The sequence below is a fragment of the Bos taurus genome, chromosome 9 (genome assembly GCF_002263795.3).
Source record: "Bos taurus isolate L1 Dominette 01449 registration number 42190680 breed Hereford chromosome 9, ARS-UCD2.0, whole genome shotgun sequence".
NCBI lineage: Eukaryota > Metazoa > Chordata > Mammalia > Artiodactyla > Bovidae > Bos > Bos taurus.
This window is the reverse complement of record NC_037336.1, coordinates 79,711,043-79,999,400: the sequence shown is the minus strand read 5'-3', so window position 1 is coordinate 79,999,400 and position 288,358 is coordinate 79,711,043. Positions and strand designations below refer to the sequence as shown.

The window sequence follows — 288,358 nt, the reverse complement described above, 5'->3', positions numbered from 1 at the left end:
GTTTGAGGTTCATTTGTGAGAAATCAATGCAACCACAGTTATCCTTGGCCTAGTATTGAAAAAAAAAAAGTAGTTACAGTAAAAATGATTCTAGTCTTTTGAAGCTGTGGGTAATGTGAGTGATACTGACTGAATGGAAATTTCAGGTTAAGTGTATGAAATGGGAATTCAATAATGATGTGGAATTTGGGTAGGGAGGGTGGTGGTGGGTTTAATCTAAAGACTCATAGGTAATTTATGTGCAAAAAGATATCATTGTGTTCCAGTTAGTGATGTGACCCTGAAATGTTCATGGAGTGGGCACCATCACACTGTCACAGCCCAGCACATTTTCAGTACTGGTTAAATATATCCTGGGGATGAAATAGAATAAGGCCAGCATTGATGACAGCAAGCCTTGCAAAAACCAGCCCCGGCAGAGCAGTCCCCTTCTGTTTTCTTACTTTCAAGAACGGGCTTCAAGCGTTCATTTGAAATTTGTCTCTTAATCTGTTTTCCATTGATGGCAGCAACCGAGAAAAGTTTTCAGCCAGAAAAAGTCAAGTTAAGTCAAACCATTCTTGTGCACAGCAAGCATACAAATTGGCTATTTTTTAAAAATCAGAAGTTAACCATATGTTTTGCATTCAGAAGTGGGATTACATACTCAAAGGTTGCATTAGCCTTAAATCATCCCGTCTGAGTGCATGGGTGTGCCTGTGCAGGGGTTGGGGGGTGTGTGTGTGTGTATGACTGTTCTCTCACCACTCTGCCTTGCGGTGACCCTTGAACAGGGACAGTGGTCACAGAGTCCTCTACAGTCCCCCAAAGGCAGAGACTGTCTCTTAAGGACACTGGAGAGAGAGGTTTACTCTACAGACTCTCTGAGAGAAGATGTATGGAGTCCCAGGAAGCACAGAGAAGATTTCTACAAAGAATCTTCACTAAATAACACTTGAATAAATAAGTTCTTTTAAGATGAAAATAGGGGGTAAATAATATTCCTTGAAGTTTAAATTATTTCTCACCAACCACAGTATATGAGAAGGAGTCTCTACAGACTAGATCTGAGAACAGGGAAAGAAATAAAGGGAGCCTTCCCCTCCATATTCACACACACACACACGATTGCAGCAGTTATAGAGTTGGCTGAATTTAAGAGTAGCTCTAGAAGAGAAAACAAGACTGCTCTTCCCAGGTAGCTCAGCTGGTAAAGAATCTGCCTGCAATGCAGGAGACCCTGGTTTGATTCCTGGCTCAGGAAGGTGTCCTGGAGAAGGGATAGGCTACCCACTACAGTATTCTTGGGCTTCTCTAGTAGCTCAGCTGGTAAAGAATTCACCTGCAGTGTGGGAGACCTGGGTTCTATCCCTGGGTTGGGAAGATCCCCTGGAGAAGGGAGTGGCTGCCCACTCCAGTATTCTTGCCTAGAGAATTCCATGGACTGTATAGTTCGTGGGGTCGCAAAAGAGTCGGACACGACTGAGAAACTTTTACTTCTCTAGAAGAGAGACTGCTTCAATGTCTCAGGTACATCAGGACTCCAAAGTTGCAGTTAGGGATTTGTTTGTTTATTTTCTGAGCAATATGTGTATCCATGTGGCACTGGGCCTCTTCTTCTCACAGAGGGTGGAGCCTAGAAGTGGAGATATCCCATGAGGGCGTTGAAGAGACCAACAGGGACACTATTTCTCCTGTAACCAAGATTGGGTGAGAAGAAGTGGCATTTTGAGCCTGTTTTAGGGCAGCTGCTTACCTCAGTGTTTACAGTCCCTGGGAACCCTAGTGTATTACCCTTGAAATGCAGGTGTGTTCTTTGCTCACTTTCTTACACATATTATAGGTAAGTGAATTACCATATAACCTTTCCCAGACCTATTATGGAACCTTGAGGCAGAAACATGTGTTCCAAGGTCTTTGTGTCTCAGTAATGTTTCCAATTATCCAATTACATTTCACAGATGTTGCATCAATGTTAGGAGACTGCTGGGGGCAGTGCCTTATTTGGTTAGAGCTCTGAGACCCCCCATTCTCACCTGTAGCAAGTAATCAGAGAGGCTTGGTACAGGGTAAGTGTGAAGGCAACCACCTGGGTTACCCTTGCTTCTCATGGAGTCAGAAAGATTGCCAACTGGGACTCTAGTTCAGGCTTGAGGTGGGAAAGAAAGAAACTTGAGTATGCATCTCCTTCCTCTCTTTCTCACTTGCTCCAACATATATGGGCATTTACATCCTCTGGACCTTTGGAGAATGATGTGACCAGATGAATTGGAGAAGAGAGTGGAAACATAGCAACAAGCAGAAGGATCTCAGCCTTTACCTAATTGCTGGACAGCATACAGTATTCAGCAGACCACCTTGGGCAGAAAAAGTTGCTGACAATGCTATAGGCGTCTAAGAAAATTTCTGTATGGTAGCCTGCCCCCTGGGTCTTAGGAAACCTCTTCTCCAGCCACAGATAAATCCAATTAAACATCTGCAATACTATTTTGTTGTAATCCCTGTTATATTCAATCATCAATTTTTTTTTAATTAAAAAAGTAGGCAAAGGTTTTTAAAAAAATCCCCAAGGCGTTATGGCTATGAGGTAACTCCAAAGAAGCAACTTATGGCTGCACTATGGCTGAGAGGATGAGATGGCTGGGTGGCATCACTGATGCAATGACATGAACTTGGGCAAACTTCGGGAGATGGTGAGGCCTGGAGTGCCGCAGTCCACGGGGTCGCAAAGAGTCAGACACAACTGGGTGACTGAACAACAACAACAATGGCTGAATTCAGACAGAAATTTTGCTTTATTTATTTTTAAAGTGATCAGAAATCACAGATGGGCTGACCTTTCTGTGGCTTCCATAGCAGTTTAGATGCCTCTATCATTTGTCACATTTTATGGAATGATTTCTGAATTTTTCAGCCCACAGCATACATTAAAAATTAAAATATTGGCACCCGTCATTAGGCTAAATGGATAAAGTTCTCCACATCTAGAGGCAAAATTGGTCTAGGGCTCCAGTCACCCAGGGAACCACTGGTCTCTCCAGGACTAGGTTTATTGAGCTGAATTCTTTGAGAATTGCTTTAAGAATGTCTCCACTAGGGGCTTCCCTGATCCAGGAAGATCCCACACGCTGCAGAGCAATTAACCTATGTGTCACAACTACTGAACCTGCGCTCTGGAGCCCAGGACTGCAACTCCTGAAGCCCATGTGCCCTAAAGCCTGTGCTCTGCAACAATAAAAGGCACCGCAATGAGAAGCCGTCAAACTGCAACAAGAACCTTCTTTCACCACAAGGTGAAAGAGAAAAACCTGTGCAGCAACAAAGACCCAATGTGGCCAAAAGTAAAATAAATAAGTTAAATTTTTAAAAAAAGAAAAGAAAAGAATGTCTCCACTGCCCGCAGAGCAATGGAGATGCTGGCCATTTTTGTTTTTGAAACAGACTCTCTTGTGTAGGAATGTTGTGAAACTCTGACAGCTGAAAATACCATGCAAACAGGTTAGTTTGTGAAGCCACCTTAACTGACTTGATGACACATTGATCCCAGTCTAGGCGAGGTTCATTCACACTGTTACCCATTGTTTCACCTGGTCTCTGGCTGTGCAACTGCCTGAGGAGGTGAACTGTCACTGTGGTTCCTCCAGCATCGTGGAGTCTCCCTTCACCATGACAAGAAACAGTGAAAGCACATAACACTTTATTTACCTACATTCCAGTTACCTTTGATTCTAAAAGCCTCATGTGACTCCCAGGGATTCTGTCTTAATTGTGAGAGCACAATATACAGAAGTGTTAAAGTTAAATGGATTCCTTGCTGTTGTTCAGTTGCTAAGTCATGTCTGACTCTTTGTGACCCCATGGACTGCAGCCCGCCAAGCTCCTCTGTCCTCCACTTGCTCCCAGAGTTTGCTCAAATTCACCTCCATTGAGTCGGTGTTGCTATCTAACCATATCATCCTCTATCACCCCCTTATTCTTTTGCCTTCAATCATCCCCAGCATCAGGGTCTTTTCCAGTGAGTCAGATCTTCTCATCAGGTAGTCAAAGGATCAGAGCTTCAGCTTCAGCACCAGTCTTTCCAATGAATATTCAGGGTTGATTTCCTTTAGGATTGACTGATTTGATCTCCTTGCTGTCCAAGGAACTCTCAAGAGTCTTCTCCAACACCACAGTTCAAAAGCATTAATGCTTCGGCACTCAGCCTTCTTTATGATCCAACTCTCACATCCATACAAGACTACTGGAAAAACCATAGCTTTGATTATGCAGATCTTTGTCAACAAAGTGATGTCTCTGCTTTTTAATATGCTGTCTAGGTTTGGCTAGGTTTCACTTTCACTTTTTTCACTTAAAAAAAAAAAAGAAAAGAAACATGTGTCTTTTAATTTCATGGCTGCAGTCACTGTCATTAGTGATTTTGGAGCCCAAGAAAATAAAATCTGTCACTGCTTCCACTTCCCCCTCTTTAATTTGCCATGAAGTGATGGGACTAGATGCCATGATCTTAGATTTTTTAATGTTGAACTTCAATAATATTGAACCTGAGTATAAAGATCCCAGGCTTTGATTCTGTCCATCAGGGTAGGCTATAATATCATAGTTCATTTGTCATTAATCTACATTCCATCATGATCTGGCAAGAGAGTTATCCTCACCACAGACACACCAGGAGCCCAGGATGATGGGGGCCTATCTCACAGACTTCCATAACAGAGGCGAGAGAGAGAGAGGAGGCCAAACCACATGCTGGTACTTCAAGCTTCTGACCAAATATAACACATTTCTTCTGCTCAAATTTCATAGGGTAAAAAAATGCTATGACTAAGTCCTCTTGCAGGGAGGGACACAGAATATTGGCGAACTGTGATATAGTATGCCACTGACAGAATGGCCACATTATCTGAAAGAAAGCAGTCATTAATTCAAAAAACACTTCTGAGCACCTATGTCAGGACCATTTTAAATTCTTGGAATACATTAAAGAACACAACCTACCAAGAGCCCTGCTCTAATGAAGTTTCTATTTTAGTGGGAGAAGAAAGGTAATACAACACAATAAGCATCGTGTGTAAGTAAATTATATGGTTTGTTAGAAGATGGTAAATGCTGTGGAAAAAGGAATTGTAGAATAAGGTTGGAGGGGATAGCATACGATTGGAAATGCTAGGTCAAGAATGACAATTTTATCTATTTTTAACTAAAATATAGTCAATTTATAACATTGTGATAGTTTCAGGTGAACAGCAAAGTGTTACAGAATTTTCCAGGCCAGAATACTGGAGTGGGTAGCCTTTCCCTTTTCCAGGGGATCTTCCCAACCCAGGGATCGAACCCAGGTCTCCCACATTGCAGGCGGATATACATAAGATATTGAATAGAGTTCCCTATTCTATACAGTAGATTCTTGTTGCTTCTCTATTTTATATATGGTAGTATGCATATGTTAATCCTATACTTCCAATTTATCTCTCCTCCCCTTTCCCCTTTGATAAGTTTGCTTTCTATGTCTGTAAATCTGTTTCTGTTTTGCAAATAAAACAGAAAGTTAGGAGGTCGGTGATGGGGTGTCTTTTTAATTTTATTTATTGCCTGTTCTGGGGATTTTTGCTGTTTGGGGCTTTCTCTAGCTGTTGTGAGCAGGGGATATCCTTTGTTATGATGCACGGGCTTCTCACTGAAGTGGCTTCTCTCAGTGTAGAACATGGACTCTAGAGCCCGCGAGCTTCAGCAGTTGTGACACATGGGTTTAGTAGCTGTGGTTCCTAGGCTCGAGAGCACAGGCACACCCTCTTCGTTGCCCCATGGCATATGGGATCTTCCCAGACCAGGGATCGAACCCATGTCTCCCACATGGGCAAGCAGATTCTTTACCACTCAGCCACCAAGGAAGCCCCAGTGATGGGTTTTGACCAGAGGAGTAACATGACTAATGTGATTTCTGTTTTAAAAGGAACTGGTCTGTGGAGCACAGACTGGAGGATGTAAGCTTAACATAAGGAGACACATTAGAGAGCTATTTCGGGAATCCAGGTGAGACGTTATGGCAGCTCTGATCAGGGAAACAGCAGTGGAAATGGCAGGAAGTAGTCAGAGGAAAGAAGCGAGGGAGAGGAGGGGATAGAGGGAGGGAAGAAAGAAAGATGCATGAAATCCATCAGTGGCTTCCTACTGGCCTTGAGGAAGACTCAAGCCTTTCACTGCCTGCTTGCTGCCTTTCCAACTCTCTCCTCCCTCCCCTTTCCCTTCCCCACTGTGGCTAACTCCTTTATCTGCTCTTAGCCCCAAGTACCCTCTTTAGGTCTCAGTTTAAATGTCAAGTCTCTGACCCCATCTCTCTACTCCCGCTAGATTGGGATGAATGCCCTGATACTTGCTTCCACAATCCCCTTCCTTCTTTGATCATTAGGAGCATGATACGCTGTTACATCTGAATTCAGACAGCTTGTGTCACTCATCCACATACGCTCAGAGCCTAGCATTTTGTGAAGCATCCAACCAAAAGTTAGTAAGCATGTGAGTAATAAATGACAAAAAGATACGACAGCTTTATCCCGTCCATAGAGCTTTTTAACAGGGATGAAAGCTTTAAAGGCTGAAGCTGTCATTGGTGCTGGAGAAGAAGATTGCAAATGCTATCAGAAAGAAAACTCTGAACAATTCAAAATGTCTGGAACAGGGAAGGAAGTGGAAATTCCCTGTGTTCTGCTTCCTTTAACACGTGAGTGGAAGACAGAGGGTGGGTTGTGTCTGGCAGAGGCCTAGATCCTATACATTCCTTGGCCACTCCCCCTCATCCTTCTCCTTCCTGTCTTACCATTTGACAAGGAAGCTTTCTTGCTTACTTGAATTCATGTAAATCTATTTGAAACTACCTCATTCTGAAAGCTGTTTCTAGCTGCCTGTTTTTAATTTTCTGGAAACTTCAGAGAGAAAGATTTATGGTTGTGTCAAATAATTCATGTCTGAGGTAACTTAAATATCAGCATTATTTGTCCTGCTGAATATTTCCAACATGAAACAAAATATTTGTCTTTAGTCTTTGGAGGCTTTAGTGGAAATTATATGGGAATACGCCACATCTTCAATACCATTTTGATTGCTCTGTGTCCTCATGAAATGGCAACTCAATATTTCAACCTTTTCTTTCCTTCCTCCCTTCTTCTCTTTCTCTATTTCCAGATTTCTTTCTCTATATCCAGATTCACAGACAAGCAAATGGCCTAGCCAGTTAATCAAGAAAGTTTAGAGGATCAGGTTTAAGGAAGTCCAGGTAGAGAACTGTGTATGCAATTATGGGATTGGAAAGGTAGATCCTTGCATTCCATGTTTATGGTCACCAGAGAGCACCACTACAAAAGGATACCTACCACTAAACCACTAAGTACATAGGATGGAATAACATGGCCAGTTGCAGTTGACATTGGCCAACCTCTGCCACCAGACCAGTGCTCAAACAATAGTGCATGAATGGAGTAGCCCTTGTGGCAGGGATGAAGGCTATGTAAGGGTCCAACATGATATGCCTTATAATTTGAGACCAATCAGCCACTTACGGAAAGTCTTGCTATGGCACCACCACTGAGTTTGGAATCCCATTGCTAAGGGAAGTTTGTACCACAATTGTGTATTAGTCACTCAGTTGTGTCCAACTCTTTGTGTCCCCATGGATTATAGTCTGCCAGCTTCCTCCGTCCATGGAGGAATTCTCCAGGCAAGAATACTGGAGTGGGTAGCCATTCCCTTCTCCAGGGGATCTTCCTGACCCAGGCATCAAACCAGGGTCTCCTGCATTGCAGGCAGATTCTTAACCATCTGAGCCAAAAGGAAAGCTGTACCATAATAGGTCTTCCCCAAAAGATCCTTTGCTATTGGCTGAATACCACTTGTTCCTGATCCCCTCTAGAGGTTGTATCTCTGCTGTTTTTCAACTCTTTTGCCCTCTTTCCTTACTCTGAGTTTTCATGCACAGAAGAGCTAGGAGATCAAAGTAGGGAAAAGGGATTATATAGAAAGGAAATGCCTCAAGAAATAGTGGTTGTATTATTATAATTTTGTATGTCATTGTATAAGTTGTAGGTTAGTTTATAATATATATAGATATATCCTTTAATTTAACAAATATGTATTAAGCACCTACTATGCTTAGCCTACTCTTTATTAAACATGTGCTAGGATTGGACAATGAGTATATAGAGATAAATATGATAATGTCTTTGTTCTGACAAGGACTTAACTTCTTAAAGTATGTGACCCATAAGCAGGAAAGATAAGGGTTATAGGTGTTAAAAACTCTGTTTAGGTAGAATAATGAAATAATTTATCCTCTAAAAGCAGCACCTTTGAGAATGAAAGGAGAATGCTAACTTGGGATAAACTGACTTACAGAAAATAGCAGAACAGCAACACAAAACAGAACAGTCTAAGAGAAACCAGGACCTAGTTTCACATTATGAATAAAATAAGGCTCACAAAGCACACAAATGAAAGAGCAGCCAGTTTCACGGGCTGATGTCAGAAATGAATTCGTTAAGGATATTTTTGAGCTGAGTCATAAAAGATGAAGTGGATATTGCAGGTGGACAGTAAGGAAATGCATTCCAAACCATGAAAAGCATCAAGGTGTGGAAGAGAAAAGAACAAACAGAAAGTGACTCAGTGTGGCCTGAGAGGAGCTTCCGAAGAAAGCATGAGACTAGAGAGTGAGATGAGTGCAGATGATGGAGGCAGGACCTTGTATGTGATATTGGGGACTTCGGAGTTCCTCCAGTGGGCGTAGGGAGCCACTGAAGAGCTTTGAGCAGGAGAAGAACATGATTGCCTTCAAATTTTAAAAATTCACTCTGGCAGTAATGTGTGAGATGTTTTGAAGGGTTAGAACATAAAGCTATAAACATATTTCACATTTAAAGATCAATTTTGGGAGCCATCTGGGATAATGTTCATATACATGTGGTGTTTATTGGTTACCTCGCATGTTCTGGAGAGCTAAAGAATTGACACTTTTGAATTGTGGTTCTGGAGCATACTCTTGAGGGTCCCATGGACTGCAAGGGGATCAAACCAGTCAATCCTAAAGCATATCGTCCGGATTATTCATAGGAAAGACTGATGCTGAAGCTCCAAAACTTTGGCCACCAGATGCAAAAAGCTGACTTACTGGAAAGGACCCTGATGCTGGAACAGATTGAGGGAAGAAGGAGAAGGGAGTGACAGAGGATGAGATGTTTGGATGGCATCATTGACTCAATGGACATGAGTCTGAGCCAACTCTGAGAAATAAAGACAGGGAAGCATGGCATGCTGCAGTCCACGGGGTTGAAAAAAGTCAGACACTACTGAGTGACTGAACAACAACAGCCATGCTCTGGACTTTATTGGGTATTGGACCATTTAATTCGAGAGCCACTGTTGGAGTGAGTATTACTATGATGAGTTGATTGTGTCCTCTCAAAATTCATATGTTGAAGCCTAATTTCCAGTGCCTCAGAATATGGCCTTTTCGGAAGTATGGTCATTGCAAGTATAATTAGTGAAGATGAGGCCTTACAGGAGAAGGCCATGATCCAATATGACTGATGACTTTAGAAAAGGGGGAAATTTGGACACATAAAGAAAGAGGGACCGCCACATGATGATCATGGCAGAGTTCAGAATGACGCAGCCACAGTGAAGGAGCACCAATGACTGGCGGAAGTTAGGAAGGAAGCCTGGATTAGACAGCCCTCAAAAGGAACCAACTCTGCCCACACCTCGATCTCGTACCTCCAGCTTCCAGAACTGTGAGACTATAAATTTCTGTGGTCTAAGCACACAGACTGTGGTAGTTCGTTATGGTAACCCTAGCAAACTAATTCAATTACTTTTCCATCTTATAGATGAGGAAATTGAAATTCAAACAAAGAAACATGCTCACCAGATGGTAAAGAGAGTCAGGATTTGAACTGTCATCGTTCCTATCCATAGCCAGTGTTCCTTCTACCAACTGTACATCATTAATTCTTCAGTGTTGCACCAACGGCTAACATACGTAACACAGGGAAGTCATCGCTTCGTGCAGTGTTGCCTGTAGAGCTCAAATGCAGACTCTGGGCTCTGAATTCTGTTTCTCTAGGGAGCAGCTGCACTGTTACTACTATATCATCATTTTTCTTTAGCATAGAAAATAATTATTGACTTCTTGGTGAGGGGTGGGGAGACTTTTGTAACACGAGATTTTATTCTAGCCAGAGAAGTAAAGAAAATCTCTTATTTTGGTTGATGTGTCAGTGTCAGAATGTACATGAACTGTAAAGACAAGCAGATGTGGCTACAAAAGCCAGGTTGGCATCGGAGTATTTCCTCTCATTTTCCAAGACAATAGCCTTTCTGTTGAGAAATCTGAAAATGGTCAGAAATTCTTCAACTCTTTTTATCCACAAAAGGTTGCACAATAAGAGCCAGAAATTTTGCAGATGAGTCTGTCCCATTGTTCGCATTTCAATAGAGTGTAAATATAATGCATTACATCGTTGATTGAACTTGATCTCGCTTTCTAAAATAGTTCTTACTTTTTGGACAACTTTTAAAAATCATGCCCTGGAACTTCTCAGGTGGTCCAGTGGTTAAGACTTCACTTCCAGTGCAGGGGGTGTGGGTTTGATCCCTGGTCAGGGAGCTAAGGTCGCACATACCTCAATGGCAAAAAAGCAAAACAGAAAACAGAAGCACTATTATAGTAAATTCAATAAAGACTTTAAAAATGGTCCACATCAAAAAAAAAAAATCTAAAAAATATCATGCCCTTAAGATAGGAGTTGAGTTCTACACTTTGCCACAGTCCTCAGCATTCCATAATATTTACACTGGCCCTGCAGTTCACATTTTAGATCTGTAAACATTTCAGTTTATGACCCCTGGTTTAGGTCTTTAATTTCTTATGATGTTCTGAGTTTCACGATTTGAAAACTCTAGTGTTTCATATCCAAATGATCCAATTGCAAAGGAGTTTTCATTTTCTTTCCCCCTTTTTTTAAAAACAAAAGAATGAAGACAGTCTAACATTCAGTTTACATTATATTTATACTCAAATGAGCTAATGATATCTTAGCCTAAGAAGGTATCTGGGAGAAAAATTAGTTTTGTGATTTAAGTAGAGTGCAAATTTTACCTAGTAAAAGATTTTTTCTATTTATTCTCAGAGAACACCTACTTCTCTGCTTGAGTGGTGCTATATGCCATTCATACTGAAGGATGTAGATGTGAGGATAATATTTAATTCATTCTTCTCATTTCCATGTCTTTGGGGCTTTTGTGCTAGCACTTAGCCTTAATGCCAACAAACACTAACTTTGAAGTGTCCGAAGGTTTTCTTTTTTTCCTCCTCTTTTCAAAAACATCCCTTTTCCTTTTGCACATTTACAAAATAAATCTGAAGCTAGAACCTCAAACTTCCTTTAGCCAGAGCCCTGTTTCTTTACTAATAACAGGGTTTGCTTCAACTAAGCCTCAGAGCTTGCCAGCTCTCCACCCTCACTGGATTCCAGGGAGGAGAGAGGGGGATGAAGCACACTGGTGATTGATGAGATCTTGTGGGCATGGCAGAAAATATTTCCAATTTTAATTTATTAGGCTTATATTGACAAAGAAACCATAAGCTCTTAAAAGCTTACTTCATTCACATATTTTTTGGCCAGCAAAAATTTCACCATTGCCAAGTGAAAATGCTTCCTTTATTTCTCTCACTTCTGCTGACATATAAATTTTTTTGGAAAGACTTAATTAGAATCAGAGAGCAGCTGATCCAGCCAGAACTGGTGATGGAGACAAGGTGTTTGGTAGCTGGATCTTGGTTTTTTTTTGCAATTTCTCTGGTTTTGCTATAGACAGGAGTTGAGGAGATCCAGCCTTTTGGCACAGGAGAGTGTCTCTCCTACTGGAGTCCATTCACTACCGGGAAGAGGAAAATGAGCACTGTATGTTTTATGCCTACAAATATGGATGCTGCTGACCTTCGAGGTTTCAAAAAGAATCAATGCTATTTTATGATGCTTGGAATAGCTGCCACTGTGGAAAAAAAAACTTACATTCTTGATGAATTCTTTTGAAAAATGATTTTTGCAATCTGTTCAGTGCTGTACTGCAAACCGGAAACAAAAGAGTTAAAGATGCTGAGAAAATAAAGACCTTCTCTAATCATGAGTTTGGGGGGAGAAGTGGGTGGATCCACTTGCAGCTTGCCAAGTCTTGCTTTTCTGTTTACTTCTCTCTTGTGTAATCGTCCTTCATGATGCTCTTGTTGATGTTAACATTTAATGAGGGCCAAAAATATGCTAAGCCCTTGGTGGTATGTAGAATGAGCAAAGCCCTTTCTCTGAGGTCTCACCTCAAGACACAAAGGGGATAGAAAAGAAAAGATGAAGACAAGAGACAAAACTATAGAATTATAAAAGATATTCTGCCCGTTGTTCTCAAAACAACACAAAATACCACTTGACACCAAATAAAAAACAAAACACAACCCACAATGAGACACATTGATTGATAGATGATATATACCAGAATATGTGACAGGTATATTTTTAATGAATATATGTTCATGAATTTATTCTTTTACTCCCTTCATTCAAAAAATATTTATTGTATTATTATTATTACAAAGTCCTGGTCTTGCATAGGATAACAATGTGTTTCCATGACATTCCTGACCTAAAGGAATTTCTGATCTGGTAAGAGAGATAAGGACAAAATGTTGTTCAGTCATTAAGTTGTGTCCAAATCTTTGTGACCCCGTGGACTTCAGCACTCCAGGCTTCCCCATCCTTCACTATCTCCTGGAGTTTGCTCACACTCATAATTATCAAGACAAAATATACACACAGTATTTGTTAATCAGATTACACCATGCTCTTACTAATAGGAAGTAGGTGATTCTTCCCACCCCAGTATTGTCTATTTCTCTCCATCCCCAAACCTTAGTCTGGATCTCATCATGTCCTTTCTGGTCTCCTGATTTTGGTCTTGTTCGTCTCTCATCCATTCTTGATTCAGTAGCTGGAGGACGACTTTTCTTGTCTAGAGAAGGCCTGGAGGAAATGTAGGATTTGGACTCCAGAAGGGAACTGAGAATGTTCTCAAAGGAAGAAATTCACAGGTGAGGGAAGCAAGTGAAAGACATAATGAAATGAACAAACGAAACCTGTTCCTGTGCCTGAGTGTTGGGTTATGAGAAGGAAGAGGTGGTGAGAGTTGGGGAAGGCGATGCAGGCAGGGTCTTGCGGGTTACATGAAGGAGCTTATGCCTACTTTAATAGGAGAGTAATTGAAGGCATGGAGGGGTTTGCAGAAATGCATGGCATCCATTCACTCTTCGTACTTTTTCTCATCTCTCCATCTTTTTGTGTCCACTGGACGTTTTGCTCTTCCTTAACATCTACTTCTGCTTTATTGACTACACCAAAGCCTTTGACTGTGTGGATCACAACAAACTGCAAAATTCTTCAAAATAAGGGAATACCAGACCACCTGACCTGCCTCCTGAGAAAACTATATGCAGGTCAAGAAGCAAGAGTTAGAACTAGACATGGAAAAACAGACTGGTTCCAAATTGGGAAAGGAGTACGTCAAGGCTGTATATTGTCACCCTGCTTATTTAACTTATATGCAGAGTACTTCATGAGAAATGCTGGGCTGGATGAAGCACAAGAAATATCAATAACCTCAGATATGCAGATGATACCACCTTTATGGCAGAAAGCAAAGAAGAACTAAAGAGTCTCTTGATGAAAGTGAAAGTGGAGAGTGAAAAAGTTGGCTTAAAACTCAACATTCAGAAAACTGAGATCATGGCATCTGGTCCCATTCAGATCAGATCAGATCAGATCAGTTGCTCAGTCATGTCCAACTCTTTGCAACCCCATGAATAGCAGCACGCCAGGCCTCCTTGTCCATCACAAATTCCCGGAGTTCACCCATACTCACATCCATTGAGTCAGTGATGCCATCCAGCCATCTCATCCTCTGTCGTCCCCTTCTCCTCCTGCCCCCAATCCCTCCCAGCATCAGAGTCTTTTCCAATGAGTCACCTCTTCACGTGAGGTGGCCAAAGTACTGGAGTTTCAGCTTTAGCATCATTCCTTCCAAAGAAATCCCAGGGCTGATCTCCTTCAGAATGGACTGGTTGGATCTCCTTGCAGTCCAAGGGACTCTCAAGAGTCTTCTCCAACACCACAGTTCAAAAGCATCAATTCTTTGGCGCTCAGCCTTCTTCACCGTCCAACTCTCACATCCATACATGACCACAGGAAAAACCATAGCCTTGACTAGATGAACCTTTGTTGGCAAAGTAATGTCTCTGCTTTTGAATATGCTATCTAGGTTGGTCATAACTTTCCTTCCAAAGAGTAAGCGTCTTTTAATTTCATGGTTGCAGTTACCATCTGTAGTGATTTTGGAGCCCAGAAAAATAAAGTCTGACACTGTTTCCACTGTTTCCCCATTTATTTCCCATGAAGTGGTGGGACTGGATGCCATGATCTTCATTTTCTGAATGTTGAGCTTTAAGCCAACTTTTTCACTCTCCACTTTCACTTTCATTACTGCGTGGCAAATAGATGGAGAAACAATGCAAACAGTGAGAGACTTTATTTTGGGGGGCTCCAAAATTACTGCAGATGGTGACTGCAACCATGAAATTAAAAGACGCTTGCTCCTTGGAAGAAAAGCTATGACCAACCTAAATGGCATGCTAAAAAGCAGAGATGTTACTTTGCTGACAAAGGTCCATCTAGTCAAAGCTATGGTTTTTCCAATAGTCATGTGTGGATGTGAGAGTTGGACCATAAAGAAAGTAGCACTAAAGAATTGATGCTTTTGAACTGTGGTGTTGGAGACGACTCTTGAGAGTCCCTTGGACTGCAAGGAGATCCAACCAGTTCAGCCTAAAGGAAATCAGTCCTGAATATTAGTTGGAAGGACTGATGCTGAAGCTGAAATTCCAATCCTTTGGCCACCTGATGTGAAGAACTGACTCCTTGGAAAAGCCCCTGATGCTGGGAAAGGTTGAAGGCAGGAGGAGAAAGAACGACAGAGGACGAGATGGTTGGATGGCATCACTGATGTGAAGGACACGAGTTTGAGTAAGCTCCAGGAGTTGGTGATGGACAAGGAATCCTGGCATGCTGTGGTTCCACTGTTTCACAAAGAGTTGGACATGACTGAGCAACTAAACTGAACTGAAAATGGTGCTCAAGCAATGAGTGTCTAACCCAAATCAAAGCTCCAAAGGCTGAACACTGGAATGCTGAAGTCCTCACAGAGAATCTCAAGCTAGGACCGTGTTAGTTTTCTATTCTGTCACTACAAAGCATCAAAACTGGACAGCTTAAAGCAATAGAAATTTATTCTGACATAGTACTGGAGGCCCAAAGTTCCAGATCAACGTGTGGACAGTGTGGGTTCCTTCTAGAGGCTCTGTGGAAGACTCCGTTCCAGGTGTCTCACCTGGCTTCTGGTGGTAGCTGGCATTCTTGGTATTCCCTGGTTTATAGCTTCATCACTGCAATCCTTGTTTCCATGGTCCTCTTTCCTATGTTTCTTTCCATGTCTCTGTATTAAAATTTCCCTCTCCTTTCTCTTATAAAGATAATAGTCATTGGACTTAGGGTCCACCTTAATTCAATACAACCTCATCTTAATTGGATTATATCTACAAAATTTCTATTTTCAATTGAGGTCATATTCCCTGATGGCTCAGACAGTAAAGAATCTGCCTGCAATGCAGGAGACCCGGGCTTGATTCCTGAGTTGGGAAGATACCCTGGAGAAGGAAATAGCTACCCACTCCAGTATTCTTGCCTGGACAATTCCATGGACAGAGGAGCCTGGTAGGCTATGTCCATGGTTTCACGAGTCAGACATGACTGAGCAACTAATACTTCCACTTATACTTTTGCAGGTATTAGGAGCTATGACTTGAATATATTGTTTGGTGGATACAATTCAACCCACCACAAGAACATTAATATAAAATTTGTTCCTGCAGTAGTAAAATACCTATCGTGCCACATCAAAGCAAACATCTCCAATCAATGCACATGGGGCACCAACAAAAATACACACACACACACATCTGAAGATTAGCTCACAGTGGAAAATTACAGAGCACAAGAGGACTTGATCTATCAATGATTTACCACAAAGAAGAAATATCATGTAAAACACTAAGGAACAAAATTTCAAAATAATAAAAATATCCAAAGGATTTATAATTATGAAAAGAATCCATTGTAAAAGTAGTTATTGAAGTGTTTAAAACATAAAAGGAGAAACAGAAAATAAAATGAAAGATGAGAGGAAGAATGATGTGGACTTGTAAAAGAGAACATAGATCCTCTAGAAATGAAAAATAAGGCTATTAAAGTAAGTGGGAAATAAAATATTTTCTGCCCTATGCTCTATCAGTAAACAAACCTTATCCAAATGCAAATTTATGAACCAAGGTAAAATAAAGCCAGCTTTTTGGAAGCCATCATCTGCTTCCTCCCCAGTGTGCTGAGTAGCTGGGGGCATATGAGAGGCATCAGATACATTTGCCATCTCTTATAGTAAACAAAGAATATGTGAACAATAAAGAATGGAGGATTGGCTCCAGATAGCTAGATGCATGAATGCTTTCAATAAGCCTGAAAGCTTCCATCTTCCAATACACAGAAGATCACTAAATCTCTTCATGTGAGAGATTTAGTTTTCTCTTAGTTAACAGTAATCTTAATATTCAGATTACCTGCCCCTTGCTGCAAACTTGTATATAGCCTCACTCTTCCCTGCCTCCTCAGAGTCAGCTCTCTCAGACCTGAGAAATTGTCTTCTGGGCTCAAGTCCTAACATTACCACCAAATAAAACCTAACTCTCAACTTTTAGATTGTGTCTATTTTTTAGTCAACTTTAGCAAAATTAATAAATCAGTTAAGCAATAGATTAGGCCTAATCAAAGGAAGACCATCCCCAAGAAAAAGAAATTCAAAAAGGCAAAATGGTTGTCTGAGGAGGCCTTACAAATACCTGAGAAAAGAAGAGAAGTCAAAGGCAAAGAAGAAAAGGAAAGATATACCCATTTGAATGCAGAGTTCCAAAGAATAGCAATGAGAAATAAGAAAGCCTTCCTCAGTGAACAATGCAAAGAAATAGAGGAAAACAATAGAATGGGAAAGACTAGAGTTCTCTTCAAGAAAATTAAAGATACTAAGGGAACATTTCATGCAAAGATGGGCACAATAAAGGACAGAAATGGTATGGACCTAACAGAAACAGAATATTAAGAAGAGATGGCAAGAATACACAGAGGAACTACACAAAAAAGATCTTCATGACCCAGATAACCACAATGGTGTGATTACTCACCTAGAGCCAGACATCCTAGAATGTGAAGTCAAGCGGGCCTTAGGAAGCACCACTGTGAACAAAGCTAGTGGAGGTGATGGAATTCCAGCTGAGCTACTTAAAATCCTAAAAGATGATGTTGCGAAAGTGCTGCTCAATATGCCTGGCCACAGGACTGAAAAAGGTCAGTTTTCATGCCAATCCCAAAGAAAGGCAATGCCAAAGAATGCTCAAACTTCCAAAGAATTGCATTCATTTCACATGCTAGCAAAGTAATGCTCAAAATTCTCCAAGCCAGGCTTCAACAGTACGTGAACCGTGAAATTTCAGATGTTCAAACTGGATTTAGAAAAGGGAGAGGAGCCAGAGATCAAATTGCCAACATCCGCTGGATCATGGAAAAAGCAAGAGAGTTCCAGAAAAACATCTATTTCTACTTTATTGACTATGCCAAAGCCTTTGACTGTGTGGACCACAACAAACTATGGAAAATTCTTAAAGAAATGGGAATACCAAACTACCTAACCTGCCTCCTGAGAAATCTGTATGCAGGTCAAGAAGCAATAGTTAGAACTTGACATCGAACAACAGACTGGTTCCAAACTGGGGAAGGAGTACATCAAGGCTGTATATTGTCATCCTATTTAACTTATATGCGGAGTACATCATGCGAAATGCTGAACTGGATGAAGCACAAGTTTGAATCAAAATTAATGGGAGAAATATCAATAACCTCAGATATGCAGATGACACCACCCTTATGGCAGAAAGCAAAGAAGAACTAAAGAGCGTTTTGATGAAAGTGAAAGAGGAAAGTGAAAAAGTTGGCTTAAAACTCAAAAACATTCAGAAAACTAAGTTCTTGGCATCCAGTCCCATCACTTCATGGCAAATAGATGGGGAAATAATGGAAACAGTGACTTTAATTTGGGGGGCTCCAAAATCACTGCAGATGGTGACTGCAGCCATGAAATTAAAAGACTCTTGTTCCTTGGAAGAAAAGCTATGACAAACCTAGACAGCATATTAAAAAGCAGAGACATTACCTTGCCAACAAAAGTCTGTCTAGTCCAAGCCGTAGTTTTTCCAGTAGTCATGTATGAATATGAGAGTTGGACTATAAAGAAAGCTGAGTGCTAAAGGATTGATGCTTTTGAACTGTGGTGTTGGAGAAGACTCTTGAGACCCCTTGGACTTGCAAGGAGATCCAACTAGTCCATCCTAAAGGAAATCAGTCCTGAATATTCATTGGAAGGACTGATGCTGAAGCTGAAACTCCAATCCTTTGGCCACCTGATGTGAAGAACTGACTCCTTGGAAAAGCCCCTGATGCTGGGAAAGATTGAAGGCAGGAGGATAGGGATGACAGAGGATGAGATAGTTGGATGGCATCACTTGACTCAATGGACATGAGTTTAAGTGAGCTCCGGGGGTTGGTTATGGACGGGGAAGTCTGGCATGCTGCAGTCCATGGGGTTGCAAAGAGTCGGACACGACTGAGCGACTGAACTGACTGAACTGAATGCAGGTGTGGGGGAAATAGACACTTTCCTCTCAATTTTATTGTAAATCTAAAACTGCTCTAAAACTTAAATCTAAGGAAAAACATGTGACAAAGAAGAATTTATCTCAGAAATATAAGAATGGATTAAAAAGAAAAAAAGTAGTAAAATCAGAAATGCGTAGAAAACACATTTTAGAAAGGAAAGGGTAGGAAACAACATGCATGAATATCTCAATTGATCTAGAAAAAGTTTTAGATGAAATCCAATATCCAGATATTACTCAATATATAGGCTTCCCTAGTGGCTCAGATGGTAAAGAAACTGTCTGCAATGCAGAGACCTGGGTACAATCCCTGGGTGGGGAAGATCCCCTCAGTATATACACATACACATACACACACACTTGGCTAACTATAAATAAGAGGGAAATCCCTTAAACAGGTAAAGAATGTCTACTTAACACTTACAGCAAATGATATATCCTATTTATTTCACGTCAAAGGCTTTTTTGAAGAGTTCCAAATCATACAAGGATGCCAATTTACAAACTTTTTTTTGACTTTTTATTTTGAACTAATTCTAAACTTACAAAAAAGTTGGAAAAAAAAAAACAGAGAAAGGGTTTTTTTAATATAAATTTATTTATTTTAATTGGAGGCCAATTACTTTACAATATTGCATTGGTTTTGCCATATATCAACATGAATCTGCCATGGGTTTTTTGGTTTGTTTCTCACCCAGCATCCTCTAGTACTATTATTTTCTATGATTGTAGCTCAATTATCAAACCAGGAAATTAACACTGGCACAATATCATAGGCTGAAGACCTTATCCAAATTTTACCCTTTTGCCGCTGATCTCCTTTCTCTGGTCTAATTTCCTATAAAAGAGTCCGTGTTATGTTTGCTGATTTAGAACTGTCTCCAGTGATTTGTAACAGTTCCTCAGAGTGTCCTTGTCTTTCGTGACCTTGACACATTTGCAAGTGTTGATTGACTGTTTTTTCGCAGATCTCTCAGCTTGTGTTTATTCGCTATTTTCTTATGATTGGGCTGGGGTTATGCAGTTTGGTAAGACTGACACAGAAATAAGTTGTATTCTTCTGAGTGCATAATACCAGTGGGTTCAGTACCTCCGTATGCACAAGGTGTCCCAAGTTATCAGAACAGCAAGACACCTGATTGGTTTAAGAACTGGACTCAGTAAAGCAGATTTCCTTTTTTTCCCCACAGATAATGCTTGTCTACATAGAAAAATGCAAGACAATACTCAAACCAACTATTAAAAGTAATTATGCAGTTCAGCGAGCTTGCTGGATAAAAGATCAAAATATAAACATCTTTAACATTTTTATTCACATGCATTAACCAGTCTAAAAATGTAATAATAATAGAATAAAGCATACTATAAAAATATCCAAGGTAACTAGAAGGATATATAACAAAGATATGCAAGATTTCTGTGGAAATTTGTAAAAAATTTATTGTAAAACATGAAAGAATCAGATCAGATCAGATCAGTCGCTCAGTCGTGTCCGACTCTTTGCGACCCCATGAATCGCAGCACGCCAGGCCTCCCTGTCCATCACCAACTCCCGGAGTTCACCCAAGCTCATGTCCATTGAGTCGGTGATGCTATCCAACCATCTCATCCTCTGTCATCCCCTTCTCCTCCTGCCTTCAGTTCTTCCCAGCATCAGGGTCTTTTCCAATGAGTCAGCTCTTTGCATCAGGTAGCCAAAGGATTGGCTTCCATTGAGTCAGTGATGCCATCCAGCCATCTCATCCTCTGTCGTTCCCTTCTCCTCCTGCCCCCAATCCCTTCCAGCATCAGAGTCTTTTCCAATGAGTCAACTCTTTGCATGAGGTGGGCAAAGTATTGGAGTTTCAGCCTTAGCATCATTCCTTCCAAAGAAATCCCAGGGCTGATCTCCTTCAGAATGGACTGGTTGGATCTCCTTGCAGTCCAAGGGACTCTCAAGAGTCTTCTCCAACACCACAGTTCAAAAGCATCAATTCTTTGGCGCTCAGCCTTCTTCACCGTCCAACTCTCACATCCATACATGACCACAGGAAAAACCATAGCCTTGACTAGACAGACCTTTGTTGGCAAAGTAATCTCTGCTTTTGAATATGCTATCTAGGTTGGTCATAACTTTCCTTCCAAGGAGTGTCTTTTAATTTCATGGCTGCAGAGACCATCTGCAGTGATTTTGGAGCCCAGAAAAATAAAGTCTGACACTGTTTCCACTGTTTCCCCATCTATTTCGCATGAAGTGGTGGGACTGGATGCCATGATCTTCGTTTTCTGAATGTTGAGCTTTAAGCCAACTTTTTCACTCTCCACTTTCACTTTCATCAAGAGGCTTTTGAGTTCCTACATGAAAGAATAACAAAATGCATATGAGATACACTTCATTCATGGACTAGAAAAATAGTTAAAATAAAACCTCCCTAAATTGATATAGAAATTCAAATGTTATTCCAATCAAATTCAGCATAGTTTTTCATGAAATTAGACTGCTGACTCTAAATATTATAAGAAAATAAACTGTTAAGAAGGGTCAATACAATTTGATATAAAATTTTTAAAATAAAGCTTTAGTAAATAATAATGTGCTTTTGATACAGAAATAAATAAATAGATCAACTGAAAAAAATGGAGCAGAAACAAACGTACATATTTTGGGTATGAGAGATGGCATTAAAAACCTTTAAGGAGGGACTTCCTTGTTGGCCCAGTGGCTAAGACTCTGTATTCCCAATACACAGGCCCAGCTTAGATTCCTGATCAGGGAATCTCATGTGCCGCAACTAAAGAGTTCGCATGCTGCCAATAAAGGTCCTGTGTGCTCAGTTCAGTTCAGTTGCTCAGTCGTGTCCAACTCTTTGTGATCCCATGGACCGCAGCACGCCAGGCCTCCCTGTCCATCACCAACTCCCAGAGTTTACCCAAGCTCATGTCCATTGAGTCGGTGATGCTATCCAACCATCTCATCCTCTGTCATCCCCTTCTCCTCCTGCCTTCAGTTCTTCCCAGCATCAGAGTCTTTTCCAATGAGTCAGCTCTTTGCATCAGGTAGCCAAAGGATTGGAGTTTCAGCTTCAACATCAGTCCTTCCAATGAACATTCAGGATGATTTCCTTTAGGATGGACTGGTTGGACCTCCTTGCAGTCCAAGGGACTCTCAAGAGTCTTCTCCAATGCCACAGTTCAAAAGCATCAATTCTTTGGCTCTCAGCTTTCTTTATAGTCCAACTTTCACATCCATACATGACCACTGGAAAAACCATAGCTTTGACAAGATGGACTTTTGTTATGTCTCTTATGTCTCTGCTTTTTAATATGCTGTCTAGGTTGGTCATAACTTTCCTTCTAAGGAGAAAGCATCTTTTAATTTCATGGCTGCAGTCACCATCTGCAGTGATTTTGGAGCCCAGAAAAATAAAGTCTGACACTGTTTCCACTGTTTCTCCATCTATTTGCCATGAAGTGATGGGACTGGATGCCATGATCTTAGTTTTCTGAATGTTGAGCTTTAAGCCAACTTTTTCACTCTCCTCTTTCACTTCCATCAAGAGGCTTTTTAGTTCTTCTTCACTTTCTGCCATAAGGGTGGTGTCATCCGCATATCTGAGGTTATTGATATTTTTCCTGGCAACCTTGATTCCAGCCCAGCGTTTCTCATGATGTACTCTGCATATAAGTTAAATAAGCAGGATGACAGTATACAGCCTTGATGTACTCCTTTTCCTATATGGAACCAGTCTGTTGTTCCATGTCCAGTTCTAACTGTTGCTTCCTGACCTGCATACAGATTTCTCAAGAGGCAGGTCAGGTGGTCTGGTTTTCCCATCTCTTTCAAAATTTTCCCCTGTGTGCTCAGGCATGCTCATTCATGTCCGACTCTTTGTGACCCTTTGACTGAAGCACATGCAGCTTCTCTGTCCGTAAGATTTTTTTAGGCAAGAATACTGGAATAGATTGCCATTTCCTCTTTCAGGGAATATTCTTGACTCAGGGATTGAACCTGCGTCTCCTGCATGGACAGGCCCATTCTTTTACCGCTAACGTCACCTAGGAAGACCGAAGGAGGAAAGGATGGATTACTGAAAATGTATTTTTGAAAACTGGTTATTCCTGTTAGCTGCCAAATCATATTATATGGATTAAATCAAAATAGCAACATCCTTAAAGGTCTAAAGTTTAAAAAAAAATCAAAATTGCAGAACTTCAGAAAACAACAGAGAAGACTGTCTTAATGGCATAAATTGGGACAACTTAAAGCCTAAGTAAATAAATAAGCCATAGAGTAAAAACTGCATACAATTGACTATTCTAAAATTAAAACTTCCACACAATAAAATACATGTAAAGGAAATGAAAGGATAGGTAAAGAATACACCAGAAACTTGTAGGATGGAGAAGGAATTAGTATCCAGAACATTGCATAACCTAGATTATAAAATGCATGTTTTTTCATACTTTATTACCTCCAGATTTGGATACATCCTACCATTGAAAAAGCAATTGGCAATAATTGATCAAGGATGTGCATGCCCTCTAACCCAGCAATTCTGCTCCCAGACATACCTTAAACCAGTGTTTTTCAAACCTTAGGTCCTAATCGTGTTCGATCATGGAATGAATTTAGTATGTCCATCTCAGAGTATAAAAGGAATAGAAAAGAAACACTTCAGAACGTACCGCAATGCTGTCTTGGCTAAATGCACGAGGGTGTGCTTTATGTGCCTTTGCGCCTGGGCTTGTGGATGACGATATACAGTGGAGTCAGGTTGTGGGTTCTTGTCAGAATGAGGTTGAAAGACACTACTCTAGAGAAATTCTCACACACATGAACAAGGAGGCATTTACAAGAATGTGCACTGCAGAACTATACTTAATAGAGAAATTTTGAAGTGTGTAAATACTCCCCAAAAGTAGAAAAGCTAGATTATGGTAAACATATAACAGAATAACATTCAACTGGCAGAATATATTGAACTAAGTCTATAGAGATCAACTTGGATAAATGTCAAAAACATAATTTTCAATGGAAGGTGTAACTTCTCAGAGGGCTTATAAAGTATGGTACCATCTTGAAAATAAAAATCATACATTTTATAAGTACAGGATTATCAGGTAATGAGGCTAGTTCTTACCTTTGGGAAAGATGGAGAGAGATAAGGGAGGAGAGATGGAGAAAGGAAAATTAAACTGTTGATCAGAGCTCTTTAATTCTGTTGTTAACATTTTTTTACTTACCAATACAAGATCTTCAGGGAGGTCCTCAAGATGACAGAGGAGTAAGATGGGGAGATTATCTCCCTCCCCACAGATATATAAAAAATTCATCAGAATGTGGAACAAATCCTACTGAACAAATTCTAAATGCCAGAAGACCCCAAACCTCCAAAAAATGAAAGCCAATCTCCTTAGAAAGAGGTAGGGCAAAAGATAAAGACATAAAAGGAGACAAAGAATTTCAGGACAGGGCTGGGTAGGGGGTGTGGGCTTGTGCCCTGAGGGAGGGAGGGAGTCGTGAAGGAGGAAAAGTTTCTGCACACTAGGAAACCCCCCTTGGGCCAAGGCGGAGCTACGAAACTTCAGAATGCCCTGCAACAGTGGGGACTCAGAGGGCAAAACAAGCTTTACAGAAAATTTGCCAAAATGTTGAAAGTTTATATCTATTTAGTGTTATATTTGATCAGTCCTGGGTGTTCACTGGAAGGACTAATGTTGAAACTGAAACTCCAATCCTTTGGCCACCTGATGTGAAGAGCTGACTCATTGGAAAAGACCCTGATGCTGGGAAAGATTGAGGGCAGGAGGAGAAGGGGACAACAGAGGATAAGATGGTTGGATGGCATCACCAACTCAATGGACATGGGTTTGGGTGGACTCTGGGAGTTGATGATGGAGTGGGAGGCCTGGTGTGCTGCAGTCCATGGGGTGGCAAAGAGTCAGACAAGACTGAGAGACTGAACTGAACTGAACTGAGTGTTATATTTTGTTATATAGTTTTTTAAAATGCTGTGTTTTTTTTTTTACTATATGCACTGTTTTATAGTAAAAAATAATAATACTTTTTTGAAAGCAAGACAAAGTAACACGTGTCATGTCCGTTCCATATTCCCAGCAGCCAGGACATATTTGGGATACAAAGTACTTAATCCACCGATTAGTTAACCAATGGACTTTAGGATATGCTCGTGCATGCTCAGTCACTTGAGTCATGTCCCACTCTTTGTGACCCTATGGACTCTAGCTTGCCAGGCTCCTCTGTCCGTGGGATTCTCCAGGCAAGAATACTGGAGTGGGTTGCCATGCTCTCCTCCAGGGCATCTTCCCAACCTAAGGATCTAACCCATGTATCTTGTGTCTCCTGGATTGCAGATGGATTCTTTTACCACTGAACCAATGGGAAGTCCCAGATTTTAGGACACTTGATGCCATTAGAGAACATTCTAGTACCAGATCTCACGTATGAAATAAACTGGTAGAGTCCTCAGGCTTACAGGGAGAGGGTGGGGAGAGTTGGCGGGTGACAACCTTGTGGCCAGGGTTTCATTCTTTCCAAAGTAAATCCACAGGGAAGCAGTAGGAGACTTCAGACATCCGAGACAATGTACTTGTGATGGAGATGACAGTTTGGAGAAAAACATCACTATCCTTCCTTCTTTAAGAACTCGAGGTCAGAACCAGGAAGGGATGTTCAGTCGCTGGATGCCTTTCATTGATGTCAAGAATTCCCAGGAGATATCTTTATTCCTAGAGACTGGGGGAAGGAGGAAAACACTAGGGCAGCGGGGGACCACCCAGTGTGCCTTAGACTGCAGCGGAGCTGGAGATCCAGAGAAAGGGGCTGGAGGCAGGGAGAGGCAAAGAGGGTCTCTGGCTCAGGGGAATGGCTGAATTCCTGCTCTGACCGTGTGTGGCTCTATAAATTCCACGGCAGCTCTCCTGGTGAGGAACAGAGGCAGCTGTTTGCACTCAGGACACTTCTCCTACCAGACTGCAGCTGTAATGGAGCCTGTTGCTCTCAGGGCCAAACAGAAATAGGTTCACAAAGGCACACAATTCCCTGGTTCAGAGACAGAGAGAGTTGACAGAGCAAAGATTTTTTTCACACTCATTCTTCTGTCTCTGAGATGCTGCTTCGTAGATGATGCAATTCCAAGCCCTTTGAGGTTGATTAGACATGAAAGTCTGCTTAGTAGCTGATCACAATGCCAAGGAATCAATTTGCTCCAAATGAATCTTTAGTGCTTATTACAGACAGGCCACTGTCACCGACTGGGGGAGATGGGAAGTAGAGGGTAGTTTCTTAGGTATAAGGTTATGATGTCCCTGAGTTGTCGTCTTTGAAGAGAGAAATCTGATTGAGTTGACAAAGAAGAGGAATTTTTTGTTCTTTCCCTAGCAGTGTATTTGTGGGGTGGGGGATGGAAAGAGATGGGCCTGTTCCCATTTGGAGAATGAATGCACTGGCAGACCAGAACAAAATGCAGGCTGGACAGAGCAAGTCCAAGATGAAAAAGGCCTCACCAGGAGAGAAATGAGTTAAGGAAAATAGTAGAGAACTAGAGAGTGTAATAAAACCTAAAAGTTACTTAGAATTTGCTATAGATTAATCACTGTTTGTAGCACTTTAAATACATCAGTTCATTTAAATGTCTAACAACCTTCAGATATAAATACAGTAGAATTATTACAGTGAATACATAGTAGAGAACTAGAGAGTGAAATAAAACCTAAAAGTTACTTAGAGTTTGCTATAGATTAATCACTGTTTGTAGCATCTTAAATACATCAGTTAATTTAAACATCTAACAACCTTCAGATACAAATACAGTAGAATTATTACAATGAATACATTATTACAATGACTAAAGTACAGAAAGTTAAATAACTTACCTGTGAGAGTCCTGAAGTCAGCTCACCGTTGTAGATGTTCCTCAATATCCCTGGGGGATTGGTTCCAGAACTTGCATGGATACCAACATCCATGGATGCTCAATGCTTATACAAAATGGCATAATATTTGCATATAACCTACACACATTCTCTTGCACACTTTAAATTATTTCTAGGTTCTTTATCATACCTAATACAATGTAGTGAAAGTGAAAGTCGCATGTGACTCTTTGCGACCCCATGGATTATACAGTCCATGAAATTCTCCAGGCCAGAATACTAAAGTGAGTAACCTTTCCTTTCTCCAGGGGATCATTCCCAACCCAGGGATTGAACTCAGGTCTTCTACATTGCAGGTGGATTCTTTACTAGCTGAGCCACCAGGGAAGCCCCAAAATACTGAAAGGGTAGCTTATTCCTTCTCCAGTGGATCTTCCTGACCCAGGAATCGAACCAGGGTCTCTTGCTTTGCAGGCACATTCTTTATCAGCTGAGATAACAGGGCACCGCTATATAAACAGTTGCCTGTGCATAGCAAATTCAACTTTTGCCATTTGGAACTCTGAAAAATTTTTTCAAATACTTTCAATCCTCATTTGGTTATATCCATGGGTGCGAAACCTATGGGTACGAAAGGCCTGTACAGCAGTTCCCCAACTTCTGAGAGCCTGATAGGATCACACACCCTTGCTTCCTGAAGGTAGATGTTGAACATGCCTGCTAAGTCGTTTCAGTTGTGTCTGACTCTTTGTGACTCTCTGGATTATAGCCTCTGTCTGTGGGATTCTCCAGGCAAGAATACTGGAGTGGATGGCCATGCCCTCCTCCAGGGGATCTTCCTGGCCCATGGATCGAACCCATGTCTCTTATATCTCTTGCATTTGGCAGGTGTGTTCTTTACCACTAGCACCACCTGGGAAGCCCAAAGGTAGACGTTACTTTATCCCATAAAATATGACTGGAGGTGACATGTACCACTTCTGGACAGTTTCAGGAAACAGCCTTCTTCTGTCCTTGTTTCCTTCCCCTTGCCATGACTAATCAGAGACACTTGAGACGGAGTTGTTGCCATCAGCCTGAACCCAGAGTGAAGACACGACCGAGTTGTGCATTGATCAGAAAGCCCGGCCTAGAAGCTTCAGCTCTTTTAGCAACTATGTAAGCAGCTATTTTGATGAATTCAATTCTTTCTTACTTAAAATACCTGCAGGGGTTTCTGTCCCCGCCCCCCACCCCCAACTGATGCTCTTAAGTAAGGACTCCTGCAGAGTCTAACAGAGTGAATCATTCCCTTCTTGACCCTCTCTCTTGGCTTCCATGTCACTGTTCTTCTTTGCGTTTTCTTACTTTTTCCCTGTGCCCTTTGTAGGTTCAGAGCCTTCTTTCCATCCCTAAAATGTTGGTGTATTTCAGATTTGATTCTCAGGGGCTTCCTGGTGGCTCAGTCGATAAAGAATCCACCTGCAATGCAAGAGTCGCAGGAGAGGCGGGTTTGATTTCTGGGTTGGGTAGGTCTCCTGGAGAAGAGCATGGCAACCCACTCCAGTATTCTCACCTGGTGAATCTCATGGACTGAGGAGCCTGCCAGGCTACAGTACATAGAGTTGCAAAGAGTCGGACATGACTAAAGTGACTGAGCATTCACGTAATCTGCCCTTATTGTACATTTTGCCTGTAAATTTATATCCACACTGTAAATTTGTATCCAGCTGATTCCTAGAAATGTTTGACTAGGCATTAGAACTCAAAACAAAATCCATCCTCCAACACCAAACATGCTCTTCCTCTGGGGTTTCACATTGCAATGAACTACTTCACAACTTCTAAGAAACCAGTCTTCTTCAACCAACCTCATACATCACCTCCCATCCATCAATGATGTTTCTCATTTGGTCACCTTTTCATTTGTTCAGAAAATGTTTTTGAAACACCTAAATATAATGGGAATACCATGGGAGATGACAGTGAGCAAGATGTGGTCTGGGCCCTCAAAGAGTTTAGCTTAGTTCAGGCTGTCACCACATCTCCCTAGCCTACACAATAGTTACCTAACTGGTGCAACTCTCTGATCTACTTCATTGTGGCCCAAGTGAATGCTCACTATTGAAAACTGAGTTTAAAATATGTCTTCTCACTAAGAGAGGTCTGGATTTGAATGCCCATCCTTGAACTTGCTAGTTGTGTACCCTGAACAAATTAACTCAAAAAATTTTTCTATAACTATTCTTTTATGTAACCAAAGCATAGGGTAGCTCAATAAATAGTAGCTAACATTATTAAAATGAAAACGTGACCAGGTGACTTACATTCCCTGTGTGAATCATTATTGTGGATAATATAAAGTCCAATCTCTTTGGCATGGGGTACTAGAATCTTAATGACCCAAAGGAGGATAAATCTGCCTTTATTTTGCTCCACCTCACACTCCCACTATGTGTTCCTGCCACACAAAATGACTTGTACAGAATGTACCTGTTACAGTCTTTCTGGGCTCCGTGCTCTTGCACAGTCTGTTCTTTCTGCCTAGAATGCTCTTTTCTTGGTCATCTTGGGCTCCTGATCATCTTTCAATTCATCCAATAACATTTGACTCAATACAGTGTAACTCCTTGGGAGATCCTTACAATTTAATGAGAGATGCAGCCAGTAAGAAGGTCATTACAGTACCAAGTGGTGGGGAGCCATGATGGGCAGATGAAGACAGAGGAATGCTATTTACATCATATTCAAAAAGTCCTAGAAGATTTCTTGGCTCAGAGGAGACATCTGAGCTGAGTTTTAAAAGAGGAGGTGGAGGAGATGAAGAGAGAGTATAGTGAGTGCTTTTGAGAAATTTTGTCGTATGGGGAAACAAAGAAATAGCGTGCCAACTCTTAGAGGGAAATGGATTAAGAGTGGTTGCTTTTTTAGAAAATAAGAAATATAAAAACATGTTTGTATAATGATATACACAACCCAATTGACCCAGTAGAGAGGCAGTAACTGATGGCAAAATAAGAGGGGAATAATTAAAGTACTCTGCTATACACCTGAAGTGAAAAAGTGACGTGAAGTGAAAGTCGCTCAGTTGTGTCCAACTCTTTGCGACCCCATGGACTATACAGTCCATGGAATTCTCCAGGCCAGAATACTGGAGTGGGTAGCCTTTCTCTTCTCCAGGGGATCTTCCCAACCCAGGGATCGAGCCCAGGTCTCCTGAATTGCAGGCAGATTATTTACCAGCTGAGCCACAAGGGAAGTCCATACACCTGAAACTAACACCATATTGTAAATCAACTATATTTCAATTTTCAAAAAAATGAGAGGGGAGAGTTGCTAGAGTGCTAGCTTTGAGAGGGCCAGAGAAGACAGGATCCAGTGTGCAAGGGGAAGGCTTGGCAAGAGTTTAGAGCCTGGAGTGGGGTAGCTGGGGGGTGTGGGGGAGGTGGGCTCATCTGCAGTAACCTCATGTCTGCCTTCTCCTCTGGTGTACTCCCTTTCATCTTTCTAGAAGCGCTTATTACCATTTTCCCAGCAGGGATGGGATTTTAACCATACCTCTGTATGCAGAAAGCTCTCAGAAATTTATCTGTGAAATGAATAATGAATGACAAATGACCTAGAGACTGCACCAGCATGTGCAAATCTAAAACGTAAAACTTGTTGTCTAAAGAAAAGAATAACTGAATTACAGATTATCCTTTGGAACAGACTTATTCCTAAATTGAAAACTATCTTTAAATTTCTTTATTGGCAACAGACAATGTACTTAAATATATTGGATTTAAATAAGTTTGCAACTTTTGGGGAGCAAGTTGCAAATTCTATTTATAGAGCTGTCCACTTCCAGAAATATGTCATGTTCTACAGTGAAGTCCTCAAATTTTCATATTGTGAATATTTGCTATGAACCAAAGAGACAATGTCTTAAAGTAGAAAGATTGTATAATCGTTCATCACAGCAATGTTAATAAGAACAAAAGAACTGGCAACAAAGTAATCTGTAAGAGGAAATTAAATTATTTATTAAATTTTATAAATCCATGAAATTAATGAGTAAGGCAATAGACATAATTAATGACACAAAACCTACTTATGACATATATTTAGGGCTTTCCTGGTGGCTCAGATGGTAAAGAATCTGCCTGCAATGCAGGAGATCTGGGTTTAATACCTAGGTTGGGAAGATCCCTTGGAGAAGAAAACATTTACCCACTCCAGTATTCTGGCCTGGAGAATTCCATGGACAGAAAAGCCTGGCAGGCTGCAGTTCATGGGGTTGCAAAGAGTTGGACACGACTGAGCGACTTTCACACATGACATATATTTAAGTGAAATAAAGTTTACAAAGCCTATGTAATTTTTGTTTTAGAAAAAATATAAATTTAGGCATTGAAAAATTTTCTGGATGGATATATACCAAAGTATCACATAATTTTCCCTACATATTTGAATCATGGATGGGCTTTTACTTTTCTTTTTTTTCTTGCTTTTCTGAATTTTCTAGTTTTGGGGTGATGAAAATATAGTATTTCTGATTTTTAAATGCTATTTTTAATCAAGAAAAATGCATATTCCCTCAACTCCCTCAGTCAACATTATCCCTATATGGCCCATAGTTCTCCGCGGCTAACATCTTTAATAGACCACATTTTCCTATACTTTTCCCTTTCACAGGCAAAAAGCAGTTAACTCCTGTGTTAAATCTCTTCTGAAGCAGAAGGCTGTTCACACAGTGCTAGCATTCATCTGGGAGGAGTGTAATGGTGTGGCAAACATTTTCTCTTTTCCATTCCAGACCAGGAAATTTACAGGTGGTCTGCGTATGTCAGGAGTAAATATTCATGATCAATGGGTATCTTGACTCTCCTGAAAAATGCTCCGTGGAAGTGTGGCTGTTTCTTCAGGTGGTAAATTAGTATTCATTTATCAACTCGGAAGATTTCATTTCTACAATGCAAGCGTAAAGTTTAAAAGTAGCCTTTGGTTTTTCAATTGCAAGAAGGGAAACGTCATTGAAACTGGTGAATGCACTGTGTCTTTAATACAGAACCTATAGCATCTTCTCCAGTACTCTTGCCTGGGAAATCCCATGGACGGAGGAGCCTGGTGGGCTGCAGTCCATGGGGTCGCTAAGAGTCAGACACGACTGAGCGACCTCACTTTCACTTTCACTTGCATGCATTGGAGAAGGAAATGGCAACCCACTCCAGTGTTCTTGCCTGGAGAATCCCAGGGACAGGGGAGCCTGGTGGGCTGCCGTCTATGGGGTCGCACAGAGTTGGACACGACTGAAGCGACTTAGTAACAGCAGCAGCAGCATAGCATCTTCAAAAAGTTGCTGAAGAAATATTACATAACAGGTGTTAGTGTCTCCCGGCCTGGCTGGTAATAGGTAAAAGTAACATTTTCAATTTTATGTACGTAATGCCCTCCATCTTAGCTATCCTTAATTTCCACTGTAATTTTCTCCAGAATTAACTTCCAATAGAACACAAGCTTCCTCTCCAAATATAGCCTCCACTAGCACTAAAATAGCAAGCTTTTTTTTTTTTTTTTTTGCTTTCTATTTCTTCTTGGTCACAATCAGAGAAGAGAGAATTCAGTAAAATTCTTCCCTTTGAGGAGCGTCTTAAGCATAATTCAATCCTTTTGGGAAAATAACAACCCACTCTAGATATGTAGCTGGTAGGGGTTTGAGCTGTTAATATTTTATGTGGCCAGTGTGTTCCTTCAGCCCTAGAATGGATTTGGATGATGCTACTGTGTGGACTTCTCCATCAGTCAGGTGATGGGAAGCAGGCAGGCTGTCTGTTTATCTCATACTTTACATTTTTCAGTGGTACTGGGGCTGAGAAGAATGCAGATATGTGTGGAATAAAGAAATGCAATACGAGAAAATTCAGTGGAATGATTTTTCAAAATAGATTCTAAGAACGGAAAAGATCTTCACATTCACGAGGGGAATGCTGAATTATAAATATATGGGGAATAAGTGTCAGAGACAAGATTGCTAGATTAATTAGATGTCAGCTGTCCAGTTAATTGAGAAAATATCAGTCCTAGTCAAAGGGAAAGAGGTTTAGATTAGATTTAGAGATTTTTCAACATAAAAAATTAAGAACAGAGCACAGGAGAGTTATGAGACTGGATGCATAATAAATATTCAGATAGTATACCTTTTTCCAACCTTCAAAGGGAGGATTTGGGGTTGAAGGGAGCAAGGAACATATGCAAAGGGAAATATAGCTCATTGAAGAGAATAAGTCTTTGGAGAAGAGAAGATCTGAGAGTTGCTTTCCAACCGTGTCTCATGGGCAAGAAATTTTATCCCTCCACCCTGTCATTGTTCTATCTTGTTTAAAATGAGAGAATTAGCCATTATCTCCTTTGAGTTTCATTATCTCTGAAAATAGACAGTATAATACCTAGTATATGATTGATGCTAAACAAATTGTACCTATAATTATTTCTGAGAATGTTCAAACCTTTCCAAGAAATGCTTGGTTACTCTGGCATTAGGATGTGAATAGCACAGTGATCCTCCAACATGTTTGTCTAATATAGCCAATGTTCTTCACTCTTTAATGAATAAACCAATGTCATATGCCAGTTAATTGATAAATAACATGTTCTTAAGCCAAGTATCATGATTCATTGTTAAAAATTATAAATGTAAAATAAGCCACGGCTTCAAAATATTTTTTGAGGAGGGCATGGCAACCTACTCCAGTATTCTTGCCTAGAGAATCCCATGAACAGAGGAGCCTGGCAGGCTACAGTCCATGGGGTCACAAAGAGTCCCAACGCAACTGAGTGACTGAACACACACATTGTTATATAAATTTAGGAACTAGGCAGAGATCAGGATGGAGAAATGGATAAGAGAGCAACAGAGGGCAAGTAGACTATCATCACAGTCTTGGGCTCTGATACCAAACAGATCTGGCTTGAAAGACTGGCTCAGCTGAGTTAATGCTCTGTGTTCCTAAGCAACTTGCTTAAACTATGTAAGTATCAGTTTCTTCAACTCTATAAATAAGTATCAGATCAGATCAGATCAGTTGCTCAGTCGTGTCTGACTCTTTGTGACCCCATGAATCACAGCACGCCAGGCCTCCCTGTCCATCACCAACTCCCAGAGTTCACTCAGACTCACGTCCATCGAGTCAGTCATGCCATCCAGCCATCTCATCCTCTGTCGTCCCCTTCTCCTCCTGCCCCCAATCCCTCCCAGCATCAGAGTCTTTTCCAATGAGTCAACCCTTCGCATGAGGTGGCCAAAATACTGGAGTTTCAGCTTTAGCATCATTCCTTCCAAAGAAATCCCAGGGCTGATCTCCTTCAGAATGGACTGGTTGGATCTCCTTGCAGTCCAAGGGACTCTCAAGAGTCTTCTCCAATGCCACAGTTCAAAAGCATCAATTCTTCGGCGCTCAGCCTTCTTCACAGTCCAACTCTCACATCCATACATGACCACAGGAAAAACCATAGCCTTGACTAGACGAACCTTTGTTGGCAAAGTAATGTCTCTGCTTTTGAATATGCTATCTAGGTTGGTCATAACTTTCCTTCCAAGGAGTAAGCGTCTTTTAATTTCATGGCTGCAGAGACCATCTGCAGTGATTTTGGAGCCCAGAAAAATAAAGTCTGACACTGTTATCAGTAATTAAGGCATAAATGGGTGACCAAGAGTGGAAAAGTAGCAGACTCAAGTCCTTGCCTTGACTGAAAAGAGTTGCAGTCTTATGGTAAGAACTTGGAGTGTCCGAAATGAAATCTCTAAGCAGGCATTATGTTTATAGGTATAAACTTGATTTTCTCTGACTCTTGATTAGGTCTTGAGAGCTCATTTCATTTTAAACAAATAATTTTGAGACTTATTTTTAAAGTTACTTTGAGGTATGATGGGATCAACCCAAACACTGACTTTGAAAAGCATAAATCATCCTAAACATATGCGTGTATTATTGGTATAAGTAAAAAGCTAGCATGTGTCATAAGAGAAGTGTAGATAAAATGTTATGGGAGTTTAAAAGATTATTACTTCCAGTTGGAGGGAATAGAAAGGTGACTTAAAAAAAAAAAAAAAAAAAAACTTTCCACATTTTATCCAAACCCAAAAAAGCTATACCTAAATATAGGTTGAGACAAAGACTAGCTCTGTGCTCCAGGTCAATCAGGGGATATTTTAATACAAATTGGAATTGTGTCAAAAAAAAAGCACCGTAAACCAATATTTGGTTCCTTTTTGACTTAAGGTAAAAGATTTTTTTGTATTCTTGATTGGCAGCTCTAGTATGTAGTAAAATATATTGCCAGAATGGGCTAATCAGAAATTTTGGTTCTGATACAGCTATTTCATATATGATTAGCTTTAGAGAAGAATGAAATAATTATACCAGGACTTCCAAAATATGACAAGGGCTGTAAACCAAAGACTTGTGGAAAAGACCCTGATGCTGGGAAAGATTGAAGGCAGGAGGAGAAGGGGACAACAGAGGATGAGATGGTTGGATGGCATCACTGACTCGATGGACATGAGTTTGAGCAAGCTCTGGGAGTTGGTGAAGGACAGGGAAGCTTGGTGTGATGCAGTCCATGGGGTCGCAGAGTCAGACACAAATGAGTGACTGGACTGAACTGAAGCCTTACTAATGATCATTACAGAGAACTGGTCATCAGGTATCATTTTTTGTCTATACTCATCTGCACGAAAAGCAATTTGCCCCAAAGACTCAAAACCACTGCATAACATGACATATAGTCTGTTGAGAAAAAGAAGTACAGTTAGTTGACTCTGGAACTACATGGGGGTTAAATGTCACCAACTCCTGCACAGTTACAAATTCATGTACTGTTATCTCTGCCTCAAAATAGAATGAATAACTCATTCAAGGGCAGGAAGTTGAAACAGCTGGATAGAATCAGGACTACAACTATAGTTCTTTTTTAAATTCTTTTAATTTTTATGAACATTTCAAATATATGCAAAAGTGGAAAGAATACTACAATAAACACCAGAGTACTTAGCACCCAGTTTTAAAATTATTAATACTCAGTCATTCTTATTTCATCCATCACAAGCACATAAATTTTTGCCTGAAACATTATAAAACCAATGCAAAACATTGTATTTCACCTATGAATATTTCATTTTGCTGCACAGTAGAAACCCTAGTTCCTTTGATTCTGCACGCTGTGCTCTCTAACAGAACACAAATTGTTCCCCATCCTTACTTAATTTAAAGATCTGTAAAATGAAAACACAGATACTATATTTACATTTGAAAATCTGTGTTATTCAAGGGTCAACTGTATAACCTTAATTGTAAAAGGGCTCAGTACTCTCAAATAAAATATTTCTTATTTGAATAAGGATCAGAATAGCAGATTTTCCTCCATATACCAAAACTAAGGAATGAAAAGAATTCTTTTGCACAGATTCTATATGGTTTGTGACCTATGAATTCTCGACAAAACCACTGTGGCTCACCTATAATCTCTGTGACTCCAAGGTTGTATAACTAAAATATAGTTTAGACCTCTTGAAGTTTCCGTTGATAGACTACTTGTTTCTAAATTTTAGGTATGACAAGAATCAGTTTATCACAGATTCCTGATGCCCATTTCCAGGCTTCCCAGGTGGCTCAGTGGTAAGAATCCGCCGGCCAATGCAGGAGACACAGGAGAAGTGGTTTCGATCCCTGGGTTGGGAAGATACCCTGGAGGAGGAAATGGCAACCCACTCCAATATTCTTGCCTGTAGAATTCCATGGACAGAGAAGCCTGGAGGTCCATGGGGTCTCAAAGAGTCAGAGACCACTGAGCACTCACGCCCATTTCCAGATATTGTAACTCAGTGAGTCTTGGGTGAGTTAGTATACATCACAAGCAGTACCAAGCCATTCCAATGTTAAGTCCATAGTCTGAGAAACTTGCTGTAGATTTACTAAGATTGATATAATGTCCTCCTTTAATAAAAGATCTAATGAGTATTTTCTTCCTTTACTTTCTAGAACATATTCTGTTCCCATTTTTACTCTTCCTTAAAAATGACAATCATTTCTGGGCTAAATCTAGGCCAGGCTGTGAAAGAGAAAAATATTCCCTGTGCACAACTCTCTCTAAATGTTCAAAGCTAGTGGTTTTCTAAGTGGTGCGTACACCTTAAGAGCTGCACGAAGTGACTTACTAGGATATGGGGAAGAATTAGAGTTCTACTTCTATTCACTTTTATCTCAAAAGAAAAATTAAACTTCACCAATTTAAATGAATTGGAGCAATACTGTATATGCCTTGTTTCTAAGCAAGTGAATACGTGCATAGAGGCACGCACGCTGAAACACTTTTCACTGAATGAAATGAGTAATGAAGAGGCTGACAACCAATAGCACTAATCAATAAAATTCCCATTTCCCTAAATCTTTCAGCATTTAGTATTGCCTTGTATCATTGGTTACATTTACTGTATATATGTCTTCTGTTCCCAATTAGAATGTACACTGGAGGACAGGAACTATTTATTCAACTCTCCCCACACTCAGCACTCAGGCCCAAATTTCCACTTAGTGGACATTTAATAACTGCTTGGAGATGAATGAACTTGTCCTGTGTCTTTTGGTCTATTAGTTCTTTAATTTCAAGGTGACTGGCAATACCTCAGACTGTCCTTTCTCACCTCTTTGTTTTCTCATGTTCTGTATCCAGAACAACTCACATTCCTTCTGATGAACACATATGTCTTCTCTGTGGTTTAGCTCCAACGTTCCCTCTTCTCTGCGGGCTTTCTTACTTCCCCAGCTTCACTTAGATGCACATCCTTCCTGGCTTTCCAGAGAAACTGATACATGGCTCTATCATAGCAAGTGCCAAGCAGTGTGCAAGCCTGAACTCTCTTTGGATTCCAAGTTTACAAAAGGACTCATGTCATGTCAATAACATAGGAGGTACTCAATGCATGTTCTTGAATAATTGGCTGAATAATAAATGAAGACCCCGAAAAACTGCCTTTATCCTTCATCTGTGGATTTTTTTTATGCTCATTAGAGCTTTTATTTCAGTTCATAGTATCTTTTCTCCCTAAATTCTAAAATATACCAAATTACGTTAAGTAACCTGGCGTGCTGCAATTCATGGGGTTGCAAAGAGTCGGACACGACTGAGCGACTGAACTGAACTGAACAAGACAGTGATAAATCCCTTTTAAATGAAGTGGCTCTAAGTAGAAATTTTTGTCGTTGTTGTTATTTTGATTTGATTTCTTTTGCTTTAATTTTTAAAATTTTAATTAAAGGATATGACTGTGGATTTTTAAAAAATCTTAGAAATATATTATATGTCTGCAAGAGTAGATAGCATCATTTAATCACCTTAAAGTGATATTTCACAACAGCTTTTTATTTCAATGTGTGGATACAGAATTGCTGTACTAGAGCTAAAACCTTTTAAGCAATGCTTTGATTCATTTTCTCTTCAAAGGTAGCAATTTATAAACAATTGCTGAGAAATGGTCTGAAGAATGCACAAGCACTCGAGTCCTGATGGGTTTACATGGTGATTTTAGGAAGTAAATAGATGAAGGCAACTGTAAGTAAAAGAACAAGAAATAATCTTAATAAAGTACACCTTATTAGAATAGACATTTTAAATGAATCTCTCTCCAGGTTTTCTTTATCTAAATGAATATCGGAAACAAGTGTTTGGAAATTTTCTATAAATTGTTCCAATTATTTTTAAACCTCATATTTCCTAGCAGCTTGAGAATGACTCCCTCATGTTAAATGCACATTTCCAGAATGATTTCAGCTGAAATGTTTGCTAATGTTCTCTGGTTGCTATTCTGTATTCTATACATAAAACTCTTAGAGATTACCAGAAATTTGGGCCCCAAGAAGTAATCAGAAGACCTTTTATCCTGAAAAAGAGAGACAAAATGTTCTGATCTCTAAAGTCAGTGAATATTTACACCTACCAGTGTAAAAATATTTTATTCTTTCATTTATTTATATATTTATTTATGGCAAACCCAGTGATTTTAAGTAATGAAACTGTAAAAAGTAACTTCTATTCAACATTGTCTATAATGGAATTGGCATTTAGTAAGAAAATTGCTGTCTCATTTCCATGGCCAAATATCCATTCGCTATTGCATAGTATAATGAAAAATAGGTCTAGGTCACTTATCTGACTCAGGAAAATTTAGAAGGGCAAAAATTGCATGGAAATACAAATTTGGTAACATCAACAGTTTTGATGTCCTGCCTGATGCTTTAAACATTAGGCGTCTAACTCTAAATCTCACTTCAGTAATATACTGCCCTTCCTCTTTCCCTATTTGAAATTAAAATGACAACAAAGTGTACAGTGAGAAGAAATAGGAGTCACAACTGTTTTTTCTCCATCTGAGATGCTGGAAATTCAGAAGTTAACAAAACAGGAGTATCCCTTCGGCCAAAGAACTTCTTATCTGGGGAGACAGGAAATGAAGTAAATATAAATTAACAAAATCATTTCAAACATGAGAAATGCCTTGATGAAAAATGGATGATAAGAGAGAGGGTAACTGCTCAGTGTGGAATGGTGGATGGTGGTTCCTTCTTTGATACTGTGGTCAGTTCATACTGATTTGAGAGGACATTCATGCAGACTTGAAGGAGCAAGCCTTTTGAGAAACCAAGCAGGGAGAATTCAATTATCAAAGCTCTGTGGTAGGAAGGAGCTAGTGTAGCTGAAAGAGAGTAAGCAAAGGATTGGGTAGAGTGGGGAAAATAAGCCAGCTAATGTGGGATCATTATATTATGTACATATGTACATCTATATCTATATATCATGTCATTGTACATAATACACGATTTCTGCCAATAATACACAACCTGAATTTAATCATGAGGAAAAAAGAGATAAACCCAAATTCTGCAAAACAACTGATATGTAATCTTTAAAAATGTCAGTCCTGGAAAACAGTGAAAGACTGAGGATCTGTTCCAAATTAAAAGAGACTTAAAAAAAAAAAGAAAAGAAAATCACAATCAAATGCAGTGTGAAGTCCTGAGATTGGATACTTGATTGAAGGGTGTATGGCTGCTATAAAGAACATGACTGGGAAACTGGCAAATTTTAAATAGGAAATATTAAATAATATTATGGTATCAATGTGCACATCTGATCACTGCACATGATCTTAGAGAATATTCTTGTTCTTAGGAAACTAATGCTAAAATACTTAGAGATGCACAAGTGTAAGAAAAAATAAATGTGGGTAAAATATTAATGATTAATATGTCTGGGTAAAGTTAAGTGGGAGTTTATTGAACTATTACAGTTCTTCTCTATGTCTGGAATTAGTTGAAAATTAAAAGTTAAAAAAATGTCACTCTGGCTGCTGCTATATGAATTCTTTTTAAGGAGACAATAGAATCAGTAAGGCCAGTTAGGAGGTCTTTGAGGCCCTCCATGCAAAAGATAGTAGTGGCTTCAGCTCAGAAATGATGGCACAGTTATCTTTGTCTGATATCCACTCATCACAAGAACAAGAAGTGAATTTTGCAAGATAATAGAACCTGAGCTCAATGTACAAAATCAATAGTATTTTTATATACAAGCAATAAACAATCAGAAATTGAAATTTAAAAACACTATATACAATAGCATAAAATTATGAACTACTTAGTGGTGAATCTAGCAAAAGATGTGTACACTCCACACTGAAAACCACAAAATATTCATGGGATAAATTAAAGGTATCTAGATAAAGGTAGAGATATACCTTGTTCATGTCTTAGAAGGCTCAATATTGTTAACATGCTTATTCTCTCATAATTGATCTAAAGATTCCAAATATCCCAATCAAAATTCCAGAATGCTATTCCATAAAGATTGACAATTCAATTCTAAAATTCATATGCAAATGGTCAAGAATAAATAAAACAAATCTGAAAATGAAATTAAAACTGTGATTAGATACCTATTAAATGGGCTAAAGTTAAAAAGACTGACCATACCAAGCATTGGCAAACATATGGAGAATGAGCATTCGCATTAGCTCCTGGTGGGAATGTAATATGGTGTGGTTTCTTTGCAAAAGTTCATCAGTTTCCAAAAAAGATACATGTACACCTTCTATGTGATCCAGCCATTCCCTCGTATTATTTATGAGGAAAGATGTTTGCTCATACAAATAGTTATACACAAATGTCCAGAGCATTTATGATCATCCTAGACTAGAAATAATTCAAATTTCCATCTATAATGAATGGGTGAAAAAATTATGGTCTATCCATGAAAACGAAAACTACTTGGTAATAAAAAGTAATGAACTATGGACACATGCAGTGACATTGATAAATCACAAAATAATTATGCTGAGTGAAAGAAGAATATATACTGTCATTTATATAAAATTCTAGAAAATGCGAACTAATCTCTAGTGACAGAAAGTAAGTCAATGGACGCTTGGGCTTGGGGTCATTCAAAGGATGGAACAGACCATAAAGGATGTCTGGACACTTTGAGGGTCCTACATGTGTCAAAACTTTAAAATTGTATTTATTTTTGTAAAAATTGTACAATAATTTTAAATTGTATATTTTAAATGTATGCAGTTGATTCCACATCACATATATCTTAAATTATGAGGCATGTGTGCTTGTTAAAGTAAATTAAAGACTATAATAAAGCATTTTAGAATTTAAAAACAAAAAGTGACTATTGAAAAATTTTCCTATGATTATATTTATTTCATTTTTTCTTAAAAACTAATAAGTGAAATAAAAAGAACTATTTTTACAGAAGAAAATTCTAAGAAGATTTGGTTATCCCACTAGTTCCTGGGTAGGTGTTTTTACCTTTTAAGGTAGCTGGAACTAAGCATTTACCTCCACAATTTATTCACAGTAAACTGTATTTAAGCTAATTTCTCATATACTCCCACAGATTGCTAAAAGCTTTATTGCTTCTTCACCTCTGATTTTTGCTGAAATCTTATTGCTAGCAACAACTATGATCAGAGTCAAGTACAACCAAGTGAAATGAAGTCATGCACTGTTTCAGTAAATGCCCTTATTTCACTGCTAATTGTCCTAAGACACTCTTTCAAATTTAACTATAACTTCTTTGTGGTTGGATCATCTTTAATCATTTATAATATAGAAAAAAGAAAAAAGCTCAATCTCTTCAGCCTCAGTTTTCTATCAAAATGAAAAATGGCATTATAAAATGTACTTTTGCAAATTGCCAAGCATCACTCAACCAATGGTTTTTAATCACTGTTATTTCCTTATTATTGCATCTCAATGAATGTCCATCCATCTGTCTAAAAGCATCACTCTCCTAGGTGTCTGTTTCTAGAAAAAGAGGACTAATAAACTTCCCAAGGTAAAAAAAAATCAAACAAACAAAACAAAAAACAACTAGTAAGTGAAGAAACTGGGCTTCAAACCCTCTCTTTCTGACACCAGTCTGTGTTTCCATTTCAGTGTTCTGCTCCCTACAAATGTCAGTCACTGTCCCTGAAATACAGGAGATTCTTATAGTAGGTACTCAATAAATATTTCTGGAGTTGAATAGAATGGAAGCTTGTATTAGAAAGAAGAGATGATTGCATTCCAATAATTTTTTGGATGATGACATGATCTTTGTACATCTTCCTTAACAAAGAGCAACACAATTTAATTTTTCTGCAGTTTCCTGAATAATTTCCCACTGCATTTGCTATGTATCCTCCCACTGCCAAAAAGCCAGATGTTCTTTCTTTGATCTATATTTGCTCAGTAGTTGTATTGCGCATGCTATTAATTGGTCAGTAGGGGTTCATAATATTTATTCCTTCATAATCCAAACCATACTGGGAATTCCCTGGTGGTCCAGTGGTTAAGACTGTGTGTTTCCACTGCAAACCATACTAATTCTTCGAGGGCAGAGAGCAATGATATATTTGGGCCTGAAGATCTTATTCTGTAAAACATCATCTTCTGCTTACATTTGCCTTTCAAAAATATTAGAAATTTAAAATCCATATTTATTTGCGTCTCAGTTCAGTTCAGTCACTCAGTCGTGTCTGACTCTTTGCGATCCCATGAACCATAGCATGCCAGGCCTCCCTGTCCATCACCAACTCCCAGAGTCCACCCAAACCCATGTCCATTGAGTCGGTGATGCTATCCAACCATCTCATCCTCTGTCGTCCCCTTCTCCTCCTGCCCTCAATCTTTCCCAGCATCAGGGTCTTTTCAAATGAGTCAGTTCTTTGCATCAGGTGGCCAAAAGATTGGAATTTCAGCTTCAACATCAGTCCTTCCAATAAACACCCAGGACTGACCTCCTTTACGATGGACCAGTTGGATCTCCTTGCAGTCTAAGGGACTCTCAAGAGTCTTCTCCAACATCACAGTTCAAAAGCATCAATTCTTCGGCACTCAGCTTTCTTTACAGTCCAACTCTACATTCGCATCTATTTTGTTGTAGACCTTAAAATCACTCTAAAAATAATTTCTTAAATAAAAAACCTTGTTTCTTCTTCTCATCTGAACTGTGTTCCACATCTCACTTCCTATCCAGAGAAACCAAGAAAAAATTTAATGTATGTAAACTCTTATATTTTACATAGCAAAGATATGTGCTTGTATATGTGTGTGAGAGATTTGTGCTTATTATAAAAGTGTTTTTAGCTGCTATAGGTTTATGAGAGCTTCCCAGGTGGCACTAGTGGTACAGAACCTGCCTGTCAATACAGGAAATGTAACAGATGCTTGTTGATCCCTGGGTTGGCATGGCAACCCACTTCAGTATTTTGGCCTGGAGAACCCTATGGACAGAGGAGCCTGGTGGGCTATAGTCCATATGACTTAGCATGCATGTAGCACATAGGTATATGAATAATTAAAAGATCTAATTCTCCAAAAATATTTTTGGGGAAAGACCCAACATGTCATGAGTACCTACTGCTTATGTTAAGATTTTGCATAGTTTTGTTACCAAAAGAGTGTGTGGGCTCTGGCTACTCATTGCTCAAAAGTCAATAAACAGGCCAGATTGGTGGAAAGCAAAGTTTGCTTTAATTCACATGCTGGCAACTAGTCGGGGGAAGGATGGCAGAAACTTGTCCAAAGGTCAACTTCTCCCCCACTGACAATCAGTGGGGCAAGAGCTTTTATAGATAGATGGAGGGGGCTACATGCAGAAACAGCACAGTCAGCTCTGACAGTCATCTTCAAATTGGTCGTTGATGGTCTGACCAGCGTCATCTTGATTGTTTTAGGTACAGTTAATCTTCAGTCCCAGGGTCCGTTTGTTCCCATTTCTCTGAGGCCATTTCTCTGAGGCCAGTTCTCGGAATTGTGGTAGCTCATGTCCTGGGTACAGTCTTGCTCATCAAGTAGTTAACTTTTCCACCTGGTGTTTTGGTGCCTAAAAGACAGCTCAGAGGATATGGCTCAAAATATTATCTATAGCCCTCGAGGAAGAACTACAGGTCCTAGACTATGTTTAATGACTACATTATTATTATTTAGTCTCCTTTGACTGTTTTCCTTTGCTTCCGCATTTCTCACTTCTCTGATTAAACTTATTTGACTACAGTTTTCCACAGACAGAAGGCAGGCAGAGGGCATGATGAGGGGAGGGGTTCAGGACCATAGTGTCCTGCTCCATTTCAGTATGAAAAATCCTATGAAAAATGCCCAGAAAATGGAGGGTCTGAGAAATTAAGAAAATTGTCACATAGCAGTGATAGTAAGTGGCACTGTCTGGATCTTTCAATCCAATTGTCCTTATTTTAAAGTCCCACACTAGAGTTACTGGGTTTAAAAGAGGATTCTCAAGAGCAGTCTTGGGAAAGCTGCTACTTTCTAATGGTCCTAACACCCTCCTGAGTCCTTTCAGTCAGTTCAGTTCAGTCACTCAGTCGTGTCTGACTCTTTGCAACCCCATGGACTGCAGCATGCCAGGCTTCCCTGTCCATCACCAACTTCCAGAGCTTACTCAAGCTCATGTCCATCGAGTCAGTGATGCCATCCAAGCATCTCATCCTCTGTTGTCCCCTTCTCCTCCCGCCTTCAATCTTTCCCAGCATCAGGGTCTTTTCAAATGAGTCAGTCCTTTGCATCAGGTGGCCAAAGGATTGGAGTTTCAGCTTCAACATCAGTCCTTCCAATGAATATTCAGGACTGATTTCCTTTAGGATGCACTGGTTGGATCAAGTGGGACAAATTGAAAGATTGGTGGTTTAGTCATTCAGTCATGTCCAATTCTTGTGACTCCATAGACTATAGCCTGCCAAATTCCTCTGTCCATGGGATTTCCCAGGCAAGATTACTGAGGCAGGTAGTCATTCTCTTCTCTAGGGGATCTTCCCAACCCAGGGATCAAACTTGGGTCTCCTGCATTGCAGGCAGATTCTTTACTGAGTCACCAGGGAAGCATTGGGAGATTATATATACACTGCTGCTGATGCTGCTTAGTTGCTTCAGTTGTGTCCGACTCTGTGCGACCCTAGGTACTGTGGTGCACCAGGCTCCTCTGTCCATGGGATTCTCCAGGCAAGAATATTGGGGTGGGTTATCATGCCATCCTCCAAGGGATCCTCCCAACCCAGGGATCGAATCTGGGTCTCCTGCATTGCAGGCAGATTCTTTACCACTGAGCCACCAGGGAAGCCCCATATGTACACTATGATATGTAAAACAGATACCTAGTGGGAAGCTGCTATATAGCCAGGGAGCTAGGCTCAGTGCTATGTAATGACTTAGAGGGATGGGATGGAGGGGTTGGAGGGAGGTTCATAGGGAGGGGATATCTGTATATATACATCTGATTCACTTTGTTGTACAGCAGAAACTAACACAATATTGTAAAGCAATTACACTCCAATAAAATAAAATACAGAATCAAAGTTTAGTTTAGCTGTAATGTTGACCCTAGCAAGAGACAAGAGTCCCCTCATCTCTTTGCTTCCTATTACCCATGGTGAAGTTCTGGTAAACTGGTAATCATTGGAGCAGACCAGCGTGTGGAAACTTGTCAGGGCATCTCACAAGCTCCCTGGGGGCCCCATCCGTGTCATGGTGGCCACTGTGAAGTCTGTGATCCTATTCTGGAAAGGCAGAGTCGAAAACATGAGGAGGCAGTTAGTGGAGAGGAGACTCATTAAAAATAGAACTGGTCACGGTGACTAAAAAAAAAACAGAAAAACAGAAGAAGCAACAGGCAGAGAGCAGAAGGGTCTGAGGTCAATGATATGTTTCATTAGCTCCTCTGGGCCTCTAATGGAATATGGATTAGTTTGCTCTGTGAAGCATGGTTAGAGCAAACAGTTGGTGGTAATGTTCTCCTTGCAGAATACATTGCAAAACTTGTTCTCCTGCCATAGCTGATACATCACCATTTTATAGTGAGACAAGCATTAGTGACACAGTGAATTTTTTCAAGGAAGAAGCTTACAGAATAAAATTGATAGAACAACATGAGGAAAGGTATTAGACAAGTTTACAAATCCTTTCTTTTATATAAACTGTACTCTCAGGACATCATGTGTCAGTTGCTTAGTCATGTCTGACTCTTAGCGACCCCATGGACTATGGGGGACCCACTAGGCTCCTCTGTTCATGGAATTCTCTGGAGTATTGGAGAATACTGGAGTGGGTAGCCATTCCCTTCTCCAGGGGATATTCCCAACCCAAGGATCAAACCTGAGTCTCCTGCATTGCAGGCATATTCTTTACTGTCTGAGCCACCAGGGAAGCCCAAACACATCATATATGCACCTAATTTCAATAATACTTTTGAGTTGTAGGACACACGAGTACAATTCCCAGTTTTTGGTTGGGAAAGTTTAGCTATTATAGTTAGTTCTCAACTCATAATGGTTTGACTTACAATTTTTCAAATTTACAGTGGTACAAAAGTGATATGCATTCAGTGGAAACTATACTTCAAATTTGGGGTTTTGATTTTTTCCCAGGCTCCCCAGGTGGCTCTAGTAGTAAAGAACCTGCCTGCCAATGCCGGAGACAGAAGAGACTCGGGTTTGAGCCCTGGGTGGGGACGATCCCCTGGAGAAGGGAATGGTAACCCACTCCATTATTCTTGCTAGGCTAATCCCCTGGACAGAGGAGTCTTGTGGGCTACAGTCCATAGGGCTACAAAGAGTCAGAAACAACTAAAGCAACTTAGCACACACACACAGGGTGGTGGTGTGTAGTATGATACCCTCTTGTGAGGCTGGGCAGCTCTACAGAGCCCGCAGCTCTTGGGGCTCTGTGCCATCACCAGGGTAAACAACCAGTATACTTAAAGTTATTCTGGACCTATACGATTACTCTGTTTTTCACTCTCAGTGCAGTATTCAATACATTGCCTGAGGTACTCAACATTTCATTATGGAACAGGCTTCATGTTAGACAACTTTGCCCAACTGTGAGCTAATGTAAGCGTTCTGAGAATGTTTAAGGTAGGATGGGCACCCCACTCCAGTACTCCTGCCTGGAAAATCCCATGGATGGAGGAGCCTGGAAGGCTGCAATCCATGGGGTCGCTGAGGGTCGGACACAACTGAGTGACTTCACTTTCACTTTTCACTTTCATGCATTGGAGAAGGAAATGGCAACCCACTCCAGTGTTCTTGCCTGGAGAATCCCAGGGACGGGGGAGCCTGGTAGGCTGCCGTCTGTGGGGTCACACAGAGTCGGACATGACTGAAGTGACTTAGCAGCAGCAGCAGCAGGGCTAAGCTATGATGCTTGATAAGGTAGGTATATTAAATGCATCTTCAGCTTAGGATATTTTCTGTTTACAATGGTTTTATTGGAATATAACCCCATCATAGTCAAGGAAGATCTGTATAACCAAATTATTTAGCCAAAGCCTAATATGGTTTGTGGCAGAAACACATATCTCCCCATAGACATAGAGAAAAGTATATGGATATCAAGGGAGAAGGGGGGAGATGGGAGGAACTGGGAGATTGAGATTTACACATTCACACTATTGATACTATGTGTAAAATAGATTACTAGTGAGAAAATACTGTACAGCACAGGGAGCTCTACTTCATGCTTTGTGGTGACCTGAATAGCAAGGAAATCCAAAAGGGTGGAGATAGATGTAAGTGTATGGTTGATTCATTTTGCTGTAGAGTAGAAATGGACACAAAACTCCAAAGCAACTGTACTCCAATAAAAATTAATTTTTTAAAAAACAAACACAGGTCTCCCAACCCCGTTTGCTGTCAGTTACTAGTTAAACTTAGTATATTTCCCTCCTGCCAGGAAAGACTATGCAGTTTACTGTGCTTCCTAGAGGGCTTCCCACATGGTACAGTGGCAAAGAATCCATCTGCCAATGCAGGAGATGCAGGAGACCCGGTTTTGATCCCTGGGTTGGGAAGATCCGCTGGAGGAGGAAATGGCAATATGCCCCAGTATCCTTACCTGGAAAATTCCAGGTACAGAGGCATCTGGCCACACTGGTGTGCTTTCTAGAGCTTAGCTGATCTGAAGTAAAATGTCATCATTATTTTGAATATTGCCATCATGGAAAAATAGGCAGATCTTAAGAGCGATGGTATATGCCAAAAAGAAAGAAAAGAAAATCTGAAAATTGTTCTTAAGGAGCTAAGTATCCATGAATTAGATTCAAGCTGGACCACTTTTGATACTGACTTTGATTTTTCTTGTCAACTACAAGGTTCTCTGAATACTTTTTAATTAAATGACTACAAAGGAGGAACTAGGAGTTCACCAGTGGCTTCCTTACTAGGAAACAGTTTTTACACTGCAAGTTCCATGTCTATTGTATCAGGGTCTCTTTGGAAAGAGGGAAAATATCTTTTTTTTTTTTCCTATTCAGTTATTCAGATCAGAAACAGCCTTTTGGATTAACCTGTTTGACCACAATATCTGATGAAAGTGAAAGTAAAAGTCACTCAGTCTTGTCCGGCTCTTTGCGACCCCATGGACCATACAGTCCATGGGATTCTCCAGTCCAGAATACTGGAGTGGGTAGCCTTTCCCTTCTCCAGAGGATCTTCCCAACCCAAGGACTGAACCCAGATCTTCCCAACCTCGGGATTGAACCCAGGTCTCCCACTTTGCAGGTGGATTCTTTACCAGCTGAGCCACAAGGGAAGCCCAAGGATACTGAAGTGGGTAGCCTATCCCTTCTCCAGGGAATCTTCCCAACCCAGGAATCGAACTGGGGTTTCCTGCATTGCAGGCAGATTCTTTACCAACTGAGCTATCAGGGAAGCTGATAGAGGTCTTCAAAGAAAAAAAATTCTGATTGGAATTGCTTTGGATCTTGAGTCAATAGAAATCGGTGTGTGCAGACTTCCCTGTGTCCTGGCTAGTGTCTCATTGCCCAGTGGAAATACCACAAGAGCACTGAACAAGAGAGGATTTTTTTTTTTTTCTAAATTTTTCATTTCTTGGATTTTGAAATTACAAAGGTATGTTAATTATTTCCGTTGTTCCCCCTCTCTCTAAGAAAAGAGAACATATTTTAATCATTATATAATATGATTCAACACATCTCTCAGCTTCAGGTAACTTTCACTTATTTGCCTTTTGAAATTTAAGTGAAATGTTCCTGTAGTGATTGATTTGCAATCTGACCCAGTTTCCTGGGCTCAAGTGGAACACAGTGTGTTGAGTTCCCCAGAGTCATGGGATTTGAAGTGGTCTGAATTCAGGCGATGGAGTTCGACAGACTTGGATTCAGTCCTCACCTTGGCCATGTACTGGCTGGTGAACCCCGGACCCTTATGTAACCACAACTGTCTGAGGACGTCTCCTAATCCGTAAAATCAGTATTACAATATGAAGCAGCCTGTATTTGTTTCTCCTAAGTATTATCTGATGCAGCACCTGAAAGTACCTAGCTAAATTAAAAGCCCACTCACTATCAATGTTAGCTATTATTATTAGTGTTTCTCAGGCTGGAATAATTGATAAGAGAATTGATATTCTAAGGATAGAAGGACTGATCCAACTGTAAAAGGACCATAACACGTCTTGGCTGATGTAATTGGAACTGGGATGGAAGAGGTGCAAGTGAGGTCAAGATAACCACTGGAAATAATTTTGGAGTAAACTGGTCAAACCAGGAGTTGGAAATAGGAATTAGTCATGGCTTTAGGAGCAAGAGTCAGAAAATGACTCTGGTTAGTGGAGCTCAAGGAGCTGATGGAGACACGGGCTCGGGAGCAATCAGGGACATAGACATCCTAAGGCTTGGGAGCAAAAAGGGAAGGTTCCAAAATCACTGACCAGAACCTACCTGGAGATGACCCCAGACACCCCAGACCCCGGCACTCCTGCCTTTGCCAATCTTTCCAAGTGCCTGGTGTTGCCACTGCACCAAGAAAGCATAAATTGTTACTCTGTCCCCTTCTTTCCCCCAGAGTTTCCAAAGTCAGAGTTCTGGAGGGGTGGGTCTGATCAGTAAAAGGGCTGCACAGAGCAAGCATAACTTTCCACTTTCTAAATGGGAGTCTCTTCCACCCACCACTACTCAGAGGGCAGAAGATCCCCAGAAAAGAAAGACAAGGAGATGCTGACCAGCCAAAAAGCTTTGCTCCCTGTAAAGAACAAGGTCAATGTCAGATGTATTATCAGAACCAAGGGTATCTGTGTGAGACCATGTGCAGTGAGATTCATGCGCAGGATGTGGTGGGGAAAGTCAATAGTTAGAGTTGTTGAGTTATCTAGTACCTGGAACTCCTCAGTGGTCTTATTTTTTCAGGTAGGCATCTGGCCTGCCCCCACAGCAGCCCCTCAGCTCTCCCCATGTGCTCTCGGAATGCTTGTGAGAAAAGTTCTAGGTTGACCTGTTTGGGAATTAAAGTGGTTTCCCTCATCTTGGTGGTTTCAACAATTCTTCCCAGGCCTGAATGGGAGAAGGTAGTAAAGGGTATTGATCTGGAAAAAGGGGACACTCATAATATAGGGTGAGTATCACTGCTCCATCCTCCCACGTCCAGCCTTAGCCAGGACTTCTGAGTTCTCATGTTTGGGGTCAGGGAAGGGGGCAGTCTTTGAATCTCTAGTCTGAATAGGAAAATAAAAATAATTCTACCAATTACTGATGCTTTAAAAAATAAACCCATGGTTTTATATAAGAGCAATATAATTTTGTCAAATATAAAATAATATAGTATATAATATAATTTTATCAAGGGGAATTTTTAAAAACTAAAGAAAACAGAAGAGTTTATTATAACATCATTCTAACAAAACCCACTTTGGGCCTTTGGGCCTATTCTCTGTCACAGATCCTCTGCTGTTAAAAGCCGTCTGCTTGATCCCTAAAATCGTACTTATAAAAGAGAAGTTAAGGATTAGCTCCAGGTGTGTGTATGCATCTTTGGAGGTTGTGGCGGAGGGGAGAGGGAACTAGCCTTGGCTATTGGCAACAGGAATGTGAGTGTGACTCTGTCATTCAAAACTAGAGACAAGGCCAACCACACATGACTGATATGAGAATTAATGGAGAGGAATAAAGCAGCAGTGAAACAGTGGATAAAATACAAACACACACGTAGAAAAAAGTAAAATCACCAAGGTTGCCACATATTTCCCTTTTCCTCCATGGTTTAGGCAACTCATCAGGAACATACAAACTCTAATTAATTATGTTTATTAGAGATAATAAGAAGCCCCAGCTGTTATTTAACCAGTATTGAAATAAAGTACTTCTTTGCTTCAGGCTCCGTTACAAGAGTTTTATAAATTAACTCATTTATCCTCTTCACAACCAATGCTGTTGTTGTTCATTCACCAAGTCATGTCCAACTCTTTACGACCCCATGGATTGCAGCACGTCAGGCTTCCCTGTCCTTCAACATCTCCCAGAGTTTGCTCAAACACATTTCCATTGAGTCGGTGATGCCATCCAACCATCTCATCCTCTGTTGCCCCCTTCTCCAGGACCACCAGGAAAGTCTCACAACGTACAGGATGGTATTGTTTCACAGATGAGACCACTTGGTACAGACAGTGTCATCACTTACAGACTCAGGTGGTAGAGCTGGTACAAGGCAAGCCTAGGGTTCAAGTACGGCAACCTGGACCCAACTCCATTCTCTTCACCCTTGCACTATTCCACTGTTGGCTGAACTTAAGAATATTGAAAACAGAAAACAATTGTTCTGTTCCAGCCCAGTGCTCTCTTTGGAGTGGCCACAGTCTTTCTCCGTAGGAGCTAGTGTTGGCTATTGTTCTCCTGAATTCATCTGAAAAACAATTCTGAAAGAGCTGAGATTGGAGGTGAGGTACACATGAGGCAAAGTCCATGTTCCTTCTTCAGGCAGCCTGTCCTGGAAACTCAAAAGATGGTGGTGCTTAGGGTAGATTTGGTATTTCAAATGGCGTGCTCGTAGAGAGGACTATTTAACTTGAGATCAAATCGTTGCTTCCCAGAAGCATTTGGCTTAACTGAATCTAACAATCTAGCCCACACTGCTTTTTTGTCAATCTGTGAGCCATGACTGGACAAATAATTTTTATGACATGTGCGCTTCTGAAGTCATGGCTCCAAATGGTCAATGAATGAATGAGTGAAGTGTGGCTTGGAGGAAAGTGGAAAGAGGAAGCAGTGTGGCCTCTCAGAAATGATGTCATGTTCCTCCCCCTCCCACCGCCCCCCACAGTCTATAAAACATCTTCACAACAGGTGTCCTATAGAACGGCGAGACTTGGAAAACTCAGTTTCAGGCATTTGTCAACCATATATCACAAAGCTCCCTTCAGACTACAGTACTCTTGAGTTACTCCCCACCAAGTAATTAAGCTGTGTGACATTCCTTCTCCCACACTCACTCCCCTTTTCACATGTGGCTTTGTTAGGGGAACACACAGTCCTGTGATGTGTTTAGCCCTGCAGGTGTCAGGTGTAAATCTCTCTACAGGACTGGGGGACAGGCATGGTGGGAGAAACCTCTGCATGTGCTTTGAATAACTCTTTCTGCAAGAGAGACAGTTAGTGCATAAAAGGCTTTATTTCAGCTTGTCATTGGTGCTATTTAATAAAGAAATTGTCCCTAGAAAAGGAAATTGTGAACTTTGTGGTCCTTGGTATTCTTCCAGAGTTTTTACACTGAACAAACATCCACTCAGTAAGTATCTGAATTATTCTGAAAGTCTGCACAAATTCATCTGTCCAGATCCATGACAGTATCAGCTTTTCACACGTACTTCATTGTTGTAAGGCTCCAACGGGCGGCGCCATCAGGTGAGGTCACGTGTTGATCTTACTCAGTTTATACCTTTGAAGCTGAGGTTCTTGCCTTTGGGTGTTGTGAGGATGAGAGGAACGGAATCTGAGTTTAGCCACCAGACTAGATCTTAAATGACCCCTGAATTGTCAAGCCTGGAGAGTTGAACAGCTGTGTTCCCTTTCAGCAGCCAGATTGTGCTAGGGCTGCAGGTAGCAGCTTATGAGCTTTAGCTGGCTTTCTTGGTGGCTTAGATGTTAAAGAACTCACCTGCAATGCAGGAGACCCAGGATCAATCCCTAGGTCAGGAAGATCCCTGGACAAGGGAATGGCTACTCACTCCAGTATTCTTGCCTGGAGAATTCCACGGAAAGAGGAGCCCCAAGGGCTACAGTCCATGGGGTCACAGAGTCAGACATGACTGAGCAACTAACACTTTCACACAACCTTGGGAATTTCCCCATCCAGGTATGTTGAATGGCTCCTAGACAGCCAGGAAGATCTCAAGGCCCTCTCTCTCTTTCTCTCTCTCCCCTCTTTCTTTTCTGGGACTGTGGAAAATATGAAGAAATTCAAAGATTCAACAATACAAATAGTAAAAGCTCATTACAAAAATTTAGAAAAATGGAAGGGTTAAAAAAAAAAAGTAAATAGCATGAGGAAATACACAGTTTTTATTATCCTCAAAATTCTCCAAGCCAGGCTTCATCAGTACTTGAACCGTGAACTTCCAGATGTTCAAGCTGGTTTTAGAAAAGGCAGAGGAACCAGAGATCAAATTGCCAACATCTGCTGGATCATGGAAAAAGCAAGAGAGTTCCAGAAAAACATCTATTTCTGCTTTATTGACTATGCCAAAGCCTTTGACTGTGTGGATCACAATAAACTGTGGAAAATTCTGAAAGAGATGGGAATACCAGACCACCTGACCTGCCTCTTGAGAAACCTATACGCAGGTCAGGAAGCAACAGTTAGAACTGGACATGGAACAACAGACTGGTTCCAAATAGGAAAAGGAGTACGTCAAGGCTGTATATTGTCACCCTGCTTATTTAACTTCTATGCAGAGTACATCATGAGAAACGCTGGGCTGGAAGAAGCACAAGCTGGAATCAAGATTGCCAGGAAAAATATCAATAACCTCAGATATGCAGATGACACCACCATTATGGCAGAAAGTGAAGAGGAACTAAAAAGCCTCTTGATGGAAGTGAAAGAGGAGAGTGAAAAAGTTGGCTTAAAGCCCAACATTCAGAAAACTAAGATCATGGCATCTGGTCCCATGACTTCATGGGAAATAGATGGGGAAACAGTGGAAACAGTGTCAGACTTTATTTTGGGGGGGCTCCAAAATCACTGCAGATGGTGACTGCAGCCATGAAATTAAAAGACGCTTACTCCTTGGAAGGAAAGTTATGACCAACCTAGATAGCATATTGAAAAGCAGAGACATTACTTTACCAACAAAGGTCTGTCTAGTCAAGGCTATGGTTTTTTCAGTAGTCATGTACAGATGTGAGAGCCGAAGAATTGATGGTTTTGAACTGTGGTGTTGGAGAAGACTCTTGAGAGTCCCTTGGACTGCAAGGAGATCCAACCGGTCCATTCTAAAGGAGATCAGCCCTGGGTGTTCTTTGGAAGGAATGATGCTAAAGCTGAAACTTCAAACCTTTGGCCACCTCATGCGAAGAGCTGACTCATTGGAAAAGACTCTGATGCTGGGAAGGATTGGGGGCAGGAGGAAAAGGGGACGACAGAGGATGAGATGGCTGGATGGCATCACTGACTCGATCGACATGAGTTTGAGTGAACTCCAGGAGTTGGTGATGGACAGGGAGGCCCGGCATGATGCAGTTCTTGGGGTTGCAAAGAGTTGGACACAACTGAGCGACTGAACTGAACTGATAGACATATATTTAATATGTTTTTATGTAGCCTTCCAGCTCATTTCTACTGTGTATGGGAGAAGGAAGGAAGGTATGAAAGTGCTAAGCCCTTCTAAGAATTTATTGTGCTTCATCTTGCAAAATGAAATAAAATTTACCATAAAATATTGTTGAAGTGTGAAGACCAAATTATAATATTTCCCATGGGCCACGCTAAAATTTAATTCTTCATATTTAGCATAGATGTCAACATCTTTTCATCAATAAATGGGTACAATGACTATGACTCACAACTTATTTTCAAATGGCTTAGAAAAAATTTATCATCTATCATTTATACAAGAGAAAGTAAGACAGATTGACTCACAGAACAAATATGGTAAGATGTTGACATTTGGGGATCTGGGTTAAGATATGTACAGAAATACTTTATACTATTCTTTCAACTTGCTTATAAAACTAAAATTCTTATAAAATATTATGCTAAATATGAAAAAGTCCATGGGGTCACAAAGAGTTGGACACAACTTAGCAACTGAACAACAATCAGTTCAAATACCTTGCTTAAAAAAAAATTACTGGCATTATTGTTGTTTTATCATCTCTGCCCATCTGAGGAGGGGGTAAACATGCATTTTAGAATGCAGATTCTTGAGTTTTGCCTTTGCTTAGGATGTAGAAAGTTGTAACAGATCATCTCTTACCCTAATAATAAGAAAAGCCAAATAATCTATAAAACCATAACTTTTCCTGAACCTGTCAGAGAGCTGAGGTTGTGCTGCAGCCAAATGGATTGGTGTCTGAAGGATGACAAGGCTCTTTGAGGAGGAACGGGGCACACGGACCGTTTCATCAGCAGCAGAACCTGGGAGGAAGGTGCCTGCCACGAGAAGGGCTGAGAGAAAAGCAACTAAAAAGTCACCTGTTAAAGGCCAAGTGTGAACTAGCATATCCACTTAGAATATCCACAAGCTCCGTACAAGCCAAGTTTACACTCACATGCAAGCTCATTCCCACAAACCTCCTGCAGATGCTTCTAAGACGGAAGACAACATTGTGGATGATTTTGAAGATGTGTTACACTGAAGGCGAGAAGAGCAATGTAACATACTCAGTAGCCCAACCACTGATGACAGTAACCCAAGGCACCACACTACTGTCCAGACACAAGAGAAGATGTACCCGTGGCCAAGTGTAAATACTGTTTACTTCAGTTCTATGACTTTCCTACACACAATATTAGGCATTTGATAAAAAATTATGAGATATGTAAAATTAAAAACAAGGGAAGGTGCAGGCTTCCACACGTCCACTGCAGGAGATATGGGTTCAATCCCTGGTTGGGGAACTAAGATCCCACATACCACACAATATGGGGAAAAAAAGACTGGAGAAGGTGACCCACTGTGAAGACATGAATCAACTATAGAACAAGCCTTAGTGTGGAAGCGCAGGAAAAACAGGTCTCCTTCAACTCAACAGCTCAACTCAGCAAGACTCAGAGACGAAGCAGATGCTGTAACCATCAGACAGGATCTTTAAAATAACTAGACTCATAGGTTGCTGGAACACGAGCAGAAACAGACAGACTCGGGTAGACTGGATGGTGGGGAGACATCCTCGCTTGAAGAAGGGGATATGAAGAATTCTGCAAATGAATTCCTATCTCATCATGAAGAAGTCACACTTTCTCAGTTTCTACTTTCCTTCAAGTTGACTGTCATTCACTGATTCCTTGGCCATTGGGAGCCATAACTTTAATCACATGTATACCTTAAATTCTGTTTTTCCCCTCATGCCACACAAACAAAAAAGCCAGAATGCAACTCCCCGCTTTGTTTCCTCTTGAGAATATATTCTATATTTTTGGTCCTTATTGATTGCACTTTGGACATGGTAAGTGATGGAGATTCTGGCTTCTATTATTTTTCTCCAATAAGTATTGTTTTCTTCAAACAATGTAATTCACAATATCACATATATATATCACAATATACCTATATATATAAATTTTTTTAGGTACTGTACTAGAAATAGAATCTAAGATGGAAAAGGTCTTCAGCCTCATGGAGAGAAACAATGAACAAGTAAAGAAATAGGTAATGTTACCAATGTGACTGGTGTAATGAAAAGAATAAATGCAATACACTAGAGCAGGGGTCTATAAATATTTTATGTAAAGGTAAGATAGTAAAAGTTTAAACTTTGAAACTATTCAACTCAGCCATTGTAGCACCAAAGTAGCCAGAAATGATACACAGCCTAGCTGTGTTCCAATAAAATTTTATATTAAAAACAAACAAACAAACAAAACGGATAATGGGGCTGGTTTGGTTCCTGGGTCAAAATTTTCCAACCTCTGTGCAATGAAATAAAGCATACTTTATTCTTGGTAATTTTGATAGCGTGGTCACGGAAGACTTCTCTGAGGAAAAATGTTTTAGCTGAGACTTTAGGAAAAGCCAGTGTGTTCTGGGAAAAGAAGCGGTTAGCATGAGAGTTCTAAGGCATGGCAAAGGCTTGGGCTGTTCTGGGAACTGACAGGACGTGAGTGTGGCTGGAGTGTGGTCAGCAAGTGGTAAATTAAGGCTGGAGGGTGGACACGGGAGGCCATGGAGGGTTTGGGGGTTAGCGTGAGAAATCCGGTTGTTCTCTCCACTGCAAAGGGTAGTCACTGAGGGTTTTAAAATGGAGTGATGTGACCTGAAGGACAATTAAAGGTCATACAGTCCGTGGAGAAGGATTAGAAGGTGACAAGCATGAGGAACCCAGCCTGGGGGTGTTCGCAAGAATCCGGTAGATATATACACTGCCTACCGTTTGGTGTAAAGTGGAGAGCTAGTGGGAAGCTGCTGGATAGCACAAGGAGCTCAGCGCAGTGCTCTCTGATGGCCTGAAGGGTGGGTGGAAGGTTCAAGTGGGAGGGGAGGTACACAGACAAATGTCTGATTCACTTGTTGAACAGCAGAAACGAACACAACATTGTAAAGCAATTATTCTCTCCCCTTCTCTCCCCCTCAAAGCACAGAAGCTGGTAAAGACCACTGGAACTTTTACTTGGTATTTACTTAGCGCTATTATTTGTCCTATTAGATCTTATCATGCCTAGGAAGTAGTTATTGTTATTAACCAAAATTATTTACACAATTTAGGAACCAGAGAAACTTGCCCAAAGTGATGAAGCAGGGATGAAGCCCAAGGAGATGATTTCTCAGGTCTGAGGTAGCCAGCCTCCCCTAGTCCTTTGACCTTAAGTCGCCCTTCCCATCACTGCCTGTGGCTGTGTGTCTGAGTGGTTTCCAGAATCCTTTGGCTCTATCCGCCGTGACTCAGCAGTAAGCCATACCACCTTTGGCTTTGGGCACTTACCAGCCCAAAGCCCACGTTTGATCCTTTAATGCAGGGGAGCCAGTGTTCCCTGTGGGCACACCTCTGAGATCCTGTGCCAAAGGATATTAGCAGCTAAGACCTGGCTGAGTGTGTGTCAAGCACAAAGGTAATATCTTTATTCAGAAGAAATTATGTTGCAAAGGCTGAAAATGCTTTAAATCTCATTTTCTCTTTGTTCTTCATGGCTGATTGCACCAATTTCTCATAATCTTCAGAATCTAGCATTTTTTTTTTTAACCAAACAGTAAGCACTTTTTGAGATTATTACTCTCTCATATTTGATTCAATACATTTGGGGGAATAAAGGAGATTTAGAACTGGAGGTTCTTTACAAGCTCACTCAGGGCAGTAGTTTTCAAACTGTGTTCTGAGGAGGGTAAAGATTCTAGAGGAGAAAGACAGAAGCTCAAGAAGAACAAACTCTTTCAACTCAAGCTTGTTCTTTTATTTTACTTACTGAACTCTAGCTTAGATGTTCAGTGGTGTCCAACTCTTTGTGACCCCATGGACTCTAGGACTCCAGGCTCCTCTGTCCATAGGCTACTCCAGGCAAGAATACTGGCATGGGTAGCCATTCCCTTCTCCAGCAGATCTTCCCGACTCGGGGATTGAATCCAGGTCTCTTATGTCTCCTGTATTGGCAGGTGGAATATTTACCACTAGTGCCACCTGGGGAGCCCCTGAACTCTCCAGTAAGATTTTAAAAAATATTCCATTGGGTAAAAATATTTGAACCTACTTACCACATCTAATGCCTTAGATTTTACAGAAAAATAAATTAAGCCCCAGAGGGATTGAATGAATTTGATTAACCACACACAAAGAGTCAATAACAAGATAAGGACTAGAAATGTTTCAGCCCTGAATTTGTCACTCAGAGAATCACTGTGGTGAAACATTTGAGAAAGTATTTCATCAACTGACTTGCATCTAACTGTTACTAGCTGTGTGTGTGTGTGTTCAGTCATGTCCAACTGTGACCCTATGAACTCTGGCCCACAGGCTCCCCGTCCATGGGATTTCCCAAGCAAGAATATTGGAGTGGGTTGCCATTGTCTTCTCCAGAGGATCTTCCTGTTTATATAAGGATTATGGCTGTCTTTTGTTTTCCTTCTTTTCACTACAAAACTTTCTCTCAGAAAAGTGACTTTTAAGGAGTTGAGAAAGAGTGAGATGAAATTTTAAAAAGACAAGTTTGGGACAATTCTCTCTTCTTCCACACTTGCATGCTACTCCACTAAAATATTATCCATTAAAGCAGAGTTTATGTCTGTTTATTTACCAGTGTAATCCAGAGTCTGAAGAAGAACCTTGCATAAAGAAAGAGATCCATAAACTCATGTTTAGTCTATGGATCTCTGAAGAATGGAACAACTTCTCTTGGGCTAATGGGTACTCAACCATTTTTAATGATGCAATGCCATCTGCTGGCAATGTGCATAATTACAGTTGCATCTATGAGAATACAATCTTGAGGAACATTTTTCTTCTTTGTTTTATACTGCATTAACAGTCTGGCAATCTTGATTCCAGTTTGTGCTTCCTCCAGCCTGGAATTTCTCATGATGTACTCTGCATATAAGTTAAATAAGCAGGGTGACAATATACAGCCTTGACCGACTCCTTTTCCTATTTGGAACCAGTCTGTTGTTCCATGTCCAGTTCTAATTGTTGCTTCCTGACCTGCATACAGGTTTCTCAAGAGGCAGATCAGGTGGTCTGGTACTCCCATCTCTTTCAGAATTTTCCACAGTTTATTGTGATCCACACAGTCAAAGGCTTTGGCATAGTCACGACTGAGTGACTGAACTGAACTGAAATGAACAGTGTTTTGAGAAAATATTGTGCCAACACTTTCTGTCTTTTATAATAAAATAAAAAACTATAACTTTTTAAGCCAGAAAAACCCCCTCATTTTCCCTGCAAAATGACAAAACATGTACCCTCGCCTATACTGAGAAATCTAAGCAAGACTGGGAAAAGAAAGGCTGGAAATGAACAGGTGCACCTGAGGGAGAAGGAACTGAACAATGGTGAGTGTCAACCTACATGGACATTCAGAGTCTTACTCAGAATGAGGAGATGAAGGTTCTGTGGTAAGACTCTCTTTCAGTTCAGTTCGGTTCAGTTGTTCAGTCGTGTCTGACTCTTTGAGACCCCGTGGACTGCAGCATGCCAGGCTTCCCTGTCCACCACCAAATCCCGGAGCATACTCAAGTTCATGTCCATCGAGTTGGTGATGCCATCCAACCATCTCATCCTCTGTCGTCCCCTTCTCCTCCTGCCCTCAATCTTTTCCAGCATCAGGGTCTTTTCCAACGAGTCAGTTCTTCGAATCAGGTGGCCAAAGGATTGGAGTTTCAGCTTCAGCATCAGTCCTTCCAGTGAATATTCAGGACTGATTTCCTTTAGGTTGGACTGGCTGGATCTCCTTGCAGGCCAAGGGACTCTCAAGAGTCTTCTCCAACACCACAGTTCAAAAGCATTAATTCTTCAGCACTCAGCTTTCTTTAAGGTCCAACTCTCACATCCATACATGACTATAGGAAAAATCATAGCTTTGAGTAGATGGACCTTTGTTGACAAAGTAATGTTTCTGCTTCATAATATGCTATCTAGGTTGGTCACAGCTTTGCTTCCAAGGAACAAGCGTCTTTTAAATTCATGGCTGCAGTCACCTTCTGCAATGATTCTGGAGCCTCCAAAAATGAAGTCTGTCACTGTTTCCATTGTTTCCCCATTTATTTGCCATGAAGTGATGGGACTAGATGTGATGATCTTAGTTTTCTGAATGTTGAGTTTTAAGCCAATTTTTTCACTCTCCTCTTTTACTTTCATCAAGAGGCTCCTCAGTTCTTCACTTTCTGCCATAAGGGTGGTGTCATCTGCATATCTGAGGTTATTGATAATTCTCCCGGCAATCTTGATTCCAGCTTGTGCTTCATCCAGCCTGGCATTTCTCATGATGTACTTTGCATATAAGTTAAATAAGCAGGGTGACAATATACAGCTTTGACGTACTCCTTTCCCAATTTGGAACCAGTCTGTTGTTCCATGTCCAGTTCTAATTGTTGCTTCTTGACCTGCATATAGATTTCTCAGGAGGTCGGTCAGGTGGTCTGGTATTCCCATCTCTTGAAGAATTTTCCACAGATTGTTGTGATCCACACAGTCAAAGGCTTTGGCATAGTCAATAAACCAGAAAATGTTTTTCTGGAACTCTCTCACATTTTTGATGACCCAAAGTATGTTGGTAATTTGATCTCTGGCTCCTCTGCCTTTTCTAAATCCAGGTTGCACATCTGGAAGTTCACGGTTCAGGTATTGCTGAAGCCTGGCTTGGAGAATTTTGAGCATTACTTTGCTAGTGTGTGAGATGAGTGCGATGGTGCGGTAGTTTGAGCATTCTTTGGCGTTGCCTTTCTCTGGGATGGGAATGATAGCTGACCTTTTCCAGTTCTGTGGCCACTGCTGAGTTTTCCAAGTTTGCTGGCAAATTGAGTGCAGCACTTTCACAGCTTCATCCTTTAGGATTTGAAATAGCTCAGATGGAATTCCATCACCTCCACTAGCTTTGTTCATAGTGATGCTTTCTAAGGCCCACTTGACGTCACATTCCAACTCTAGGTGAGTGATCACACCATCGTGATTATCTGGGTTGTGAAAATCCTTTTTGTATAGTTCTGTGTATTCCTGCCACCTCTTCTTAATATCTTCTGCTTCTGTTAGGTCCATACCATTTCTGTCCTTTATTGTACCCATCTTTGCATGAAATGTCCCCTTGGTATCTCTAATTTTCTTGAAGGGATCTCGAGTCTTTCCCATTCTATTGTTTTCCTCTATTTATTTGCATTGTTCATGCAAATTGTTCATGAGGAAGGCTTTCTTACTTCTCCTTGTTATTCTTGGAACTCTGCATTCAAATGGGTATATCTTCCCTTTGCCTTTCACTTTTCTTCTTTTCTCAGCTATTTTTAAGTCCTCCTCAGACAACCATTTTGCTTCTTTGCTTTTCTTTTCCTTGGGGATGGTCTTGATCTCTGCCTCTTGTACAATGTCACGAACCTCTGTCCATAGTTTATCAGACACTCTATCAGATCTAATCCCTTGAATCTATTTGTCACTTCCACTGTATAATCATAAGGGATTTGAGTTAAGTCATACCTGTCTAGTGATTTTCCCTACTTTCTTCAATTTAAGACTCTCTTTAGAGAACTTAAAATTAATGATGAGATTCCTGAATCCCTAAGAAAATCTCAAGTTTCATTGATTATTTGGCCTGACTCTTTACAAATGAAATCTCCCCGAGGTATATCTAAGTTCTTCCCACTGTTGTTGTTGTTCATCCCCTAAGTCATATCCAACTTTTCGGGACCCCCATGGCCTGCAGCACCCCAAGCTCCCCCATCCTTCACTATCTCCCAGCTTTCCTCTAATTCATGTCCATTGAGTTGGTGATGCTATCTAACCATCTCAGTTTTCATTCCAATCCCAAAGAAGGGCAATGCCAAGAAATGTTCAAACTACCATACAGTTTTGCTCATTTCACATGCTAGTAGATTATGCTCAAAATCCTTCCCACCACACTTTATCACATATCCTTGGGAGCACAATTTGTTTATTAAAAGCCAGGATGAGTTGCTGCCATGTGGGATTTCTCTGAGCCTCAAGCTTGTCCTGTGAAATATGGATTGTTCTAGAGAAACTCAAAGGTTTTTGAAAACCATTAAACCATCACACCTCTTAAAACTGTTAAATCTGATAAGCATTTCAACTTTCCTATTCTGCCCATCCTTCCCCTCTTTAGGAGATAGTATCTGTGACTATGAGACTTTACATGGAAAACAGGACTTTGCAGATGTAATTAAATTAAAAATCTTCAGATGGGATTATCCTGAATTATCCAAGGTCAGCCCAATGTAATCGTAAGAGTCCCCATGAGAAGGTAAAGAAGAGCCAAAGCTGAAGAAGGCAATGTGACAACCGAAACACAGAGGCTGGAGTAATACAGCTGCCAATCAAACATAGGCATCCTCCAGAAAGAATGGATTCTCTCTGGAGCCTCCTGAAGGATCCAGCCAGGCCAACATCTTGACTTTAGCCCCAGAAGACTTGGTTCAGATTTCTGGCTTCCAAAACTTTAAGGAAATAAATTTGTTTTTTTGGTTTTTTTTGTTTTTTTTTTTTTTTTTGGCCACACCACATAGCATGTGGGGGCTTCCCTGGTGGCTCAGACGGGAAAGAATCCACCTGCAATGCGGGAGACCTGGGTTTGATTCTTGGGTTGGGAAGATCCCATGGAAAAGTGAACAGCTACCCACTCAAGGATAATGGCCTGGAGAATTCCATGGACAGAGGAGCCTGGCAGGGTACAGTCCATGGGGTCACAAAGAGTCAGACACGACTGAGCAACTTTCACTTCACGTGGCATGTGGAACTTCCCTGACCAGGGATTGAACCCTTGCAGTGGAGGCTCAGAGTCTTAACCACTGGACCACCAAGGAAGTCTCAAGAAACCTTTTTAAGAGGACAAATATGTTGTTTCAAGCCACCAAATTAGTGGTAATTTGTTATTGCAGCAATAGGGAACTGATGCTATACTTATCTTTAATAAATAAGAAGCTTTAATCTAATCATCATGCTGGCACATTTCACAAAATTAATCCTTCCTTTATATCAAATACCATACTCAAATTACCTTGATTTTGTAGCTCTAATCACCACATATTGTCATCACCTGTTTGACATAGCTGCTTCCCCCACCAGATCATGTATTTATGAAGAAGGGTTGATTCCATTTGGTAATGTTATCTCCTACAAGGCACAGGTCCTTGAATATCATAGATGATGAATAACAGCAGGCTGAATTGAAATAAATCACATCAATAACAACTTTGATGCGAAATTGCTGAAAATGGAACTTCACTGTTATAACTATATACCCCAAGTCAGAAAGCTATTACACTATAATGACAAAGTCACCATTTATTGATTGGCCACTCTGTGACAGTTCATTTTACATATAGTTTTTAATTGCTATAACAGCTCTGAGAAATGGACAGTATTATCTTATCAGTTAGAAATTTAGAGATCGGTAACATGATAAATATTATTTAACAGGCAATTAGCAGAGACACAGTTCAAATCTTGAAAACATCTGATGTTGGAACCACTTTACATTCTTCACGAATAGCTGCTGCTTAGAGAGTTGAAGTGTCCACCAAAGTAGGATGAGGCGGGGGGCAAAGCAAGAGTGCCTAGGCAAGAGCAACGCTTGCTCTAGTCCCGGTGGTAGGACTGTAGACGGGAGAGTAACAGACTGGCAGAGAGAGGATCTGAAACCAGGCAAACCGAAATGTGATGATGAATATTTAATGTTAAATGTCATTTAGTTCCTGACTTGAGATTGAGTAAGAATGAATGTCATCAATCAGTAATGCTGAAGAAGCTGAAGTTGAACGGTTCTATGAAGACTTACAAGACCTTCTAGAACTAACACCCAAAAAAGATGTCCTTTTCTTGATAGGGGACTGGAAAGCAAAAGAAGGAAGTCAAGAGTTACCTGCAGCAACAGGCAAATATGGCCCTGAAGTACAAAATGAAGCAGGACAAAGGCTAACAGAGTTTTGCCAAGAGAACACACTGGTCATAGCAAACACCCTCGTCCAACAACACAAGAGAAAACTACACATGGGCATCACCAGATGGTCAACACCGAAATCAGACTGACTATATTCTTTGCAGCCAAAGATGGAGAAGCTCTATACAGTCACCAAAAACAAGACCAGGAGCTGACTGTGGCTCAGATCATGAACTCCTTATTTCAAAAATCAGACTTAAATTGAAGAAAGTAGGGAAAACCACTAGACCATTCAGGGATGACCTAAATCAAATTTCTTACGCTTTTACAGTGGAAGTGACAAATAGATTCAAGGGATTAGATCTGATAGACAGAGTGCCTGATGAACTATGGACAGAGGTTCCTGACACTGTACAGGAGGCAGTGATCAAGACCATCCCCAAGAAAAAGAAATGCAAAAAGGCAAAATGGTTGTCTGAGGACAACTTAAAAATATCTGAGAAAAGAAAAGAAGGTGAAAGGCAAAGGAGAAAAGGAAAGATATACCCATTTGAATGCAGAGTTCCAAGAATAACAAGAAGTAAGAAAGCCTTCCTCGGTGAACAATGCAAATAAATAGAGGAAAACAATAGAATGGGAAAGACTAGAGATCCCTTCAAGAAAATTAGAGATACCAAGGGAACATTTCATGCTAAGATGGGCACAATAAGGGACAGAAATGGAATAGACCTAACAGAAGCAGAAGATATTAAGAAGAGGTGGCAAGAATACACAGAAGAACTATACAAAAGAGATCTTTATGACCCAGATAATCACGATGGTGTGATCACTCACCTAGATCCAGACATCCTGGAATGGGAAGTCAAGTGGGCTTTAGGAAGAATCACTACAAACAAAGCTAGTGGAGGTGATGGAATTCCAGTTGAGCTATCCTTAAAAATGATGCTTTGAAAGTGTTGCATTCAATATGCCAGCAAACTTGGAAAACTCAGCAGTGGCCACAGGACTGGAAAAGGTCAGTTTTCATTCCAATCCCAAAGAAAGGCAATAACAAAGAATGTTCAAACTACTGCACAATTGCACTCATATCACATGCCAGCAAAGTAAAGCTCAAAATTCTCCAAGCCAGGCTTCAACAGCACATAAACTGTGAACTTCCAGATGTTCAAGCTGGTTTTAGAAAAGGCAGAGCAACCAGAGATTAAATTGGCAACAACCGTTGGATCATTGAAAAAGCAAGAGAGTTCCAGAAAAACATCTACTTCTGCTTTATTGACTATGCCAAAGCCTTTGACTGTGTGGATCACAATAAACTGTGCAAAATTCTTCAAGAGATGACCTGACCTACCACCTGACCTACCAGACCACCTGACCTGCCTCTTGAGAAATCTATATGCAGGTCAGGAAGCAACAGTTAGAACTGGACATGGAACAACAGACTGGTTCCAAATAGGGAAAGGAGTACGTCAAGACTGCATATTGTCACCCTGCTTATTTAACTTATATGCAGAGTACATCATGAGAAATGCCAGGCTGGATGAAGCACAAGCTGGAATCAAGATTACTGGGAGAAATAGCAATAACCTAGATACGCAAATGACACCATCCTTATTGCAGAAAGTGAAGAGGAACTGAAAAGCCTCTTGATGAAAGTGAAAGAGGAGAGTGAAAAAGCTGGCTTAAAACCTAGCATTCAAAAAACAAAGATGATGACTTCCAGTCCCATCACTTAATGGCAAATAGATGGAGAAACAGTGGAAACAGTGGCAGACATTATTTTCTTGGGCTCCAAAATCACTGCACATGGTGACCACAGCCATGAAATTAAAAGACACTTGCTCCTTGGAAGAAAAGCTAAGACAAACCTAGATAGCATATTCAAAAGCAGACATTACTTTGCTGACAAAGATCGGTCTAGTCAAAGGTATGGTTTTTCCCATAGTCATGTATGGAAGTGAGAGTTGAACCTTAAAGAAAGCTGAGCACTGAAGAACTGATGCTTTTGAACTGTAGTGTTAGAGAAGACTCTTGAGAGTCCCTTGGACTGCAAGGGGTTCAGATCAATCAATCCTAAAGGAAATCAATCCTGAATATTCATTGGAAGGACTGATGCTGAAGCTGAAACTCCAATCCTTTGGCCACCTGATGTGAAGAGCTGACTCATTGGAAAAGACCTTGATGCTGGGAAAAATTGAAGGCAGGAGGAGAAGGGGATGATAGAGGACAAGATGATTGGATGGCATCACTGACTCAATGGACATGAGTTTGAGTAAACTCTGGGAGTTGGTGATGGACAAGGAAGCCTGGCGTGCTGCAGTCCATGGGTTTAGTAAGGGTTGGACTCGACCGAGTGACTGAATTGAACTGAATGTCCTCTCCCCACCAGCACACAAACAAACACATCAGACACACAAATATCAGCTGCAGTAAAAGCAAACTGAAACCTTTAAAGGCGATAGTCAGATGCATTACAAATAACCTTTGTTAATTTTTTGAAAAATACAAATGCCCAGGTACTGCTATTCTTCTCCAAGGCTTCAGGTGTGTTCTAATGAGCAGCCACATTTAAAAACAACTGGATTATATGATGATCTTTTAGTTTTATCTAGTTCATTTCACTTTTTCTGTTTCATATTCAGTGTTCCCATTTCATTTATGTTTTCCAATTTCTCCATCTCTTTTTTTTGTTGTTGTTCTTTCTCAAAACTTTATCTAGTAGAAAAGCTTTTTTTTGTGTGTATATATATATATATATATATATAGTATGTATAATATATATTTTAGAAAATTTATAAATTTTTGCTTAGCTAAAAAAATTTATTACATTTTGATTCCACTTATTTAACTTAGTATGAATAGAATGCTGGATTTCTAATTTATATTCACTCAAAATTTTGATATAATTTCATGTATTTTAGCATTTAGTATACTGCTAAAAGTCTAGAAGATCTATTATCTTAGTGATTTAAATGCTCTGATGTGATATGTTTCCTGAATATTGACTGGATTTTTCTCTCCCCAACTTGCTCAGTGTGGAGGCCGAATTCCGCCTCCTAGAGGTGCTCAGGTCCACATCCTTGGAAACTGTGACCTTTACCTTGTTTGGCCATAAGAATTTCACAGGTATGATTCAGTGAAGGCTCTTGAGATAGGAAGATTATTCATGGAATTCATAGGCCTTAAATGGGATCACACATGTTCTTAACAGAGGGAAGCATAAAGAATTACACAGAGAGAAAAGAAGGTGATGTGACTGAAGAAAAGAGATTTAACTTTAGTGATAAAGGAAGAGAATTGCCTGGCTGACACTTTGACATTGCTGTTGTTCAGTCACTCAGTCGTGTGAGTCTTTGCGACCTCATGGACTGCAGCACGCCAGGCTTCCCTGTCCTTCACCCTCTACCGGAGCTTGTTCAAACTCACGTCCATTGAGTCAGTGATACCATCTTGTCCTCTACTGTCCCCTTCTCCTACTGCTTTCAATCCTTCCCAGCATCAGGATCTTTTCTAGTGGGCTCTTCACATCAGGTGGCCAAGGTATTGGAGCTTCAGCTTCAGCATCAGTCCTACTAATGAATATTCAGGACTGATTTCCTTTAGGATTGATTGGTTTGATCTCCTTGCTGTCCAAGGGACTCTCAAGAGTCTTCTCCAACACCACAGGTCAAAAGCATCAATTCTCTGGCGTTCAGCCTTCTTTATGGCTGAACCAACTCTCATATTAATGGAAAAACCATAGCTTTGACTATACAGACCTTTGTTGGCAAAGTAATGTCTTTGCTTTTTAACATACTGTCTAGGTTTGCCATAGCTTTTCTTCCAAGGAGCAAGCGTTAGCCCAGTGTAACTGATTTGGGACTTCTGGCTTCCAGAATCATAAGAGAACACACTGGTATTGTTGTAAGCAACTGAGACTGTGGTAATTTGTTCCAGCAGCCATAGGAAACTAATACACTCACATAAAGAGATTACTGCTAAGTTCAACTATGATTTAGTTTATGGAATAGGCATGCATTGACTGCTAAAAAGTATATATGGGGAGAAGGGATAGTTAGGGAGTTTGGGATGGGCATATACACACTGCTATATTTAAAAACGATAACCAACAAGGACCTACTGTATAGCACAGGGAACTCTGCTCAATGTTAGGTGTCAGTCTGAATGGGAGGGGAGTTTGGAGTTTAGGGGAGAATGGATACATGTATATGTATGGCCAAGACCTTTCACTGTTCACCTGAAAAAACTATCACAACAATGTTAAATCAGCTATGCTCCAATATAAAATAAAAAATTTAAACAAAAAAACGATAAAGTATATAGGTGTCTCAAATCAGTTTTTTCACTACTTTTCATTAGGAAATTGCTGGCATTATTTTATAGGACCCCAAAGACAGTTGTCATAGTTGCCTCTCTAACAACTATCAGTTTGCTTCATTTTTAAAAATACGTACATAAAGAGAAGCTCACAAGTCATAAGTGCAAACTGATGAATTTTGAAAAAGTGAAGGTTTTCATGTTATCACCATCCATCAAAAAATAGAACGTTTCCAGCTCTACAGGAATTTCCGTGGTTCCTCTTCATCAGTTCAGTTCAGTTCAGTCGCTCAGTCGTGTCCGACTCTTTGCGACCCCATGAATCACAGCACGCCAGGCCTCCCTGTCCATCACCAACTCCCAAAGTTCCTTCAAACTCACGTTGAGTCGGTGATGCCATCCAGCCATCTCGTCCTCTGTCGTCCCCTTTTCCTCTTCATAGTCGCTTCATATCACCACGAGTTTCTCCCAAACCTTACTCCTATCTTTTTCCTGTTTTGAACCTTATACAAATGAAATCAACAGCATGTAATCTTTATCAGGCTTCTTTCTCTCAACGTTGTGTTGCTGTGTTTTGTAGCTAAAGTGTCTTCATTTTCTAGACTGGGTAATCTTTTGTTATGTGATTATAAAGTGGTCTGTCTATGGCACTGTTTACGGACAATAACACTGGGGCTATTACACACAGTACTGTTATGGATATCATTGTGCATATTTTTCAATACACACAACTGTCTACTAGTCACATTGATAGACAGTGAACTAATGGGACCATAGGTATGTGACTGCTCAACCTTAGGAGTTACTCCAAATAGGTTTCCAAATTGTAGTATCAATTTATATTCCCAACAAGAATGCATCACTTCTAGGTTCTTCTGATGTTGTTTGTAAATGTTAGTCATTATGAGGTGTATATAATACCTTTGTGTAATGTTAATTTTAATTTTTTTGAAGTTCAACTCTTTTAGCCACTTCTCAATTAGGTATCTTTTTTTCAAATGTAGGATTTAAAAAACATTTTGGATATGAATCTTTTGTAAGATCTATGTATTTCAATATTTAATAATGTGCATTGTCAGTCTCTTAAATAGTGAGAAATTCTCAGTTTAAAGTTGAAGGACAGAAATTTAACAATATTTTTGCATTGTCTCTTTAAGAAATATGTACCTACTCCAAGGTCACAAAGATTGTCTCCTATGCTACTCTTATGTATTATTTTACTTCTCACATTCAGATTTACCAATCACCTAGACTTGATTTTTCAGTGAGTGCAGTAGCAGTCAAATCTTATTTTTTCCATATGGGTATTCAATTGGCTCCACATTACTTATTGAAAAAACTTTCTATATTCCATAAGCCATTGATTTTGTCATAAGTCAAGACACCATAATGAATGTGTGGGTTTATTTATGGACTTTCTATTCTATTTGTATATTTGTCAAATCTCCTTGACAGTATCACATTGTTTTAATCACTGTAGCTTTATAATAATCTTGATACATGGCAATGTGACTTTCCAATATGAATCTTTAAGATTGCCTTATTATTAATGATCCTTCATTTTTCTATAAAAATTTAGTTTTAGCTTGTCAATCTCTACACAGAAAAAGGACACTTGGATTTTAAACAGGATCAAATTGATTGTATAGATCATTTTGAAAAGTGATATTCTTGTATTATTGACTTCTTACATCTATGAACATGGTATATAATAGACAATTTGATTCAGGTCATTTTCAATTTTTGTCAAAAATGTTTTACCTTTGTTATTGTAGAGATCTTGCACTTGGAATATTTCTTCTGAGGCTTAATCTTCATATTGCCTAGTTTTATATTTTCATTTATCCTTTCTTACAGGGGAAAAAAAGAATATTGGTAACTTTTATGACCATTTCCTGTGTAAGACCGGCCAGTGGTCAGTAGATATCTTTTCTGTTACTTTCTTGCCCTAATGATGGATGAAAAACAAATTACAAGTTCTTCTACTTAAAGTTTCTTTGTTGTTGTTGATGATGTTGAGGGACTCTGCTGGCTTACTGTGCAGATCCCTAGTCTATTTAGAAAAATGCGTTCCTCTGTTTAAGGACTAGACAAATGCCTGGATGAGAGTTTTTGCCCAACAAAGAATTATGGGAGTAAGACCAGGAAACCTGGGCACATTTCATCTGTGAACTTTATAGATGTTTGTGCTAAAAAGAATTTAGAAACAAGCGGGGATTAGAGTCCAGTGGATTTGCCCTGTTGTTTAGCTGTGACTGAAGAAAGCAAGACTTTGCATGTTATAATTCTGAAAGCCCCTCACACCAGTGAGAATAACGGACGAAAAACAGAGACTGAAATATGGCTTCCTCCCACGACTCTGGGCTCATCACAGCCTCCTTTATCCCGCCTACAAGCGAAGTGTGAAAATCAACTGGAGGATCATGGAGAGAATGGCTAAACTTCAAGTGTTCCTCTTGAGTAAACAAGGATCATCCAAAATAGCAGAACCAAAGTTAGGAAAAAGATCCTTTGAAGGAAAAAAAATTTCCAAGTGAACTGGGAATTATTTGGAAGAATGAAAGCCACAACTATGTTAGCAATCCTTTATAGCTTTTGTGGATAAAGAAAAAAAAATCCAACCAGCACTTTGTAACTACAGACTGACTTTTCTATAACTATGGCAAAGACCTAGTAAAACATTTTCTAACTCTTGTTTGGAATCCTTGCTTGGAACTGTTCCTGAGGAGAAAATGTCCTTTTGACAATTCTGAGTATTTAGAAGACAGTCTGTGCATAGTTATCTACCAAAGTTTTTGAACAAGCAAGTTTCTGCGAAATTCAAATGAAAATGCTAACTGAAAGTGGGCTAATCAAACAGTGATAACTTCTACTTGCAGAAATAGATGTATTACTTTAAAAAAATATATAGCAAGATATTACTATTCTGGTAGCTGTATTGACCTCTAAGCTATCCAAGCATTCACCTTACTCCACTTCACATCTCTGCATTGCCATAGATGATTTCCCAGCATCATTCCTCTGTAAATTGGTGTTTAACACAACTTAGACTCTCAGGGCCATTGAAAAGGAATCACAAGAAATAATACATCTTTAAAATGCTTCTCAGGTCTTTGGCAGTGAGTTCCGTGCTAGAACTGCCCTCCGTAACTGACGTGCACACAACTTTCTCTAATTTGAATGCAAACCGGGCCGAGACATCCAGGACAACAGTAAATAAGCTCCTCTGAGCTGTGGGGGCACGTCCAGTGTGTTTATTACACGGCACCTATTGGTTTTGTCTTTCTCACTCACCCAGCAAGAGACCCTGAATTGGCCATCTGAGGCACATTCTTGTCAACTGTCGAAACTGTTTTGCTTGCTGTCTTTGTATTTCCTGCTGATCTGTTTTGTTCTTTCCCCACTGTGGACTGTGCACAGTACTGCAACGCAGCTGGGGAGGAGAAATGGGTTTCTTGCACCTATGTTAGAAGGGTCATTAATTCTACAGATTTGCTAAAAGAAAACTGGAATTTTAATTCTGATTTTCACAATGAGTAGGTACTGCCTCACTGCTGGGGCATCTTCTCTTTGGTACTTGAGTGAATTTTCCTACTACTTTTATCTGGAAAAGATTTAATTAGTGCTCTGAAAATACTTAAGTGTTTGCATATAAAAGGCATTTATTTTGGAAATAAAAAAGACACAGAATGCATGTATGCCCTTGAAAAATTGAGACTGAACAAGATCAAACATCTTGCTTGACATTTAGTTTTGGGGCCTTTGGATTCTGTGTTTAAATAAAAGTGACTGACATTTTTCTATTTAAAGATGTTAAAGAGAACTATAAAATTCCAGTGCTGAAAACATTTTAGCTCTTTAGTGGCCTCTTTTATCTACCAGATAGATAACCTGAGCCCATAGCAGATGGGTGACCTGCTAAAGTCACATGGGACAGACAGTTACCTGTGACCTTTCTTCTACACTCTGTGCTTCCTTCAGAGAAGGAACTGTTGGCTTTAGCAAAATGGGATCACTCCACCTTCATAAACCTTAAACAATATGGATTCTATATGGTTGCTTTCTCCAGTTCTTCTCATCCTTACTAGTTAACAGTATCACTGCTCACCATCCTTCCTGCAGGTTGTACCATGGCTTTCTCACTGATAGAGACTCCTAGACAGACAGTAATAGAATCAGGCTAATAAGCTGGTTGGGATCTCAGACTTTTCTTTACATGCAAGGAATTAGCCAGAGCAAAAACATACTTACCACAAATTTCATACAAGGCAAGTCTAACAAATATTTGTGAATATCAGTGAAAGCAGAGGAAAACATCCCTTGATCTCAGATTCCTCAAAGTCTGGCCACAGGGTTCCATGAGGACCCTTTCTGTTCATACATTAAATTCCTGGATTTTGAAGCCAAGTCGAGCCAGAACACAGTTTCTAAGACAGTTGCTCAAAAGCAGGTTTGTGTGCTTAATCACCTCAGACTTCAGTTGAACCTAGTTCCCTTTCCAAAACCATTAAAAAGTATTTAGAGTTAACCTTAAACTGAAATCTTCTTGTTCTTATCCTACTCGACTGTAGCATATACGGTGACATGAAGCAACGTGGGTAAAGTGTCTTGAATAGTGTGATACTACTATATTTTCCCTTTTACTTTGTATTTCTAGTCTGTATTCTTATAAACTCACCCACATTCAAGGTACTCTGAGATCTACTTTTCCAAAACATGAAATGCAAATGGACCTGGTAAACACCATATACATTCAATAAACATGAACCAAGCACCTGTTATATAGCCAGCAGTATGTTATTGTCTGTGAAAATGATGAGAATAAACATAACCCAGTGCATCAGACCTTAATATTAACGTCATGCAGTAGAAGAGCTGTACACCTAGAAAAATTTTAAAACCATAAAGACAGTATACTGTGTCAGGTTTAAGTGCTTTAGACATTGTAGGCACTTACTGTTGCCGTTAACAGTGTTACCGGAGACAATGTATCACTCTAATTTGCCAGTAATGATTACACGCAGATCTTCAGGATAAACTGATTCTTTTTTAAGTTACAATAGTTTCAAATGTGTCCGGTCTGTCAGCTCAGGCCAGTGAGCAGGGTCGCAGAGTTGGACATGACTAAAATGATTGAGCACGATGTACCAGTCACTTAAAATCCTCCACTGACTGGCTGAACTGTAGGAGATGAAGCAGGAAAATCCAATAGTGCTCTAGAGATCTTTCTTTTGCCCCTAGGGTATTTAAAAATCTTTATTTTGCTATTACTTTGTTATTTTCTCACACCGTTTGATCTATGTATCTCTATTAAATTATATTTAATGTGAATATCAAGTATCTTACTCTCATTGACAACCTGAATTTATAAACATCTTTTAAAGCAATTCATGATGAAAATAAGCCAACAGAAGATATAACCTAAATGATGAAAAAAGATTTTGGGGTATGTCTCCAATTATTTGTCATCCAATTATTCAAAAATGTTTGAGATAAATCAATAAAGATTTGAGACTTTAGAATATTAAATATTTGGTTGTGAGCTTGAAATAAACTAGTTTTTCAAAACACACCAAATAAACCTATTTTGATACAATGATTTAAGGAATGTACTTGTGAAAGCTACTCTGAGGGCAAACACCAAGTATTAGCTTATTTAATTTAATTTAGCCAGGGACTTGCATTCCTGTAAGGCTGTTTCACATTTTAATTTTACTCAGATCCCCATCCTAATATTATTGTCCTTAGAACACCCAGCAGATGAAAGAGCTTCTAATTATTTTAATTAATAAAAATCAGGAAATCCAACACTGACTCCCTATCGGTCCCTTTATACTTCCTTGTCTCATCTAATAACCAGTAGTTCAACCTCAGAAGAAAGCTATGCCTCTTCTTCTTCTTTCTTTCTTTTTTTTTTTGGCCACACAGGCATGTGGGGTCTTAGCACAGCATACACAATCTTGGTTCCCCGACCAGGGATTGAACCTGCACCCGCTGTGTTGGAAGCACAGAGTCTTAAACACTGGATCACCAGAGAAGTCCCCGTATGCCTCTTCTCTTTGTCAGGGCTAACCTTCTCCCTGTAATTCTCATCCCACCCTTGCATCTTCATGTTTATTCTTATTTTTCACTAGGGAAGCAGAAAAAGAGAACAGTTAAGTATTATTCCTTGATATGAAGAGGGAGGAAGAAAGAAAGAGGGGAAAAAGTGAGAATATGAGGAAAATTGGGGGAAGCAGAAAAGGGAGGGAGGGGGACAGAAAGAGGGAGAGAGAGACAGTACTTTTATACGAGAAAAATAGAATGTTACTCAACTGGAAACACAGGCATTCTTCCAAAACACTATGTTTGCAAAGCCCAGTTCCTTCAGATTTCAAAACACTACAAACACAGATTGGTCTGAAAATCAATAAGTGTTTCCCACCTACTTCCCACTGCTGCTCCTCTAGCTTCAACCTGCTATATGTGACTGGAGATGAAGCTTCACCAACTGCTTGCCTGTTTTCTTAACATGGCTTGGCCAGGAGTTATGAAGTTGGCTCAGAAGACCTGAGTTAGCAGTGACCAGCCAACACGCCTCACAACTTAGCACTAAGTAGGGCCGTGAGCCAAATTGGGCCTTGGCTCTCTGCAGAAGAGAGTTATCCTAAATAATCACAGCAAAGGAAGTGAGGAGGTCCTGCTCTCATCATTCAAGTCAAGTTGGCTAAATTCTGTCATTTTCTAAACCTCCCACAAAGAAAACAGTGACTATAAATGTGAAAAAAAAAAAATCCTAAGACCAAACTTCTATGTCATATTATTGATTTGGTTCCCTTTTCAGAAGGCTGAAGACTTCCCAAAAAGGAAACCTACATTACTTTTAATTTGCCACAGAGCTTGGCTTTGCATCAGTCATCTCAAGAAAATCTAAGAACTTCAAAATGCATTAATCCCCAGTGAACTAGATCTTTCTAAAATATTCATTCTCAGTGTTTTGGCATAGTCACCCCATGTCACTAGCTTAATTGGTGGCAGGTTATTTTCCAGTTGTCAAATAATCTTTTCCTATTTAAGAGGCAGAAATAAAAACAGTCACTCATAAAGGAATTCAATAATTTGGATCACAAACAACATAGGCATTTATTTGAAAAACATTTTCCATTTAAGTAAAACGGCAAATCAGCTATAGTAGCTTCTTTACTGCTTATTCTAATCTGCACTCACAGTCATTTTTTATTCATCAAATTCAGAGATACTGCTACAGAAAACTCTTTCACAAAGTATTTAGAAAAAAATATATACAGTCTCTCTGATAGAAAGTTAATTAAAATAACAAAGCCAGGCAATATAAAGGTAAGATATAAAACAAGCTCACATTTATAAACACAAATAAATAAATATGTACAAAAGAGTCTATGCCAACATTAAACAAACAAAGCTTTACAATGCACGTCATGGTGACAACAATGGAAAACATATCGGGATCCTAGACTGACTCTAACATAATGCAGTTTACAAAAAGGAAAATGAGGAAAATTAAAAAACAACAAAAACTGAAACTCTTTTTCAACTCTCTTCCAACCCCAGAGAGTCTTAAGTTGATATTATTCTCAAAGTTAGGCTAAAATAATTTTGGCTCCAGAGCTAAATTCCTGAAGTTCTGTTCTGAGGGGGCTAAATGAAGGTGAGAACTACATGTGTAGAACTCAAGTCCACTTGCAAATGTTTCTATTCAGCTGTTTCTCCATTTTTTTTTTTTTTTATCCTTACCCGATTACTCGAAATTTCTAAAGTGGAGCTGATACTGTTGTCAAATATGAAAAAAACATTTTTCCAAGATCTGCATGAATATGAGTAGAAACCAAAGATATTTTTAAAGTTCTCACTTTAATTACTCATAACTACATAAGCACTTTGGGTAGAAATCTCACAGTTGAAAGCTAATTAAATTCTATCATCTCTAAGGCTTGGAGGAGAGTATATGAAGATTCAGTGACTAGTTAACTTTCATCTAGATGTAACCTCTGCCCAAATAGCAGCCTGTTAACATACATGCCTATGGAAAACAATGTGACTCTGCTGTAGGGAATCTTAGTAACCTCAGATTTACTATCTTTCCCTTCTGTCTGTACCCTTCTCCTGGGAAGGCCAGGCTGAGCCATGCTTTTATCTCCCAGAACAGGGTTCCAGGATGCTACAAAATGGAATGGTATGAAAACTTATTACCACATCATCACCTGTTTGGGTTTGCCAAAAACCTTCATGACTGAGGATGAGCGGAAGGTGAGACGTCCCTTGGTTGCTGTGCAGTCTGAGAGCTTTCCTATGTCTCCAACTAAGGGCTACCTGCTTCCGGCACAGAGGGAAAGGTCCCCAGGTGCTCAGTCTGGCTTCTGCCTTTAAGCAGTTTCGTTCTGCCAGAATGTCTCATCTTCTCACTTAGGCTGCTTCCAGAACCTGAAACATCTCAGATAACTCAGAGCAAATGTAAAGGTACAGCACATATTGAGATCAATTTCTAAGAAACTGGACACTCATCCATCATTTAAGAACAATTAAAATGTAGTCTCCTATACATTCACTAGCAAGCACATTACTCAGGATAGTCTGAAAGTTAGGCTAAAAGCTGCTTAATATTATGCATGGCTTATATGCAGAAATCTAATCCATAAATAACACCCCATCTATCTTGCCAGATCTCCTCTGGCTCTCATAATCAGAGGACCTATATACAAATAGTTTTCAGACTGGTAAGTGTAGACCCACATGTTTATATATTATTTTGATTATGATAAGTCACCCACCTAAGTCTCAGTTTATATTCTTTGGAACAAAACTCTTGAAAGAGGAAGTAAGAGGCTTTTCATTTGTGCAAATGGAAATATCTTAAAAGTCTCTGGAGCTATGACAAGACCATAGAGTCTCAATAGTTGTTTTTCCCAAAAGGGCAAGACTGTTGTACACAGCATGCCTAATGGAAATTCCATTCCTCCCATGAACCCATGGCTCAATATACAGTAGAGGATCAAAAATAGAGGTGTAAGAAGTTCATTCTTCAACTGCTGTGAGGTCCACTGTAATGAAACCCCAACACTAAATTTGATTCGAAAGTATAGGATTAAATTATAATTAACAATGATGTTTAAGTCGTGTCTTGAATAGGATAAATGGAACAGCATGAGTTCGTATTAACCAGGTCAAAATTTGTGAAATTCTTTCTTTCTTAGGCACATAGTGCTCTTCATGGTTAAATATTTGCGATAATGGAAGATCCACCTTTCTGAACTTTGTCAGACATCATTCTTTTGTCTCTGTAGTTAAAAGAGGAAATGCTACTGTATTCAGGGAAACTAGCAGAGACGGGACTTGTAGGCATCCAAAATAGTTTTAAATATTAGTATGCTTTTTTAAAGATTTTTTGGATGTGGACTCTTAAAAGTCTTTATTGAATTTGTTTCAATATTGTTTCTGTTTTATGTTTTGACTGTGAGGCATGGGGAATCTTAGCTCCCTGACTAGGGATCGAATCCACACCCCACCCTCACCCCCCATGTTGGAAGGCAAAGTCCTCACCAGTGGATCCACCAGGGAAGTCCCTATTAGTATGCTTTTGCTTGTTGAGAAAGATGATGGAGCAAATGGCCATATCCAAACCTAATTATTAGGTGGAGTGTGAATAAACTCTAAACTAAACTTTTCCATAGCCTGGCCTGTCCCTTGTCCTCTAACCTTAATATTCCACCTCCCAGCCCAAGTTCTGATTGGTCAATTCGATTATATATTTAAAAAACCCTATCCCCTGTGGGTACTGAATCATGCTGCTCTCAGTAGTGACGTTTTAGTGATGGTGGAAACTCCCCCATGGAAGAAACACACTGAAAAGACAGATAGTGAATTTCACAAATGCCTTCTTCACAAAACACTCTGGTCATATATATGCAGTTACCTAGGTAAGACCACGTTTACATCTGCTAGTTAAGAGTCTGATGCTTGCACATCTTCATGTTTGTGCAGACTGATTCCTCTTTCTTATATTAAAGATATCAAAACTTTGTGCTGTGGCTGAAAGTGTCTGACATGATAATATTTTTATAGAAATTATCTGAATGAGCATTGCAATAACCCTTGACCTTATCAATGACCTGATGGACAGGAATGATCGATGTTTGTTCTCCATCAGCATGAGTCAGTTTTGATGAGGACTTGTCCATGGAAGCATTGTCTGAAAGAAATGATACAAGAAATTAGGCTGCAAGATGAGCTGGTGACATGCCTGAGGGCCATCGTTTTGGACACTCTATTTTGCACATTAAAGAAGATCACAAAGGAAATAGAGCTCTGATTCTTTCTTAGTTTCGATAGCAGGCAGCACTAAATTTTCATGTTTTTCATCTTCAAGGTGCATTCGTGCATATGAATGAATGTTAATATGCCTTCCAGTAATTTGTGGGGGTTTAAGAAATGTTCTTCTAAGTGGTATTTTTCAAAGAGCCAGTGAATAGAGTCATCAGAAAATTGAGGAAAAAATATATATGGCAAATGGCTTGCACCAAGTAGTGACAGATTATATAACAATGAATTAAAACGTGCTGAAATATCTGTGGAAGAAACAATTAGATGTCTATGATATGTTTTTACAGTAATACAGAAAGGGGGAAATGTGTAGGTGGCTATGAGTTGATAGATTCAGGGGGATTTATTATATTATCCTCTCTACTTTTTATATGTGTTTGACATTTCATAATAAAATTGTTAATGAAATGTAATTTAAATAATTTTGGAAAAGAAAAGTGAAGAAAAAACATAAAAGCTATTTTGAACACATTTTCTCATGGAAAAAACTTGTGAAATGAATGCAATATAGAAAAAAGGGCATCTTTTATGAATTATTTTTAAATTCTAGAATCCAAAATTATCTTTATCAGAAATATTTTAAGTATATGTTTTCATTAACTATGCTACAGTCTCAGAATAATGTTGTTGCTGGCAGCAATAAAATCATAGCAACTAACAGTAATAAAGGATTGCTAAATACATTTCTGTCCTAAATTTCTCGGTATCACATATTAAACATTATTTTCCTAGACCCATAGCTTTCTAAAATTGGCTCAGCCAATGCCTTGAAACTCTGTCGTGTGTGTGTATGTGTTAGTTGCTCAGTCATGTCTGACTCTTTGCGACCCCAAGGACAGTAGCCGGCCACCCTCCTCTGTCCATGGAATTCTCCAGGCAAGAAAACTGGAAACTCTGTTAAACACTATTATCTATAAACACACATGACTATCTTCATGTATCCTGTGAGTATCTTGTAAGTATCTGTCTTCCTCCCTCTCCCAACACATTTTGGAACAAAATTCTATCTTAAAATCAACTACAGAGATTCTACATCAGTGAAAGAGCAAATATGACCTTCTATAAAGTACTCCATCTCCTGCAGTTGTATCATCTCTATTCACTGTGGAAGAGGAAAAAATTCTATCATGAAAAACTGTGTCTAGAAATCATGGCTCAAAATGGAATGTTCACTCCACATGTTTTATGTTTTGAGTATGCTGGACCCAGTATGTGACTTAACGTTAAAAATCCATCCATAATTGGCAAAAGCCATTGCTATTGTATCTTGTTTTTGGAAATGACTCAAATTGTTCAACTGTGGTCTTGGTGTTGGAGCAGACACTAAATACAATGAAAGCTAAAATAAAAAATGGTTTGTCCATCTCACTGAGGAAGCAAGAGAGAACAGATGGTCTACGGGAAGAGTGAGCAGACTGAAGCATGGTGGGATGACCCAGGATGGGTGAGAAAAAGGCTCAGGGGTCATTATCTAAGGGTCCCTCCCCATTCAGCTCTCAGCAAGCTGATTGATTCTATGCTTTCCTTCCATTCACACATTCACTAGCCATTGGTTTTCTGTTGGGAATTTTTCTGTTTGTTTAAATCTCAATAATGAACAATTTGTACTTGATGTTTTTAGAAAACTACACATCCTCAAAAAAACCTTCATAGATACATTCATTCTATTTCATTGACAACTTCCAGAGGCACACAGTTTTTAAAGATGTTGACCAGCTCCATTCCAAATATGTGACCCAATTTTCTGGATCTTCACAGTCTAATAAAGTAAAATTCTGAGCTAGGTCTGTGTTTCTACATATATGCTATTCCCAGTTTCTGCAATTCCCAGTTATAGTTATTATATTGTAGATAATATAGATTTTTGATTATTGCTATAAGTCTGAAAACCAGGGGCTAGGGAAATGAACTATTATTTAACTGATGCTGAAATTTCAAGCAGACAAAAGTCCTCAAAAAGCAGGCTTGGAATCGACAATTTCTCTTTTATGACTTCTGTGAATGTACCATGACATATCCAATAATTCATAAGAGCAGTGAAAAGGTAAAGAATTGTACTCCATTCTACAATGAACCTCTCAAGTACTGCTTTTTTTTTTTTTTTCCTGTTATATGACCCACTAACTCCAGAGCATGGTACATTTCCTAGAAGGAGCAGCTTGCAGATACCCACATGCAGAGAAGAGCCAGCCCAGCACACAACCATTTGACAGTTCAGAAATTCCAGCTCAATGCAGGACTGTCCTTGGGCTAGCTGAGAAGTATTGTAAAGAAGAAGCCATTTTGCTGGTGCAGCAAGAGTCTTAGTTTAATCCATGCAAATATTCTATTACCTTGCAAAAAAATTCATGCATTCAAAAAAGTAATAAAAGTTTACCTGAATGATCCACTTTTGTTGAAGGAATGATCTTAGAAGACATTATCTACAATTCCAAGAAATAAACCATCTAGATATCCATGATGATATGCAGCGACTTTCTACATACCCCAAGTGACCTAGGTATACCAGCAGTCCCACTGAGAACTGGCTAGGCTGCAGAAGACTCTTCATATGTCAACTGACTGGAATGATTATACCATGAAAGTCATGTCATACCATTGACTATATCCTTATACTAGTTAACAAGAACCTGTTTAACCCCAAATGTTTGAATAGAAATGATTAACATTAGTGAAGTCTTCAAAAATAAATATCCAAGCTTTTGAAACAGTAAAGCTTTTCTTTGGTATCCCCATTTCTACAGTCCCTTTTATCTTCTAGGCAGTTTTCCCCATGATGCTATTACCAAATATTTTATAATTTCAAAATGCCCTCTGTTCCAAAATATCTACCTGTTATCTTGTTTACCATTTTAATAGTGGTTTTTCAGGCTAGCTATTCTCAGTTATATTAAGAGGAAAATAATTCAATTGGGCTAATTCCTATGCATTCACAACTAACTTATAATGCATTAAGTATTTGGATTTTAAAGGGGAGACAAAATGAGTATCTAATCTTAAGGCTGATCAAATAAAGTATAAAATTCACTCATTATAAGTACAATAGAGCCTGGCATAATAGTTGGGAGTAGCAGGCACTACTTCCCGAACAACTGAAAATCTGAGTACAATTTACAGTTGACTCTCTGTGTCTGAGCTTCCTCAGTGTCCACAGTTCTGTATCCACGTATTCAGTCAACTGGGGATCATGTAATACTGTTTGTTGTAGTTAGTACTAAAAAAAAACCTACGTATAAGTGGACCTGCCCAGTTCAAACCGTTTTGTTCAAGGGTTAACTGTAAACAATATTTTATGCCAGGGAACTACCAATTAGGTAGACTAATCTATCTCATATTATATATCTGTCATCGTGTTTCTTACACAGGTGTTTCAAGCAAGAATGCAAAGACCTCTTAATTTTAAGGAAAACTGCTTGTGTGCAGGACTCCAGTACTCTTGCCTGGAAAATTCCATGGACGGAGGAGCCTGGTAGGCTGCAGTCCATGGGGTCATACAGAGTCGGACACGACTGTAGCAACTTAGCAGCAGCAGCAGCAGCTTGTGTGCAGGACTCAAAGACTGCACCCCATTCTGGAATAGCTTCTATTTAATTCCCCAAAGTATCCCTAACTCCAAGAAACTTTAAGAACTGCTGTCCTAAGCTGCTCCAAGTTTTCAGATATTCTTTAAAAATAATTGTATTTATTTATTGGCTGTACTGCATCTTCACTGTTGGGTGGGCTTTTCTCCAGTTGTGGCGAACAGGGGCTACTCTCCAGTCGTGCGTGGGCTTCCCATCGCAGGGGCTTCTCTGGTTGCTGAGCGCTCCAGGGCGCCCAGGCTTCAGTAGTTGAGGCACAAGGGCTCAGCAGTTGCAGTTCCTGGGCTCTACAGCACAGGCTCAATAGTTGTGGCACACGGGTTTAGTTGCTCCTGGGCATGTGGGATCTTCCCAGACCAGGGATCGAACCCATGTCTCCTGCAGTGGCAGGCAGATTCTTTACTGCTGAGCCACCAGGGAAGCCCTTCAGATCTTTCTTTGACTAATTTTGGAATTAAAAAACTCTCTAAACATTCAAACTTTTTTCCGCAGTGCTATCTTGAATACCAGGCAGTGGGCACCAGAGTGGTACAAGCAGGGACATGTGGAAAGATTCAAATGTACATAAGGGTCATTTGAAATGCAAGTGTTATAATGTGAACATTTATACACACATCACGCAAATCACTCTTGCCAAATATGAATGTTTTTGGTGCCATTTTCTTCTGCCTACATTTACTAGCTAAACAAATACAAAACTTAAAAGTCATTTCCATTACCTTTTATAAGCATCTTTCATTTAGAAAGTGCTGGATACTGAGTGTTGAGAGCTGTTTGACCAAGGTTTAATTAGTATTTAAAAGTAGCATTTCTGCTATTTTCAACTGAAATTATTAAAGGAGTATACCTTTTCACATTGTTCACTGGCTATCAAGGACTGCAAAATGGTCCTTGCAGGCATATGTCATTTTATTTCACTTCACTTTGAAGCCCTTCACAGACATTGCAGTTTTTATAAATCGAAGATTTGTGTTGTCTGCTGACAGTCAAGCACAGTTTTTAGCAATAAAGTACCTTTTTAAATTAAGGTATGTACATTTTTTGACATGATTGTATTACACACAATAGACTGCAGTACAGAGTAAACATATAAGCATATATTTATATATGGTGCATATAAGTACTGAGAAACCAAAAAATTTGTGTGACTCTCTTTATTGCAATATTCAATATATTATAGTGGTCTGAAGTCAAGTTATCTGTATATCTGAAGTTAGCCTGTGTTTTCACAGTCTTCAGAATTTTTCACACACAGGCTTAATGTCAGAAAGTGCAATCATTGTAAATATCATGAAGATTTGGTAGATGAATAAAGATACAATGTTTCTCATCATCTGTATCACTTTCCAAACATAATGTTCCCTCTTTCATATTTAATCAGTAATATAGAGAGCAATCACCAATAACACTTCCAATGGTTAGGAACTTAAGTATCTTTTTTGATTGAGGTATAATTGACATATATCAGTATTAGTTTTAGGCGTACACTATTATGATTTTATATTTGTGTGTATTTCAAAGGACTTAAGTCTTTCACATACAAGCTGGATGGTGTCTCTTCCTGTTTTCATTCCAACTTGCCAGGTAACTGTCATACTATGCTGAAATAATCTGCAAATCAATTTCTGTATTTTTTAAATAAAGATATAACTTTTAAAAACAAGATACCATACTTTTTCAGGAAAATTAAATTTTAAAGCAAATGAAGTTACAAAAATAATTGAGTTAATGACACTCTGACAATGTAGGTTCAATTTTGGTTGTAAAATTTTAAAAACAGGACAAAATATTCACAAAGGTGCTGAAGGTGCAAATAAATTTTGATTTTCCTAAGTCTAAAATAAGCACCCTAATGGGCACTGTGATCTATGAATATTTACGACATGACAGTTCTCACCACGAAAACATGATGGGAAGTGTCCCAGAGAACATCTTTACTAGCACTTTTCTGGCCAGAATGACTCACCGGTGTGGCTGTTCCTTTTGAAGTAAGTGGTAGAGCTGGATTTAGACTTGGATGTAAGGTAGGTTGAGTTAGAACCAATGGAGCTGGAGGACAAAGATTTTCCTAGATTATCAGAACTTTTCTTGATGATATTGGTAGCTGTCTTACTCCAATCTGAAAAAAATGACATCTCTCCATGAGTCTGCTTTAGAAGGGATATAGTCTGCCTCGAGGGCTTCCCTGGTGGCTCAGCAGTAAAGAATCTGCCTGCAAGGCAGGAGATGCAGGTTTGAACTCTGAGTTGGGCAGATCCCCTGGAGGAGGGCATGGCAACCCACTCCAGTATTCTTGCCTGGAGAATCCCATGGACAGAGGAGCCTGGTGGGCTGCAGCCCATGGGGTTGCAGAGTTGGACAAAACTGACTTAGCACGCATGCACACACTTTGCCTTGAAAAATCATCACCACATTATTTAAGAAACTGATTCATAGCATTGGATGTTCTGACACACTGGCAGTGAATCATACAAGAGATTGACATGTCAACAGTAACAACTCGAAGAAACAGAAAAGTTTCTTACTTTGACCTTATGTTTAAAATTCTACTTAATATCTTAAGGTTGAGAAGTAACCACTGGAGGGGTTTTTTTAAAGAGTAATATTTTTCTTCAGGGATTTTTTTATATTGAGAAAAATCTCTTTTGTCTAATAATGTAAATGAAGACTTCAAAAATATGGAAAGGTACATAGGGTACAGTGGATAACCGAGTTGTTAAATTAGACATAAAAACTTGAGCAACTCACTTAACCTATCTGGAACTCATGCTTCTTTGCAAAATAGAACAGTCAGGTCCAAGTCCTCCGGTCCCATGCAGTCTTAATAATCTAAGACTCCGACCAAGCATCTTTACACACTCCACCTTTACACCTTGCTACCACTGGGACTGGGTTGCTCTGACAATGCAGATGTGTGTGTACTCACATTTGCTTAGGTGTATCTTATTCTTTGTGATCCCATGGACTGTAGCCCGCCAGGTTCCTCTGTCCATGGAGTTTTCTAGGCAAGAATCCTGGAGTGGGTTGCCATTTCAGGGGCTCTTCCTGATCCAGGTATAGAACCTGAGTCTCCTGCATTGGCATGCAGATTCTTTACTACTGAGCCACCTGGGAAGCCCAAATCACAAACACTTCTGACCACACTCTTAATGTAAAAAGCTCGATCACCAACATGCCCCTTTACCTGAGTTGTCTGCCAACCGAAATCTACCACAGCAGAGATGCCGTCTCCACTGTTTCTGAACATTCTCCTTCATAGCACAGTGGAAGATAAATATAAATAAGCCTGGGACAAAAGAAAATATAAAACAATTAGGCAAAATGACACATCGCTAAAGACAAATCTTACAAAACACATGGATTCAATTTATTTTTTTTTTACACCCAAATCACTAAGAAACAAAGATGGAAGGAATCTTTAAGTATGCAGCTGATGTTTTAATCCTTTAGAATAGAACACAGAGGCTCAGATAAAACTAGAACAATTACATGAATCTAATTCTGTCCTTGTTTTAATCAGTATTTGTTGTGACGTAACCTAAAGACTAATCTGAAATAGGCAATATTCACTTTAAGAGACACTTAATGTTTCCCTTATATTTGTTTTAAAATTATGTGAAAACAAAGAGAAAATATCCATGAGCTCATCATCTATTTCAATTTGTGTATTCTGAGCTATTTTATGTAAGCATATTATTGTAAGTCTGGGCCATAGAAAAGTGGTATTTTTACAAGTCAAAAATGGCCCCAAATCAGCAATTTCATGCAGCTCCACCTGACCTGCTTTAGTTTCTCAACATTTTAATGCGGAAGCATTTCTGTATTGTCAAGTGCTCTTCATATACTTACAGTTCGCCTGCATCGATCAAAAGCTGTATCACTCGTGCTTTGGGAGCCAGCCTCTTTTAAAATTTGCTTTTGCATTTTTACCTTCTCTTGGCTGCCTCAATTTCTACCTCTCTTCCTCCAAACTTGGTTATTCCCATTACTCACAAGCATATCCTAGTAACTCTCTTTTAAATAATCAAAGAATTTCTCCTTTGACCCCCAATCTTCTTCCAGCTTCTACTTCTTCATTCCCTTTCTCAACAAAACATCCAATGACTAACTTTTGCTGTCCCTGTTTTTTCTCATTTCTTTTCTTCTCAACCTGCTCTAAAGAGGCGACTATCCACATCTCTGAGGCCATTGTCCACATCTCTGAGACTGTCCACATCTCTGAGACCACTAAAACTGCTCCTGTAGATCACAGGAACTCCCCTACTGTTAATTCAGTTTTCTTTCCCATTTTACTAGGCCTCTCAACAGTATTCAAAACAACTGATCACTCTCTCATTCTTGAAATACATCCTCTCTTTTTTAAAGATTTTTTTTTTCCACGTAAACCACTTTTTTTTAATCTTTATTGAATTTTGTTATAACATTGCTCCTGTTCCATGATTTGGTTTTATGGCTGAGAGGCATGTGGGGTTTTAGCTCCCCGACCAAGGATAGAACACATACTCCCTGCATTGGAAGGTGGTCTTATCCACTGGACTGCTAGGGAAGCCCCTTGAAATACAGTCTTGATACCATTTTCTCCTGTGGAGGGGGTGGTTTAGTCACTAAGTCATGTCCGACTCTGAGACCCCATGGACTGTAGTCCTCCAAACTCCTCTGTCCACAGGACTTCCCAGGCAGGAATACCAGAATGGGTTACCATATCCTTCTCCAGGGAATCTTCCTGACCCAGGGATCGAACCCACATCTCCTGCATTGCAAGTGGATTCTTTATCACTGAGCCACCATCCCTGATGTTCAAAACAGAAGTGCTCTTCATCATTGCCCTCAAACAAATATATTAAACTCATTTCAGCTCAATAATTCGATAGTTCTTCCTTCAAACCTTTCCATAACAGGATCTTAACCTGCCATTCAGGTCTCAGATAAAACCCCTCAAAGAGGTCATCATCAACTGTTTCTCTTTATTTTTTATGTCTTAGCCTCTGCTCACACATCCTTGCACACACCTATTCTTGCTATGGCACTGATCAGTACCTGATATTCTTGTATTCCTTATGTATTCATTTATCTCTTTGCTTGATTATCCCTTGCTAGTAAATAATAAGCTTCAAGAACACAGGGATGCTTGTCTATCTAATGCTGTACTAGCCATTCCCAAAATAATGCCAGGAACTAAGCAGGACCTCCATAAATGTTTTGTTGAATGAATAAATATAACCAAGATTAATCACTCATCTATTTTACATGAGATAATTTAATACACACATGTACATCTGAATGTCTTAAATGTGTTTGGGTGTAGGGGCTTAAAAACAGGAGTTAACAGAACACAAGTTAAGGAGTGACAGGAATACAGTGAAAATATATTTAAGGCAAAAGTTTCTGAAAGGTATGCAAATTAGTTGCCAAGTAATGCCTTAATAATATACCATATTAAGCAGATTATCTACATAAGTGAGGGTATTCTAGAGAGTGCAAGGGCTTAAACTGAACCTGAAGAAAACTTTGGGTAGGAAGTTAAGGGGTTTCCAACAGAATAATCTACTCAGTGACAACTAAGCACTGCTAAGCAGGAGGCACTTTGTTTTAGGAGCAGGAAATTCCAAGGGGATGATCATTGTTTTCATGGAGCACAGGGTCTAGCACAGAACACCATAAAAGTGAAAATGACTAAAGTACCTTTAATGGACATTAAGGCCTATCCATTCTTTTTGAGTATGGAGTATTCATCAAGAAAACTGTAAATTACACTGTAGCCTGTGTAACTGGAAACGTGGGGCGAGTATTTAAAGTACTCTTATTTTACACGTACAGATAAATTTTCAAATGAGATCTAAGGCTGTGCTTTTACGTTCTATTTTTCAATATCTTAACTGAAAGTGGTCACAGTTTTACTCCAGAATAAATTACATTATTAAGAACGATTACAGAAGGGAATGTGCTGGATTTCTGCAGGTTAGACCCTGAATGCAGTGAGATGACCGTGGCTGATTCTCCTCCTCCGGGTTTGGCTTGTTTGGTTATCACTGAGTGGTAGACACTTACTTAGGAGGTGTTCCACCAATTTCTATTGAACCCAGGTCTCCCGCATTGCAGGCGGATTCTTTACCAGCTGAGCCACAAGGGAAGCCTGAGAATATTGGAATGGGTAGCCTATCCCTTCTCCAGTGTAGCTTCCTGACCCAGGAATTGAACCAGGGTTTTCTGCATTGCAGGCAGATTCTTTACCAGCTGAGCTACTAGGGAAGCCCTTATTATTGTTACCATATCATTTTATACATACTTATATAAGTAAAACATTATTATGTTATTTATTAATGATATTTTATTAGTAATAAAACAATCAGTGATGAAAATATATGCTAGTGACACAATTACTTGTCTAAGATGATATCAGATAGGATGGGGAAGTTCTAATTTTAAAAGAAAGCTCTACTAAATATGAATCAAACTTCAGTCTTTCAGAAAATAAACACACACACGCACACACACACACCCTTCCTGAGGGTCCCTGTGCTATTGACAAGGAGAGAAGCTGGGCTGGGGAGGAAGAACTGGAGACAAGAAACCCGCTTGCAGCCTGGCCTGGCCTGGAGCTCAGACACGACAAGTCTCAGAGTAGGGGAAAGATTTTCCCCCACATTCAAAACTCCACAGAATCAGGACCTAGCAGGTAGAGCTATCTTCCCAGGAAGTACAGAAGAGGCACTGGGTTTGGACCTCATCTTTACATTTTGATTGAATCTGATTGGGCTTCCCTGGTAGCTCAGGCAGTAAAGAAACTGCGTGTAATGCAGGAAACCCAGATTCGATCCCTGGGACAGGAAGATCCCCTGGAGAAGGAAATAGCAACCCACTCCAGCATTCTTGCCCGGGAGATCCCATGGACAGAGGAGCTTGGTGGGCTGCAGTCCATGGGCTCACAAAGAGTCAGGCATGACTGAGTGACTAACAGTTTGGACCTCATCTTCACACTCTGACTAAATCTGATTGCCTTTTAAAGCCTTCCTACACCAACAACCCCCAAGTCCCCAACCTGCTTGCTAACACAGAAAACCCCTTTAATTAGCACTCATGCTTTGTAATACAGGTGTACACAATATAGATTGTTTTTCCTTTTGAGAATCTTTCATGTGTTGAAGAGGTGATGGCAGCTTCCTAGTACAGGGAGCAGAATGCATGGAAGTTAGGTCAGCACAGGTTACAGGTGAAGGAGTCAGAGGTGGAAAGGGAGCTCTTTGACTTGGGTTGGATCTATTTTTGTGCACTGGGGCAGGATTTGCAGAATTTGTTGTTGGAGGTATTTTTGTCCTAGAGCTGAGAATATAGCTAACCATGTGTTTCTTAAACAATTGTTTAACAAAATCACTTATCAGAGCTGGAAAAGATTACAAACTCTAATTAAGGACTTTGGTTCTCAGGCTTTAATCCTGGCCTTACTCATGCTTGGGATTCACACTGAGCAAATGACTTTTAGTAGACGGCAGAAAATGAAATTTGCTAGATGATGTTTCCCTTAACACTCAGAAGTTTTTATAAATGTCATATATATTGGAGAAAAAACTTCAGAGCATACATCTGGTGTTTTGAATAGTGAATAGTGAAGTCACTCAGTTGTGTCCGACTCTTTGTGATCCCGTGGACTGTAGCCTACCAGGCTTCTCTGTCCATGGGATTCTCCAGGCAAGAATACTAGAGTGGGTTACCATTTCCTTCTCCAGGGGATCTTCCCGACCCAGGGATCGAACCCGGTCTCTCGCACTGGAGGCAGACACTTTAACCTCTGAGCCACCAGGGAAGCCCCTGTGTTTTGAGGACACTGGGAAAGACCCAGTTCTGGTTTGCCTCCCTGATATTAAAGGCTTCCCTGGTAGCTCAGATGGTAAAGAGTCTGCCTATAATGCTGGAGACCTGGGTTCTATCCCTGAGTCGGGAAGATCCCCTGGAGAAGGAAATGGCAACCCACTCCAGTATTCTTGTCTGGAAAACCCCAGGAATGGAGGAGCCTGGGGGGCTACAGTCCATGGGGTCACAAAGAGTCGGACACGACTGAATGACTACCATATTAAGATGTGACTTATTTTGAGGCTCTGAGGCTGACCACAGTCATACAGAAGGAGGTTAAAGCTAAGAAAACTGACTTAATAATTTTTTAGATGGTACAGTGCTACTTTATATCATAATTATACAGCATTAGATGACACTGCTTATTTTTAAGCAAACCTGAAAATACACATCTCCTGCACTGGCAGGTGGGTTCTCTACCACTAGTACCACTTGGGAAGCTAAGTTTAAGAGACATGTATATAAATTACATTCAAAATCTTATACTTCTCTAAGACTTTGTAATAGAAGTCATTTACATGCTCTGCTTCCCACAATGAATTGTGATGCTATGGGACAAAAGCAGATAACAGGCATGAGAAATCAGAATTCTTTGGGATAAATATATTTTAAATTTCCAAGGTACCATGCAGATTCTTCAGCCATGAGACAGAGTTCCATTTTTAAATCAGAATGGGACTCTCATAACAGGTTAGTTGACTATTTGTAGCAACTAGCCCTTTTCACATGTATTTAAATCAGTCTGGCAATAAATATTATCCCAAGATTATTTTAGGACAAAATATCCCGCTTAGAGTTCAGCCGTGGGAAATGTGGAAGGTAGCCACATCTGGAAGCATGCACATGCGGTATGGAAAGAAATTCTGAACACTGCAGGCGGGAGGAGCAGAAATGTAGCAGGAGCGCCAAGGGCACTTGGAGGCCAAAGTGAGAAAACAGAGGGCTGGTCCCTCTTCAGTCTTCAGGGTTTGTTTTTTTTTTTTTTCCATCTACTTGTGGATCTTGGTGCCAGGAGCAGAACTTAAAATCACAAAACTTTATAGAGTTTTCCTTTGGCATCCAAAAGAATCTGTTTGACTTCTCATCTCCATCTCTGTTCTTTCTATCACATGTTTTCCCTTTGAGAATCTTTATATCAACCCACATGCCTCAAAGAGGCTCTTCATACCACCTGGAAAAATATGCTCTTCTAACTTTCTGGAAAGGGCTTTAAGCTGCAACTGGGGATCGGAATAATTGACTCTTACTCCTCCCAGTGCCTTTCAGCTTTATTTAACTGATCAGGGAGTAGGAAACACTGCCCATAAACGTTGGACACTAACACGACTGAAAAGATAGAATTCAGAGTTATAAAGTCTCTGCTTCATCTTGACAGGCTGTGCTAGTTTTACGACAACCCTTTTGGGGTGAATTCGAGCCTGGAAAACCACCACTCTGATGAATCCAAGCCAGTTCCTTTGCAATAGTTTCTTCAGCTTGATAACTGCCGTGATTCTTTATCATACCCATAACAACCCAGATACTATGTTAGAGCAAGATAAAAAGTAAAACTTTCTTTGAATGAACAGATTCTTAACCAGTTCTATACCTGTTCATCCTTGTCTTCCTTGCACCTCCATTTTTGACTAACCAGAGGTATCTGCTCACTTTTAAAAATAATTTTGACCAACACATGAATAGATGATGTAATTTCTCATCTAAATGCTTTCTTCTCTGCAATCACCCTCTCTGTTTTGTTTTGTTTTTTGTCTTTTAACTTTACTGAGCCTTTCAATGGCTAAGTCAAAGATCTCTTGGTAAATGTCACATTGCACTTGAAATTATGTGGGCTATTTTCAAATATGTTTTGATATGGATTTCTAACATAATCCCACAGTGATAAGAGAACAGACTCTGTATGAAATTTTTACACCTTGGTTTATGTCCCTGGATACGTTCCAGTGTTTCCTGGTTTATAGTCTATGGGAAGTTAAATAGAATTTGTATCCTGCTGTTGTGTGAAAATTCTATAAATTATCTTAACTATGCTGAATTGGCCTACAGTGCTTTCCAGGTCTACTATATCCTTCTACTTTTGTGCATATTCATTCTATAAATTTTTGAGAGTTTGATACTGAAACTCCAACTAAAAATCTTAATTTATCTACTTTAAAAAACAGTTGTAATATATAGTGGAACTATATGTAACTTTGTTCTGCATTTTCCAGAAAGTGAAAGTGAAACTCGCTCAGTCGTATCCAACTCTTTGCCACCCCATGGACTATACAGTCCATGGAATTCTCCAGGCCAGAATACTGGAGTGGGTAGCCTTTCTCTTCTCCAGGGGAATCTTCCCAACCCAGGGATTGAACCCAGGTCTCCTGCATTGCAGGTGGATTCTTTACCAGTTGAGCCACCCCAAGTCTCTTGTAAATGTGCTACCATACTTTCATACCTGTGGCGGATTCATTTCGATATTTGGCAAAACTAATACAATATTGTAAAGTTTAAAAATAAAATAAAATTAAAAAAAAATAAAATTGTAAAGAGAACAAGCAAAATAAATAAATAAATAAAAATAAAAAAGAAAGAAGAAAGAAAAAATAGCTTTTTCGAGTAAGGGTGTTGTAAGTATGTGGGTCCTGGTAGGAAGGAAAATGCAATGAATTCCACCTCGTCAAGACCTCCTGAAGAACCACACCATGGGCCAAAGCTGCTCCAAAAACACAGTAAAGGGACATCCAAGGGGGTGCTCTCCATGTCTAAACATGGAGTGAGAAACATTTGGAGAGGTCTCATCAAGTAGCAGACTTGGGTTTTGATGTCTAGTTCTTTCACCTGCCTCAGAACACATTCAAGTAGAAAGTCTTAAAAAAAAAAAAATCCCCTATCTAAATTGTTGACTTCATAACCATTATATATAGATTATATGGGCTTATGTTTAATCTTGGTCTCTATAAGTGCTATTTAACTACTTATTTGGGGGAAAAAAGATATCCTTAGCCTCAATATTTTGGCTAGAAATTGGGTGTCCACATAGAATTCATCCTCTTTGGTTGATTTTAGCAAAAATAGGTGACTTCCTGGGGCATTATAAAATAAGTAGCTAAAGGGATCTTCTCAGATCTTTAGCCTGATTATCAAAAGTGTTAAAAAAAAAAAATGCCCAGGAATAGTTTCCCTTGGCCTTGAAAACAAATGCCATACAGTAAAATTTAGGAAAGCACATTTTGCATTCTTTTACTGGCCTAAAAACTCACTTTCAGTGAGTCTGGTGAAGGAAAACAAACAAACACCTTAAGTACTCATTTCCTAAACATTTCTTTACCAACTAAGGTCCATTAGCAATTCCAGCAGGCTCGTCATCAATATATTCTGATAAACGACCTAAGTTGATTTTTCATACCTGGATAGAAAAGATCCAGAAACACAGTGAAAAGAAGATTATGGATATAGGTGACTTCAGGCATATGGGATGGAATCAATCAAGAATTAATCAAACCACATGTCTGGGTCAAAAAGGACACACATCCTAGATAACTGATCTTTGACAAAAATGATCTAGATGACTTCTCAGCGTCCCATCAAGCCTGAGTCCAACAACGGCTCATATGTTCTGTTGTCACACAGATGCAGCCAGCTGGCTGCAGGACTGGGGAATCTCTAGAGTTTATGACTCCCTTTGGGAACCTCTTGAATCCTCCTTTCATTCGACAAGGTGCCCTTTAAAAAATTACTTCTCTACACACAATATGCTCTGCCAAAAGATGAGTAATTTATTTCCCTGCAGCGTGTAATGTCTTGGCCAACCTGATGCCGTTTCAGATGTGAACGGGTTTAAAGGTGGGACATCTCTTTACTTTGGCTCCAATCCGCCGTGTGTGTTGTCCATGTAATTATGGCCCAGCTTAACTATCAGGAGGTTCCTACTCCATAATTTTACTTAATTTTCTGAGTTTGCCAACAGGATTAAAATATATTTTTATTTTAAAATGATAAATATGTTTCTATAAATGATTTTTGCTAGAAAAGGTTAAGAGTAAATTTCTACTTCATTAGATGTACATTTACTAAATTTCTTTAAATAGACATATTCACTTCCTAAAAACTTTGAAATAAAAAACTGAAAAGGCAGTAATTTATTTTTTTACTCATAGGCTTTCTCACCTAATGTGCTTTTCTATGCTCACATATGCTATGTTATAAATATTACACTGCAGGATTCAAACTGATCTTGGGAAAGTCATGAACTCTTATAAGCCTGTTTCTTCATCTATAAAATGGGGAGAATATCCTCTTTCTTGGGTACCTATTTTTCATGTTTGCTGCAAGAATTACACATCAGATCACAGATGTTATGTGAAAGTGCTTTGTAAACCATAGTGCATTATGCAAATATAAGTTATTTCTGTTGATCTGGGTATTTTAATCTTACCCAACTAATGGCAAACATGATCTCTGAGTGGACTGATGATACCCTTCTATTTGCCATGGTAGCTTTTATTTGCAGAACCATATGGTGCACGGTATACATACAGAAGATGGACTGATTATGCCTGAGACTATTAATCAATATTGTTTCATATGCATGGAAAAGGAAAACTGATGATTAAGCTCTCAGTATGGGGCTACATTTTAAATCCTGTTAAATGTGTCAGGAGAGTTAAACTTCCCTACATACTGGAGAAGCCTAATCTAATGTTGCTGTTGTTCAGTCACTAAGTCATGTTTGACTGTTTGTGACCCCGTGGACTACAGCACACCAGGCACCCCTGTCTTGCAGAGTTTGCTCAAATTCATGTCCATTGAGTTGGTGATGCTATCTGACCATCTCATACTCTGCCACCCTCTTCTCCTTCTGCCTTCAATCTTTCCCAGCATCAGGGTCTTTTCCAATGAGTCAACTCTGCAACAGGTGGCCAAAGACTGGAGCTTCAGCTTCAGCATCAGCCCTTTCAATGAATATTCAGAACTGATTTCCTTTAGGATTGATTGGTTTGATGCCTGTGCAGCCAAGGGACTCTTAAGAGTCTTCCACACACAATTAGAAAGCATCAATTCTCTGGTGCTCAGCCTTCTTTACAGTCCAACTCTCACATCCACTCCTGACTACTAGAAAAACCACAGCTTTGACTATACAGACCTTTGTCAGCAAAATGATGTCTTTGCTTTTTAATACGCTATTTAGGTTTGTCATAGCTTTCCTTCCAAGGAGCAAGCATCTTTTAATTTCATGCCTGCAGTCTCCATCTACAGTGATTTTGGAGCCCAAGAAAAGAAAATCTATCACTATTTCCACTCTTTCCCCTTCTATTTGCCATGAAGTGATGGGACTGGATGGAACTGGATCTGTTTTTTCAATGTTGAGTTTTAAGCCAGCTTTTTCACTTAGTGTCGAATACTTCTGTACAGTAATGAAAAAATATACAGTCTGAGACACTATTTATCATTTGCATAATAAGCAGCAATGTGCACAGGCTGCATCTCAAAGCAATAACTCAATCTTGCAAGTACATCAATATCACCAAAGGATATACTATAGATGCCCAAGAGGGCTCTGGCCAAGATGCTCTCAGAAACCAGAGAATTGCCTTTTATTTCTTTAGGATGAACTGCATTATATTTCTTGACATACAGGCTAATGTTCTCAGGCGTGTGAATTATGATGTGTTTTAGTCAAACATCTGTTCTCTTTTGAATAACAATTTTGTATACTATGTGATTTTCTCAAGTTGTATTCTTTAGAATAAATTAAAATGTCTAATAAAATGCTTTGCTACTCTCACCCTAGGAAAGCAGCAAAGATAGAAAAAAGAGTTAGAAACATAATTGTGCCATGTTAAGAGAAGGTATATTTATCCATTCATCTTAGAATAAAAAATGCAATGAAATATTTGGTATATAACTTAAATGAAGTAGTAAGAGAAACAGAACAAAGCAATATATGGTGGAAAAGCAGTTAATAGTAAACCTGGTTTCAGCCTGGATTCAAGTGACTTCATTTGCTTATTCAAGTAGGTAAAATTTTAGGTAGAGCTGCACAGATTATAATAATTTTATGATATGCAGCTAACATGATTTTTTGCAACTAAATTGTGCAATTATAAATGTATCTTTAAAAATTCATAAAAAATAAAGGTAGTATTGAAAATAAAAATAAAACATCTAAAATAAAAATACACATATAAAGCTTTAATACATAAGCTACACAAATGTGAGTACTGACATAATTATACATGTATATGTCTTTGTACATACAGACATATACACATGTATTTCTAAAAATCCTGAGAAATAAAGAAGATTTTTAACATCTTTGAACCGAATTTTTAAAGACATAAAAGTGAAAAGAAATCTGCTAGCAAAAGCTATTCCTCTGATACATGTGACCTGACATCACTGCTCAAACACATCTTCTGTCCTCCCTGCCAGACCTCACCTCTGTAACACTCAAGAGTGACTTGTGATCTTGCCGATTTTAAGATGTTCAACTATAAGCTAAATCTGAGAAAATTAAAATTTACTTTTTTGGGCTTCCCTGTGGCTCAGATGGTAAAGCATCTGCCTGCAATGTGGGAGACCCAGGTTCGATCCCTGGGTCGGGAAGATCCCCTGGAGAAGGAAATGGCAACCCACTCCAGTACTCTTGCCTGGAAAACTCCATGGACTGTCACCTGAGGAGCCTGGTAGGCGACAGTCCATGGAGTCACAAAGAGTTGGACACGACTGAGTGACTTTGGCATAATTTTAGGTTTCACATTACATTATTAATATTTGGCCATTGCTAATTCTTGTAATTCCAGGTTTCAAATCACTACAATATTGTATTAACATGAAGCTTTCTTATCCTAATCAGTGCAGAAAAGAATTCAATGACCAAACCAATGCTAAGTGTTTTGTTACTAGCACACGTGCAAATTCTCTTGACTCTGCTCATGTATCTCAGGCTCCTCCATTCCCATCAAAGTCTAAAACACTGAACCATCTTACCTTACTTGGATCATTGATTGCCACTGCCTCTCATCTACAGACACTACATGGCTGCTGTAATCCATTCTCCACATTATGTCCAGCTTCACCTTTACAAAACGTGTATCCGATCACATCAGTCCACAGGCCTCAAACCTTTCAAGAACTTCTAAATGCTCTTACACAGATCAAAATACAGAGCCTTTACCTTCCTTCTGTATCACATCCACTGCTCTGTTACTCTCCTGCTCTTTCTTGGTTCTCAGGTTATATGATCTTTCTTTTAATGCCTTGAGTATACACTATAATCACCAATTACAGCAACTGTTTTGCACAAGAAATGCCCTCTATCTGAAATAGTTTTTACCCACCTCCTACCCCCACCTCTCATCTAGTTAATTTCTATTGATCCTTCAGCTTTCAGTTTAGGCATCATGTCTTCTGTCACATGCTTTCAACACCACCACGTATATTGTACGTGGTGACGTATTTGATTAACATCAGTCTCTCCTGGGGCTCCCCTTGTGGCTAAGCTGGTAAAGAATCCTCCTGCAATGCAGGAGATCTGGGTTCAATTCCTAGGTTGGGAAGATCCCCTGGAGAAGAGAAAGGCTACCCACTCAGTATTCAGTCTCTCTTACTACAATATAAGCTCCGTGAGACACGGGGACAAGTTTTATTTTGGGGGGATTTGAATAAAGAATATCAGAAAGACATCAACACAATATAGTTTGCCTAAGTTCAACCTGAGTTCATTATGTATTCATGGAATTTTTTCTTTAAACTGTCTAAATTCCACATGCTTCTTTTAATAAATCATATACTTTTAATAACCACCAAGCCTCTCACAGAAGGTTCCAAAAATGATGCAAATAAAAACCATTAAATGACTTTCCATAGTGTCTGAAGAAGCTGTTGTACAAGTCTGGCCAGTAAGGAATTGTTAGATTCATGTGCTCTGTATCATTGCCTTTTAATTTAAATTTTCTTTTTAGAAGGTGTTTTTAATATCATTGAATGTGCAAAAATCTGTTCTGAATTTATATCATTTAAAATCATCCTTAAAAGTCAGTGATTTATGAAGAACACTGACTCGATGATGGTTTACAACATTTTTCCCTCCTGAGAGGAGACCTATGCTGGGAAAAATAAAACATCCCGAGTCTCATTAATGGAAACAGAGCTGAACAGACAACTGTAACTATTGCAGATTACTGAAAACTGCCAGGAAATTCTAAAAGCAAAAACAAGGTTGGGCTGGCAGATTAATGTGCCTTTCATGTACAATCCTGAAATATAAAACCATGGAATTTTCTAATGTTAATGGATATTTCTGTCAATATTTGTCTAGGCACTTTTATGTTGTATATTACAGAAGAGATTAAACAGAGGAAAACTCACTTTACAAAGTTGGATCCCAGTGCAGATGTATTCATATGCTACCCATTCAGTTTCCAACTTCTGGAGGTGCACTTGAGGCTTATTATTTTATTTACTAAAGATAATGAGCCCACAAAGTTCGTCTGTCAAAGGAGAATGAATCTGAATAAAATTTGCTCAACTAATTAATTCACGTTTATGCCGGAAGAGTCTTGGATTGAATTTAGGCCATCCCCCAAGCTCCTCCCTTCTTCATCTACCAATGCAGTGATTGATTTATCAAGTAGTTATTGAGTACCTTTTAAGTGACAGGTTTTTAAAACAACAAGAGCTCATGAACTAGTTGGAAACTGAGGAAGATAAGCAAAACAGATACATAGGATACAAAGCTGTAAAAACTCTCCTGTAGGTAAATACAGACTTTTCTTAGAACACAGCTGCTGGGAGCATTTGCTCAGGCCATCTCACCTGTGAGAAGCACAGACCTGATTTCCACACTTTTCGTCCCAGCTGAGTCATTCAGCTTTAGTCAGCTATTCCTTCCCCACAAACCTTCAAGTGCATGACCAGTAGCTTTAGGTAAGCTGTAGTAATGCTCTGCTCTAAAAGATGCCAAACTTTGTCACCTCATTCCTACTGGTCTGTGGACTTCGTTGTGCTTCCAACATTAGGGAGTTTTAACAACAATACAGGGTATATCAATGTCTTACAGAATGTTACTGAATTTTGAAAAAAACACTTCATATTCACTTAAGGTTCAAAACTAAATTCATCCTAAAAGGGAACCTTCCTAATAGCGTTGGTGGGAATGTAAGTTTCTACGGACAATATGGAAAACAGTATGGACATTCCTCAGAAAACTAAAAAACAGAATTACCATGTGATCTAGCAACCCCACTCCTGGGCATATACTTAGACAAAACTATAATTTAAAAAGATACATGCACCCCTATGTTCATAGCAATACTATTCACAGTAGCCAAAACATGTAAACAATCTAAATGTCTATCAACAGAAGATGTGGTAGTTATATACAATGGAATACTACTCAGCCATACAAAAGAATGAAACAGTGCTATTTGCTGCAATATGGATGCAACTACAGGTTATCATACTAAGTGAAGTCCGAAAGAGAAAGACAAATACCACATGATGTCACTTACCTGTGAGTCTAAAATATGGCACAAATCAAACTGTCTATAAAACAGCAGACTCACAGACATAGAGGTCAGACTTCTGGTTGCCAGTGGGGAAAGGGGAGGGAGAGGGAGAGGGATGGACTGGAAGTTTGGGGTTATTAGATTCAAACTATTACATTTAGAATGGATAAGCAACAAGGTCATACTGCATAGTACAGGGAACTATACCCAATCTCTTGGGATTAACTATAATGGAAAAGAATATATTTTTTAAAAGATTGTATATATGTGTATAACTGAGTCACTTTGCTGTAAAGCCTAGATTGGCACAACATTGTAAATCAACTATACTTTAATAAAAATGGTTTAAAAAGTTAAATTCACTCTAGAGTACACTAGGTTGTGTGTTATGGACTTAGAAGCATTACAGGAAACTCCTTGAAAGAAACCTTGTATTTCTAAACAGAACAAGCCATTTATTAGATTGTTGAGTTGACTGCCATATCTTAGGGGAAAAAAAAAAAGCATTTCTGAACTAGATTGTTTGTATTTATATTTAGAGCCAAGGAATCAAAGTGAATTTCTCTGACCTTGACAGAGTCTAAAGATTTTTCTGGCCAAGAATGCTACACCCACATGGTTCCATGAAGAGCACCAACACTCAGCAAAACTGTGAAGAAGCCACAAAGCCTCTATGCCTCCCTTTCACTTCCCATTGGACACCTCTCATATTGACTCATGAACAAGATACATTTACCGAGCACCTACTATCTTCTAGGCATAGTTTTAAGTGCTTGGTATATACAACACTGAAAACAAATAAACTAACATTCTACCTCTTCACTTCATTCAAGGGCATTTTCACGAGCACCCACTCTGTGCCTGGAACTGTGCTCAGCACTCGGAATAGTGACTTAGAAATGCAGCATGGCGTCTGTTCAAAAGTGAAGCTGTCTACACATACGTTCAAATATGAAAGAGAAAATGGTGCGGGTACCATTTATCTTGGGCTTCTCTGGTGGCATTAAAGGTAAAGAACCCACCTGCCAATGCAGGAGACATAAGAGATCTGGGTTCCATGCCTGGATGGGGAAGATCCCCAGATGAGGGCATGGCAACCCACTTCAGTATACTTCCCTGGAGAATCTCATGGACAGAGGAGCCTGGTGGGCTACAGTCCATAGGGTTTCAAAGAGTCGGACATGACTGAAGCGACTTAGTAGGCACGCACCAGTTATCTTACCTTGTAACGAGTTGAAGATGGAGAAGAGGTACATGAAGGGGACATTCAAAGGTCCCCAGGCAAAGAAAGAAAACCCCCACGTCATGCCCAGGAGAAACGTCAGGCTGACCACGCTACGCAGGTTCCGGAGAACCTCCTCACGCAGCGTCCGGCTGCTTCTCTTGCCGTTCCTCCCACAGATCTGCACCATCACCACAATGAACATGGCGACGTTCAGGAAAAACATGAGTCCGAAATACCCGGCGCAGGTCACGTAAAATACGACAGGATCCTGTATCCAACAGCTTAAAGGAGAGGAGACAGAAAGAAAGAGATTAATCCTCACGCTCTGTTTACCTAAGAGGCTTACTTTGGGATTCTGCATACTTTACAGGTGGGCCTTCCTCAAATGCCCTTCAAGTCCCTTTAGGAAGTCACTTCATTTGGGGGACCTCAGTTTCTTCCTCGATGTTTACATAAGTTTTTTGTTTTTGTTTTCTTTTGGATAGTCATTATCTTAATACTTAGTTATTTAAGTCAACAATTAAGAAAACAAGGTAGCCTCTTAAACTCTGACTTGGTGTGAAGACATTATTGTTTGGCTCACTCTAAACCACATCTATCCCCTTTCTCTTATGGGCCTCCATTCCAGAGGATGGGAAACTTTCTCAGTTTCCTTTGTTATTTAAATGGTGGCCATGTGGACATTCTGGAGAAAGAAATGGCAACCCACTCCAGTAGTCTTGCCTGGAGAAACCCATGGACAGAGGAGCCTGGAGGCTACAGTCTATGAGATCAGCCAGACACCACTGAGTGACTAAGCATGTATGGACTTTGTTCTACAAAATGATATGGTAGCAGAGTCCACTAAGGGATTTTAAGAGAGGTATTCCTGACAGACGGACTGGAAAAGCCCTTATTTCTTATTTCTGCTTTGAACATGAATGCAAGCTCTGTGGCTGTAGTCATCATCTTCTATCCAGGAAAGGAAGATCAAGAAAGCTATAGGGTTGCTGGTCCTAACATTTTCAGCCACAAAATTAATGCTGGTTATTGCCTTCTTCCAAGTTTCTTATTATGTGAAAAGAGTAATACTTACTTATTTAAGACATACATAATTGTGGATTCCATTATTAGGAACAAAATAATTCCTATTAATATAATTGGTCTAATTGAGGCACAACCTATTGTATAACTCTGTTATTCTTATGCTGAAGCTTCTAATGCACAAATGAAAAGCTTACATCATAACATCCTTGTGAGATGAGGAAAGATATACTTGCTATTCAGAATGATATATATCTGAAAATAGATGGAAGTAATTTTAAAGGGTACTAAAAGTAAAATTAAAATATTGCAATTTGCAGATGCCCCAGTACCTAATTAATACTATGCAAGTTCTTAGGTACCAAAAATATTTAGATGAATTATTTAAGACAATTAATCTTCAAATTCTAAAGCATATGGTCATCATTTTGGTAGGTTGTGTCTACCATGGTATAACTTGACCATCCCAAAGGCAAAAGCTGTCTTGAACATCTTTGAGTCCTATAACCTGGCAAGATTCCTGGCATATAGTAAATTCTCAATTAATGAGAGTTGTTGATGGCACAACAGCTTGCTGAATCACACCTTAAAGGCCTGTAAAAGTTGACTCACATACTTTTTATATTCCCTTATTTAGAACTTATGCACTGACTTGTACCTTTACTATAGCTTATTTTAAAGGTCCCCAAATGATACGGCTTGCCCCTGCAGCTAATCTTACTTTCTATATGGAAGTCTCCCTAGAATCTGAAATTCCAGGCCAGATCATCCTTTACTTCCCACTAGCTCTCTTGGGGGCTTTTGAATGTTACTTTGGAAACATAAAAGGGAAGACCAGGAAGAAAGGAACAGGACTGGATACTGACTGGATATAAAAGTGATATCCATCCATGAAATGAGCAAAGAAATGTGGCATCACAGTCAAGAGTAAGCTCTTCATTCATTCAGTAATTCAGTCAACCCACAAATAATACTGAGTACTTAATTATGTGCTACATAAAATACAAGAAAACTAACTGCCCAAACTGAACAGTTTAAAAATCTTAGCCTCAATAATCTCACAGTCTGAAGGGAATTTTTCAAATTATTCAAGATCCATTCTCTCCACTTTCACACAATAATCATATTGTTACTGAATCCCTCACTGTCTGATGCTGCTACTTAACTCTCTGGAAGATGCATGTGGTTTAACAAGGTGGAAGTATTAGGAAACTTCCTCAAAGAGACAGGATCTTCTAAGTCTAGAAGAGAGAATCTTAGGCTTCTTCTGAACTCCAGATGAGAAGAGCCCAACGTTCATAAAAGCAGCTCACACAGTTCAGGGCTTTCAACTGAATTCATGTATGGTATAGCAGAGGCCTTGGCAAAGACATATAAATACAACTTAACCTTCCAAAATAAGAAGCTCACTATTGGCATGAAAACTCACACTAAACTTCAGGAAATGAAGCATATAGTACTAATACTCATCACAAATAAATTCCCAACAAACTTTTGTTACTTACAATTCATCACCTTGTTCTCTTCCGTAACTCTTTTTTCCATAGACTTCATTTTGCTTTCTGCTCGCTAGAACAATGGACACAACTAAGATAGGCACACCTGTTGTAACAAAACCATGACAGAAACTTTTCTGAAACATCTGAAATTGCTTTATAAGACTGAAAATGGCAAGGGGAAAAAAAAGAAAGTAAACACTCCATATTATAAAATCAAATTTCCTAGAACTGGCAGCTTGGTTGAAAACAACAATAAAATCCCCTTTGTGGTATGAAACATCCAACTCTAATTGGCAACAATCTAAATCTTAAGTATTCTGTTTACTTGCTGGTACCCACTAGAGTATAAGGACCTGCCCTATACTGAACATAGCACCAGAAAACGTAGTTTCATGGATGACACCTATTAGATTGACGGGGTTCAGGTTGGAAAGTAAGTGCAGCTTCATTCTACCCCTTTCTATAGAAAGAAACATCTTAAGAATAAGTTGAGAGGAAACAATGGGGGCAGAAAGTCTTTACAGTCATCTCTTTTCTCTCATGAGAATCTATATAGATTTGCATGTATATTTCAGTAGGGAAATGCTAGCCCACCTGAATTCCCTGAAAGGTGCCTTCACTGACTCCTAAGGAGGTACTGAACACCTTGCAAATGTCTCATTTCCCCCCTGCCATCTGAAAAAGAGATTTGTGATAAAGCTTGAAAATGCCTGCCCCAATACAGAACCCAGATAAAAGAAGGAGCCGGATTGGAAGACTGTAAACAGGCTAACATAGCCATCCGTGTCTGGCTGAGGAATCATGGTAAGAAGTTCAAAGCAAGAATTCTGTCAGTATTCTGGTTGCACTCACAAAAATAACCTTTTCGCTCAGGTTTCCAAGACATGGGCATGTGTCTAGGGGCAAGAATAGTTAAGAGTCTGAGCTGGCCTTTCTATTTTGAAATATAATGGAAATCCACCACTGTCTGCCAGCTGCTTCTTCAGACTTGGGTGGGCTGGCTCTGGACACAGGAAATAAGTTGGTGGTGACTCAAGAGCTAAGGTTTTTTTTTTTTTCCCCTTTAATCGTGACTTTTGTGAGGACTGTGGAACCGTTTTAAAAACACCCCTGCCTTCGGTTATGTATATCAAATGCATATCATTCACAATCATGAAGTTTCTTTTAGCAGTCCTATTCTTTCAAAATAGGATTTTCCTATGAGAACCTAGTGATTTCCAGGACAGGAAAAAAAAATGCAGGAGGCTTACCCCAGCCAACGATGCAGAATTTCAGGATGTACCGACGAATATAAGTGTTAAATACTTTCACCAGAGCAATATACATGTGAATCGCTTCTAGTCCCATCCAGGTAAAGGCAGCTAGAAGGAAGAAGTGCAGGAGGGCTGCGATGGCTGTGCAAAGTCCATCCACATGAAATGAGGTGATCCACCTGTCCAGGAGGAAGACGAGATTCAGGAACAGCAGGGCTGTGCTGAGGTTCATCAGGATTTTGGAGGGATAATCCCTTCGTAATTTTCTTTAGGAAAAAAAGGAGGAGCAATAGAATATATGAGAATGATATTGTAAATAGATCTTTTAAGCACAGGCAGTTAATTCACATCTTATACAGCTCTGCAATAACCTAGATAGTACCATCTTTATGACATGGTTCCACTGCGAGGAGGGCCAAAGATATAAGAGTACCAGGCAAATTATAAACATTTAAAAAAAAATACTAATCTAATTTCAAAACTGTTTCCAAATTTTCTAATTGGTTACAACAGATTGATTTTTTTTTAATCCAGGAAAAATTCTAGATTTATTAGAAAAAATATTTTTGTTAAAAACCAATTTCCCTAAAATTTGTTGAAATTTCTTGATTTCTAATGAGGTCAGGGTCCTTTTTTAAAAAGACTTCCTGTTTCAAAACCAATTTTATAAGATTTATTTTGCTTTCATCTTTTTTTCATCTTGTATTTTCACAAAAGTGTTTTCATCTTTTACCATAAAAAGCAATTCATACAATTGTTATTTACTTAAATACCAATCATATGTAACAGGGTTACATACATTTTATCAATAGAAATATAGTAACTATAAATTAAGATTCTAAAGCTGGGAAACTCATGTTGCATGATACATCTCATGAGAAATCTGAACATTAAAACTGAATCCTACATGATTCACAAGGTGTATATATGTTTTTTAAAAGCTGAGACAATTCTCGTATTCATGTTTTGCAACAGTCCGCTCTGGATTTGGCAGATAGAAAAAAAAGAAAAACTTACTCAAAAGCAACATATGTCAGGAGGGTAGCTGCTGAAAAGATGGCAGATATTCCACACCCAATATAGGTAATGAAGGTGAGGATTTTAGTGTTTTTTGCATCCAACTGTGAAGCAGTTCCTTGAAGGTCCTACCAAAAACATGAGAAAGAGCTGTAATAATCTCTTTTCATGAGAACCCTGTTTTGTTTTAGTAGAAGCTTCATGACAACACTTAGAATCCAACTCCATCTTAGGGGCTAACTACAACAGGGTAAATCAATACAGGCGAATCTCATTTTAAGTGTTTGCCTTTATTGCACTTCACAGACACCGCATTCTTTTTACAAACTGAACATTTGTGGCAACTCTGAATTAAGACATTTTCCCAACATTTGCTCACTTTGGGTCTCTGTGTTGCACTTTGGTAAATCTCATCATATTTAAAACTTGTTCAGTTCATTGTTATTATATTTGTCATGTTGACCTGTGATCAGTGATCTTCGATGTCACTGCTTGATAAACTGAAGCTTAGATGACGGTGACCAATTTCTAGCAATAAAATTTTTTAAAGTAAGGTATCTATATTGTCTTTTTTTTCCTTTTAGAGATAATGACATTGCACATTCACAGGCTACAGTATTGTACAAACGTAACTTTTATATGTACTGGGAAACCCAAAAATTTGTATGACTCATTTTATCTTGATATTTGCTTTATTGCAGTGGTCTGGAACCAAACCCACAAAAATATCTCCGAGGTATGCCTGTATTGAAATTTCCACTTATTGTACTCTTGTGGATCATGCCATGAAATAAAAATGTAGCATTATTGAGAGAGTTGTACATGGTTTTTTATCATTACCTATTACCCAAGCTCTTTGCACATCAGTATAACTTGAAGAGCAAAACCATTGGTTCCCCTAACAAAAACTGGAAAGGAGGTCACTGTCTTGAATTATAAATAACCAGACCCTTCCTACCATTTGCAGGGCTGGGGTCCCAAGTACAAAGGCCACTGTGGTCCATGTGTCCAAGCCCTCAGGTGGGCCCTGGTTTCTTTGCTTGGTAGGGTGGGACTCATCTGAGACAGCCAGAGGCTGGCTGGCACGTGGCTGCCCAGTTCTAAGAATAGTGCTGAGGCTCTTACTGTGGTCATTGCAAAGTTTGGTACATATATGGTCTTTCCTTTTCTGTTATCATAAATGAGAAGCCACCAAGAATTTTTTTTTTTTTTGGGGGGGTGTCATAGTTTTTTGATTTTTATACACTTGAAAAGTTGTTACTTATAAGTGTTAGGGGTTGGACTTCCCTGGTGGTCCAGCGGATAAGAATCTGCCTGCCAATGTAGAGGACACAGGTTCAATCCCTGGTCCGGGAAAATTCCACATGCAGAGGGGAATTCCAATGCAGAGGTGCCTGTGCACCGCAACTACTGAGCCTGCGCTCTAGAGCCGATGCTCTGCAACAAGAGAAGCCACCAAAATGAGAAGTCCGCCAACAGCAACCAAGACCCAGCACAGCAGAAAATAAAATTTTTTTTTAAAGTATTAGAGGTTGTTGTGATTAAAAAGAAGTAAACATTTTTGCATGTGAATACACAGCCTTAATTTCACTGTGCAGAAGGCAGACTTGCAAAAATTCAGGCATAATAGGAAAATCTTTCTTTTCTTCCTTAAATGGAGAATTGGACTAGGGATAAATCTTGAGTTAAGACCAACTACTCAAGCCTTGGATGGAGGAGAAAGGCAGCTCCACTATACAGATGTTTGAAAACTGAGCCTTTTTGGAAAAGGAACATGGAAGATCTGGTTTAAACTTTTAGGTCTTAAATTATGAAAAAAAAAAGTTTATAGGTTTTTCATTCTGTAATGTTAATTTTCTTTAATTGTCACCAAAATGTCGATAAAATCTGCTGTTCATACAAAAAACTCCAGGAAGTTGTTTTGTATGAGTGTATATTTACGTGAAACCACGAGTGGGACTTAATTCCAGGTTTGGTTGACACAGTGAGGAGCAGGTAACAGTACCTGTGTGATAGCAAGAAATGCACAAAGTGATGGAATTCAGCAGACACAGGGACTCAGGGTCAGAGAGGACCATCCCTACCCTCCTCTCCCAGGAATCCCTCAAACCACTGGGAGGACCTGAGATTCCCCTGGCACATGGGGTGGGTTTGAGTCAGGCCACTCGATTCACTGGTAGGTTACCCCGATCAAAATTCTGGTTACTCCAGGATTTGATGGAGCAGAGAAATATCTTGAGAACCTCCAAAGGACTCATTATTACCTCTTGAAAAATGTACAGCTCTCTGTTAGATGTTGTGGTTGACTTGCAAGTCATGATTAGAGCCACAGTTTAAAATGTAAATTGAATAAAATAATGCTCTTCACAGTTACACATTTAAACACAATTCTCATGCTGTTTTGTACTTTTAAAGAATGAAGAATATAAAGAATGAAGAATATGAAAATATTTGTTCTTCTGAACTAGCCAACATGAAAACATACTAATGTCAAAAAAGACGAAAATCGGTTTTACTACAAATACATGTAACAGAAAATGTGAAAACTTTCATATGTTTGTAGATTAGGAGATATAGTATGAATCTGGGGTATGTTTTTTTAATTTCTTATATGGTGAATGTGTCATGGGGCAAAGTAGACTCAAGGAATATCTTACACAAGTGAATAAAGAGTTTGTACACCAAGAAAGACTCTTAACAATGTCTTAGTGGTCTGGAAACGCTGAAAGGATATGGGCGCATGAGCAGAAAAGATAAATTCTGTAAAGTTTTTCTTCCAGAACTTTATAATCCTATAAAAGCAGCCACAATGGAAAATGGAAAGAGAGCAGTGAAAAATGCACATAGCCTTATACCTGTAAAACTAATTATTTCATCAAATGACAACAGAAAAAGTAATATATAATTATAAATTCTTAATATAATGTAAACAATACTTGAAAAAAAGTAATGGGAAGCCAAACTTTGGTTACTCATAAATCATCTCTGAACAGTGAATAGTATTATTGCTATCTATTTATCTAATATTGATTTACAACACACACAATCCTGCTCAAACACACACAGTTAAATACTTGAATAAATTAAGCTAAAGCTTGTATACCTAAATGATTAATGATGCAAAATCAGCATTTCATGAAAGAAAGATGCTGTCATTTTTCAAAAAAACAAATATGGAAGAAAACAGGATTTTAAAAAATTATTCAGGAAAGACATGTTATAGTTTAATTGTTCATTTTCATGGTCTCTTAGTAAATGAAGACATTAATATTTGAGGAAAGTTAAAAAGTTATTTTCTATGATTGTCAGCCTTTTTAAATGACATGGTCTTATCCTTCAGAGCTTTAAGTACTGGATTGTCAGGAAAATCACAACGGGCAGGGTTGCCTCATGACAATGGCCATTTATCAGTCCACAGGCCAAGGAGATCCATGAGCCAATCACTGCACCCCACAGCCCCTCACTGCTTCCTCTCAGTCCCATTAGAAGTGGGTGTAAGATTCAAGGGACAGATTGGATACGCATAACCCGACGTCTGTGATTCAAATTTGAAAAGCTTTACTGCCCTGGCACTCATTATTCCCATCTTCAATTAAAAAACAAATGTGGTTTAATCCCTTTATGGAAACTATACCTGGCTCTGTTTGCACGTGGACGGTGTATTTCATACCAGAAAGATGTTTACACAAACACTAGCATACCAGATTATAAAATGAAGGCGTAAGTCTATGGATGAAGTCATACGAGTTCCTGCTTGTATGACTCTCGAAAATTGACTCTTGAAAATTTGGTGGGCTGAAAAAACATACTGATGCGATCTAATTTCTGCTTAGAACTGTTGGACAGGCTGGCTAATGAGATAAAACCAGGGCCAGGGGAAAGAAGGCAGGAAGAAAGGGAGGAAAGAAAGAGAGGAAGGTCTAGTTGTGAGAGAAATGTCACACCCATCATTTCTCTGGCAGGCCTCCACACTACTCTAGTTACTAGTCTGTGCTAACAGGCGTGATCTCTAGATAGGGCTGCAGTCATTTGGGGTCACAACTGGATCACTAGTACCTGGTACAAAGTTCCATCCAAACATATGAGTGATAATATACTATAAGACAATTTTTGATGAAACTTTTCACAGCTCACTTCCATGCTAGTCAAACCCAACATTCTCTCCCTCTTTAACTTTTCTGTCTCTCTCTCTCTCCCTCCCTCCTTCTCTCTCCCCATCTCCCTAACTTTCTCTGTTAATTCAAGGGTTTCATGGTAATTTTCTTGTTTCTGAGGTTATTTGTGATTACTATTAATGGCGGGAGGTGGGGCGGGGGCAGGTAGGGGGAACAGTATTCTTTTTTATACTTACCTTGTACATTTTAAATATATGATCTCTGCCAGTTAGATTCTTATTTAAGAATCAAGATTTCAGGCTATAGATGAAAATTATTAGGAAAAAAATTTCCCAAACACATAATCCATAAAGGCTGACTCACAAAAAGAAATACGCCTTCCACAATTATATCATTTCAAAATGAGTTTAGACATTCCTCCCCTACCATCAGAACCCCAAAGTGGGTGAGGTGGTTACACAGGCAGACTGTCTCATTGGCATCTGAATCTTTGTGTGCGACACATCCTGAAGTGTTCCAAAATCCAGAACTTTCTGTGGGAAGAAGTCAACAGTGTGAAAATGACAGCCGATCAGTTCCTTTCCCAGAATGGGTGAGCTTTCCCTTGGGGAACTAGGCCTCAGGCTCTTTTGCCTTGCAGTTCATCTGCAAAACGGATACTGTTTTGAAAACGGCCAATACTTAAAATAATTTCGATTCCTGGAATCACAGGATGTTATTGCGAGCTGGCAGATAGAGATTAGGTGGTGGTTTTCAACTGTGTCCTATGGAAGTGCCTCCTCAGGGAGACTGCAAAAATGTCAATTTTTAAAATTCAAAGTATTTGAATATATATTTTACTTATTTAATGTATGTATATTGAGTATATCTATAAGACATATTTATTTAGTAGATCATATTTTATATAAATATATATTTAACTTAAATTTAACATATTTAACATAAATATATTAATGCATGAATTGATGCGTAATTTATTTAATATATTTCAAAGTCAATTTCCATGAAAAGAATATTCCTTTCCAAATATGTTACGTACTAACAAAGTAAAGTATGCCAATTTCTTCTTGAAATGAATAAAAAGTTACTGAAATAAGAATTCTCTTCCCAAGCTACCTAAACTAAATTTTGCAGCTCAGTTGCCATCACACTTACATTGTGACTCACTCTGATCTGAGATGGAATTAAAGGAAATGGAGGTGTCTAACAAGGTTTAAAATTCAGTTGTTATTAAGACAGCCAATGTTTTAAAACTTACCATTTTTGTTCAAATCCCAGAAGGCACAGATGGGATGAGCCATTGCCTATATTAACATAAGAATAAACATGTGAAACTCTGTTTAAAATAAATGAAAAAAAAAAATCATACAATTTGAATATGGGAAATGAGTAAAAATGCTAAGCTTTTCACAAAGGAATAGATCACAGTTAGTCACAGCAATAACATCCAAGAACAGCAGGCAGTTTAAGGGGTTTGCTCTCACAGACTTCAAATGGAAATCAACTCTAGCTCCAGAGGAATCATCACCTTATCCATTTATCTGCAGGTTACTAATTATGTCTCATCGTAAAGTGCAATTCTAAGCATTTAGTGAAGCTCTTTACACTAAAATTTCACTTCATCTTCAAAATTCTCTTTTATTTCTAGGTATATGCCCAAAAGAATTGCAAGCAGGGACTCAAACAGATATTTACACAACCATGCTCAGAGCAGCATTATTCACAATCGCCAAAAGATGGAAGCAGCAAAAGTACCCATTATGAAAATAAGCAAAATGTGTGTGTGTCTGTGTGTGTGAATGTATGCAATGGAATATCATTCAGACTTAAAAATGAAGGAAATTATGATACATGCTATCATATGGATAGAACTCGAAAATACCAAGTGAAATAAGCCAATCACAAAAGGATAAATACTGTATGACTCCACTTATATGAGATATCAAAGTAGTCAGTTTCATGGAGACAGAATAGAAAGGCAGTTTCCAAGGACTGAGAGAGGAGGGATGGGAGGTGTTTCATGGGGACATAGTTTCAGTTGGGGAAAATGAAGAGGTTCTGGAGATGGATGTAGTGATGGTTGCAGAGCAGTGTGAATGTACCCACAGAACTGCACACTTAGTAATGGTTAGAATAGTAACTTTTATGTTATGTATATTCTACCAATACTTTGGCCACCTGATGCCAAGAGCCAACTCACTGGAAAGAACCCTAGTATTGGGAAAAATTGAGGGCAGGAGGAGAAGGGGGCGATAGAGGATGAGATGGTTGGATGGCATCATTGACTCAATGGATGTGAATTTGAGCAAGCTCTGAGAGACAGTGATAGACAGGGAAGCCTGGCATGCTGCAGTCCATGGGGTTGCAAAGAGTAGGACACGACTTAGCTATGGAACAACAACATATTCTACCACGATAAAAAAAAATTCTTTATGGATGAAGGAGCTGAAACAAAGGAGGCCAAAGGGTAGAACAGGGAAGTCTCAGAGGGTTCCGTGACAAAGCAAGGCGAATTCTTAGTAGACTTTAATTCCAAGCCTTACTCCTTATCAGCTGGGTCACTTCCCGCCTGCCTTCCTGCCTGCCTAACAGTCGAACTGTGACTGGGAGCCTCTATAAAACAGGGGAACACTGTGGTTAGGCCACTGAGGACAATAAGAACCCCCACATAATTTTATAAAATAAACAGATGAAGCAGGAAAAAAAAAAAAAAAGCAACATTTGCCAAGATTTTAGACAAGCACTAACCTCTCAAAAAAATAAGTCAACTCTCTCCTGTTTCTCCTATTTCCCTTCTGCTTTCCCAGCTTCAGTCATCTTTGACTTTAAAAGGGCTTCCCTGGTAGCTCAGCTGGTAAAGAATCCGCCTGCAATGCAGGAGACCCTGGTTCGATTTCTGGGTCAGGAAGATCCTCTGGAGAAGGGATAGGCACTCCAGTATTCTTGCCTGGAGAATTCTATGGACAAAGGAGCCTGGTAGGCTATACTTGCAAAGAGTCGGATACAACTAAGCAACTTTAACTTTCACTTGACTTTAAAAAGACAACAAAAACCTTTAATGACACAATTGTGTACTGTGTCTAAATCTAATTTAGCTGAAGTACTGGGTTGGCCAAAAAGTTTGTTCAGGTTTTTTGTAAGAGGCACAAAAATACGAATGAACTTTATGGCCAATCCAATAATTATTTGTTGCTGTTGTTCAGTGGCTAAGTCATGTCTGACTCTTGGCAACCCCATGGACTGCAGCACGCCAGGCTTCCCTGTCCTTCACTATCTCCCAGAGCTTGCTCAAACTCATGGCCATTGAGTTGATGATGCCATTCAACCATCTCATCCTCTGTCAGCCCCTTCTCTTCCTGCCCTCAATCTTTCCCAGCATTAGGATCTTTTCCAACGAGTTGGCTCTCCGCATCAGGTGGCCAAAGTATTGGGGCTTCAGCATCAGTCCTTTCAATGAATATTCAGGGTTGATTTCCTTTAGGATTGACTGGTTTGATCTCCTTGCTGTCCAAGGGACTCTTAAAGAGTCTTCTCCAGTACCACGGTTTGAAAGCATCAAATCATATGTCGTTTCTTAAAAGGAGTGGCTCTTTCCTTCACCCTTATTCCACTTCAGATGACTGAATCCTAGATAAGACTAAATCTCCCTCCTCCATCCTATGGCCACCATCTACTGTGACATTACAGGACTACCGGACTAGCTGGTTTCCCCTTTGTGGAAAACAGCCCCTGACAAGGTACAAGTTACTTCTAACCAAGTTTTTAAAAATGCCTCAGAGTTCTATGAAACAGTCAGCCTCTGTCCCATGGCTGTTTGCAGCTTTTCTTTACCTGAGTTCTTGTGTGTTTGATCTTTATCTGAACAGGATCCTTCAGACCCTGGATAGTAATGTTTCCAATACTGCATGCCATCACATAGCTCACTAAGGTGCCTTTCTTGGTTCCTACATCCTTTTAAAGAAAAAAAAAAATGTATTAGTCAGAAGTACACCCTTTTATTTTATTTTGGTGCTCCAAAGTAAGCAATCTGTCAGCACTTCTTGCACTTAAGATCTTCAGTTATAGAACATCCTGTTTATAAGATCAAACTGCTAGCTTTCCTGAAAGAGCTCTGCTATTTCCCTTATTATAATAAATACATTGAAGGAACCTTAGAGCCAATGCTGTAAGATAATGTTCATAAAACTTCATTCTTGACTGCTGTGACTGATGTCAGCCAGTTAACATCTGAAACAATGCAAACTCACAAATAATATACACTCATAAAAAGCTGCGAGACAGTTAGATCATTTCCCTACCATAAAAAGTAGATGAAGTTGTTTTCCTCTAAAGAAATAACAAGGAAATATGGTGTGAAAAATAAAAGTCAATTCATCTTTCAGGTTCATGACAACAGTCTGAGTGTTTACTAGAAGTAAAGTGAGTGAAGCTAAAGTCTCTCAGTCGTGTCTGACTCTGTGATCCCATGGACTGTAGCCTACCAAATTCCTCTGTCTATGGAATTCTCCAGGCAAGAATACTAGATGGGTTGCCATTCCCTTCTCCAGGGGATTTTCTCCACCCAGGGATGGAACCCAGGTCTCTTGTATTGCAGGCAGATTCTTTATTGTCTGAGCTTCTAAGGAAACCTGAGTGTTTACTAAAGTGAAGTGAAATGAAAGTCGCTCAGTTGTGTTTGACTCTTTGTGACCCCACGGACTACAGTGTCTATGGAATACTCCAGGCCAGAATACCAGAGTGGGTAGCCTTTCTCTTCTCCAGGGGATCTTCCCAATACAGGGATAGAACCCAGGTGTCCTGCATTGCAGGCAGATTCTTTACCAGCTGAGCCACCAGGGAAGCCTGAGTGTTTACTAATGTAAACCTAAATGTAATTCTACTGGATTAAAACTCCACCAGAACTCCTACCATCTCCAACTGTACACTTGATGGTGTCTGTAGCTACCACTTCAAAGTTAAGGTTGTCAGGAAATCAAATTAATGAATCCGTGCTGCAAAATGCCTGGGAACAATAGGTTATCATCACTTTCTCTTTTCCTTTGTATTTCTTGTTGAACCTCCTCAATTTCTCTATTACAGCTTGTAAATCAGCCCTTTTGGAATAACTACAGGATTCCTTCAATGCTACCTAGTTCTCAGCACCCAGAATATAGCTTTTTATTAGGATTGTGTGCTCTCTCTCTCAATAAGGGGGCTATGGTTTGGAGATATCCAGCCTTTCCAGTAAAGAGGAGGGGTGGGAGAAATTAAAGAGATTGAGACTGACACATATACACTATTGATACTATGTATAAAATAGACAACTGATGGGAATGTACTGTATAACTCAGAGAACTCTACTTGATACACTGTACTGTCCTAAATGAGAGGGCAATCCAAAAGAGAGGGGATATGCATACATACACAGCTGATTCATTTTGCTGAGCAGTAAGGCTTCCCTGGTGGCTCAGACAGTAAAGAATCTGCCTGCAATGCAGGAGACCTGGGTTCAATGCCTGGGTGGGGAAGATCCCTTGGAGAAGGGAATGGCTACCTACTCTAGTATTCTTGCCTGGAGAATTCCATGTACAGAAAGGAACCTGGTGGGCTACAGTCTATGGGGTCACAAAGAGTCAGACAAGACTGAGTGACTAACACTTTCACTTTTCAGAAGTTAATACAACATTGTAAAGCAACTATACTGCAATAAAAATTAATTAATAAAAAAAAATACTTATTCCGTTCCCTTTTGGAGGGGAGTACCATTAGAACCTTCCATGTTTTTCAGTCTTCTATAAATTTACTTTAAAAACCAAACTTATGTTTCCTAACAATGTCGAGGATTGGGAGATGCCAAAGGAGAAGGAAGTGATGAAGATGAGACTCGAAATAGTGACTGATCTTGTAACGCTAGGACTTCCTCCAGCGCCCACCTCTCCTCTCAATGACCTCTTCTCCCACTATTCACATCATCCAAAACCTACTGCATTTTTTTGTATTATTATTATTTGCTGGGGTTTGGCAGGTACACCTGGAAGTATGTAGGATCTTAGTTCCCTGATCAGGGATTGAACCCAGGCTCCCTGCATTGGAAGCGTGGCATCTTAACCACTGAACTACCAGGGAAGTCCTCTCCTATTATTTTAAAAGGTGCCATTGTTACACGTCTCCAACAACTTTAACAAATGCATTTTTAAGTGTTTGTAGCTATTAAATCCTTCAGAGCAATTGCATGTAGTTACATTCCTACTCAAAAATTGTATATAGCTTGTTCTTAAAGCATTTGCTAATAACATTTTAAAGTGTTTCGAGTTAATGACTATAAACAGTTCCATGTTCCTCCTTTTACTTCCCCATAGCCTCCTTTGCCATTCTTCTAAATGTGATGCCTAGCACAGTGAAAAACATTTCTACTGACTTTGAAACTTGCAGCTCTGTCTTACATAGGTCACACTGTTTGATATACACAGGTATCCTCAACATAACAGATAAAACTTTTATTGACAAGGCTCAGTGAAACTGCTCAAAATGAGCTGTACTTTCAAAGGCAACCAGAGGTCATCAGTGTTTGCTGGCAGGGGACTTACTAGTATTTGGAAACGATGCCAATAAAAATGATAATATGTGCTCAGCACAATGCCACGCTACTCGGGGGATGTGGGAAGGCCAAAGGCCATTTGAAATACTAATGGGAAAACTGATTAAAGCCAAGAATGCTGCTCATTATGTAAACAGTGCTTCCCGCTGAATCAAGAAAAAAACCTTTCCTTTGGCAGACAATTTCTTTAACTCTGAAGATCTAAATTGCTGGAGAGCATAAAATACTTAACAAAAGAAATAAGAAATAATAACTTCTCCACAAATTCCATTTCTAATTGCATTACGCAAGTCTTAATCTGATTTATTCAAAAAACTTAAACGAACACATGTTATTAATAAGTATATGATTATCAGAAATAAAGTATTTAGAGTTATGTTAAATAACTTTTTAAAATATAGTAGATTAATTTTTCTATACCTCTTGACATATTTTCGAGAAACCTGAACTTTTATCTTTCATTTTAAGCAAGAAAACTATTTCTGATTGAAAAATAGTAAGTTAATGAACACTTACCTGGAAAAGTCCAGTTTTATTGAAGAAAGTAAATTGTGCTCTTTTAACTAATACAGAATCCTCTTCACTTAGGTTCTTTAGTAAGTTCGGAGGCAAAATGACAGAAGCCAAAGGATCCATTTGTCCACTTTTAAAATCCATCTGTCATACACACAGACACCAGTTGAGTAAATATTTTTAAATTGCAATGATAACGTTACTCCCTAGGACAGTTAAATTGCAATGATAACGTTACTCCCTAGGACAGTAACTGCCGTCATCAAAACTCAGCTTGGTCTCCTCTTTACCTCCACCAGTCTCTGCCCTCAGTATGAGTCCCTTGCAAAGGCCTGGATCTTATTCGAGTTTTACAAATGTGGCAAAACAAGAAATGTACTGAGTTTAACTCAAACCAAGAAATCTACAAATCAGTTGACATTTTTAAGTATAAAGATTAGATTTGCACATAATAGATTTTGAGTTTTTCTCAAAACACACTGTGAAAAAATAACTACCAGAAAAAAAAAAAAAAAAGACTGGAAACCATTTGTTTTATTGCTGAGAATGAGTATCTTTTCACTGAGGAAGCAGCTGAAGTTTTATGAGCGTTCTTGGGTATCATTTTTCCTGAACCCACAGATCACGCCAAAGAGTGTTTTCCTGCAAATGGGCCTGAAATGAGACTGACACTGACTGCTTTTTAACTCTTAAAATGCGAAACAGAATTACTCCAAAAGAGCCGCTGGTCCAAAGCAGAAAAAAAGTTCTTCCTTATATCCAGATTTTTAAATATTCTATCTTGAATTATCTCCACAGTTAAGAAGCATGACATACCAGCCACTTAGGTGTTCTCCCACGTCAAGGGTGATGTTTCAATCATTTCATTTGCCCATGTGGCTAACACTGTCTAGCACATAAGAGGAACTTGACAATTATTTGCTGAAGTGTCACTTGAACAGGTCAGAGAGGATCTCCATTAATCTGGCCCCGAATTTCTTGTTCAGTCTCATTTTCATCTGTCATTCTTAGCCTTCTATACCTGGAGAAGGCAATGGCAATCCACTCCAGTACTCTTGCCTGGAAAATGCCATGGATGGAGGAGCCTGGTGGGCTCTAGCCCATGGGGTCGCTAAGAGTCGGACACAACCGAGCGACTTCACTTTCACTTTTCACTTTCATGCATTGGAGAAGGAAATGGCAACCCACTCCAGTGTTCTTGCTTGGAGAATCCCAGGGACGGGGGAACCTGGTGGGCTGCGGTCTATGGGGTCGCACAGAGTTGGACACGATTGAAGTGACTTAGCAGCAGCAGTGGCCTTCTACACCACCGTTTTTCAAAATATAATCCTCACACCAGCAGTACTAGCAAATACCTGGGAACTTGTTAAAAGTGCAAACTTGAGAGATCCACTCGGGACCCTAAATTAGAATCTCTGGAGATGGGACCCAGAATTTTTTTTAAATTTATTTATTGTTGGCTCTGCTGGGTCTTCACTGCGGCACAGGCTTTTCTCTAGTTGGGGCAAGCAGCGGCCACTCTCTGGTGGCGGTGTGGGGGCTTTTTGCCGTGGCTTCTCTTGGGTTCTTTGGTAGCTCAGACAGTAAAGAATCTGCCTGCCTGCAGGAGATGCAGGTTTGATCCGTGGGTCGGGAAGATCCTCTGGAGAAGGGAAAGGCAACCCACTCCAGTATTCTTGTCTGGAGAACTCCATGGACAGAGGAGCCTGGTGGGGCAAAGAGTCACACACGACTAAGCAACTTTCACTTTTCACTTTCTCTTATTGCAGGTTTCAGGAGTTGCAGCACATGGGCTCAGTAGTTGTGGCTCCCAGGTTTTAGAGGACAGACTCAACAGTTGCGGCACACAGACTGAGTTGCTCTGTGTCATGTGGGATCTTCTCAAACCAGGGATCAAACTTGTGTCTCCTGCATTGGCGGGTAGATTCTTTATCACTGAGCCACCAGGGAAGCCCCAGCAATCTGTTTTGGTAAGTTCTCTAGGTGGTTATAATGTAATAGTTTGAGAAATACTGGCACACCAGGCATCTTCCCTTCTTTGGGTCCTTAAAAAGGTCTTTCTTCTGACTAAAGGAAAGTGAAAATCGTTCAGTCGTGTCTGACTCTTTGCAACCCCATACTTATACAGTCCATGGAATTCTCCAGGCCAGAATACTGGAGTGAGTAGACTTTCCCTTCTCCAGGGGATCTTCCCAACCCAGGGATCAAACCCAGGCCTCCCGCATTACAGGCGGATTCTTTACCAGCTGAACCACAATGGAAGCCCAAGAACACTGGAGTGGGTAGCCTATCCCTTCTCCAGGGGATCTTCCCTATCCAGGAATCAAATCAAAGTCTCCTGCATTGCAGGTGAATTCTTTACCAACTGAGCTATCAGGGAAGCCCTTTCTTCTGATTAAACTAATCCCATATCCCACTCTCAGTAGGGTGGTACTCACTCATAGTTTAACATTTAATTCCACTATCACCTCCTGGAGAAGGTAAGCTGAAAGTATACCTCCTCTCTGAGTCCACATGCCTTATGGCTACTGCTGCTATTAATTTTAGTCAGCCTTCAGTCTTACCTTCCACCCCTAGAACCAAGATCTCCTTGCCATAGCAATTAGCAGAAGATCAGAGATTTTTGTCTAATTGATTACAGAAACCACTAACTTATTACCTGGAAGTATGATTCATTATTGCTTGGAAGACCAATGCTAAAATTTGAAACTTCATTGGTCTCTGGGGACACAGATGATACTCCAAGAGCCAGATTCTGAGTTGTGATATTCATGTGTGTTGTGCTCTGTAGGTCTATCTTGAAGGCCAATTCATCAATTGTTTTTAAAGCTCTAAAGAAATGACAATAGCACTGTTAAGGAACACATTTTAGGTACTTGCACACATGTGATTTCCTGCAGGACAAAATACAAACCAAATAAAATCATCCTTAAATCTTTTGATCTTAAAAAAATTTTTTTTGACCTTAATACGAATACCCATTAAATTAATTACCTCATATCAGAATAATATCAGTTAAAACACTGAATTCTAGAGATAAACTTCAAGAGAAATATATACTTTAAGGAAAAGCAACAATAAAGTTATCCTAAACAAATACTCTGTTTTTCATGTATTTTAGCCTTTCTTTCCTCATACAAAAAATTCTCTTCCTACTTTATACTGAGTGAGAATCAAAGGAAATAATATGATAAAAGTATTTTTTTGAATTGCAAGACCCTGTAAAAAAAGTTTGTAATTATTATATGCATAAGGTAAGTTAGAGAATACATTCTAACAAAGATAAAATTTTCATCAAAGAAATTTGGTTGAAAGAAAATAGAAAGGAAAAATATCTCAGTATTCATGCATACTCAGCTACTCAGTCATGTCCTGCTCTTTGTGACCCCATGTACTGCAGCCGACCAGGCTCCTCTGTCCATGCAATTTTCCAGGCAAGAATACTGAAGTGGGTTGCCATTCCCTCCTTCAGGGAATCTTCCCGACCCAGGGATTGAAACTGTGTCCCCTACATCTCTTTCACTGGCAGGCAGATTCTTTACCACTGAGCCATCTGGGAAGCCCAAATATCTTAATACTAACACATTAAATGAAATAATTGGATATAAATTGAATTATGTAAAAATAGGTATATTTCACCCTTCCCTAGGCATTTTCATTTCAGAAGTATAACCGTCACAGAGTAGTGGCTGTTTTGTGTCACAGTCCATGGAATAATAGACAACAATGACCACATTATACCTAAAAGATGTGAGCTGAATGTTTGCTAAGTATCTCCTTTGCAAGCAAAAAGTGTCATAAATTTATATGTATATATAATATATTCTAAATATAACAATTATATTTATGCTAAATATATAAATATACACAATTTATCTTTTGAATTTATACCAGTTAACATTTTTCGGATTAAAAAATGAAATACCAATAATGTCTTTCTGGGACTATTTACATTACCTAGCCAGGTGGGCAATCCTAATCAAATTATTTTCTCAAAAAAACACAAACAAACAGAATTTTGAAGTACATTTTGTGAATGATCTTAGGAAATATCAGTGGATCTTCTAGAGATTTAAATTATGGAAGCTGGGCACTGAGCATTCAGATCTGTGAGAAACTACACAACAACATCTGTATCCAATAAACATTACTCTCTGGAAGAAAAACAAACAAACTTACTCAGAAGACGACTCAAGCAAATCACTGTCTGGGCTGGTTAAAATATTGGAAAATATATTCATTAAGGTTGAGCCAAGCGTTATATCAATGTTTTCTTTTTCATTTACAATCCTTTTGACCTTTTCTACGATGCTGGTGATATTGGCCGAGCTTAATGTCTGCCCATCACTAGTTAAATTTAAAATCTCATTGGCAACTTCATTTGCTTCCCCTAAAAACAGGACAGAAGAACAACATACAGTTTGACGTGGGTATTCTGAGCAGTTCTAGGAATCCAAACCATAGTATAACATCTCACTTCACAGTAAAGCAGCAAATCAGGTTCCCTGTGTGTGTCCCTTAGCACGGTTTTCACAGGACAACAGTATTTCTTTACACACACAAACTAATTTCTCTCTTCAGTGAGACACAAACTGTGCTTATAAGCAGCGTAGGTAAATAACGTGGAGAGACCAATATTCACACATAGTTCTAAGTGAGATGCCCGCAGAGTCACTAAATAAATATGTATTTGCTGCTTAAAAACACACACACACAATTTTAATATACATAGTCTCCAAAATTTTCTTACTATTGTTAATCTACTACAGAATAAGTATAGCAGAAACTCAGAATGAGCAAAAACAGTATTTTCTACTTTAAGTGAGTCAAACAATCATTTGCTTAGCTTTTAATATCATAATGGTATCAGGACATGATACCACAGAACAGAACGTGTCCAAAGAAGATAAAAACCAAGAAACTTGAGGTCATCTTATTTTCCTTTGGAGAAGTGAAGACATCTCTCACTTACTTGAGCAATTGGAGATATCGGGAAGCCCCCAGATGGCTACAGAAGTGTTGTTAGGGTCATCATAACTATAAAACAAAAAATGTAAAAGGTTTGGCAGACATGACATTACAGCTGCAAAAGCAGTTAATAATAAGCTTTAGAATTTCCCTTGTATCTAGGTAAGTTTCATTTGAAGACTATAACAATGGACATAAAATTCATATTAAAAGTTCTTATTGGGGAAAAAAAATCATGCACATGCATCAGGGGAAAAAAAATACTAGCAATAGCCTATATGCTAGCATAGGCTCCATCAGGCTACTAAAGTTAAAAGCATAGTTGTTAATGTGGATCAAGCACCACTTGAAGAACTTTCTAGATAAAATCTCATTTTGATTGCACATAACTCTGTAAAGCAGATTATAATCCATGTTTTATAGATGAGGAAACAGACTTAGATAAATCAAGGAATTTTCCAAGGTGTCACAGGCAGGAAGAGACAGAACCACAATTCAAAGCCAAGTCCCTTTCTTTCCTCTCCACCACTTTTCAAACCCAGCAGTGGGGGCAAAGTATTTCTACATGGGAAGTTTCAGTGTCTGAACTTCCCTGCAAGAAAATTCTCATTGAAGGTGGGGTGGAGGGTGAGGAATTGGATTTGGCTTATTCAGTGAATCCTCTGTTAATCTGTCTGAGGTTTCCATTCAACAATTAGAGAAAAATCCACACCCTGACAGTCTCCACTAGCAGACTGCCCTAACCTGGATCTTGTCTTTCTTCTTTCCGATCTCTCTTTTCCCCTCCAGTGATGACCACTCCAAAGATTTAAAAAGACTTGGCATGTCATGTCTCTTATATGCAAGTCATGTCATGTAAATGCATGTCATGTCACGTATATGCTGGCTCTGTTCACCAACTTTGCTCTAGAACTTCCCTCTGGTTTTCAAATTGCTCCATCTTTCTTTGAAGAAGGCTAAATTAGCATGCTGCTTGAAGAAAAAAAAACACTTTTCTTGGTAACCTACCTTCCTCATCTTTACCTCACATGGATTTGACGTACAAAGAGATTCCTGTCCTTCTTTCCTATTAATATACACCGCATGGGAACTATGGAACAGCACCTGTAACTCTGGAAAGTAGGTACACGGAGTTTGCTGGCAAGAGTTAAGAAAGTATTACCATGTTCGTGAAGCAAAGAAGCCCGGTTTCCCTAGACAGGGAGTTCTGTACTCAGAAGGTTGGATGCTTGGCCATTTATAGCCTTTGGGTTTCTCATCAGCATGACATACACCTATGTGAAAATAAGATTCAACATGAGAAATATTAATCTATTTCTTGAAATTAGAGATGCAAGATGAGAGCAAAACAACAATGTTGGTAATTAGGTATTTATTCCATGCAATACTGAAATAACAGGTTTTTATGTTCAGAATTTATAAAAGTTTATGCTATGCTAAGTCACTTCAGTCGTGTCCAACTCTGTGTGACCCCATAGACGGCAGCCCACCAGGCTCCCCCGTCCCTGGGATTCTCCAGGCAAGAACACTGGAGTGGGTTGCCATTTCCTTCTCCAATGCATGAAAGTAAAAGTGAAAGTGAAGTCACTCAGTCATATCCGACTCGTAGCGATCCCATGGACTGCAGCCTACCAGGCTCCTCTGTCCAAGGGACTTTCCAGGCAGGAGTACTGGAGTGGGGTGCCATTGCCTTCTCCGTATAAAAGTTTAGAAGCTATGAAAAATAAACATTAGCTGCATTTCATATTCAAGATTGTATCTTAAAAAATCATCAAATAAAAACACATACTTATGCGAGTATAAAAATGAATCAGACAATATTATTCCGACATAAGTCATTTGTAGATAAAATTATTAAATAGTTGTTGTTTAGTTGCTAAGTCATGTCCAACTCTTTTGTGACCCCATGGACTATAGCCTGCCAGGCTCCTCTATCTATGGAATTCTCCAGGCAAGAATACTGGAGTGGGTTGCCATTTCCTCCTTCAGGAGATCTTCCAACCCAGAGATTGAATCCGCATCTCCTGCAATATCCTGCAACAGCTGGCGGATTCTTTACCACTGAGCCACCAGGGAAGCCCCTAGTAAAGCAGATTTATTGGGAAACAAACAAACAAAAAAAACGACATAAAATGGAAACTATCCTGAAAAATTCAAATGTAATTTGATCTTTTTCAAAGAAAAAGCCTACAAAATAGTGCCTCAACAGTGTTGCTGTTGAGTTGCCAGCATGTTTAATAGAAACAACCTCTGGTTGCTCTGAAAGCATGTTTCACCCGGCAATTTTCTGGGGGAATGGCAAGAAGATAGCTGTAGGCCACACATCTTGCACACATACCTTCACCTCAAATCATCCCACTTATTGTCTAAAAACTGTCTGGGTGAGAGCTATGACATAAATAAACTCAGACTTTACACTTTAAAAATATAAAAATAAAATCACTATATTGATAACAACAAAATCTCATATTTCAGTACTGAAAATAGCAAGTTACACGAAGACTACCGGAAACCAGTAGTGTAGTTACCAGTTGAACATTTAAATAACTTTCCGATCTATATTCTGAGATTTTCTTTTCCCAATTGGTAGAAATTTTTCTATAGAAGCAAGGTCTCCTGCATTGCAGGTGGATTCTTTACCAGCTGAGCCAAAAGGGAAGCCCAACAATACTGAAGTGGGTAACCTATCCTTTCTCCAGCAGATCTTCCCGACTCAGGAATCGAACTAGGGTCTCCTGCATTGCATGCAGATTCTCCACCAACTGAGCTATCAGGGAAGCCCTAAGGACTTCCCTGGTGGCTCAGACAGTAAAGCGTCTGCCTATAATGCGGGAGACCTGGGTTCGATCCCTGGGTCAGGAAGATTCTCTGGAGAAGGAAATGGTAACTCACTCCAGTATTCTTGCCTGGAAAATCCCATGGACAGAGGAGCGTGGTAGGTTACATTCCATGGGATCGCAAAGAGTCGACTGAGTGACTTCACTTCACTTTCTACAGAATAACAATACATTATGGAATTTAAGTGGTATAAGTAGCATTGTGCTCAGTCCTGACTCTTTGTGGCCCCATGGACTGTAGCCTGCCAGGTTCCTCTGTTTATGGAATTTTCCAGGCGAGAGTACTGGAGTGGGTGGTCATTTCTTCCTCCAGGGGATCTTCCTGACCCAGGGATCGAACTTGTGCCTCCTGAACTGGCAGGCAGATACTTTACCACTAGCACCACCTGGGAAGCTCTAAGTGACATAAATTACATGTCCAAGTGTGCAGAGAGAGCTGTTCAGGGATTCCTCAGCCTCTGAGGAACAGAGACAAGGCTGGTCCTCATGGGCTCCTTTGTCACATACAAACTACATTCATCAAGCTCCTTCTTTGTGGAGACCCCTATGTGTGAAAGGGGAGCCTTTGTACTCTACTCAGCCCCCTGTATCCTTGAGGCACTGGTTCCAGAAAACACGTTCCTCCCCCCGCCAGTACTGATATCTGAGAAAGCTCATTTCCCTGGTGTAAAATGTAACAACATTTGCAACAACCTATATACATCCTCCTGTATGCTTTATATCATCACTAGATTACTTACAATAATAAATACAGTGTAAATGCTATGTACATATTTTAAATACAATGTATATGCTAGGTAAACAGTTGGCCAGGCATGGCAAATTCAAGGTTTGCTTTCTGGAACTTTCTGAATTTTTTCCCCCAAATATTTTCAATCCAAGGTTGGTTGAACTACAGATGCAGACCCCATGGAGACTGTGTATGCTGACACATTAGAGATGAGGGTTTCCTCAGAGAAGCAAGGATGCCTGCTTCCTTGTTGCACTGCGATTCTGGCTGCAGTCATAATCATGCTTTTAGAGGCTGAGGAATATCTGCTTCACTCACTTCAACTTCCTGCGTGCGTGTCTAAGGAAACGTGTCAAAGTTTCCCTTTCTTTTGAGCTCTACTAATTCACCTGATTAGCTGTCATCATAACATTAGAACGACTACTTTACTTTTTGTTATCCAATTTTTTGAGCCATTTACTTTTCTCAAAGATGCCCATCAAGGTGCATTCATTTATTTATTCATGCATTTAAATGCTCAGGAATGTGCTGGTTGCTGGGAAGGAGGTGGGAAGTGAGAGTGTTGAGAGAAAAATAAGATGTGTTCTCATGCCAGAGGAAATTTCTGGTTAAAGAAAATATATATGAGAACACAAACAAGTCCAGTCAAATTCAAGAGTTTTCTATACCGATGGTACTCTAGGTCTGTGGACAGTACGAGGTGGAGGCTCCCAGGCAGTGATAGCTATTTGTACATAATGATGTCAGAAAAGGCTTCACAGAAGAGGCAACTTTGGGCTGTCCTTCATATCATGTAGGTGATCATCAGGTGGGCAGTGAGAGGGGAGGAAAGAAATGGGCAAAGAAAGAAAAGAGCACAGCATGTCTGGGGAACAGCTGGCAGCACCACACCTATGGCTGGAGATTAGGATGTGAATGGCGTCCAGGTAAGAAATCAATCTAGGTTTGGGATAACTCCCAGAATTTTGGTCTATTCCTGCATAGATGGTAATATCATTAACAGAGACAGAGAACATAAGAGAAAAGGATGTCTTACAACAAGAAATTGTCTTTTATAAGGTTTACTTTATTGGAGATCCCATATGCACATACACACACTCTCTTTAATTCCTAAAGTTGAAGCCAACTCTGGTCAAGGTTATCTTGGCATTTTGCTCATATTCTTAGTATTTTCACAGCAGTTTCCTAAAATAGGGTATCAACTTCCATCTGCCTCTTCATTCCCTTGGATTCATAGGTATCAAGGTGCTATCTTTTATGCTAAACTTGTCACCCATTTGTTAACAATGTCACCAACAAGATGAACTTTACCATCAGAAAAATAGCTTTAAATAAGTAAACACATGAAGAATATTTTTGTTGATTTTGTTTCAACTTAACCTGTTATATAGTCACATAAATACATATAATAAAACAATTAAAGGCACTTACCCAGTTGTCTCACATTCACTTTATGTAGCCTCAAGCCCTCATCCAGGGACTCATTATTTCTTAAAAGCTTCTGCTGAATGGTTCTTCCTTCTAATGTGGGATTGTTGGTAGCATTATAAACCAAAAGGGCCAAAATCACCAACCTAGGAAAACAATTCAGATAGAATTGTTGTTGCTGTTGCTGACCAGTCAAATCATATTTTGGTGGAAAAACAGAACATTTGCATACAGTAGTAAGAAGGTAACTGTGAAGTGTTGAGATTTAAGAAATACATCAAAGTATTCAAAGACTGCTGTCCCTGTACAAATTATAACGCTAAAAAATGTTTAAAAATTATAACCTTAAAAAAATATCAATATGAACATTTTATAGAATACTGCATGTATTATCTATCTTATTACCCCATTTCTTTTAATAAATACTTTAATATTTTATGCATACATGCAAGAAAGAATAATATTTGTGGTTAATTCTACACTGTTTCTTTAAAGTCAAAAATAAAGTTTTTTAAGAAAAATTAGAATTTCAACTAATCTGATTAAACAATTAACTTTTAAATGACTATTATTATTTACTAATATGTTGCTGTTTCTCCAGAACTGTGACAAAATGCTTTTCTATCTCCATGAAGCATTTACTAGTACTCTGTACACTGAAAAGTTACAAAATAAGTACTCGAAATTCACTTAGTAATTGGCTGGCATGTTACTGAAGAAGTTGATATATTGCTTGAACTGGCTTGTCTTTAAAAAGAAAGTATCTCTATGGGAAGCAGAGATATATATCCTAAAACCCCCACCAAAACTCTGGTTCTACAATTTAAAGTAATATAATTTCCTGTTCACTTGTAATCACATACACAGTCAGAAGGGAAAGCAAAAGATGCCAAAGTGAACCCAGTAGCATTGTTTCTGAAATAACTATGAAGTCCTCAGAGGAGAGGCAGTAGCATATTTGATTTATGAAATACTATGGGTATCAACATAAATGAAATAGAGTAGTAACATATTTGTGATGCTAAAAAGAAGAAAAATAAGTGAAATCTTTAATAGTCCACGTTAGGTGAAATTTTAAAATAGCCCTATTTTCCCTCTAAATATCTGTAGTTCACAATTCTCATAGTTCACTCTTAAGAGCTATTTATCTCTAAAATCACTTACTGCTTACTTTTCAGATAGGAGTCATATTTTAGGATGAGAAAAACACAGATGTGAATATAATGTTGAACTGTTATATCATAATAATTTTTAAATGACCTATTAAAAAAAAAAAAGTATCCCTTGATTAAATTATTGTTGGATGCTAAACTTCACCATTCCAGTAACTGAGAACTTAAGAGTTGGCAACGTGAACTTTTACTTTCCTTGAATATTGAGAAGACAGTACGTTTGGATGGTACTGACCCAAATTCAGCAATTCAAGAATGACCGTGCATTTTCACATGTCTTATCTGTGTTGTTTTCCTCTCTCATCCTGGAAACTGAAACTATTTTATGGTTCTGCAAAATCCAGTTCTATCTGTTGTTACTATCAGTCATTCTTTAATTGAATAAATCAGTCTCTGTGGCTCTGGTTTCCTGTCTGTCTAGGCCATAGAGTATGATAGCATTATCTAAAGCTAGGGTTTGTGTTAGGTGTTACAGTTCAATTGAAAGGAAAGGTTGGGGAAAAAAAGAGTGTGTGTAAGACTAGTACATTGTAACTTTGAGAAAAACTATGAGAGATCACAAAGGTTCATCCATGAGCATAAAAGCAACAGAGAGCAGAAAGGAAAGATGGAGATAAAGATGGTAAGAACACATTTTAAAGCAAAGCCAGAAGCTCATACCAAAGAAAAGCAAAATGTATGGATTTTCCCATATAATTTTTTATAAAATTACCCATTGGCGTTACAGATAGGAAACTGAGATTCCACGATATTAAATGTCTTTCCCACAAGAGTTTCTAAGGTGTGGACACATACTCATGATGACTAATTTTACTATCATCAGGAAATAGAAAAATCACAGTAAATGGGACCAGAGCATGGGAGTATGAAGTCAGAAATCTTGGCTTCTCACATTGGCTGGTTGATGTTGGGCAATTTATGTGGTCTTAGTTTTGTCACTGGTTGAAGGGCAGGACACTACCTGCCTTATCTATGTCGGGGGTAACTGGTAGAGAGAAGCAAATGAGCCAATGAACAAGACAGTGCTTGGAATCATAAGGTGCAAATGAAAGGAGATGCTGTGATGAAGGTTATAAAGATGGTCAGGATGAGGGTGATGATGCTTCCAAAGGGCATGAGTTTAATATATTTTATACTTCTGGAAAATATTTTATTTGGTTGTTCTCATAAAATTGCATTATTAGACTCTGAGCTTGAGTCCTATGAAGAGGGTATAGCACTGGAGACACTTTGAACTAGGGCTGCTCCAACTGCAAGACAAAGTGTCCAGCGAAGTTATCCAGGTAATCGTGGATCCATTATTCCAGGTTCAATATGATCTAGCAGGAAGGTTTGGAGAAGAATTTATTTGGCTAAATCAAGGAGAAAAATCCTGTTACCATCAAGAAGACAGTGTTAAGATACATTAAACACATTACTCTGATCTTCAGATCATAAAGAAAAAGGAACAATTCTAGAAAATAAACAATAACTTTCCCTAATCAGATGGTCCAATCCAGTCTGTTGAATATACACAGAAATGGTAAATTTGAAATATAATCTTAAAGACGTGTGTTTTTCTAATGAATAGAGAAACATGTGTTTTTCTGAATAGAAAAAAAAAAAAATAAGAAAACTCTCTGGTCAACTCTCATATGAAATTTTATTACTAGCTTCTCTTATAAGAATATATGACCTGAAAAGAAATATATTCCATCCCTATAGTTGTAAATACACAGATCAACTCAGTCAATTGAAACTGGGTAACAGATGCGAACTTTTGCTTTTCAACTGCCTTTTTTTATTCTGCGGATTTGCAGTATATGACCTGACACAACTTCATGTATTTTACTTGGGAGTTTACATTGTTTTTTTACTACAGAGCACTCTTGAACAGTTGGTCTTTAAATGCCAACTATTTATATATGGTGAACATATCTATTACATTACCTGCTTGCTTAAGTCATGACCTTGATATAAATTCAAAAATGAAGACTTCAGAAAATTAGCTGATGGCTTTGGATGCTGAAAATATTTCAGCACCTATTACCCATATTATTAGATGCTACTGTACATAAATACTTAAAATAACACTATAATTATTTTTTTTCTTTGAAGGTCTATGAAATATCAAATAACAGGTAATAGGTTATCATAAACTGGAATTATCAATACTAAAAATAATAAATGTTCCAATTCTGAATTATTTTTTTTATCAGATGTATATCTCTACTGAGTCTGCTTATATTACAGTTTTAACTACAGGAAAAAAGGAAGATTTGTTCATTAGGGCTAAAGAAATAATTTAAATGTGCTACTCAAAATAAACATTTCTCTCCTACCTCCTTGATTTTATTTCTCTACAAGACATTCAAAACAGAGAACACAAGAAAAGACGTCACATTTTCTGCGAGATCTTGTCAGCGTTACCTTTGGTCAGTCACAACGCTTCTCCTCACTTTAATCTTGTCCTCTCCAGTGCTCAGGTGAAAACTGTAAATACAAACAGGAATATTTGTTATCAGGGCTTCCCAGGTGGCACTAGTGATAAAGAACCCGCTTGTCAGTGCAGGAGATGTAAGAGACAAGGGTTTGATCCCCGGGACACAAAGATCCCCTGGAGGAGGGCACGGCAACCCAATGCAGTATTCTTGCTTGGAGAATCCCGATAGGCAGAGGAGCCTGGCGGGTTATGGTCCACAGGGTTGCAAAGAGTCAGACTCGACTGAAGCGACTTAGCATGCATGCGCGCATATTCATTATCAACTTCATCTGCTGCACCATCAGCAACAAAATTTGAGGAGGTGAGAGGAAGAGGCAGAGAGGACGTTCTAAGCCAGTGTTAGCAAATGTGTCTTTAGAGGTCCTAGTTCCTTTTAAGCCTGAGACAAATCAGCTCCATGGCCAAATAAAACTTGGAACTACATGCCTTCTCTCTCTTTTGAAGATTTTATAATGCATATCAGTACATGAAAGAACCTGAGATGCTCGGATATACAGAAACTTGCTCCTGAACTAATTTCACTCTTTGATCCTCTTTTCTGTGAGATATATTATTGATATATCTCACGTTCATAGAATACATGTTTAGGGCTTCCCTGGTGGCTCGGACAGTAAATGAGAGAGCCCTGGCTTTGATCCCTGGGTTGGGAAGATCCCCTGGAGGAGGACATGGCAACCCACTCCAGCATTCTTGCCTGGAGAATCCCATGGACAGAGGAGCCTGGTGGGCTATAGTCCACGGGGTTGCAAAGAGTCAGACATGACTGAGTGACTAAGCAAAGAACAGCACAAATACACTTTAGAAACTATAAAACTATAAAATCAAGGTGCAGAGGAAGACAGGTAGATAACACAGGTGGAAAATCTTTTCTGCTAGAGATTCATGGAGTATTTAAATAGAAGATTAGTGAAAGTTAATTTTGAAAGGCTAGGTTGCAATCACACTGTAGATGTCTTACTTTATAGAAAAAATGGTCTTCAAACAGGTGCATGCAAACCAGGGAGTGCTCTTGATGATCTATTGATGTGTGAGAAGCAACTAATTTCTATTTATATTACATGATACCATATATTGGTTAAGTAATATACACATACACACATGCATACATAAAATTTATTTAAAATTACAAATGTATTTTGGGAGTACTAAGAAAGCTAAATTTTTAAAAAATTATTGAGATCCACAATCAAAATTTTTTTAAACCATTACTGCACTATTGAAGCTTTTTGTGCAAAGCAATGATATATAGTTATTTAGAAAGATTATGAGTATAGTGTGTATTTCTGTATTTTCATGTGTATGTGTGTGTAGGTATAACCACAGAGAGTGGTATTAAATTAGACACTCCTGTTTTTTTGCATGTGGCAGAGGGAGGGGAGGGCATGTGGGATCTTAGTTCCCCTAACAGGAATCGAACCTGTGCCCCTTGCAGTGGAAGCACAGAGTCTTAACCACTGGCTGCCAGGCAAGTCCCCTAGACACTACTTTCTATTTCTCAATTTATTCTGTCACTTACCTGATATTAACCACGTAAACAGTGTAGTTCCAATTCTGGAAGGTTGAATTGAGCTGAAAATACAATGGAAATGGTGAGTTTGAATTAACACTTTAAAAAAAAGAAACTTAAATCCAGTTTCTTCTCTCCCATTAATTGTTACTGGAATAAGACCCTGCGAAAATTCCAAAGAGCTAAAGGAATGAAAGAAAGGTACAGATAACAGTTACTGAGGCACTGTATGCCAAGAAATTTACCAATGTCTTTTCTTTCATTCTCACAACAGCTAATGAGATAGGTATTATCTGCACTATCCTCCCACCTATTACGCAAAGAAACTAAGCTTCACGGAGATGAAACAGCTCACCCAGCTGCAACTAAGAAGTAACCGATCCCAGATTGGAACCCAAGTCTATCTGAATGGAAACATTATACTTTCCTCTTTAGCCTATATTACTAGGGCTTTCTCTATAATGGGCTTTCAAGTTAGCTGTACCACTGAGAACTGATCCACAACAGAGTACACAGGAAAGACCAGCACAATACACACCTTCCACATTCTTCATTCAACAAACACCGAGGTGCATTAACACATGTTTTTCTAGCAATTATCATCTTATAAGAATATCAGTAGTAAGAAAAATAATAAATTAACAATATAGACCTTTAAAAACAAAGATAAGTTCAACATTATGGAGAATTGTGTTATTGGTAATTATGTGGTCATTTAACAATTTTTATGGGTCTCAGCACTAAACTTTTTAATGAAGCAATGGATTCCTCTCCATGAAAAACAAAAAAAAAACCTTCCATATGTCCAATACAATCACAAAATATTTTGATTTCTTTACTGACATGAAATTCTCTTATTTATTTATCACCTCCAAAGAGGTTTTTTAGGTCTTGTTTCATACACACATTTAGCCTTCCTTGTGAGCATTTTTAAATTGAATGTAAATTCTAGGAAATTCTGGAAAGAAGCATTAAATTATTTTTAAATTGTAAATAGTAATAATATGAAATAGGGACACCACTTATACCTTCTCTGTTACCAAACACCTGCTTTCGTATCTTATGTCTTAAGGAGAAATGTCCATTTAAGTTTAGTTTCATATGAAAAACGATGCTATGTTGAAAACCATGCACGAAATAAATATAAATGTAAAATTATACCTTGCCTAAAGCATAAACTCCCCAATGAATGCTGATTTACAGAATTAATAACATTAGAAGTGGTCCATTTGAGAATGAGAATAAAGAATTCTATCTTTTGACGAACGCAACATTGAAAATCAACTATACTTCAATAAAATAAATTAAAAAAACTTTATCTTTTGAAAACATTCTGACTTTAAAAAAGCAGAAAGAATGTGAAAGAAAACGGGATGCAAGATTAAACTCATTCAGTAAAGCCCTCTCTCCATTTAGAAATTCAATACATCTAGTGTTTGAATTAGCTGCTAAGGTTAATATGTCATTTCAGAAAGTTGACAGTAGTACTTTTCTTTGATTTCTACTAGATTTTACTTCCCTGCCTCAATTTTTGTAACAGAGTTGTTAATTACATACTTTTGTTTTCTGTGGGTAACTTGTTGCAAAGGGTGCAGCCTTTAAAAATAAAACTATGTTTTCCTACCATTCTTCAAATATATATACATATACACATACCTGAAGAAAGTATATATACTTATATATATATAAAGTATTATCATCACTATCTGTCAGTGTATGGTTTAACATTTTTTTGCTACCGAGGCCACATTTATTAGAAATGCGGCCTTGGTATATGCCCTACCACATAAGAAATCCATTTTTCTTACTTCAGAATATATACCCAAATGACAAATTACTTTTTCCACAAAAATTGTCTGAACTGTAGTAGTAAATAAAAGCAGTACAAGGTCCCAAAATATGCTGTAGGTAGGAAATAAAATAATAAAAAATATAAACCTATGGGAAATTAAATTTTTGATATTATATCAGAGAAGGAAAAAAATCATTAACATGTATTTATAATGTGTATTTATATATTTATATAATGTATATATATAACATGCATTTATAAAATAATAAAATAAAATGTTTAGTTTTTAAAATTAGAAATTACCAAAATTTTCACCAATAGAATATTGGTTAAATAAATTATAACCCAAATATCTAGTACAATGTAGACTGCTCTGTACAATATTCTATTTTTAATGTAAAAAGAAAAACATAAGAATGTATAGTCATTTTCTTTTACATTCATAAATTCTCAGAAAAAAAAAACAAGAAAAATGCACAGTGATTTCCAAGCACATAAGTTGGTTTCTAGGCAGATGAGTGTCAAGGATGGGTGGAAGATATTCATGATATACTTTTTATACACTTGGTTTTTGAATCAAGGACTCAAACAGTGCTAAAAATGTACGACTATTACAGTAAATAAAGATACCTCTCAAAATACTTTTCCGTTTGCGCTGTTCTTTTCTTCTTTGACATAATAGCCCATTAGGCTCACTTTCTTGTCCTTTATTCAACAATACCTCACTTTTTATTCAAAAGTGCAATACTTCACTTACATTTCCATACATTTATAATGAACAGTATCTTTATTTCAGTATGATCTGTGGGTTCAGTTAGACAGTAAAGTCTTTCCCAGATTTCCAGAGATTAGTTTAAAGCCCAAAACAGAAATTTTATAATCCACTTACCCATTCGGCCACCTTGCTCTGTACTTTCACCTCGGGGTGAGGAAGGATGTTTTGAAGCACTATGGAAATTCTATAAATAATCCCATCTGTCCATTGGAAATAGGATTCAGTCCATTAGTTATATTTTACAGTCATACACTTATCAGCTTACATTTATAATGACATAATTTCACACAAGGGCTTCCCTTGTGGCTCAGCTGATAAAGAATCCACCAGCAATGCAGAAGACCTGGGTTCAATCCCTGGGTTAGGAAGATCCCCTGAGAAGGGAAAGGCTACCCACTCCAGTATTCTGGCCTGGAAAATTTCATGGACTGTACAGCCCATGGGGTAGCAAAGAGTCGGACACGACTGAACAACTAAGAAATGCCTTCTACATAGGTACAGAAATTTTCTGCACAGGTTATTTTCAGTCACCTTGCAACTTTTTAGAAATAGTTATCATTTAGTTTACTTATAGAGAAGTCATTGCTTCTAAATTATCACCTATATATGTTCCTTCTTAATTCTTAATTCTATACATTTCTCCCTACTGTCTGTTAAATGATTTTTCATGTACAATTTGATTTCCTGTAACCAAAAATTATCCTTTTCTAACATTATGAAGAATGATAGTTCGAGATGTGAAAACTTGAGTAAGATGATGGACAGAACTTAATTTGGAAACGAATAGGTATCACGTATTTTTCACCCACAGACCCTTATTTTCTCTATCCTCTTTCCCCTGCCCCACTAAAGCATTTTCTTCTACTTAAGTTGTTGGGTTCATTTTCACCAGATTTTTTCATCGAAATTCCGTAAGTGCAGTCAATTGTTATCAAGTTAAGGAGGAAAAAACAAACAATATTTGCAGATGGACTTTTAACTGGACTTGCTTGTAAAAGACAATCCTATGTCAGAAGGAAGTTGTGCTTTTTTGCAGGAGAGAAGTGCAATCTTTAAAGTAGTCTGCCATACATATATATTTTTCTTTTTTTTTTTTAATGAAAATCAAACTGACCAGCCAGGGTTTGCTAAATTTCTCTAGATATGTGCTAAAGGATATCTTACTACAAATAGTAATGAGAAAAGGACTCTTTAAATATGGTAGATCATGCAGAGAAAAAAAGTTGATTCTTCATTATTGTCAATCAATCATCTATCTCCACGCTTATAAACATGAGTAAAATACACATGTTGTTTGTTGTTTAGTCGCTCAGTCATGTCCTGCTCTTTTGTAACCCCATGGACTGTAACCTTCCAGGCTCCTCTGTCCATGGAATTTCCCAGGCAAAAATACTAGAGTGGGTTGTTATTTCCTTCTCCAGGGGATCTTCCCAACCCAGGGATCAAACCTGTATCTCCTGCATTGTAGGTGGAGACTTTACTGCTTACTGCTGAGCCACTGGGGAAGCCAAAATATGCATAGCAAATGTAAAAATATATTATTAAAACAATGGGGAAAAGATTTAATGAAGATTTGGGGGAAGTAGTACATAAAAGTACAAAAGTATGTCTCCTAGGAACTCCCAAATCTACCAAAATGCAAATTCCAGTCACACTCCTAAAGGAAGGTTTTCCAGTATAGGGGTCAGAAACTCATGCTTTAAAAAAAAAAATCACCACTCTCAGATGTAATAATATGTCTGTGAGATCAGTGTAAGTCCCAGGATGTTTAATTTATGCATACTAAGTTATTAGAAGTCCAGCTTCTAAAACTCTTCAGATATTTTAATAACCTTAACTTTATTTTCCTTTAAAAAATATTTGAATGAAAAATTACAGGAGTGTATGTAAAATAAATGATAATAAGTCAGGCAAACAAATAAATTTACACTGTAGACCTTATCATATCAAATCGTGGACATTCTGAATGACTCAGAAGGAATTTAAGTTCCAGAAGTCCAAAATTCTACACCAATGTTAGGAATCAAGGGGTATTCTGTGCATGTTCCCTGATGCCAGTTAAGTATTAAAACTGACAAGCTACCACTAGATGGAGACCTAAAGCGTGTGTCTGTGTTAGGAATTGCAGTCTTGCCCTCTCAGGAGAATCCTGCAAAATATTAAAAATGAGTATTTTAATCACTCACATTTCTGAAATTTTACAGAAGCATCCAAACATTTAAGATTGTTTTAATTTAAAATATTTCTCACTTCTTTTTCTAATTCACTGTTTTTATAAATGAGAAAGACATTCCATATCAGAGTCAGTCTAAATCCCTATAGGACTCTTCCCAGTGTTATGTTGTTTATGGCAAATAAAATCTATGACTATACCAAACCACCTACTCCTAAGTGCTGGAGATTCACCCATGCTATGGATCTTTTTTCATATAGTCTTGCTTCAGAAGCCTCAGAATGAGATATTTATATATTCAGCAAAAATTATTCAATGCTGTCTACTTGTTATACTTATTTAAAATTTTTGGATAATGTAGTCAACAAGTAATCCGAAGAAATGCCCAAGAATGAATTGTCAAAGCAAGATAAAATATCCACTGAAGGTCTGGTGAGAAAGGTTTTGGACTGCAGCAAAATAAGTGGCTTAAGCATTGCCACTGCAGAAAATGCACAGTTGAGACACCGATGCAGACTTTTCCAGGTCATTCTGGTAATCAAGTCACCTTCTCCTACAAATCCTATGGTTTCTCAATAAGAAAGCTATTCACAAATCTTCATCTGTTCCAGAGACTTCAAAAGCTGTATGTATTGTCCTAATAATTGACATCCCAGTCTAAAGAATGCATGACACTTTTTTCCAATTAGATGACTCTTCCAGCCCCACAAAACTTCAAAGCAGAAACCATTACTTGCCATAACAGATCTGGTATCAAAACATATGCCTGGCTGTAGATCTTTTCCTTTTTTAATTTTCTTAACACTCTTCTCAGAATTTCTTGGAACATTTAGAAATGAGACTATTCTCCATTCAAGGGAATGAAGTAGGTTTGAAAAGGTGGGTTTTAAAATACACATTTGAAAAGATAGATTTTAAAGTAGAAATTAAATGCTATTTTACATTCAAGATGACTGCTTTGACTGGTGCAGAGGCAATTATAGTAGACAGTGGCATTTATCATATGACTAGAGTACTGCTCATCACACATACAATTTCTTTAAGTTATTTGGCATATAAAGCTAGATTGATTGTTGGGTCCACATGAATACCCTTAGAGTGAATTTTTTTGAGTAGTCAAATGTATGTGAGAAACTTGAAGCAGTGATACAATTTGCACTTGTAGATTTTTAGAAGAATAATAAGGACTAACAAAGTCAGTTTCTTACTTTGATTGCTTGTGCTAACCTCACAAAAGTTTAATATTCAGCAGCAGTACAGTGATGCTTCAAGCATAGAACATATGATTTGGAATGGAAATAATAATAAGTCCAAGAGCTTTTCTTGGGAATGCAGTAGAAAAGGCACAAAGGTTATTTGTGGGAATACCTAAGTTGTTCCTCATATAGAAATATGTTTGTGAAAAGTAGCTTAAAAGATAAGATTTTCTTAGTATATAATCTGAACTATCAGATTAAAATCCTATTGAAAAATAACAAAAATAACTTTATGCAAGGGAATAGGGACATTTCACTAAAGCCATGAAAACAAATTCTCTTGATGTACTCAAAAAATACATCTGATTGCCAAACAATTTAAATCCCTCTTCCCTCACCACACCAGCATATCATGACTAATGAATTAGATTTCTTTGATAGTAGATTTCTTTGATAGTGCAGAGTTTATAAGACTGGATAAGGTAGATAACAGATCTGATAGCTGTGTATCTTTCTTACAGTGAACAAAACAGCATTCTCTAACATATCAGATCTGAGGCCTGAGAATGTTTACTACATCAGTTTCCCAAGAAAAGTGTATTTGAAATTGCTGATAGCATGTGAATGATCTCAGATAGTCTAGAATAGGACATTAAATCCCATTTATTCACAAGGTAAACAAGTAATTCTCTTTTCAATTATTTCAAATTTAACTACACCAAAGACAAAAAACTTAATTACAGTGGGTCTTGTAACCCTCCCTTTTTAAAAAAATAATGAAGGCTTCAAGTGCTGAGATGTGAGAAGGCAATTGGATATAGAGAGAATTCAGTAGCGTTGTTTTCATTATATTTATTTTCACTTTACATTTCTATTTTAAGACAAGCAGTACTAGTTTCAGTTTACAACTGTGATATTTTCCCATATAAATATAAATGTTTAAGTAAAAAAGTGAGTCAATTTTGGGGGGAAAAAACCTATTATAAATAGTAGAGACGGTTCAAGGATGTGGTAAAATTGAGATGCTGCATAAATTTGAGTACAGAATTTGAGACTATTTCTACAACATGAGGGCTTTCAAATATTTTTAAGTGCTCAGATTACATTTTTATCAAGAATGATCTGAATTCGAGTTTTCTTTCTTTAAAGTGGCCAAATCAAACCATTTGAACTGATTCTAACATTTGCTTTTTTTGTTGATACGCCCATGAAGGCTATGACGCAGAGAGAGATGGACTGAACAAGGCTCTCTTCAAGAATGTCAGAAATGACATGATTGAGTGAATACAGCTCCACTCCACCAAGTCGAGGACTCTGAAGCATCATGTAAACGTTCTTGGGCAGTAGAGGATGTGCCAGTCCTGGAGGGCGAATGCCACAGAGGCTCTTTGTATGTTCATACAAAGAGTGAAATACTTAGTTAGAATTATAATATTCCCATCTACTGGCTAGAGTCCATGTGAAATATGCACTGGAAATTTCAGCTGCTTTTGCTTTCTTGGGGGTTGCTGGAATTTTTGCTCCATCATAAATCTCCTTGGCCTAACTACCAGAATAACCATAAACACTTCCCTGAATCGATGTCTTTATAACCCTAATGAAATTTATATCTACGTTTCATGTAAAATATTCCATACTTTCAATTTAAATGTCCTTACAGAGGAAGTTGGTGTAACCCCCAAAGCCAGAAGAAAAAAGGAAAAAAGGAAACTATGCCAGTTCCTCTTCTCTGGGTTTGGTCCCTGGTGATACATCACAGATGTCTTGGCCTTGCAAGTTAAATGACTGAGGTTGAGCAAATGCCTTTGTTTCTAATACCTCATATTTGAGAATATTACTTGTGTTTGAGGCAATGATGTGGTCACCTGATTGGAATTTCGCTTTTTCAGAAGAAACTGAAACCACTTACTCTGAATTACCAAAAAGCTATGTATGTAGTCAATATAGGTAGCAGATTAAATAATCAATCTGACATTTCCCCGGTTCATTTCTTATCTTATGTAACTTTGCAAATTATAAATAATATAAACAGAAATGTATTTGCACAAGGAAAAAACAGGAAGTATTGGCAGTTACTTGAAGTTTTGTCAGTCAAAAATTGATTTATGATTTAGTTAATATCCAATCACATTCTAACTATGGTGTGTGTGTGTTAGTTGCTCAGCTGTGTCTGACTGCGAATCCATGGACTGTAGCCCAGTAAGCGCCTCTGTCCATGGAATTCTCCAGGTGAGAATACTGGAGGTAGCCATTATTCCTCAATAAATAAAAACAAAGAGCAAAGTATTACTGTATAAAAATGATCTAAATGTCACAAATGTTTGAACATAACGTTGGCCTCAGTGAGAAATTAAATTACTAAAATTATGTAGTTTTTTGAGATTACAAAATTCTTTAAAACAGGTTTCTTTAGAGAATAACCTGGCAGAACTCCATAAATACTTTCTTCTTGGATCTCTAGTATAATGCAAACTCATTCCATTTAACTAATGTCTTTCCCTGAAAGCTTCCTTTGAAAGAAATTTTAGCTAAAATTCAGAGATGTGATACTAGATGTGTACTCATTCCATTGGTTATTTGGGGAACTCCAGGCAATCAAATGATATTTATTTTACTAGTCTTGCAGATGTACAAATGTACCAATTGATTTTAACAACAGACACTTTGTTGGAACATTAGATATTTCCATCTTTGGAATACAGGTGTTCATCAAGTCAGACATACTACAAATATAAAAGGTAACGATTTCTTACCATTCCTTTGTTTATCGGTTCTGTTAGTAACAGGCATGTTAGTGGTGACAGTGGGTGATGTAGTACTAGGAGGGTTTACAGTAGCTGGTAATAAAGATGAGAAAGATGTAATTTTGCAAAAAGCACATGAAAGTTAATATGGATAAGCAATCTATAATTGATGCATGAAAATATACAGAGGAGGAACAGAAACCATTTCTTGCCACTAAACACAAGTTTCAAGGTTATAATGTATAAAATGAAGCAATGCCTTCTATAGCACATTAAGAATCTGTTCCCATGGTCTTTGGTGCCATCTTGTACAAGAGTCTGGAACTGGCACAAAGAGAATGGAGAAAGAACATTCGATTCAAGACCTAAGTTTGCTATCAAGAGGCTGATGATCACACAGTAAATGAATAAACCTTCCTAGAACTCAGTCTCCTAAGTCTCTAACAAGAAAGGCTAGAGAAGGAAGTCTGAGCACCACCTGTCAGCTTGAAAATTATCTAAACTAAGTCAGTCTTTCTGATACACTGAGAGTAGCAAAATAAAATTTCAGAAGAAAATATACTTCTCCTAGAGAAGATAAATGTGAAGGAAAAAAAGAGAATGAAATGGATGACATCAATCATTTAAAGATTCCAATAACTTTACTAAACAATGATGGACAAAATGGATTTCATAAGGGCAAGCCTTACAGGAGGGATTTTTCAAAGCAGTATGTCAAAGCTATGTTTCTGATTCTACTAAAACTCAAATATTAAACCCTATGTAATGTTTTGATAATATCTTTCTAAGGGATTCTGGAGGAACAATGTAAGTAGTAAAATAACTATACATATAATTTTCCTTTGAGTTTATCTTAGGAGTATATTTGTATAAGATGTACATTTCTATGTACAATAACTATTTGTTACATATTTCTTTTAAATGGGCTTCCTTGGTGATTCAGATGGTAAAGAATCCATCCACCTGCAACAGGGGAGACCTAAGTTTGATCCCTGGATTGCATCTTTTAATTAGAAAAAAATTACCTAAATTTAAAACATTTCACTAATTATAAAAAGAATTACCTTCCAAAGGATCTTTAGAAAATATTGAATTTCTTATTCAAAATGTCTATTCTTAACTAAAATAACTTTTTCATTCAAAAATAATATACAACACTTAAGAATGAGGATTCTTTTTGAAATCTTTTATATTTTTAAATTGTGAACAATCAGTTATATTTATGTAATGCAAAATACATCTAAGTCTCAGATTTAAAAAAAAATTAAATTAAAAAAAACCTTCACGGCTTGAACTAAGCAAAATTAAGGCTTTTTAAAATTTCATTTAACTATTTTAAAACCACACTGAGTTCATCAAAAGAAACTACTTAATGGCTTTATTATCTTAAGGTAGTCATCAACAATAATATTAAGAGATAATGTCTCAGAAAAAAAAATAATAATGAGTTGCACCCTTTCTCCCTGCCTACCCTACTTCCACACTGGAACTTTAAAAGAGAGCTTAGGTTTCTATTCACTTAGTCTCACTTCTAACCCGTCACTTTAATCCTATGACCTTCTTAATAAAAGATCCAACTTTACAAAAGACATGGTCATGATTCTTAATGTGGCATATAGAAATGCTACTTCAAAAAGAAGTATATAACAGAATAAATGGATGGAAATGGGTCATGGATAATCAGAAGAAGCAATGATAAAATTAAAGCAAAATATTTTAAAATTTATGCAACTATGGATTATTCAGCATGCAACTATTCAATACATAATATATAATTATAATACTGATCATAGTATAGTCATTATGCACTGTAATAATTAATAAAATTACATTCATATGAGTAATAAGATAACTATTTTTATCTTAATATTTAAGTTACATTGCACATCATAAATTGCCTCATGGCCTTGTCTTAAACTTAATTGACTATTCAACTTAATTTTTCCTCTTGTTTTTTAGACATGAATACTTTTTCAAAATATCGTATGGCTATATTTATACTGACCAATATTTTTGAGAGGAAATAGAGGGAAAAAAATGAAGTCAACCCTTCCTAATAGCATATAATTATTCACATTTTAAAAACTCAGTGCTTTATGGAAATGTGGTCATCCAGTGTGTGAATGCATTCTTTCTCTACACTGTGCACCCACACAACTAAAACACATCCAGAAATTCTTCTGGTTTGCTGGTTTCTGGCCTCTCCAGTGAAAATGAAGATAAAATTCAAAACAATGACAACTACATTTTCCAAAACAGCAAGTAAGAAACAGACACTCCAGAGGACGATGTTGACTCCCTACCTTGGCAGAGGGTCCCCAAATCTGCACAGCTGGCTAGCTCTGCTGCTGGGAGTGGAATCAGGTAGGAACCTTGATCAACACAGAAAGATTGCACAAATATGACTTATGATTTAGTGATATTATCCAGAAAAAAATTTCATTAATCATTTGGTTGGTGTGAAAGGAGCAGCCCTGGAAGAGTCCACCAGTAATATTTTAACATCAAGAAAGTCTCTGTGTCTTAATTTCCACAAATGTAAAATCAAGCTACTGAAATTTCTCTCAAAATCTTTAACTCAATCTACTGACCCTAACCACACATGAAAGGAAAAGAAGTGCAGCTACCCCTTAAACTGTGCATAAAGAGTTTAGGACCTTTTCACAAAACAAATTATAAAGCTTTGGTGGAAATTCATACAAATGAAACAATAAGAACATGAAAGATAAGTTTCCAAAAGTGAACATGGATATTATTAATGCTCATAAAATACATATTTTTGGTTCACAGGTCCTAGCACATACTAGCTGCAATTCCAGAAATAAATTTCCGTGACTTCAGTTTGGTCTCTGTGCCTTTTTATTTCAAGCTTTGCCTGACTCATCCTCAGCAGGAAACAAATTTTGAGCTGATTTTCTAGTAGGAATAGTGGATTTTCTCTGTTGCACTAAATCTCTCTCTGGCTATTAACAGGCTTTTATCAACAGGTTGAGGCTGAGGAAGATGGGATAAACTTATCAAAAAGCATATTTTACTATGATTAAGGATAGAAGAATAAATACAAACATATACATACACATAAATCTTTGGCCACCTAATGTGAAGAGCCGACTTATTGGAAAAGACCCTGATTCTGGGAAAGACTGAGGGCAGGAAGAGAAGGAGGAGAAGAAGGATGAGATGGTTGGATGGCATCACGGACTCAAAGGGCATGAGCATGAGCAAACTCCGGGAGATAGTGAAGGACAGGAAGTCTGGATGCTGCAGTCCATAGGGTTGCAAAAAGTCGGATATGACTGAGCAACTGAACAACAAGAAAATGCACATATATGTACGTACACACGTATATTGAATTTTTAAAGAACATTTCTATCATAGTAACTATATTCTAATATTTGAACATTTTCCAAACTTCCTGTGGCAATAGTACATGAAGACAGAGCAGGTACATGAGCCAACAAAAGATGTCTAATTAGACTAACGGTGTGCATGAGCAGAAAGCACCCCAACAATTTAGCAGCATCTCAGGAGCATAGTTTCTTCATTCTTAATTGCCTCAAGGAACTGGCCCAAAAGAAATCATTTTATTTTAGAAAGACCCAACCCTTGGGCCTCTGGTCTGTGATGTTAGCTGACAAGAAGATTTTATTATAGACCTTTACATGTTCATTCAATAAACATTCATTCGCCATTAACAGTATGAGAGACAGGGAGGCCAGAAGAATGCTTTAAAACTATGTCTCTGCTCTCAGAGAGACATGAATGGGAGGTGGCTTCACAGTTTTCACAGAGAAATATAGATGCATAGTGGTCCAAAGGAGCATGTGACCAGCAGTTTGGTGAGAAGGGTGAATAAAAAATCCTTTACAAAGATTAACTGGAAATATGAGGAGTCACTATACGATCAGAGGATAAGAGACTAGAGATGGTTATTACTGGCAGACTGAATTACAGAGACAAATTCCAAGAAAAAGACTTCCCAGGTGGCGCTAGTGGTAGAGAACCCACCTGCCAGTGCAGGAGATGTAAGAGATGTGGGTTCAGTCCCTGGGTTGGGAAGATGCGCTGAAGGAGTGCATGGCAACCCACTCCAGTATTCTTGCCTAGAGAATCTCACGGACAGAGGAGCCTGGCAGTCCATAGGGTCACAAAGAGTCGGATGCGACTGAAGCAACTTAAGCACGCACACATGCACACCAAGAATGTAGTCAAACCATCTGTGAACCCAAACGGCATGGCATTTCTGGAGTAGGACATTTGTAGAAAATTGGTAGGAATGATCAGATATAGAGGCAACAGACAGCTGTACAGGGCCTTGTAGAATGCAGGCACTATGAATTCTGGGACTTTGTGTCTTTCTTCCAGTGGTGTATCCCTCACACATAGTAGCTGGGTCCTCAAAGTTTACTGAATAAATTACTGAATGCATTATGAATGACTGTAAACATTTTGAACTCTTTCTTAAAGGAAACGGAAACAAACAAAAAGGAACTTGGTGAGAAAATTAGATTTAAATCTAAAACAATATCCTTTGAAGCTCCAAAACTAACTAAAAGAGAGGAGATACAAGAAGCCTGAATAAGACTAATAATTCAGGCTTCATATCACGTGTCCACTGAGGATGGACAGAAAGAGATGGATACAAGACTTGAAGATGGAATAGACAGGATTTATTTAGTGACTAATTGAAGAATGGAGAAAGAATAGGAAGAACAGAAGAAAATTTTCCTAATTTTCAACTTGAGAAATTGGTACATAATGGTCTCAGACAGTAAATACTGGAAGAAAAGCAAACTCAGGTGGTGTGGGCTAAAAGTAAGTCCAGTAATAGGAACTGAGGTACCACATGTCATCTGGTACATGAGCAGGTGTACATGTTTTTGTAAGAGATCTAGCAAGGAAGTACTCCACAGAAGCTATAGATGTGTTTGAGATCACGTGAGCTAGGGTGTAGCTTTAATGGAACCCCAGATTTCCTATATTTAAGTATCAGATTTAAAAAAAAAAAAAAGAGAGAGAAAGAGCTATAGATTTGAGAAGGCAAAAATAGCTCTTGTCAATGATTTTACAGAATTCAAGTTAAGAAAGTTTCATGGCTGGCGTGGCCACATCGAGTATACAGTAAGGTCCACAATGACAAAGACTGAGAAGACCCTTCACTTTGGAATTTTGCTAACAGCTCTACAGAAATTCCCTTCAGTAGCGTGGGAACAATGAATTCTAGATGTCCAATGTGTGAGAAGTGAATGCAAAAAAGAGGAAGCCTGGCTACGAAAGGAAGCAGAGATCGGGTGGGTAGGGGGCGGTGCTAAAGATTAAAAACGTAATAGCAAGTGTACTATGGAGAAAGAATATGTGAGAGGTAGAAGCTGAAGCCAGCCTAGAATTCGATCTTGAATGTTTTCTGCCCGTTATTTCTGTCCATCACACTGAACTGATGCCCCCTTCTTGCAGGACCTTACTTCTCCTTTAGGTATTTACATTTTAGTAAGGAACTTTTGAACGCTAAAAAGCTCTTAAAACTTAAAATGACTGAGGAAATCTCAGCCAACATAACATGCAAGAGAGGAGACCCTTGGACGGAGTTCCTGTGCTGCTCAAATTACACACAATGTTGGCAGACACAGGCTCCTAAGGCCACTTCTGGCACTGATAGAGTATCTCTGGAAGACAAAGGGAGATAAGGGAACAACATTGTGGGAAAGAAGCTTTCAGGCTAACTACACATCCACCGCAGGGTATCAAAGAGCTGAGAGGTGGAACTAAGGAAAGAAAATCAGAAGACTTAGGATTTAGAGTAAGATATTTAACAATTTTCTTTAACATTTCATCAGTTTGATTGTATGGTAGCAAGTCTAAATTTCATTTGTGACATACTTGTCATGGAAAATTGTAACATTTGCTTCTGAGTATTATCAGTTGTTCCTTCCTGGGTACTTTTAGTTTAGCAAATTTACAATGCTTTATAAATACTTTATAAACACTATTTTAGGATGATTCAGTATAGCAACAGAAATTACATTTGAAGTTTGTTTCAGTGAAAATGGTTCAAATCCAAGTGACAGATTTAATTAGAAAGGTCTAGAATATTGATAAATGAAATCTTACATTACAAATACACCAAATTACATGAACAAATACTTAAAATATTAAAAAATGTGCACAAACTTTTCATTTGCAGTCGGTTCAGTTTCTGGCATATCCACATAGAAAAGTCATTTTTCCAATCAATTTTTCTAGGTGGAGAGATTTACAAACCAGAAGACTGTTAAGGAAGAAGAGACAATTCTTTCTCCTGGATATATTTATCATTAAGAAATTGCTTTCAGAATATGACCTATTTATAGCCTCTCGTATTTGTGGATACTACAAAGGGATTTAAAGGTATTTACTTAATATTAGCCGCAAAAATTAAAGCCAAATTTCCTTTAAAAATGTAGTCTCTGAAAAAGGGCAGTTGACGAAAAGCTATAAAGCTGTTAATCTTTCTTCTCTGTATTTTGTTCTTCCAAAATCTTGCTTCAGAGAGGAGTCAATATTTGTACAAGTTGTAGTAAAAAAAGACTGACGTAGCTAACCACTCATCTCACACCCTCAGTTCAGTTCAGTTTAGTCGCTCAGTCGTGTCCGACTCTTTGCGACCCATGAATTGCAGCACGCCAGGCCTCCCTGTCCATCACCAACTCCCAGAGTTCACCCAAACTCATGTGCATCAAGTTGGTGATGCCATCCAGCCATCTCATCCTCTGTCGTCCCTTTCTCCTCCTGCCCCCAACCCCTCCCAGCATCAGGGTCTTTTCCAATGAGTCAACTCTTCGCATGAGGTGGCCAAAGTATTGGAGTTTCAGCTTTAGTATCAGTCCTTCCAATGAACACCCAGGACTGGTCTCCTTTAGGATGGACTGGTTGGGTCTCCTTGCAGTCCAAGGGACTCGCAAGAGTCTTCTCCAGGACCACAGTTCAGAAGCATCAATTTTTCGGTGCTCAGCTTTCTTCACAGTCCAACTCTCACATCCATACATGACCACTGGAAAAACCACAGCCTTGACTAGATGGACCTTTGTTGGCAAAGTAGTATCTCTGCTTTTTAATATGCTGTCTAGGTTGGTCATAACTTTCCTTTCAAGGAGTAAGCGTCTTTTAATTTCATGCCTGCAATCACCATCTGCAGTGATTTTGGAGCCCCCCAAAATAAAGTCTGACACTGTTTCCACTGTTTTCCCATCTATTTCATGAACCTCCAGATGTTCAAACTGGTTTTAGAAAAGGCAGAGGAACCAGAGATCAAACTGCCAACATCCTCTGGATCATCGAAAAAGCAAGAAAGTTCCAGAAAAACATCTATTTCTGCTTTATTGACTATGCCAAAGCCTTTGACTGTGTGGATCACAATAAACTATGGAAAATTCTGAAAGAGATGGGAATACCAGACCACCTGACCTGCCTCTTGAGAAATCTGTATGCAGGTCAGGAAGCAACAGTTAGAACTGGACCTGGAACAACAGACTGGTTCCAAATAGGAAAAGGAGTACATCAAGGCTGTATATTGTCACCATGCTTATTTAACTCATATGCAGAATACATCATGAGAAACGCTGGGCTGGAAGAAGCACAAGCTGAAATCAAGATTGCCAGGAGAAAAATCAATAACCTCAGATATGCAGATGACACCACCCTTATGGCAGAAAGTGAAGAGAAACTCAAAAGCCTTTTGATGAAAGTGAAAGAGGAGAGTGAAAAAGTTAGCTTAAAGCTCAACATTCAGAAAACTAAGATCATGGCATCTGGTTCCATCACTTCATCTCACACCCTACTTAATGACAATCCAAACAATAGTTGACAAAGCTAAAACTCTCATGTGAGTTGCACTAGTAAGACAAATATTAATTCCTTTCAATTTCCTCTTTGTAATTGTTACTAAATTGAATTCAAATTTTTCATAAATGTATTTAAAATTATTTTTGGATGCTGTTTATGCTCATAAAGAATTTGGGCATCTTCAAAGGATAAAGTCCTTTGTTAAAATAAGTGATTTCATCTTTGTTATTTAAAAAAAAAAAATTCAGTCGCCTAAAAATACTACACTCAATAATTTGTTAGGAATGAAGGGAAGGAGCCAAATGTGAAATCAGAGTTTTATGGCTCTGAGGGAAAGAATTGTAACAATCGAAAATGAAAGGATAGGAATCCAAGAGCTGATGAAGTCTTAGTAATTAAGTGTAAAATTTCAGAGAGGAAAACAAAAGTCCATCCAAATCCAAAAATGTCTAGAAAAGAAAAACATCCAAGTTGGATCAGATCAGATCAGATCAGTCGCTCAGTTGTGAATTATATCTTATCTCTACATTCACAGTGGTTAATAAATGGAAGTGATTAATAAATGCTTGTTAAATAAATGTAATTTGTTTGAACTTAAACTATTCATTGAGTTATACAGTACCACTCCTCAGGAAAGTCCAGTCATCAGTAAAATAAATAAAACTGGTATAGAAGGCACAGTCTGTTCTTTGTGAAAATTGATGGACGTTAGCCACCTAAAACTGAATCATGGGCTTCTCTGATAGCTCAATTAGTAAAGAATCCTGTCTGCAATGCAGGAGACCCTGGTTTGATTCCTAGGTCAGGAAGATCCACTGGAGAAGGGATAGGCTACCCACACCAGTATTCTTGGGCTTCCCTTGTGGTTCAGCTGGTAAAGAATCCGCCCATAATTCTGGAGACCAGGGTTTGATCCCTGGGTTGGGAAGATCCCCTGGAGGAAGGAAAGGCTACCCACTCCAATATTCTGGCCTGGACAATTCCATGGACTGTATAGTCCATGGGGTTGCAAAGAGTTGGACATGACTTTCACTTTCACTTTCAAACCTGAATCATAACACAAGCAAATGGTTGAGCCTATAATTAAAGAGTCCATTAGGGAAACCATCTATCCACCGAGGTTATAAACCCAGTACTATTTAATAAAATTGTCTTAAGAAAATAATGATGATATAAAAAGAAAAAGAATTGCTGCTAAAGCATTTCTTTCTGAAAAGGACTGACAAGATTAACCACGTTTAAAAAAAAAAACCTGCTGTACATCATATTTCAATTAAAAAAAAAAAGCCTGCTGAAAATTTCTTAATTAGATATATTCCCTAACTGTGCTTAGAACAGCATGGGAAATAAAGGTACAACTATGAAATTATTTAAAAACTTATTAATAACATGTTGATTTTATTGCCAGGATAGTCAATACCTGAAACAAAAGGCAGGATGCTTTAAAAGGAGTCAGTTCATTTCCATCATCTTATTTCCATATTAAAATTTACTTAGCAAGAGACCTTTGGAAAAATCAATTCATTTTCTGTCACAAGTTGATTCTGGTATGAAAGTTCATATTTAACAGATATTGTCAAGCCAATGGAATGTTAGGCATGAAATTCTATTTTCCCATTGGCTACTGTACTGATCATTAGTTTGGGGAAATTACCATTACCATAAACAGAAAGCCATGGTGTTCCGGAAAAAAGGAAAGGTTAAAATGTTAATAGAGCACATATTTTTTCATTTATTCAAGTTTTGCTTAAGTAACAAGCTTAGATATAATCTCTTGTTACAGGTATTTCCTGTCAGTTAATAAGTGACTTGGGTTCTTCAACTCCCAAAGCTTATGATTAAGCAGCAGGAAACTCCCTCCCCCGTTATTACTCCTGAAACACAGTCCAGGATATTTGAATGTACGGAACGGGGGTTCTGAGAGTCACTGTGGAATGTCAAGAAGAGGAACTCAGACACTGACTCTGTAAGCTTGTGTTATTCCTTTGAAGTCATTTTGAAAATTTACCGATGGCTAAGCTCCACAAGCATATACCTGATGCCTTCCAATAATCATAAGGCTTGGAAGGGAGTCTTAAAGACTGTGTTAAAGAAAATATGAGAATTCCCAAATATAAACCCTGGGCAAAAGGACAGGAGATGTGCATTTTAGCCCACCAACTGGCTCAGCCACTTATTTTTTCTAAGCTTCGATTTCCTATCCTGTTTAAAGTGAAGGGAGTGGCCTAATTGGGATTCCCAAACATAAGTACCTCCCAGGGCCAGAAACTAATCTAAACAGGGCTGGGGGGTGGTAAGGGCCAAGAGGACTTGGAAAGCCCCTTCAAAGGGGTCGTCACCATTTAGCTCCAGCTGTGTTGGTCAGGCAGACAGACCAACATATAAGGTACATATATTTTTTTAAACCAGGGAATCCAAAAATTCATTTTTATGTGGGATCTAGTTTTTTAAAGTTGAAAATCAATCCTTATTTAAAAGCACTGCATGGAAATGTAAATAAATGAAAACAAATCAATGTTGCCACTACTCATGTCTAAGGGCTAAATGAGCGCTAACTGACTGGCCTGTTATCTCTGGCTCAAGAGATCTAGCGGGTCTTTCCCAGTATTGTACAAGGTGTGTGCTTCAGAAAACGAGACCCTTTGATTTTTTTGGTGTAGTTTCAGGGGTTCGCAGATTTTCTTTAGGATGGTGGGCCAGGTCACCTCTCAGAATCAGTCTACTCTGCACAGGAGCACAGAGGCAGCCCAAGGTGATACAAAACCTATGTTCCAATAAAACTTTATTTACAAAACAAGTGACCTACCATAGGCCCTTCTCATTTGCCAATGCCTGGCCTAGAGGATTTCTTAGGAGAAGTTTAGGGATTTTGTATACTAGATTCCTCATATTTTATTATAATAAGGTATTAAGCACTAAAGGTGGCAGAGGGGGCGGGAACCCTTATTAATTTTGTTTAAAACAAATACCATGCTAATACCTGAGAAAGCTAGTGTTCTGGCCAGCAGTGCTTTCTGTAGCCAGAGATGGCTCCTGGGCCACTGTCCCCCTCATCTGGACAAGAATTGGCTTGCCTACTTTAGCAGTACATCTCGTCTTCTAGTTCTGCTTATTCTCAAAGACAGTTTAGGGAAACACGGTTCTAAAACTGAACATTTTGGCTTCAATTTCTGACTTGGCTACTTCTTAATTAAATGACCTTGGAGAAGTTACTTAACCTCTTTGTACCTCAATTACTCATCTGCAAAATGGGGTTTATCATAAAACTCACATCATGGGATCTGTGTTGCAGGAATAAGTTACAATGTGTAAAGTGCTTAAAACAGTACCTAGAGTACAATACATATTAAAGCATCATCTAACTATTTAGAAATTATTAATATACATAGCCAAATTCTTTTCCTAATTTTCTTCTGATGGTTATCATTCTCAAATACTGACTCATAGAAATGCAAATGTTAAATAGTCTATGATTTTTAAATAATGGCCAATGATATGATGAAAACAGGGCCCTAAAGATAATCACCTTGACTGCAGGAAGTGTACCACTGCCCTCTCCTCACCGTTCACCACCCCACACACTTGATTTTTCTCAATTTCCTGCTGAGTGAAAGACTTCTCAGGAGTCCCTGAAGGTTGTCCTCTGTAGCCAGTCTCAGACTGAGAGGATGTTGGTTCACACCGTTAACTCTTACAAAGTTCCAGAGTCTCCTTCTGGAACAGGGCTGTGGTTTACCCTCTTTTCAACAACCCACAAGGAAACATCTCTCAAGTGACATCACATAACAACCTCCCACCATCTGCAGGAGCACCGTGGACCACACCGAGAGATGGGCTGCCCATACAGGGAGGTGGGTGACGGGAGTTCCCCAGGCTGGAAGGGCAAACATAGGTCAAGGATATAGGACAGGGGGCCTCAGGTCTTCATGCTGCTGCTGCTGCTTTTAAGTCGCTTCAGTTGTGTCTGACTCTGTGCGACCCCATAAACGGTAGCCCACCAGGCTCCCCCGTCCCTGGGATTCTCCAGGCAAGAACACTGGAGTGGGTTGCCATTTTCTTCTCCAATGCATGAAAGTGAAAAGTGAAAGGGAAGTCCCTCAGTCATGTCCAACTCTTCGCAACCCCATGACTGCAGCCTACCAGGCTCCTCTGCCCATGGGATTTTCCAGGCAAGAGTACTGGAGTGGGGTGCCACTGCCTTCTCCACAGGTCTTCATGGTGGGTCCTATTTTGTTGAAAGTATTGGGAATCAAGTTGTGATAGAATTCCCTGCAAAATCACTTACAGATGACTTTGAATATTAGGCCCCTTCTTTCCCTCCTTTATTGAGAGTTAACTCTGCAACTAAAGAACATGTTATCCACACTTTAGATTTAGTCTTGGGACATTGAAAATTGATAATGAACTTCTATTTTTTATACGTGACTCAGTCCTAGAGTAAAATAAGGACTTCCATTGACTTATGTACATAGGGAGTACGTTATAGAAGTCTTTCTTAATTTAACTTTTATAACATGGAATTGTATCTCTAAATATTTTGCAGTTGGCTACTTACAATAATAGTGCATTTAGAGTCTCTAGAAGAACAACCAAAAAGAGAAGAGTATTTGAAACAAACAAGTGCTCATTTTCAAATAAGTGGGGGAAAAAGTTAAAAGAAAATTGATAATTCCTGATTATCAAGATTTTCCATAAAATGGACCGTTCTGATATTGGCTAAATACATACCATTCTTTAAGGTGATGGTTGTGTAAGTAATGTAATGGAAACTGCATTCCAGGATGACAAAGATCAGTTTTTCACTATACCATCTTTGTGATTAAAAACTGTAACATTAATTTCTTTTGTTCTGGTCCTGGGGTTAACATTTCTATCTAAGACACAATAATTGTAACTGTTGTTTATGCTTGGGGAAAACTGTGTGATATTTTATGGCATAGGAAAAACTTAAAAATAGTAAGACCGAAAGCTTTAGTTGAATATGTATGGCTTGCAATCATATACAAAGATGTCTGTCTATATAATTTCTTGTTGAGAAACATATTCACAGAACAATGGAAAAAAAAAAAAAAAAGTGACTATGCCACAAACTTACCACAGCTGAGGTTGCTTTCAGCTTTCAGAGCTAGGGTTGGGATATTCCAGAAGTCATTTTGCCAGTCCACCACATTCCCCTTCACACTGCAGCTGAGGTTGGAGAGGATTTTGGAACTGATGGTAAAATTCCAAAGTCGAAAGTTATAAATGTCCCCTTTGAGAGAGCCAATGTCATGTTGATTGGAGCCCAGCAACAATTTCCCATTCCCGGGAATAACTTTACCCATGGAAGAATTGCATGAAACTGTTCCATAGTTCCTTTTGAAATTTACACCAACGGAACCCAAAGAACTACTCCAAGCAATGCAGAGCTGCTCGAAGCTTTCTGTGAAAATATCTTCCTTATCTTTCACAGGTAAAGCACTGTTTAGTAAGCATTTTGAGCCAAAAAATGATAGAAAGTAGCCACTCTTGGTCTTTCCGAAACTGAGCAATTGTGGGAAGGATGCATCTGAGTAGGAGAAAGCTGTCCATTCGCTGTCTTCCTTGCCGATTTTGGTTGCTTCAAAGCAGAGTGTGAAAGCTCTGAGCTCTGGAATAGAGACACTTTTTGCAACAGATACCTGGTAAGAATCAAGCGACTGGGGTAAAATGACCTTTTGATTCCTTAAGGACACGGCAACTAGAACAAAACACAGTAACAGATAAAGCATGTTAACTTCGGACATGGACTAAAGAGATGTAAAATGTCTGAGACCTCCAACCTCCACCCTCTCTACTAATTGGCTTTTACCCACCGTTTGCACCACCCTCTCCCCTTTCTCTGTCCACCGCTCTCTATTGCCAACCCAGTACCATATGCCAATACCAATACCAATAAGAAACCCCACGCATTTTAACTCTAGTCACAGTTGGCTCTCACACCTAAATCTTCCAGTTATAGCTTCCAAAGTGATATGGGTTTTTTTTTTTTTTCTTTTTTTAAATCCCTGAACTGAAGACATTTTAAAAATTAAGGAAACTACTGGTTTCAGGAAAGTTCATACATTATGATTTTTAAAACTATGTTTCTTTTCAAATAATTTTTAAACATAATAGCTAATAGTTCTATTTTTCACTAACCATCACCTTTAACTCTACCCAAACACTCCTATGCTACCCTTTCCCTTTGGACTTCCCCATATCTTACTAGTCTTCCCCATATCAGGCTATTTTGGGATCAAAGGCAAAGACAATCCCATTGAGTAGAAGGAGTCTAGTAAAAAAAACAAACAAATAAAAATGGCATTTAAAGATACATTTCCTTGACTTCTGGGCATGTGAACTAATTTCTGAGACAATACAGAGCAATGGTTCAAGGGCAGACATTGGATCTCCCTTGGCCAAGTCATTCTGCCTTAGCCCCCATGTCTATAAAATGAAGGGAAAGGCAACAATTATATATGTGGTTAATGAGAATTTAATAAGGTAATACCTGCAAAGCGCTAGAGCAGTACCTGTGCCAAGCTATATATAGCTATTACTGATTACTAATATAGATGACATTATGTGCATAATAAAATTAAAATAAAAATGCATTAGCCTAGTCCTTCTGTGACATACATAGAATTATTAAGTAATACAATGGATTTCACTCTGGGCTTATACAATAGATACTGGTAAACATTATGTACTGACTTGAGAGAGAAGTAGCTGTTTACACTGGCTTCATATGAATGCTGGTTTGAATATATTTTTATTACACACCAAGAATAGCTCTATAGTAAAAAAACATCCTTTTAAATGTAAATTTTCTGGTCAAAAATCCATGATGGAGTTTAATGAATCATGATTGTTTAGTTCACTTCTTAAATATAAAGCAGTATACAGGTCTACTTGGGCTTCCCTGGTGGGTGGTAAAGAATTCCAATGCATGGGAAGCATGTTCAATCTCTGGGTTAGAAGATCCCCTGCAGAAGGAAATGTCAACCCACTCCAGTATTCTTGCCTGGGAAATCCCATGAACAGAGGAGCCTGGTGGGTTACAGTCCATAGAGTCACAAAAGAGTTGGACACAACTTGGCGACTACCTGCCCAAAAAGATATAGTATAAACCCAGTATTCTATATGAATTGTGAAAATAAAAAGGCTGGGAGGAAATATGTCCATCAACATTTTATTAGTAGTTATGGCTGAGTGGCAGATGTAGAAGTAATTATTTTCAAATTTCCCATAATATTTTATAACCTTAAAACATTATTTGAAAAATTAAAGCATGTATGTTTCAGTTAACCACATATATATCTAATGTCAATCACAGACAGTAAATAAAGATGTCTAACAAAAACACAATTGTAATAAGAAGGGTCAGGGATTTCCATAGTGCTGCCTTTCTTTTTGTTTCTTTTTTTGATATATAAAGCCTACTTAGGCAGCTCAGGATGGAAAAAAAAAATTATTACTAAATCTCATAGTCTTGAAACTTGAGTCTTCCTTAAGCACAGAAAGGTTCTGGAGAGAATGGTTCAATTTCAATGTTCTGCTGTGCCAGAACCTAGGAAATATGTCTGATAAAAGTATATTTCTTTCTTTCAATTAGACATTTTCAAGGGGCTTTCCTCAGGCTATGCCATTTATTAGCTTCAGTTACACAAAGTTCATTTTACATGTTAATGTATATGTTTATTTCTTATATTTGTTCTCCAGGATAATTCCTTAAAAGAAAAACATCTTAAAAGCCTAAAATAAAATGATTTATAAATAAGAATACTTTGAATGTTTGCTGGAGAGATATTGGAATTAGATTCAATTATTAGCTGTGGGATATTCACAGAATCTTTCAAACAGCATGTAAGCACTAGAAAAGAATTCAGGTCTCCTGTAACCAGATTTTGAATCTGGTAACTATATATTGCTAATGAGAATGCTCAGAAAATACGAATAGATTCCTGTCTGCCTTCAAATTCTAATCCTAGTCATTCATATTCACATAAAAGAGCATAACTGTCCCCTGGGCCTTTTGTTTATTGTTGAACTTGCTAAATGAAAGCAGAGGTTTGGCGTCACCTCTGGTTTACATACCTCTGACGTAGCTGGCATTGAAACCTTTCTTCTGGATGCTAAAGTCACTTGAAAAAGACACATGCATCTCATTCACACTTGAGTTAAATGATAGGCCTTTGGCAGTTGCTCCACAAAACTTCGTCTGGCTCTCTCCATTATCAAGGGATAATGAGTCATAAATGCAATTGGGAGCTTCTTCAATGTCGAAGTCATTAAATGTTATCTGAATGATATAGCCCGTGGGGGCTCGGAGGGTCCACATGCAAGCCTGGCTGTTGGGGTAGTCATTCGGGTAGCACGGAGAAGTAAAGGTCCCGGAAGGGTTGGAGAGGACCACCCTGCAGTTGGCACATGCCCATACTGTTGGCCAGACAAAAGAGAGACGGAGAGAAGGGCTGGATCAGAGGCGTGCAATAAACCAAGAATACCACACTCTGGGGACAATCAAGCAGCAAACATTTTTAAATAGCAAAATACAATCATCAACATTAAAAGGAAAATGAAACCATCTCAAGGAAAAAAAGAAAAACCAAGAGAGAAACAAAAAGTAAAAGAAAAATACAAAATTTTAGAGCAATGATTTTTTTAAACTTTGGGGAGGGTCATAAACACTGAGAATCTGATAAAAGTCAGGGAAACTCTCTCCAGTAAAATGTACAGGGGCCCCTGCACCTGGCATACAATTTCAGGGAGTACATGAAGCCTTAGGAGGTAACACTGGATTTCACAAAGGTTCACTGACTTTAATCTTAAAGGATTAAGAATCTCCACTGAGCTAGGGTGGAGGGGATTTTACAGAACCATAAATGCAGAGCAATATTACAAAACTTGGAAGAGAAAGACTAGGAAATAAATGTTTAAAGAGAAAGCTAGCTAGTAGTACAAAAAAATTTGACAAGTTATTATCATCTGGCAAATCGCATTTTTTTCTAAAATTCAAATACACAGCATCACCTTGCATGTGTGAAATACTTATAGTTTTGAAAAATACTTTCACTTCTTCCACTTGTTTATTTTAGTTGGCAATTATATACCTCTACGATTATCTCATTTACTCATCCACTCAGTGAATATTTATTGAATGTCTTCTACATGACAGGCGCTATTCTAAATAGTATATACCATGAGCAGGAAAGACAAAGTCTCTGTCTGAATGATTCTTACACTTCTTTGGACCCAAAGATACAAACCATAGTATAATGACAGATAATGATTAAGAGGTAGAAAGAAAAGTAAAGCAATCAATTATTTCTCAATTATTATTTACCTAGGGCCCGGTCACCAGCTAGAACCAGAAACCAAGATCTACTGTCTTTCTATTTAGTGATGCTTTTGAAATTAATATTCATGCTGCTTTTAAACATTTATGTAAATGTAGGCAGCAGTCTCATTTATTCAACATTCTGGATAAATAAACTGTCAAATAACTGATGACATACACTTTCAAACAATAAAAGACTGCTGCTGCTGCTGCTAAGTCGCTTCAGTCGTGTCCAACTCTGTGCGACCCCATAGACGGCAGCCCACCAGGCTCCCCCGTCCCTGGGATTCTCCAGGCAAGAACACTGGAGTGAGTTGCCGTTTCCTTCTCCAATGCATGAAAGTGAAAAGTGAAAAGTGAAAGAAGTCGCTCAGTCGTGTCCGACTTTTAGCGACCCCATGGACTGCAGCCTACCAGGCTCCTCCACCCATGGGATTTTCCAGGCAAGAGTACTGGAGTGGGGTGCCATTGCCTTCTCCCAATAAAAGACTTCTATTATGTTAATGGAACTCACTCTCAACTTACTGTGTTCTTCCCTCTTTTACTGGGTTGAGTAGAATGAATATACAATAACTTTTCTTAAAAATGGTAGTTAGTGTAAATATTACTTATTCTTCTATGATGTGGTGATATCTTCCAGGATTTAGATGTGTAATGTTACATTGCTCAAGTTAGAGTTTTCTTTTTTCCTGTCCCTGGGGCCACCTTGTGTTATGCAGGGGTTTTGCCAACCGGCTCCACAACCATTCTTTCTAACTTGTTCTCCATCCAGCTCCTCCTCCATAAATCTCCAACACCTTTTACAGAGCTGAGGATAGACAGGGAAAAAGATCTATGATCATCAAATGTTGGCCAAATGCCTTCTCTTACCCACTCCTGGAGCACCGTGCTCCTCTCCTTGTAGCATGATTAAGAGCAGCTGGGTGAATTCCTGGCGTGAGATGATTTTGCTTACTGTCTGGATCTCCCACTATTCTCTAGGCTCAACAAGCAGAGGTTTGGTACTGTCATAATCACCATCTGACCCCTCAGGACCTCACAGCATCCCTGCCACCTGGGAGGCCTTTGATTAAATTTGTTAAATTTCTGAACAAATAAATGAGTTACACAAAGAGTTGGACACGACTGAGCAACTGAGGGTGCATACACACAAATGAGTCACATGACTAAATTAAAGAATGACTGTAGTATATGAAACTGTCAACCAAAATCTAAGCCCCAAAAAAGAGTGCATCATATCTGAGATATCTCTTTGGATGGGGTTTTGAGGCTATTTCTTCCAATGATCTCACTCATGGCATGAGACTGAGATGATGAGGGCCTATCTCTCTGACATGTTTAGCTTTCTGTGACTGTACCCTGGGCTCAGAAGCAAGAACTAATCCTAGTAGATTAACAGTAAAGTATCCAGCAAAAGGCACTGGAGATTACAAAAGAAAAAAAGAAAGGAAAATAAGATACAATCTCTGAGTCATCCCAACATGCAAGCAGGCAGCATTATTTTTCCATAATAAGATGCTATGCCCTACATCCCTTACCCAACTAATGTTCATGATTTCTTTTACATTATTTTTACAAATTTACAAGAATTTTACAAATTCTTCTAGAGAGCTAATGAAAGGTATAAAAAAAAGTCAATCTGACTCACCACACTGACCACGTGACCTTGAACAAGTTAATCTCTCTGTACCTCAGTTTCACCACTTTTAGTTTAGTCGCTCAGTCATGTCCGACTCTCTGTGACCCCATGGACTGAAGCATGCCAGGCTTCCCTGACCATCACCAACTCCTGCAGTTTGCTCAAACTCATGTCCATTGACTCAGCGATGCCATCCAACCGTCTCATCCTCTGTTGTCCCCTTCTCCTCCTGCTTTCAATCTTTCCCAGCATCAGAGTCTTTTCCAGTGAGTCAGTTCTTTACATCAGGTGGCCAAAGTACTGCAGCTTCAGCTTCAGCATCAGTCCTTCTAATGAATATTCAGGACTGATTTCCTTTAGGATCGACTGGTTTGACCTCCTTGCAGTCCAAGGGACTCTCAAGAGTCTTCTCCAATACCACAGTTCAAAAGCATCAGTTCTTCAGTGCTCAGCTTTCTTTATGGTCCAACTCTCACATCCATACAGGACTACTGGAAAAAACATAGTTTTGACTAGATGGACCTTTGTTAGCAAAATAATGTCTCTGCTTTTTAATATGCTGTCTAGGTTGGTCATAGCTTTTTTTCCAAGGAGCAAGCGTCTTTTAATTTCATGACTGCAGTCACCATCTGCAGTGATTTTGGAACCCAAGAAAATAAAGTCTTTTACCATTGTTTCCCCATCTATTTGCCATGAGGTGATGGAACCAGATGCCATGATCTTTGTCTTTTGAATGTTGACTTTTAAGCCAGCTTTCTCACTCTTCTCTTTCACTTTCATCAAGAAGCTCTTTAGTTCTTCTTCACTTTCTGCCATGGTGGTGTCATCTGCGTATCTGAGGTTAATGATATTTCTCCCATTAATCTTGATTCCAGCTTGTGCTTCATCCAGCCCAGCATTTCTCATGATGTGTGCTGCATATAATTTAAATAAGCAGGGTGACAATATATAGCCTTGACGTACTCCTTTCCCAATTTGGAACCAGTCTGTTGTTCCATGTCCAGTCCTAACTGTTGCTTCTTGACCTAAATACAAATTTCTCAGGAGGCAGGTAAGGTGGTCTGGTATTCCCATCTCTTGAAGAATTTTCCACAGTTTGCTGTGATCCACACAGTCAAAGACTTTGGCATAGTCAATAAAGCAGAAGTAGATTTACACTGGCATAAACAAAAGCACCCACTACCCATGGTTATAGGGAGGACTGGATAGATTAGTTTCAGAATGTCCTAGAAACTGTACTGGCCACACACATAGCACTATTTAAGTGTTGGCTATTATCATCATTGCTATAACAAAATCTGTGCATCAAAAATTTAAGGGAAAAAAGTAACATCGATCTTAACAGAAACTCTTTTTCCTTTAGACACCCATTGTGATAGGAAAGACAGGGAAGACTCCCATAATCATCATTTAAAAAAGCATGTAAAGCATTCTTCTACATGATTCTCATCTACAGTAGCTAAATTACATTTAGACATAATACTACCAAATAGCGATGATCTTAATTGGATGAAATGTCAATTAAACTAGGCACAATATCATCATGTTCATTATACTGATGTTTATAGATCCCAGCAAAGGGTTTTCACATAGGTTATTTCACTTGGCATCATAACCACCCTGGGAATTAGTATCTCCTCCATCTACAGAAGAAACAAATAAGGCTATTATAGATTATATAAATTGCCAAAAGTTACATGTCTAATTGATAGGACCAAGGTTCAAACCAGCTCTTCTGAATGTAAATCCAATGTTTTCCCAGAGAAGGAAAGAAGTTGCCAAGATTAAACAAAAGACACAGCAAAGTGATGAGTTCAAGTCTTGTTTTAAGAGATAATGCTTTTTAATGGGTAATTTCTTAAACATAGTGTAATCACCCTGTTTTTGTTGTTGTTTAGTCATTAAGTTTTGTCTGACTCTTTTGCGACCCATGGACTTAAAGACCTCCCAGATCCTCTGTCCAAGGGATTTCCCAGGCAAGAATACTCAAGTGGGTTGCCATTTCCTTCTCCAGTAATCACCCTAAAATTAATATATTTTAAGAAACTAATTTTGAAATATTTGAGTAAAAATGTTCAGATCAGATCAGATCAGTTGCTCAGTCGTGTCTGACCAACTCTTTGCAACCCCATGAATCACAGCACGCCAGGCCTCCCTGTCCATCACCAACTCCCGGAGTTCACTGAGACTCAACGTCCATCGAGTCAGTGATGCCATCCAGCCATCTCATCCTCTGTCGTCCCCTTCTCCTCTTGCCCCTAATCCCTCCCAGCATCAGAGCAAAGAATGTTAGAGAGTCTAAAATGTAGTGTTTTGGATTTGTCCATTGGAGCAATAAAATATCACTGCTAATTGATCCCTATTCAAAGAGCCAGTACCCAAAGAAATTATTCTCTCTTGAAGGCGGGGCTACATAAAAAGATGGCACAGTAGCCATTGAATAAGGTCTTGGGAAAACCAGAGTTAACATCCTTTAAAAGCTATCCAACTCAAAACATCTGGCTCAAGTTGTTCTCAAAGACAGATATAACAACACATTCACACCCATACTTTATAAAAGCAAAGTTTTCAGATAATCTAAACAAACAAACCAAATTCCACCCTTGGTTCTTGCCTGTGCTTGCAATGTTGAGTAATAATTCACGTCTGCTTATTTTCACAAAACTTTATTCCTCAAAGAAACTCAAATCTGAATTGGAAAACCTCCATTATGACAAAGGCTATCTCAGTTTATATAGAATATTTAGACATAGATTTAATAACTATTATCTCATTTTACCTGAGGTTTGGATTCTGACTCCACCTTTGCTGCAAGTACTTCTCTATAAATCAAATACTATGTTCTTTAAAATCCAAGACAGGAGTATCAGATCCCAAGAGATAAATCAAAAGAGATCAATTTTAGCTGCTTTCAACACATATCTGTAGATGAAATAACTGATAATCCTATACTGTGTTCAATGGTGAACAAAATGAATGCACCTAAATTAAATCTCGGGTTTTGTTTTGTTTAATCTGAATGTGTGTAAAACTGGCACTAGTGAATTTGTTGGACAACTTGGATGGTGAAGAAGCATCTCTAGAAAATTTCCCTTCAGTTGCCTGCTCATTTTGCATCTCTTCGAAGTCACTGTTTGAATTCTCTGTACGAATCTCTTAAACGAATTGCTTAAAAAGGTTTAAAATATTTAGCAGCCTTGGTAGTTTCTGCAGATGAAACCTAAGGGCAGCAGCTGAGAGCTCTAGGGCTTGATGCCTCAATCATTACCAAGCTAGGGGAGCCACGCAACATTTCCCCTGATCAAGTGGAATGCACCAGATACATCACGAAATGTAAAATATAAATAACACTTTGGATGCTGGCAGGTGTTAAATAACTGATAATATACAGAACTGAATGACATCATCAAAGTATTTAAATTCAAGTGATTTTAGGCCTCTTTGTGTATTTTTTTCAGGATGGCAAGGAATCTGAAGGCAGTCTGGCTGTGACATCTGCGTTTCTGTTAATGTGACAGACTTGGCAAGCATGCCTGGGCTCCTCACCACTCCTCTTCAAGCTCGGCGCTCAAAGATAGCGTTTCCGCACCGGGAAAAGTCACTCTTTCACCAAGGTTTCATTGGTCGTTCCACCCTCCTGCTAGAACAAGCTAGGACATCTGTTTGCTCCCAAACTCGTCCTAAAGCACTGGTTTCCCCGGAGTTAACCAGAAAATTGTCTGATTTTCCTCTGTGATGTTTCAACCTGAAAATATTCTTCAGAAACACCACAAATATGAAAGTACTGCAATAACTTGGGCTAACTTGGGCTTCCCCAATGGCTCAGCAGTAAAGAATCCACCTGCCAATGCAGGAGACTCAGGAGACTTGGGTTCAGTCCCTGGGTTGGTAAGATCCCCTGGAGAAGAAAATGGCAACCCACCCCAGTATTCTTGCCTGGGGAATCCCGTGGATGGAGGAGCCTGGCAGGCTACAGTCCATAGGGTCGCAAAGAATCAGACACAAGTGAGCATGCATTCTGCTATTCTGCTGCAATAACTTAAACATGGAAAAGGTCCCACTCTACTTAAATCAGTTCAATTAAGTCTGACCTCACTAGAACAGGGGCTTCCCTGGTGGCTCAGAGGTTAAAGCGTCTGCCTGCAACGTGGGATCCCTGGGTCAGGAAGATTCCCCTGGAGAAGGAAATGGCAACCCACTCCAGTATTCTTGCCTAGAGAATCCCTTGGATGGAGGAGCCTGGTGGGCTACAGTCCACAGGGTCACAAAGAGTTGGACACGACTGAGCGACTTCACTTCTTCACTTCACTTCACTAGAATATGAACAAGAAGTTGAAATGAAGGTCCCTTCATGAGGCAGCACCATTAAACTTGAATAATTTTTTGAATCTCCAAAGAGATCCATAGGCACAACACCCTCAGACACATTTCTGTCTTCTGTGATACTGTTAATGTTTAAACTTTGAATCCTCTTTCCATAATCACCTTGGCATGAGAACATTCCCTATATAACTGCAAAAGGTAATACTTTTGAAGATCCAAACAAGAGAACTACTGTAAATCATTCTAGAGTCGGCTGAGCATGTAGATATATATCCTGTGTAAGAGGATTAAGAACCCAAGCACATGTGCATGCATTTGCACACACGCCCACACACATTTTCATGGGAAACTATTCTCTCTTAAGCAATCGTTGCGTCTTTCTCCAGCTGTTAAAAACACAATCTAAAGGCAATGCACCATTTTAAACAGTCTAAAGCTGCCTGCTTATAACTTACTCTACCTTCTAGTTAATGCATTCAAGTCTCTTATCCCCTTCCTTCCTGCACTTCAAGCCCCTAACTCTGAATTAATCTAGCCATGGACCTTCTCGCTCTCTATGCACTCATAGACTTCTGTATACTGCTGAAAGAATACTCAAAATCAGGCAGATTATTTTTACTAAAGAGGATTCCAATGTGATCTCACTCACCTTCTTCAACATTTGATGCCTCTGAACACTCCCTGATTCTGTGTCCTCCACTCAGTTCCCACTGTCTCCTTGATCTCCTCCTGCCTTTCTCTCTGCCCTCTCTGAGCACACCTCTGCTCTACTGGCCCTGACCTCAGCCAGCGGCACAGCATCAGCTGGGAGCTTGTTAGACCGAGATTTTCTGGTGATTCCCAAGTACACTAAAATCTGAAAAGTGCTCCTTTAAGTAATGCTGCTGCTGCTGCTAAGTCACTTCAGTCGTGTCCAACTCTGTGCAAACAGGCTCCCCTGTCCCTGGGATTCTCCAGGCAAGAAAACTGGAGAGGGTTGCCAGTTCCTTCTCCAATGCATGAAAGTGAAAAGAGAAAGTGAAGTCACTCAGTCATGTCTGCTTCTTCGCGACCCCATGGACTGCAGCCTACCAGGCTCCTCTGTCCATGGGATCTTCCAGGCAAGAGTACTGGAGTGGTTGCCATTGCCTTCTCTGCCTTTAAGTAATAACATACTACAAAATCAATTCACAATCTCCACACATGCACCTGCTTCCAAGAAGATCTATCTGCCCCTCCTGCATCTTTCTTAAAATTTTATTTTATTATTTTATTTTTGGCTGCGCTGGGTCTTCATTGCTTTGTGCAGGCTTTCTCTAGTTGTGGCTGGTGGGGGGCTATTCTTGAGGTGAGTAGGCTTATCACTGCCGTGCCTTCTCTAGTTGCAAAGCACCAGCCCTAGGCACTCAGGCTTCAGTAGTCGTGCAGCATGAGCTTGGTAGTTGTGGCTCGTGGGCTGTAGAGTGGGGGCTTAGTTACTCCACGGCACGTGAAATCTTTCCAGACCAGGGATCAAACCTGCGTCCCCAGCACTGGCAGGTGGATTCTTATCCACTGTAAACCTGGGAGGTCCCCTCCTGCATCTCTTAGTCATATTTGCACCATAACCCCAGAGGAGGACCTCTTACCTGAAGAGAATCAAATCAGGGACTTGGTTGCTCAGTCAGATTACCTCTCTATAAAGTTAGAGACACAAATTTTTCAGAGAATGATGAACAACAGAATGACAAAGTTATATAAACACAAAGGTATCAGCATCCTTTGCCACTTGCAAAGATAGATGCTGATGAGCAAATAGAGAAAAGAGAAAGAGAGAAAATGTAAGAACAGAGAGATAAGGGAAAACCAGTCCTCTGAAAAACAGACTCTCATTTCTAGACACTCCATGTCCAGTCACCAATGGAGGAGCTGTTCTTTGTGGCTTGTCCTTGGATCCTATGACCAGAACTCTCCTACCATTGACGCTTCTTCTCCTGATCCATTGTTTGTAGATTTCTGATCCATACAACCAAGTCTGCCCCAAGCCAACTCTTACAGGGCTCTCTCTCCTCTGTCTCCAGTTCTTCTCTCCTCACTCATTCTTGCTGGGTGATCTCATCCAAACATAGGCCTTCCTTATGTCCAAAAGCAGATGACATACATGTTCTCCAAACCACACTCATGCATGTCTGCTCAACATCTCTACTTGGACACTTCACAGATTCCTGGATCCAAACACTGTTCCTCCAACCACTTATTCATGTTCTAAGTGTTAGTTGTAAGAAAATCAGCCAAACTAGGACTCTGAATATCCCTTCTCTCTTCTTTCCTCTACGCCCCTTAAAGTGGTTTGTCAAGGGCTATGACATCATTTTCTTCACGGTTCTTTCATTTCTCCCCTTCTTTCATTTCTGTGGCCACTTAGTTCTTATCTTTCTTCCCTTAGAAAAAAGTTCAGTAACTAGTCTTTTGATCAATAGTCTTGTTATCTCTGACTCATTCCCCCCATCACTACAAGAAATATCTATGAAAATGCAAGTATAAAAATATTTCCTCTAATTCAAAATCTTCTCTGAAATCCAACAAAGCAAGCGTCTTTGAATGACCATATAGTGCTCCATATCTGTCCTGTTTGAATTTTCTAATCCATCACTCAACAATCCCCAACACCCATTTACCCAATAAATAGTTATCAAGCACCTCTGTGCCTGGCTCTGTGGTCTGATACTGAGAATAAATTGTGGGCAAGATATAACCCCAGATTTTATGGAAGGTATGCTGCTGCTGCTGCTGCTAAGTCGCTTCAGTCATGTCCAACTCTGTGCGGCCCCATAGACGGCAGCCCACCAGGCTCCCCCGTTCCTGGGATTCTCCAGGCAAGAATACTGGAGTGGGTGGCCATTTCCTTCTCCAATGCATGAAAGTGAAAAGTGAAAGTGAAGTCGCTCAGTTGTGTCCGACTCCTAGCGACCCCATGGACTGCAGCCTACCAGGCTCCTCCATCCATGGGATTTTCCAGGCAAAAGAGTACTGGAGTGGGTTTCCATTGCCTTCTCCATTATGGAAGGTATAGATTACTGCAAATACAGATAAATAAGTAGACAGTGATAATACAATGTGAAAATTGCTCTGATAGTGCATGCGTATGTGCTCGCTCAGTTGCTCAGCTGTGTCCGACTTTTTGTGACCCCATGGAGCCCACCAAGCTCCTCTGTCCATGGGATTTCCCAAGCAAGAATACTTGAGTGGATAGCCATTTCTTCCTCTAGGGGATCTTCCTGATTCAGGAAGCAAACCCACATCTCCTGCGTCTCCTGCACTGGGACACAAATTCTTTACCACTGAGCCACATGGGAAGCCCATGATGGAGCACGTAGACGAGTAGATAACTGCAACTACCTAGGTTTAGGTTTTGTAGAAATAGAACCATTTCTAACAGATGAGAAAGAAACTGAGACCTAAACATGCAGCAGATAAGTTGGCCAATGGAAGAGGGGAGGCAGAGGAGAAAAAGAAAAGAGAGTTCTGCACAGTAGAGTCACCAGGTTGCATCAGCTTGTGGGTGAGAGAGAGCATGAACTGTTCCAGTAACTTAAGAGTTTTGTTTAGCTGAAGCAGAGTGTACAAAATGGGGAGAAACATTAGATAAAGATGTCAAGGTAGGCCAAGATTAGATTCTGCAGGGTTTTGCAAGCAAAGCTAAAGAAAAAAATTTTAAATGTAATATGAGCAGTAGGGAAAATTAAAAGGTTTTAATTATGGGAAAGTAAAATAATCAGATTTGTACTTAGCACATTTTTAAAACCTCACCCTTGTGCACATAAACACACAATTACCAGTGAGCAAAAACTGTTGTAAGAATAACTTCAGCCTTATGCAAAGGGTTTGAGAGATGACAAGGAGAGAGACAAAAGACAGAAAACTATCCTGGCAGTTCGTTTGTGGAAAGAAAAAATCAGTCACAGTGGTAAAGGAAGATTAATTCTACCAAGATTCAGTGAAGCAAAGCCTAATTGTTGATGGGTAAGATTAAAACGCAGCAAAATGACCAATCTAGTGTTTATCAAAGATGTCTTACTTTGATCTATTATCTCTTTAAAAAAAAAAAAAAAAAAAAACAGAACAGGAAACTATAAAAAAAACACTCACCTAATGTTCATTTCACTTAAGAATGCCACAGAAAACCTGGGATTATCTAGGCAGCATTGCAGGGTAAAACTGGTTTATGTTAGTATTACCCAGAAAAGTACTGCTAAATCTCACCAGCATAAGTGGAGAATGTCTTAGCCTCATAAAAGCTAATTATAGTTCTAATACCCATCAAGGCAATGATGTCATTACTGGCTAAACAGCACATGACTAATTCCTTGAGCACTGAAGGCAGCTAATGAGATATCCATGTAAAGTACTAGGACTATACTTGCTCATGGAGAGATGCTCAAATAATATTCATTTAGAGTGTTGTGACTGTCGTTATTATTTAATAGCAGAGCATGTTAGGCATATTTTGGTTCATTCATTCATTTATTTATTCAATTTTCTGGGCCCCTACTTCCATTCATTTTCAGTTTTCTTTTAAATATCTTTACATTTATGTTTATCAGAGGATGGTCAGAGGGAAAGTAGGATTAAAAGGTCCTTTTTATTATGGTTGCAGGTGTGGAACCTGAAATTAATAGCTAGAACTAGTTTTGATTTTAGAAACTTGCCCTCCAAATAAGTTGGGACAATATATTAGGGAGAAGATGGCAGTAGGTAAATGTGCATCTTAGCTCAAATTTTCCAAATGAGCCTTTAATTTGAGGATAAAAAAAAAACAACACTCAGATTTGTGCACTTAAATGGGAGCAGTTTAAATAGTCAAGGTTTGGAGCAAAGCAAATTATCAATGCAACTGGATAATTCTGTCCCTTTATGCAGTACTTTTTAATGTAAACAACTTAGTAATAAGGAAGAACTGATGTAAAAATTATATAATATAGATTTTAAAAAATAAAGAAAAATGTTTTTCAGTAAAACTTTCCATCCATTTTATACATAAATAGGTTGTTTAAATACACTGTCTAACTGCCTTAAGTTAATCCATCACTGGAATTAATTACTTTTCAAAATATTTATACAGTGTTAACTTTGCACATAAATCTCAAGTATAATATATTAGAGAAGTGTGTGTGTGAGAGAGAGAAAGAAATAGATTATCTCAAGTTTTAGTAAATTCTAAAGTGGGACTTTGAAAAACTGTTTCTTAGTCCAGCTCCTTTCTAGCTAACTCACAAGGTCTAGCTGATTAAAAAAAAAGTTATTATTATGGAAAAAAATCATTATAGCAGGAACAATATGCTTATGAAGCTAAACTAGAAGCTTTCTCAAGATCCTTTCCAGATCTAAAATTATTACCATTCAAGGTATTTTCTTAATGTGAATACATGTCATATACACCCATATAAAGTCATAAACCCATCTTCTCTGGAGGTGAAGAGAAATAAAAATAACTGTAATAACAACCGGCAGTTGTTAGTAGTGAATGACTACTTTGTGCCAGGTGAGAGGGGATTAAATTGTCTTCTCCTTGAAAAAATCTATGGTTATGTGAATAGTTGGGACACATGACAAGTGGATCACAGTGGGTTCTGCTCTTGGCTAGTGACTGGCCTTGGTTTCCATATTTGAAGGAAATGTCTTTTCTGGTTCTAAAACTCTAGTGGAGTGATGGATCAGAGCTTCAGGTGCCCCTCCCCTGGAAGAAACTTCTGGGAGAGTCATGAAGACATCAGGTGCTTCCCCAAGGAAAGCGCAAGAGATTATAAGGAAGAGGGTCTTTTTGAGTATTCATGAGTCTCAACTTGTTTGTGTTATTTGTCCACATTGGAGCCATAAATCAGCCAATGCAGGTTGAATGCAAGTGGAGCTTAGTGCTCGGCAAACATCCTGGCTTCTGGGATATATTCCGACTGCTCAAGAAATTTCCACATCTTGCTAACACTACTTTTTGTGCTATTTTGATATTGCTGGCTTAGAGTTACAGAGCAAGTTGTGACAGATTGTGAAGATTCAGAGTGTGGTTACATCAAGGGAAAAAAAATCACCTCCCTTCTACTTAATATAGCTGCTTTTGTATGTTCTTGATGCCTACCAGCTTACTTTATAAAAGAAACAAAAATCATCTATTACTTTCATAAAGTTAATACACTTACTGAGCAATGAGGCTGAACTTTGGTCTGCTACTCTATTGCCAAAATGTTTATCTAATTTCAAACTGCACTGGGCTGGGGACAAGGCGATGTAGGTGTAACACTGTACAGCCTCTGGCAGGTTATTTACATCCAGGCAGCTTCATCAACTTCTCCACAGTTAAATGGCTTCATCCCTGCCCTGGGGAGCCTTCACACCAATCACCAGCCTGCAGCAAAAACACACTGGAAGAAGTTCACAAAGTTCACCACGCTGGATAATTATAAGTTTCCAGGATAGTATGAAAGTCTACTTGCTTACTGTCCTCTTTCAGTCAGCTTTATTTTTAAACTGCAGAAAAATGGGAGAGTGACTTGTTTACAGGTGAGTGAATAAAGTCACACCTGCAGGCAAGACAGAGAGAGGCCAAACCACCAAAAGCGGGTGGGTTGGGTGGTCTACATGGCAAACAGGGTAGCATGTTTCCCGTTGGAGCTGCTGACCTAAGAAAAGAAGTTGCTCAGTGTGCAAGAGGGCTGAGCCGGGCAGGCACACCTCTGCTGCTGGAGAGTGCTGGAGGACTCAGGCTGCTCAGGACTCTTTCACTGGCTTCTGGGGAAGCTGAGCCATCGCTGGCTCTTCTGTAAATTGCTTCTACGCTCACAATCACCATTTAGCTTTGAGAGTTGTTTGTGGGAAGTGTTGTGTTAGTCGCTCAGTCATGTCTGACTCTTTGCGACCCCATGGACTATAGCCTGCCAGGCTTCCCTGTCCATGGAATTCTCCAGGGCAGAATACTGGAGTGGTTTGCCATTCCCTTCTGCAAGGGATCTTCCCGACCCAGGGATCGAACCTGGGTATGCTGTATCACAGGTGGATTTTTTAGTCTGAGCCACCAGGGAAGCCCATTAGAGGGAAAGGGAAATATTACTTTAATATACAGATTCCTTTTACGATCCCATTTAGAACAGCAAGTACGGAAATTTTGTAGGGCGTTATCTAAGGAAGTTATTTTGAAATAACAATAGGTATAATACTATTCTTGCTCAGTAGCAAGTATAATACAAAGCTCAGTCACCCCCAACTCATCAGACTGAGCCCCAGGAATTAATAAAATGACATTAAGAAGGTCCACCTTACAGAAAAACTCAAAGGGAAATTCCAAACAATGGTAATGTGGGATTCCAGTATAAATACAAAACTCTGGATAGACACATATCGTTTCCCAGGGAAGTATATATGATGGGAAGGCCGTGTGCCATTTTGGCATCAAATCTCCATCCAAAAAAGATGAGAAACTTTAGGTTTCTCTATTCCTTCATAATAAATTAAACTAAATAAGAGATAATTTAGATAACAGATCTTTTCTGAAAATCATTTGCTAAGATAATTTGAGTAAAATCTCTACTCAAGGCAATCAAAATGATTTTCTTCTCCAATAACTTTCTGTTTGGGGGACAATCAAGACATTAGGCATTTTTCTGAAGGACCACTCAGCCAACGTGGTTCTGTCCCAAGTAGAAGGACTGCTAGCCTCACTGTGCAAAATGAGCCAAAACAAAAAAGTCAATTGAGATTTTAATTAAAGTTAGTATTTGCTTGTAAAGTGACATTAATAGTTTGCACATACGTGATTTTCTTGATAGGAATACTTTTTAAAATTATCAAAAATATTTTTTCTCCAACATACATCTTTTTCAAGGATAATATTTTATGATGTTTTACAATTATTTTTCTACAAAGCTGAAAGTCATGATTCAAAAGTGAGCAAGGCAGAAAATGTTCCTTGGTCACTATATGTTTCATAATAAACAACAGTCAAGAAGAAATATATGACCCATGCTTAACTTAAAATGCAGGCCAAAGCTCTTGGCTAAAAGATAAAAGAAATGTTCTAAGTGACTGTATGAAAAACTTAATGTATAGCAACAAATGCAGGATCGTATCTAGTCATTAGCAATTCAAACATAGCAAAGACCCTTTTCACAGAAGAACATGGGCAAAGCAGACCTTTAAGGACAGCCTATCTTGTCATTTCTGTTTACTACATTTAAACATTTGCTCACGGGAGAGCTGAAAATTAAGCACCTATAGTTCACATAAGGTCTTTTGGAAGCAAATCTAAGTTTCCATTTGAACTGGCTTTGGAGTTGCTCCTATGCCAACATCTGTACAGCTGTTCTCAGTACATACACCCTCCAAAAACCAGACTAGAAATAGCACACGGCCTGGCTGGAACTCTGTGCACAGCGTTTCAGTCAAAGACAGCACTGTCCTCTAAAGCACATTATTCAACAATTAGATTTGGGCTGCTGAAGCGAAAGGACAAAGGCTCCACTATATCCTGTGCAGTTCTATCAATTTGCTTCATGATGTCATTTTTAGGTACAGCCTTTCCATTCACAGTCTGATTTACAGGGTTTCCAGTGATGTAGAAACTATGCAAAAAGATGTGCGTCTACCTCTTAGGCTACAGGCTTTCTAGAAGTATAAAAAAAATAAAGACTTCAGTAAGAAAACTTCATGTCAAAGTAACTTTTCTATCAAAACCCATTAATAAAGGTAAATTTTAATGTTAATGAAACCTTAATGAAAAAAAGTATATCCACTTGTATCCTACTTGGTACAACATCCAAAGAAAGTAAATGTGCTGATTCTTTTTGCTGCCTTCAGTAGACTGGAAAAAATTTAAGAAATAAAAATAAAAAAGAAAAGATAATGGCAATGCTCAGCTGATTTGATCCTGGAATTTCGGGAAAGGTTGGACAGAACACTCTGCACTAAGAATGTTTGATATAAAGTGATTAAACCATCTTATGAGTGGCATCTTGTTAGGTATAATTGGAATAGCATTATGGCAGATTAAGCTATCACCTTTTCCTCTCAACCTCCTCTGGTAACCGGGGTAAGGGAATATAGGGAAGTAATACAGGGAAGTAAAAGAAAATAGATTTTAGACATAGCTTGAGTGGGAGCTCTTTGCTGTCTTTTCCCTCTTTGATTCTTTGAGTTATATCCAATAAAAATGGAAGTAGAAGGGGAAAAAAAAACAAATGGCTATCTCTAAGATAACTAACTTATCTTGGGTTCATTCTGTAAAACTGCTAATGCCAGTACACAAACTTACAAATTCCCTTCATCCTACAGACAAAGGCTTGGGGTTTTTTGTTTGTTTGTTTCGGTTTTAGGAGGGAAGATGAGAAAATCTGAAAATCCTGTGATAAACACTCTGAAATTCAACACTATTTTTCTTGGCAGCCTTCATCTAATTTTATTTGCTTGCTTTCTTTGTCAGGTTTTTCTATGGATTAAACAACACGAATTCATAACATGAGCTAGGCTAAAAAAAATAAAGAATCACAAAGGACAAAGTTCTACATGCACACACATAATATGTTCCCCTTCTGGACACATATAGGATATAGATGCAGACAATTTCCATAAAGTCAGGGCGTATGGCTACTTGATTCACTGCTAAATATCCAATGCTCACTGTTAGGCATGGCAAAGATTCACCACTCAAATACCCAGAAACTGAGAAACACACACACACACACGTACTTCAAAATACATACACAACATTAACATATACACTTTTACATATATTTTAGATATATGTATTATAAGATTAAAAAAAAAATCAGAATCCTTATAGAAAAAAATCAAGTCGGACACGACTGAGCGACTGAACTGAATCAATCTATACTTACACAGCACATACTAAGTCTAAAGAATATGTTGTAAGCATTAAAGAGGAAAATAATTTACTTTGGGAGGAATAAGAAGCCACAGTAGTTGCTGTTCAGTCACTCAGTTGTGTCTGACTCTTTGTGACGCCCTGGACTGCAGCATGCCAGGATTCTCTGTCCATCACCAACTCCCTGAGTTTACTCAAACTCATGTCCATTGAGTCAGTGATGCCATCCAACCATCTCATCCTCTGTTGTCCCCTTCTCCTCCTGCCTTCAATTTCTCCCAGCATCAGGGTCTTTTCTAATGAGTCAGCTCTTTGCATCAGGTGGCCGAAGTATCGGAGTTTCAGCTTCAGCATCAGTCTTTCTAATGAATATTCAGGATTGATTTCCTTTAGGAGTGACTGGTTTGATCTCCTTGCAATCCAAGAGACTCTCAAGAATCTTCTCCAACACCACAGTTCAAAAGCATCACTTCTTTGGTGTTCAGCCTTCTTTACAGTCCAACTCTCACATCCATACATGACTACTGGAAAAATCATAGCTTTGACTAGACAGACCTTAGCAGAGAGGTCACAAATTTCCCAAAGTAGGAGTGTCACTTGTATGTAAGGCCAGTTGTTGACATTATACATTTTCTCATCTTAAACCATCCAGATCTCTAGTCTCAATAACATTTAGCAGAATATCCCTTTGTGTGGAAAGCTAGGTGACCTACCTGATGCCTCTCATTTTACAGATGTGGAAGCTAAGGCCCAGAGTTACCAACTGACTTGCCAAAAAGAACACTATGAATTAAAATAAAAATGAGAATTGTTTCTGTTTCCCAACTATGTTAAATGCAAATATTTTCTAATATGTATATGCCTGTGATATATTTAAATGCAAAAAATAAATTTTAGCATGCCTATAGGGCTTCCCTGGTGGCTCAAATGGTAAAGAATCCACCTGCCAATGCAGGAGATTCAGGTTCAATTTCTGGGCAGAGAAGATCCCCTAGAGAAGGGAATGACAACCCACTCCAGCATTCTTGCCTGGAGAATCCCATGGACAGAGGAGCCTATCTGGCTCTAGTCCATGAGGTTGCAAAGGAGTCGGGCACGAAATAGTAACCAAACAACAACAGCAACAATCAAAGTATACCGTTGATCAATGAAACTTCCTATATTACCATTAATACTTAGAGTAATTTTTAGGAAACTTTTTCTTCTTTTTCGATGAAGTCTAAACATCTCAAAAGAAAATCTTATGTTCAAATATTGCTTTGCTCATGATCCATAAATATTTTTTCAAGCAAAGAGAGCAAGGTATTTAGTCACCAAAGTATACTTTGTATTCACACTGAGGTAGCAGATGCTTTCAAATGATGTTAGGAAAGAAGAGAGAAGTAAATTAGAAAAGGATATTTTTCATTATCCTATTTTTACCAATCCAAAGATACACACTGTTCCCACTGAAAAAATGTGCTGTCGTATGCCTATATCTAAATTTGCTTTTTCCTTTTGATCTTTTAACATTTGATGCAGAGTCCAATTATAAGACGGCTCAGTTGATCAAAGACGGACTGTCATACTCCCTTTGATGCATCCTCTAGAGGGCTTAACAAACACCATTTTAAAAATATACTGTACCAGAACATAAACCTATCACTCATGTTTGTTTTTCATTGAATTTCTGGTAACCGAGTGGTGTGATGATTCTCAAAACCTGAATTCCACCACTCCATTACCATGTAGCTAATGGGTTCAGAAAAATCCAACCACAAAAACATAATCACAGCAGTTCTCTGTAAAGTGGTACCTGAAACCTCATTGATTACGACACTTAAAATATTCCCTGTGAAGGTCAAATTCAAAACATATTTATGAAAAATAAACCTTTATGTTTAGATTTTAAATCTGTTGGCCAGAAAAAACATGGTAATTTGGTCCAAAATATAAAAAACGAACGTAGAAATCCAGGAGAATATTTAGCTACCTTATTCAAATAAAAACTCTTGTCTGTACTTGAAAGTTATAATGAAGAGCTCCCCAGGAATTTAGAAATCAGATTGTTCTTTAAAGCATTAAATTTTAACTCTTTTGCATTGATACCAATAGACAGAGTCTACTGGTCTTAGAAAAAGAATCTTAGAAAAAGAATCTTTCTGAGACCGGTAAGATATGACTGTTATCAAAATGAATGTGGAGAAATATTTACAATATGGTAAAAGGAAAATCTAAGAATTCAGTGGTAATACCTATCTATGTATTATACTAGGCCAGCAAGAAAATCCTAGAAAATGGCCCAGAGTCCTTGTGCCACTAAGACCAAGACTCTCATGAAATGGAAACACAAAGTTCATTTCTACTGATAGTGTTAAACACTGGATTCATCACAATCTTTTCATTCATACTCAGACCACTTCTAGTTTCTTCTTTAGGTGTGCCATCCACTCTTCTGGCTCCTCTGATAGATATTACCCATTATATATCAAGAAACTGGCTCATTAAGATTTGGTTTCTCAAGTAAAGCGATATCCCCATGACAGCCAGGCAAGTAGGGGTAATTTCAAAAATATTTAACAATCCATAACAACTTGGGCTCCAACCAATTAGAGGAGATATTGGCTGGGAAGGTGGCCATAAAAAACAGGTGAATACCATCAGGTTTGACTCAGATTTCTGTACTCATTTTTCTTATCCCTTGACTTGTACATAAACTTTCAGTTACTTGTCCTCCCTCTTTTGCTATGAGATCCATGAGCACAGGGACTTATTTACCACTGTATCCACAAAACCTAGTCTAATTCCTGGTCCTGGTCCTGAAAATAAATAAAAGAATGAATGAATGAAAAAATGAAGGAACAAGTAAGTATTAGTTTGGGTGAATCTACCATTAAGAGACGGACCCATTTTCACAGTGGGCTCAAAATGAAATTTCTGAGCCTCCAAGACTGAGTGATAGACTAATTCACCAAGGACACCTTCAGGGAGGTCACCTGAGGAAACAGTGTCAGCATCCTTCCTGCAAGCAGACCACTATCTTGACCCAGTCTTTCAGATACCCTGGGGATTCCCCCGCTCCACACACACACAGAACCTCCAGTGAGATTACCAACATAAGAAAACTTTACATTCTTTGTCTTCTCAACACAAATCTAAGACATAACAACAGCCAACACATTTAACGGATTAAGATCCCAAGTCAATTTTGCCACAAATTAAAGTCTGGATGAATTTAAAAGTTTGATTGCTGAAACAGTCCCTTTAACCATGTAATAATTAAGCTTCCCTTTTCAATTTGCTGTGCTTTAGTCCAAGACTACACTACCTGAGTGTCATCTTACTCTCCCTTATTAACATTACTCAGGATGGAATTACTTGGAATGCCTTAAGGAAAACTTCAATATTGCTGTAATGAAAACATTTACAACAAATATGACCAAGGCTTAACATATTTAGTATAGAATTGGTTAAAAAAATCACTAGAAGAGAAAATGTTTATAATGGAAAATTAACTATACAAATCATTCAATATGCCAATCCAAATAAAGGAAATCCAAATGAGACATTATGTTTTCTATCAAACTGGCAATGATTAAAGCAATATTACCCAGTAGTGATGAGAGGCTCATCAGATAAACACTGATACTCTTCATTGTAAAACTGTACATATGTATTTACCTCTGCTGCTGCTGCTGCTGCTAAGTCGCTTCAGTTGTGTCCGACTCTATGTGACCCCATAGACAGCAGCCCACCAGGCTCCCCCATCCCTGGGATCCTCCAGGCAAGAACACTGGAGTGGGTTGCCATTTACTTCTCCAATTTACCTCTACTTAGAAATAATTTTAAACCTCCAGAGAAGTTGCAAAAATAACACGAAGAACTCTTGACACAGAATCACTTATTGTAAATATTTACCCCATTTGTTTTATCATTTTTCTTATCTTCTCCTTTCCACTGTCTGTAGACACACACACACACACACACACACACACACACACACACACACTCTCTTTTTTCCCTGAATCATCTGAAAGTAACTTACATTTACTGGGGCTTCAGGGTTTATTTATTTAATTGAAATTTTTGTTGAGGTATTTGTTGATTCACATGCAGTTTTAAAAAATAATACAGAGACAGCCCAGGTACTCTACCCAGTTCCTCCCAATGCTGACATTTTGCAAAACTAGAGTACAATATCACAACCAGGATACCGATACAATACACCTCTCTTTTTCAGATTTTCCCAGTTTCACATGTGTTTGTGTGAAGGTGTGTGTATTTCTCATGATTGCTTAATTTCATCTATGTAAAGCCAGTTATGTATATTATAGCTCAAGTAAGGGGCAAGATTTGTACAGATTTCAAGAATTATAAACCTTTATGCTTTTTTAAAGTGAGGAGTGAACCCAACTTAATAAAAGAACTTACTTTAAGTAATATAATAGCACTTCATTATTTAGGCTCAAGAACATGATCTTTAACCAGAAGATGAAACAAAATTATAAGCAGGCTTAAATAAACCAAATTACCATGCTTTTTAGTCTGGAAGAATTGAGGCATTCTCTGTGCTACTCCTCATGTCCCTTCCTGAAAAGATTTGCCATAGAAATACAATTGGGATACAGAGACAGAAGTTAATTCTGACTATTGCTAATATTAAGAAAATTAGTACCATGTTAATTTCTCCACCAATTTCAAAATCTCTTCACTAGTTTCTCTTTAATTGTGACTTTTTAGAGGAGTCAGTAGGAGTAAAGAGGTGTAAGACAGTAGGTTTTTTTTTTTAATTTATTTTTAATTGGAGGATAATTGCTTTACAACGTGGTGTTGGTTTCTGCCTTACAACAGTGTGAATCAACCATAAGTATTCATGTATCCCCTCCTCTTGACCCTCCCTCACCCCTCCACCCCGTTCCACCCTCTAGGTCATCACAGAATACTGGGGAGGTTTTTTAGATTATTTCAGTGATGCGTTTGGATTAAATGGTATCTATATTCCTATAAACCTGGAGAAGGAAATGGCAACCCACTCCAGTATTCTTGCCTGGAGAATCCCATGGACAGAGGAGCCTGGTGGGCTACAGTCCACGGGGTCACAAAGAGTCGGACACGACTGAGCGACTTCACACACATTAGCCATGTTGCCATTGGGGAAAATGCAATTTTAGTTGATGACATTATCTGATCATAAATTTATGTTTCAACACAAAATAAGTCATCTTAAAGAGTACAATCAGAACATGCTGGGAGTGGGGTGCCAGGATTTATGATATTCTATTTCCTCCCTTTTTGTGGGTCACTAAAAATCCACATATTTAACTGACCTGTAAATTAGAAAGACTATTTTGAATTCAAACAGTGTTGATCATTATATGAATAAGATTTCTTAACCAAAAAAGCAATAGGTTTAATACAGTGCTTTATATTTACAAATCAAACTTTTGTTCAGTATTTTCATTATTTGTAGCATCTTTATAGCTATCAGCCAACAAGTATAAGTAGAACAGTTTTCATCATGGCTATCAAAGATAACAAGATATTTTTTCAAGTTATGTACATTTCCCCTAGTCCGGTTCCTAACTAAAAACTAAAGAAAAATTAAAGACAACTGCACTTTTATACGGAGAAGGCAACGGCACCCCACTCCAGTACCCTTGCCTGGAAAATCCCATGGGTGGAGGAGCCTGGTAGGCTGCAGTCCATGGGGTCGCTAAGAGTCGGACACGACTGAGCGACTTCACTTTCACTTTTCACTTTCATGCATTGAAGAAGGAAATGGCAACCCACTCCAGTGTTCTTGCCTGGAGAATCCCGGGGACGGGGGAGCCTGGTGGGCTGCGGTCTCTGGGGTCGCACAGAGTCGGACACGACTGAAGTGACTTAGCAGCAGCAGCACTTTTATATCAAAAACTCTCAATGCATCAACAAATCTGTAACATCTATTTCTTTCTCCTTTGCCACTCTTTAGGGAATTTCTCAGTCATGCAAAGCTTTTACTGAAAAATGAGTATTTCTCAAGTCCCCTTGGACTTTTATAATTTGCAGTATTTTACAATCTGATTGTTGAATGAGTCATACTTCTGATATTTATTGGCGCTGACTTGACTCTCAATTCTCCTAATCTGTGATTCCACCTTTCTGCCTTGCTCTAGCCGCTTTACCTGAATTATTTGAAGTTGAAGTAGAATCAATTCATTTCTTAATAGCTCCATCATTTAAAGAGATCTTCAAATATCCTAATAGTTATTAATATGTTTTATTGCAAGGACAATTTGATAACTACAATTCTAGACTCTCATAGAATGTCAATCATAATGTTAGATATATTCAAAAGTAGCATGTGTGTGTGTGTGTCCTCTCCATCACCTTTCAATTTTAGATCTTATCTACCAACTATTGCCTAAAATAGAATGGAAACAGCTTTTTATCTGTAGTTTTAAGGCACCCAGTTACTTCAACAAAAGTTTCTGGAGGAGGCAGTACCCAGTAGTATCAATCATCTAAATAAAATAGCCATTTAACTAGTTAATGGTAAAACTTTCTAGACTGTCTAGCTTTGAAAATTTCCTTCCTGTGAGAGTCCTTTAAATAATATTCCACACTATTTTCTTTAAAATATGTCCATAACTAAATACCAATTTACATGCATCCGAAGGATAAATCATGTTATATCTTTTCTTTTGAGATTGGATATTTTGTATGTACTGTAGACATGACCTGGAAATAGTGAACCACATGAGGTATTAAAATGCACGTACAATATTCAGACTGTAATCATAAAGCATTTCAAATACTTTTACTACTAAGTTATAGTATAAAGAAAAACTGGTTATCACATTGTTAGATGGTTTCTTCTCAAGTATGTTTCTTTCACTTGAGCTCATGTAGTATTTTTCTTATCACTAATACTCTGGAAACAAAACAATCAATGACTCCATCTAGAAAAGACTTTTTCTCCTCTTTACACAGAGTAATAAATTCAAAATAATAAATCATGTATCAGCATGTAAGCTAGATCTTTCTGATTTCCCTATGAATGCCTTTTCAAGACTTCCAACCAAAAAAAAAAAAAAAATCCAGTAGGAACTGTAGCTATTTGTTCAACGAAGATATCTTTCATACATTTCATTTAGTATTTTGATAAACTGTAGAAACAGGAATTCAGTGCTATAAATTTAAGTACTAGCAAAGTACCATATAAATAACTATGGGGTAATATAAATCTTAATGTTTCATTCCAGGAGAATGTAAATTAAGAACTTCCCCATTTTGTTTTCTTTTGCCAGATAATTCACACAAAATGTCTTAAATTTTTGTACCTTATTAAAATAAATAGTAAACTGCAAATTTTCACATCTCTGGATCTGGCTATTCTAAAAGTTTGTTGTTTAGTTGCTAAGTCACGTCTGACTCTTTTGCAACCCCATGGACTGTAGCCTGCCAGGCTTCCCTGTCATGGGATTTTCCAGGAAAGAATATTGGAGTGGGTTGCATTTTCTTCTCTAGGAGATCTTCCTGACCCAGGGATAGAACCCATGACTCCTGTTTGGTAGGAGGACGATTCTTTACCACTGAGCCAACAGGGAAGCCCAATCTAAAAGTTATGGATAATTAAATATTATGATGCTTGGAAACTAAACATATTTTTCCAAACCAGATAACTTTCCTTCTCTTCTTTAATGGTAATTAAAATATTAAGACTAATTTCATATTCAAGTTTTAAAATTTATAATTTAATACTTATACTTTATAGATTTTTTAATAAACTAAAATCTATATAATGTTTATCTAAAAACTTTATCTTTTTATCTTTCACAGAACAATTTCACTAAACTAGATCATTAGGGAGAAATCATAATTTAAAATAAACAGCAAATAAAATCTTATTCAAAGACACTGGCTGCACCTCCTCATTTTTATTAAGTGATAAATATAATTTGTTTTCTGAATGTTATTTAAAGTAGGATTTAATATTTATTTGCTTAAAGATGGTTCACTATTTCCAGATACTGAATTTTTGAAAGATACTATGTTATTTTCTTATTTCCAAGTACTGTCTTTACTCGAACAACCACATAAGTTCTGAAAAATCCCATGGACAGAGAAGCCTGGTAGGCTGCAGTCCACAGGGTCACAAAGAGTCAGACATCACTTAGAAACTAAACAACAATAAGTTCTTCGTGACTATGAATAATACACAGATGCTTATCAAGGTATCAATAAAATTATTAAATAAAAATACAGAAAAAGCAGGATATTAACTTTATACACAGTAAGGTCAAAAAGGTATCTCATTTTCACAGAAAATACAGAGAATACATTTATAGACAAGTATTTTTTTATCCGTTAATATCAACAACCCATTCATGTATATCTGGGAACCATGCTGGGGTACATGTACAAGTTATATAGCACATGAGTAAATCGGAAGTCAGAATTTCATCTGTATTTGTAGGAGAAATTTCACTCATCTAAATATGTTTGTAAATAAATAAAACTGATTTTTTCCCATTATCTTTCTTCTTCTAAATAGTTAAATATATATTTACTCTGGGGAAAATGACAATTTATGACAGATGACTATGAACGAAACTGATTTTATTCATTTATCTACCATGTGATTAGTTTTGTTAAGAAATTTTGGTAATCTTTTAAAATTGCTTATAAGGTTAGCAAACTTAAAAAAAAAAGTCTGAGGAGAACAATGGAAACAATTTTACTACCAGGTCTGTGGTTTACTAATTTTGACTTTGGTTAAAAAAAAAACAACAACTGAAATAGTTAATTATGAAAATTTCTTTATGCTTTATTTAGTTGGTAAAGCTTTAATAAGAATGCTCAAAAAAATGGGAGTTTTATAATAAATATTATCAAGTTAATGGTAGAGATCATTTCTCCTGAAATTCTTTTTAAAAGACTATACTGTGCGCCATGGACAATAAAAATTGTTCAATTTCCCCTTGGTTATTCAGAACATTATAATTTCTCATTTTAAATAATGATCACTGTACTATAGCATAAATAAGGATTGGGAAAGCATTGCAGAATTGGGTCTCCTCTGGAATTTGACTTTTGGAATAAATTCCTGAGAGAAACTTAGTTTCCTAATGTTCTTTCTTTCAATAATTTTCTCTTTGCCTCTGGAGAATTTTTTTCCACTCAGTTATATTCTGTCTCTCTACACTTGTTATATCTCTCCAAAACTCCTACTACTGACTTGCCTTCCACTCTAATTTATTCTGTCTTTGCACAAAGGTCTTTATGGCATCATGCCCTGATGACAAGCTACGTTGCCAAATGCTGAAACTATGGGCCTCTTAAGAGGTGAACTGCACCAAAAGAAGTGTTTTCTAAATTAACCCTAAATGGCAAGCTTTCCAGGCATGGGATCTGATTCAGATTACACTTTTGACATTCATTTCAATTAATGAAGTTCTGGTGATAAAGTTTTGTTTGTTTTTTAATTGTTTTCATTGGTTAAATGCTCATAAAATTATAGAACTCTAATTGGATGGAATTACAGAGTGTAAAGTCCACTGTTTCATTTTCTAACCTATCAGAGAGGAGGAGAGGAAGAAGAGGCAGGCACAAAGTGCCCAAGGCTACAGAGTTTTACTCAACAGCTTAACTGTGATTAGAATTTTGCTCTCCATTCACATTTCCAAGCAAAGGATAAACCAAGATCTTGATTTTTTCATTAAAAAAAGTGGTCATTAAGTTCTTACACTACGCTAGGCGGCCCAATTAAAGCAGATGCTATTAATAACCCTGTTGACACAGGGAACTATATTTTCTATCCAGTGATAAACCACAACGGAAAAGAATGTGAAAAAGAATACATACATAAATAATTGAATCAGTGTCCTGTACAGCAAAAATTAACACTATAAATCAACTATACCTCAATAAAATAAATTTTGATTCTTAATAACGAGTAAGGATATATTCTTTTGACTGTTTTCTTCATATATCCAAGGTTTTGTTTTACATGATGTACATGTGAGCAGTTATGACTATACACTCTAATCTTATTTAACTATAAATGCATTCATGCTCAGTCTTATCTGACTCTTTTTGACCCTATGGACTGCAACCCACCCGGTTCCTCTGTCCTTGGGATTTTCCAGGCAAGAATACTGCAGTGGGTTGCCATTTCCTCCTCCGGGGGATCTTTCCAACCCAGAGATCAAACTGTCCTGCAGTGCAGACAGATTCTTTATCATTTGAGTCATCCTAGAAGCCCGCTTTAAGTGTACTTCTAAATTCTTACAAGTGCCCTTAATATCATTAAAACCTCCTACAGTTTTAACAGAAGAGCCTGGAAGGCTACAGTCCATGGAGTCGCAAAGAGTCAGACACAACTGAGCACACACAGTGAGTTGAACGCACACATTGGGAATTGAATAAATACAGGGTTATTCACAAACAGGGAGACTTGTACACAGTAGATAATCAATAAATATTTGGCAATATACAAATTGCCACAGATGAACATTTACTCTCAGGAATACATTTGCATTTCATACTGTCTTCCTTGCAAAATAACTTGCAGCAAATGTTGGTACGAAAGCATAACTACACTTAACTCCCACTTCTAATGTTTCTCTTTTCACAGACGTGTAGTTACTTACAGGAAAGACTACCTGGTCCCACTGCATATATAAGCTACTGTTAATATGCAATGTTTATGATGAACAAGATTTTAACTTTATTAAACAAGACTGACTTAGCACTGCTTAACTAATGTTTGTCTGTAGGTCCGGAGCCAGAATTTCCAATGCAAACCACACCTGCAAAACACATGCATAAATAAAAATGTAACACAAAAGGGAATGCTTACCCTATTATGCTAAAAAGTAATACATGAGAATAAAAGCAAAAAAAAAGAAAAAACCACCTGGTTTCTAAAGTTTCATTGGTGTAAGGCAATCCAGAAACAATTATTTGGCATTAAATCTAGAGAGTTGTAATGAAAAGATTAAGTGGGTAATTTCATAGTGGTTTTTATTTTGTACTTCTAGTAAAGTACACAATAATCCTTAAATTCAAAACATCCCAGGAGCATGGACAGTTTGAAGAAGGCCTGTTTGTGATTGCCAAGTGCGATAGAGCACTGCATGAACTTAGCTCTTGATATCACAAGAGGTTTCTGTTTTTCAACAAAAGACAAAAGTCAGTAAGAACATGGGATGACAAGGCTGGGTACCCAAGCAAAGGAGAAGAAAAGCCAAAGTTGGTCTTGGTACTCATTCTCAGCACTGAGCAGGGAAAGAAGAGATTCTAATTTTAGTGTGGTTCTAGAAAGCTCTGAGATTAGCCCTTATATAACCGTGCTTGATTGATAGTTCCTAAATCAAATTCTTAGTTTCAGTGCTTCATGCCAATTTTTACTCTCTGCAGGTATCCAGCTTCTTTGAAAGCATTCACATTGTTGTTATAAAACCAATGCCAAAGGGCAGTTTACAGTCTAGAAGGGATTCTCTACCTGGCTGGTCCTTGCATAAGCTCCAAGTGGTCTATTAACCTCCAGTAAGTGATGTGAAGGTGTGGACACGGCAAGTGGTCAGACTCTCAACAGGGACCCTGACTCAAAACTGTGAAGTACAGTATTAACAAATACAAATGTTTAATATCCAAGGTTTACACAATAGCTAAGACACATTACAAATTAACAAGTGTTCTGAATGTGAACACTTCAGTATATAGAGGTAAAATTCTTACAGTAATTTAGAGAGTCGATACAACATCAATTAAATCCAGTGGGATGTGGATTGTGTTTGTGTATACAGAGGTGTGGGGTGAGGGGATTTGAAAAATTTCTAAACCTCTTAGCTATTGAGAGAAAAGTCTATTTATATTTGGGGTGCTTCCAAGTTTGTGTGTGGGGGGGCTGGGTGGATGGATGGATAGATGACAGGTGTTATTATCAAAAGGACAAAAAATAATTTAAATGGTTCAATTACACACCAGATGAAATTAAGAATTGTATTTAACTTCTTTAAGATAAGGATTATAGTGTATAAATCTAATGATGCTAATTATAACTGTTTATGAAATGGTAATTGCCTTGAGAACTCTTTGTATTAAAATGATATCAAAGAAAATTAATTTAGATATTTTAAAGTTTTAAAGCTAATATGAATCTGATAATATATCAATGCAAAGCTTTTAACTATTATTTAAAGTATTTGCTTTAAATTTTTAAATTTATGGAATATGATAAATAGTCTCATTTAGAGTCTTCATTAAGAATTAAATTATTGAACTACAACCAAAGAAAATTAGATTTTTCTCAACATAGTTTAAGACACAGCCTTAATATTATTAAATTGTCATTCTGACAATGAATTTTTTATGCCCTGTATTTCTTTCATTTCAATATAATGTCAAAGATACAGGACATAAGAATTTCATTGTCAGAATATTTTTTAATTTCAACATAAAAATTATATTTAAATTCAGTGTCAGACAAGTATATAAAATTATGAGACATTAACTATTCACTAACAATATTCGTTTCACATAAGTCCCTAGGGATCCCTCCTGAGATGCTCTGGAAAGCAGTAGAAAGCCACATCCCTCAGGTAGGCAGGTACCTACTAACGCATGGGAGGGCGGAGTCAAGTGGAGCATACCCAGTTATGCCTTCCACAGATTACCAATCATTTAAACCCAAGAATAAAATCAGCTTGGAGCTCCCTTCACAGGGAGGAACCATCAAAAGAAAGAGATGTTTCTCCCCAACATACACCATTGCCATTTCTCTGGGTTGTTGTGGTTTCATTGTTTGAGTCATATTGCAACAACCAGAAGAGCTTATATAAGATTAAAACAGAACCACAATCTATTTTGTTTTAATTATAACTTCCAAAAGACCAAGTGCAAAATTCTTTAACTCTGAGCTGCAAGCTCTTTTTGGTTACACAGTAGCGAACTCACAAAGAATACAATGGTCTCTGAAGTTTATTCAAAAAGGGGGGAAAAAAAGTCCCTACAGAGGCACCCCCTGGTGGAAGGGACATGCACTGGTGGAAGCAGGCTGCCCAGCTGGTCCTGAACCCCTCCGCGCTTCAGCTCTCTCACTCGCTCACCCTGACACCGGTCTCCAATTTCTCTATGTTCTAAGAAGTACAGCATGACTCAGGGATGGAGGGTATCGGATATGAAGCCATACTGTCTGAGGGTGCTTTCTCGGCTAGCTCTTCTATCCATCTGAGCTTGGACAGTTGTAAGATGTCTCACAAATTCAGTTTTGCTCATCCATTGAACAACAATAATACCACCCCTCTGAAGAGATTGTCATAAAAGATGATAATATAAATGATGTAGTTATACATCATGTCCAGGACAGTAACTTAGAACATACCTCAATATGTATGTCGTGACTGTTACATTGTTATTAGTAGAATAGTATATTTGATTACCAGTAGCATATACTAACTGGGTTGCCATTGCCTTCTCTGACAGCACATACTATCAGAGAAGGCGATGGCACCCCACTCCAGTATTCTTGCCTGGAAAATCCCATGGACGGAGGAACCTGAAGTCCATGGGGTCGCAAAGAGTCGGACACAACTGAGCAACTTTCCTTTCACTTTTGACTTTCATGCATTGGAGAAGGAAATGGCAACCCACTCCAGTGTTCTTGCCTGGAGAATCCCAGGGACGGGGGAGCCTGGTGGGCCGCTGTAGAGAGTCGGACACGACTGAAGTGACTTAGCAGCAGCAGCAGCAGCATATACTATAGCTGCTATGATGTAATAGGTGAACTATTTGAACCCCAAACTGAAGTTTCTGTTAAGGCAGTTGTTTTACCTATCATATAAGACAGCAAAATATAAGATAGCGAATCTTTTAAGTAGTCCCCAACTACAGTCTTATCTGTAAGTATAATAAAACTAGTTATGAGGAGGAATTTGTACTTTCTGAACTACTCTTTAGAGCAAAGTCAGTCTTACAACAAAGCTATCACATGCACATTATTTCAGAGATAACTAACTAGGTGTTTTGTGCCAGTATGTCCCAATCATCTACTCCCTCCCCAAAAAGGAAAATAGGAACAACGCTGTCCTCCAATGGAGCTTGATTCAAATCTATAAATTTAGTCTGCTGTGAAGTCTTTCTCCTGAGAGAAGTCTGAGCAGCAGTGTAGGGAAGGGCAGAGAGAGGCCTTGTTATCACCCAGAAAGGAGGGGAAAGACATCGTGAAAGTCGCTCTGAGTAACAAATACAACTGTGACTAATGTATTATTTGGCTGCTTTTTGTTCCTTCACATTTACAAAATTATATGGTCACTCCAGTTTCCGAGCTCTTGAAGGGTGGTTAGAATTCTCCAAGGAAACTTCCAACTTGGGTCTGTCTTGACTTCCCACCTTTGTGGTCTCTAAGAGTATCGCATGTTCTTGAGGTTGTGTTCTTCCTCAGCCTCCAAGAAATACTCTTGGGTTTTCTCCTTATTCATTAAGTTTGCTTTTATTACTACCTTCTCTGATTATTTTCCCTTCTCTTGCCTGCTCAAAGGTTTCTTTTCTTTTCCCTGATAGTCTAAGTCATGTCCAACTCTTTGAGACCCCATGGACTATATATTCCATAGAATTTTCCAGGCCAGAATACTGGAGTGGGTAGCCTTTCCCTTTTCCAGAGGATCTTCCCAACCCAGGGATTAAACCCAGGTGACTCCTGCATTGCAGGTGGATTCTTTACCAGCTGAGCCACAAGGGAAGCCAAGAATACTGGAGAGGGTAACCTATCCCTTTTCCAGAGGATCTTAATGACCCAGGAGTCGAAAGGGGGACTCCTGCATTGGAGGGAGATTCTTTACCAACTGAAGTACAGACTGGTTCCAAATTGGGGAAGGAATATGTCAAGGCTGCATATTGTCACCCTGCTTATTTACTTATAGGCAGAGAACATCATGCCGAGCTGGATGAAGCACAAGCTGGAATCAAGATTGCTGGGAGAAATAACAATAACCTCAGATACACAGATGCCACCACCCTTATGGCAGAAAGTGAAGAACTAAAGAGCCTCTTGTTGAAAGTGAAAGAGGAGTATGAAAAAGTTGGCTTAAAACTCAACATTCAGAAAACTAAGATCATGGCATCTGGTCCCATTACTTCATGGCAAATAGATGGGGAAACAATGGAAACAGTAAGAGACTTTATTTTGGGGGAATTCCAAAATCACTGCAGATGGTGATTGCAGCCATGAAATTAAAAGACGCTTGCTCCTTCGAAGAAAAGCTATGACCAAGTTAGACAACATATTAAAAGGCAAAGACATTACTTTGCCAACAAAGGTCCGTCTAGTCAAAGCTATGGTTTTTCCAGTGGTCGTGTATGGATGTGAGAGTTGGACTATAAAGAAAGCTGAGCGCCAAAGAATTGATGCTTTTGAACTGTGGTGCTGGAGAAGACTCTTGACAGTACTTTGGAGAGCAAGGAGATCATACCAGTAAATCCTAAAGGAAATCAGTTCTGAATATTCATTGGAAGGACTGCTGCTGAAGCTGTAACTCCAATACTTTGGCCACCTGAGTGAAAAACTGACTCATTAGAAAAGACTGATGCTGAGCAAGATTGAAAGCAGGAGGAGAAGGAATTGACAGAGGATGAGATGGTTGGATGGCATCACCAATTCAATGGACATGAGTTTGAGCAAGCTTCAGGAGTTGGTGATGGACAAGGAAGCCTGGCGTGTTGCAGTCCATGGGGTCGCAAAGAGTCAGACACGACTGAGTGGCTGAACTGAACTGATAGTCTCATCTTTGGAATTTCATTGCATTTTAGGTTGTGTTCTCCATGTAAATAATTCCCAAATCTGCATCTCCATTCTTCACCTCTGTCCCATTCACTGGTTCTGCATTTGTGGCTCCAGATGGACACGAGGGCAATGATACCTTCGAAATCCTTTTCTCCCCCATAAATTTCCCATTTCAATTAAAGGCAACTCTGTCCTCCCAGGAGCTGATTTCTCACTACTTCTGCTCTAGACTGTAATTTTTCTCACTTAGACTTTTTATCCCTCCCTTCTCTTTTCTAATCCTTCCTTCCCACCATAACCAAACTAACAGTTATGAAACAAAGCTCATTATCATATCCATCTCTATTTAAAAAATAAAAAAAATTTGCAAAAGAAATTAGGTGTCCACCAAAGCCTGAACATATGAACCTGAAATCAAGTTCCTCCATTCCCTAACATGAATTTCTGATTGTTTCCCCTCAATACTGTCCTCCAATCAGCTATAGGAAAGGACAGTATTTGCCCTGTAGCCTCTGACACATGTCTTTTGCTTACTCTGCAGAAGTTTTTTCCTCCAACAGAATTATACAATACAGGCACACCTTGGAGATATTGTGGGTTTGGTTCCAGACCACTGCAGTAAAGTGAAATATTGCAATAAAGTAAATTACATGAATTTTTTTGTTTCCCAGTACACATAAAAGTTATGTTCACACTGTACTGTAAGTCTATTATGCATACAATAGTATTATGTCTTAAAAAAAACACAATGCACATGCCTTAATTTAAAAATACTTTATTGATTAAAAAATGCTAACCATCATCTGAGCTTTCAGCGAGTTATAATCTCTTTACAATAGTAACATCAAAGATCACTGATCACAAATCACCATTATAAATATAATAATGATGAAAGAACTTGAAATTTTGTGAGAACCACCAAAATGTGACACAGAGACTCTAAATGAGCAAATGTTTTTGGGACAATGATGCCACGGGCCAGTAAGACTTGCTCAATGAAAAGTTGCCAGAAACCTTCCATTTGTAAAAAACACAGTATCTGTGGAGCACAATAAAGTTAAATGGAATAAAATGAGGTGTGCCTATATAAATGTAACAGATAAATTCTTTTCCAGATGCATTTATGTCCATCACAAATCACCTTCATTCTGTTGAGATTTATAATCACTCCAATGGGCTTTATTCAATATGACTTTCAAAAGAATCTCCTATTCTGGCTGTTTTCCTCTAACATATATTATTTTGAATTTCATTTGATTACTTTCGTAAGAGGTTTCCCTGGTGGCTCAGACAGTAAAGAATCTGCCTGCAATGTAGGAGACCTGGCTTCGAAACCCAGGTCAGGAAGATCCCCTGGAGAAGGAAATGGTTACCCACTCCAGTATTCTGGACTGGAGAATTCCATGGACAAAGGACTGTCAAGCTAATCTTATTTCATAAGCCCCAGTCCCTCACTGTGTATATTAAAGTATATTTATGAAAATCAGTAAACCTTTGAGTATGAAAGAGAAATAAGGTGTAACCAAAACAGTCACAGAATCACAGAGTCTTGGCAAGGAACCTTCAGGTCCATCACAGTTCATCATGATGTGAACAGTGACCCTCTGCTGGAACCCCCAATGGCACCCCTGCCAGACAATGTTCTGGCTGCTGCCTGATTCTCCAGCAGGAGGAAGCTCATTTCTTTAGAGGATAGGACATTCCATTGTTGGCAGCTCTTATTGTTAGAAAGTTCTTCCTTACTCTGGGCCAAGACATACTTCCTGGTAACTTTCCCTCATTACTCCCAGCTCTAGTGCTACAAACATTTGGCCTTCTGTTATTCTGGAAAGTTAGGTAATAGGATCCCTACAGTCTGTTAACGTTTGCAAAGCCAGTGTATTGTTTTATGGGGCCTGGGATGGCATAGTCCGGATATATGCCATATGCCAAACCCTAACCAATGTCATATACGTCTATTCTGTCTGGTAATGTGGATTCGTTTTACCTTTCTTCTTTTTTTTTTTTTTTTACCACTTTCTTCCTTTGGCCAAACTTGCTGTTTTGATTCTATTGCCTACATGAAACGGCATTTTTTTTTCCTAGCTGCCCCACTGGATTATTTCTTCTACCCTCTGTCTTTCTGCTACTGACCATATTTCTAGCATTTCCAGTTGAGAAGTCATACTTTGAGTCTCACTGTGGAAACATCTTAAAACTACCAGAGAACAGACGGCTGTACCCATTCATTGGGAGTTACTGGAAAATCCAGTCTCCTTCCCCAGTCAACAATCTTGCATCATTAATTGGCAATAATTTATACCAGCTCTCCTTCAGCTAACACCATTAGTTTATAGATATATTGCCCCTTGAAAAAGATTAGCAAAAATCCATTTGAATTAAGGGGAATGATAGTGTGGACAGGACACAGGATTGGAGACAGAAGGCCTGAATCAAGCCCTCCCTGCCTCAAAGACCCTAAGGTGATGATGGGCAAATCAATTAACTTCTCTGCAGTTCAATTTCCTCATCCCTAAATAACAATAATAAACTACATACCAGAGACATCTATCCTTGTTTCAGCCACACTGTAGCAAGACATGGGCATTTTTACCTTCATCCTCAAAGATCTAAACATTAAATTCTGTTTCCAAGTTCCCAGGACCCGAAACCTAAAGATGATGAAGGTGAGTTAACAATCCAGTTGACCTGATTCCAACACCCACACTTGCATATAACACACACTAAAATGAGGAAGAAGAATTTGCTGATAATCAAGGCCTATCATATTTTAGGATTCTAATGACATATGCAAATACTTAGTGAATAGTAAAATAGTTTAGAAGGGATAAAACCCTGTCAAACCAACAGTGAATATGCTTGGTGATAAATTAAAACGAGTCATCATACAGTCCTCTTTTTCTAGTCATCGGGGCCTCTCATTCTGTCTGAAGTTGTTTCCTGGGTGGGTCTAATCACTGAGACATTGATTACTTGACAAATTCAAGAAAGAAAATAACTTCACGTTGTCTCATTAATCAAGTCTTGTATCATATACTCTCTTTGTTGTGACATGGGAGGCAAATGACAGGATCATACTTTTCCAGTGTTATCACCATTTGGATGATGTAAGACTGTTCAAACACCTCTGAGTCAGTGAGGTGAGAGCCAGGCTATTTTTATGCTCAGCAGACTTCCTAGTGTAGGTAGCTAGGATGGAAACTAGACGGCTCACTGACACTCCCACTTGTTTCACCTTCTAAGCATCTGGACAGAAGTCCTTCCCTAAAAGATTTAAGAGCTCCTATTGGCCTCTTCCTTGTGCCATAATCCTTCAGACCACACTACAGTTTTTCCCTTGTTTCTCTGGAGTGGGAGAGAAAGAGCCTCAAGGACGTTCCTACTAATTCACATATACAGAGAAGGAAGGTCTGGATAAAACCCCAAAGATTAGAAAAACAGATGTATTGATATATAAAATAAACATTATCTTTATCTCTCTTGCAAAAGCTATCATTTCTTGGCTTGGTCAATAATTGTGTTTTATGGCCACACAACACCCAACCTTCACAGCAAGATTTATGAGGAAAGGAAGTCATTTCCTCGAGAAACTGCCTTAGAATGAGGTAGCTCATTATCTAAGCCAGCAGAATGTCAACTCTGCTTAACCCAGACTTCCTTCACAAATGAGGCGAAAAACATCCTGGTTAAAAACATTCTAGTTTAGTGGAGAATAGAGAAAGGTCATCAAGCCAATATTCACATAATCTACTTTTATTAAAAATAAAAACTTTCTATCTCTATGGAAAGTCATCTAGTGTTTACATGTTTACATTTCTTCATGAACTGAATTAGAGATTAGTGAATTGAGAGTATCACTAATATGCCAGAACATGCTACTACTCATCACTATGCTAGCAAGTTCAGTATCCACATTTTTTTTCAAGGAAGGAAGGGAAGCTATTACATAATACAGAGATACAGTCATGCTATAAAGTAAGCAACAAGGGGTAATCTACCCATGTGTTGACATTAAATTCTGTTACATTTACTTTTAGAAGAACTGAGTGCCAGACCTTTTTCTGGAACTCCAATAATATATATTTTAGATTTGACGGTATTTTGTTCTAAAGATCTATATTTAATTTCCCCCTTGTAAAGCTCTCATTGACACAAAGTATCAATACAGTCCTGAATCGTAAAAATGCAGCTAACTTTTGTGAGACAACAATATATCTCTGCATCTCATTAAAAGATGGCCTAACACAGGACAAAAAAATTAACATGAAAACATGCCAAATTCCACAAGCTGTGAATTAAGTTGATTAGTTAATGGAGAGGGGGTGGGAAAACTAGTGACACATATTTTCCTACTTAGTCATAAATACACTAAAAAAAAAGAGAGAAGGAGAGCAATTTTTAAAAAAATAGAGCAGAGGGCAATAGTTTTCATGAACTCTTCTCTTCCATTAACCCTGCTAAGAGTGATCAATATTGTTGCTTTAAAATTGTCTTAAATATATACCAATCTAGATCTATAGTCTGTGAACACAGTGCATTTCAGAACAATTTCCATCTATGAAAATAAAACGAGGTTAAGTTAAAGACATTTCTAAGAAGTTTTCTTTTAGCATCCTTTTCAGAGGGTCATGTCATTGTTGGATTCCCACTGCATTTTCGTCATTGAGAGTGATGATTATACCAGCAAACACAGAACAGAAGAATCTTTTTTCATTTCTGACCCTGCAAGATGAGATCACAGAAAGCCTCACACAAAGCCCATGGGCTGCAGGACATGTTTCACTGGGCCTAAAAAGACACAGCCCTCTTCACTGTGACTTTCTTTGAACTACAGGCTTTAAAGGAGCCGTAAGGGTTGAGGTGGGTGGGGGTGGAGGGAGGAAGGGAGGCAGGGACAGAGGCAAGAAGAGGCAGTGTATCTTCTCAGAACTAGAGGCATCCGGATGGCCAAAGTTAGGAGTGAATGGGGAAACACTAAAATATCCAGGACAATTGAAAAACATTAGCCTTTAATAAATTTTTTTTTTTCCTTTCCTGTTATATCCACATCACTCACAGCATTTCTGACCTCAACTCCAAAGGAGAGTGGGCTTCATCAGTGACTTTCAGGCAAAGGCAAGTTTTGCTTCTGTCCTGCCATGGGCAAAACTGTTGATCAACCCCCGTTATATAAATGAAGCTCAAAACACTCTTTTTGGAAACAATTCTCAAATGTCTTTACACGGGCAAGAACTCCATGCTTTAAAAAATATTGCGCTACGGTTCCTCTGACATATAATAAATTGAAAATTGACTTTCTGACATACAAAGAACATGTTTTTATACTCTAGTAATAAAAATGGAAAGAGTAAGTTGTAAATTCCTCCTCCTCAAAACCCCAAATGAAAGACCATTAGGGAAAAAGGCATATAAACTGTTTTCAACTTTCAGCCCACTGAATGCATTCAATACTACACGGTTGTAAGAGATCAAATCTGTCTTCTCAAGCATATTTTGTTTCTTTTCCTCAGGGGAAAAAGCAAGGTATCAAATATCATCTGTTTCTTGATGCTGAACAGAATATAGAAAACCCTGACTCCAAAAATGGATCTGGTGACCTGGTTATATGACACTAAGGGTTAGGGGAAGACCTTTTCTTAATATGGTTTTCATGATTAATGAGTGATATTACCATATTTACTCCCACATCTTTCTGGCTTGCAGAAGCCCTTCTGTCTTGAGAATACCATCAAGAAAAAATGTTTTCACCACCTAATTTCTAACCTCCCCTTACCCTGTTTTCTGCTTATAAAAAAAATTGCAGTAGCAAATTAAAAAAATTTTTTTTCAGCAGAACATTTTTTTTTTCCTTGCCAGGACCTGTTAAAGACTAAAATAAAGGAACCAACAGCTGCTGGCGATGGTCTGCAGTGAAAAGTAAAGTTCAAGACCAACACTCACATACCTAGCCTTTGCACGGCTGCCCTTCCCCTACCATCTTTTTTCCTACCCTCTTCCCATTATAGGTGGCAGATTAGTGGCAGATGTATGACTATCACAAACTTATGGGAGGAATAAGAAAGCTTAAGGAGTAAACTGGAAATGCCTCAGCTACATAAGCAGTAAAAGAACCAATGTTTAAATGAAAAAAAAAAACTTTCAGCTAAGGAACACCTTTCCACCACTTCCAGGGTCCTCATTTACCCTTTGTGTGGATCACAACAGCAGTGACTCGGGGATGGCAGCTTTCTACAAATAATACTTATTCACCGAAATAAAGAGGAAACACTCAAAATTGTAGATTAAGGTCAATGAGAAATGTCATGGATTTATACAAATAGATAAACATTGCAGCAGACGGCTGATGCCCAAAAGTTGGATGCTTATGTCATCACTTACTTCCCTTTCAAAAGTGAAAACATTAGAGGAGAAAAAGGAATATTACATTGAAATGAATTTTTAGCACAAACATTCTCTTTATGCCACTTTAAGCTATTATTAGGTTATTAAGATAAACAAGCAAGCAACATTTAGAAAGGAAAAAACAACTGCTAATGAGACATGCACATTCCTGCACTAACCCCGGAAAAGTCTTCCCAACTGGTGGTTTTCCCTAAAGTTCATTTTTAAGATCCTTGGTTGAAATAAAATATTATTTCTCAAAATAATATTTACTTGGTGAATAACTATTCACCCTGCTAACAATATAGCAAACACTTCATTGGTACTTTCCAAGAGATCAGGCTCTGCTAAGTATGTTACATGGATTCTTGCACTGAATTGCCACAATGACCCTAGGAAGTAGGAACTATGGTGACTTCATTCCACAGAGAAGTAATTTTTCCCAAGGCCATATCCCCGGTACACAAGCAAGAGTACCAGAATTTCCAACTCACAGTTTGACTTCAGAGCCCATGTACTGAACCACTGCGCTCTCCCATCTCAGGCTCCACATGAGGGATGCGGACATCAACAAGAACAGTGTTATAAACGCTAGACAGACTCCTTGGATACATCAAGAAAAAAATGAAACTTAATTAACCAGAATTTCAACTGCAATGAATGAGTTAAAACAGCTGACCTCAAACTTTAGCCTGCGTGGGAATCGCTTTGGAGGGCTTGTTTACAGGCAAACTGCTGGACCCCACACCCAGAGTTTCTGAGTCAGTAGGCAAGGATGGGGCCCAAGAATGTACATTTCTCCCAAGTTCCCAGATGATACTGATAGTGTTTGGCCCAGGACCAGATCACACTTTAATTACCACTGGTATAAAACATCACTCTGGTGATACTTTGATTGAAACATAAGGGGTGAATTTTTTGAGTACTATTACTGAATGAAAATCAGGCATATAGTACATACCCTGACTCCTACTTAAGGAGATGAGGTAAATTTAATCAGAAAAGGATGGGCATGTGAGGGTGTGCGACTCTTCATAGCCTCTGCTTGTTTGGTATCTGTGAGCCATTTAGGGATCTGTGATGATGGTGGGTTAGTCGCTAAGTCATGTCCAACTCTTGCGATCCCATGGACTGTATATAGACTGCTAGGCTCCTCTGTCCATGGGATGAGCCAGGCAAGCATACTGGAAGTGACTGCCATTTCCTTCTCCAGGGGATCTTCCTGACCCAGGGATCAAACCAGGCTCTCCTGCATTGCAGGCAGAGTCTTGATCAACTGAGCCACCAGGAAAGCCCTTGGGGATCTACTTTCCACATTAATTAAAGAACCTGCAGTAGGAGCCACAAGAACTATGTTCTGGTTCTTATGCTACACAATTATGATTAAATATTCAATTCAGTCTCCTCTGGAACATACGAACAATAATTCCCTTCCTTTTTTTTTCTTCTTAAATACACCAAAGAGCAATATACAAAATAAAGCAGCATTACTGAGACACTGATTTAATTTGATTTAATCTCAAAACATAGGACTTCTGTTTCTTTAGAGAAGATTACTTTTTATACCAGTTTATGATTATTGATCCTAATGATGAGTCAGGATTAGAGCATATTTTAATTCAAAAATTTCCTAAAGAGAGACAATGAAAGTGGAAAAATTGAAAAGGAGTTTACCCTTTATAAAAATAATTGACTTTTAAATAATAAAATGAAGAGAGACTGTTTACATAATCCTCTTGAGATGAATGAATAGGAACAGAAGAAAAGGTGGGGTAACAATTAAAGCACAGGTACAAGAGTTCTGTTGTTACACAGTTATCAAGAAAATGGAAATAAAAGCAAAAATGAACAAATGGGACCTAATTAAACTTAACAGCTTTTGCACAATGAAGGAAACTATAAGCAAGGTGAAAAGACAGCCTTCAGAATGGGAGAAAATAATAGCAAACGAAGCAACTGACAAAGAATTAATCTCAAAAATATACAAGCAGTTCAGACAGCTTAATTCCAGAAAAATAAATGACCCAATCAAAAAATGGGCCAAAGAACTCAACAGACATTTCTCCAAAGAAGACATACAGATGGCTAACAAACACATGAAAAGATGCTCAACATCACTCATTATCAGAGAAATGCAAATCAAAATCACAATGAGGTACCATCTCACACTGGTAAGAATGACTGCTATCCAAAAGTCTACAAATAAATGCTGGAGAGGGTGTGGAGAAAAGAGAACCTTCTTACACTGTTGGTGGGAATGCAAACTAGTACAGCCACTAAGGAGAACAGTGTGGAGATTCCTTAAAAAACTGGAAATAGAACTGCCATATGACCCAGCAATCCCACTGCTGGGCATACACACCAAGGAAACCAGAATTAAAAGAGACACGTATACCCCAATGTTCATTGCAGCACCATTTACAATAGCTAAGACATGGAAGCAAATGGATAAGAAAGATACACAATGGAATATTACTCAGTTTTTAAAAAGAACACATTTGAATCAGTTCTAATGAGGTGGATGAAACTAGAGCCTATTATACAGAGTGAAGTAAGTCAGAAAGAAAAACACACCAATACAGTATATTAACGCATATATATGAAGTTTAGAAAGATGGTAACGATGACCCTATATGCGACATAGCAAAAGAGACACAGATGTAAAGAACAGACTTTTGGACTCTGCGGGAGAAGGTGAGGGTGTGATGATTTGGAAGAATAACAGTGAAACATGTATATTACTATATGTGAACTAGATCACCAGTCCAGGTTTGATGCATGAGACAGGGTGCTCAGGGCCAGTGCACTGGGATGACCCTGAGGATGGGATGGGGAGGGAGGTGGGAGGGCAGTTTAGGATGGGGAACACATGTACACCCATGGCTGATTCATGTCAATGTATGGCAAAAACCACTACAATAGTGTAATTAGCCTCCAATTAAAACAAATAAATTAATTTTTAAAAAAGGTAATACATATTTCCTAGACATATCTAACAGCCTCAGAACTTTATTCTATGTCTGCACTAATAAAATCTGTTTCTTACTAGCACTGATTTCCCATATTGTGTTCAGAAACAACATTTCCTAATATAAAAGGTGAACCTCACTTGCTAAATTTGAATTAGGGGATTTTTACAGTTTAAACAGAAAGTTGTTGTTACAAGATTCCCAGTTCCTCCTAGTCTTCAAAGACTTAATAAAAACAGAAAACTAAATTCCTCTTTTTCTTGTCCTGTCATTCTTTTAGTTGAAGCTGTGGCTCATTTGTTTCATCCTTATTTTACAAGGTTTTGAAAATTAAAACAATTAAAAAATCTCCCACTGGCAATTACATTACAACTGAAAAGAACTTAATAAGTGTGAATACCCAAAGTATTAGAGCAAGATGGAATACTAGTCTTTCATAACCAGACTGAGATGAGAAATTACAACTTTTACAATACTCGTGATTTGGTACTGAATCATTAAATAATGTATGGAGACTTTTCTGCATGCCATCAGTTTCTGACAGAATGATCTGTGTCAATTAATCTGAAAAGGATTCTTAAAGTGAGAAGACTTCTAAATGAAAAACAAATGTATGCAAATATAAATCCCACAAATGGACAAAAAGGGTTCACCAGCCCCCCAGTACACACACACGCTCTCCCCAACCTTCACACAACCTGATTGATGGCCTTTTCTACAGATGTGTTTCTGTGATCACTTCAGCCATGAAGCCTCTGTTTCCACCTAATATGTGAGTTTTGATAACAGATGATCTCAGTCTCACAGGATGAGTCTGTCTCTGCACCATTAATTTGAAAGAACAGGGAACAGTCAAGGGGTACATAAGAACAAAACAACTCTGTTCTGGACAAGGAGTCAGCATTCAGTGCAACACTCATCTTGAAACACATTCAAGACCAAAAACAAAAAGAAGACAAAGAAGATGCTAAGGGCCTGAAAATGATAATAATATTGCATATTATAAATAATTAGGCTCAATTTGATATGACAATTTTGCAATGGTATGTATAATAACCACATGATCAGTCATGTCTGACTCTTTGTGAACCTTTGGACTATAGCTGATCAGGCTCCTCTAAGAGTCTTGTTAATCTTTAACTCCTGTTTCTTTTTGTATCAGTTCAGTTCAGTCGCTCAGTTGTGTCCGACTCTTTGCGACCCCATGAATCGCAGCACGCCAGGCCTCCCTGTCCATCACCAACTCCCAGAGTTCACCCAGATTCACGTCCATTGAGTCAGTGATGCCATCCAGCCATTTCATCCTCTGTCGTCCCCTTCTCCTCCTGCCCCCAATCCCTCCCAGCATCAGAGTCTTTTCCAATGAGTCAACTCTTCACATGAGGTGGCCAAAGTACTGGAATTTCAGCCTCAGGATCAGTCCTTCCAATGAACACCCAGGACTGATCTTCTTTAGGATGGACCAGTTGGATCTCCTTGCAGTCCAAGGGACTCTCAAGAGTCTTCTCCAACACCACAGTTCAAAAGCATCAATTCTTCGTCACTCAGCTTTCTTCATAGTCCAACTCTCACATCCATACATGACCACAGGAAAAACCATAGCCTTGACTAGATGGACCTTTGTTGGCAAAGTAATGTCTCCGCTTTTGAATATGCTATCTAGGTTGGTCATAACTTTCCTTCCAAGGAGTAAGTGTCTTTTAATTTCATGGCTGCAATCACCATCTGCAGTGATTTTGGAGCCCCCAAAAATAAAGTCTGACCCTGTTTCCATTGTTTCCCCATCTATTTCCCATGAAGTGATGGGACCGGATGCCATATGTTAGTTTTCTGAACGTTGAGCTTTAAGCCAACTTTTTCACTCTCCTCTTTCACTTTCATCAAGAGGCTCTTTAGTTCCTCTTCACTTTCTGCCATAAGGGTGGTGTCATCTGCATATCTGAGGTGATTGATATTTTTCCCGGCAATCTTGATTACAGCTTGTGCTTCTTCCAGCCCAGCGTTTCTCATGATGTACTCTGCATAGAAGTTAAATAAACAGGGTGACAATAAACAGCCTTGACGTACTCCTTTTCCTACTTGGAACCACTCTGTCGTTCCATGTCCAGTTCTAACTGTTGCTTCTTGACCTGCATACAGGTTTCTCAAGAGGCAGGTCAGGTAGTCTGGTATGCCCATCTCTTGAGGAATTTTCCACAGTTTATTGTGATCCACACAGTCAAAGGCTTTGGCATAGTCAATAAAGCAGAAATAGATGTTTTTCTGGAACTCTCTTGCCTTTTAGATGATCCAGCGGATGTTGGCAATTTGATCTCTGGTTCCTCTGCCCCTTCTAAAACCAGCTTGAACATCTGGAAGTTCACGGTTCACATATTGCTGAAGCCTGGCTTTGAGCATTTTGAGCATTACTTTACTATGAAGCCTTTACTTCTATTAATTATTCTTTTTGGTAAATTTCCCAGAAATTAATCAGAGATACAGCATCATCACCCTGGATGAACTAGCACAGACTAGTTTTAAAAATCAAACATCTATTTTTAATTTTAGTAAAATTTATAAATACTCATTTGAATGAGAAGTATATCATATAAATTGATGAATGTTTAAAAGCACTGGCTACATAATGTTTCTAAATAATGCATACTGAGACTATTTTAACTTGATTTAAAAGAATAAGGCACAGGCACAATGAATTTTGAAATATTTGGTCATAAAAAAGTCAAGAGTACCAAGTCCAAAATGTACTAATTCCTATATTACAAAAAAATAAGCTCCAAGATGGTTGTTTGGATTTTAGAATGTTTTTTTCCCATGGAAAGAACATTATAAAATTCAGTTAAAATCCCAGGCCAACTCATAACATAGCTAAGGCAAAATTAACAGCAGCCCAGAATCCCAAATCTACTTAACACCCTAGAGCCTCAGCCCAAGATTCTGTTAAGCTAGGAGCCTTCTGGGAAAGGTACAGAATATAAAGATCATGGAAGCTCCAGTGCCTCCCCCACATCCCCACTCCCACAGTGCTATGGAAAGGGGAGGAAGGCGGGTTACTTTAGGAGGTGTGCTGGAAGCTGAAACCTACCGCAGGGACAGCTCAGTCAAGAAAAGACAGGAAGAGGAAAACTTCACAATATTGGACTCTCAGGCACGTTGTTTCATTAAAGCCAGAGTTCTCATGTTATTAACGTCATAGGAAGTTTGTCTTAAGTACTATATAAATTGGAGTACACAAACAGAGCCAAAATGAATGAAATGCAGACTAAGCCACCAGGGTCTGCAGCACTCTGAACAGTTCAATAAATCTACTCCAGTATGATAACTAAAAAGGACTGTTGTGTCTTGGTCTACTTTTTCATGACACAGCTTCGTGCTTTTCACATCAAACCCATAGAGTGGATGGGTTACCTTAATCTTAAATGTCTCCTTTTAAATAATGTACTTTAATTCATTCACATTGCAGTACCCATACTCGCTTAGTTTTGTGAAGAAGAAGAAGACATAGCCCCCACATTCTAGGCACTCATTAGCAATAAAAAAGCAAATATAAATATGAATAAAAGTAAAACACAATCCAGCAATAAAACACAGAATAAGTACAAATTATTATAGAATTCCAAAGGAGAAATGGGAAAAGAATTGGAGATATAGAAAATATTTCCTGCTTCATTTCTACCTTTAAAATGTTATCTAACAAATATATATATATACATGAAAATTAAGGGAAAAAAACCTACTCATCTTACCAGCCTCATTTTAAATGTTCCCCACATGAGGAAGCATTTAACACAAGTCTTAAGATCAGGAAGCACCTTGCTGCTGCTACTGCTAAGTCACTTCAGTTGTGTCTGACTCTGTGCGACCCCATAGACGGCAGCCCACCAGGCTCCTCTGTCCATGGGATTTTCCAGGCAAGAGTACTGGAGTGGGCTGCCATTGCCTTCTCCATGTAGCAAAAAAGGAGAAAGGAGTTTTAGACTGAGGAAATAGTGTAAGGAGGACTTAGAGGCAGGGAGATATATGAAATATCAGAGAAAAATATATTCTCCAATTTATCTATTTCTTAGATTATGAATAAGGAACCTTCGAAATAGCTTAGAAAATACTAGTAAAGAATACATGGTGAAGGATCTCAAATGTTAATCCATAAGGGCAGTAATTAACTCAGCAACCAAAAGCTCTTCAAGGTTCCTGAGCAAATAACCTTCCTTCCTGCTGGTTCCTGCCAGCCACAATAAAAGATCCTGCGTGTTGCAACTAAGAACTCCATGTTCTTAGTTTACATGAAATGGTTTACACAAAATGTTTACACAAAAGTGGTTTATTACTAGCTTACAGATGAAAACAGGCATTAATAGCACCAGTTTTTCTATTATTACAAAAGTTGAGGTAAGAAACCATCAGGCTCTACATAAGAATGAAGAGCATGGACTTCCCTGGTGGTCCAGAAGTTAAGAATCTGCCTTGCAATGCAGGGATTGCAGGTTCGATTCCTGATTGGGGAGCTAAGATCCCACATGCCATGGGGCTACTGACCCCATGTGCCACAACTAGAGAGCAGCCTGCCAGCCACAGTGAAAGATCCTGCATGCCACAACTAGGAACCAACATAGCCAATAATTAATTAATTTAAAAAAACCTTAGGGGGAAAAATAATGAAGAGCATTCAAAAGACCAAGGAGATACAAGAGATGTTCCCAGATTTAGCAAAAGATTAGGCTTTACAGGGGGGGTTCCCTAATAGCTCAGTTGGTAAAGAATCCACCTGCAATGCAGGAGATCCCGGTTCGATTCCTGGGTCGGGAAGACCCCCTGGAGAAGGGATAGGCTACCCACTCCAGGATTCTTGGGCTTCTCTTGTGGCTCAGCTGGTAAAGAATCCACCTGCAATATGGGAGACCTGGGTTCAGTCCCTGGGTTGGGAAGATTCCTTGGAGAAGGGAAAGGCTACCCACTCCAGTATTCTGGCCTGGAGAATTCCATGGACTCTATAGTCCATGGGGTCACAAAAAGCTGGACACAACTGAGCGACTTTCACTTCACTTCACTTCACTTCACTTCACTTGGGTTTTACAGAAGTGTTGCTAAGGAAGAGTCAAAGATATCATTGGCACTTTGATTCTGGAGGGAAGAAACATTACAGTAGTAACACTGAAACCAGGAAAAAGCAGCTCAGACTGAAGAATACCTTAGGCTGCAGCCCAGAGATCCACAAGAGGCTCTCCTAGCCAACCTGCACTTAACCGATGCCTCAGGTTAAACTACTTCGATGACTTTCTTTGTAAAACACTGAATGATGCAGCAAGTTGAATATTCAAAGCTAATGACCCTCTGAATAGCTGTTCCCATTAGTTGAGTTGGGCTTATTAGATGATATTTGTTACTATTTTTTCCAGTTATACTTCATATTCTAGTTATGAAATTTACTGTATTTTACATGACTCAATAAATATACAAAAGTAAAAGGATATATAAGCCTATGAAAACTTGGTCAAATCATTAGAAAGATTTTGAATAAAGGTAAATAAAAATAGCTGTTTAATAATGACTAAATGATAAAACTCAAAAATAAGGATTCTGTGTTCAGATCACTTCATAAGCAATCTCTCTTCACTCTAAAGGAGTCAAAATTAAAAATCACTGTGCCATATGTAAACTATATCTCAATAAAACTGGAAGAAAAAAAATCAATGATGACACTTCATGGGCATGATTTACTCAAGAGAGACAGCACTCTCCAATTAACAAATCAGTCCTCAAAGAAAAGAACTTTGCTGTGTATCAAATGATTGGCAAATAAACGCAAGCTTACATTAAGTTCAGATAAAGTGGTAGGGACTCCTGCTTCAGCCATAATGAAGTAACAAGTATTGGACTTCCCCTCCCAGCATACAAACATATAAGTGGACAAAATACATGAAAAAAACGTTTTCAGACATTGGATAACTGACAAAACAAACCTCTGATGCTTAACAGAAAGAAACACAGGAAGTATAAGCCCCATATTTCTGTCTGACAGCACTTTCCGAGCAATTGCACAGGTAACTAATTAGAGAGTGGTGGCTTCACAAGATAGAAGAGCCATAAAATCTCCCCTACTCTATCATTATGTAGGCTTGATTTCAAAGTACGACCAGTGTCTTAACAATATATGAAGTTTTTTTTTTTTTTAAGAAAAATAAAACGCTGCCCTATCCGATGGGCATAATTAACTTATAACGCTAGCACAGGTCCCACTTACTAAAACATCAGCTAAATCAGCTTAATTGTAAACTTCTCTGAAACTCAGAAATGAGATGAGACTTTAAAATGTAAAAATTGAGCTTCATCTTTTTTTAACACTTACTGAAGTTTAAAATGATGCCATTTTCCCCCTTTGGATTTCCTCAAATTATCCACCCAATAAGGATACATTCTCTCTTTCAGAAGATGTCTTTGTATAGTCTGGGATCTTAATATTAACAGTTGATGATTACTCGTTCCATTATTTTGATTCCATCAATGGCTACATTCTCATTACACCCTTCCCAGGCAAACAGTGACCTTCATCCAGGGACACAGTCACCGCAGGTGCATCTTCTGAAATGAGACTGCCTTGACTGATGCTTTCAACCCACTATTTACCCACGACAACCTCTCAAGTCAGGAACCAGAGCAGAACAAATAACCCCTCAGAAAGCATTCACCAGGTGCTGAGTCTGCTCTAGGCTGGAATTTTTAAGTGTTTGTAATTTACTTTCGGGTTCATGCTTTATATTTGCTGAGCAATCAACTTTACAAAAAGATTTGTGGAGTTTTTCACAAATACCATGTGTTTGTGAAACTAGTACAAATCCCTTTATACTAAATGATAAATAGTTCTGTTAAGATAAAATGAACAGAAAGAAAAATATGAAAAAAGAAAAATAACACTACAACTAATGGAGTGAATGTTCTTGAGGCTTCCTTTTTTCTTTCATTTTTATTAAGAGTAACAAGCCAATAATATCAATAAATCTCCATTAAGGTATTGGTCAAGAAGCAAAATCTGATAAGTAATTATATACTGATCATTGTATGTATTTTTATTAAATGAAGGAAAGACTCACAGAAAAGGTCTGCCAGGTAAAGATACAGTTAAGTTAAACTTTTGAATATAGAGGCTAAAGGAGGGTGAAATGAAAGCTTACACTGGAATTAGGTGAGGTTTCATCCTTTGCAGAAATGTCTACAAACAGAGATAAAAGAGTATTTGTAAGTACTGAAAATATCTGAATAAGCATATCTAATTCATAAATAATAAAACTAAATAACCCTTTCCTGCTAGCCAAACAAAACAGAACAAAAGCCAGAAAATCAACAAAGAGGTTGTATTTTAGAAAGCTATTATTTAATTCTTTATATAGCTAATAAAATCCTGACAATTCTGGATATATCAGAGGTCTACTTATTGTGTCCTAGAACTATTCTGGCTTTCCAGGTAACTCAGTGGTGAAGAATCGCCTGCCAATGCAGGAGACTCGAGTTTGATCCCTGCGTTGGGTAGATCCCCTGGAAAAGGAAATGGCAACCCACTCCAGGATGCTTGCCTGGGAAATCCAATGGACAGAGGAGCTTGGCAGGCTACCATCCATGAGGTCACAAAGGGTAGGACACGACTTAGCGACTAAACAGTGGCAGCAGAACTATTACTAATATTTTTTTCACTTAGCTGAGACTTCTTTTTGAGGTGTAACTGACACATGCTAAAATGCATAGATTTTAAGTGTGCTGTTCAATCAGGTTTGAGGATGAATACCCCTATGTAACTACATTCCAACCAAAATCTGGAACATTTCCATCAACCCAATGTATCTTGAAGTGTCTCCTTCTAGTCAGTTGCTCCCTGGAACTCAATCATTCAGTGTAACCATTTTCAACCACCTCTGCCTGATTTTGCCAGAAACAGGATCTGAAAAATCAGGCACACATGCTTCACTACAGGTAATAACTGTCTCCTCCCACCTAGAGTCCACAAGGAATAAAGCTCTAGTATACACACTGAGAAGGTATTTCTGAGTAGAAAAGAACGTCTTGGCAAAATTTTAGTTCAGAGTCAGCATTTAACTCATGTTACTGATGGATCAAAGTACTCAAAGAAACTTAGCAGTGTCAGTGGTATCGAAGCAAACTTTTCATTCTCATCATTAGCTTAGAGGCATCAAAAAAATCAGTAATACCATGGTATGTGCAGCTCAAGTTTTAATAAAATCCAAAGTAGGTTTATATTTTTTAAAATGTACTTTTCAAAGGCAGTTTTCTCTTCAGCAACACAGGATTCACTTGTGTTTTTAACCTGAAATAACCCAATAGATTGTATTGATGACTAGGATTATTAAGATATAAATATTCAGATGGTACTATGGTCTTACTTTGGAAAAAATTAAAAGTTATCCTTTAATAATAGGAGAAAAAAAGTTCAATTTGATGATTAGACTTCAAATCTGATTTTAGTTTCCAGATGAATAACAAAACTGGTTTAGTTTCTATATTCTGCCCTAAGAGCTAAAAGACTCCTTGGTAGTTCAGCTGGTAAAGAATCCACCTGCAATATAGGAGATCCTGGTTCAATTTCTGGGTCAGTTCGATTCCTGGGTCGGGAAGATCCCCTGAAGAAGGGATAGACTACCCACTCCAGTATTCTTGATTCCCTGTAGCTCAGCTGGTAAAGAATTTGCCTGCAATGCGGGGGACCTGGCTTTGATTCTTGGGTTGGGAAGATCCCCTAGAGAAGGGAACGGCTACCCACTCCAGTATTCTGGCCTGGAGAATTCCATGGACTGTATATGTATAGTAATTATTATACAATTTTATGAAATATCCCCCCTTAAATAGCTGGTCTTCCATAAAGATAGAAAGGTTGAACCCCTAAACATCTCAAAGGACTCTTGAGAGTCCCTTGGACTGCAAGGAGATCAAACCAGTCAATCCTAAAGGAAATCAACACTGAATAGTCATCAGAAGGACTGATGCTGAAGCTGAAACTCCAATACTTTGGCCACCTGATGTGAAGGGCTGACTCATTGGAAAAGCCCCTGATGCTGGGAGAGACTGAGGAGAAGGGAGTGACAGGGATGAGATGGTTGGATGGCATCACCAACTCAACGGACATGAGTTTAAGCAAATACCAGGAGATAGTGAAGAACAGGGAAGCCTGGTGTGCTGCAGTCCATGGGGTTGCAGAGTCAGACCCAACTGAGCATGTACTCACACACACACACACACAGTAGGGCAAGCGCTTAACCACTTGATGGCATTATAAAGCTAGAGAGCTGTGACATTACATCAAGTAAGGACTGTGGACTCTATCCTGTGGGCGATGAGAATCTTAGGGGAACTTCATCAGGGTGGTGGCATGATTCCAACTGTGGTTTAACAGAAACCTGGATGCAAGGGGATGATCAGGAGCTCACACAATATTCCTGGTGTAGATGAGAGCCCCAGTCGTTAAAAAGTTAACGAAGGCATTTCCAACCTAGATTCAGCAACTGTTGATCACAACAAAATAGGAGTTTGAGCATGAAAGAGAAAGCATCTAGTGTGTCTAAAATTTTATTAATATCTCCAGCTTTTTGATGTATCTATGAATGCAGTTCACTAAGGAGGAAAGGAAGGCTGCCATTTCTGAAGTATAATGACATGATAGAGAAAAAGCATAAACTACAGATTCAATAAACCAAAGACAATTCTACTACTGAGTTACCTAACTGTCATCTAAGGAAGTTCTTACCCTCTGCTCCTCAAGCATACCTTTCTGGTTACACGTATCTTACTGAACTACAACTGACAGTGACCTGGCTATCCTCTAACTGAGCTGGAATCCCTCATTCAGTTTCGATAGCACTTTTCCTCCAGCTACATCCTCCACCGTCTGGCCTCCCCATTACATGTCTACGTTCAGTCTTGAGTCTCTTCTGCAGAGATCCTTATTCTAGAAACAGGAAGTACTGATCCTTTCATAAAATCACTTTCAGTGCACTTGTGGGTTCGTCCTTGACCTTTTCTCTGCCTACATTGCCCTTCTCCATTTCCATATTCACTTTCTATCTTCTTGCTTTCAGTTAAGGTCAGAGATGATACTCAGTAGGGATGAACCACTCCCACAACTGCATCAGATTTTACAGCCAGCCCTCCAACCTGATTACAGAGCAAGTTCTTCAAATGGTGAATGACAAAGCCATACCATTTGGTAAATATTTTTTCATCACCCTTGATACAAGATGGAGTTTTAACACTACCTCCTGTGTGCAAACTTTTCTGAGATCTCTTCTGTTATCCCTTGATATCAGAGTCACAATTTTATTAGACCACATATCACAGTCCTTCCTGTTTGTCTCATGTCAGTCTCCCCAACAACACTAAAACTCCATGACTTAGTTCTGCATAGCCAGGACTTTGATAAGAGTCTGATACATATCTGATACACACACACAGTACTCAAAAATTATGGAATTATGATAACATAGCCCTTAGAGTTTAAATGCATTTAAAAGGAGCAATATAATTACATGTTCTCTGTAACTCCTTTAAGTACTATAGTGCTCTCACAAATGTCAAATGTACTTTAATAATATTGGGGGAGGGAAAGGTTCTGATTAAGCATACCAAACTTTTAGATTTGCTAGACTCACTCTTTCCTCCCCTGCTACTCCACCCTGTAAAACACACTCATTAAGTCTAGAGTAAGTTTTTTTTTTCCCCTCTCTTTTTGGTTCTTTTCCATTTTGTTCTTTTCCACATTCTTTACTTACTAAATACTATTATATTGCAATCTTAGAAAGAAGAGTACGAAAAAGCACATACATATTCTACTTGTTGAAAATAAAAGGAAAACTGCATAAAAAATTATTCATTTGAAAGTAGCAGAAAATTTTGTACCTGCCAAAGCCTACAGTTCCAAAATTTGTCTTATCTAAGAAAGTTACCGGAGCGTGGGCGGCTGTGACAGCGCACCCAAGGCCGGGGCGGCGGCCGGGAGGAGCAAACCCACGTCCAAAGAGCGGTGGCTTCGTGGGTGCTGGAGGGCCTAGAGGAGCTATTCCATGTTCAAGGTTGGGAGGGGTGGCGGCGAGGAGATACCCCTCGTCCAAGGTAAGGAGCAGCGGCTGTGCTTTGCTGGAGCAGCCGTGAAGAGATACCCCATGTCCAAGGTAAGACAAACCCAAGTAAGACGGTAGGTGTTGCAAGAGGGCATCAGAGTGCAGACACACTGAAACCATAAGCACAGAAAACTAGTCAATCTAATCACACTAGGACCACAGCCTTGTCTAACTCAATGAAACTAAGCCATGCCCTGTGGGGCCACCCAGGACAGGCGGGTCATGGTGGAGAGGTCTAACAGAATGTGGTCCACTGGAGAAGGGAATGGCAAACCACTTCAGTATTCTTCTCTTGAGAACCCCATGAACAGTATGAAAAGGCAAAATGATAGGCTACTGAAAGAACTCCCCAGGTCAATAGGTGCCCAATATGCTACTGGAGATCAGTGGAGAAATAACTCCAGAAAGAATGAAGGGATGGAGCCAAAGCAAAAACAATACCCAGTTGTGGATGTGACTGGTGATAGAAGCAAGGTCTGATGCTGTAAAGAGCAATATTGCATAGGAACCTGGAATGTCTGGTCCATGAATCAAGGCAAATTGGAAGTGGTCAAACAGGAGATGGCAAAAAAAAAAACAGGAGATGGCAAGAGTGAACGTCGACATTCTAGGAATCAGCGAACTAAAATGGACTGGAATGGGTGAATTTAACTCAAATGACCATTATATCTACTACTGCGGGAAGGAATCCCTTAGAAGAAATGGAGTAGGCATCATGGTCAACAAAAGAGTCCCAAATGCAGTACTTGGATGCAATTTCAAAAACGACAGAATGATCTCTGTTCATTTCCAAGGCAAACCATTCAATATCACAGTAATCCAAGTCTATGCCCCAACCAGTAACGCTGAAGAAGCTGAAGTTGAACGGTTCTATGAAGACCTACAAGACCTTTTAGAACTAACACCCAAAAAAGATGTCCTTTTCATTATAGGGGACTGGAATGCAAAAATAGGAAGTCAAGAAACACCTGGAGTAACAGGCAGATTTGGCCTTGGAATATGGAATGAAGCAGGGCAAAGACTAATAGAGTTTTGCCAAGAGAACGCACTGGTCATAACAAACACCCTCTTCCAACAACACAAGAGAAGACTCTACACATGGACATCACCAGATGGTCAACACCGAAATCAGAGTGATTATATTCTTTGCAGCCAAAGATGGAGAAGCTCTATACAGTCAGCAAAAACAAGACCAGGAGCTGACTGTGGCTCAGATCATGAACTCCTTATTGCCAAATTCAGACTGAAATTGAAGCAAGTAGGGAAAACCACTAGACCATTCAGGTATGACCTAAATCAAATCCCTTATGATTAGACAGTGGAAGTGAGAAATAGATTTAAGGGCCTAGGTCTGATAGATAGAGTGCCTGATGAACTATGGATGGAGGTTCATGACATTGTACAGGAGACAGGGATCAAGACCATCCCCATGGAAAAGAAATGCGAAAAAGCAAAATGGTTGTCTGGGGAGGCCTTACAAATAGCTGTGAAAAGAAGAGAAGTGAAAAGCAAAGGAGAAAAGGAAAGATATAAGCATCTGAATGCAGAGTTCCAAAGAATAGCAAGAAGAGATAAGAAAGCCTTCCTCAGCGATCAATGCAAAGAAATAGAGGAAAACAACAGAATGGGAAAGACTAGAGATCTCTTCAAGAAAATTAGAGATACCAAGGGAACATTTCATGCAAAGATGGGCTCGACAAAGGACAGAAATGGTAGGGACCTAACAGAAGCAGAAGATACTAAGAAGAGATGGCAAGAATACACAGAAGAACTGTACAAAAAAGATCTTCACGACCCAGATAATCACAATGGTGTGATCACTGACCTAGAGCCAGACATCCTGGAATGTGAAGTCAAGTGGGCCTTAGAAAGCATCACTACGAACAAAGCTAGTGGAGGTGATGGAATTCCAGTTGAGCTATTCCAAATCCTGAAAGATGATGCTGTGAAAGTGCTGCACTCAATATGCCAGCAAATTTGGAAAACTCAGCAGTGGCCACAGGACTGGAAAAGGTCAGTTTTCATTCTAATCCCAAAGAAAGGCAATGCCAAAGAATGCTCAAACTACCGCACAATTGTACTCATCTCACATGCTTGTAAAGTAATGCTCAAAATTCTCCAAGCCAGACTTCAGCAATATGTGAACTATGAACTTCCTGATGTTCAAGCTGGTTTTAGAAGGGGCAGAGGAACCAGAGATCTAACTGCCAACATCCTCTGGATCATTGAAAAAGCAAGAGAGTTCCAGAAAAACATCTATTTTTGCTTTATTGACTATGCCAAAGCCTTTGACTGTGTGGATCACAATAAACTGTGGAAAATTCTGAAAGAGATGGGAATACCAGAGTACCTGACCTGCCTCTTGAGAAACCTATATGCAGGTCAGGAAGCAACAGTTAGAACTGGACATGGAACAACAGACTGGTTCCAAATAGGAAAAGGAGTACATCAAGGCTGTATATTGTCACCCTGCTTATTTAACTTCTATGCACAGTACATCATGAGAAACGCTGGGCTGGAAGAAGCACAAGCTGGAATCAAGATTGCCGGGAGAAATATCAATCACCTCAGATATGCAGATGACACCACCCTTATGGCAGAAAGTGAAGAGGAACTAAAAAGCCTTGTGATGAAAGTGAAAGTGGAGTTTGAAAAAGTTGGCTTAAAGCTCAACATTCAGAAAACGAAGATCATGGCATCTGGTCCCATCACTTCATGGGAAATAGATGGGAAAACAATGTCAGACTTTATTTTTTTGGCCTTCAAAATCACTGCAGATTTTGAAGGTGACTGCAGCCATGAAATTAAAAGACACTTACTCCTTGGAAGGAAAGTTATGACAAACCTAGATAGCATATTCAAAAGCAGAGACATTACTTTGCCAACAAAGGTCCGTCTAGTCAAGGCTATGGTTTTTCCTGTGATCATGTATGGATGTGAGAGTTGGATTGTGAAAAAAGCTGAGCACCGAAGAATTGATGCTTTTGAACTGTGGTATTGGAGAAGACTCTTGAGAGTCCCTTGGACTGCAAGGAGATCCAACCAGTCCATTCTGAAGGAGATCAGCCCTGGGATTTCTTTGGAGGGAGTGATGCTGAAGCTGAAACTCCAGTACTTTGGCCACCTCATGCGAAGAGCTGACTCATTGGAAAAGACTCTGATGCTGGGAGTGATTGGGGGCAGGAGGAGAAGGGGACGACAGAGGATGAGATGGCTGGATGGCATCACTGACTCAATGGACATGAATCTGAGTGAACTCCAGGAATTGGTGATGGACAGGGAGGCTTGGTATGCTGCGATTCATGGGGTCGCAAAGAGTCGGATACAACTGAGCGACTGAACTGACTGACTGAACAAAGTTACCTTCCTAATCTCTCACTATGTATAAAACTTACCTACTAAAATTGAAAAAAAATACAGACGAATCTGAGGTAACTATTAAAACGATGTGTAGGGTACTCTTTCTACCCCCTTCTGATGCCTATGTCAGAAGCTTTTTCTATCTCCTTTATACTTTAATAAAACTTTATTACACAAAAGCTCCGAGCGATCAAGCCTCGTCTCTGGCCCCGGATTGAATTCTTCTCCTCCGGGGGCCAAGAATCCCGGTGTATTCGTGTGATTCAACAACAACCTTTCAATAGCATGCCTGCAGAAACTGTACGTGGTGGAACCTTGTGGCCAGCTAGGTCAGGAAACAAGCACACATTCCAGCACACCTGCAGCAGTCAGCCCCATCACAACAAAAAGTTGCATGCAGCCTACTTAGAGAACACCCCTGAAGCATCTCACTGTGGTGGCCAGAGAGGAGTTTGTTGCTGGATCCCATAGAGCCATTCCTACCTATGGCCACTTCACCAAGATTGAGAGACATAACACACATACCTGAAAAAAAAAAAAAAAACAGAAATTCTGCAATATGAGGACACATATGAATATTGAATATTTTCTAAATGAAAGAATAAGGCAAAACCTTAAAAAAATAAACAAAATAGAGAGAAGCAACTTACCCAATACAGAGTTTAAGGTAATGATCATAAAGATTCTCTCTGAACTCAGAAGAATGAGTTTTCACAGTAAGAACTTAAAGAGTTAAAAAATATAAAGAAGAACAAATCAGAGCTGAATGACTGAAATGAAAAATGCACTAGGGGAAACAATGGGAGATTAGATGATATAGAAGAGCAGACCAGTGATAAGACAAAGCAGGGGAAATCACTCAGGTTGAACAGAAAGAAGAATTAAGATAAATGAAGATAGTTTAAGGGACCCCTGAGACAACACCAAGCATACTAACATTCCATTCTAGGGCTCTCAGAAGAAGTGAATTAGAAAGGGGCAGAAAACTTATTTGACGAAATGATAGCTGAAAACTTTCATAACCTGGAGAAGGAAACAGACATACTGGTCCAGGAAGCACAGACTTCCAAATAAGATGACCCCAAAAAGGTCCACACCAGGACACATTATAATTAACATGGCAATATAAAAATTAAAACTCTTAAAAGTAACAGGAAAAAAGTAACTAGTTACATACAAGGGAACTCAGATAAAACTATCAGTTGACATTTTAGCCCAAATTTCACAGGCCAGAAGTGAGTGACATGGTATACTCAAGGCACTGAAATTTAAAACAAAACAAAAACAAACAAACAAAAAGAAACCTTTGACCAAAAATATCCTAGTTAGCAAAGCTACCAGTCAAAATGGAAGGAGATATAAAGAGCTTTATACACAAGCAAAAGCCAAGGGAGTTTTCCACCACTAAATGATCTTAAAAGAAATGTTAAAAGGATTTTTCTAAGTGAAAAAGAAAAAGCCAAAACTAGAAATACAAAAATTATGAAAGAAAATATTCTCACTGATAAAGCAGCAGTATCAACCACTTAAAAAAAACTAGTAGAAGATTAAAAGACAAAAGTAGTAAAAAGAAAAAAAAAACAAAAAACGATGTGTATATCAAAAAAAAAAGACCCTCTCTGTAGCAAAATGAATCGACCTAGAGATTATCTTACAAAGTGAAGTAAGTCAGATAGAGAAAGACAAATACCACATGATATTACTTATACGTGGGACCTAAGAGGATGAGATGGTTGGATGGCATCACCAAGTCAATGGACATGAGTCTGAACAAACTCTGGGAGATGATGAAGGACAGGGAGGCCTGCTGCTGCTGCTAAGTCGCTTCAGTTTGTCGGACTCTGTGTGACCCCATAGGCGGAAGCCCACCAGGCTCCTTCTGGCACGCTGCAATTCATGGGATCGCAAAGAGTCAGATATGATTTAGCAACTGAACAACAATAACAACAAAAAGCAGTTCTGATGAACTTACTTACAAAACAGAGACAGATTCACAAAGACAGAAAACAAATTTATGGTTACCAAAGTGGGGTGTGAAAGATTAAAAAAAAAAAAGACTATACACACACACTCACTCTATGATTAAACTGGAGACTGAGGAGGCCTTCATGGTTTTTAGTAGAAAATTCTCTTCAATATTAAGATTCCTTCTGCATTCTTTCTTCATCGCCAGTGATGGCAATTTCAAAGGACAGCTGGTTTTATCTTTTGGCAAGCGATTACTAAAAGCCATTTAGTACTTGAAACATCAACCCCAAAATATTCAGACTAAGTCTGTTATCACTTCCAAATGACCACTCTATCCAAAGACCACCGTTTCATTCCTACTGACTTCACTGTTCCAAAGTAAATGTACCATTTAAGTCATTTTTTTTTAAATTCTGTAAGACTTTTCCTCTCTCAAAAAGACCAAGCTGTTACACCAAAGCAGCACTGTGGTGGCTGACTCAAAGGACATGAGGCCACAGCTGCAGCCCAGCCAGCCTCACAGAAGCCTCACATAACACAGCGGAGCAGAGATGCTCTAAAACATTCCTCAGATTACTAGAGACTCATCACCAGCCTGATCTGCCTGGTCTACAAACTGTTTACCAACTCTCTCTAAAGGATGACAGCTAAGCCTGGAGACAAATGTGATCTGACCAGTGAAGGGGAGGACTCTGTACAGTGCCCTCCCTTTCCTAATGCTTCATTCCTAAGTGGTGTCAGTGTCCCTGGACACCCGTCACACCGCTTAGTCATGTGATACTGTCACCGTGGTGACAAGAGGAGTCACCCCCATTCCACATTTATGTAATTGACTTTATGACCCCAGTGTAAGATTTCATATTTACCTACATCAAATTCAGATCATTTCACAGGAATATGAGGTAACTTATCTACAGGGAAGATGCATCAAAGAGACTTCTGTATGTAACTTTCTGAGGTTTGCTATTCAGTCACACTGGCTCTTCTAAACTGAAGTGTAAAATGGGAACACAGCCTTTTAGCTGAAAGCCTCAGAGGGTAATTTGGAGCATTTTGACCCTGACTGAAGGAAAGAACCCACAAACATTTATCATCATATGATTTTCTGTTTGTCACTTAAGCATTACTCTGGCGCTTTCCTCACTTGATAAGAATAGTTTACACAAGTAGATCCTTATTTCTGACCTTCCAGATATACTTATTTAGTAATTAATGCAAAGATACTGGAGTGGGTTGCCATTTCCTTCTTCAGTGAATTAATGACATATTCATACTAAAATGGCTAGGAAAAAACAAAACAACTAGGAGATTTATAAAAATATTATTTTTCTATGCATTGGAAAGCCTGTTGAGCAAATACAAAACATGTATAAAAGATGTCTAATAGTCCGTCACAGATTGCGATGTAACTGATAGAATAATGGCCCATTCTATGATCATGAGAAAAATGAACATACAAACACATCCAAAAAAAGCACAAGCTTTCTTTAGCTCAATCATCTGCCTTCCAGAACCGTGCAGTGCTCTGGGCTAGAAAGTACACAATTCAGGTCAGACTGTACTTTCAGAAACATGTCCCCCTTTAGCTGTTGCCCTATAGTAGATATCAACATAACACTGAGTTTTGAAATAATCTGCTGATGTCATCGATTTTCAGGAGTGAAGGGAGGCTCCTCCCTCAGCGCTCGTGACTAAGACTATCTGTGTGGAAACAGCCTCCTGGTTGCTAAGGAATTCATTGGCTCTTGGCTGTTTGTTTCCCACTCTGTTTGAAGCCACAACCTTCTGTCTGCTTGAGATATCATCATTCATCTTCAGAGCTATAGCGTGTAACGCTACATAAAAAGAGGTTCTTATTTGAAACACCATTTGGAGATTCTTATCAAGTGAAGGAACAGCTAGAGTAACGGTCGTAATTAACAGAAAAGTGTAATATTCATAACATGTCAACAGTCTCTCTGGCCAATATTTTAATGCGTTTTTTTAACACCAAAGCATTTCATCAAGATTTTTTGTTTCCCCAAATTACTAAAATAATACACGCTCACTGTAACAAGGCAAACAATTTGTAGTTGTATGAAGTTCCATCGCTTTCCTGCTTCTCACTCCCACCCTAAAATAATCCATTTTATGCCCCTGTAATAATCCATTTTAAAACCTGATGTGTATCATTCCATGTTTTATCCCAAAAGACAGAGCCGCCATGTTAGTGCATGCCTTTTACCCAAACTTTGATAATACTGGATGTTATCAGCCTTCCTAAATATTATCAAGGAGTGGGTAAAAAACAATCACATTTTGTAATTTGTACTTCTGTGGGGCCAGTTTAAATATTCAAAGGTCATACTGCTGTAGTTCTTCTTAAAAATTATATTCATCAGCTGTCAAAAGACAAGGCATTCTTTTTCTTTATTACTTTTTAAAATCCTGAAGGGTATAAACCTTGTATACTATTTGCTTTGTAAATGTCCACAAAACTACAAATGTTAACTTGCCTAGAAGACTCAAAGTTGTAGTTCTATGTTATGAGGTAAAGTGTGGATATTATCAGAATCAAACTATAGGATCCTAATTTTTAATCATCCGAACTAAGTGTCAATCTCAACAATCAAGAGGTTTTGCCAACCCTCCAATCCAGCTATAGCAGTCAAATTAACAAAACATTAACAAGCAGAAGAGTAACCAAAATCAACAGGTTATCACTAAAGGTAAAACGAGAGTGACCACAAGGCTCCTTTGTATTGGGGGATAAGCAGGCTTATCTGAGATGGTAATGATTAAGGCCTGAGTATCAAGAAAGAACCAAGATTAGGGAGAAAAGGGTACTGAGAAAGCACAGTCAAGGAATAGAAAGAACACGTGTCTAAAAAACAGTGACTTTAGGAGAGAATAGCAGGAAGTAGGAGGTATTGGGAAAGACTGAAGGCAGGAGAAGAAAGGGACGACGGAGGATGAGATGGTTGGATGGCATCACAGACTCGATGTACATGAGTTTGAGCAAGCTCCGGGAGTTGGTGATGGACAGGGAAGCCTGGTGTGCTGCAGTCTATGGGGTCGCAAAGAGTCGGTCACGACTGAGCGACTGAACTGAGCTGAGGATGTACTGGAATGCATGAGAGTGAAGCAGATTTGGGGATAGGAGGTAGGAATCAAGAATCTTGTTCACACATGTGAAGTTTGAGGCCTATTATACATCCAAGTGCCTGAGGACAGGCAATCCAAGAGGTAACTCCAGGGTCCAGAAAGGGGCTCTGGCCAAAGATAAAGATAAGTACTGAGGAGACACTGGCAATCAAGATGCCACTTAAAAACACTGGATTCAATGAGATCATCCAGGGGTCATCCATAGAAGTGAAAAAAGTCAGAGTTCCTATACAGAGACAAAAATCACAGTTAAGCATAAAATATCGCTTTAAAAATATAGCGATATTACACCATGATTTAAAGATAGGACTCTGAAAATTAGATATATTGATAGTAAAGTTTTAATATGCATTATTTTCATGAACCCTCTACTGAGTTAAGGCAAAAATTCTGTATAAAAATGCCAGTAATAGCCCCTAAAGTACTTCTGTGAGTTCAGCTATTCATGTGGAAGGCGGTGGCATTTTAAGTGAGTCACGTGTAAGACGTATAGATACAAAATATGCTGGCTTCATGAGTAAACACAGGTAACTCTCTGTCACAAAGCCTTAGGTGATACACACACCATGTGGAGTAATAAGAGAAATTCCTTCAAAAGATTTCTCGTGTCAGACAGTAACTTAAAAATACATTTAAGCACTCTGATTCCCGTACCCTTGAGAATGACAGTCTCCTGAAATTGTACATCCCAGGTGCTTCCCCTGCCCCACCCTGGTCTCAGCTCAGTTGACCTTATTTGTTTAGTCTAAAAACATGGGTTTCATGTAATTTATTCACATGATAAGAATAATGAATGTGCACATATCAATTAGCATACTGACATCTAAAAGAAAAAGTCCCAATTTGATTCTTGAAGAAACCTTGAAAATTTACAAATGCCATGACCTAACAAAATGAAAGTAAACAGACCTCAACTAACTTTAATCTCCTAATTCATCTTACATCATGTAATTGACTCTTGGAGAAGCACTTTTGAAAGTCAAGAAGTAGTTCAACTGTACATGATAAAACCCAACATATATACAATTTTCAGATCTCTTTACAAGCATGCTTCTTCTTTCTGACAATGAAAGTAACAGAAAAATAGACTTCTAATGAAACTGAAACAAATATACCAAAAAACCACTCAAAGTTCAGTTTTGTTTGGAAACCATTAAACATTAAGTACCAGGGATTTTCCAACTAAGTAGCTGAAACTCTTAAAATACGTGATGACTTGGGAAAAAAGTATTTATATATTAAATACTCCAGTTGAATATCTTGATCTATGAATAAGCAATTTTAGCAATCTATTTCCATGATTTGTTATATGTATTATTTATAATAACATACAGGTATATTATAAATATGGAACATATGAAATCTTGAGTAAATTCCAAGTAATCAGTATATAAGACTTCATGAGTAACGATTTCATTCTAAAGGAAAATATAATAAACTGAATAAATATAGCTGTTAAAAAAAAAAAAGCAAAATAAAATGGGCACAAGAGAAATTCAGTTTGCTCAAGCAACAAAATCAGGTAACTTTTAAAGATCATTAACATTCCTCAGGTTCCTATTGTCTCATTCACATAACTAGCTGTTTATAGAAAATTTGGCTTTCAATAACAGCTAAAAAGGCCTTGTTTCAAAGTTGAGAAAAAAATTGTACTCATTTCAAAAATTAAATATCTTCATTCCAAAAGTACTGTAATTAAAATAAACTTTGTCACATCATTTTAAGGCGACTACTTCATGGTCTAAAAACTTAATTCCAAATTCCTGTCTCATACATGGCAATAAAATCAGAATAATAACAAAGTCTCTACTTTTCGTAAAGAACTGAATGAAAACTTGAAAATAGAGTTAAGTGCTGTATATTCAGTCGTAGAACACAGCTAGCACACTTTTAATGTCAGGTATGTAGCTATCTTATCATTCAATATGGGCTAGATAAATAAAAGAAATGTAGCGAAGATCAAAGAAAATAAAACGATAAAGTAATAGAATTCACACATAATTCAAGAGGAATGAGAGGCCCATAGAGCCTGTAAGGACAGAAAAAGTCAACAAATAAAAGGCACACTTACACTGAAGGCAATGTCATCATTATTAAACACAGAGTTTTAAAGAAAAAGTCTTACTTACCTGAGAGAGGAGCATACACAAGACACAAAGCAAATAAGAACAAAAGAGAACTTGGCTTCCATTTCCAATGACAGCTCCACATTCGGTCTGAGTGAAACATCCTGCCATGAGAGAAAGCAACGATCAGGACACTTAGGCTTAGTAAAGCATTCGGTCAGAAAACGTTGTAGGTTTCTGGCAGGGACTGAGAAAGAACTTTTTCCCGCCTTGCTTCCAAATAAGAAAAGAAACCTTGAAGATGATAAACTAAGGATTCCCTTTTAAGCTAATTAGCTAAAAGAAAAAAACCCATGCATTTTATTTGCTACTTGGTGACAACTTCCTTATCAGAGGTATATAATAGATGATTCCTGCAAAAAGATGGGGAAGTATTCTGATAATTCAAGGGAAAAAATCACTTATTTAAAAAAAAAAAACAATTCTAGCATCAATCTTCAGCATCATCAGTCACATGCCCATCTGAGTACCAAGAGGATGCTTTTATCAACCTCTTCTATAATCTCCCAGAAATTTAAACTCTAAGGAAATGTTTTTATTTTATAATATCTGCTGCTTTACAAGTGGAAATATTAAAATCAAAGCACCCAAACTTTTTTCTTTCCTCTAAAATTAAGTACTGAAGCTTAACTAGTACTAATGTTAGTTCTAAAATTATATATATTAATAGTTATCAATGTTTTTAAACGGCTAGTAAATACCAAGTATTGAAGAAACTAATAAATGACATTAAATGGAGGGGTGGTGCTTTGAAGACCGTCAATTCTCTGTACAATAGTCTTACCTCTAAACTCAAAATTATGCTTAATGAGTTAGATGGGAACATCCATATTATTTTGGCTGAAGACAGTGGCATGCTACCTTCCATTGACGTAGCCCTATCAAAAGAGGCAGACCACTGAAGGGGGCAGTGGGTGTGAAAGGCAGTCACAAAAAGGAACCACGAATGAACTGGTGAGCAGGAGAGTCACGAAGCAGGAAGAAAGGTGAGTGGCAGAAGGAAACCTCCAGATCTTAAAATCCCAAGAGTTACTTTCATTATAAGTGATAATTGGGAATCATTTTATTTCTAAAAGAGGAGCAACTAAAACAATGCTTTGGAGTCACAGTAAAATACTTCTTTACCTGAAGGTTGCTTATCTGGAAAAAATGTATAATAAACAGAAAATCAGAAAGTGGTAATAGAAATACTTGAATAATAAAAATCAGACATTAAACTGATTCTTGCACTTGCCTCAAGCCTGCCCTTCTAACTTATCTGAGAGACTGTTAAGTAGAGACTACTTAAGTAGCAAAGAGAATAAGCTCTGGAGTCAGACAGACCTGAGTTTGCTACTGATGAACTAGGTAATCCTTGGAAAATTGACTTGACCACCTTGTACCTCCTAGTTTTCACCTGTAAAACAGGAACATCAATCTAGTCCATGGAGCTGGTGGATGATTAAGTCAAATCATGTCTTTTAAGAAACGTGTCTAACATTCAGCAAGTGCTCAGTGTTGTTGTTGTTGTTTAGTCGCTAAGACGTGTCCGACTCTTTTGTAACCCCCTGGACTGTAGCCCAGCAGGCTCCTCTGTCCATGGGATTTCCAAGGCAAGAATACCTGAGTGGGTAGCCATTCTCTTCTCCAGGGGATCTTCCCAACCCAGGGATCAAACCTGTGTCTCCTGCACTGGCAGGCAGATTCTTTACTGCTGAGCCACTAGGGAAGCCCAAGTGTTCAATAATATTAGATATTTTTATTGTTACTATCATCCTGAGCATTTTAATATATATGTGGTTATTCTGTCACCAGTGAAGTAAGAAAAAAAAGGACTTTACCAAGAAGAGACAATAGGATCAATATTATAAACCAACACCAATCTATTGACTTTGTAGCTATTTCTGGGATCTCCTTGGAGCAAAGATGAAGTAGACTATTCAAGTATGCCATGAAAGAAGAAGTTTAAAATAGTATCTGATTCTGTTCATGTTATTTTATAGTCACCAAACTAGAAGCCCCAGCATCACACAGCTCTTAGCAGAAACCAACTCTACACAAGAAAAAGGCTACATAGTACTTTTGCACAACATTGTAAATCAACTGTACCAATAAAAATTTTAAAATATTAATGTAAAAGGTATTTTTGAATGGGAGGTATATTTTCAAATACATCCATCCAAAATATTTGAAATTAAAAGCAGTGTTACTGCTTACATGAGAAGCAAGATGTTCTAGTGAATCATTCGCCATGCTCAATCGCTCAGTTGTGTCCAACTCTTTGTGACCCCCTAGACTATAGTCCGTCAGTTTCCTCTGTCCATGGGGATTTCCAGGCAAGAATGCTGGAGTGGGCTGCCAATTCCTTTTCCAGGGGATCTTTGCAACCCAGGGATCAAACCCATGTCTCTTGCATCTCCTGCATTGGCAGATGGATTCTTTACCAGTGTGCCACTTGGGAAATCCCAGTGAGTCATTGATAATAACAAAATGATAATGGATGTGAACTCTGGAATAGCACAGATAGTTACATCCTGGTACCTCTATCTACTGTGTGTTTTGAGGGGGCAAGTACTTTAAATTCTGAACCTATTTTCTCTTCTGTAAATAGAATATTACAGAAAGAACTAGATTAACATTGCATAGAACTTAACGAGGGTTTTGAAAAGGGTGGCCAGTAAACCTTTGTCTCATGGAAAGTTCATTCATTTGGAAGAAGGGCCCATTTTCCATTGATGCTGGATTTATGAGGTGTTTCCCATTCATGCTGAGCGTGGAAAAGTGTACTTCTGAGACTAAAGAACAATCATATATTCAAAGAAATTTAGAGCTGGAAGGGCCAGAGATAAAGTCTAACCTCTTCGTTTATGGAGGAGGAAACTGAGGCCCAGAGAAACAAACAGGCAAACCAATGAAGCCTGGATGGTAGCCTCATAGACATTAACAGAAAGAATATTAGCCCAGGAGAAGTGAAGCTTCTCAATCTTTGTGGCACATGACAATCTTCCTTTATCAGCATCAGGACACTATTAGTGAATAGTGCCCTTCTCTTATGTTCCCATGTCTTCTAAACAATACTCAGGGAATGACGTTCCTTAGTTTGGTGACACTCAATTTCACGGTGTCTGTTTCACGTGCTCATGCAACTTTCTTTTGCTAAAAAAGGTGCTGACACTTAGGAGTTCCATATTCTCTCCTGAAGCTATTTTACAAAAGCTGCCTACAGTCCTATTAGACAAGAGCCGCAAATGGCAACCAAGAGCTTAATGCATTCCAGTTCTCAGGACTCCATCAGGTTGTACAGCAAAGGAACCCAGGACAGGGCAAGCACTTGTACCCAACATAAACCATATGACACGCCAACTTTCATCCACTTAACTGCTTACTGAAGAACAGAAACAAATAAATTAAGAATAGAACAGAGGGAGGAAAGCACTGTCTGTCTTCTCAAGGGATCACTTAGCAAACACACATCCCTGGGATTTAAACAACTTTCTCACAAGAATGGAAAATCCTGAACAGGGTTACTAAGGTTCCAAACAGGAACTACAAAAAAACAGAGTATAATTTTGTGTCACTCCAGTTGTGGTCTCAGCGTTCTATTGAAAAGAACAGGAATAGTTTTTAAGTAAAACAGAGTCATAGACTTCCATAACCTGAAAAGAATCTAAAAGTTATGGAATAAAACCCATCATTTCACAAATGAAAAAACTATGATGTTTAAGCTACTTGCCCAAGATCACATAATCAGTGATAGCAAAATCAAAAGGACCTCCTGGGTCACCTGGCTTCCAACTCAATGGTCCTTTTTGAGAACCAAGCTAACTCTATTGGAAACTCACTCTTCAACGTATATAGACTGCAAGATGCAACGTACTTAAATCTTGCATCAGAAAGTTTTAGAACTCAGCCCTTTTATAGGAATATAGACACCATTTAATCCAAACGCATCACTGAAATAATCTAAAAAACCTCCCCAGTATTCTGTGATGACCTAGAGGGTGGAATAGGGTGGAGGGGTGAGGGAGGGTCAAGAGGAGGGGATACATGAATACTTATGGTTGATTCACACTGTTGTAAGGCAGAAACCAACACCACGTTGTAAAGCAATTATCCTCCAATTAAAAATAAATTAAAAAAAAAAAAAAACTACTGTCTTACATCTCTTTACTCCTACTGACTCCTCTAAAAAGTCACAATTAAAGAGAAACTAGTGAAGAGATTCTGAAATTGGTGGAGAAATTAACATGGTACTAATTTTCTTAATATTAGCAGTAGTCAGAATTAACTTCTTTCTCTATATCCCAATTGTATTTCGATGGCAAATCTTTTCAGGAAGGGACATGAGGAGTAGCACAGAGAATGCCTCAATTCTTCCAGAATAAAAAGCATGGTAATTTGGTTTATTTAAGCCTGCTTATAATTTTGTTTCATCTTCTGGTTAAAGATCATGTTCTTGAGCCTAAATAATGAAGTGCTATTATATTACTTAAAGTAAGTTCTTTTATTAAGTTGGGTTCACTCCTCACTTTAAAAAAGCATAAAGGTTTATAATTCTTGAAATCTGTACAAATCTTGCCCCTTACTTGAGCTATAATATACATAACTGGCTTTACATAGATGAAATTAAGCAATCATGAGAAATACACACACCTTCACACAAACACATGTGAAACTGGGAAAATCTGAAAAAGAGAGGTGTATTGTATCAGTATCCTGGTTGTGATATTGTACTCTAGTTTTGCAAAATGTCAGCATTGGGAGGAACCGGGTAAAGAGTACCTGGGCTGTCTCTGTATTATTTTTTAAAACTGCATGTGAATCAACAAATACCTCAACAAAAATTTCAATTAAATAAATAAACCCTGAAGCCCCAGTAAATGTAAGTTACTTTCAGATGATTCAGGGAAAAAAGAGAGTGTGTGTGTGTGTGTGTGTGTGTGTGTCTACAGACAGGGGAAAGGAGAAGATAAGAAAAATGATAAAACAAATGGGGTAAATATTTACAATAAGTGATTCTGTGTCAAGAGTTCTTCGTGTTATTTTTGCAACTTCTCTGGAGGTTTAAAATTATTTCTAAGTAGAGGTAAATACATATGTACAGTTTTACAATGAAGAGTATCAGTGTTTATCTAATGAGCCTCTCATCACTACTGGGTAATATTGCTTTAATCATTGCCAGTTTGATAGAAAACATAATGTCTCATTTGGATTTCCTTTATTTGGATTGGCATATTGAATGATTTGTATAGTTAATTTCCATTATAAACATTTTCTTTTCTAGTGATTTTTTTAACCAATTCTATACTAAATATGTTAAGCCTTGGTCATATTTGTTGTAAATGTTTTCATTACAGCAATATTGAAGTTTTCCTTAAGGCATTCCAAGTAATTCCATCCTGAGTAATGTTAATAAGGGAGAGTAAGATGACACTCAGGTAGTGCACTCAAGTTTTATTGGCATTTTTAGTTATGACTGAAATGGCCTTTAAATGTTTATAGCCCCAGTCACTTGCTGTGCTTCTTCACGTCGTCCAATGCAGATAATGTTTTAATGTCATCCAATTAGAAACAAAGTGGAAAGATGCAATTTTGCCCAAGCATGCCACACACACTGAACAAAGTCTTTTTTTATTTAGTCTGAAGTCTAAATGGTCTCTAGAAACTTTTGATCATCGCATTAGAAATGTAAACCCTTGTAAGACATGGGCAGTCAGAAAAAGTCAGGTTTAAGGAAGTAGCTGTCAGTTTATTTTTAATATGTAAACTGATTCTCTTTCAGATCATTATTTCCAGAAATCAAAGTGACGTGTCCACTTGGGCAGTAAAACTACAAGCTTCTAATATTTCCCATAAGCCAAGAGACAATAGCCTCATTCACCATTCACACTGGAAAAGCACAATGTCATGTAATTTATATAAGCCATAAATGGAACAGTAGCTTCATGCAGCTTGAGACCAATTAATGCAAGTCTTGCTAAATCTACTAAAATTTAAAATTATGCAGCCACTACAACTCCAAAGTATATTTGTAAAGTCTCTAATTCCACAACTTGAGTGTACTAATATATAAACACTCTTTATCCACAAGAGTAGGCAGAAAACATATTCAAACAATTCGTATATTTGAATCTATCAAAATTAAAAATTTAAATTATAATTACATTTTCAATGAGATAGTAGGAATATTTACCTTGAAAAGGGTATTACTTCCATATATCCTAATATACTGATATCTAAAAAGAATCAGATAATCTTAAACCATTCCATATGAATTATAACCAGGAAAAAAGAAAAAGTTGCAATCTGACAAGAAATGGAAAAACATTCTGTCAAAATAGCTCAATAAAAAAGTTGAATCAGAGTAATAATTTTGTGATTAAATATCCATGCTTGTACTGTATAATGACATTAAGATTTTTTAAAATCATATATAATCAAATGGACTACATAATTTCATAACCAGGAAATTTTAACATTACTTGATCAGTTTCACATCTTTTAAAACCTGGTATTTATATTTTTTTTCATGTATAATGTAGTTTTTCCCCCATAAGGTCCAAATCACCTAGGAAAGCTTATAGAAAGCTAGACAAACATCTGCTATTAAAACCCTTACTATGTATTTTCAGGAAAAACTGAAGCTTAAAACAAACTCACATTCATTCAAAATGTGTTGCCTGTATATAAGAATAAGTCTTATATGAAGCTATTTGGCCACATCCCAAAATAAATTCTTTCAGGTTATACCTTGCTGATCCCACTGGGTAAATGAAAGTTTCAAACTCACAGGTGTGGAATGACTTCACATGCAGTTTAATAAAAATAAGTGGTTCCTTTCTAATTATACCGCTCACTACCAGGAACAGACCGGCCAAGGGCTAGGCTTCTGGACACTAACCCTTTTTCCTATTTTGAAAATGTGTGCTGGAGGGAGTAAGGCAGAAGGTCCAAGGAATGGAAAAAGGCAGGCCTGAGGGGCAGGTTTTTTCCCAGGTATTAAATTGAAAGAGGAAATTTAAGTGGAAATAAGTAAGGCTCCAAAAGTTGGGGGAAGAAGGGTGTTTATCAATTTCTAGAAACTCTTGTATATTAGTCAGTGGAAGGGAGTTAAATGTCTGTCCAGATGTCTGCCCAAGATTAAACAAAACACCAGAGGGAAAATTATATGTTACAAGAAAAAGTAACTTCTGAGTTGGCCACAAAAATAAGCTGGGTCTTTCGAGAACAACCTTCCTTTTTCCATTTTGGAAGGCAAAGCTAATTGGTGCTGGGGGCCCTTCAGCGGGGTCGCCCTGAGGCACCTCACCACTTGGAGGACAAGTCCATATTAACAAAACACATCAGGTTTCTCCAAGCGTTTCCTCGCCCTACACCCCCCACTCCTGCTTCTACACAAGCCTCTTCAGAGATCCTATCACGTAAAATGGCATCTTCTTTAAGGACTTTTTAATCTGTCAAGTACACGGAGAACCTTTTCTGCGCGCTTTAAAAAAAAAAATCATTCAAACAACCCAAAGATCCAAGAATAACTTCTACAGTCAAGGGTGACAATGTGTAAAGTCAACATTCTCTCCGCATACTAGTACCTTCCAAGCCCCCAGGTGCTGATCCAGGAGAGCGCCTTCTTGGCAGGGCCCGGCCCCTGGATGGAGCGACCGCGCCTGTGACTTCTTGTTGCATTTGAATCGAAAACGTTTTCCCCATTCTTGAAGCCCTGCCCTTTTTTATTATGCTTTACGCCGCCCAAACGTGAGGTTTACCTCTGGCTGGGGAAAAAAAAAAAAAAAAAGCCAGCCGCACACACATGTTACAGCTCCGCCTGGCAAAACAGCAGCTCACTCCTCATTGCCTCGAGGGGCGAAGTGAAGACAAACCGGTTTATTCTGTCGGTGCTCAGTGCGGCTGAAGTCTTTACAAAGCCGTGGTGTCGGGGACCGGGAGTTAGGGGGCAGGGCAAGGGGGCACAGGTAAAAGGTGTTAAGGAATTCTGAGCTGAAAGGGGAGGGGGGGGTACTTACATGTTGGCATCACTGCGCTGGGGTCCCCAGGGGCCGCGCGGTCATGCTCCACCACCTTCACCAGGCTCTGCGGCTCCGAGTTCCCCCGATGAAGCCCCTACCTGGGCGGAGCGCGGTGGCCGGACCCTCCTTCACGCTCTTTCTGGAGAGTTCATCGGCGTTCCCCGGGCAGCTCCGGGGTGGCGCAAGGTGGAAGGTCGGCGCCGCGGAGTTCAAGTGCGGATCGTCGCGGCCAGGGGGCGGGCGGGGCGGCAGGTTCCTCCTTACGGAGAAGTTGGAGGAAAGTTAGGGCGAGAACGTGGAAGCGGCTGGGTCCGCCTTGGAGCCGGTGCTGGGTGCTCGGGGTGCCCCGGGGGCTCCCAGGGCGGCTGGGTGGGCGGGAAGGTGGAGGGGTCCGCTGGCGTGCGGCAGCACGTGGTCACCCGCTTTGTGGCTCCAGTCTCCCCCCCTACCCCGCCCCGCAGGCTCGGGTTGCTCCCGGGACCGGTCCACCCCGCCCGCGCTTCCGGCGCCGAGTGTGCCGGACCAGGGGCTCAGGTGCGGCTGCCCCCGCGGCGTCTGGCCGGGCCCCGCGCGGCCCTGGGGCGGCCCCAGCCTCGCTGATCCGCCGCGGGGGCCGTCCCGGAGGCGCGGCCGCCCCACCCAGGATCCCAGCCCCGGGGCTGGAGGGAAGAGTCTGGCTGCGGGGTGGGAGAGGAACTCCCCAGGCTGGCAGCGAGGGGCAAGTTGCTGGGGCCGGAGTGGGTGGGAGACTGGCTCCCGGCCCGGCGCGGCTGCCCGGCGGGGGAGGGGGCGGGGCAGGCCCAGAGGTCGCCCGAAGCCGGGCGCCCTGAATTCAGGAGACCCTCCCTGCGAGACCTGAGCAGCTCGGAAGGCCCGCGGGGATGGGGACATCTCCTCCCTGTCCCCCCGGGATGCAGCCCACCCGAGTCTGCACGGAGCCCCGCCGCCAAGTTCCCGCGCCATTGCCTTGCTTTCTCCTTTTTTGTTTCTTGCTTTTCAGTCCCTTTCTTTGCTCTTCTCCTTGCTTTTCTTTCATGTCTTCCCCCTACTCCTCTCTTCTTTTGTTCTTTTTCTAATGATTATTAGGGTGAAGGGTGAGCCGTCTGTCCTCAGCGCGCACCCAGCCACCCCATACCATCACCACATCTCCTGGTCCCTGCTGGGAGAGAGGGGGTGAGAGTCCCTCAGAGCGCCCTTCTCCAATCAAAGATGAAGACCAGCCTTAAGAGGAACCTGCGGAAGCCGCCCTATTCCTATGGCCAGCACAGAAATACACCACTACCTTCTCCCACTGATTGTTGACACCTGTAATTTCACCTTTGGGCTTAGAATTTTGTCTTCTGTTGAAACATATCTAAGAACTCCTAAGGAGTGGTAACACTGTAAAGCTTTGACATTGCCTTTGGTTTGAATTGTTCAAATCCCTTCTGGAAAGAAGCTGATAGGCAGCAGAAACAGCCTGAGAGATCTGAGAGTGGTTGCAGGGGGGTTAAATGAAAGCGAAAACTGGGCAGGGCAGGTGACAAACTGCTTGCTCCACAGTCTGGCCTGGGACCCTCCTTCATCCCCCTCCTGCTGCTTCACTGGGACTCAGGGATAGGGCTGGACAAGTCATGCTTTCTTTTAAAATCTGCATCACAAAAAAAAAAAAAAAAGAAGAAGAAGGGATATTAACATGGGACTGACTAGATGTTCACCTAATATTCAGCAGGATTGATTTGCAAATGCAAATCCAATTACTCAGTGGGCAAAGTCCACTGCCTGGCCTCCTATAAAGTAGCTGCTTGGCAAAGGGATCTGGACACACCCCCTTGGAAATGAGAAGAGGAAAAAAAGGACTCACACTTGGAAACATGTTCCCTCACCCTTGGGTACCACCACCTAATCCATGAAAATACAGAAGGCAAAACCAAATGCTAGTGCTGTATACGTATCCAGAGCCCAGCGTGAACTGTGAGCATGCACACACAGGCCACAAGCAGAAGTGCCAAAATCTGTACATGACATTGATTGGCTAGTGATACAGACTAGTAGGAGTGGAAAAGAAGAGGTAGAACAGGACTTGAACACAGATAGCTATCTGCACAAAGGATGCTGGAACACTGCCACCAAATCTGGAGGCCTGAAAAATCCAGGGTGTGTTCTTCTTGTGACTTTCATCAGTATTTATTTTGATGAATAAACCATATGACTAACAGAGACATTGAATTGTAGCACTTAGTTCAGTGAAGTTGAACAGTTCTATGAAGACCTGCAAGACCTTTTAGAACTAACACCCAAAAAAGATGTCCTTTTCATTATAGGGGACTGGAATGCAAAAGTAGGAAGTCAAGAAACACCTGGAGTAACAGGCAGATTTGGCCTTGGAATATGGAATGAAGCAGGGCAAAGACTAATAGAGCTTTGCCAAGAAAATGCACTGGTCATAGCAAACACCCTCTTCCAACAACACAAGAGAAGACTCTACACATGGACGTTACCAGATGGTCAACACCAAAATCAGATTGATTATATTCTTTGCAGCCAAAGATGGAGAAGCTCTATACAGTCAGCAAAAACAAGACCAGGAGCTGACTGTGGCTCAGATCATGAACTCCTTATTGCCAAATTCAGACTGAAATTGAAGCAAGTAGGGAAAACCACTAGACCATTCAGGTATGACCTAAATCAAATCCCTTATGATTAGACAGTGGAAGTGAGAAATAGATTTAAGGGCCTAGACCTGATAGATAGAGTGCCGGATGAACTATGGATGGAGGTTCATGACATTGTACAGGAGACAGGGATCAAGACCATCCCCATGGAAAAGAAATGTGAAAAAGCAAAATGGCTGTCTGGGGAGGCCTTACAAATAGCTGTGAAAAGAAGAGAAGCAAAAAGCAAAGGAGAAAAGGAAAGATATAAGCATCTGAATGCAGAGTTCCAAAGAATAGCAAGAAGAGATAAGAAAGCCTTCCTCAGCGATCAATGCAAAGAAATAGAGGAAAACAACAGAATGGGAAAGACTAGAGATCTCTTCAAGAAAATTAGAGATACCAAGGGAACATTTCATGCAAAGATGGGCTCGACAAAGGACAGAAATGGTAGGGACCTAACAGAAGCAGAAGATACTAAGAAGAGATGGCAAGAATACACAGAAGAACTGTACAAAAAAGATCTTCACGACCCAGATAATCACAATGGTGTGATCACTGACCTAGAGCCAGACATCCTGGAATGTGAAGTCAAGAGGGCCTTAGAAAGCATCACTACAAACAAAGCTAGTGGAGGTGATGGAATTCCAGTTGAGCTATTTCAAATCCTCAAAGTTGATGCTGTAGCACTTAAGGGAGACTAAAATTCTAGTGTCCAGTCCTCTCATATTACAGATAGGAAAATCTCAGAGATGTGACACCTGCATAAACTATCTGGCAGTGACCAGGAACTAGGACCCAGGTCTCCAGACTGAAGTGACCAGGGGCTAGGACCCAGGTCTTGCAATTCAAATCAGCCTTTATTACACAAGACTATTCCAAAGGAATTTAAGTTCCATTCATAGAATATTATTAAAGCAAATATATTTATTATTTCACAGTCCTCTGGTTCAGAAATCTGAGGAGAGCTAAGTATAATGTCTCTCATGAGACTGCAACAAAGGTGTTGGCTAAGGCTGTGATCTTATCTGAAGGCTCGACTGGGGAGGGATCTGCTTCCAAGTTCATACAGGTAGTTAGTTGTTCTTCTTATAGAATTCTAAAGCTAAAAGGAACCAGGAAACGTACAGGCAAAGAAATAAATATAAATACCAAATTTATCGGAATTCTCCAGAGAAATGGGGTGTATATATGTGTATAGAGAGATTTAAGAAATTGACTTAACATGACTATGAGGTAGAAGTCCAAAATCCACAGGGTAGGCTAGCAGGCTGGAGACTCAGGAAAGAGTTGCAGTCAAGTTCAAAGGCAGTCTGCTGATAGAATTCCTTCTTGCAGAAGGTCAGTCTTTCTATTCATGCCTTCAAGTGATTGGATGAGGCTCACACATATTATGGGTGGGAGGCCCACCCACAATGTTCTTTACTAAAAACCCAGTGATTTCAGTGTTAGTGTTATCTGAAAACCACCTCTGTCACCTTCTGTCTCTGTCACCTTCACAGAGACATCCAGAATAATGTTTGACAAAATATCTGAACACTAAGGCCTAGCCAAGTAGACAGATAAAATTGACCATTACAACAGAAACAAATATATCTTCAAGATAGGAGTAGCATACTTGGTGTGCTCTTATAAGTTAAATGTTCATAAACATATGTACTAATAGCAAGTCAAAGTGTTAGTCTTGCAGTCCTGTCTAACCCTATGGGGTCCCATGGACTATAGCCCACCAGGCTCCTCTATCCATGGAAGCCTCCAGGCAAGTATACTGGAGTGGGTAGCCATTCCCTTCTCCAGGGGATCTTCCCTACCCAGGGATCAAACCTGAGTCTCCTGCACTGCAGGTGGATTCTTTACATCTGAGCCACCAGGGAAGCTAATATTTCTGCACAATTACATGAATCATAGTTAAACTATATTAAAAAGCCAGTGCTTGTCATTGGTCAGTACATTGGTAAAATCTGTGTATTTTGATACTTTTATCCTCAAACTAAGGATTTTTTCATTCCTTTGAAAGGGAAATGAAGTGTGCAGAGGTGAGTACATAATCTTATAATGCAATAACCTCGGTTTAAAACTTGGTCTTTTAATTTACCGGCATTATAAACTCTGCCAGTTTACTACATAAACTGTGTTATGCTGATTATACTTACAATTTTTAACTCATCAGCAGACTCAGTGAGCTAAAGATACAGAGCATCCAGCATATTTCCTGGAATTCGGTAATATCGGTTGACTCCGCCTGCCCCATATATCATCCTAAAATGGAAATTGCCAGGCCACATTCCTCCGCAAACAGGAATCCTCTGACAGCATTCCAGACAAAATGAATATTGAACATCTGTTTGAATCCTCAGCATTGATGAACACTCAACTATGAGAAACTTCCTCTTTCTGTTGATTGAATCAAACATTCATGCCATCAACTTCTATTCAGAACAAGGACATGCTATCTTGCACAAAAAGCCTTTTAAATCTCTGAAGACAGCTATCATCTCTGCCCTCAGCCGCCCTTGTTCAGCCCTACTTGTTTTAACCATTCAGTGCCTGACTCCTCACTACCCATGTGAATCACTCTTCCCTACAGACATATAAGTCATTATAAGCCCACGTGAAAAATGTACTCTAAGTATATTCCACACATCATCCCTGATGAGAGTGAGATCCTTACCTTTCCTGAACTAGACATTGAAAGTGAAAGTGAAGTAGCTCAGTTGTGTCCGACTCTCTGTGACCCCACAGACTGTAGCCTACCAGGCTTCTCCATCCATGGGATTTTCCAGGCAAGAGTACTGGAGTGGATTGCCACTTCCTTCTCTAGGGGATCTTCCTGACCCAGGGATTGAACCCAGGTCTCCCGCATTGTAAACAGATGCTTTACCATTTGAGCCACCACTAGACATTACTCTTGCGTAAATAAAAGTTAGTATTGACCTTTTGAATAGCCACATAAAATATTTATAGTTGGGATAGGAGTTGTCTTTATTGTATTGATCTTCCACTATGTGCCAAGAAGTATATACATTTTATTCTAACAAATCAAAATTGTTCAAGATATTATCTTAGTCTGTAAATAATTCAACCCAATTTTTGTTTTAATACCTTCTTCTGCCTTAACTATTTTGATTCTTCCCCTTTCACCAGGCTTGTTACTTTCTTCAGCAGGGGGAATAGAAGAAAAGTAGTCCTTGATATCTTTTTATTTTTTTTGGCTGAGACCCACAGCTTGCAGGATCTTAGTTCCCTGAGCAGGAATAGAACTTGGCCCCTCACAGTGGAAGCGCAGAGTCCTAAGCACTGGAAGTGGTCCTTGATTTATGTGTGGTAGCAGGTACCGTGCTGTGTGGGTATTAGTTTACACAGGTTGTCAGTGAGGGTCCTTCAGGGTCAGGCTCTTCGTTGACTCCCTGATGGGCTATCACTGTCCTTCAGCATTGTCCCTGCCAGGAGCCCTCCTCTGGGGCGGTGGCTCCTCTCTGGGTCTCTAATTGAGAGGCAGCACAGGAAACCATGCCACTCTCTCCTCTCCGTACCTCCCACCATCTCTCTTCCTTCCCTTCCAACCTGAGAAAAGGAAAATAGCTTCTCTTTCTCTGCTGTGTCCCAACATTTTGCCTGTATCTCAGCTCCTCTCTGTTCTCTTGGTGCTTAACATTATGAAAAACATGAGAATTCCTTGGTGATCCAGTGGTTAGGACTCTGCACTTTCACTGCCAAGGGTGTGGGCTCAATTCCTTGGTTAGGAACTGGCACCCCACAGCCCCTGCGGCCAAAAGAAAACTTATGAAAAACAAATGCAGGCATCCTGAATCCCCTCTATTTTCTCCTCTGCTCCATCATTTTCAGAAGCTATGCTTATACACTAGCTAGACACTTGAACAGGGAGCGGGAGAAGGGGCAATAAGCAGAAGAAAAAAGGAAGACGGTTAATCTCCCAAAAATATCATGCCTCCCTCAATTCATTATCTTTATAAGTGATTGTTATTCCTATTTAAAGACAGGAAATTAAAGTTCAAGATGATTGAGTAAGTTACCCGAGATCACACAACAAGCAAGGGGAGGCTGGGCAAACACCAAGGACTGAGTGACTGCTTTGCCCTCTTGGCTTCTCTTCAGTGTCGGCCTGAGTCTTTTCACAGGAGCTGTCATCAAGTCAGAAAGCCCGTCCTGCCTAAATCACTGGTCTGAATCCATGACCAGTTTGCCGAGTACATCTTATACTTTTGCATTCAATCCACTGTATCAGTTTGAAGAAATCAACTTGAAATTTGATTCCTTCGCTAATCTTAACAATCTTTTCCAAGCTCTTGCTACATGCAAAGTTAATCATTTTGTTTCCTGTATTTGGAATATATAAATGATGAAGTTGACCCATGCATAGCCCCTACGGAATTCCATGAGGGATCTGATTCCTGGTGATACTGATCTACTGATAATCAACATTGGAAGGCACACGTTTTGAACCAGTTGTTAATCCATGTTGCCTTACTGTCCCACACACTTTCTTCAATGGGAGTTCCCAATTTATCACAAAAGACTAAACGCATCAGTAAATTCATATAGCTTTTATTGTCTCTTGACCTGTTAATCTAGACTGTCTAGTCATAAAGCCAGAATGTGAGTTTGACTATATTATATTTTCTTTTTTTTTGACTGTGTCACATGGCTATGGGATCTTTCCCCCAAAGCAGGGATCAAACGTGTCCCCCCTGCACTGGGACCTGAGTCTTAACCACTGGACCATCAGGGAAGTCCCTGCATGACTTGTTCTTGAGGCTGTCTTGTTGGTCCTTAGCAATATCTCATTCTTTTGAAGTGTCAAAAATCATCTTTTGTATAACCCATTCTTAACAATATTAGGACAAAAGGAGAGTGTATTCATGCTTGAAAAGAACTCAGAGCATGTTGCTATTTTAAGTAGGCTATGCAAATAATTAAATGTCAGTTCATATCAACACCATCAAATTTAGGAGAGTATAGATGGTAGACAATCCCAGAGTTCTAGGGAATATTAAATCAGATTTACCAGGGCACTGAATCCTATCTTGCTTTTGATAATATCTAGGAGAAACATCAAGATCATTAGATTGTATTTTCCACAAATCCTCTTTTCCTGTGAGTAAATCAGAACAAATTATATATTGTTTTAAAGCTGACATGGCACACATAGTGAGAGTAATTCTTTTAGTTTGGTGATAAATGTAGGCTGCTATGAACTTCATGAGCTAAAAGTTCTTTCATGTACTGGAAGCTCTCTAGTCTTCCATGGATAATAAAAATATTAATATCAAGCAACTAGTGCTTTCTTTGTACACGATATTTTATTAAGATAATTGCATATAGTATCTCTTTTAATCTTCACACCATCCCTATAGATACATAGAGTTGGCCTAAAAGAGTTCAGGCAATCAAGGTTTAAACACTTCTTTTTTTTACTTCAACACTTATACTCTTGACCCAACTAATTCAGATCCAGTTATACTTGCCTGGAATATTTACACAGAGGTTCTAGTATACAGTCTGGTCAGAATGAATGCAAGGAAAACACATACAGAGATACATAAGCATACAGGTTTTTCTGCTGTTGGATTACCTTGTTTTCAAAAGCACTTTAAAGCTGGCTTTCACTAGCTAGATGGGTATTCATTAATATTTCTGAGAATCTAGCCATTCAAAAACTGGGAAATGCTCCTGAATTACATAAGAAAATCAAATATAGGAAGAAATGTAATCATGAGAGCAGTATTCATCCAGGTAATTGATAATTGCCCTTGTCATCCATTCATTCATTTGGCAAAAATATTGATCACCTACTATATGGCAAGCATTGTTCTAGACACTGTCATGATGGCGATGAGCAAAAATAGTTTCTGCTTTTGTCAAGTTCATATTCCTCTTGGAAGGGGAAGTAGATAGTAAAGTAATAAAAATAGAAAGAGATAAAGAATATAGACGATGATTAATTCTATGAAAAAAATAAAGCAGGAAGAGATTAAAGAAGCTAAGGGTGACAGGTGTTATTTTCTACAGAGTAGTTGGAGAAAACCTCTCTAAAATGTCATTGTAAAACAGACTTGGTTTAAGTGGAATATAAAGTCAGGCCAGACAGGAAGAGATATGCAAAGAAGAACAAGTAAGTGAAAATGCTCTGTGGCAGCATGGACTTGTCCTGTGTACCAGAGTGAGGAGAACAGAGAGGCTGAACTTGAGGGAGAAAGATGGAATGAGGTCTGAGAGACAACAAAAGGCCAAATTTTATGTCTAGTGGGCAAGAAAACAGGCTTTTAATTTTATTGTAAATGGTCATTTTAAATAGAAAAGAGCATGGTCTAAGGTAAGCATAAAATAGAATCTAGGGAAAGTGTGAACACAATCAAAAAAAGAGATGATGATGGCTCAAACTATAGAGACAGAAATGGAAGTGGTGAGAAGTAATTAGATGGGATATTTTGAAGGTGTTTTATTGATAAATTGGATATGAAAAAAAAAGCAGAGAAAAGAAATACTCCCGGTTTTCCACATATACAGCTGGGTGAATAAGGTTGCTAATAATAGGGTTGGAGAAAAAGAAGAGGAAAGCATGTTTGAGAGGGAAAAGTCAAGAGTTCTATTTTGGATCTGGTTAGTCTGAGATGTATACTGGATGTTCTAACACCTGCAACTACCACCCTGCCTGGAATATACTAGGTGCTCAGTGAAAAGTTAATTAAATAAGGAAGCAAGCATGGCATCCTAAGGTTTTACCTGAGATCAAAGTCAAGTTTCTCTAGCAATTGCTTGTAGAATAAAATTTCAGAGGAGCAGACTCCCCTGGTGGTTCAGTGGCTATCACTCTGGGTTCCTAATAGAGAGGTTTGGGGTTTGATCCCTGGTCAGAGAAGTAGATCCCACATTCCTGGTACCACAAATTAGACCTGCTGCAGCCAAATAAATAAAAAATAAATAAATATTAAAACTTCTTTTTAAATTTCCTAGAGGAGTTAGAAGTTTAGTTAAGTCTTTAAGAATGGGGTAGATTGATAGTAAGAGGGAAGAGTGAGAATTTAAAGCAAGAGAAGTATTTTAACAACATTGTAGGAAAAGATGATAAATATTTGAGGTAAGCAAACAGTCTGGTTGCATTTATAAATTCTAGGAAAACAAAGGTTAATTGCTGACAGATTGTGAAAGGCTTGAAGGGTCAGGCTAAACCATTTGTCTCATTTTTAGCTATCTTCTGTTTTTATTTGGACTTCCCTGGTGGCTCAGAGGTTAAAGCGTCTGCCTCCAATGCGGGAGACCCAGGCTTGATCCCTGGGTCGGGAAGATCCCCTGGAGAAGGAAATGGTAATCCACTCCAGTATTCTTGCCTGGAGAATCCCATGAATGGAGAAGCCTCATAGGTTACATTCCATGGGGTCGCAAAGAGTCGGACACGACTGAGAGACTTTTACTTTACTATTTTCTGTTTTTATTTACCTTATTGGCAAGGGAGTGATATGATAGAAGCAACATTCATATAAAGCTAATCAGAATGGAGTATAGTAGAGAAGATTTATGCAAGCAGAGGATTGCAGTAGCACCAGAGGAGATAATAAATACCATGGAAACAATGGAAATAGAAAAGGAGTAATTCATTAAGAGCCTTTGAAATAATGAAGACTTGATGCTTATTTAGTCCAACTGACCTAAGTGTTATCTAACCTCTTTGGATCAAGACCATCCCCATGGAAAAGAAATGCAGAAAGGCAAAATGGCTGTCTGAGGAGGCCTTACAAATAGCTGTGAAAAGAAGAGAAGCAAAAAGCAAAGGAGAAAAGGAAAGACATAAGCATCTGAATGCAGAGTTCCAAAGAATAGCAAGAAGAGATAAGAAAGCCTTCCTCAGGGATCAATGCAAAGAAATAGAGGAAAACAACAGAATGGGAAAGACTAGAGATCTCTTCAAGAAAATTAAGGATACCAAGGGAACATTTCATGCAAAGATGGGCTTGATAAAGGACAGAAATGGTAGGGACCTAACAGAAGCAGAAGAGATTAAGAAGAGGTGGAAAGAATACACAGAAGAACTGTACAAAAAAGATCTTCACAAACAAGATAAATCACCATGGTGTGATCACTGACCTAGAGCCAGACATCCTGAAATGTGAAGTCAAGTGGGCCTTAGGAAGCATCACTACGAACAAAGCTAGTGGAGGTGATGGAATTCCAGTGGAGCTATTTCAAATCCTGAAAGATGATGCTGTGAAAGTGCTGCACTCACTATGCCAGCAAATTTGGAAAACTCAGCAGTGGCCACAGGACTGGAAAAGGTCAGTTTTCATTCCAATCCCAAAGAAAGGCAATGCCAAAGAATGCTCAAACTACCGCACAATCGCACTCATCTCACATGCTAGTAAAGTAATGCTCAAAATTCTCCAAGCCAGGCTTCAGCAATACATGAACCGTGAACTTTCAGATGTTCAAGCTGGTTTTAGAAGGGGTAGAAGAACCAGAGATCAAATTGCCAACATCTGCTGGATCATGGAAAAAGCAAGAGAGTTCCATAAAAACATCTATTTCTGCTTTACTGACTATGCCAAAGCCTTTGACCGTGTGGATCACAATAAACTGTGGAAAATTCTGAAAGAGATGGGAATACCAGAGCACCTGACCTGCCTCTTGAGAAACCTATATGTAGGTCAGGAAGCAACAGTTAGAACTGGACATGGAACAACAGACTGGTTCCAAATAGGAAAAGGAGTACATCAAGGCTGTATATTGTCACCCTGCAGAGTACATCATGAGAAACACTGGGCTGGAGGAAGCACAAGCTGGAATCAAGATTGCCAGGAGAAATATCAGTAACCTCAGATATGCAGATGACACCACCTTTATGGCAGAAAGTGAAGAGGAACTAAAAAGCCTCTTGATGAAAGTGAAAGTGGAGAGTGAAAAAGTTGGCTTAAAGCTCAACATTCAGAAAACGAAGATCATGGCATCTGGTCCCATCACTTCATGGCAAATAGATGGGGAAACAGTGGAAACAGTGTCAGACTTTATTTTTGGGGGCTCCAAAATCACTGCAGATGGTGATTGCAGCCATGAAATTAAAAGACGCTTACTCCTTGAAAGGAAAGTTATGACCAACCTAGATAGCATATTGAAAAGCAGAGACATTACTTTGCCAACAAAGGTCCATCTAGTCAAGGCTATGGTTTTTCCAGTGGTCATGTATGGATGTGAGAGTTGGACTGTGAAGAAAGCTGAGCACCGAAGAATTGATGCTTTTGAACTGTGGTGTTGGAGAAGACTCTTGAGAGTCCCTTGGACTGCAAGGAGATCCAACCAGTCCATACTGAAGGAGATCAGTCCTGGGTGTTCTTTGGAAGGACTGATGCTGAGGCTGAAACTCCAATACTTTGGCCACCTCATGCGAAGAGTTGACTCATTGGAAAAGACTCTGATGCTGGGAGGGATTGGGGGCAGGAGGAGAAGGGGACGACAGAGGATGAGATGGCTGGATGGCATCACCGACTCGATGGATGTGAGTTTGGGTGAACTCCGGGAGTTGGTGATGGATGGGGAGGCCTGGCGTGCTGCTATTCATGGGGTCGTGGGGAGTTGGACACGACTGAGCGACTGAACTGAACTGAACTGAACCTCTTTGGTGCTTGACTTCATGCAAAGTATGGTTAGCTGCATCCTTGTTGATTTATAGAATTATATATGATATACATATATATATGATATTTGTATATGATATAGCTTTGGGAGTCATTTGGGCTGTTTATCAGGGTGATACTTTACCTTCTCTGCAGATGGTGGGAGTGCTTAGCCCTTTCCCTTGGATGTTAGGCATGGTAATGTGACTTGCTTTGGAAAATAGGATGTGAGTATGCAGAAGTTTTTAAAATATAGAGCACAATTTGTCACTGTCTCTTCCTTTGACACAGCAAATGGTATCAGCCTAAAAAGCAGAATGTGGCTGTTGTGAAACTTACTTCAGCCAACCTGCAGGGGAAATAAAAGTGATAAGTTTTTGTTCCTACAAGCCACTAAGATTTGAGGTTATTTGTTACTAAGGTAAGACTCAGCTGATTCTGACTGATACAATAACTGTTGTCTAAAGAACAATAAAGCAATATACATTCAAATGTCAAAGATATTTAAATAATAGAAAAGAACCTATTTTATGTTGGAAATCTTACCTTTCCTTTTCAAAAGTATTAAGCAAGAGACTTATCACTTAAAGTATGATGATAGTCATGAAAGTGAAACAGTTGTTGTCATTTCCGATTCTTTGCAAGCTCATGGACTGTAAGCCACAAGGCTCCTCTATCCATGGAATTCTGTAGGCAAGAATGCTGGAGTGAGTAACCATTCCCTTCTGCAGAGAATTGTCCCAACTGAGGGATCAAAACCTGGTCTCATGCATTGCGGTGGATTTTTTACCATCTGAGCCACCAGGGGAGTCCAAAGATGATGTTGTTCAGCCGCTAAGTTACATCTGAGTTTCTGTGACCCCACGGACTGCAGCATGCCAGGCTTCCATGTCCTTTACTATCTCCCAAAATTTGCTCAAATTCATGTCCATTGAGTCAGTGGTGCTATCTAACCATCTCATCCTCTGCCACCTGATACTCATAAGTCTGGCCAAAAAACGACAAACATAAACAGGAAGTAAAGGTTTTTATTGTGTATTTGCTCAACTGTGTTAATTCTGTATGTTTTCTATGATCTGTATTTTAAAAATCAAAGTAAAGTAGTTTTCCAAGGATTTTGCAGAAAATGAAAAGTGTGCATATGCACGTGAGAGAGGAGAAAATCAACTTCCCCATGGAAGAGAGAGAACCCTGGAGTAGAAGTAAACGCTGTGTGAGGCCAACATTAACATCCTCTACAAATAATATCCAAGGTACTTTTCTACAGTTGGAGAAAAAGGTCGATTAATTTAAAAGGATAGGATAACCGGTATTCAGTATTTTGGTCACCTGATACAAATAGCCGACTCATTGGAAAAGTCCCTGATGCTGGGAAAGATTGAGGGCAGAAGGAGAAGAGAGCATCAGAGGAGGAGATGGTTGGATGGCATCACTGATGCAATCAATGGGCATGAACTTGGGCAAACTTCAGGTCGCAAAAAGTTGGACTTGACTGAGTGACTGAACAACAACAACAAGATAACCACACTCCTTAATATAAAGGACATCACTTAATTTAGAGCTATGCATTTATACTTTTCTGTGATTGAAAACGTTTCAGTTTTTGACTGTGTAGATCACAACAAACTGTGGAAAATTCTTAAAGATAGGTGGGAATACCAGACCACCTTACCTGCCTCCTGAGAAATCTGTATGCAGGTCAAGAAGCAACAGTTAGAAATGGAAATGGAACAACAGACTGGTTCCAAATTGGGAAACTGAGTACATCAGGCTGTATATTGTCACCTTGCTTATTTAACTTATATACAGAGTACATCATGTGAAATGCCAGGCTGAATGGAGCACAAGCTGGAATCAAGATTTCCAGGAGAAATATCAATAACCTCAGATATGCAGATGACACCAGCTTTATGGCAAAAGTGAAGAGAAGAGCCTCTTGATGAAAGTGAAAGAGGAGAGTGAAAAAGCTGGTTTAAAACTCAACATTCAAAAAATAAAGATCATGGCATCTGGTCCCATCACTCCATGGCAAATAGATGGAAACAGTGACAGACTTTATTTTTTGGGGCTCCAAACTCACTGTAGATGGTGACTGCAGCCATGGAATTAAAAGACGCTTGCTCCTTGGAAGAAAAGCTATGACCAGCCTAGAAAGCATATTAAAAGCAGAGACATTACTTTGCCGACAAAGATGCATCTAGTCAAAGCTATGGTTTTTCCAGTAGTCATGAATGGATGTGAGAGTTGGACTATAAAGAAAGTTGAGTGCTGAAGAATTGATGCTTTTGAACTGTGGTGTTAGAGAAGACTCTTGAGAGTCCCTTGGACTGCAAGGAGATCCAACCAGTCAATTCTCAAGGAAATCAGTCCTGAATATTCATTGGAAGGACTGATGCTGAAGCTGAAACTCCAATACTTTAGCCACCTGATGCAAAGAACTGACTCATTGGAAAAGACAATGATGCTGGGAAAGATTGAAGGCAGGAAGAGAAGGGGACGACAGAGGATGAGATGGTTGGATGACATCACCAATTCAATGAACGTGAGTTTGAACAAGCTTCAGGATTGGCGATGGACAGGGCAGCCTGGTGTGCTACAGTCCTTGGGGTCACAAAAAGTCGGACATGACTGAGCGACTGAACTGAACTGATGCATTTATAGAGCTGAACAAACAACCAGTTTTACATTTTAGATGTGCTGAAACTGACAAGACTCTCCTCAACCAAACTCCAGACAGATTCCTTTGAACCCGACTAGGCTGCATCCTTGAGCATTCCTCAGAAGTCTAATTTTAGCAAGAATCCCACTAAGTCTGTTCAGCCAGAGTCCCCACCCGCCATATCTGGTCAGATTCCTCACACTCTGCCAGGTACTGTCTGATCATCCTGGCTGCTCTTCAGCAAGAATTCTGTCATGTTGGTTTAGGCAGAAATTTCCCTTTACCTCTGTTGTTCCCGCTTAGTAACTTTCCATCTCCCCATCTCCTCAGGTATAAATCCCCACTTTTCTTTGCTGTATTAAGAATTGAGTTCAGTTCTGTACCAAGGTTTCTTTTCCCTGTTGCAATAATTCTTAGTTAAAATCTGCTTTTACATTTTAGTTACTGTCCAGATCTTGTTTTTATTCTACAGAAGACATTTTAATGAGTTTCTTAAAAAGGAACTGCAGTAGGAACCCACAGAAGTACTATCTAGATGCAACTAAGCAGACACTAAAAAAAAAAAAAAAAAAAGTGAAAACAATTCTTGGAACAAGCGGTTAGACTAGTTACCTATAAGAAGCTCCTTCAGATGAAACCTGATTGACAAAATGGTGCCAGCTATCCAAAAATTTAGAAGCGCATTCAGACCAGGAGTGCATAGCTACTATAAAAGTCTAAGGCAGAAACCCATTTAAATGTTTAAAGGTTGTGGCTAGAGCATAGTGGGTAAAGGGGAAAAATGGAAAATGATAGCAGAGTATAAGGAGGAGTCAGATTATATAGTCCTGTGAGTCAGGTTGGGATTTTCTTTTCAGTACTATGGTATGCTATTAAAGAGTTTAAATGGGGATCTGACCATTGGATGTGGAGTTGAGAATGGATTAAAAAGAATGATGGAGGCATGATGACCACTTGGATGAGTATTACAGTCATCTGGGATAGACAGTAATGGTGACCTGGATCAGGGTATTGGTGTAAAGATGGAGTGTGAAGTAGGCAGATTCAGGACAAGGTTTGGAGGTTGAGGTGACATGAATTATATTCATTTGGATGTAGGAGGCTGAGGAATCAAGGAGGGCACCTGGGTTTTAGGCTTGAACAGTTGCGTGGGTGGTGGTGGGTGAGGGCTGACACTGTGGATGGGATAGTTTTGGAGGAAAGAGGACATGTTAACTGTGAGAAGCCTACAGAGGTCTAAGTAGAGATATCAAATAGATAATTGGCTTATATATATGGAGGGTATATATGGAGATAAATATATGAAGATTAAGGAGTAGATTTGAGAATCATCGGCATACAAGTGACATTTAATGCTCTTAGAATGAGTCAGAATGCGATCCAGAGAGAATAGAAATGAACTGAGACCATGCCCTGGGACAAACCAACGTGTAAAGAGGAAGAGGGGACATAAAGGACACAAAGAAGGAGTGGATAGTGAGGGAAAACAAAACCCAGAAAATGTGTTTCCATGGAAGCCAAAAGAACATGCTTCAAGTAGGAAGAAGAGCTCAGCTATGTTGACATCGCTGATAAAGATGAGAATCTTGGATGTGGCAACCTAGAGTTCCCCAGCGACTCACAGCAGCGGTGTCAATGGAGTGGTGGGACGAGAAATCATAATGAAAGAGTCTGAGGAACAACTGGCAATGTTCAAAATTCTCCATATTATTTAGCTTTGAAGCAAAGCAGAACAATGGAATACAATGTTCCTGTAAAGGAAGGTGGCAGAGATGTTTCTCCTCAAATGCAGATGCTTCAGTATGTTTGTAGGTTGATATAAATGATTCGTTATGCCAGCAAATTTGGAAAACTCAGCAGTGGCCACAGGACTGGAAAAGGTCAGTTTTCATTCCAATCCCAAAGAAAGGCAATGCCAAAGAATGCTCAAACTACCGAACAATTGCACTCATCTCACACGCTAGTAAAGTAATGCTCAAAATTCTCCAAGCCAGGCTTCAGCAATAAGTGAACCGTGAACTTCTTGATGTTCAAGCTGGTTTTAGCAAAGGCAGAGGAACCAGAGATCAAATTGCCAACATCCGCTGGATTATGGAAAAAGCAAGAGAGTTCCAGAAAAACATCTATTTCTGCTTTATTGACTATGCCAAAGCCTTTGACTGTGTGGATCACAATAAACTGTGAAAAATTCTGAAAGAGATGGAATACCAGACCACCTGATCTGCCTCTTGAGAAACCTATATGCAGGTCAGGAAGCAACAGTTAGAACTGGACATGGAACAACAGATTGGTTCCAAATAGGAAAAGGAGTACATCAAGGCTGTATATTGTCACCCTGCTTATTTAACTTCTATGCAGAGTACATCATGAGAAATGCTGGGCTGGAAGAAGCACAAGCTGGAATCAAGATTGCCAGGAGAAATATCAATAACCTCAGATATGCAGATGACACCACCCTTATGGCAGAAAGTGGAGAGGAACTAAAAAGCCTCTTGATGAAAGTGAAAGTGGAGAGTGAAAAAGTTGGCTTAAAGCTCAACATTCAGAAAACGAAGATCATGGCATCCGGTCCCATCACTTCATGGGAAATAGATGGGGAAACAGTGGAAACAGTGTCAGACTTTTTTTGGGGGCTCCAAAATCACTGCAGATGATGACTGCAGCCATGAAATTAAAAGACACTTACTCCTTGGAAGGAAAGTTATGACCAACCTAGATAGCATATTCAAAAGCAGAGACATTACTTTGCCAACAAAGGTCCGTCTAGTCAAGGCTATGGTTTTTCCTGTGGTCATGTATGGATGTGAGAGTTGGACTGTGAAGAAAGCTGAGTGCCGAAGAAGTGATGCTTTTGAACTGTGGTGTTGGAAAAGATTCTTGAGAGTCCCTTGGACTGCAAGGAGATCCAACCAGTCCATTCTGAAGGAGATCAGCCCTGGGATTTCTTTGGAAGGAATGATGCTAAAGCTGAAACTCCAGTACTTTGGCTACCTCATGCGAAGAGTTGACTCATTGGAAAAGACTCTGATGCTGGGAGGGATTGGGGGCAGGAGGAGAAGGGGACGACAGAGGATGAGATGGCTGGATGGCATCACCAACCTGATGCACATGAGTTTGAGTGAACTCTGGGAGTTGGTGATGGACAGGGAGGCCTGGTGTGCTGCAATTCATGGGTCACAAAGAGTCGGACACAACTGAGCTACTGAACTGAACTGAATAAATGATTCGGGAAAGAAGACACAATAACAATACGAGTGGATAGTAATTGCAGCAGTGATGTCCTTGAGAAGCATGAGGGAGTTGGGAAGAAGTCCAGGGTGCATATGGAGGACTTGGTCCCCAAAAGTTTCCACCACACCATCCAAGAATGGTGCCTGCAAAATGCTTACTATACTGATGGATCACTAACATCAAGCAAGAATGTGAACTCCTGGTGGGACTGATAGGTGGTGAAAACCTGTGATAAGATTGAAGGATTGTTAGAATTCAGATGAAAGAACAAGTGAGCTTTGTTCAGTTTGTAGGAAGGAAGAAGTTAAATGTTTAAATCCCTATTTTCCTAAGCAAAATGATGACTAGTTATCATTTTAACTGTTTAAAAGTTTGAAAAGATAGGTATAATATCATACAGATGTATAGAAATTATTTTTCAGTCAATGGTTTCTGTTCACATGTAAACTTTTGAACATATGTTGTCTACAAATTTATACATACCTAACTGGATATTTGAATATTCATTTGATATTTTCTGTGCAAGTGCCATGAGGTATCACCAGAGTTTGGGCTATTTATTTTCTTTAATCGTGCTTTTAATCACACTTTCTCTCTCCTTGTCTTGGAAAAGCCACTTTTATTGTTAGTTAGAATTGTCTAGCAGAGTCAGAACAATTGGAAACAAAGAAAAGCACAATCTCAGGCCAAGAAATTTAACTGAAAATAAGACATGCTATTTAGACTATAGAAGAAAAAAGGATCGAGGAGTCAAATTTGTTTAAATGAGGCACATGAAACTTAACTTTGGAACAGACGTCTCAGAGAATAAGAAATCAAGAGGTTAGAGGTCCTGCATTGAGAAGAATACGCAATGAACTTGGGGCTCCAGTGGAAAGCAGAGCACAGTGGGAAAAATACACATTTGAGAACCACAGCACAGGAATATAAACCCAGTCACTACCACTCATTCATTAGGTGGCCTTGGCAAGGATTGGCCTCTCTGAGCCCAACTCCCTGTCTATAAGGGGAAATAAATGATACCCAATTTCATTAACTGTTATTATGCCTACAGATAGCACTTATAAAGTATCTGGAAGAACTGGAGCTTAAATATAATAGGAGCTATTTTTATTAACAATAATTTCAAAGTAGAATCAGACTTTTCAAAGGGAAAAGATCCTCTTAGTGAAGAAACAAGATTTAGTACCAGAATAAGTAGTTAATTCAGACTAGTTTGGATTCTGTGACTCTGTTTAGTGTCTGACCGTTCCCACCCTGAATATGATTTGTAGCCAGCAGTCCTTGAATTGTGGTGTAGCAGATTTTGCCATCTCCAATGTTATGGTCTGGGTGAACTGCTATGGAGTGAAGTACACACGTCTTGGACCATGGAAGTGTGATGTGATCACTGAAGAGTGTTTGGTGCTTTCCTGTTTACAGTGCAAATGTACAAGCCAGGTAAACTGGGTGTTCAGCCCATCTGAACTGAAACCCTTGAAATACAATAATTTTGTGAGCAATATCATCATCAGAAACTACTTTTGCTGAGTTCTCTATAAATCAGCGCTTGTTTTGATTGACAAAATCACAACAAGACTGTTGTTCTCATAATTTCTCTGAAGTTCCATTTGTATACTTGCCATCTCCATTACACACAATTTTGGGGTAATTTCTTATTTATTTTATGGAAATATTTCAAAATCACTTTGCAAATTATAGTTAAAATGGTGTATTGAGCTATATCACCTTTTTTATTGTAGCATAATATACATTATCTAAATTTACCATTTTAACTGTTTTTGAGTGTACAGTTGACTGACATTAAGTACATTCACACTGTCTGTCAACCACTGTACATCTCCAGAATTTTTCACCTTCCCAAGCTGAAACTATATACCCGGTAACAGTAATTCCTCCCTCTTCTTACTCTCTAGTCTCTGGTAAACTCTATTCTACTTCTGTATCTGTAAATCTGGCTACTCTAGGCACTTTGTATATTTTTTCCTTTGTGTCTGGTTTATTCATGCTGGAATTGCAGACGAGTTTAAAAAGTGACCAGTAGAGGCTTGGCTTTTACAGTAGAGTTAAAGTGGATTATCAGAAACAGGAGGAGCCTGGGAGAGGTCACGCTGACTTCTCATATATGTTGATAACCCTGTGCTACCGTAGTTTCGACTCTGATAACAGGTAGGAGAATTCTGAATGTAGGTGATAATTTCCCTATTTTCTAATTTAATTTATATTGCTGAAATTTGGCAACATATTTTTTGGAAAACCAGAGTGAAATGCAACCTGGAGGAAAATAGAACAAATTCAACTCCCCTCTCTCACCCCTTTTGCATATCTCTTAGCTAGCATTAAATATAACAGAAACAAAAACAAACAAAAAAAATGACTGGAATGCTACCTGGTAAATGAGAGAAAGAAAGAAGTGTATTTCTGCAGAGTTAACAGCAAGCAAAATCTTATTTCCAATAAAAACTTTTGCTTTGTTGACTGTTTTAATATGCCACAGAATGAATAATTATGTTGAAAAAGTGGCAATAAAATTAAAGGAGACAAGAAGGAGGTGCTTGCCATGAAAGCCAGAACTGAAAACTTCGTTTGAAGCTGTAAAATATCATTAATCTTTGAGTGGAGTGAAAACAATCCTCGCTCTCTTCTCACATAGACAGCTGCTATGAGTTAGGTAGTTTCAGGAAAAAAAATATTTTGACATGGAAAATGCTAGTGCGTTTAGGCATGGGCAACTATGTCTAAAATCCAAACTGATCCAACCAATAAAATATTTGGAAAAATAAATTTCATTAAAAATATTTTTCATCAATATGTTCAAAAGTATTACCCACAATTATTTTTTCTTAGTCATTTCTGAACTGTGTGAATACATTTATAATTGGCTTCTCTCCCCTCTTTTAAAAAATGTGGGTGGTATCAAAGAAATCATCGTTTATACCACAAGTTGTTTTTATTTGTTTGGTTTAGTTTATCAGCAGCTCCAAATGAGTATGCTAAATTTAATCTAGCTACTGTTTAAAACTCAAAAGGCTACTTATGATCTATAAAATTGCACTGTTAATTCATATATTTCTATTTTGACATGTGGCCATTGATTTAGGTTGAAATCTTTGCCAAAATTAATGAGTCGTGTCTTTGAGCCTCAGATCATTTTTCTGGTTTCCCCAAATGAACCTGAATCTCAGATCTTACCTTCCCAGTTCAGCTAGACCCAGCACACTTTTTCCCTTATAATCAAGGCAAAAATCGTGCTTTGAGCAAGAATTGTCTCCAGCGGAGCTCGAGAGAAACTTTATTCCTGTTGGACATTGCTTGGTCTTCAGTCTTTTTCATCACACTATCATAGAGATCCAACCAGTCCATTCTAAAGGAGATCAGCCCTGGGTGTTCTTTGGAAGGAATGATGTTAAAGCTGAAACTCCAGTACTTTGGCCACCTCATGAGAAGAGTTGACTCATTGGAAAAGGCTCTGATGCTGGGAGGGATTGAGGACAGGAGGAGAAGGGGACAACAGAGGATGAGATGGCTGGATACCATCACCGACTTGATGGGCGTGAGTTTGAGTGAATTCTGGGAGTTGGTGATGGACAGGGAAGCCTGGCATGCTGCAATTCATGGAGTTGCAAAGAGTTGGACAAGAATGAGCCACTGAACTGAACTGAACTGAACATAGAGAATGATACAAAGTCACTATGATACAAATGATACAAATCTAGCCATTCTAAAATGGCTAGATTTACTCTTCAAACTTAGTTGAAATAGTCACTGACTTTTAAAGGAGACATTATCCCTTTGATGAATCATTATAAAAGCAGTCAAGATAATATAAAATTATTTTTCATAATCTTTTGTTTTTAAATCTCAGAGCTATATTAATGAAAAAATCTGGAATTTCTTATGTTTAATTATTAGTAAATCAACATTTGCTAAATTTAATGTATATGGAACTCAGTGGGAGGTATTATTTGATGTTTTATAGACAGTGAAGAGATAATCCCAGACTAAAAGACCAGTTTTCTTGTGTGTGCTCATATTTATAGCCAGTTTTCAAACATGTTAACCCAGTTTTGAACAATATAATAAAGTTTCCTTTTTTAGATCTAACTGAAAGGGATGATAAACATAAAACATTTACTAATGATGCCGCCTGGCACATAGTAGGTATTTAGTCAATTGTAACAAAAGTATTACATGTTATTTTTGTAGTATTATTTTGTCATCAAAACAGTTTCCAGTTCCTGTTATTAAATAAAGAATTGGATGCCATGTTTTCATGAATTAGTTTTTCAGTTATTTTTTGTGCAGAAGAGAGAAGAAATCTAAGTTTATTCCTAAAAAGATAAGCTTCTTTATTTCAAATCAAACTTAATCCTAAATTTCTGCCTAACATTATAGGCAATTTATTAATATATTTGTGCCATATTGGGCTTCCCTGGTGGCTCAGTCAGAAAAGAATACACCTGCAATGCAGGAGACCTGGGTTTGATCCCCTAGTTGGGAAGATCCCCTGGAGAAAGAAATGGCAACCCACTCCATTATTCTTGTCTGGAAAATCCCATGGACAGAGGAGCCTGGTGGGCTACAGTCCAAGGGGTCACAAAGAGTCAGACACAACTTAGCAACTAAATCACCACCACCAACAGAGATCATATCGAAAATATGAATTTTAGAATTATAATCAATAACTCAATCTGAGAATAAAATAATGAAAAAATATTTTTCTATTTTAAACTCAGATTAAATTTGAACCATGTATATTTACATATAATTACCGAGTTCATCAGTTCAGTCACTCAGTCGTGTCCGACTCTTTGCGACCCCATGAATTGCAGCATGCCAGGCTTCCCTGTCCATCACCAACTCCCGGAGTTCATCCAGACTCACGTCCATCGAGTCAGTGATGCCATCCAGCCATCTCATCCTCTGGCGTCCCCTTCTCCTCTTGCCCCCAATCCCTCCCAGCATGAGTCTTTTCCAATGAGTCAACTCTTCGCATGAGGTGGCCAAAGTACTGGAGTTTCAGCTTTAGCATCATTCCTTCCAAAGAAATCCCAGGGCTGATCTCCTTCAGAATGGACTGGTTGGATCTCCTTGCAGTCCAAGGGACTCTCAAGAATCTTTTCCAACACCACAGTTCAAAAGCATCACTTCTTCGGCACTCAGCCTTCTTCACAGTCCAACTCTCACATCCATACATGACCACAGGAAAAACCATAGCCTTGACTAGACGAACCTTTGTTGGCAAAGTAATGTCTCTGCTTTTGAATATGCTATCTAGGTTGGTCATAACTTTCCTTCCAAGGAGTAAGCGTCTTTTAATTTCATGGCTGCTGTCATCATCTGCAGTGATTTTGGAGCCCCCCAAAAAAGTCTGACACTGTTTCCACTGTTTCCCCATCTATTTCCCATGAAGTGATGGGACCGGATGCCATGATCTTCGTTTTCTGAATGTTGAGCTTTAAGCCAACTTTTTCACTCTCCACTTTCACTTTCATCAAGAGGCTTTTTAGTTCCTCTCCACTTTCTGCCATAAGGGTGGTGTCATCTGCATATCTGAGGTTATTGATATTTCTCCTGGCAATCTTGATTCCAGCTTGTGCTTCTTCCAGCCCAGCATTTCTCATGATATACTCTGCATAGAAGCTAAATAAGCAGGGTGACAATATACAGCCTTGACGTACTCCTTTTCCTATTTGGAACCAGTCTGTTGTTCCATGTCCAGTTCTAACTGTTGCTTCTTGACCTGCATACAAATTTCCCAAGAGGCAGATCAGGTGGTCTGGTATTCCCATCTCTTTCAAACTCACACTTAAATTTATGTAATATATAGTTTATCAATTTAAGCCAAAATACTAATCTTAGCATATCATTAATACATGAACATTAAGGAAAATATATAATGCAAGTAATTGTAAGTTTCACAATATAGACAAGGTGAAATATGACCAAACAGGAAAATGATATGGTAAGGTAGTAGCTGATGGTTTAGTCACTAAGGTGTGTCCAACTCCTGTGACCCCATGTACTGTAGCTGGCCAGGCTCCTCTGTCCGTGGAATTCTCCAGGCAAGAATACTGGAGTGGGTTGCCAGTCCCTTCTCCAGAGGATTTTCCTGACCCCAGGATCAAACTTGGGTCTCCTGCATTGCAGGCGGATTCTTTACCAACTGAATCACCGGGGAAACACTGATTTTTATTAGTCCTACAATGTTAGAGCTATGGAAGCTAGCATAAATTAAAAAAGCATTGCATTTGGAGTGAAAATGAATATGGACCTCTGCCAAGGTTAGATATTAGAGTAGGAGATGTTTCATGGGGATATTAGAGCAGGATTGTCTCATGAATCCCATGAATATGCATCATAACTGCTATCTAAAAAGTTTAAACATTTAATTTTGATAAAATTGGAATTATAGCAACACTTACTTTCCACACATGATGGATAATAGATGAGACAATGCCTTAAAAATTGCAAAATCTCCGGCAAATGTTTGTTACTTTTTGAATTTTTTCTTTTTCTTTTTTTTTTTTTTAGTTCTACCAGTTTATTGCTACCAACCCGTGACCCTCCACCCTCATGCACACATGCTCAGTCATGTAACCCCATGGACTGCAGCCTGCCAGGCTCCTCTGTCCATGGACTTTTCCAGGCAAGAATACTGGAGTGGGTTGCCATTTCCTTCTCCAACTTTTTGAATTTTTTCCATGTGACTTTAATTGTTTTCAGAATTCTGATTTTTGGGTGTCAGGAAAAAATATCCAATAACTCCATATTTGATGATGTTAGGAAACACTTATGATATTGAACCATAATAAATAAAAAGGAAACTAAGTGTGGTAAAATCCTGGCCACTATAAGAACACAAAGATAAGACCTCAGGTAAAGTTGACAGAGGTCAGAGTTCTTCAAAGTAAGTAGAAACCTCCATAGCCTAAACCAATGACTGTGTTTGTTTGGGACAATTCGAGAGGGGTAGACTAGATGATCTCTCAAGCACCCCTGAATACCATTGGCATCATGTTCTAGAAGAGGAGACTAGACTGAATGAGAAATGTGAAAACCCGGCACCTTGGCAAGACATAGTCTACTGGTATGGCTGCGCTGGTAGAGAAACTCCGATGTGTAAGAGTCCTATAATTGTTGATTCTCATCAAGCAAAATTAAGACAAGTCATGTGCACACACATGTTTTTTGTAATACGAATTTTTTATTTGAGCTATCCTGGAATCTTCCAGGATACCTGCTAAAAACAAAACAAACAAACGCACAAAAGCCACAGCAACTGAAAGCCAAAAAAAACTGAGCAGAGACATCACTTACCACACACTTCATGGAGACAGGTTTCATAATTTGAATCCAGGCAAGTTCCGGACTAGTAGACAAAAACACTGACACTGCTCAGAAGAGCAGAACGATTCATAGTTGCTTGAGTGCCTAATTTCCAATTAAAATGTGTTAGTTGTGAAAAAAGTTTTCTGAAACAAAAACCAATTTAAAGTGACCAGAGGTTCAATTTAACAGCTGTAAACTTCAAAACAGTACTAAAAGTATACTCAAACAATGAAAGGAAATTTTTTCAAATAATTAAAGAAAAATATATCAATGAGTAAACCTTTAGGGATAGCAAGGGAAAAAGTAAAACTATTTTTAAAAACTAAAAAGGTACTGCAAGAATATCAAACCAATCAATTCTAAAGGAAATCTGTCCTAAATATTCATTGGAAGGACTGATGCTGAAGCTGAAGCTCCAATACTTTGTTACCTGATGTGAAGAATTAGCTCGTTAGAAAAGACCCTGATGCTGGGAAAGATTGAAGGCAGGAGGAGAAGGAGACAACAGAGGATAAGATGGTTGGATGGCATCACCAACTCAGTGGACGTGAGTTTGAGCAAGCTCTGGAAGTTGGTGATGGACAGGGAGGCCTGGCATGCTGCAGTCCATGTGGTTGCAAAGAGTTGGACGGGACTGAGCGACTGAACTGAACTGACTGAGATCTGAAAAGTACAATAACCAAAGTAAAAAAATAACAATAAACTCAACGGTAGATTTTAATTGACACAAGAAAAAAAATTAGTGTACTTGAAGATAGGTCAATAAAAATTATCCTGTCTGACAAGTAGAAAAGAAGGCAATATTGAAGAAAATGAAAAGATTTTGTGACAATATCAAGTGGTGCAGCATACCACTAATTAGAGTTCCAGAAGGAAAAGATTGAAGAAATGGGCAGAGAAAAACATTTAAGGAAATAATGGCTTACATTTTTCTAAATTTGTTGAAAAAACATAAAATTACAAATCCTAGAGGCTGGTTGTATGAAACCTAAGTAGAATAAAAAAGAGAAAATCATACATAGGCACTTCAGATTCAAACTAATGAAAGCCGAAATTAAATAGAAAGTTTGAAAACAGCAAGAAAAAAATGAAATGTTACCCAGAGAGAGATAATAGTAAAATTAATGTTTGACCTTTCATCAGTGGAACAATGGAGGCTAGAAAATAATGGGATGGTATATTCAAGTTGCTGAAAGAAACATTATTAGTCAAGATATCTGTAGTCCAGGAAATTATCTTTTGAAACTAAAGCTAAATTAAAGGCAGTTTTTGATTAAAATAGTTGAGTGAAATTAAAGCTAGCAGAACTACACTATTTAAAATGCAACTGAGGGACTTCTCTGATGGTACAGTGGCTAAGATTCTACACTCCCAGTGCAGAGGGCCTGAGTTTGATCCCTGGTCAAGAAACTAGATCCCGAATGCTGCAACCAAAAATCCCACATGCCACAAGCAAGATAAAAGATCTTATGTGCTGCCACGCCCAGAAGCAGCCAAATGAATACTTTTTTTTTTTTTTAAATGAGGTATACAATCCATTCTGGAGTAAGGAGAAGAAGGTAGGGGTCTGGGACTTCAAAGGGAAGTAAGGTAAGTTTCAGGATGATGAAAAGAGTTAGTGTTTGGTAAATAAATGTGGGCTGAGCCATCTAGAGACAATGGAACACAGAGAGGACTTTGAACAAAAGGGCCTTCCTAGATTTCTACCTGCTACCATACCAAGTTCATAGTTTACTATAGTTATCTATGGTGATAGATAACTGGAACAAGCCTTCTATTTTAAATTCTTTCAGGCGGTAAAGGGGAATTTCAAACCTTCTTCCTGAATCTTTGAAGCCTTGGTTGATTTCAGGTTGAAATAATCCAAATGCCTGAGTGGCATATTTTGGGTTGGCCAAACCTAAACCCTATCATCTAACAACAGAACTGAACTTGAATTCAAACAGAACGTAGCTGCCAATTCCCCTAAATATTAGAAGTCAAACCTTTTGAAAAATAAACAAATATTTGGAAATGAAATTAACCCATTGGCCAAAGAAGAAATCAAAAGGAGAATTAGAAAATATTTTGAGATGAATGATAATAAATGCACAGTATTGCAAAATTTGTGGAATGAAACCAAAGCAGTGTTAAAGGGAAATGTATAGAATTCAATGCTTACATTAAAAAAGAAAGAAGATCTAAAATTAATGATATAAGCTTTAACCTAAGAAGCTAAAGTTATGTACTAAGTAGAATGAATGAAACAAAGACCAGAAATCAATGAAACAAAATAGAGGAATAAGGAAAATAAGTAAAGCAAGACTGAGGCTTTTAGAACATTTTGATAAAACTGATAAAACTCTAGCTAATCTGAACACTAAAGGAAGAGAAAGTACACAGATTATCAATGTCAGGAATGAAAGAGATGAAAGAGAGTGTTGCGGAACTCAAATTGCTGTGCTTGACACACACTGAAGCCAAACAAACAGAAACATCAGAGCCTGGAGCAGAGAAAGAGAGCCGAGGAAGGTAAATGAGTGGGTCCTGCTCAAAAAACCCCAAAAAACCCAAACTCAACAGAGGATGAGATGGTTGGGTGGCATCACTGACTCAATGGACATGAGACTGAGTAAGCTCTGGGAGTTGGTGATGGATGATAGGGAAGCCTGGCGTGCTGCAGTCCATGGGGTCGCTAAGAGTTGGACAGGACTGTGTGACTGAACTGAAATGAACTGAAACTCCCCAGTGGTTTTCAGGAAGAGTTTTTAAAAGCAAAATTGGGTGTGAGGGCTATAGGGTATGTTACTTCCTTCTGAGTGGCTGGTGGTGAGGTAATAGGGTGGTGTTCTAGGAATCTTATGCTCAGCCTGAAGTTACCATCCTCCACCTGGGTGGGGACCTTAGTTCCCGTAGAAGAACTAAGAGATATGTGTCAAATTGTTCTGTTTATCCCTTGAGGAGGAATCAGGACCCTGATCCATGTCGCACTATTGTCTCTTGACTGCTCTTTCATTGTTTCTACATTCCTTTCCTTCCCAGATTAGTAACTGAATCCACACTTTGGAACTCTCGGAAGGTGTAGGAGGCTGAAAAACTTCATCCCACAAACAAGAAATGGGGACATGGAAAAGTTTTTGCACCCAGGAAGATCCCACACAGTCCTGCTCGGTTTCAAGAGGATTCTACAGATACCAAAAGGATAAAATTATGGAAAACTTTTATCAAAATAGATTTAATACTTTAGTTAAAGGAACAATTTCCTTGGGGGCGGGGGGGTGGGGGGGGAGTCAAAATTTGACCCAGAAAGAAACAGAAAATCTGAATAGCCCTATGTCAATTAAAATGTTGAATTAATAATCAAAACACTTTCTATAAAGAAAAGCCTAGATGGCTTGATTGGTGTTTGCATGCTAAGTCATTTCAGTTGTGTCTGACTCTTTTGTGACCCCATGGACTGTAGCCCACCAGGCTCCTCTGTCCATGGGATTCTCCAGGCAAGAATACTGGAATGGGTTGCCATGCTCTCCTCCAGGGGACTTGATTGGTAAATCTCATCAAACATTAAAGAAAAAATTAATATCAATCCTACACAAATTCTATCAGAAAACAGAAGAAAACGGAAACTTCCCTAACTCATTTTATGAATTCATTATTCTTCTGATGCAAAACTCAGAGAGAAAAAAAATTCAAGACAAGAAAACTACAGACAAATATTCCTTACCAGTTTAGTTGCAAAAATCCCTAACAGTATTAGAAAATTAAATACAACACCACACAAAGAACATGAAAAGGTTATTCATTGTCGTTGCTCAGTCTTCAAGTTGTGACCAACTCTTTGCAACCCAGGGACTGCAGCACACCAGGCTTCCCTGTCCTTCACTATCTCCCAGAGTTTACTCAGATTGATGTCCATTGAGTCAGTGATACCATTCAACCATTTCATTCCTTCTGCCGCCCTTTCTCTTCCTGCCCTCAATCTTTCCCAGCATCAGGGTCTTTCCCAATAAGTTGGAATACAATATTTGCATCTGAGATTGGGAAATTTTCCTAAATAAGAGAAGCAAAGGTGAAATGTCAAATAAAAGTGGATACACATTCTACTTCCACTTGCTTAATAACTTTAGAAGTGTACGTAATCTCTGCTTACCAACTATAAAATAGGAAGAAGAAAACTCATCTCACGGGGTTGTTGAGGAATAAGTTGTGAGGAATAAGTGAGGTAATATATACACATTGCTGAAACAGAACCCAGAGTAAGTTTAATAAATTTTAGCTATAGATATCATACTGAGAAAAGAGTGAAAAGCAGCACTGAATTAGAAAAGCACAGCCATGTTTTGGTAAAGACTAAACTTCTCCCTTTCTTGGACAATTAGATGGGGAGTTCCCTGGTAGCTCAGACAGTAAAGCATCTGCCTACAATGTGGGAGACTGGGGTTCAATCCCTGGGTCAGGAAGATCCTCCAGAGAAGGAAATGGCGATCCACTCCAGTACTCTTGCCTGGAAAATCCTATGGACAGAGGATTGTGGTGGCCTACAGTCCATGGGGTTGCAAAGAGTCAGACATGACTGAGCGACTTCACTTTCACTTTTCAAGGAAATCAACTATTCAGATAAGAAACAAAGAGTCCATATTTTGAAGGTCATGTTAAACTCAATGTGGTTTTCATCCAGCATTCATCAATGGATGGCTGAATCAGGTAATGAAGTATTCAAATGTTTAGAAGACTACCACAGCAGTATTGAAAAATGGATTGAATGTTTAATTTATGTGTTTATTGCAATAATCTAGGCCAGGAAACTGGCATTTAGGCATTTTCAGTGACAATAATGTTTTGAACATTGCCAAGATAAAATCAAAGAATCTTGAATTCTAGGGACAAAGGAGGAGATAAAATTGGTTCTGAAGCTTGTAGCTGGATGAACAGAAGGATGGTAATTCCAGAAGTAGAGAATAAAGTGTAGACATTCTTTTCCAGAGACAGATCAGTAAGGCATTTATGTGATTCAGTTCAGTCGGTCAGTCGTGTCCAACTCTTTGCCACCCCGTGAATCACAGCATGCCAGGCCTCCCTGTCCGTCACCAACTCCCGGGTTCTATCCAAACCCATGTCCATTGAGTCGGTGATGCCATCCAGCTATCTCATTCTCTGTCGTCCCCTTCTTCTTCTGCCCCCAATACTTCCCAGCAATTAGGGTCTTTTCCAATGAGTCAACTTTTCGCATGAGATGGCAAAAGTGTCGGAGTTTCATCTTCAACATCAGTCCTTCCAGTGAACACTCAGGACTGATCTCCTTTAGGATGGACTGGTTGGATCTTCTTGCAGTCCAAGGGATGCTCGAGTATTCTCTAACACCACAGTTTAAAGGGGTGCAATTCTCCCTTTCTGCATCCAGTATGCGCTCCACTCACTGGAACTTTCTAGTCTATAGGCAAGTCATTTAATTTCTCTTAGCTTCAGATGATTTATCTCTCTTGAGAGAGAAAAAGAGAGAGACAGAGACACCAAAAGAGAAATAAACAGATGCCTGGATAACAGCACAGAACTGCTCCATTTCAAAGAGGATAAAGGCCTATGCAAACACGAATGCTACTGTTATTATTCAAATAGCATGCAATTTAATCTCAGGGAGTATTTGCTTACATAGAGTATTTGTGTTCAGGTTTAGAGCATGCTTTTCCTATACCCAAAGGCAACCTCCATGTGTCCGCAGTGTACTCTGAGGTTACAGTTCAGGGGAGCATCACTTGCTCTCATAAAAAAAGAGAGTCTTAAAGCAGAAGAAGCAAGTCTTTGTTTCCCTGCCTCGTGTCCTCACTGAAGAATTAAATACTGTATCAAATGACTTGCTTCAAGTTTAGAGAAATCTGCTATGAATAAAAGAAAAATAAAAGAGGATCAGAGAAATTGATAAAATATATCTACACATGAAACAGGAGAATAAACATTTGCAAAAACTGCTTCAGTGCAAGGGAGTATGTGGGATTATGATATTGGTGCTGGGTGCTCCTAGATTTGACAGGAGAGTTGTGTCATCTCGCTTCTGATCACATACATGGGAAGGACTTCAGGGAAGAAGTGACAGTAAATTGGCTCTTAAAAATGTGAATCATCACACTTAATCTCCCCACAAAGCTCCCCTGTCTGTCTCTTCTTTCTTTTATAGCATCATCCCAGCCCCAAAGGGTCAAACTCCCTTGTGGTCTTTCAACCCTCCCAGCTGTAAATAAGTGTCAGAACCAGGAGCCTTGTTCTGGGCAATAAGTAGTTCAACATGTAGGCAATGAAATTAGTAAACATCAAATGGTAGAATTTAGGGACTTTCCAATGTTAGCAAAGGTAACTTTCAGAAGACCTTTTCCAGCAGCCAGGAAATCGGCTCTGTCTATCGATTTGAAGTGGCCTGTGATCGGCAGCTACATTCCTATCACAAGAATCAGTGGGATATCAGAGTGGCAACTGGCATGTGACTTTCGGGGGGCATCTTCAAAGGAAAGCATCGCTTTATTAGTATTATTATTTAAAAGTTTAGTCTCTCACTATTATTGTATTTGTTTTTATTTTTGGCTGCACTGGGTCTTCATTGCTATGTGCAAGGGGGCTTCTCTAGCTGCAAGCACAGGCTCTAAGGCTCGTGGGCTGGGGCCTTCAGTAGTAGTGGCACACAGGTGGCCGTATGTGAGATCTTCCCTGACCAGGGGTGAACCAGTGTCCCCTGCACTGGCAGGACGATTCTTAACCACTGGACCACCAGGAAGGTCTGCAGGGCCTTATTATTGTACAGCATGCCAAGAACTGATGCTGGGAAAGACTGAAGGCAAAAGGAGAAGGGGGTGGCAAAGGATGAGATGGTTAGATAGCATCATTGACTCAATGGACATGAATCTGAGCAAACTCCAGGAGATAGTGAAGGACAGGGAAGCCTGGTGTGCTGCAGTCCATGGGGTCACAAAGAGCTGGACGTGACTTAGCGACTGAACAACAACAACAACAACCAAGAACCCACAACTGATAAAAAGATGTGGGGAAAAAAAAGACCAGAAAGGGCATTCCTTGGATTTTACCTGGAGAAAACATTTGGTCAAAGAAAAATATCCTTTATGTAGCTCTCAGGTGTATAGAAATGCAAATCATGGATACTTGATATCTAAACTGTTGAGAGACCTGAATATTACTTGACTTCTAGGAAGCAGTTGTTCATTTCCAAGTCATTATTAAATTCCTTTTAAAACAACCCACTGGTTGAATAAGGGGAATATTGTGATAAGTGCCCAGAATTCCACTAGAAATGTGCATACTCTCTGTGTACTTGAGGCTAATAAAAATACGCCCTCTGAAACTTCCCTAAATACGGTTTCTCCAGGGTATCTTAGAGTTTCATTTAATTTTGTTTACAGGAAGCTTTATTCTTTGGCCACCTGAACTTCATTTCATCACTTGTTTTTCTGCAGGCATTTAAGTGCTTATGCATCAATTAATAAATCAAAAGAGTGCCTAATTTCCCTTTCTTGAGGTAGGAGTTTCTACTAGAAATGTTGGCTAAAACTCGGTTTTAAATTTTGTTAAGCATGAAAAACAAGGAACTGGTGGGTGGTCAGTACAATGAGGTGGTCACAATGGAAACCAGAGCAAACTGAAAAGCTGCTTGTGGAAAGCACCATGTGCACGTTTAAAAGTTAAAAACTCGTAAGGACCCCATTGAACACTGAGCTTAAAGTTAATTTAATGCCACCCTGGAACAGAGTTTTTGGTGGTTTAGCACAGAGGAAAGCCTAAAATGTCATTGAGCGAAATTTGTAAATCAGTGAAATGAATGAATTAATGAAAGTAGAGTAATGTAATACTTTTAAAAAGGAGAAAGACAATCTTGGTATAGAGCATCATCTAAGTGTAGTATTACCTGGATACAAAGACATGAAACCCACAACCCCCATTAACATTTTTGTTTTGCTGTGACTGGTTATCTTGTGTTCACTGCTGAGTTAAAGGGTCAGAACTCTGACTTCCTCAACCTTTTAAGATCTTAACTAAATGAAATGAAGACATATACTGAAGATATAGCCTCTCATCAGAGATGCTAATGTGTATTGGGAAGTTAGACAAGAAGCTCATGAAGCTCAGAAAGCTCCGTAGTTTTCTGAGTAGGACATAAATGAAAGGTAATTACCAACTCCTTGACCACTGCAATCTCTGTTCCAAGAACATTCTGAGCTCAAATAAGTGGGTACATATTCCAGCTTGATTTGCTTTAAAAAAAAAAAAAAGAAAGAAAGAAAGCAAGCCTAAAACAATACTGAGGTCGCTGATTCCTCAAATAGTGTTCTTTCTCCACTTCTTTCTTTCTTTCTGTGAAATTCAATTCTTAGTGCTTGAATTCCCATGAATGTATTTAGCACTTTTATTGCATTCAGTGGAAAGTTGAAAAGAAGTGAAAGCTATGATTTACATCTGTGGTTTTTTCTTTGATTACCCTTCTGACCTAAAAGCCCTTCCTGTAGTCCAGTCCAGCTTCCCTCATTATTTCCGGATGAGAAAAGGTAACATCAAGTGCTGACTTGTTCCCAAAGTCTTCATTATACTCTGCTGATCCCCATGTTCCAATTCCACTGTACATTTCTTGAAGGTTGGAGCTCTTACTCCACCCTTTAGTCTGAAGTCTCTAGCCCTGTGTCTTGTGCATAATAGGCATTCCCTAATCTTGGTTAAATTTTACCATCTTATTATTAAAACAAGCCCCTGACTCCCAATGCAATAGTTGCAATAATATTACAAAGTAAAGGATGAGTGGGCTACCTTGGTGGTTTAGTGGTAAAGAATCTGCCTGCCAATACAGGAGATGTGGGTTTGATCCCTGGGTATGGAAAATCCCTTGGAGAAGGGAATGAAAACCCACTCCAGTATTCTTGCCTGGGAAATAAGTCCCGTGGAAAGAGGAACCTGGCGGGCTACAGTCCATAGCGTCACAAAGAGTCAGACATGACTTAGTGACTAAACAACAATAACAAAATGGATGAGTAGCTAACAAAATGAGTGATGCAGATGCAAAATGATGCAGAGATTGAGGAAAGCATCACAGAGAAAAAAGATGAGTTGGGCCTTGCAGGAAGGTGGGAACGGGATCAATGTGAAAAAAGAGGAAAAACATGTATATTTATAGGCAGAGGTACTACCATTAAGAAACTACTGCGCAGAAATAAGTAAGAATCATGAAATCTACCTGTCTAGCATGGCAAATTCTAAGAAGAATGGGAAACTATGTGATAATACCTGCATTTTATGGAACATTTATCAATCTTGTGTGAGACGTCTTTTGACCTTTTTTCAATGTCTTAGAAAGTAAAATATTTAAAATCAGGATACCCCTATCTTACCTTTCTCGGACCTTGCTAGAGCATGTAGTTCATTTTATTGTATAGAAATAGCTCGATGTTGGATGCACAACAGAACTTGGTGGTTCTCCCAGTGGGAAGTGGCCCTGGCCTGCAGGGTCAATGACTTGTTTTCCCTCAGTCTTTCGCACCAGTGGACACAGTGAACAGAGGTTCCTGGATACAATTTTGTTGCCTTAGATTATATAACCTCCACTGAGTATTTTAGAAACATACTACTGAGAGACTTAAAGAGTATCTAATTCAGGATTTATTAACAAAAAAATCAAGGGCCAGAATAAATACAGTGATGGGCTTAGATGACATAGAAAGTTAAAGACCACCTGAGGCCAGAAAAGTCCAGGTGTCTCAAATGTATATTCAAATCTCCTCGTCCTCCTGACTCAGCCATAGTTCACCCAAGGGTCTATATACATTGGACTTTACATATTAAGCAGTATTAGTTCTTTGTTCTTGAACAAGGAGTCTTGCAAGCCTGACCATGAGGAGAGTCATTTTGGTTCTACTCAAATGCAGTGTTAAACCCTAAGGCAGGATCCACGCCTTCCTCTTCTCATTTTCTCATGGCCCCTAGGAACCTGCTAGGAACACAAGGGCAACCAATAAAAGACCTATTCAGTGTGTGCATTATGGGCTTCATCCTGCCCGCTAAAGAGCTGAGGAAGGATATGCCTATTAAATTCAACATAAGGCACTCAGAAACGTTTTAAAGGAGATTCAAAACCTCTGGCTTCTCAGAGCAAGAGTTGCAGGCAGACCATTAATCTGTTTTCCGCCTACATTGGGCTGATTCTCTTCACATCTGGTGGCCATCTTCTCACTTCTGCAAATCTCTATATCACATGGAGACTCTGGTGTCTGGCTCCTAGTTCCCACCCAAGAAAGGCATCTTTGGGGCTTGAACTTTGCAATTTATAAATGAAAAATCTCTTAATTGAGTGAAATTGCATACACATCCACTCAGGCTTACCAAAAATACTTAGAAAACAAAGATGTGGCTGGTTAAAAATGTCACCCAACACACTTTCCTGATTAAGAACTGAGTTATTCCTGTGCCTTGGCATTTGGGAGGGAGGCATGTCTTTTTTAGAAAACATATTATTTAGAGATGTTTGACACATGTTGGATCACCACATATAGCTGAGAGCCTTTATGTTTTGGTGGCCTGGTTGAAGAAGAAAAGGCTGAGGATACTATGGAACTGATTATTTTGAGAACAGGTGAATAAAGGAAAAGAATAAAACATGTGTCCTGATTGTCCTGTAGAATTTAGGTCACTGGGTGCATGAGAGGTAAGGGGAGTTACACTTTGTAGACGTACAGGCAGGGCTGAGACTCACCATGCAGCAAACCTCCATCTCTAACATAACTAAGGAGGGACATCCTTGGCAGTCCAGTTGTTGAGAATCTGCCTGCCAATGCAGGGGACGTGGGTGTGATCCCCGGTTGGGGAAGATCCCACATGCCACAGAGCAACTAAGCCGGTGTGCTTCAACTACTGCACCCTCGCACCTAGAACCGCTGCTTCCCAAAAAGAGAAGCCACTGCAATAAGCAACCCTCACTCGCTGCAACTAGAGAAAGCCTATGTGCAGCAGCGAAGACCTAGAGCAGCTAAAAGTTAATTAGCAATGGATTAGATCACAACTTCCCTATACCATGCTTCAAATGGGTGAAGAAAGTTTAAGATACTGATTCCATCCACCCTCTGTATGGCTGGAGCTCCTGAACCTCTATTTACTACAATGTGTTATCAATATATTAGCATTGTCTGTGCACCCAGATAAGAAAAAGGCTGGGAAGCACAAGGGGGACTAAGAACAGAGCCTTGTCTTCAGAGAGCACTAGAAAATGCCCAACTGTTACCAGGGCAGGAAGAGAAACACTAAAGGGGCACTTCCAAATTCTTTCCCTATGGTAGGTGTGATAAAAACACACCACTCTGTATATCTATGGCTGATTCATGTTGATGTATGGCAGAAATCAACACAACACTGTAAAGCAATTATTCTCCAATTAAAAAATAAATTAAAAAAACCCCACAAAACACCACTCAGATGCTCTGCAGAGACAGCTGCAACTGCTGATCTCCTACTGTATATATCTGCTGTTTCTCTTAAGGCCACTCTTCCTCCTCCCAGCCAATGGCTGAACACAACGCTGGGAGGAGAGCCAGCCATTCCTACCTGACTTGAGTTTCCTGGAATGAATAACTGTCTCAAGGACTCTCCATTGGCCTGGCTGAAATCTCAGAACTGTGCTGTAGTCTGAGACCTGCTCCCCAGTCCTGCTTCCTTCACCCTCTGCTTCCCTGGGTCAGGAAGATCCCCTGGAGAAGGGCATGGCTACCCATTCCAGTATTCTTGCCTGGAGAATCCCATGCCAGAGGAGCCTGGCAGGCTACAGTTCATGGGGTCACAAAGAGTTGGACATGACTGAGGGACTAACACTTTCATTTTTTCTTTCATATGCTAGATATTTTTAATATATTGCTGAAAATGAAAGAAATCAATGTTCCTTCCTCCTGGGGTTTCCGTGTCCTTGTGGATACTAAAGATAAACTGGCTACTTCTCACTGTGGTGTGGGAGAGTCCTAAATTTTACTTTTCTGAGTATCTGGAAATTTTATTCTCCACTGCACTACTAATGCAAAAGCTTGCTTTTCCCTCTCTTACAGTATCTTTCTAACCCAGAGTAAACCTCAAATTGAGTCTATTTATAACAATTTGTTGAGTGTTTACTTTTCCAACTAGCCTTTGAACTTCATGAGCTCCCTAGCCTCCACCATAGTACAAGGTCCAGAGCAGGAATCCAATAAACAAATGTGTCCTGAATAAAAGACAAGATAAGACATTGAGAGACGTAGGTTTCAGGGACTGCAGCCCTCAGTGTGTGTTACTGGAAGCATTTATTGAGTTAGAGTAAAATGGAGACTGAATAAAATGGAGGATCACACTGTCAAGAACAGCAAATTCCTCTCTTGAAAAAGAATTAAACAGATACACAAAGTCTCCAAGAAGTCTTGTAATAAAGAAATATTTAAATTTGTAATTTTGCAAAGTCTATCACATTACTATTTAGCCAGACTCTGAAGGAGGTTTTTTTTGGTTGTTTTGTTTTAAAATTTTTAACTGTGCTGTGGGACTTGTGCTAAGTCCTAACCACTGGACTACCCAGGAATTCTTGAAGGTGGTCTTTCTTTGAATACGACAATTTCTGGCATGAGGTCACACTTACATTGATATATTCAACTTTTTAGAGACAATTTTCTGACTGCTCGTTCATATTTTATTGATCAAATTGTTTTTCTAAATTTAGAATTTCAGTCATGTGTCCTTTCAATGATTTTCTCATTTAATCCTCTTCTACATTAGGAATAAGGAAAGTAAGAGTATGTAACCTAATGTTTATTAGTAAGAATAGAAACAAGATAAACCTGAATTCCAAGGCAATTTCATCACCTATTAGTTGTTGCTTGAATCCTCCAGTTAGCTTTGTAAATATTTAGCTGTAAGAATAAAAACGGCTACCTCATATTTTTGCCAAAACTATAGAGATTAAAATGTAAGTATAGATATCTTGCTAATATATGGTAATAGTTATTTCATTTATTTTTACTCATGGTCCTGTACTTTAAAGAATAAATTTTTGTCCTCAATATTTTCTGTGGCAATAATCAGACATTATTGAACATAAACCTTAAAGTATGGGAATTCACCTGCCAATGCAAGAGACACAAGAAACTCAGGTTCAATCCCTGGGTCAGGAAGATTTCCTGGAGTAAGAAATGGCAACCCACTCCAGTATTCTTGCCTGGGAAATTCCATGGACAGAAGGACCTGGCGGGCTACAGTCCAAGGGGTTGCAAAGAGTTGGACACAACTGAACACACACACACACACACACACACACACATAGAGTAGCAGAGTATTATATTTAAAAATAATAAATATGGAATACTTTCCATTAGAAAATAATGTTGACTTTCTTCAATTAACTGTAAAAGTGTCTAAAGATGTCTTATACTTTGTAATCTAATTTTGGACAGCAAGAATTTTGCCTACCAACTCTTTCCAAAATTCTTCCCCCAAGACTGATGACAAAAATTTGTTTCATTAACAAAAAGTACATTTTCAATTTTGAAAAATTTTAAATTTCAGTTTGAAAAAAGCTGAAAAGCACAGAAAATAATATAATATACATGTACCCAATACTGGCAGTAAACATTAATATTTTGCTATACTTGTTTCAGATCTGTTCACCCCCATTCATTTTTGCACTTGTCTGAAGTAACCACAATCTTAAATTTGGGAGTTTTATATATAATCATGTTTTTATACATGGCATGCATTTGTATGTCTCCACAAACAGTATGTACTATTGTTATTTATATTTAAAAATGTTGGCTAAATGTTGACATGCCAAACATACTGTTTTGCAACTTGATCTGTTTCTCAACTTTATATTTGTTTGTCCATGTCGATCCACATAGACATTTATTTAATTTAATGCAGCAAAAAACTATATTGAATGAAGAAAACACAATTCCTATATAGTCATTTTCCTACCAAGTTTTCCCACATTTTAGACATTATAAACTGTGCTTCAAATAAATATTCTCTAACTTCCTCTTTTGCAAATGTGAGAGTCATTTAGATGAATTACTGTGACATAGGAAATGCAATCTTCATTTTTGCTTGATAGTTAAATTACTTTCCAAAGTGGTTCTATCAGTTTAAGCTGTCAACCACAGGGTTTAAAAATGGTTCTCCACAACCTTGTTAACTTTATATTCTCGGATCTTTTTATTTTTATTTTTTTAAACCATATTTAGCATAAAAGTCAGTGTGTCTCATAGCTGTTTATTTGATCATTTCTTAACGGATTCTAAGGTTAATAAGCTTCTTTCTTCTGCTTCTGCTGCTACTACTGCTGCTAAGTCACTTCAGTCGTGTCCGACTCTGTGCGACCCCAGAGACGGCAGCCCATCAGGCTCCCCCGTCCCTGGGATTCTCCAGGCAAGAACACTGGAGTGGGTTGCCATTTCCTTCTCCAATGCATGAAGGTGAAATGTGAAAGTGAAGTCGCTCAGTTGTGTCCGACTCTTAGCGACCCCATGGGCTGCAGCCTACTAGGCTCCTCCGTCCATGGGATTTTCCAGACAAGAGTACTGGAGTGTGTTGCCATTGTCTTCTCCGTTCTGCTTCTAGTCCTTTCCATTTTCTTCTGTCATTAGCCAGTTCATAACCTGTGGCAAAAAGCACTGCCAAAGATTCATGCTCCTGTATGATTATGTGGATCTGTTGCCCATAGATGGTATCAACCAGAAATGGTATTTCCAGATACCCCTGGCATCTTGATTAGGCCAGATGACTTGCTCTTACCAGTGGGATAGGAGCAGAAGTGATGTGTTATACCTGGATCAAAGTGGATAAGAAGTAAGTGTGCTGGAATTCCCTGGTGGTATAGCGGACATGAATCCATCTGCCAATGCAGGGGACATGGATTTGATCCCTGGTCCAGGAAGATCCCACATGCCTCAAAGCAACTAAGCCCAGGAGCCACAACTACTGAGCCCTCGTGCTGCAACTACTGGAGCCTGTACAACTAGAGCCCGTGCTTTGCAATGAGAGTCGCCACCACAATGAGAAGCCCATGCGCTGCAACAAAGGTCCTGCACAGCCACAAATAAATACAAAGAAGTGAGTGTGACTTTTCTACTCTTTTTTTCTCTTCTGTTTGCAGAGACCTAGGAAGCCCTAGGAAATGGAGAGCACTCAAGATAGAAGGAGTCTGAGTCCCTGAGGACCACGTGGAAGAAAGCTGGCCGTTAACCAGGAATACTTCCTTTGGACAATTATATGAATGGAAAATGAACTTTTGTGTTAATCTAATGAAATTTGGTGGTTTATTTTTAGAGACACTAGAAGAGCAGCATTGCCTTTGGTAATAAAAATCTTTTATATGTTTTTTGGGTTGTCTTTTTGTATTAATATTTAATTATTTTCTTATATTTGATGGATATATAAAATTTCAAGTATCCCCTCCCAGTTTGTGACCTGCTTTTCTCCACTCTTAATTATCTCTTGATGTATAGAAGTGTTAGATTAAAAATAGCCATTTTTATTAATATTTTTCCTTTATGGATTGTGCTTTTTTGTTGTATTCTTTAAAGAAATCTTTCCCCAATATCATAACAATTTTCCTTCGTTCACTCAAAGATTTTTTCTTCAAAAATTTCCAGAATTTCTATTAATAATTAACATGCACTACATATCTAATTGTATCTTTTTCTTCCATAATGAATTGTCCCAGAATCATTTATTAAATGTTCCTTCTTTTCATACTTATCTGTAATGCCTACTGTAATGGCCTTCTGATCTATAATTCATCAAGTTCCCATTTACACTGGAATCTAGGACTAGAAGAGGAGCTGAGAAACTGACCTTTCTTTCATTTATGTACATAATATAAATACACAGGTAGAAGGATTTTTAAAAATCATTATTTCACAAAAATGATATCACAGTAAATATATTTATGTATCTTATTTTTTGTAATTCACATTACTTATGGGTGTATCTCTAAGTAAACTAATACTGCAATAATTTTTAATAATTGAATAATATTTTATGAACAAGGATTCATGAATAAGAGCAAGTGTTCATAAACACTGAAAAAGAGTTCTATAATTTCTTCATCTACTCACCTATTAGTGGGACTTAACATTTTGCCTTTTTTTTTTGCCACTTAAACATGGTTGCAACAAAGAGTTTCATATATATGTCCCTACATGTTTGTACTTACATTTCACTGGGTTAGTGGGCATCGAGGTAGATGGCATCTATATTACAAATACTTTCACATTATTGTTGTTACCTCCTGACTTTATTTGTAACATTTTTGCCATCTAAAAACTTTTAGTTTTGAAATTGTTACACAATTTGGAATTTTCAATATTGATTAAGATTTTCTCTACCCTTATGTTTTATATGGACTTTTCTGGATTTTTCTACAAATCTATTCTCAGTTTATGTTTCACCTCTACATCTCAATTTTTAAAAATATTTATTTATTTAGCTGCTTGGTTGCGGCAGGCAGAATCTTCAGCTGCAGCATGCAAACTCTTAGTAGAGGCATGTGGGATCTAGTTTCCTGACCCGAGATCAAACTCAGGCCCCCTGGATTGCGAGCGTGGAGTCTTAGCCACTGGACTGTCAGGGAAGTCTGCGTCTCAACTGTTAATCTGGAAAAAGTAAAATAAGCACACAGCTTTTCTTGTGTTTCCACACTTTTTGGACAGTCTATGCAGTATTCAATATTGAACTCAATGCTTGAAATCTAGAGATACCTCACTTGAAAACATGTCTGAAGGGTTTTTGTCTTAAAGAATATTGAAGATAATTTTCAAATTAGAATCTGCTTAACAAGAAGTTTATCCTATGTTTCCCAGCTTTTTGGAAACCTTGTAGAATATAACCTGACATTCCAACTCCATTTACTTCTATTTATTCCTTCCATCATACTCTAAATGTATTACCTACTTTAGAGTCTTAATCTCACTCTTGCTTATTTTTACAGTTTGATCAAATTTTTATTCATTCCATTGTTCACTATCTTGTTGTGGAATTTCTTCTGTTTTTACATTTTATCAATGGTCAGCTTTCCTTTGTCCATATGATGTCACGAACAGCACAAACATGTGCCCAGTGAATTTCAGTATACCCTTCACAATGCTTGGTTTTCCCCCTGTTTCTCTGCCATCTTAATATCAGAAGAATATTAGAAAACTTTCATTATCCCTTTCCTTTAACTCTACATTCTACCCCCCTGAGAACTCTGGAATGTTTCACTTCTCCCACCCATTTCCCATTCTACTCTTAATTCCTTGGGGAATTTTGCTGTACTTTTATCCTCTAAAACAATATTTTTCAGATAGATATAGTACGTTGCTAGAAGATTACACATAATTTGCCAAGTAAAATACTGTGGCCTGGTGTTTTTTAGGAACTCTTTTATTTTTTTTTAACCTTTAAATTTAAACTTCTCAATAGTAATGTTGCATTTTTCCAAGAAATTGTTCATTTCATCTATGTTCAAATTTACCAAACATCAAGTTATTCATGTAATTTCTTTAATTAAAAAAAACTATTTAAAAAGTCTCTATTACATTTAGTCCCCCAGTCTTTCACATTGATCATTGTTATCAGAGGTTTATTAACTTTTAGTAGAGAATTTTTGGTTTTCTTGATCCTAAATATTTTGTTTTTAGTTATATTAAATTTACCTGTCAATATCTGAAGTATACTAGCAGAGGTCACTTGTGGGCTATAGTCCATGGGGTCTCAAAAGAGTTGGACAAGGCTTAGCCACTAAAACAGCAACATCCAGAGGTCAAGCCACAGTGCAAGAAGTTTTGTTACCAGCTCTATTGTGTGTTGTGAAGGGTAGCCAGATGCATTCTTTGCTGTTACAAATGGTCGCATTGTCACTTCTATTCATCTTGTTGTTACTTTCACCTTTCCCTCTGTTTTCTATCGTTTTGTTTTTCCTTAAACTCTTTCACTCTCCTGTCAAAATGTATGCCAAGACTCTCTGGGACCATTATCAGAACAAAACAGAAAGATAGTTATTTGTCTGTTTTTGAAACAGTTGACCCATAGTATGTATCATTAAAAATATAAGACTGACTTGAGGATTGATGTAAGACCTAAATATGGCTAACTAGTTATTTAAGGAATATTTAATTAGATGAACTCATTTTCAATGTATATTGTTAACTTAAAAAATATTACTGTTCAGAGACTGATGTGGTCACCACCCCTGCCACCCTCATTCTGGAATAAGTTAACAACTGGGGGGAAAGAATAGTTCTCAAGATTAACAGAAGGGAAGGTGCCTCCCTTCAACACTCCTCCAAGGGCAGTCCTCCACCAACCCCCACAGGGTTACCCAAGGGGAGAGATGGCCTTCTTGTACTTCTTTCTGCAGCCTGGAGGTGTGGATTCCTCAAGTCCTCCACAAATCCCTGTACATCCACAGGAATAGTCCATATTCTAATGGCTGTTTTAAGGTCTAGGAGGCTTGTATTTATTGTGGTTTACTTGATCTTACTCTATCATGTATATCAAATGATGCCAACTAGATTGTATTTCCTTGTAAATTACCACTTGTGCTTTATGAATGAACAAAAAACAAGCACGCATACACACAAACAAAAACTGGTGACTCAGAGATAGGAGATGACATTTTTTTAGCTTTAGATACAGAGCCAAGATGCAAAGCCAGGTCTCCTGACTCCAGCTGTTGGACTCTTTCCACTGCTCTTTGCTGCCTTACTAATAAGAGATACAAGAACTTCTATGAACTTTATCTAATTGTATGGACATCAGGCTGTAGATGAGAAGCAGGACAGATGATATCCAGAGTCACCTCCCGAGAAATTCCTCTTCAACGTTATCTGACAGTGACACAAAGAACGGCAGGCATTCCAAAGATGCATTTTAGCATGACCTCTCTTCTACAGAGGAGCCTGGCATGCTACCGTCCATGGGGTCTCAAAGAGCTGGACTCAACTAAGCAGCTAATACTTCACTCCTACCTCTCCTCTCATTCTCCGGAGAGAATGAGATTTCACGGTGATTCCTAACCACATTTTGTCCTGTCTTTACATCACCAGGGCTGTCTCTCCTCCTTTACCCGGGTACTCCTTACTTTTATCATCTAACCTTTCATTCATCAGTCATGCATACTAGTACTGTACTGACCTGTCAATAGAGGAGCCATTGATCACATGTTGCTATTTAAATTAGTTAAAATAACATTAAAAATTCAGTTGCTCAGCTTTTCTAGCCCCATTTCAAGGGCTCAACAGCCACATGTAGCTACTGGTCCACAGCAGAACAGCACACTATATATAGAACATTTCTGTCATCACAGAAAGTTCCATTTATTGGACAGGATTGCACTAACGTGTAGGTGACTAATGACAGCTTAAAATAGTTTTCCTTTGGGGAGATCTATATTTAACTGGATTCTTTTACTGAATAAATCCAGTTCTGATGCTAGTCTTTGTTTAAAAGGGGGCTTATAAGCATCCAACTTCCGGGCTGCCCCAGAAAGCACAGTATGGGCCAGTGGTTCTCACCTGGTAAACTTAAATGATGATATGGGGAGGGAGTGACTCTATCGGTTTCAAAGCTTTCTGTGTGATTCTCATATCAGCTGGTGTTAAGAAGCACAGACCTAGGTTGTTGCTTGACATCGCCTGGTGTGTGATCTTACTGGTCTTGCAGCTGCCCTCCTCACTGTCCCTCATTGCTGTGGCCACCTGCCAGGCCTCCAGTCTCAGGTCTGGAGGATTTAATCTTCTGGCCTTAGGATTTAAAACTGCGCATCAGCCTGTCAGTCAGTCAGTCGTGTTCAACTCTTTGTGACCCTATGGAGTGTAGCACCCAGGTTCCTCTGTTCATGGAATTTTCCAGGCAAGCATACTGGAGTGAGTTGCCATTTCCTACTCCAGGTAAGCTTCCCGACCCAGGGATCGAACCTGCATCTCCTGCGTCTTCTACATTGTCAGGTGGATTCTTTACCAGTGTCTCACCTGACTTTTCTAGATTTTCCATATCATTTCAGCTTTATATGAATGCTTTATATACATATCTGTATCGATGTATATCAATTAAGCAATTCGTTATGTAAGGTAAAGAAAAAAAAAGCAGATTGCTGAGGCAAAAGCAAAGATCAGGATGCAGTAAAATAGACAACAAGAATGTATCTATGTATATATGTACCTATTTATCTATCTAAGCAGTCATTGATTATAGTATTTGGTTTCTACTGTTTATAAACCATTCCTTTTCTACTAGCTAAACTCAAGTTAAGAATAAAGTGGAGAGAAATCCATGGCCCTCCAGTGGTTAGAACTCTGCTTTCAATGCCAAGGTTTCAGATTCAATACCTAGTCAGGGAACTAAAATCCCACAACCCATGTAGCATGGCCAAAAAAGGAGAAAAAAAAAAAAGAATCAAGTGGAGAGATAGAATATTTTTCATTCACTTGTCAGAGAATCCCAGAACCACAGAAAAATCATTGTGGACACTTAGTGGAAGGTACCACTCGCATAAGGGCTTCTCAGGTGGTAAAGAACCTTCCTGCCAAAGCAAGAGATGTGGGTTCAGTCCCTGGGTTGGGAAGATCCCCTGGAGGAGGGCATGGCAACCTGCTCTAGTATTCTTGCTGGGAGAATCCCATGGATAGAAGATCCTGGCTGGCTACAGCTCATGGGGTCACAAGAGTCAGACATGACTTAGCAACTAAACCACCACCATCACTAGCATAAAGCATCACTTGAGGGCTTCCCTGGTGGTCCTGTAGTTAATAGTCCAACTTGCAATGCAGGCAACACTGGTTCAATTTTTGGTCCAGGAAGATCCCACATGCAATAGAGTAACAAAGCCTGAGCACCCACAGCTACTGAGCTTGTGCTCTAGAGACTGGGATCTGCAGCAACTGAAGTTCATAAGCTCCTCAAGAAGAGAAGCCACTGCAGTGAGAAGCCCATGCACAGCAACAAGAGGGTAGCCTTCACTCGTCACAACTAGAGAAAGCCTGTGTGCAGCATCGAAGACCCAACACAGCTAAAAAAGAAAACTTAAAAAAAAAAGAGGCATTGAGAGGAGGAGAGTTTGGACACTCCTGTCTAGAGGCAGGACCAGGTGGGCACACAGCTCTGCTCTCTCCCAGTTAGAGCTCCGTCCAGTATACGCTGCTGTTTCTTCAAATAAACATTCATAAAAAGCAACATCAAACAACTTGAAATCCATATAACAAAGGCAATGCTTTCATCCAAAGGTGAATGGCTTTGAAAACAATGGGCTGGAAATGGGAACAAATCCAAGTTTCGTGGGTGCCTAATGTTATACAATTCATGGAACGCTCTTTAGTGAGAAGAATGCATTAGATGTTAAAACAAATATTTATTAGTATACATTAGTTTTTAAGTTATTATTATTTAAAAATCATAACTACAGTTTCTGAAACCTGGCAGCACAAACCAGAAAATACAGAAAAATATTTTACTAATTAACTACTGATACACGGTTAATTAACTCTTGACAATACGGAAAGATTTTGAGGGCATTATGCTAAGTAAATGGACTGAAAGTTTTATTAGTTTATGTTAACTTTGCTAATGTCAGGCTCTGTGTCGAGGATAATCATTGATGGAAGGCCAAGGTCTTGCTTGACTCCAATACTTTTTTACTGTATATTTTTTGGTATATGTAACAATTGTTATAATATTATTCTTTTAGTGAGAATAATAAGAAATTCATAGCTTCCATGATTATGAGAGAGTAAAATTGACAATAATTATAGTTGTTGATATTTTAGAAAACTTTCAGCTTCAAAACTGAAATGATAATATCATGTACATTTTTAGGGTTCTTATCAAGTCTGGGGAAACTTTATCAAGTTTCCTTTTTTATATACCAGCTGTGGGATTTCTGATCTTTAAAGTGTTCAACAGAGAATGAGATGGTTGGATGGCATCACTAACTTGATAGACTGAGTTTGAGCAAGCTCCAGGAATTGGTGATGGACAGGGGAATTCCAGTGTGCTTCAGTCCATGGGGTCACAAACAGTAGGATACTACTGAACTGAACTGACTGAACTATCTAGTGACTTATTTTAAATGCTCATTAAATTGTCAACATCATTAACCAGTTTGTTATTGATGTCACTTAATTATTATATTAAGGGCTTCCCTATGGTTCAGATGGCAAAGAATCTGCCTCCATTGCCAGAGACTTGAGTTTGATCCCTGGGTTGGGAAGATTCCCCTGAGAAGGGAATGGCTACCCAATCCAGAATTCTTGTCTGGAGAAACCCATGGACAGAGGAGCCTCGCAGGCTACAGTCCATAGTGTTGCAAAGAGTCAGAGATGACTGAGTAACTAACATGATGAACTGAATATTAGATTAGGAGTTTATGTTATCTTTGCTAATGTCAGGCTCTGTGTCAAGGATAACCATTGATGGGAAGGCCAAGATCTTGTTTGGCTACAAATCAATATGTTTGACTCTTAAAGTAGTAGAATTTATGGCCACATCTAGCTTCATTTGTGAACTCTGTAGATGGTTCTTCAAGACATAGAAATACAAATCTCCCTAGACAGAATCATAGCGAGAATTGCTTGCAATTCTCATTATTTCTTTAAAGAGTGAGGTATGCATTTACACTGTGGGGAAAACACATAAAACTTCTGACTATATTAAAGCATAGGCACTACATATAATGAAAAAATATTCTTTAAATCTTCCTTTTAACTAAAGCCAATGGAGGGAGATAGAGGTCTGCATGCTAGAACTCAGGCTATCTCTGCCTCTTTTGCTGGCCTTTTTCTAATAATTGGAATTTCCTTTGGAAATCATTTATTGTAGGTAGTTTCCCTTTTCCAGAATTCTATTCTTAGAACACACTTATTGGCTGTAATTTCTTGCCAGCCTGTGAGTTATTTGTAATGTTTTCCATCATCGAGAATGCCTGTTGTGGTTTATTTTTAATGGGCTTATTGCCTAGTCCCACTGGGAAAATTTTATGATGGAATTTATAGCTACTTAATTACTTTCTTCACATGTTTTATATTTGTAAGCCTTCTGGGGAATAGTGTATAGAAAACATAGATTTGGCTGGGTTTCTGATTTTTTCCCTCTGTTCCCCTGCAGAAGTCTTCCAGTCTACACAGTGGCCAACCTCACCCCCTTTGTCTTTCAGTCATCTGTGCTGTGGCCTCATCCATCAGGAATTTGAAGAAAAGTAAAACTGGCAAGTTCTCCTTTACCATCAACATTCTCAGTTCATTTCAATCTTATTCCCATTGCAATTCTGAAGCACCTCAACTGCTTGGGAAAAAGGCAATTGAACTGGGACTCTTTTAAGACCTGAGCAGATGAGAAATTTTTTAAGGTGTGGATTTTCATTGCCTTTAAAAAAAACAACAACACACACACACACTTTAACCCTTTTGAGAAAATTCTTGCAAATTTTCAGATTGAATAATGTTGACATGAAACAAATGTACTACCAGTTATTTCTCCAGCAAAAAAAAAAAAAAGGGTGGGGGGAGCTTATTCTGGATGTGCAGAGTTTTGCAATTCAGGATATGCAAACCTGGCAAGCCATGTGCAAGTCCCCATGGACAAGGGAAGGAGAACTCTTTTATAACGAGGAAAAGGAAGTTGGAAGGACTAGAGTAAATAAAGAGTTCATGGCTTTTCATTGGCTGAATCGTTGCCAGGAAAGAAAAGGAGTCCTTCCTCTTCCTGTTGGGGTCTGCTGAATTCTCAGGGCGTGAGAGTTTGCCCTTCTGGTCTCTCAACTCTGTTTAATTGAGGTTTCTGTTTAATAATTTTTTACAATAATAATAGAAATTTGCAACTGCTTTTCAAACTAAGAAAATTTGTGACAACATGGATAGACCTTGAGGGCATTATGCTAAGTAAAATGAGTCAGACTAAGAAAGATAAATATGTATCTCAATTATATACGGAATCTGTATATAGGTGAAAAAAACAAACAAACAAAAATCCCCAAACCAAACAAAAACCCCAAACTCATAGATGCCATCTGCCCTCTATATATTTGGGTTCCTCACCTTTGGATTCAACTAACTACAGCTTGAAAATATTCAGAAAAAATTTCCAGAGTGCTTCAAAAAGCAAAACTTAAATTTGCTGTGTTGTCAACTGCTTGCACAGCATTTACATTGTATGTACAAATATGTGCATGGCATTTACATTGCATTAGGTATTATAAGTCAGATAGAAATGATTTAAAATATATAGGAGGATGGACAGAGGAGCTTGGCAGGCTACAGTCCATAGCATTGCAGAGTCAGACACGACAAAAGAGACTTAGCACGCATGCACACATGTGCATAAGCTTAGCTGTAAATACTATACCATTTTATACGAGGAACTAGGGCATTCACAGAGTTTGCTATTTGTTGGGGGCAATCCTAGAATCAATTTCCCACAGATGCAGAAGGATAACTGTACAAAGAACAGACTATGCCTACAGGCAGGTTGTAGAGGATTGGGGAAATGAGTGAAGGTGGTCAAAAAGTACAAACTTCAGTTACAAAATGAATAAGCTATGGGGATGCAATGTACATCATGGCGACTGTACTGTATGTTTGAAAGCTGCTAAGCGCCAAAGAATTGATGCTTTTGAACTGTGGTGTTGGAGAAGACTCTTGAGAGTCCCTTGGACTACAAGGAGATCCAACCAGTCCATTCTGAAGGAGATCAGCCCTGGGATTTCTTTGGGAGGAATGATGCTAAAGCTGAAACTCCAGTACTTTGGCCACCTCATGAGTTGACTCACTGGAAAAGACTCTGATGCTGGGAGGGATTGGGGGCAGGAGGAGAAGGGGACGACAGAGGATGAGATGGCTGGATGGCATCACTGACTCAGTGGACATGAGTTTGAGTGAACTCCGGGAGCTGGTGATGGACAGGGAGGCCTGGTGTGCTGTGATTCATGGGGTTGCAGAGAGTCTGACACGACTGAGCGACTGAACTGAAGAGAGTAGATATTAAAAGTTCTCATCACAAGACAGAAAAAGAAAGAAAATTTTGTTTTTTGAAAGATTTAGGTAATCAACTTGTCTTGCAACACAGATGTCCCAAATATGTGTTAGATAACTCTTCAAGGAGCAACCTCCCTCCACTTTTATTTTACTATTTTATTTCTAAATTTAAGGGGCAACTTTGTTATTTATCTGAACTTTAAAAATAAAACATCAGTAAAGATTAAGCCTTCTTTTCTGTAGGATAAAACCACTGACTGCATTGGAAAGTTAAAGATGAAATGGAAGTTAGCAGAGAAGTAATAAGAAAAATGTCAATAATAATAATATTCATATTTTTCGCATCTTCAGACTTATTGAATCCTTATCATAGTCTTCACCAAACCACATGTAACCTCCTGGAGCAGCCTCAAAATAAAGAACAGGATTCTGCTCCCACTCTTTGCACCTCAGTAACAAGAAAGAGAGAAGAAAAGGAAAGGAAAAATAGATCATAAAAAAATGAATGGATCTTTTAAAGGTGGATGTATTTCAAGGTCTCATTTCCTAGAAGTTTTAAAACAAGGAAACTGTCTTCATTATTAATGGAAAGTTACAATCACTTAAGGGATGTAAAATTTTGAATGTATCATTTGGGAGACCTCTAATGAGCAAAAATGTCTTACTCATTTTTCCGTGATCTCACTATTGATGGTTGTAGTTCAAGTGCACCATAAAAGTTCAAAGAATTCTTATCCACCAAGAGTTAAGGTCCTATTTTTCCTGTACACTGAAGAGAGTACATCAGAGCCAGAAGGATATGGGGTAACGGATACAGAACATTATTTCAAGTTTCTATTTTTTATTAATCCCCTGATCCTAGCATTCTTAACCTTTCTCCTCTCCCTCAGTTATTACTAGCAATTTGGAAGTGCTGGCAGAACATCCCATGGTCTTTTAGGAAGGATCTAATGGAAGGAGAATAGAGTTAATAAGGATCATACTTTGAACATCATCCTCTGGGGCAAAGGGAAGTTCAAGTACTAGCCCATTCTGTGCAGTTCCTGGGAATCTGGATACAAGGAAACAATTGGATCCTTGATTTATTTTTTGGTCCTGCCCATGGCATGTGGGATTTTAGTTCCCTGACCAGAGATAGAACCTGCCTCTCCTGACTTAGAAGGTAGATTCTTAACCACTGAACCACCAGGGAAGTCCCTTGGTTCCTTGAGTTTAATTATAGTCACAATAAAGAAATTCTCTTTAAACTGTAAGGCCAATAAGAGAAAACATAATCCTCAGTCAGAATGTAAAATTAAGCAAGACTTGACTCAACCACTTCTACAAGCCAGGTATCACCCAAGGGAAGATAATACAAAACTCCTTGTGAAGGAGGGGGATGGTCAACCAAACTCCATGGCCAGGATTTGTATTTTTCAACTCTTTGGGTATTCACTTCAGTTTAATAGATTTATCAAAGGTCACTGACATGTTAGTGATGAAAGCTAATACAATTAATAAGACACAGTTTCTTCCTGCTAAGAGCTTGGCGAACTTGAGGAACTGAATCATGAAATCTTACCAATACGACTGTCAATGCAGTTGGGTTCACTTGGAGTCTTTTCTTCTGAAGATAAAGCAGATTCAGTTTCTTATCTGCCTAATTGTAGGTCTTATAATTAGGCAAAGAAGAAACTGAATTTTTAATGATCCAACATCAATTGGATCACAGAAAAAGGAAGAGAATTCCAGAAAAACATCTACTTCGCTTCACTGACTACTTGAAAGCCTCTGACTGTGTGGATCACAACAAACTGGGGAAAACTCTTAAAGAGATGGGAATACCAGATCACCTTATGTGCCTCCTTGACCTGTATGCAGGTCAAGAAGCAACAGTTAGAACCAGACACGGAATAACGGACAGGTTCAAAATTTGGAAAGGAGTACATCAAGGTTGTATATTGTCACCCTGCTTATTTTACTTTTATCTAGAGTATATCATTCGAAGTGCCAGGCTGGATGAAGCACAAGCTGGAATCAAGATTGCTGGGAGAAATATCAGTAACCTCAGATATGCAGATAACAGCATCATTATGGCAGAAGCGAAGAGGAACTAAAGAGCCTCTTGATGAAGGAGAAAGAGAAGAGTGAAAATGCTGGCTTAAAACTCAACATTCAAAAAACAAAGATCATGACATCAGATTCCATCACTTCATGGCATATAGAAGGGGAAACAATGGAAACAGTGACAGACTTCATTTTCTTGGGCTCCAAAATCACTGCAGCCATGAAATTAAAAGACACTTACTCCTTGGAAGAAAAGCTATGACCAACCTAGACAGCATATTAAAAGCAGAGACATTACTTTGCTGACAAAGGTTTGCATAGTCAAAGCTATTGTTTTGCCGGTAGTCATGTATGGATGTGAGAGTTGGGCTCTAAAGAAAGCTGAGCACTGAATAATTGATGCTTTTGAACTGTGGAGAAGACTTGAGAGTTCCTTGGACTGCAAGGAGATCAAACCTGTCAATCCTAAAGGAAATCAACCCTGACTATTCATTGGAGGGAATGATGCTGAAGCTGAAACTCCAATACGTTAGCTACCTGATGTGAATAACTGACTCATTGGAAAACACCCTGATGCTAGAAAAGATTGAAGGCAGGAGAAGAAGGGGATGATAGAGGATGAGATGATTAGATGGCATCACCAACTCAATGGACATGAGTCTGAGCAAGTTCCAGGAGATGGTGAAGGACAGGGAAGCCTGGCATGCTACAGTCCAAGGAGTTGCAAATAGTCAGAAACAACTGAACAACATTCTTGTATTTGGGTTAATTTTCAAGGGATGTGGTTACTGGATGTTTATGAGTTCATATGTTGCCATTTAGCTTAAGCAATTTTGTTTCCCCTGAGCCTCAGAGCCTCATCATTAAGATTTTATCCTTGTGCTTTTTCAAGTCATTTATGTATTTCCTTCTCTCTTTTTCTCTGGTCCTGACACATTTTTCTCTCCCTTTATTTTTGGTAAGCATAAATAAGATTTATTTATTAATAAATAAACATAAGTAGAAGGACCTTACTTCAAAGCTAAAACTAGGTTTAAAATGTTTAAAACATTTAATAGATACTATATACAAATCCAGTAATATATTTGGCTAATAGAATTGGGAGAGAAACAGACTCACAGATATAGAGAACAAATTAGTGGTACCAGTGTGTGTGTATTTGGGATTTGGGGGGGCAGCAATACAGGGGTACAGGATTAAGATAAACAAACTACTATATACCACCTTATCTGCCTCTTGAGAAATCTGTATGCAGGTCAGGAAGCAACAGTTAGAACTGGACATGGGAAAACAGACTGGTTCCAAATAGGAAAAGGAGTACGTCAAGGCTGTATTATTGTCACCCTGCTTATTTAACTTCTATGCAGAGTACATCATGAGAAACGCTGGACTGGAAGAAACACAAGCTGAAATCAAGATTGCTGGGAGAAATATCAATAACCTCAGATATGTCGATGACACCACCCTTATGGCAGAAAGTGAAGAGGAACTAAAAAGCCTCTTGATGGAAGTGAAAGAGGAGAGTGAAAAAGTTGGCTTAAAGCTCAACATTCAGAAAACTAAGATCATGGCATCTGGTCCCATGACTTCATGGGAAATAGATGGGGAAACAGTGGAAACAGTGTCAGACTTTATTTTTTTGGGCTCCAAAATCACTGCAGATGATGACTGCAGCCATGAAATTAAAAGATGCTTACTCCTTGGAAGGAAAGTTATGACCAACCTAGATAGCATATTCAAAAGCAGAGACATTACTTTGCCAACAAAGGTCCATCTAGTCAAGGCTATGGTTTTTCCAGTGGTCATGTATGGATGTGAGAATTGGACTGTGAAGAAGGCTGAGCGCCGAAGAAGTGATGCTTTTGAACTGTGGTGTTGGAGAAGACTCTTGAGAGTCCCTTGGACTGCAAGGAGATCCAACCAGTCCATTCTGAAGGAGATCAGCCCTGGGATTTCTTTGGAAGGAATGATGCCAAAGCTGAAACTCCAGTACTTTGGCCACCTCATGTGAAGAGCTGACTCATTGGAAAAGACTCTGATGCTGGGAGAGATTGGGGGCAAGAGGAGAAGGGGACGATAGAGGATGAGATGGCTGGATGGCATCACTGACTCGATGGACTTGAGTTTGAGTGAACTCTGGGAGTTGGTGATGGACAGGGAGGCCTGGCGTGCTCGATTCATGGGGTTGCAAAGAGTCGGACACGACTGAGCGACTGAACTGAACTGAACTGATATATAAAGTAGTTAAGCAATAAGTATATATTTATACAAGGAAATGTAGCCATTATTTTATAACTTTTAATAGAGTATAATCTATAAAGACATTGAACCACTATGTTGTACCACCTGAAACTAATGTAATATCATAAATCAACTCTATTAAAAAAAAAAGAATGGTTAAGGTTACAATACTTAAACTTCATCTATAAGAATTTGTATTTTAAAAAATGTCTCTTAGAAAATCTAAAGCATCGAATCTGGACTGGTGACTCTAGTATCGATGCACGATACTGGATGCTTGGGGCTGGTGCACTGGGACAACCCAGAGGGATGGTACAGGGAGGGAGGAGGAAGGAGGGTTCAGGATGGGGAACACGTGTATACCTGTGGTGGATTCATGTTGATATATGGCAAAGCCAATACAATATTGTAAAGTTAAAAAATAAAATAAAATAAATTAAATTAAAAAAAATCTAAAGCAGATATTAAAAAAATGTAAAGCATGTTTCTTTCAAAAAGGCAGATCCATCAGTTTATGCTATCTTTTGAACATTTATTTTTATTTGTTGATTTTTAGATTTTGCACACTTACCTCTGCATACCAATGCAGGAGATGAGGGTTCAATCCCTGGGTTGGGAAGATCACCTGGAGTATGAAATGGCAAGCCATTCCAGTATTCTTGCCTGGAGAATTCCAAGGACAGAGGAGCCTGGAGAATTAGTTCACGGACCACAAAAAGTTGGACATGACTGAGCAACTGAGAACATACATAAAGTAAAAACATATCCAATCTTTATGAAATAAAATACAAATTTTTAGTCTTAAATATTAAGGTCATCCCTAAGATTTTAATCACTCATGTCCCCAGCATGTGTCTCCCTACGCCCATCTACTGCTTACTTGCTGCTCTATGCTTTCCAGCCTTCATACTTGTGTTCACGATTGTTCCCCAGATACAGTGAGATATAGTTGACATATGACATTGTGTAAGTTTAAGGTGTACAAAGAATTGACATGATATATATATATTGCAAAGCACTTACCACTCAAAAATTATTTAAATAGGAATTCTCCAATATCGCTTTAACTTCACAGGGCTTGAAGGGTGAAAATATCTTTGTAACTAACTGAATGCTGTTCAAAATGACAGGTTCTTTTCCTCCTACATTAATTTATTCCTTAGACATAATTCCCTCAACAGATCTACAAGGTCACAAATCAACCTCTGTTAACCTGGGTTTCTTCTTGAGATTTGGGCTTCCCTGGTAGCTCAGATGGTAAAGAATCTACCTGTAATGCAGGAGACCCTGGTTCAATTCCTGGGTTGGGAAGATCCCCTGGAGAAGTGATGGGCTACCCAATCCAGTATTCTTGGGCTTCCTTGGTGGCTCAGACAGCAAAGAATCTGCCTACAAGACATAGATTGTAACATTTTATTGAATCATAAATTACACCTCATGATTTCAGAGCCTTGTCCTGTGTTTCTGGTCTACTCCAGAATGCTTAGCAGGTACCCATTCATTTTCCTTTGACTTCTGGAGAAGAACATTTGAAAAGCATCCATGTATTAACACTCTACTTTCAAACACATAATTGTCTGTCTTTACTAATTACACCTCCCACTTTAAATATTCCTTCCTATTTTAACATCTTTTTCTTAAAATGCTACAGTTTTGGATGTCAATGCAATGCATTGAATAGGGAGGAGGAGGATTCTAGGCGTATGTCTTCCACTAGAGATCATTGCTGTGTTTTTCTGCTCATTGAGAAGCAGAATTAGAAGATTTTGACACTTTGTTTTTATTCAGATGTAGCTTAAAACTCAACCGGAATTAACATCTCTCCATATACAAGGACACTCGAAAGGGTACATGGGTGACATGTGAGGGGAGCTACCAGAATTTCCTGGTGATAGGGCTTTTCTTTTTCAAACACACAGTCCCCACTGAAGCTGTGATTGATGTCCCAGGGTGCTCTTCCTGCCGTCCCTTTGAGGACTGCAGTCTGGCTTGCCATCAGGAGCCTGAGAGCTGAACACATCAAACCCTTCTTCCTCCTCTGGGTCCGAGAAGGGTGGATGCTGATGCTACCTGGAAATTTCTCAGCGTGATGGGATGACTGATGATCTTTATTATTTGTATATTCTTCTGCATTTTAAAATTTTTTCAAAATAAAAATGTATTTAAATTAAGAAATGAAACATTTAAAAAATTCACCCAAGGGCTTATCATACCCTTTAAACAACAAAATGTATCCCTGGAATAAACCCCACTTGATCAAGGTGTATGACCTTTTTAATTGAATTCAGCTCATTAACATTTCATTGAGAATTTTTGCATCTATGTTCATCAGTGATTCTGCCTATATATATATTTTTTTCTCATGGCTTCCTTGTCTGGTTTTGGTCATACACTATTTTCTATTATATTAAAATTAATTTAAAAATCAGAACTGTGAAGTGCAAACCATTTGCACCACCAATAGGTATTTTATTTCTTTTGTCATGATTTACCACACAATGGTATGGTTGGATCATAGAGAAAGCAAGGGAATTCTAGAAAAACATCTATTTCTGCTTCATTGACTGCTCGAAAACTTGTGACTGTGTGGATCACAATAAACTGTGGAACATTCTTAAAGAGATGGGAATACCAGACCATCTTACCTGTCTCTTGAGAAACCTATATGGAGGTCAAAAAGCAAGAGTTAGAACCTTACATGGAACAACTGATTGATTCAAAATTAGGAAAGGAGTAGAATAAGGCTGTATGTTGTTACCCTGTTTATTTAACTTAAGTGTTTAGAATACATCATGTGAAATGTATGAATTACAAGCTGGAATCACAAGCTGGAATCAAGACTGCCAGGAGAAATAGCAGCAACCTCAGATATGCAGATGATACCACTCTAACGGCAGAGGAACTGAAGAGCCTCTAGATGAAGGTGAAAAAAAAGAGTGAAGAAGCTGGCTTAAAATTCAACAATCAGAACACTAAGATCATGGCATCTGATCCCATCACTTGATGGCATATAGAAGGAGAAAAAGTGGAAGCAGTGACAGATTTTATTTTCTTGGTCTTCAAAATCGCTGCAGATGGTGTCTGCAGCCATAAAATAAAGACACTTTGCTCCTTGGAAGAAAAGCTATGAACAACCTAGACAGTATATTAAAAAGCCGAGACATTACTTTGCCAACAAGGGTCCATCTAGTCAAAACTATGTTTTTTCCAGCAGTCATGTATGGATGTGCGAGCTGGACCATAAAGAAGGCAGAGCATCAGAGAATTGATGCTTTCAAATTGTGGGCTGAAGAAGACTCTTGAGAGTCCCTTGGACTGCAAGGAGATCAAACCCATCAATCCTAAAGGAAATCAGCCCTGAATATTCATCGGAAAGATTGATCCTGAAGCTGAAGCTTTACTACTTTGGTCACCTGCTGCAAAGGGCCAACTCATTAAAAAACACCGTGATGCTGGGAAAGAGTGAAGGCAAAAGGAGAAGAGGGCAGCAGAGAATGAGTGGTAAGATAGCATCACTGACTCAATGGGTATGAATCTGAGCAAACTCCTGGAGATAGTGCCAGACAGAGGAGTCTGGTGTGCTGCAGTCCATAGGGTCATAAAGAGCTGGACATGATTCAGTGACTAAACAACAACAACCAGACATTGCACAGCGTTCAGGAATCTTTTACTTTTATGAAAATAGCAATAAAATGCTGGTCTCAGTTGATGGTTGCTGTTAAAGATGCGAGATATTTTTCAGGTGTGAGAGTATACAATTGTTTCAGCGAAAAAGTAAGTAAAAACTCTCAGAAGCACCACTTAAATGTTTATTGATTTTTCAGCTGCATTTTATCATCACTCTCCTTTTTCTACATTTTAGAACAATCCCTGCAAGGCATTCTGAAAATCTCTTATGTGATAATAGATGTCATTTAATACAATTTTCTGTGGAGAAGGACATGGCAACCCACTCCAGTATTCTTGCTTAGAGAATCCCGTGGACAGAGGAGCCTGGTGGGCTGCTGTCCATGGGGTCGCACAGAGTCGGACACGACTGAAGCGACTTAGCAGCAGCAGCAATACAATTTTCTGTACCTGAGGCAGAGTGACTGTGCATCTCTGATAACGAGAAATATTAGTTTTGAATTCCTGAAAAGGTACTGGGGTTCATAAAGTATGGAAAGCAGATGTATCGCTTAACTTAGGCCTTGTGCAGTGGAAAGCCGGCAGCATGATAGTTTTCGCATTCCATTTTGTCCAAGATACAGATATCATGCTTTACTATACACCGTATTTTCTTGATCTCAACAATACTAGCATGTCTGTCCTTCATTACCCCTAGAAGGCAGTCCTGGGAAATAGTGATTAGATTATTTTATGCATATTTTTTAAAGTAAATTGATTAATGATTTGTAATTTTATAGTGTTTGCATTGGCAGTTTAAATTTTTTAAGATTTTCTTAAATACCCAAACGTACACATTTAAAAAAACTGTT

At 38.9% G+C, this 288,358-nt stretch overlaps 1 protein-coding gene across 7 annotated transcripts; it reads right to left on the bottom strand.

Annotated features, from left to right (window-relative positions):
• Positions 1 to 76,210: 76,210 nt before the first annotated feature.
• Positions 76,211 to 229,715, bottom strand: ADGRG6 (adhesion G protein-coupled receptor G6). Of its 7 annotated transcripts, XM_015472887.3 has the most exons (26): positions 229,145 to 229,715; positions 221,148 to 221,248; positions 157,307 to 157,648; positions 154,305 to 154,928; positions 143,695 to 143,763; positions 141,401 to 141,484; positions 135,393 to 135,478; positions 132,721 to 132,773; positions 131,132 to 131,194; positions 127,554 to 127,696; positions 123,718 to 123,829; positions 122,560 to 122,624; positions 121,767 to 121,977; positions 120,247 to 120,418; positions 117,591 to 117,731; positions 114,329 to 114,448; positions 111,756 to 111,801; positions 110,924 to 111,030; positions 106,383 to 106,510; positions 105,363 to 105,631; positions 104,119 to 104,215; positions 101,588 to 101,871; positions 86,214 to 86,315; positions 84,996 to 85,148; positions 81,826 to 81,871; positions 79,231 to 79,317 (listed from the first exon to the last, which is right to left on the bottom strand). In XM_015472887.3, coding segments are annotated over exons 1-25 (3,588 nt in total). In that variant the 5' UTR covers positions 229,147 to 229,715; the 3' UTR covers positions 79,231 to 79,317; positions 81,826 to 81,857. The 7 variants fall into 7 exon arrangements, with proteins under 7 accessions (XP_005211055.1, XP_010806941.1, XP_005211056.1 ...); XM_005210998.5 differs by lacking the exon at positions 81,826 to 81,871 and having other exon boundaries at positions 76,211 to 79,317; XM_010808639.4 differs by lacking the exon at positions 81,826 to 81,871 and having other exon boundaries at positions 76,211 to 79,317; positions 105,363 to 105,544.
• Between the last annotated feature and the right edge of the window lie 58,643 nt (positions 229,716 to 288,358).

Coding starts and splice junctions, on each gene's coding strand:
- ADGRG6 (XM_005210998.5), bottom strand. Junction 122,625..123,717: donor TTCTTTGCTTCACGAACATG/GTAATACTTTCT, acceptor TTTGTTTTATAG/TTATGATGACCCTAACAACA. Junction 114,449..117,590: donor ATAAAACTGGACTTTTCCAG/GTAAGTGTTCAT, acceptor TTTCTTTAAAAG/GATGTAGGAACCAAGAAAGG.